The sequence below is a fragment of the Lepisma saccharinum genome, chromosome 2 (assembly GCF_977018435.1).
Source record: "Lepisma saccharinum chromosome 2, izLepSacc3.1, whole genome shotgun sequence".
NCBI lineage: Eukaryota > Metazoa > Arthropoda > Insecta > Zygentoma > Lepismatidae > Lepisma > Lepisma saccharinum.
Window position 1 is genome coordinate 170,660,615 of NC_139230.1, and position 218,363 is coordinate 170,878,977.

Sequence of the window (218,363 nt, forward strand, 5' to 3'; positions counted from 1 at the left end):
ATGCTACGTTGCTAAAGTTATTTTCCTTTCTATAGACACAAATGCAGCCACGCTGCTATAAGAGTACTGAAGTAAGATAAGTTTCACGAAACGAGATGGTAGAATGGTTAAAATGGTTGATTCTGTCACCAGGAGTTCGTTGGCTTGATTTCTACCAGAGTTTTAAGCGGAAACTTGAATTTTAATTAGGAAGCCTTCCATTTGATTTATTTTATACTTTCTTCTAGGGAGCTTATACATTAAACGAACATGCTACGTGTTACTTACTTGCTACACACAGAAATAAATAAATGCATTCACACTAAAGTAGCATCAGTCTTTGGAAAGTTAATTGTAACTGAGCTACAGTTAGGCTACTTCGCTCAAAAAGTAACTGATGTATTTACTTTTTTTTTTAAATGTAACTCACTTAGACCTTACGGTTAGAGCTACGTTAAAAAAATAGCTCGTAGAACGTGTTGCATGTATACAGGTATGAACTGAAAGCGGAATGTTCTTATATTTGCTGATACGACCATTTCAAATTAACACTATTTCTTTCATTAAATAAAACAAACCTCATATATTTAAATGTGAAAATATACGGAAAAAAAATCTGAATAAAAACCACATTTGTTCCTGACAAATTTATTGAGGGAAATTTCACACCGAAGCGACAAGGGACACACGTGGCGCATGTAATTTGCAGACTTGGCCAATCGAATGCAGATTTGTTCGGTGTGTCATGCAGCTACAGTGTGAAAAGCTGCTATGGATTGGTTCTTTCCAAAGTGACATGTGTCACGTGGTGCTTGCCACTTGGGTGTGAAATCTATCTGGAATTTTATTTATATTTTTAGGGAACCATACTTTTTCCATTGCTGCCGACTTCTTGTAACTGCGTTTCAAGTAGCATGCAACTTTCAAACACTGAATAGCGCACTGGAACATTTACGCACTTCTCTCTCATAAAGTAATCCACCATGACCACCTCTCTAGTTTTATCCATAAAAAATTCTCCTTCCTTGAGTTGGGGGAGTACTGACAGTAGCAGTGGATACTTGTAGTGTGCTTATTCTGCTTTGCTTGTGCTTTTTTTCATATACATCTTTATTCTAATCGCGAGGATGAGGATGAATCATAATTAGATACAATGGATGAAAGGCCGGCCTTCGTAGTAAAGTAGTCAACGTAACGCGCTACAAAATCTGAGGTCCCACGTTCGAACCCTAGTCAGGCATGAAAGGGCTCGCTCCGAAAGTGGCATGAGTTTAACGCGTGAACGAGTTATGGCAATTGGTCTTTCCTTAAGTCTTCGCGTGAAGATTGGGAAGCTCGTTATGGCGTTCCTAATGTCGATTTTCGTGCGATGCGTGAAGTTCGTTGTCGCACAAATTGAACGAAGTGGAAGGCAGGTTTGTTCCGTGAAAATCGTCCGCTACTTGAAGACAATGCGCGTGCATGGTTGCTTCAAGATGCACTATAGTCCGGATTGAACAGAAGGCGACATGATTGAGTATTGATTACTAAGGGCTCCGTCACGAAACGATAAATGTAACATTTTCAGCTCCTATGAGGCAAGTGGCAAACAGCCACAAGAGAAACTTTGTCCTCTATTCAATACCTTGCCGAAGATCAAGGATTATCATATACTCTGTTCCGGGAATCTGTGGAACAAGGCCGCGCATAATGATAGAGAAGAGGGAAAAGCGAGTCAGTACGCGCTGCTACTATAGCTCTTTTCCAGTCTTACGGCAGACGCTCTATATGCTGGCAAGGGAAGTGGGGAGCGGGGAAGCGAACAATCCAGCGCGATAAGAAACGCAACAGCCTGCAGAACGAGTGCACGTAGTAGTTCCTCCCCTCGATGTCGTAACTCTCGGCGCCACCTCTGTTGTCTGGTTGGACTGCCGCGTATTCCCCGCTCCCCACTTCCCTTGCCAGCATATAGAGCGCCCGCCGTAAGAGTAGAAAAGACCTATAACAGCTGCCACTTTTGGCTAATCGCAAAGACGAGGATGAGTGATGATTTGATGGAATTGATGAAGGGACACTCACAAAGAACACCCATGCAGGCTGGGATTCGAATCCTGTACCCCTTGCGTCATAGCCCGCTGTGCTAACCACTCCACAACGAAGGTCAGCAGAAATCGATATGAAGCAACATGCACAAGATGAATGTGCCTTAACTGTTATTAATTGAGATAAGCATGAATGTCTGCATTAAAGTTTAATTCAGCCATAAGGACTCGTCTCCCACTGGACGCCATGTGGAAATTTTCCATAAACAAAAAAACTTCGACTGGCGCTTCCGCCTAGTGCGTACCTATACCGCGTTTGTTAGAACCTGTCCCTTTTCCCGCGCTAGCGATCGCTCGACAGTTTCGGTGCCAATGAGAAACGAGGAAAAAATCGTCTGCTGGCCAGCGAGGAGCGAATGGAAGCCAGAAGAGAGGCGCTTACGTAGACGCTGTTGCGACGTTGCGTATTTTCATTGGCTGCCTGGCTTTGACTTTCCCCAGCACGGAGAAAAGTCAGCGACCAGCTAGCGCGGGAACCGGGACAGGTTGTAACAAACGCGGTATAAAGTTAATAAAAAACTGGCTTCTCCAGGTTCACGAGACCAGTTATTTTCGTTCGATCATGCGTTCATTATGACTTAACGAACAGGACCATTTTGTTTGTTCCACAATCCATTTCATCAGTTGGTATCATTCACATTCATCCTCATCGTCGAGATTAACCTGGGAGATGAAAGTTACATGAAAGTTTGCCAAAGTTTGTTTTAAGTCAACTTTATGCTTGGATAGGTTAATCGGGACTGTATCAATGGACGTCTGGAAGGGGGTGGGGTCGAACCGGCCATTGTCGTCCCACCTGAAAATTGGTATCGTTCTCAAGTTACAAAAGAAACAGTGAGCTTGCTATTTTTATTTTTAATAAGATAAATAAAGTTGTTACTTAGTATTCAAACAGAATAACCAGAGAAGAACGCGTTACATCAAAATATTTGAGTGTAAAATACAAGATCAGGTTATATTTTCATATAGTAACATTCAATCCAAAGAATAAATGGTTCCACAGCTTCCAAAATCCCAAATCAGTTTTTCATGTGGGAAGTGACACAACATGTACTTTCCCTGGCCTTTAAAACTTTAAAATATAATAACTATGCATTTCAGTATACTAAATCTAAATATAGAAAAATAAAAATATTTGTGATAGTCACTTGTCTGGTGGAGAGTCTCCGCAGGGATATAATAATAATAATAATTTGAAAAAAAATGTTTATTTTCATTGGTTTATAAGCAGTGGTGGCGCCAGGATTAATCATCTGGGGGTGCTGAGGGGGTGCGGGATAAAATTTAGGGGGTGCGATGTTGAAAAGAAAGAAAGCATGAAACATACATGCATGTTTTAGCAGAGGCGCAACCACGAATTTTTGCCTGGGGGGGCAAGTACCAGAATAAATGTGTCAATAATAATAATAATAATAATAAAATAGTATAGTAGTAGCAGTAGCAGCAGTAGTATTAATAGTAGTAGTAGTATCAAAGACGTTATTATCCTCGTAAATCACGCAAAAAGGGATGAAGTCGGTGCTAAGGCATTTGTGTTGGACAAACGATTTAAAATATTTTTTTTCAACACGTTCAATTTCACATTAGTTAATCATTTAAATTGAAAACAAGCACACAAACTGTATTTTTGAAAAACAGAAAATGCATGACGAATATAATTATTTTGTACATATGACATGCATAACTTTCATGTACAACATATGTTTTACACAAATGCTACATGGAGCGACGTAAAAAATAAGAAAATATATATGCAACATGTTAACACTAAATTATGTACGTATTCAAAGTTTCTTTAATACATTTATATAACATATTATTTAAATGCATTACATAATCAATTCATCCGCCTCATAACAAACCAACAGCAAAAATTATATAAATCTCTCAAATGTGCGCGCTCCTTTTCATCCAAACAATTGTTCATGCATTTAAGACCAAACTGCTAAGCAGTAACAGTCTTAAGTACATAGTTGGTCTTACTTCTCTCTCTGGTATTTTACAATGCATTACAGAAAGGAATGATATTGCTCGCTTCGCTCGCAAGAATATGTTTAGATCCAAAATATTGCAAACTGAAAACAATATTAATTTAATAGGAACCCACATTATCTCTCTAATAAAGTTTTAATTTAGATTGTTCGCCGCCTCCTAGCTACGGCTCTGAACCTTTACGAATTTACGAAAAAAATACGAAATGTATTTTTATTTGCATAAAATTTGAAATCGAGGATGGCAATTGCCTCTCTGTGGACCCGCCCCCTCCCCCGTCTGGTAGAAAAATAAAGACATACATGAAAACTAATTCATCTTGTCTATCAGTTCAATTCTATCAGTTTGCCCTGATACTCTTAGATTCTGCTGGCCTTACTTTTCTTTACTTCAATGTTTGCCCCCCATGGAATTGATTTCCAACCAAGGTTGGGGGGCTAATTCCCCCCTGTGGTTGCGCCACTTGCTATCTTCCGTCTGGCCCAGATGCTTCGGTGTCAGGACAAGACGCGAAGTGCAGGGCAACTTCATCTTTGATAAAATCCCCTTCTGCCGCACTCTCCCCTTCAATGAACTGTTTTCTTCGCAAACTTTGGACTCCTCGACAAAGTCTGGAACGGTACTTTACTAAACATGTTACGTGGAACATATAGAACGTACTAACAGGTAAACTACCCGTCACGTTACAACTCGCGTTAAATAATTTCCCAAGCACGACCTAATGATATCCTTAAAGCACTTAAACTTTTTGTTCTAGTGCGACTTGGATTGATTTGTTGTTTTAAGTCCACTTTATCCACAGTAAGGCTAATTGGGACTAGACCTACAGTTTAAAGTGGGATCCGAACCACTATGTGCCTCCACCGAGTATCGAACCCGGGACCCCTTTATTGCAAGGCAACGACGCTACCACTGCGCCATCGGGGAGGTCAGTGCGACTTGGAGAAAAGAGGAACAACAAGTAGGCGGACAGTAAAACCGTTTAACAACAATGCCAAAAAAAGAACTCACTGCCAGTGGCTGCGATTTGGTTCCAAAACCGGGGGGGAGGGGGGCAAGGTGTTTAACTGGCGGAGCAAGGTCAGTTTATTTCCTTTTTCAGATAAGGTTTAGCATAGTGCGGGGGAAAAAGTTGTGAAAAGTGGGGGGGGGGGGCAACTGCCGCCACTGCGAGCTGTAGGCAAATAACGAAAAACACAAACAGACCACTTAAAACAAAAGAAGAAACCATTCTTAACAACAATACAGACGAAAGAAAATATCTTTATAGAGACTGCCGATAGTACAGGAAAATATATGCGGCTTCTCTTTCAGTGCTTGGATGTTGTAGACAATAACAGCGGTCTCACTACAATACTTAACATACGGGCGCTCAATGTGACTACGACATATGACACTGCACGAATTAATGTTTTCAACATAGATTTTGAATGGAGGTGCGGAAGAAAAATAGGTGGTGCGCAAGCACCCTTCGCGCCCTCCTGGCGCCGCCTCTATTTATAAGTTACCTTTGCATAATAACAATCATAACGATGATTATTATTGGTATCACTTCTACCATTCAAGTTTTATTAATGACCTGACCTTTTCTACCAGTTAACAGTAGGATTCGAAAGACTACAATATCCTACCAATGGAGTTGAATCCGAACCCCTTGATTACAACGTGACGGCGTTACAACTACACCATCGGGAAGGCAAAAATACTACACAAAATAACCAATAAATAGAAATCGATGAAAAAGCACTCGCAATGAAACACACAAACATCATGCTAGCACTCGAACCTGGAATCTCACGAGTTCATGAGCGATCAAAGTATTATTGACTACCAAAGGAGCTACTTTAGGTCATTTCCATTTGTAACTATTCAGTTTCATGAATTCATCTTTGCCGACTAGCTGAATCTCTGTTTCTAGAATCTCCATTTTGAGCCTCTTTCTATGAATGTACTACGGTTACCGACAAATAGAAATTTTCCACATCCCAAAGCGGCTTGCTCCAGTAAACGACATGTTTATCTCAGTTCCCCCTACACAAAGGATCTCAGAGTTTCCTCAGAATAGAGTTCATTAACTAGCAGACTACGTGGATTATATCGATATGACACATCTAGTTTTCATGGACTCTAAGACACCGTCGGCACCATTCTTGTACTAATTCTATGGATCTTGCACGTCTTGAAGATCCGCTATTGAGATTATGGTGCTTGTTTACGTGAGCATATGTCATGTTTTCAGCTCGTGAATATCAAAATATAATCTGTAATCTTAATGTGATCGATCTTATGTTGGAGATATTTTAGAAGTTTGTGTAAGTTTATACGGTATCAATTGATAAACGAATATCTAGGAAATAAGAATTAGAGAAATAAATATATAGATATTTTCTATGAGCACTCATAAAGAATATCTCTCCAAAACCTTTATCTTAATTGTCACTTAGTACATTTTCTTCTCGGCAAAGAGTTGTAAAAGGTAATAAATTATGTTTTTCAAATATATGCTCAACAATAAATTCTATTCATGTCTGCCTCTCTTAGACAGCAAAATCTACTTTTATATTTTTTTAAATATCCCTTGCGTCAATCTACTGGCTCTGGATTGTAACTTATTAACCATTCCCGATGGTACTTTGGTTTGCAAATGTGATTTTTATTTTATTATTACTTTCAATAGTTATTTATTATTAAATAGCTTAATGATTATTATAATAATATATTCAATATGTGCATAAAATATTTTCATTTGAAATATTATTGGTGGCCAGATTCAAACATTACCAAATTACAAGAGTTATGAAATTATTTCATTACACATTAGTTTTACATAAGAGAAAGTTACAATGCCTGACTGTATGGAGTTCTTTTTTTACTTATACATATTTAATTAAATTGAACTTTAGATCTCATTATTGATCAGTCTATTTTACCTGACAAAATATAATTAAATACGCTACCGAAGGTTCTGGCTCGAGTCCAAGCATGTGTATTTGTTCTTTCATCAATTTCATCTAATCATGGTTCATCCTCTCTTTTTTTGCGACTAAGCTAAAGAGGTAGAAAAACCGACGTAAATAAAGCCAAAATACAAAAAAAAAAGAAAAAAAAATATCGAATGGATTGGGAATACATAAATACATGCGTAATATACAAAAAAATTCCTTCTCAGAATAATGCGAATTTTAAGTAAATGTTAATATTAAAACTGATATTACTAAGATCAATTAACTTCAGAAGTATAATTTAGGTCTTAGGGATCCAAACAAATTCTAAATATAGAAGAAACAATGCAGCATATACAAAGAAAACCATGGATCTTAGTGGCTGAGCTGTTAGCGTACGCCACGACGCCACTGATCTCAGTATCGAATGCTGGATAACAGATGAGTGTGTATTTGCCATGAAAAGCCTAAACACTAGAAATACCTATTTAAAGAAAGAAATTGGCAACACCCTGCTCCTTATGCCAGGGGTTCCATCTTCGATATCTGATGGTGCTCCGTAACTTCGGTGTTAACGCATCATGGTGAGGCCTATTCGAGAACTACTTGATAGAAAAAAAGTAGAGAGCTACAATTTAATAGTATAGAAAGAATGGGACTACGATTTTTATCACTTTGACACCTTGTCAAGTTCTGTAAAAATGATCAAAATAGACTTCATATTCCTGCTGTATTGATTGATTGATGAATTTTTGATTGGGTATATTCGTACTTTGATCTTCCGACACGTTGGGCTAATAGCAAAGATGAGGGATTATAGGATGAAATTCATGAAGGGGCACTCAAAAACAACACCCATGCCAGAATTCGAACCCAGTACCCCTGCAGTAATTGCGCACTGTGATAACCATTCCGCCACGGAGGTTGCATCTGGCTTTATCGTAGGATTGTATTTTATCTATCTTAATCTACCACTCTATTTTCTCACTGATAATCAGCAATCAGCGAAGGATTTTTCTAGCACAACTAAACTAAAAAAAAAAGAAAAGAAAAGAAAAACTAATCCGTGACCAAACATCTCTTTGAGGGCAGCGAGTTCCATCACTGCTGTCTTCTGGCTTTCGAGGGTTTTTTCTTTTCTTTTCTTGTTTTAAGTTCGCTTTATGGACAGAAAGGCTAATCGGGACTGGGATTACATTTTAAACTGAGATCCGAACCACCATGTGGCTAAACCGGGTATCGAACGCGGGACACCTTGATTATAAGGCTACGACGTTACCACTACGCCATCAGGAAGTGCTTCCGGTTTCTGAGACCCAGACTATTGCTTTCAAGTAATCCTCTAATTGTCCACCGAAATTTTGGAGCTCCCGTCAGGGATCGAACTCGAGACCGTTCGTTCCAAAGGCAATCCCTTGAGAGGGATAACCATTTTTAAAAAGAAAAACTCCCAAGTGGTGGTATCCCCAGTAATTCTCTTCTTTCTCATATCAGGTTTACTAGATTCTCTACTTTTCCATTCACGGCAAACACAAACACACATGTTGTGGTTTGATGTGCTAACCACTCCGACATGGAGGACGACTTTTACCTTGTGCGTATACTGAGTACTGAACACGGGACCCCTTGATTACAAAGCGACGACGTGACAACTACGCCATCGGGGAGATCCTCATTCACTATATGCCTATACATCGAAATGAAATTATATGGGTGAAATATAAATTTTTATCTTATTTTCATTTTTCTGGGCAATCCAGCAAACCGTTTCTGACCGGCAAGTTTCATTTTTTTAGTGCCTATAGCTCCTGAAATATAGAAATGACAAACTGAACAACGATCGTCATATCCTGAACCTGGGGAATTTTCCGGGAGGGGGAATTTGGCAGCATCTATCACATCCTGGAATATACCACTTCCTCGATTGTCGCCAGGTTTCCTGGTTGGTCTAATTTAGATCCCGTAATGCAGGGTATTTCTGTTCTACGATTTTTGAATGTTGCAACGAGAATGAAATTTTTCCTTGTGTTATTTTTAAACTAAGACCACACTGTCTCATTGAACGCTTGATGACCAGAAGAATCGTTACTGAATTAGGAGTCTTTCCTGTTGCTTTATTATTATTAAAGTTCACCGAAAATTAAATTGATTCAGAAGTAGCAAGTGAGTCCTACTGTGTCATTGGTCTTCCTTCCTCCTTCCTTCCATCGTTATGATTAGCCTGAGGTGTAGAAAAGCGATGTAAAATAAGAAATAATACAATAGTTCTTTTACATATTAGATGTATATCTGCATTGAAACACCCATGCCTAAGTCGCTCGAATACCTAATCTTCGGCGGTGAGGTACTGAGTCGACCACTCAACACACGTGTTCACCAAGATATCAGAACAAATTTGTAAAAATGATTCTGTGCTCTTCTTTAAACTAGCAGCGTGTTAACAGAATTCAAAAGTCACTTAAGTTGCCGAAAGAGTTGAGTGCTGGACTCGCGTTCTTGGCTGCGACGGTCCTAGGTTCGAGTCCTGGCATGTGCAGGGGCCTTCCTGTGAGTGCCCCTTTCGTACAATTTCATCTAATCATCATCCACCGTCGCGATATGCCTAAAGAGTCAGAAAAGCGACGTAAAATGAAGAAAACAAATACAAAAGAAGAGAATTGGGCCTCTCCAATGTCGTAGTGGTAAAGTCGTTGACTTATAATCAAGGTGCCCCGGGTTCGATACCCGGTGGAGGCATATAGTGGTTCGGTTCTCACTTTAAAGTGTAGGGCCAGTCCCGATTAGCCTCTCTGTGTGAAAAGTTGACTTAAAACAAAAAGTCAAACAAACAAACAATCCAACAAAAAAAGAATTGAAGGGATGGGTTGCAGAAAATGAAATCTCAGAGGTGAAAATTTTCTTAAAATATCCATTTCATTCGTCTCAATCTATAAAATTAAAACGGATATAACTTTGAATCCCTGGGATTATGGAAAAGTATCCTCCATAATCCTTACAACAGAAAATGTCGCATGTTAATACACTCTCATTTTTAAGCACTTATATAATTTATATCGTTATATATTTCTATCTCGGAATGTGTGCACAGTGTATTGTGCTTTAGCACTATTTGCCGTCTCTTATCACGTGCTTACGTAAGTGGTGCTTAAGTAAAAGAGTTAGAGAGTATACTAAGGGTCATAGGAAACTAAGATCGCCATAAGTGTAGAGGTATTTATGTTACAGAGTTCGTCAAAACCTGCCAGGACTATCTTGATGTCTCTTATGACCATGTGGGTCGCATAGCATGGAACAAATGGGACACTAGGTTCGAATCCTGGGTAAAGCATGAGAAGCAAAATATAATTATCAAACAAAACAACATAAAGATTTGCAGTTATTGATGGAAAAAAATACTTCAAATACCAAAACCATACCAAGGAAACCCAGCGCAAGGATGAGAATCTAATGCCTCTCTATACACACCCACATTCCCACGCCGCATACACTTCTATCCCACTATTTTATCAAATTTAAAAAGGGAAATAGTCTTGTCTACTTCTATTTACATTAAATTGATTTTGTATATCTCTACGTTACATGTGAAAAAAGTTGTTTCTTGAATGAGCTTTTATGACCGATAAGGAAGTTGTTCGTCATTTGGTAGAAAATATATCAAAACCATCAAAGCTGTATATGTACGCAAATAAAAAGAGGAGTTCAACTTTCAGTGGCCCACGGCACAAAAAATATATTATTAACATGAAAAATGTTACAATTATTCAATTCAGTAATTACTTTCTACAATTTGATTTATTGGTAGATGTAGTTTATTTTACGTCGATTTTCTGCCTTCATAGCAAGCATGGAAATAATTTACGCTAATTCTATTATCAATCAAAATATTATTTTAATTCAAATTTGTGTTAGTCAGACTTATTATCAAATTGAATATCTATAAAAATATTTATATTTTTTATGCATTACCTTTTTTTTTAAGAAAACACTTTTAATTATTGCTGAATTAAAGTTCATAGTTTACTTCATCTATAATGATTTGTAATGATTTTTTTTGTTTTTTGGCACTACAGGCCATCACAGACCCTCCAGGCTCACTATCTTCTGCCACCCGTCCATATCTTCTCCAGGTTTTAATTTGAAACTAGTTCCGGTCCCCTTCCATACTTGTAAATGTATTTTTTTTATTTTGCCTACTATGTTATTAACCACTCTATAAATATGACTCAACCATCTAAGTCGTGTTAATTTAATTTCCTTCATAATATCTTATCTTGATAAAGCTGATACAGCTGGTTACTGCATCTAATCCTCTACAATCCTTTATCATACACAGGTTCATATACATGGACGTATTTAAGGGGGGTTCAACGGTTCCAACCTCCCCCCCCCCCCTTTTGGTTCAGTAAAATTACCAGATTACCTGTTCTGTCCGCTATGCGGAGCTTGTTCGTAAAAATTTCTTCAGACTTATTTTGTTCTCATAAATTACAAGCGTATAGAACGTTATACGGATGGGAAATAAATTAATTTCAAACACCAGATGGGACTTCAAAGCAAATGTCTGCAATTTCCTGATAGTTTCGGAATTTCTCTGGAAAATACCCAGAAAACTCGTGATATTTCACAAATTCTATAATGCCACATGTAATTTCTACCCGAAGCTGTTCTTTGTGAACTTATAGCACGAATATTATAATTTCATTAGAAGTTCCCGATATGGTTTGTTACCATTCAAGATTTAAGTATTCCTCAGGTTCTAATTTTTTGATAATTTCAAATTTCCCAACTTTTTGATAATCCCGAAAGTCGATAAACCATTTTCCAAACTGTAGATCGGAATGGGAAACTTGTCCCTATTAGAAATTGTAACTGCATCTGGGTTTGCTTCAGCTATTAGTACTACTACTCTCTCTGGGTTGAGTGGGTGTGGATTAGGAAAAAAAATAGTTGGTGAACAATATGCTGGTTCTGATGTAATGGGTGGTAGAATTAAGGGGGTGAGATAGATAGGCAAGTTTTGTACATTGTTCAGCACATATTTAACCCTGGCTATTGCCCATCTCGAGTCTTCTGAAAGCAGCAACCCCCCGTGGTTAGCTAATCGTGGGTCCCGGGTTCGAAACTCGGAATGGGCATGGGGGTTTGTGGGTGTCCATTCATCAATTTCATCATGTCATCAATCATCCCGATCTTCGAAAATTAGCCAAAAGTGGCAGAAAAAGCTAAGTAAAATAATGCAAATAAATCAATCAATCTTCTCAAAGTAATTTGGTTGTAAAAAATGCAGTGCAAGATAGGTAGGGAAGTTCTGTAACGTTCTCAAGTTGTTTGACACAAGATAGACAGAAAAGTATCAATACCCAGTAGGGTGACTTGTGAAATCGTATACACTAATAGTAGAAACTTTACTTTGTCCATTTTTGGACCATTTTGTAGAAGAAATGAACCCAAATTTCTCTGAACACAGTCAACACATTGAAAAATCGCAACAACTTATTTCAATATGAAATGCCTATTCCTCATTCATTGGAACAGTGTGTCAAAATGTTGGATGGTCTGGTTGATATTTTTTACATTTTCAAATCTGAATGAAAAATGTGGCAAACAGTAATTGAAAAGACATGTCCAGGGTCTGCATTGTAGGCAGTAGAAAATTGTGACAAGCTCTTGTACTCAAATATGCACAAATTGTTGGTGATCTTGGCTACACTGCCAGTTTTATCTTCAACACCCGAAAGGATGTGTTTATCATTAAGAAGGTTGAAATAATGTCCTCGCAATTCAACGGGAGATCCTCGACTAATGGACCCTGCACTGTTAAGTGTACATACATACGAATATTAAAATAACACAGATGATGTTATTTTCAATTTTGTAGCAAGGAGGAAAATACTAATTCTAAGATTGTAATTCTTTTTTAAAGAGAAGCTGGGATTAGCTTTTTCAAAAGCATTTTCTGTTCATTTTATGTAGAAAAGTTAGAAGTTCGTAGATAGACTTAATTTAATAAATGTGTGGCAGAGTGGATTTTGATAGCCAGATCATACATAGGGACGCTACACGTCCCGGATTTTCTGGAACAATCCCGGAATGGTATAATTTGTCCCGGTGTACGGAATAGTTTCTTCGGAATGCACAAATGTCCTGGAATCGGGTGGGAAAGAAGAAATAATTAACACTATATACTTTCCTGAGCTTTTTATATATTTAAATGCGTGGACGTAATTTTAAAATGCTCATTTTACAAAACAATCTAACTCTACATTGAACCACTCCCTCTCCATAATATAAAAGTTAACGAGATACAGATGGTACTGCAAACATCTTTGATTTCACGATGGCGCCGCCGTCTGCTAGCAGTGCTGAATTATAGTTACGATTCTCTTCCATTGTATAGTAACCTGCTTACTATAAAGAGTCAGTGCTTGGGTGCTTATCTGTTCAGTCCACAGTTTTCAAATAAAGTTCCCACACAATGTGTGATGTAAATGACAATTATGTTGTATATACATATTACTTTATCGGGTCCAGCCCCCCCCCCCCCCCATCCGCTCCCTAACAAGCTACCGGTCAGTTGTGTTCCGGATTTTCACTTATGAAATATAGGAACCCTAATTGAACCAAAAGTTGAGCCCCCCTTACGTGAGCTATATATACGCCCATGTCCATATATCCTTCTCAAAATCTTTCTTTCAATAGCTTCCGCTCATTGCTTCCGCCAGGCCCCACATCCATTAAGAAAGGCCTTGTTAGTGTTCGGATTGCATTTGTTTTTCCAATCCAAAGTACCTACTATATGCTACATATATCCTATGTTTAATGTTTAATATCTGTCATTGTGCCAACCTTTTCTATCAATTAGTGGCTATCGTTGATAGTGTAGCGATAACGCCGTCGCTTTGTAATTAACGGGTTCCGGGTTCGATCCCCGGGAGAGGCACATTGAGCAGTGATTCGTATCCCACTTTAAACTACAAGACCAGTCTCAAGCCTATCTCAACAAATATGCATCGTGCCACGAAGGCACAGAGGAAACAGGACGGAAGTGGCCCCCACACAGCTCTATGCAGGGATACTGTCGGGAATACTGCACACCTGGAATCACCCACCCCGAAAATCGAACCAGAGTCTCTCGCGTGGCAGTCAGACGCCCTACGGACTGGAACACCGTTGATGGGTACTTTAGTTATTTCCATATTTATAGTCTTAGCTGAATTTACTGTAAGTGACATTCCTTGTGCTGAAGAGAGAAGTTCATTAGCTTGTTTTCTGGCTACCATAACAATGCCAGCCGCAAGTGCAAGTATTTGCACAGATGTATTCAGTCTCTATACCTGACTCTCTAACACCTTTCTCAAATGCATTGTTAAATGGCATACAAGATAGCGCATCTCCCTGCGGTAGATCTTGTTATGTTTCCAATTCTCAGAGTAACTGATTTATTTTCGTACAGCACCTTGCAGCGTACCTTTCCAAAGTTTCCTTTCCAGATTTATTCATTTTTGTGAGACCTTAAATTCCTCCATGGCTTCAATTTGTTTTCCATTTTTATATTTAATTATTTATTTTTGTTTTAAGTCCACTTTATGCATGAATAGGACAATCGGGACTGAGTCTACAGCTTAAAGTTGGATCCAAACCACTAAACACACGGCCATGAAAATAGGCGGCTGGGCAGAATTGCGCTGGTGCCAAATTTGGGAAAAGCAAAGCGAGAGCGGGACAAAAGTCGCTGGTTCCTGTGCAGTGCGTGGCAACGTCAACCTGCCTGCGTTGCCTTGTTCAAGCGTCAGACCGACCTCTCTCCTGTCTTCGACCTGTCATCCCTGACCTTTCGAGCAAATACTGTCAGTTCGTATCACATGGATTACAAATACCAACTCTACAACGAGAACTTTCATTCTCTGAAATCTCCTAACAGACGGGGTTGTGCTCCGACGTGGCAACATCGCGAACTTCTGCCACCCGCATAATTTCATGGCAGTGAGTTTAGGTGTCTCCACCGTGTATCGAAACGGAACCCATTCATTACAAGACAATTACGTTACCACAACGCCATCGGGGAGGCCATTCCATTTTTATAGATAATACATTATGTGAATTTGTATAAAGGTGATATAATTATATTCACGTTAATTTTTTTTTGTCTTTGCGTATACTTGTACGTATGTGATCAGATGTGGATTTCCACTCTCTGAATCCACACTGTTAACCACCTACTATTCTTTTAAGGGAAAGGGTATAGTCTTGGGAATATATATTACAGAAAATGTTGTTTAAAAAATCGTTAATGGGGAATCTAATCATTCTAGAAGCAGTAACTTCTTTCTCAAACATTTCGTCGTAATCATGTTTGGACGACCATTTAAAATTTTGCGAAAATTGTATGGTGTTATTTTCATTTTTGTCCAATGTAAAATTTTCAATTTTTGAATGATCAACACTTAAAATTTGAGCCGTCTCGGTGATGGAGTGTATTCAGTGCTCGACTAAAGATCTCGCTGCCGAAGTAAGGTTTCAACTTCAAGTTGTGGCTTAGGCATGCGTACTTCCTTCTAAGTATTCCTTCATCATTTTTTAATCATCATTCATCTTTATCTTCGCGATTAGCAAAAACTGACAGTAAAACGACAGAAATATAGAAGAATGCAAATTTTCAACGGTTTGATAAGACGTTTTTAAAATACTTTCTTCGTTTGTCTGACTTCCCACTTATTTGACTGTCAAATGAGATCAAATAGAGCCTTATAATTTATTCATTCCGAAGTCAAATTAATTTCCTGAAATCTCTTACAAAAAAATGCAAATTTGAAAATGTGTAAATTAAATTTTGAATAAACAGAAATAATGTTTTATTGAATAAGGATCTAAAGGTAAAAAAGGTAAAGGTAAAGTTAAAGTGTTCCCCAGTGCATAGCACCACGCCATGAAGGCGTATAGGGGGTGTGGTCGTGAGTGAGGATGATGTGATCAGCATCACGCCCCTGACCGCCTTTACGCCCCAGGGTTTCCCCCAGGTACCCATGTTATTCGACGCTGGGTGGGCGCCGGGGCCGCTTCCATCGTTAGAAAATTTCCCGGATTTGAACCAGCCGGGGATCGAACCCGGGACCTTTAGCATGGTAGTCAGACGCGTTACCGACTGAGCCACCGCGGTAGTACCTGAAATTTAATTAACAATTGAGGCACTCAGAATAATAACGACAGATCTCAACCAAAGTTCATTTTCAGAAAAATGACATTATCTGTTTAATTTAAAAACTCAGGAGATTTTTAACATTAGGACGTAATTTGTTTAGTTTTTTTTTAAATATGGTTTTTAAAGTTTATCTGCAAATTCTTGAACTATTGTGGTTAATATTTCCACAGATTTTGTGCTGTTTACTAGGAAAAAATATACACAAGTGAAAAAATGGGGTAAAACTTATTTATTGAGTTTACATTTATTTAGCATGTTGTATTAATCCAGCTACATTCCCAGATTTTCACATTCTTCTTCAACATTAACACCATCATGAAGAAGATTTTTTATAAAAATCATGATAGACGGGTAGTATATATTTCAATAGTTGCATCAATGTATTTAGCTTTCTTAATTTTTCTCTGTTCACTGCACTTCTGCTGAAACTTAAACAAAGAAACATCTAAAGTTTTACCTCGTTTCCTAAAATTAACTGTTTGATACACGTCAATGTCAGAATAAGATAAACTAAATTTTACAATGTCAGGATTATCATGTTCCACAATAATTGAAGTAACCTTACGTAAAAGCAGAGGAGTACCATCAATATCTTTTTTTCTGATGACAAACTTTGAACTTCAATAATACCATTTTAAATATCAACAAATTCCTCCCTGTTCATTTTAATAATAGTGAAAGGGTCTTTTACTCTTGCTGGTTCAATGACATCACACCATTGATTGGGGAAATATAAACACTGCATCTTCCTTTTCTTCTCAATAGCTTCATTCTTCACCGTAACATGATAGGCCTGCTTATAGGTAATCTTGCGTCTACTTTCGTCTCTGATTATTCTGTCCTTTTTGTATGCCTCTCGAGGTTCATTTTTCTCGATTAAATTAAACAAATAGGTGATCTGCTTATTATAATCACCAAGGCCATAAAACTTTAAAAACAATGTGTCCTTCACATCGCCAGACAAACGTTGAAACACGCCAAGTTAAATCAGGAAAGTTACATCACTTCTCTAATGGTTGACGTCCTTTTTCTGGAACCACAGTTAAAGTTTTTGTTAGATATGACTTGCCACTGTTTCTGCATAACTTCCGTTTCTTTATTACCCATTCAGTTGAGTTTTTCACTCGTTTTTTACCTTTTTTGGCGGAGATTCTGGCATAACTACACACTCAGCCACGGACGTTGCCATATTGTCTACAACGCCACCGAACTCCTAGCGGACATAAACAAAAACACACACAGTTGGGATATGTCATTTTTCCACTGATAATATTTTCATTTTCCTTACGGACGAATTTTAAAGGTGGAATATGAGGGTTTTGGCATATCCCAATTCTTTTGATACTTCAGCATATGAATGGTAGGTGGCAGCAGTATACCGTCATACTTATATCTCAAAATTCGAGGTCGGTTGGGATCTGCCGTTATTATTCTGAGCGCCTCAATTCGAGAGAAAAAATGGTCTGAATCAGATTTATACCATGTATTACAGTCGGTAACTTATTTATCTGACCCATCTTTTTTACAGAGTGACATTACATTGGAATTTTTATCTTTTCTCACGGTCTTGCACTCATTTCAAATCATATTTTACCGCATTTAAAAAGTTTTCCAAGATCAACTAAGCTACCATACAAGATACGGTAGTTTACTGTAGTTTGAATTGCTTTGGATAGAAAGATAATGAATATATAATAACCCTTTAGAGTGTTTACTATGAGATTCTTACAACAGCAGCCTCTCGAGTTTGCCAAGTTATTTGAGGGGTTACAGGGTAACAACATGATTCGAATGGTTCCAAACATTTGACGGGGTACAATGTACCCTTGTAATACCATTCTTTCGCCACTCTATATTATAAATTTAATTACCTAAATTCACTTTGTCACATTACATGTCAAGATTATCATCTATTATAACGTTCTTAGTGTAATATTCCGCCTAATCGTTAAAGTACTCCACCACCTCTATTCTTATCTATTTTATCATGACAATAAACTTTACGGCTATCATTAATTGATCGTATCCATTTGCAATATCACTTAGATAAAACTCCTGAATCTTGTATTGAGCCCTCTTACATTTTGATAATACATACTGTAGTTGTAAATCGTAAATTGTAATATCATTATTATTTGCTTTATGAAGAGAAATTACAGAAAAAAACATAAAACTTACCGTATTTTAATCATAATAAAAATAAGAATAAAAATAATTCCTTTGTTAAGAAGGCGAGGTTCAGCCGGGGACTGTTCTGGAACCAGATACATTTTTAAATGTCATAATTTTCCATAATATTACAGACACTGAATTATCTACTTATAAATATGCATAATGCTAATACACAGTGCCTATGTATAAAATATAATGATAAAACATGTACAAATTTAAGGGTCCTTCAATCTAAGTCACATGGGAATTCTGATGAGTAACAGTCATGATTTTAACAGTTTATGCAAATAATTTCCTACCATGCGTTAAATTAATTTAAATACTCTTAGAAAACTTTAATTGAAAAGAAAAAAGAAACTTCTTGAAATAATTACAATGAAATTGAAGAAACATTAACCATTAAACAATATTTTTAGTTCCTAAAAACTCGATATAAACATTGCCCAACCCTGGCATTTGATTATTAATTTATGCAAAATGTTTACTATTAAATGATCACGGGCCTTAGTTAGGAACTGGAGGTTTAACATAGGGATGGTACCGAGGTAACCCTGAAAAATCGAGACGAGATCGAGACTTAGTATCCGAGGCTGACGAACTCTAAAACATGATACAGAGTCAATTTGATTTATTTTACGTCGTTTTCGTGCCACTTTGGCTGATTGCGACAATGGGGATGGAAAGTGATAAGGTAAGATTAGATGAAGGGACAATTACAATCACATACGGACCACACAACACAAGCCGCGCAGAGGATTATCCTGAATGCTTGTCCAGGGGCGCGTCAAGTATCTGAGCGCTCAGCGAGCAACGCAATCGCTCAGCTACTTGACGGCCAAATAGGCGTTGCTCCGCGAGCGCTGCTCACTTGATCGCTGAGCGAACTTGAACCTTGCTCGCCTCAGGTTTGAGCACAGAATATAGCGTTTCTGTGTTTCGATCTCGTGAGGCAAAGGGAAGAAGAGGAAAACTGTACGAGTATGGCAGGGTGGCGAGACGCGAGTTGCGACCAATGAGGAAATATTTATTTATATTTATATATATTATATATTTATTTATTTATAACACCATTAAGCCTTGTTTCCATGATTATGAAAAATAAATATGCTGACCAAGGCAGTAATTTATTTTATTAAAAACATAAACTAAACGTAACGTTTCAACCTTCTAGCAAGGTCTTCTTCAGACTGTGTATCAAGTACAAAAGTAACAAGATACGAGTATGCCCTGTATTTGTATCTTGTTACTTTTGTACTTGATACACAGTCTGAAGAAGACCTTGCTAGAAGGTTGAAACGTTACGTTTAGTTTATGTTTTTAATAAAATAAATTACTGCCTTGGTCAGCATATTTATTTTTTCATTATTTATTTAATTAGAGAGGAAGTTTAAGTAACAGAAGGTGAAGTAATATTCCAGTTTTTGTAATTTAAAATTAAATTGTTGTTTATTCCAAATAATAAATATTAAATAATATATACACCGTAGTTTTGGAAAGTTGTGCAAGGGTGTGAAAATGAAAATTTCGATAGTTTTGTTCACATCAACTATTCTATTTCCATAATTAACAACTTTTCAAACACCGAAATCTTGTCCACTCGACGCAGCCACATTCATCACAGATTATTCAAAGGCACTGATATTTTGATCAATGAGCAAACAGCGTGAAGTAAATGATCTGTCTGCTCAACGAGCGAAAATCTTGCTCAGCGAGCGTCGCTCAGATACTTGACGGGCCCCAGGCGTCGGAGTCTCGTTGGCCAGCAAAGTGAAATTCAATGTGTTACGTGGAAGAAAAGTTGACATTTATCGACCTCCGTGGCGGAGTGGTTAACACAGCACGCTACGACGTCAGAGGTTGTTTGTTTAATTCTGTTGATGACAATGAAAAACAAAGCATATTTCCAAATTGTCCCTTGTACGCAGATTATCTCTGAGCAAAGACTTGTATTCCGAAAACGACCTGGCCTCCCCGATGACGCAGTGGTAGCGTCGTTGTCTTGTATTCAAGGGGTCTCGGGTTCGATACCCGGTGGAGGCACATAGTGGTTCGGATCCCACATTAAACTGTAGGCTCAGTCCCGATTAGCCTTACTGTGCACGAAGTGGACTTAAAACACAAACTCAAACCAAACCAAACTCTCAAAACGATCTATCCACATCACGCAGTCAGACGTGCATATTTGAAGTGCGGAATGTTATGCGCACTTACATCTACACGTTCATTCTCCAGAACCTGAGCAACTTTACACAGTTTTTTGTACCCCGTGTTTCTTTTTTTTTTCTTTTTTTCGAAAATACTTCGAAATTTGTCATTAAGTACCTGCTAGCGTGTCCGTCACGGAGAATTCAACTTCCTTTCAACTGCACTAACATCCTTCACTGAAGGGCACCCGCAGAGGGGGCCAGGGCGGTACTTACACTAACCCCCGGAAAAGGACCTCATATAATTCGAATGGTGAAAATGTGGCGTGAAAACATGGACGAGGGATACCACGAAAGACAGCAGATTAAGTGATCTCTGATTTATGATGCCTTGTGAGAATTTTCCCCACGTCCCCCTCCCCTTGAGCACTGCTGTTCCCTCCCCTGAGAAAATATCCTGCCGGGGGCCTTGCCTTCACTCTTTCGCAAAGCATGCATGGGAACCCCAAATCGTTTTGTAAATATTAATCTTGGAATTAATCTTGACTTGAAGTGTCGTAAAGTATTTCGTCTATTTTATGCATTAACTCGAAAAAATATGCATTTAAACAAAGAATTCGGATTCTATGGAATGTCTAAAATTTATGTTCTTTCCCTAGAAATATGTGTTTTATGTTTAATGTTAAAATTATGCATATTTATGTGAAATAATACTTCGCGCATTATAGCCGGCCCCCGTGGCGGAGCGGTTAGCACATCGTGTTACGACGTCATGGGTCGCGGGTTCGAATCCCCGCCTGGGCATTGATGTTTGTGAGTGTCCATTCATCAATTTCATCATGTCATCACTCATCCCCATCTTCGCAAATTAGACAAGAGAGGCACAAAAAAACGAAGTAAAATAAAGCAATTCAATCAAAACGTGGCAGCTATATGGTCGGCACTCCTACCGAGTATGGTCGACTTCTGAAGCAAGAAAAGAACATGTTCTTACCTAAAAATCAGCTTTCTAATGATCATTCATCGTCATCTTCGCGATTAGTCAAAAGTGGAAGAAAAGCAAAGTAAGATAAGCCAAATCAATCAATCAGAGAGGTTGATATTTGGATGCATTACTAAAACTGCACTCCTTGCACCCCTGGAAGGGTCGAAACAAGACACCAAACAGAAAATAAATGTGTTGAGAAAAGTTGTTTGCCTTGATGGCTATACACACCGTGAAAGTGAACCATACGGGTATTTATATCTTGAGACGAGAGAGAGAGACAAAGTCCCGTCTCGTCTAGTCTCTGTACCATATTAACCACTTGCATAACACTACAATCTCATCCTCAGCTAAAATTAGAAACACAATTATATATTCTTTCAGCTTTGTTGTGTCCATCTACTTCTCCTAGTGTAATCTTCATTGGCAACATGGGTCGCTGCAGTCTAGGCGCATGTTGTTGAACTTGGGGAGTAATGACACTTTTACTATGTGCCCTCATGTGCTTATGTGCACGTTTGTGTATGTGTACTCACGGAGTGTTCGTGTATCTGCACATGTGTGTATGCTCTCGAATACAGGCAGACGTCGCATCTATCAAAAACAAAGCCTCGCGTTTGAGTGTTAAACCACCTGTCGTTTCATAACATTTAATTTGGAATATGGATCGTTGGAAGTACACGCATCCTGGCACTTGTAACCTAGATTCCAGCACCAGAAACTTTGTCGAATAACTGTAACTGAGTTACTCTTTCCAGTAAATAGATCACCTTTAATAAGTATATTACATCATTGTGACTATTTTTTTACTATTCTCCCCTTCAAATCTATTTCATATGCCTGGTACAATGAAAATATTTTTTTAAAAAAAATTTGTATGACTTTCAATAAAGCAGATTAGTTAGAATGCAATGCGCGCACGCGCACACACACACACACACATTATTTTTTAAAGTTACAGTAAGTTAATTTAACAGTTACTTTCTGCTCGACATTTTCTAGTTTGTTACACTTATAATTCCTCAAAAAGTAACTGTTACTTGTAGGAAGTACAATTAACTAGTTACTTCCAAACACTAATATATATATATATATATATATATATATATATATATATATATATATATATATATATATATATATAATATTTGTATGTTTAAAATATATCAGTTTAGTGGAAAGTTCTTTTATCAATATGCCTCATTGTGACTCAATTCCATTTAAAGTATAATGTTATCTGGCTTTGGTATCGTAGCTGTAGAAATTTTTAATTCTTCTTGGCAAATCAGCAGTTTCCAGTGGAGTACTTGGTTAGCGCACAGATAAACGTATTATACGATTAAACGATATGATACGTTTATCTGCGTTTAGAGCACCGGATTTGTAGTAAAGTCACAGGTCTGTCGTGGGTTCGATTTCCACCACCGGAAAAGAAAATGTTCACCGGAAGACGAGAGAAGATGCGTTGTTCTCCCGAAACCCAATGCTGGAATAGGTAAAAGTAGGAGAAGCACTATACAATGAATAATGTCCAATTAACATTGCATGCTGATGAACAACCATTGTCACTAACCTTGAGAGAAGTAGAAGTTCTAGCAATGCAAGTTAATTTGTACCGATTTTTCAACAATATATCAACATACTCCGTTCATCGCCACGAGCGAAACCCTTCTCCTACAATATAATTTTACGATGTGGATGATTCGACGCGCAACCGCAAGCTCGCGTCAACATGCAAGGCTCCACAAGATAGAGCCTCCGACGTACAGAACGAGCTCGCGGCGGTTGCACAAGAAATCATCCACACATTCTTCTTCCATTGGCATTACAATCCTTTATGAGTCTTAGCTTTCTCAACAAAGTCTTCCATGTCTTCTTCTTGTGCACTAATTGAAGGGCTCGGTGCAATAAGGAGCTAACCCTTACTTCTGTCAAAATTGAGATACACCGTGCAGTACGTGCGGCATGAACGTCTGCTGCATTCACCAAGAGGTGGTGCTGGTGCTGTGTCACATTCGCGCGCAATCACATGGTACCCTTCTTCGAAAGGAACGTACGAACGGAAATTTCAGTGCAACAAGGTGTCAAGCCACAGGAAAATATCGGATAACGAGGAAGGTCTGCAGAGCACCTCCTCATATATTTGTGATTCTGATGAGGAAAATGGTCCTCTGTGAGGTGACAACAGCTTTGATGACCCAGACTATGTGTGTGGAGTGTCGTGCAGCGAAAGCACCGACTCTGAGGTAAGAAAGAAGTTATTATTTTTGGTATTTTTTGAAAATGTTGGTTAACACCTTATTGTCTCAGACTTGGGCACGGCGAAAACGGTTGGTAAGTGTGCATCGTGATGTGCATGTTAATGCGCAAATCAGCTCACTATGCATTCGTCAGGCCTCTTGCAAGTTGTTACAGTAAAATCATGAACTTATTCTGATGACAACTGCTGCTAACATAATGAATGTAGGTTTGCACCATATTGCTGAAATGATTAATCACGAAGAAATCGACATGACACACGTACATGGTTCCCTAATAATGACAAATTCTGACAACGTACCATCAAGGACATTGCGATAAATCGTATAGAATAGGAAAGGTGGCCTCCCTGATGACGCAGTGGTAGCGTCGTCGCCTTGTAATCAAAGGGTCCCGGGTGCAATTCCCGGTGGAGGCACATAGTGGTTCGGATTCCACTTTAAACTGTATGTCCAGTCCCGATTAGCCTTACTGTGCATAAAGTAGACTTAAAACAACAAATCAATCAGTCAATCAACAAGAAAGGTATTGTAGAAAGAATGTAAAGATAAATAATCAGAATTGTTTTGTCATTTGCAAAAATGATGTGTTTCGGAAATTTCTGTTTGTCGAGTGGATTGGACTGTTATTGCTTAGTCCTAGTTTACATTTTCAAATAAATTTGTTACTGTGATCCATTTCAGAATGACCTTCACATCACAAGGACGACAGAGCGATCTCCTGTGAAACATCCTTCAGCCAGAAAGAGACGATGCGACCAAGATAACTGGGAGAGAGTGAAACGTAAGAGAAGAAGAAATAAAGGGGAGCAGTACACATCCGGGCACACAAAGGATGTTGTTCCAGCCAGGAAGATAGGTGAGCCATGTACTTGTCCAAAGAAATGCAGGAACAAAATTAAGGGGGATGCAGAGTTCATTTTCCACACATTCTAGGACTTGGCTGATTATGCAACACAGAACACACACCTCATGCAGAATATTAGAATTCAGAATACAAAACGTTCCTACACAAAGGGACAATCTTCCAGGAGGTCATTCACATTTTCCTATAATATACAATATACAACAGATGAATGGGCGGATATGATCGATCAGCAGTGCAAACAGAAAGAAGAAATTTCATGTAACACGCATGCAGCAAACCGACTTCAAGGATCTCACACCACTTGTGACATCAATTACCAAGAAAACCACCACAGATGGTAAGGAGCCCCTCAAGTTTAAAGAGGCTGCGGTGTTCATGATTGAATCCGCTACTCGCCATATTCTGCATGAGAGTTATTCATACCAGAAAGAAGCGCCAGTATGGGCTAGGTGCACCCTAAATAAAAGAGGCCGTAGACTGCCAGATGTACCCCCCTAAGTGATTTGCCATGCAAGTACAAGGAACAGATTCCCATAGATGTCCGGAAATATTCAGACATAATGTCCCTGTTGGAATTCATCCCTCCAATATACCATAATTTTTATCTCAGCCTTGTTCCGACGGAAGTAGCTGCCGAGGATAGTGCAGAAATTCTGGATGGACTTGATGACTGATACATTAGGAGGGTCTGGATCAGTTGAATTTAGAATAGTTTGTGCTACCTGCATTCATATGCCACTATTTGGTGTCAGTGCTGAGAAAATTTCGTCTGACACTGAATATGAATTAAACTTGTATGTCATTTTCTTCTACCTACAAAATTAACTTTGATTTTTCATTCTTATGTATATTTTTTTTATTTTAATATAATGGTCATGCATTCCTGTTTGTTGTTATTCCACAGAACTGACACCGAAGATTGTGATGCAATAAGGATCTAACCAACAATGGGAAACAATGAACTGAAAAAAAAACTAATTTAATCATGTTTGCAATAATTGTACCACATTTGAATGTGTCCATGTAAACTCGAAACTTCAGACATACTTTTGAAATCAACTATACGACAATACGAACAAAACTCAGATTTATGGATTTTTTTAAACTTTCAAATGCTAATATCTCGAAAACAACTTTTTGAGGGTTAGCTCCTTCTTGCACCGAGCCCTTCAATTCTCTCCAATTTTTTACACCTAGCTTCAAGCCATTATATACCGGGTGGTCCATTTATAATGATAGTATGGAATATCGCATGCAGAATGCATCCAATCGAAAAATTGCAGAGAATAAAAGTTTGATACTATTGAGGGGGTAAGTCAATGCCGCAAAAATTTCGTCGCCACCACCCACCCCTTAGGGGGGGGGGTAAATTTGAAATTTCAAATGGAACACTCCCATTCGTTTTACATATTTGGATTCAGTGTTGAAAAAGAAGTATTTTTTGTTCGAAAAATTTTGTAAAAAAATTGCAAACTTCGAACATTTATAAACATTGGTAGTTTCAGATTCATTTCGTTCCCTTCATGTAATAACAGTTTTGGTTTCCGTTGAGAACATTGCGTAAATGAATTTCATTCAAAAAAATATGTGCAAAGAATTCCTCAAAAGAAAATTGTTTGCAATTTATGTTTTTGTTTGGTTTGGTTTGAGTTGGCGTTTTAAGTCCACTTTATGCACAGTAAGGCTAATCGGGACTGGACCTACAGTTTAAAGTGGGATCCGAACCACTTGTGCCTCCACCGGGTATCGAACCCGGGACCCCTTGATTACAAGGCAATGACGCTACCTTTATGTTTTTGTGTAACAATAAATAATATTAATTTGTTCCAACTCTTTGGTTTCAAGGAACAATTTCATATGAACAACACTACTCACTACTCCATTCAGGCTCGATCCATGTTAGACACAAAGTTTCCCGGTCGATGGATAGGACGTGGAGGGCCCGTTTCTTGGCCAGCTCGTTCACCCGATGTCACGTCGCCTGATTTCTGCCTTTGGGGACTACTTAAAGAAAAGTGCTACCACGAAGTTCCAACAACGCCAGAAAACATGCGGCAACGAATTATTGATTCTAGTGCCTCTATTACTCCTGACATTTTGGGACGAACAGTGTAGAACTTCAGACACCGTGTTTTGAAATGCATTGAAGAGAACGGTCATCATTTTGAACATTTGCTCCTTTAAACATTTATTTGTGTACCTCAAATGATAACTAATTTGTAGTAACATACTTAATTTTGTTGTTCATATGAAATTGTTCCTTGAAACCAAAGAGTTGGAACAAATTAGTATTATGTATTGTTACACAAAAACATAAATTGCAAACAATTTTCTTTTGTCGAATTCTTTGCACACATTTTTTGAATAAAATTCGTTTACGCAATGTTCTCAACGGAAACCAAAACTGTTATTACATGAAGAGAACAAAATGAAACTGAAACTACCAAATGTTTATAAATGTTCGAAGTTTGCAATTTTTTTACAAAATTTTTCGAACAGAAAATACTTCTTCAACACGGAATCCAAATATGTAAAACGAATGGGGGTGTTCCATTTGAAATTTCAAATTTACCCCCCACCACCCCTAAGGGGTGGGTGGCGGCTACGAAATTTTTGCGGCATTGACTTACCCCCTCAATAGTATCAAACTTTTATTCTCTGCAATTTTTCCATTGGATGCATTCTGCATGCGATATTCCATACTATCATTATAAATGGACCACCCGGTATATTGTCCATCCATCGTAATTTATGTCCTTCCTCTTGGTATTTTACCTAATGGGCTACAGCTCATTACTCTTTTGGGTAACCGTGTAGAGAACATTCTTTGTGCATGTCCTGGCTATTGAATTCTTTGGTCTTTAATTTATATCTCACAATATCGGCTCCGTTTATTTGATTTTCTAATTCTATGTTATTTTGTATTCTCCAGATTCCATTTGCTTCCTGTACTGGTCCATATACTTTGCTTAGAATTGGTAATTCAAATATTCTGAGTCTTTACTCATCTCTTCCACATAGGGCCTCCCCGATGGCGCAGTGGTAGCGTTGTTGCCTTGTAATCAAGTGGTCCTGGGTTCGATGCCCTGTGGAGGCACATAGTGGTTCGGATCCCACTTTAAACTGTAGGTCCAGTCCTGATTAGCCTTTCTGTGCATAAAGTGGACTTAAAACACCAAATAAAAATAAAATAAAAATCATATCTTTCACTGAGATTCCACGTTTCAGATCAATATGTGACTACTGGTCTTATGAGTTATTTATATATGTTCATTTTGATGTTTTTGTTAAATAATTTTGATCTTACAAGTATGGCATTTGCATAGTCTGTTCTGTTCTCTTGTCTTATATTCTCATCAATTTCATTCTGCATTAAATTATTTTCATTAAGTAAAGATCCTAAGTTGATAAAATTTTCATCTTTTCAAATGAATAGGTTCGAATTTCTAGCATATTCTCCATATATTCTTAGTTTATACTTCTAATTTCTCTTTCCCTAAATTAGGGACCCTAATAACTTAAATTTTTTTGAAAGGGCCTTTTTGATTCGTGCAATAACAGCAATATCATCTGCATCTGCCATAATCTGGGTTGACTTAAAAGTTAAGTCCCCTCTTAGGTCTCATTTCCTACTTATCGATTCAAGGAAAAAATTGAATAAGGTTTCTGATAGTGGGTCACCTTCGCCTATATCCGATGTAACTTCTAATGGATCTGTAACAAGATTTTCTGTTATTACTCTGTATTATTACTATGTATTTACACATACTCAAGGTTTCTAAAACCTTTAATAAAAACCGGAAACCACAAATGTCTTGGCCTATTGCGTAAGTGTACTTAAAAATGTGCGCATTCAATACCCCCTAATGTGCATGCTTGTCGTAACAAGAACTAGTACAGGAGAGAATTCACTCTAATAGACACATTCAAACAGTACGTGGTAACTGCCATTATATTATCGCAATGATATTTTTTGTTATCAGCATCATACTCCAGATGTTCTTTCGATAGGTGATTGATAGGTTCATCCAGTGTTGTAGTCTCAACATTTTCAGAGAGTATACGCTAAGTTTTGGAAAACGTTAAGTGGAGACCATGTTTTAATTCGGATTATGTTTCCATACAAATGGATGCAATTAATCAACTTTACAAAAATAATGTAATTCGTGTTATATAATTGACATAAAAGAGGTATATCTCAACTACTTGTCCAGTGACGGCAATTAGGGGTCCTGGGAGGGCAGTTGTCCCCACTTTTTACCCACCGCACTATGGCCTCTTAATGATAAACATTGTCTACCAAAAGAAAACGGAAGGCTGTCCTTGCCCCCTCTCTCCTCCCAGTTTTGGCAACCAGTCACCGCCACTGCTTGTCGGGTTAATCTATATGAGCCTTTATAGTCTGCCGCCAATTTTTGCAATAAAAAGAAACAAGAACATTGTTGAAACTTTCGCATACTCCATACTTTGAAATCTCAAGTCATGTTAAGTCAAATTTCCACATTGGTTTCGATAGCAAAAGGCAGATCTCATATTACTCAAGACCTGCGCGAAGAGACCAACCAAGCTACCAAAGGTTGTGTAAAAATTAACTCTACGCACTTTTCTATAAAATTATTATGGCAATCAAATGATGACAATAAAGTGCTGACATGCATCGTGCATTCAACATTGTTTCTGATCACATAAAAAACAGGAGTATTTGACCGTAATAAGTAGAAGGTATATGCTGATGAGTAAGGTTTACCTGAGGGTATGGAGTATTCTGCCGTATACCCTCGACTACAGCCCTGGGATCATCCTGATTTTTCGTATTCTAAGTTAATACAATCACGTACCCTGCAATTGATGCAGATTTAAGTTATTTATAACATATATCCACCATAATTTCCATATTAAAATCATGTTTAAAACATTGGGGTCATAGGGTTTTGTTTTCGAGATCTCATGGGGCACTGGGTTTCACATAGTCTGGAGAGGGATTCCAACATGGTACAGTCACGGACAATTGTGGGTTGTAATGATCCCGTTGAAAGCCAATGGGGTTGTTGCAACCCAGAAGTGTCCGTGACTCTACATCACACGACCATACCGAGCAAATCAAAGAGAGGATCTAAGTTTTCATCAGGATTGTGTTCTCTATCAATATCTGTTAAATATGTGCGTCGTATTGTTACCTGAAACGTAAACATAAAAATATAGTAGGCTACCTGTAACTCTCTAAAAAGGAAGAATAACATTGTAAAGTCGTACTGTACATAAAAGTGAATATTTATTTCTTCATGAATACATAAATATGACTACTGAAGATTAAATGTAACATAATATGAGATAATGTGTCATGATTGATATAAATAATACTGTAACAGGAACAAAAAAAAAAGCACAAGGATTTATAAGACGTTGATTTACAAACAAATAAATTATTTCGTGAAAATTATGGTTGAAACAATCGCTAGAATTCGTCCCTCGGTTCTTTGTATACCAGAATAAACATTTTCAAAAATCATATACGTATTTTATATAATTCATTTACGCATATACAATATACTATTGTAGTTAATTGGAGTTGCGTTGACAAAATGTTACATAGGACAACCTCAAGTTACGAATGTGATTTATATGTTTCATTGTTCAATTTAAGATCAAATTGGATTACATAACATTTAGATTTGTTCCAAACATCCTTTACGCTTTCAAGTATTACATAATTAATATTTATTTTTCGCCTTACCAATTTAAATCCCATAATATACGATCTAGACTTAAACTTGAATCCGAAACAAGTGAAGCACATTGAAAATACGATTATTATTTGCAACAATATTTCAGAAGCATGAAGGCAGTTTTCGCTACGCACGCACACATATATATTTGTACAAAGAAGTATTAATAAAGGAAAAAATACATAGATGCATAGTTTTGTTCGTAATTATAATACTACTAACGCTACAACTATCGGTACATTGTATTCAGCAAAAATATAGCTAAACGGTAGAAAACTCTGCATTCACTGGTAACTTAAAAAATACCTAAAATGTATTTATTAAAGCATGTACTTCGGTATGTTGTAAGTTAAACTATTGTATAGAATTATGTATACAAGTATAACTTTACTAATCAAGAATCGTAAAAATGTGTAAAGTTGGACAACCATATATGGCGTTTGTATCACTATTTACAAGTAAAAATGATATTTTCAGCATGATGGTTGGATATAGAAATATAAAACTAACATATTTCTATGTAGTCGGAGACATGTATAAGGCCTATTTATTTACACAATAATTACTATTTACGTAATTCTTTCAATAATTTAATGTTAATAAAAATTAAAATTAAATCTATTTATTTCTAACGCGAATTCCGTTTTACTGAATTGAAATTTTGAGAACGTAACCTAATTTTCAATTTACTTCTAGAAACAGGCTCACATTAAATCTAACAAAATGTACTTAATTATTGCAATTATAAACAACAAAGCAGAAAGTCTATGTCAGCAGTTAAGAATTACATCTGCGCGTTTTTATAACAATTTAAGAGAACAGCACTTGCGACGGGTTAATTGTTCTCGTGGATTTTCAGGAGCATATTATATTACTAAATACAAAAGAATACAATAAACACTCTTGTCATTATTCGAGGAGCAAGTACTTGATGTACTTGCTTCTACACTTAAATTCTTTTGATAAAGTTTTGCTTCACGATGGGAGTATCTCGGATCAGGGCACTTGCACTTCGTCGACGTCTTAAGACACACAACCTATCGTACCAACTCCGAGCAAATCTGAAAGTAAATGACATGAAAAACAAAATAATGGTGCTGAAATAACAAAAACCAAGCAATAGATTTTGGAAGTAATTCAAATACACGCAGTAAGTAATTAACCAGTTTTCATGCAGTTTTCCATATTTCAATGCTAAAGATGACAGATTAGAATGCTGGAAATATTATGTGATTAAATTACCATTCCAATTTCAGGGCACGGAATTTTTAAGCAACCCTCGTACAGTGGTAAAATAAAAAAAAAAAAAAAAAAAAAAAACAACACTTAATTGCGTTCCTCCTGATCAGTCGAAGAGGTAGAGCTTTTGCTTTTGGTTTGTAACATATTTCATGTGCTTATGGGGACAATGTTGCTGTACCTGTGCAGTCTTAACGAGCTTAGCAGTGCTGCGCCGTTTACACAGTGTAATATATCATTTATAAATCTTATTTAGCAAAAATCACCATCATAAGAAGAATCAAAGACCAATAGCAGAAAATAATATAGAATGGAAGAAAAGTTAAATTCTATTTTATTTTTTTTCTGAGTTTTGTAAAATTTGCTTAGAATAATAGTTTATAACGACGTTATTTTTCAATCAGAGTTGAATAATTTTCAATTACAAATGTATCTACTGATAACATATTGCACACTGTATTACTTATTTCAATTATTATTCTTAAACTTTCTTTTCTTCTTTTACTTGTAGGCTCATGTTCTGGTAACACACTGCTGGAATTTTCTATTTCCTAAAGTAGTATTAATGGTATGTTTTTATATTCTCAAATATGCCAAAATACAAACTACGAATTTAAATGTAACCTACATTATTTTTTGAGTTTTTTCTTTGCTTCTTTGCAAAATTTGTAGGATGTAAGTATCACGATACATGGCATTAGCAAAAATATCGAAGGACGTGCAGGGGAGTAGGGGGCGCCTACCCACAATCCTGCCTAGGGCGCCAAAATATCTAGCAACGGGCCTGTGTTGGCGTAACAACCCTTTGAGTTCCGTATCATGAACCCAAGCGTGACTTAACAAAGATTTGCAAGTGTCAAAAATGGCCTGGCATTTTGAATGGCACATACGTACAGTCAGCGGCAATAAAAATAAGACAGCTACATCCTGAAATACTCGCTTCCCTGTAAGGCGTTGTGTGTGTTGCCTACTTTACGGCGCTGGTAGAAGTTGCCATTGAAAATTTGCTATTTAAATCCACTATCGACGTAGAGTTAGGCAACACACATAACGCCTAGCAGTAAAGTGAGTATTTCAGGATCTAGGTGTCCCATTTTTATTGCCGGTGAGTGTACATGTTCTACTCCTTGATATGGCTGCATGATTATTTTTTTTTCCTGGGCATGGGTGTCGGGAGAGGTGTCGAACAGGTCCGTTGACCCCTCGCCTGGAAATTGGTATCCTTCATCTCAAGTTACAAAAGAGCAGAAAGTGTGTTATTTTCATTGTTAATAGAATAGAAAAGTCTCTATATTAACTACAGCCCTTAGGCTGCTCTACCAACTAATTCGAATAAGATTGATTGATTGAGTTGGTGTTTTAAGTCCACTTTATGCACAGTAAGGCTAATCGGGACTGGACCTACAGTTTAAAGTGGGATCCGAATCACTATGCGCCTCCACCGAGTATCGAACTCGGGACCCCTTGATTACAAGGCAATTCTAATAAGAGAAATAAAGTTCAGTTAGTTAACATTCGAACAGAAAACAAAAGTAAAAACTGCCTTAGATCGAAAAAACATTGGTGAAAAATACAGAGCCAGGTTATGTTTACATATTCTACCATTTAATTCATAAAATAAATGGTGTCCCACACTTTTCAAAATTCCAAAATTTAAAGTTTTATAAGAGCGCAACATAAATTTCATGACTAAAATCTAACGTTTTAAAACTTTCTCTTGAACGAGGTTGTAAAAGTTAATAATAAAACATAATGAATTTCAATACACTAACCGCATGAAATGTAAAAAGATAATGAAAAACAGTTGTGCTGGATCTAGTAGAAAAGTCCTCCTCCAAGGATATAATAATAATAATAATAATAATAATAATAATAATAATAATAATAATAATAATAATAATAATAATAATAATACAAAATTGGTGTATTTTTTAGATTATAATAGTTTTTATTGAAAATAATAATCATAATGAATATTATTATTGTTATTACTTATTATTTTTATTGGCCTGACCACCCATACAAAAGTTTCTGGCGATGATCATGGTTCTGGGCTGTCTTCACCATGAGGGTGATGTCCATGGACTAAAATCTCCACATGTAACTTGCATCGAATAAAGTGAGCTAGAACGCTTACATGTCGATGGAGGAGAGAGATAATTTTGGTTGCGCAATTCAATCACTTTCGCTCAGGTGAAAATTGTGTGATGAGTGAAAGTTGGGCAGATATGATGTCCTGCCTGGTCGCTATCGACGTAGTTCTAAATTGTTCCGTTCGTGGCGCTGGCTTACAGCTGGTACCTGACGCCAATGCAGCAGCAGCGCCCCGTTGTGGCAGAAGCAAGAAGTTTTAAGTTGTCGCATCGCGCACAGCTCCAAACTGTTCCGATCTTGGAATATCGTTTGAGATGCTACGTATATTTTGGAAAATTATTATTCACTTTGATTTATTATGGGGTTTGCAAGGGCTCCAAGAAAAGGGATTATTTAAAAATAAATTGCCCTCTTTTTCTTCTTCTACCTGCACATGTATCGAGATGGAATGTCAACATTTTAATTCCTATGAAAGCTCTAGCCATTCTATCCAGAAAACAAACATCAACTCTCTACGAAAAATAGTCCTCATTCTAGGATTAAAAAAAAAAAAAAACATTTCCCTGAGTTTGAAAAGGCCGCGGGATAATATTTATATCCATTAAGAAATAAAAATATTTTTTGAGAAACATACAATGCTCGTATTGTGTAGTATTTCAACCAATAAAAACTACACAAACATCACCTGCAGATCTGAAGAAATTACGTGTCATTTGCTGTTACGCGGTACTGGTACAGTCCCAGACAATAAAAAGTGGACACCTAAATCCTGAAATACTCGCTTGCCTGTAAGGCGTTATGTGTGTTGCCTAACTGTACGGTGGTGGTAGAAGTTGCTATTAAAATCCGCTTATCGCTCATTACGCCTTACAAGGAAGCAAGGATTTCAGGATATAGATGTCCCATTTATATTGATTGATTGACTTGCTTTATTTTACTTCGCTTTTTGTACCACTTTTGGCTAATTTGCGAAGATGGGGATAAACTAAACGTAACGTTTCAACCTTCTAGCAACGTCTTCTTCAGACTCTGTACCAAGTACAAATGTTACAAGGTACAAAACAGGACGATATATATATATACAAAAATACTCCCCTCCAGACCATTAGAAATTAGTTCTGGAACAATCTAGCAGGTGGCTCAATTCCTCACTCACATCACTTCTTTTGTGGCAGAATACCCCTGCTGCACACTTCTTCTGACGCCAAGCGGTTTCAATTTCTTGTCCTCTCTTCCTTTTTATCAATATATCTAGGTAGCTAATCTTGTCTTCTTCTATTTCGAGTTCCAATAATATCCCTTTTTCTTCATCTTGTATTTCTTTGGCAAATATGTCGAGCTGCCTCTTCGTTCCCTTCCATATGCCAAAACAATCGTCTACATATCTGCAAAACAGAATCATTTTGTCACCTCCTTTTTCTATCACTTTCTTTTCCCATTCATTCATAACCAATTCAGCCAATGCCGGGCTTAGGCTAGAACCTATATTCAGTCCTTCACTCATTAACATTATTTTATCCCCCATTATACTGTAACCGTTATTCCAAATGGTTTCCAGTGCCTTCACTATCCTTTCACTATCCCATTCTCCTATAATTTCTTTTCCCATTATCTTTTTAATAATGTACAAAACTTGTCCCCTCTTGATGCTCGTGAACATACTTTTCACGTCTAAGCTAAACATTGTCGTCTTCATCTCATTCAACTTAAGTCCTTTCTTTGAGGTCCCCCACTTGTTCACTGTTCCTCACTGTTCTGCTTTCTTGTTGTGTTACTAACACTTCAATAACTTTCTTTAATTTCTGTTCCAGGGGTTCCAAAATATTGTTTCTGCAGTCCATTACTGGTCTCAACTTTATCTCCTCTTTGTGTATCTTTGGAAAGCCTTTCAAACTTGGTAGTCTTCCTGTCTCCTTTATGCACTTCTTGAATCCTCTCCTCCTACAGTCTCGTATGACCCTTTCTATTATAGTTTGTTCTTCTTCTGTTCCACAAATCTCCTCATATCCGTTCTCTTTTAGGTCTTCATACTTCCTCCCGTACCATTCTCTTTCCATCACCACAATTGCTCCTCCTTTATCTGCCTGCTCTATCACCACATCACTTCTTGTCTTGATTTTCTTCATCCCTTCCCTTTCTTTTTGACTCAAATTATCTACTTTTCCTTGTTTTTCCATTTCTTTCTTCAGTATGGCTACTGTTCTTGTTCTAATCTTCTATCTTTTTTTAAAACTAGGAAGATGTTTCAAAGTTAAAGAAAGAAATGTAGATTATGAAGGACTCATATATGACATTGAAAAAGCAGTGCTCCATATAAAAGATGAACCAGAAAGGAAAACAAGGAAAAGTAGATAATTTGACTGCTAGATTGTTCCAGAACTACTTTCTAATAGTCTGAAGGGGAGTATTTTTGTGTATATTGTAGAGATATGGAGACCATTAAACCGAGAAAACCTCGTCATGTTAATATTCACACTTGTTTATTTCCTGAACTTGTCCGACCAGCGAGTGATCCCAAGAATGCGCTAACTTGTAACTTCCGTAAAACAAGGAACTGGAAAGGCAAACGCGTGGATCTAAACAGGATCTACCGCGTTTGAAAGGTTTAACAACCTTTCGACGCCTAGAATGATAAAAGCAAGCTCCTACCCGGAGCTAGCTCTCTTTTGGATTCAGACACTCATCGACGCTACATGGATAATTAGTCCGATTACTTAACAACACTTTACACTGCTGAACTACGAAGATGGAACACGGAGTTACCGCTGCCTAGCATGCTACAAGGCGCAAGGGATCGCTTGGCTTGATGAACTGAGGGTCGCTGGATAGAACCTTGGAACTGTCACGATTCGGTCCGCGAGAAGCATTAGGACAAGACATCACACACATCTACCAGGTATGAACAAGCGTGAATAACCTTTTACACCAACTTTCCATATCTCTACCCTCCTACGGAGCAGGTTCAGCCATCAGATATTATTAAGCTCTACCTAAATGTTTAAATGAAACTTCCCTGTACCTCTCTAACCCCAGGAAAACGGGGTTACAACATGGTGGAGTTGCTTCAGGCCCTTTTTGCAATTGCGTACCCTCCTGTACGAATTGCTTTACATTAAATTATTCTCTCCCCCCCTCCCTCCCACTATGGGAGCATTTTTAAAGTACATTTTTAGTAATTCCAATTCATACTCCCACAGTACGCTTAAGATGCGTCAGACCCAGTGACAATTTTGTGTATTACCCTATGGAAAACAACCCCTCTTTTTCTTTTATGCCGAGTCCCCCCCCCCTTTTTCAACAAAAATCTAGTTCTTCTACATAACATGTATTCAAGCATCATTCACACAGGAATGAGAACACTTGCTTATACTTGTTTGACCAGCGATATATTAATGACATAAATAGCTGTATAACCATACTTTCATTTGTTCTTTGGTCAGCACGACGATCCTTCGTTTATGAATACGTCACAGATAGCGTTGCACGAACACCTAGATTCCTCCCTCGACCAAATCATAGAGTTAGCAACTACAATCACGGCAAATCCAATAAATTCACGACCTTTAACCCCAATTCCCTCCCCTCCACTAACACGGTTAAGGTCTGCTAATAGAAATTACCCTCAATTTGTCCTTGGACTACAAACACCCAACAAAAACCAACCCCAACCCTTAGCAAGTACCCCAGCTCCCGTTTCAACTTCCTCTAACACTGTTAATAGTTCTGGTAACGTAGCTGTACACCATTTAGCGGAAATGACCCTAAGCACATTGACTCATTTTTCCTCAAGTTCCAAAATGTAGCACACGCCGCAGGATGGTCGGAAGCTAAGCGTAAAGAGATGTTACCTTTATTTTTGACGGACACCGCTTTAACTTATTTTCATGACATACAGAAAAGACCCAATTTTGTAGACTTGACTTACACCCATATCAAAGACGAGCTAAGTACGCTATTTAAGGGATCATACCTGTCAGCAGATCCTGTACAGATAATTCTCCAAAAGAAACAGATGATTAGTGAACCGACCCATACCTATGTTATTGCTAAAAAGGCATTAGTCCAGCAATACTTCCCGAACGCCACTGAAGAACAAACTCTCTCTTACATCATCACGGGACTGCGAGCCAAATACATTGGCTGTTTAACCAACAAGCATTTTGCTAGAACAGAAGAATTAATTGCCCACCTACAGAATTTCGAACGCCAGCAGTCATTAATTAATTCCCGTATGTTGGAAGAGAAATTGGAAATTGATCAGGCCATCGCTCAGGCGAGCTTGCCCCAGACATTCATCCCGACACCACTTCACAGCTGTTCGCATGCACAGGTCTATTCCCCCCTCCCCAGTAATTCTCACAACCCGACTCAGCAGTTTGTGTCATACAACCAGTGTCCATCTCCTTTTCTCCCACCATCGACACATCAAGTCCAAAGTCTACAGTCCAATACCGCATCCGTAAATAATTCCCACGCAATGTATCAAGGAATGTATCATGTACCGAGTTCTGATAGTGCCCGCTCCGCGGCGCCACCATCCGTAGCCGCTGTGGAACACGCTCAAAGTGCTACCTCTGGTGATGAAATAAACAAACTCTCGTCACAAATGTCGAGCATGTCTCTCTTTTCGAACGAACAGATGAACGCGAGTTCTCTTTTCAATCTTTGCTCAAATGTGTTAGAATTTGCGAAAACGGCTAATCAAAACGCACATAACAGAGATTTCAACAAGGGGAATACTAACTCTTCCTACAGAAATAATAATAATCATAGAGCTAATCACAGAGGTAACTTTCGATCGAACTCACGAGGCCAATTCAGAGCTAATAGTAACAAGAGGTTTCAACGTCGAGATCAGGCTAATCGCGACGATGCAAATACCTCAGCCTGTAAGTTTTGTGGTCGTTATAATCACGAAAGCGACAACTGCTTTTACAAGCCACAACGAGAGAGTAGTTTAAACTAAAATCGTCTTCGACTTGCAGGAACGAAATCGAAGATAATACCAGATTAGATAAAGTTCCTATAATTGAAAGAAATGGCCTATATTTTATTAATAGTAGCATACAAGGAAAACAGGTAGATTTACTTATTGACGTGGGTTCCCAAATCTCAATTTATCCTTCCCACCTTCTCCCTACTGAAAGAAAAACATACAAGGTACAATCCACAATCCAAGGTGTGTCCGGATCGAAACTAAGTGTGTCTGAAATTGTCGTTCTTCCTATCATAATTGGAAAGCGTAAATATTCGCACCCATTTAGAGTAGTAGATTCAACTAACGTCCCTCCCCTTTTAGGAAATGACTTTTTACGAACGCAGAGGTGCGAAATGTCATTAAAAGACAATACAATAACTCTTTATCATTTAGGACGTACTCCAAATTATAGTATTTTAAGATCAAAGTACAAGACTCACCAGCTGTCGCATGACATATTTACCCAAATTGAGAATGTAAATGTGTATGAGGGAAAAGCTACCCTTTCAAACACAGTTCAGTTAAGTCCACGAACAGAAACTTATATCAATTTGAACATCACCACTACGACACCTAACACCCCTAAGCCTGTACTTTTTACCCCATCTGCTTCCCTTATGACCCAGCATCCAGTAGTCCTTCCCAATGATACAGTAAACACTCAGTCACCTGTCATTCCCAAAGACAACCCTATAGAAAAGACTAATCATGACAAGAAAGATGATGATGATGATGATGATGATGACTTATTTTTTCATCAAGTATTTCATGCACAAGCAGCAGATTTTGATATTAGTTCAGAACAACGTAAAGACCCCTATTTCAGAGACGTTATTGATGTATTAGAAAACAAAGATAAAGCTAGTGACCCTAAACTAGAAAAGCTTTCGTATTCTTATGTACTCAAAAATGGAGTCTTATACAGGACTAATAAAATCAAAACTGGTAATAGGGATAGACTTGTATTCCTCATGCATTAAGAAATCAAGTTTTCGACCTTATTCATGCACACAAAATGAACGGAAGTCACCAAGGTGCTCAGAAGACATATAATTTAATGCTTATGCGTTACTTTTTCCCTAATATGAAGAAATTTGTGTACGATAAGGTTAGACATTGCATCCCTTGTCAGATTTCAAAGAAACCACAAGGTTCTAAACCGCATACGCTGCAAACATTTCAACCAGCCCAAATTCCGTTCCAACGAATTCATATTGACGTATGTGGTCCTTTAGTCTCTTCAAAAACGCACAAATACAAATATTTCCTATCGGTAGTTGATAGTTGTACAAGGTACGTAATTACAGCTCCTTTGGCTAATCACGATGCACAAAACATAGCAACAGCCCTAGTTGAGAAAGTCTTTTTAGTTCATGGCATCCCGGAAACGATCTATTTAGATCGTTCAACACCCAATTCAAGTTTACTCTTACGAGAGTTAGCTAATATTACAGGCGTACAACTAAAATATGTAGATACTTGTGCCCATTTCACGAATGGATTAGTTGAAAGTTCATTTAGTTACTTGAAGAAAGTTATGAGAGTTTTTGTGTTAGAAAAGAAGGATTCATGGTGTGACTATTTAGCTAGCGCAGCGTTCAGCCACAACGTTACAATCCATTCTGGATCCCTCCAGAGCCTGTATTTTACTTTGTTTGGCTACAACCCAAGGATCTTAGCTGACGCAGTCCTTCCTTCGAACCCCGACAATGTTTCCCAGACGAACGCACAGAGACTTGAACTACTGACATCCATACGAAAGACCGCTCACGACAACTTGAACAAGCGTTACGAACAGCAGAAAAAGTACGCTGACCGTACTTCTAGACAAATACAGTACTCACCAGGACAACATGTATGGATTCTAGATGCCACTCCAACTCCAGGCGTGTCAAAAGCCTTTGCGTCCTCTTATAAGTACAAAGGAACTATTCTTCGTAAAGTTAACGAGAATTCCTACGAAGTTACTTACATCGACGGCAGAAACAAGGAGAAATCTGACACTATTACTATTTCTAGACTCAAAGCCCGCTACGACTAGTGCCATAAAAACCCCACTAACATTCATTAACACGCCACTCCGTTGTCACTCGCTTTAGCCTCCTCGCTCCTCGTTGCGTACATTGCACATGCTAGCATGATCCAGCATTTTCTCACGCTCATCCACCTCCCCCCTCCTTCCACTTCTCGTGCACGCACTGCATTTCTGCGTTAGAACGAACTCATTTTATTTTTAATACAACATGGTTATTTTTATTTTTAACAAGATTAGGATTACAGAATGCTATCTCAATCGTCGGAACATTTATAATACATCTTTTGCCTAATAATTATTTTTTTTTTACAGATATTTTAATGTTATTTTATAATTTGCGTTTAAACGCATAGTAATAGTCAGAACATATCACTTAGCTGATTTGACTAATAAGTACTTAGTGTGTTTATGATTCTAACTAGCAAATATTTTTTTTCCCCATTTGCTGGTACATATACGCTCAAATGAAGAAAAAAGTACAAAGAAATAAGGAACGAATGAACTAAGATAGAACAAGATCAATGATTTAAAGAACAAATGAACTGCGTAGAACTTGCTTGAACTTTTGGCTTTTTGGCCATAGCAATTTTTTTTTATTTACGCTTAGGTGTAACGCGAACTGCTTCTTTGAAAGCTGCAATGCACTAAATATGTTAATAAAGCATATAATAAATTTAGGCAAATGTTCCCACTCTCTCACTTTAATTTTATAGTTCAAATATTGATAGCATACAACATGGTATAGCTCATATCCCATGAAATTAAAACCTACTCTATTTTTCAATGAACTATTACACAAATCTATTACTTACTCTTTCTCACTTCTTTTTCAATTTTTTTTTTACTAGCAGCGAATCGAAGGCGCTTAAACCTTTGTCCACAAGACACGTAAAATTCTTGCAATTGCTTTTATAAACGACATTTACACATATTTCAGAAGGAAATGTCTCGTAATCACTTAGTTCGTTCTATTATCGCTGAATTCCCCTTTCTTTTCTCATTTCAGACCCCTACAACAAGATGTCTCCGGCTCATTATGCTATTATCGCATCCATCATAATAGCTCTTCTTGGCATACTTATTTTATTGGCATTATTAATTATATCTTGCTGTCGTTCCCCCAAATCACCTGTCACCACACCACAACTACGATTAAAGAAACTTTCCATCAGTGCCCCGATTGCTTTACAATCACTTTCACATGCCCCGGAGACACCAGTTATTCCCACACCACCCCCTCTTCCCCCGGCCCCTTTCACTACTGGTACGAAACAGATAAATACTCCAACTCAATGTACCACCATTCTTTTGAAAGGACGCCGACTTCCGGCACCTCAAGTCAAGCCACCGCCGCCCCCGGCCCCTATCCCGGCTAAGCCGACTATTCCACCTATTCCCCCCCCATTCCCCCCCGGCGAACTTCTCTCATGTAAACCTGTTAGTTATAAACAGGCCCCCTTAAAAACTCTACATCATATAAGTAACAACGCCCCTTCGCCGTCATTCAAATTAGATATTACCTCCCCTCCCCCCCAAAATAATTCACCAGTTTTAACTGAAAGTCCCTTTTCAATTGATTTTATAACCCGTCATCATTTATTGTAAATCTGCTCCACTACCTTTTGCTATTTCCTAATTTTTCCCTTTTTTGCGCTTGTTTCATTTTCATCGCCACGGATTATACTGGACCCATGACGAGACCTGCTTGTGCCACCGAGCGAGAGACCTAGGCTCATCGCAGAGACCAACAACGATTTTGTGGAATTCCAGCACCAAAGGACCCGTTCCCGTCTGGACCGCATGGCTGATTTTTCCATCTTCCACGCCGCGACCCAGATGTGGAGCGCTTTACCCAGGACGTTTCTTGCCCCGAAGCGCCATCGAAAATTTGACTTCCAGACTGCCCTCCCATGACGATCTACATCGACAAGGCCCCGCCCACTGAGTGCATTGTGCTCTTGTTTCCTGACGTCATATGATGCATATGTTATTTTTCATCGGCTCAAAGTGTTCCGGTGCTCAGCTACTTCCACTACCGTAAGGCACACGCTATTAGTACACACGCATGTCCTTTACAGTGCCAAAGTTTGTGCCCATGAATGCTACCCATATTGGATTAGAGATACGTCTCTTTCTTTTGTGTTTTTTTTTTTTATCGTCAGCTGCACAGCACATCCAGCCTATGGCGGCATGCAGTTTACAATGTTGCCAAGGTAACATACCTCAAGGCTCCGCCCAGCATCATGCATGTTATGCCGAGTGTACTTTGAACTCAGCAAACAGTGAATACAACCGCGTGCGGTTCCCGGCGTTTCTTCACACTGTGCTGACATGTGGTTTTTTTTTTATTATTGTGCTGTCATCATTCAATCAAAACTAGTTCAGTGTTACACTTATGTAATTATTTTTATCGATGCCTCAAGACTTAGTTATTGTGCTCGTACTTTTTGAGTTTATAAGAGGCTATGACCTACAGTTTCATTTTTTTTTCTCTACGTGTTTTTATATTTTTCTCAACGGTGTTTGGTGCCACGTTATTTTTGATCATATGACTATTCTGGTGATTTCATTTCTTTTCTACGGTGATGTGATTCTTCTAGTGATTGGTTTACTGTATTGGTTTTCTACAAGTTTGATATGTTAATAAATCATAATTTTTAAATATAACCTACTCCGGACGAGGTAGTCGACCATCACAGAGTGGTTCGATTATTTCAACAAGGGGAATGTAGAGATATGGAGACCATTAAACCGAGAAAACCTCGTCATGTTAATATTCACACTTGTTTATTTCCTGAACTTGTCCGACCAGCGAGTGATCCCAAGAATGCGCTAACTTGTAACTTCCGTAAAACAAGGAACTGGAAAGGCAAACGCGTGGATCTAAACAGGATCTACCGCGTTTGAAAGGTTTAACAACCTTTCGACGCCTAGAATGATAAAAGCAAGCTCCTACCCGGAGCTAGCTCTCTTTTGGATTCAGACACTCATCGACGCTACATGGATAATTAGTCCGATTACTTAACAACACTTTACACTGCTGAACTACGAAGATGGAACACGGAGTTACCGCTGCCTAGCATGCTACAAGGCACAAGGGATCGCTTGGCTTGGTGAACTGAGGGTCGCTGGATAGAACCTTGGAACTGTCACGATTCGGTCCGCGAGAAGCATTAGGACAAGACATCACACACATCTACCAGGTATGAACAAGCGTGAATAACCTTTTACACCAACTTTCCATATCTCTACCCTCCTACGGAGCAGGTTCAGCCATCAGATATTATTAAGCTCTACCTAAATGTTTAAATGAAACTTCCCTGTACCTCTCTAACCCCAGGAAAACGGGGTTACAACAATATATATCGTCCTGTTTTGTACCTTGTTACATTTGTACTTGGTACAAAGTCTGAAGAAGACCTTGCTGGAAGGTTCAAACGTTACGTTTAGTTTATGTTTTATAATAAAATAAATTTCTGCCTTGGTCAGCATATTGAGTTTTTCATATCATGGAAACAAGGTTTAATGGTGTTATAACGTATAATCTACTTTTCAACGTAATCACCAAGAAAATTCAGACATTTATCGTACCGATGCACAAGCTTTCCAATACCCTCTGCAAAAAAAGGTGCCCTGTCTAGGTCTGCAGGGTGTCCTGAAGCTCCTCCTCATTGGTGTGTAAGCGTCGTCCTCCCAACCACTTCTTCATCGCCGGGAAAAGGTGAAAGTCACTCAGCGTCACTGGGGTGTAGTGATCAAACACTTCCCAGTGGAATCGTTGAAGAAGGTCTTGGGTTGACCCAGCAACATGCAGTCGGGCATTGTCATGAAGCAAGACAATGCCGCTCCGTTTGTTCTGGATGGCTCTGCGTAGTCTGCGCAATGTCTCCCAGTATGCAGCCGCACTGATTGTGGTCCTGGGCTCCATAAAGTCAACCAGTAACACACCTCGCACTTGGCGGGAGAGTCGATTGTCTCTACGAGCCCGTCGCTCAGCTTCAACTGAAGCGTTGGACTTGGCAGTGGTATGGTAGTGGCAGAGGGGATGCCAATCACGCTGCATGACGCCCCGCTTTCTAGCGCTTCACGGGCCACCTGGCGGCGTCATCGGAAGTTGAAAAAAAAATAGCCCTCGTACAAAGTCAGAAAGGTAAAACTAATCGAAAGATTCAAAAGAGGGAACATTTCTGGATGTTTACTGAGAATTGGAGTCAGTTCCAAATAATAACATGGGTGTAGGGAAGATTTTATTAAAAAGTTACGTTTAGGCCAAATTGGGTACACATGTAATATATTTTGTTCTTTCACATTAAAAAATGCAACAGAAATTATAAAGAAAGCACCACAATGTTGTTTTTATAGGTAGGTACGTAAGTATATTGATACACTTACATTTCAAAAACTCAATATGCTGACCAAGGCAGAATTTATTTTATTATAAAAAATAAAACTAAATGTTACGTTTCAACCTTCAAGCAAGATCTTCTTCAGACTCTGTACCAATATTATTATTATATATAATAATATTATTACATATAAAAGTAAATTACTAAATATAAAAATGTATTATTAGATATATATGATGGAATCCATTTCTTATATATACGAGGCGTATTCGTAAAGTAAGTACCGTTTGCAAATATTGCCGCTGTAGCGATGCAGTCGCGACCGTGTGAGTTCTCGCTGACGTCCATCATCCATTAGCTAGCCACAGGCACGCGTGGGAGCAGATCATGATTTTTCTTCGTAGATTTCTGAAGGTTTGAAATGTTCAAGAAAATCAATCGGCCCGCCGACGGTGAAATCCGGTCTGTGATTTGTTTTCTCAATGCAAGAATGGTTGAATTCTTGCCTAGAGGACAGATCACGAACAAAGATGCCACATTAATCCGGCTGCGTCGTGCAATTCAAAACAAAAGAAGCGGAATGCTCAGCGAAGGCATTGTGTTGCTTCACGACAATGCTCGTCCGCATACGGCTCAACAAACTCAAAATGTCATCACGTCATTCGGCTGGGAACAATTTTTTTCATCCGCCAACAGCCCTGACTTGGCACCAAGTGACTACCATCTTTTTCTTCATCTGAAGAAGAAGTTTCTTGCTGGTCAGCGTTTCGACGAGGATGACGACGTCGAATCAGCAGTGCATGGATGGCTTTCGTCACAGGCGGGAACATTCTATGATGATGGGATACAAAAACTAGTGCCACGCTACGACAAATGCTTGAAGAATGGTGGAAACTACGTAGAAAAGTAGTTTAGGGTCTGTAGAATGCAATGCAAATAAATAAAGGTACGAAAATATTTTACTTTATTTTTTACATCCTTTCGGTACTTACTTTCCGAATACGCCTCGTATATATACGTGTGTGTGTGTGTGTGTGTGTGTGTGTGTGTGTGTGTGTGTGTGTGTGTGTGTGTGTGTGTGTGTTTGTGTGTGTGTGTGTGTGTGTATGTGTGTGTGTGTGTGTGTTATACTTATAAAGTAGCAAATGAATTCCGTTACCAACTGGTTAAAAATATCAAAAAATTACAAAATAGTTGAAGTGGTTTTATTATGTATAGCTTTTTGTTTAGTTATTGCTTTCTATTAATATAAATTAACAATTTTTCATGTTTACATTTGCCTTGCAGTCTTATTTTACTTGCGCATATAATGTTATTTGGTGTAAATCTGTTAATGGTCTCTTGAAAGAGAGAGAGAGAGAGAGCATGCAACAGCCACAAACACACACGCACACACAGACATTATCTTTCGTTCTTTGTATGTGTTTTCGATATTATTCTTTAAATTATTTATTATCTTTGTTGTTATAGCAAAAACTCTCCCCCTTGGAAATTTTAGGTGGGAGGGATTTTGTAGGACAACGTTCTTGTTGGGGGGAAATCCCTTCCTGTCTCCCAGGATTTGGCACCCTGCTTTACATGCAATGGCACAATTTCATGTCAGACACAAAATATTCAACTTCTCACGTTTCATCATTTCATCAATATAAATCCGGAACTCCACGGATTTATATTGATTAAAATTTTTCATTGTACACCTCTTTATCGTTTCTCAGCATGGACGACAACAGATTTTGTCCTCCATAATTCTGATTTTATTGGGCGAGTAAAACTGAACCATCGCCTTGGAAAGCAAGTATTTACTACTAAGTATGCCGTAAGCCTTCAAAGTATTTTAAATTTTTTTCTTGATATGGAGATAACGTTTGTTTGAAAGAACACAGTTTTCGTTGTATTTCTTCACCCAAAATTCTGATTTGGAAATTCTGAATTCTAATTTTGGGTAAAGAAGTGGTTTAATTTTGTTTCACTGTATTAGTTGTCTGGTTCTATAAATAGGAGGTAAATGTGGCAAACTAACATACAAACGATTAAAATATTCCTTTGAATGGCCTCTGTTCATTTCAGGTATATATTACCCCATTGAGAGTTGGAGGAAGACCTTATGTAAATGTTATCGTTTGTCAATTTGCTGAGGAAGGTATCTCATACAAGAGCTCGGGATGTAGATTGAACCCAGCCTTATTATACAGGGTGATTCTCTAGACAAAGACTTCAAAACATGACCAAGATCTTTGTTATTTCTTCAAAGTTCCCCATGAAAATTTACATTCAGTTGTCTTGCAAATGTAAATTATTTCTAAAGCAGCTGTTGAAAACGATCCCCTCTAGCCTCGAAGCAAAACACCACGTTTCAAATTTTTGAACGCATTTGCCTTAATAATGCAACTCATTTCCTCTGCACTCTCTTTGATGCAGTCAATTGGGCCAAGCTTACTTCTGTACACTCGCCCCTTTTGCAAACCCCACAAAGATGAAATCAGATGACGTCAGGTCTAGCGATTCCTCCCACATCCCGACAAATCATCCCAGAATGCTGGTATAAAGGCGACGTTGGTTAGAACCATTAACAGACGTCGAATTAACATAACCCTATTTTCAATAAGATGAAGTAACATTCTACAAATTTAAGGTAAGCAGGGGGAAATTGAAAGTTTTTGTGATGACCAAGTAACGTTCAAATGTCTTTGGCCACCAAGATCAACAGACCTGCGGCCGCCTAATTTATTTCTGTGAGGGGTTTACAGAAGAAAGATTGTTGCCATTACCGAAATCTGTTAGCAAATGTGTTCGGAATATTTTGGGTTTCCAACAACACAACGGTCCTCTGCAGTGAGATGCAGCCCTATGCGTAATTTGGACCTAACTTTGGGAGGCAGAATCGAACTTAAAGCTTAACTTCGGGGGAGGGGGAGGCAGAATCAAAAAGTTTTCAAACCCATAAAAATATTATCCAAGACTATTTTGATAAATAACTTTTACATTTGGGAAATCATAATACTTACTCCTTAATTTGCTTCTCAGGATCCAGGAGGTGAACAAAAGTACCACTAACTTGTAAATTTTCATAAACCTGAAAATTGGGGGAGGGGAAGTGCCTCCCCCTTGCCCCTGCTAAATTACGCCTATGGATGCAGCCAGTGGAAATGTCCATTGTAAGAATAGAGTTCACAGGATGTTTGTGACCACATTTGTGACTGTGTATATTTCAATCATCTCCAATCGGAGGCAAAACAAACCAATTTTATCGAATCAATATAAATTACTTACGTTGCAAGATAAGATCCAAAATGCTCGCAAAATAGCGGAGACGTTATATAGGCTGTTTCTGAGTGCCAGTTCCAGTAAGGGTTCGGCCACGGCATCCAACTGTGCTCCAGTGTTCGAGCCTGGCGATAGCTGGCGTCCTCTGGGGCAGATTCTTCCTCGGTTTCCGGCACACACGAGCCTGCGCGACAAATCTACGAAAACAAACATTACTTTCGGTCACGCACACACAAGATATCAAAGACATATGTACTGTGAACTTGAATGAAAATCCAAATATACCATTATCGAGATGAAAAAATGATGAAAATCTCAGCGATAACAAATTCGTAAAAACCAAAACATTCCAAGACTTCGTCAATTTATTTCACATGAACTCTACTCGTAGTTTTAGACCTAAGTTAGACATATATTTCTTGGACACTCTGTATTTCCTTCTCTCACATGATTTCATAGATCTGTCTCATATCTTATTGGAAGTAGAGTGAAATATTTCCATGGTGTAGCACCACGATCTCGCTGCCGAAGAATTTTTGCCAGATTTGCTTTTAAAAAAAAGGTTCAATGCAGGAAATGTATACCGAAATGTAGAACTGAATACCACTTATTAACTGCAGTTCAAGTGAGAAGTATGCAACCTGAAAGCAAGCATATGCTTAAAAACCTTCCAGCAGCCCCCCTCCCCCAACTCCCTCGAAATGTAATCATAAACGCAACACTGATTTTTGGGTACTATTCACATCATATCCAAAGAAATATGCACCATTACATAAAGAACTAACAAATATCTACTCCGTGTAAATTAGAGGTTAATTAAAATGAAGTTATGTGAATTATACTATACCTTTGCTTCTCCACATGGAGTTCCTTCAAGTGTGGCTGTATTTGGTGTTTTCACAACTGAGCCACGCCTGCACCAAATGGTACTACAAACGTCCTGAAAAAAATCAGACTATTATTTTCAAATTTTCACTCAAAATGTCTAAAACGAAATATCTTTATTCGAAGACTCTACTATCATGCACCAATTTCTATGTAAACCTATAAATCAATACAGTTTTTGTTAGGGTGGCTTGAGTTGGTGTTTTAAGTCCACTTTATGCACAGTAAGGCTAATCGGGACTGGACCTACAGTTTAAAGTGGGATCCGCACCATTATGTGCCTCCACCCCTTGATTACAAGGCGACGACGCTACCACTGCGCCATCGGGGAGGCCTTTGTCAGGGTGGTATTTGAAGAGTAAATGAGATGGGAATTGTTCTCTTCTGGTTACTGCAACTCTCCTCTGGTTGCTAAATTTTGGCCCTTACGGCTGGAAGCTATAGTACACAGTCTCTCAAAAGTCTTAGGACAGCAACATTTGATTCTAAGCAACCCAACTTACACAAGGCGTTGGTGGGTTGCGTATAGAATTAGGCTCAATTTCAGGGTTGCCACATGCACAATGGATATGTGTGAAATACTCGAAAGGAATAAAGCTAAGTATTAAGTATTTAAAAATATTTTAAAAATCAATATTATGTCACAAACGACAAAATACTTTATGAAAGAAATAGAGTTCCCCTACATTGAGAATATCGATTTTCTACTATTTCATCGCAGGTATGTACACAAAGGAAAAGAATAGACGAGAGGAAAAGGAAAGGAGAAAAGAGAAGACAGGAGGAGAACATAGGAGGCGAAAGGAAAAGAGGAAAAGTAGAAGAGGGAAGAAAATAAAGAATAGGAGAGAAGAAATGATTAGAAGAAAGGTAAAAAGATGTGAGGGAGAGATGAGGAAAAGAGAGCAAAGAGGAGAAGAGGAGAGACAACGAGATTAGAGAAAAGGAAAGGAAGAGACAAGAAGAGGGTAGTGGAGAGTAGAATATGAGAGAGAGAAAGGGGAAAACGAAGAGGCGATGAGAAGAGTGCAGTGGAGTCGGAAATCGAAGACAGGAGTGGAGAAAAGTGATGGAGACAAGAGGCGATATGAGATAGAAGCAGAGAAGGAGGAGGGGGGAGAAGAGAAGAGGGAATAGGAGAGGAGAAGAAGAGAACAGAGTGAAGACGAGAGGAGAGATTGATTTGCTTTATTTTACTTCGCTTTTTGTGCCACTTTTGGCTAATTTTCGAAAATGGGGATGAAATCGATGAATGGACACTCACAAACATCCATGCGCAGGCGGGGATTCGAACCCTGGACCCCTGGCGTCGTAGCGCGATGTGCAAACCACTCCTCCACGGAGGTCGGCAGGAGAGGAGAGGTAGTTCCAAAAAATATCGTCGGAGCGTAAATAATTGATGCATTGATCAACATGAAACAATCAAAAACATTTAAAAAATTCAATCAAATACTTTCTCGGCGCGATATGCTTTTTGGCTGAGTTCAGAGCAAGATAAGATCTTCAGTGTGAGATTTTCGATTTTGCCTGCGATTACACGACTAAAAATGTGAATTATTTTTCATATTTATAAGAACTATCCAACTTTTCTCCACTTCTCAGTTTGTTGAAAAGGAGATTTTATTCTTTAATATTTCATCGTTGACAAACAGAATAATTCCATTTTACATTGCGTGGATATGTCTGAAAATTACGAAACTCACCGACGTGGTTTGAACCTAAGACCACTAGATTGACAATCCTGAACGGTAAGCACTACCCTGCAAGCTTTCGTTTCTTAAAGGAGGTAGAAGGAGCTGACCAACGTGCAATGTAGATGCAACTCGCCTCCTGCAAATGTTGTGTAAAGAATACTTGATTGTAACAAATAAAACGAAGGTAGTATGAAACGGCAGAGACAAAATTCAGAAATGAGCACTACATACGTAAATAACAGACATGGATAACACTTGAGAATATATAAGTTTTAGACCTCTTGTTGTTACCAACGTTGAATATCCGGGATAAGGTTGTTTATTTGTCGGAAATAGCTCGCTAATGCTTCAACAACTGAAGCTTTTGCTTTACAAGTCAATCAATCCACTGTTTAATTCATAATGTGAACGTGACTTTCCATCTAAAGCGAGATGATTAATTCTTGTAATAGCTATAAAGTAAGAAAGGACGTTAATGTGTGACGAAAACCATCTACCACGTGGTTCTAATATCCTTGATCTCTTTACAAAAAGAAAATTAGTGCATTGTAGACTCATATTACAATGGTACACACCAGGCCCGTAGCCAGGCAGAGGCCAGGGGGGCTGAGCCCCCCCTGGCATTGCCGCCAGCCCCCTTTACATTAGGTAAAACTATTTTGTATTCTAATTTGTTTCCAATGAAGTGTTAAAATGTAGACAGCAGATATTATTTGGCTCACAACTTGATGAAAGATAAAATTCACAGAACATGAACAGCAACTATTCGTTCAATCTTGTTTATGAGCCGAAGCCTAAGTAGCAAGTATAGAAGATTCTCTAGACCAGTGGTTCCCAAAGTGTCCGCCACACTACTCTGGGGATCTGTGGCTAGCTTGCAGGGGAGCAGCGAAATGTTCCAATATTTTCACAGAAATGATATGATTTTTCTAAATATGTGCTTATTTAGTACTTTTTTACAATAAGATGTTTCTGAATTTGAAGCAACCCAACCACACTAACTGAGCATTGCAAGTGTTAGATAGCCATACATTCTGACTTGGGCGCCGCGGAATAATCTTGAAACACTAAAGGCGCCGTGAAACGAAAATGTTTGGGAATCCCAGTTCTAGACATTAGAATCTTTTTCCAGAGGGGAGCTTCTTTATCTGTAACTTCCCAACCCCTGTCGCAGCCTCTCGTTTGACAGTATCTGTGACTTTGACGTCATCATCCACATTCCTTTCACATCTGCGTCAAATGTCAGTAGATCACAAGTTTTGGGAACCAAGGTGTCTTATTGCGTCTGCTGGAGGTGGAATGTACGGTAGGAACTATGATTGAAGTGAATATTCTTCATTTTTACTTGTACCCGGTGGAGGAACATAGTGGTTCGCATCCCACTTTAAACTGTAGGTCCCGTCCCAATTAGCCTTAATATGCATAAAATGGACTTAAAACACCAAATCGATCAATCAATCAATCATTTTCACTTGTATGATATAAATAATTATCATCAAAAATAGTATGGAGTCCGCATTAAGGGATGGTGTCACGACCAGTCAATTAACACTTCCAGAAGATATACAAATATTAGTTTCTTCAATATCTCTAAATTTTATATTTTACATTAACTTAATGACTCCGATACACACAATTTACCTTTTTTTAATACTGTTAAATTTTAGAAAAATGAACTTTGCTTATAAGCCCCCCCTGATAATCTGTGAGCCCCCCTGGAGACCATTTCTGGCTACGGGCCTGGTACACACGACAGCATTATTAAAAAAATGTCATTTTACTGTGAGTCTGACAATCTTCTTATGTGAAATTTCAACTTTTACAATATGCCATACACATTCACGTAATCAATGAGAAATATATTCATTTCAAAACCATGAAGTTTGTAAGGGTTCTTCCTGTAGCTTTCCATATAACTTATAATTTTATCTTATTCGAAGTCAGGTTTTCTCGATCCGGAAACCTCTACAACCTCCACTAAGGTTGACTTTCCTTCTGTAAAAAAAAATATTAATAATAAACTCCGTGATGTTATAACATCTTAGGCCCAGTTCAGAGATAACTCAGTGCCAGCTCAGGCATATTTCATGACCTAATAACATCTTCCTTGTCGACCCGTAAGACCCAAGGTCTACCGGAGTACTGTATCGATTGGTGAACCGGAATTGGTTCACTGGCTCCAATCGCAACATTTCGTTCTTTCTCTACGCTGGGGTCTAATTGCTCTTCGTACTCCATTGGTCCCAAACTTATCCTCAATCAAAGAGGAAGGTTTGGAATAAGGAGTATGGGGAAGACCACAGAAAAGATATGCAAAGTGCTTAGGAAAGCGGACATTAAGACTTACAGGAAGGGAGGGAGAAGCATCTTAGGAATAGCGAAGAATGCAAACAACAAAAAGGAAAACAGAGAAGAGGAAGAGGAAGGGATTATCTACGAAGTAAAATGTAAAGAATGTCAGAGTGTGTACATAGGAGAAACGAAAAAGAGACTAAAAGACAGGTTGAAACAACATAGGGATGATGTACGACTTAAGAGAGAGAGAGAAATGCGATATTTAAACACACGAGAGAAACAGGACATGGCATAGAGTGGGATGAGGCTAAGCAGATAGGAAGGGAGAAGAGAATGCTAGTGAGAAAATGGAAGGAAGCCAAGGAAATAGAGAAGAAAGGTGAAGAAGACACAATGAACTGGAATGGGGGACTGAAGCTAAACAAAGAATGGAAGAAGGTGTTAGAAAGAGTGGAAAGGACAAGAGAGAAAGAGGAGAGGAGAGGAGAAGGAAGAAAATGAAGGAAAAAGAGCGTGAGATATAAAGCCCAACCACATTCTATATGGAAGTATATATGTTTAGTATTTTAGGTGAAAGTTCAGTTCACAAGTGAAAGGCACCTGCTAGAAAGTTCCAAAACAACTTTCTAATAGTCTGGAGGAAGTAATGTTTTGTGTATATATAATGCCCTGTTTTTGTATCTTGTTACTTTTGTACTTGATACAGAGTCTGATGAAGACCTTGCTAGAAGGTTGAAACGTTACATTTAGTTTATGTTTTTAATAAAATAAATTACTGCCTTGGTCAGCATATTTATATTTCTCACAGCTAAGAAGATAACACTAATCATTAGGGCATCGGAATCATATTTCTTATATTACACCAGTTGGAAATAGACTACTTGACTTCCAAAGGACTACACATGATATGGGATGTCCGGATTGAGGCTGGAACATTTTGAAAGGCTATCAGTAAATGAAATAGAGGAATGCAATGCAGTGATTTATCTATAGTCCGTGTCCCTTGCGCTGAGGGTTCTTAATGGTTCATTTCCGCCGCGACATATGTCAAGACCTTCCTTGGTGGGTTTTCCCACAATCCTGAGTGTCACTACCGCCGCGCGCACGTATGTTTATGACGTTGCGCAGCTGCAGCTGTGTTTATCTTCGATTGAAAAGGAAGGTGATTGGTAAAGGAATGTAAGATGAAAGTATATATGAGGGATCTACATTGGAATATTTATGTAAAACTGAGACTTGAGAGAGACGACAAGATGGCTGAGAATATGGAAATGATAGAAACAACCCATGGGAAGCCGTCGCTTATTTACGAAGGCCAGCAGTATAGGAAGAAGAGGGAGAACAAGGATGGTTCGATAGTACATTTGTACATTTACGTAGTACTTCTAGAATGCTTGCAATATTTTAACAATATTGTATTTACAGTTTTCTTGACGATTAACGATAAATGATTAATAGTTAATAGGCTGATGCTGATTTATGTATTTTGTGTTCTGGAATAAAATTGATACAAGTAATCCTCCGTAACGTCTTTTGAAATAAGTAAAGAAAAGTCATATTTGACTCTCTGGATAGGTTTAACATTTCAGTGTAAACACAGCTGTGCAACGTCATAAACACACGTTTGATTTTATGTTTTAAGTCCACTTTATGCACCATGTGCCAATAAACACACGTGCGCGGCGGCAATGACACTCTGGATTGTGGAAAAACTAGGGGTGTGCGGGACAGAATTTTTTGGGTCGGGACGGCAAATATTTTAAATCCCGACATTCGGGACGGAAAAAAATACGCAATTTCCCGACGAAGTCGGAAACTTTTCGGTGCGGGAAATGTTCAAAATTTCCCGAAGCTCTCGAAATCTCGAATTCTACACGTCATTTTCACTTTCAGTGATTGTTTTCTCATTTCTGTTACAAAAACGAACAATTTTCGATAAACTCTAGATAACGTCGAGAATTAACGACTTTTAAAAATGACCATTCGGTATTTCCCGACTGCTCGGGATCCCGAAAAGTCGGGAATTCATTTCCGGAAGTCGGGATCGGGACGGGAAATTTTTTTCCCGATCCCGGTCCCGACTTTTCGGGATCCCGCACACCCCTAGGGAAAACCATCCAAGGAAGGTCTTGACATATGTCACAGCGGAAATGAACCGATAAGAAGCCTAGACGCAATCGACACTATTTATCTATACACCTCCAACAGCTCTGAAATTTTCCCCAGCACTCTTCTAATATTGAGTTTGAGTTTTTGTATTATGTCTGCTCTATGCACAGATTGGGTAATCGGAACTGGACCTACAGCTTAAAGTAGGGCCCTAACCACTAGGTGCCTCATCGGCTACCTTTATTACAGCGAAGACGTTACCATTACGTCATCGGAGATGTCCTACTACCCTAAAATTTTCCACAAAAGCCCAATTTATGGTCATTTTTTAACCAAATTTACATTTACACCTCCACTAAATCAACACTACACCCCTCAAATACAAAAATTCTGAATAAACCCCCTGGTTCAAGTTGAAGACAAACTCAGTAAGTTTTATCGACAAAAGAAAATAATTCAGTACATCTGTACGTATATAATGAATAAAGTCAGTACATTTTGCACGTGTGTTCCTTTGGTTCAACGGAGTGTGTCTAGGCGTTAATTAGTTTTAATTCCGTGTGTTCTCCAACATCTGGAGCGTGGCAGGAGCAACGGCGTCCTGTATGTGCACACGATGTTCTTGGGAGTCACGAACTTACTTGGGGGCCAGCATATGCCCTGAGCTAGAAGAAAAGGTATAAGAGATCCAGGGATCGAAGGAGGGAGCATGGAATCAGGATTGTTAAAGGTCCAGGAATTTAAAATAAATTCAATTCCGGTCCAACGCCAGGAGTCCCGGGCTCGAATTCCGGCTTGGGTATGGATGTTTGTAAATGTCCATTCATAAATTTCATCACATCAGCACTAATCCCCAATCTTCGCAATCAGCCACAAGTGGCACAACAGCGAAGTAAAATAAAGCAAATTAATCAATCAAATCAAATCAATTCATTCCGGTCCAGGAGAGAAAATAAGCAAGCGTAAATGGGTTCTCGACATCAAAAAACGTTTTTATCTGTAAATATTTCAATTCTGTCCAGGAACCTTCTTTTCGGGATCAATGTAAATACAGTACAGCCGAGGAACCTTTTTTCCGGATGAATTCAAATACGGTCCAGGGACCTTTTTTTTTCGGATCAGTTTAAATACGGTCTAAGTTCCGAATTGAAACGAAACAATACGTAACTTGGACTGAATTTAAATTGTGTAATAAAAAAGGTTCCGGTTCTCTTAAGGAACTCAATAGAGCCCATTAGATTGTAAGGGTTACAACCCTGGGGTTGTTAAAGGTCCAGGGATTGTATAAATAAATTCAATTTCAACCTAAATTAAACTTGATAAAAGATAAAGACGGTGATTTTTTGGCTGATCCAAGTGATATTTTAAATAGATGGAAGAACTACTTTAACCTTTAGGTGCCTAAGCGTCTCGATCGAGATACCCAAAAGTAACCCTCAATTGCCCAAGCATCTCGATCGAGACGCTGTGTCAAGGTCGTTTTGAGATTAGCCCCTTCCCCCCTGCCACATATACGCCGAATTTGCAAAAAATTCATATAGTCTGAATCTCGGGTTCATTCCGCGTACAACGGTATATCACTCATCTCTCTAGGGCAATTAGCTTCCGAACTACACTCATTTAATTGAAACTCTGCATTTTGCTCAAAATCGGCTTGGGCAACCGAGGCTTACTATTGAAAAAGGGCTTGGGCGTCAAAAGGTTAATGACCTCTTAAATGTTCATGTAGCAGATAAATCAGAAGTAAATGAAGTTCACACAGCAAAACCTTTAGTTCCAAAACCAAACTTGACTGAAGTTAAAGATGCTATTAAAAGGCTAAAGAATAACAAAGCACCTGGCATTGATTTAATACCAGCCGAGTTAATTAAATATGATGGAAATTCTTTAATATGTCAAATTCATAAATTAATTTGTTTAATATGGAATAAAGAAGAAATCCCTCAACAGTTGAAAGAATCCATAATTGTTCCTGTGTTTAAAAAAGGTGATAAAATGAACTGCAATAATTACCGTGGAATTTCTCTACTCTCAACAACATATAACGTAACAGATCAACTACAGATCAAATTTTTCACATCAGACAGACACTTGAGAAAAAGTGGGAATATAATCAAAGTGTCCATCAGCTATTCATTGATTTCAAAAAAGCATATGATTCGGTCAAAAGAGATAAATTATATAATATATTAGTCGAGTTTGGAATACCTAAGAAGCTTGTTAATATGATAAAAGTATGCACCAGTGAAACAGAAAGTAAAATTCGTGTGGGTATTAATGTGTCTGACAAATTTACAATTCATGATGGGTTAAAACAAGGAGATGCATTATCTCCATTGCTCTTTAATTTTGCCTTAGAATATGCTGTTAGGAAGGTAAAAGAAACTAAAGAAGGACTAAAATTAAATGGTGTGACTCAGTTGTTAGCATATGCAGATGATGTAGACTTATTAGGGGATGATATAAATACAATTAAGAATAATGCTAAAATATTTTTCAAAGCAGCTAAAGAGATAGGTTTGGAAGTTAGCAAAGAGAAAACTAAATATATGCTTACAGGCCGAAACCAAGTGTTAAGTAATAATCAAAATCTAATTATTGATAACAACTCGTTTGAACCAGTTTCCAAATTCAAGTACTTAGGAATAATACTAACAAATGAAAATGGTATTAAGGAGGAAATAAAAAGCAGGCTTAATTCAGGAAATGCATGTTACTTTTCTCTTCTTAAACTTTTGTCTTCTCGTTTAATATCTAAGAAACTGAAAGTTAAAATATACAAAACAGTAATTTTTTCTGTAGTATTATATGGATGCAAAACTGGGTCCCTTACATGGAAAGTGGAACATAAATTGAGAGTATTTGAAAATAAGATCCTTAGGAAAATATTTGGACCTAAAAGGGATGAGGAGACAGGTGAGTGGAGAAGGTTGCATAATTTGTATTCATGTCTAGATATTATTAGAATGATTAAATCAAGAAGACTTAGGTGGGCAGGCCATGTGGCACAAATGGGAGAGGAAAGAGGAGTTTACAGGATTCTTGTTGGGAAACCTGATGGTAAGAGACCTGTAGGAAGACCAAGACGAAGATGTAGGGATAACGTTGAGATGGACCTAAAGGAAATCGGTATGGATGGAATAAAGTATATAGATCTTGCTCTGGATAGGGACAGATGGAAGGCCTGTGTTGCTGCAGCCATGAATCTTCGGGTTTAAGAAGGCTAGAGAGCTAATTAGTTAGTTAGTAATTCAATTTCCGTCAGAGAGAGAGAGAAAATCAGCAAGTGTAAATGGGTTCTAGACCGTAAAAACTCTTTTCATGTTTAAAGTATTTAAATTCGGTCCAGGAACCTTTCTTTCCGTATGAATTCAAATACGGGTCAGGCACCTTCTATCCAGATGAATTTAACCCTACATTACTAACCATGAATAAAATTTACTCACTCCCCAAGTTTTTTGGTTGCTCCTCCCTTCCGTGGTGTCGGAGTGGCATCCGCTCCCAGATATACCTCGGGCCACTAGTTGACAACAAGATACCAAAGGGATCTATCTAGTTAGTATCTCTGTACTACTGCTCTGTTAATAGAAGCTAGTGAGTAATGTTTACTCATAGTTAGTATGTGTAGAAAATGTGGTGAGTAAAATTTACTCATGTTTAGCATTAAAGATGTGCATATTTGTGAGTAAAACTGACTCATGTTCAGTATGGTTGAACAATTTCTCTTAAAAATTTACTGATATTGTATTGGTTGAATGAATTGTTGTTTTAAGTCCATTTTATGCACAGTAAAGCTAATCGGGACTAGACCTATAGTTTAAAGTGGGGTCCGAACTACTATGTGCCTCCACCGGGTATCGAACCCAGGACATGAACTTCAACATCTGTTTTATTAAATACCGGAAAGATGGAAAGGGAAGGAAGCGGAAATGGGTAAAATGATGTCAGACAGTTAAAGGGAGAAGACAGTTCGAGATCAGGCTCACAATAGTTCCTGACAAAGAAGAACTGGGAAGTAAAAATGACCTTATTTCGAGAACCAAACCAGCTTAAATGCATAAGTATATATATAAAAAGAGAAAATGTATGTATACATTAAACTAGGACACACAAGAAACATTGATCCGGAGCCAGGTCAATGATTCAGATTAATTTTGAAATTCTACAGAGACGGCTGCAATCAATACTGAGAAAGGAGACAAAGTACTGCAGACTGTGCCATACTAAAAAATAATATTCGCAACTGCAACTGTGTTTTTTTGTTTGAGTTGGTGTTTTAAGTCCACTTTGTGCACAGTAAAGCTAACCGGGACTGGACCTACAGTTTAAAGTGGGATCCGAACCACTATATGCCTCCACCGGGTATCGAACCCGGGACTCCTTGCTTACAATGCGACGACTCTACCATGCGCCATCGCAGAGGCCAGCTACATACTGTGTCAAGTGGAACAAGCCTATTTTCAGTTATCATCGAAGCAAACTTGGTTCAACATGCACCTAAAGGTAAAACTATTGCATTCTTTCCATTCTTTTATATTCACTTAGATAACAACTTTTATATATTTTTTGATGATAATTATTATTGTCATAAATAAATATTAGTTAATTATATTACTATGTATTATGTAACTAAATTATGAGCAAACATACCAAAATATAAATCTTAGTTAATTCTTTGCTAAAAACATTAATAATAGATGAGTCCCCTTTACTCATGGTTAGTGTGCACTACAGGTAAAATAAGGTTTAGTGTTCTAGGGTTAAATACGGTCAAAGTTCCGTATTGAAATGAAACAATACGCAACTTGGACCGAATTTAAATTTGCGAGAAAAAATAAGGTTCCGGTTCTGTTGCGGAACCCAATAGAACCCATAAGAATTTGTAGGATCCTGGACCTTCAACAACCCTGCATGGAATAGTCCCGCCGAGTGTGATCCTACTACCACAAAACCCTGTGTCCAGGTAATCGTCCGTCACTTGACAGCTACGATGAGGTTGAGCGCCATCCCACTGGAAGATAACAGTTGGTAGCAAATGGGCTAACCACTACAATGAAGATTATTAAAGCATATACAGATTACGCATTTCCTGTGATCGTCGGCTTCTTGAAGAAAAACCGGTCAATGCTGTTAGTTCACATTGGGATTTGACACCCTTCCATGAGACTTCAATATATTTCTCGTGGACAGAAACGGTTTCTCTCGTGCCGCTGTGGCCTTATGTGATGGATGGTCTTTCTCAAACACATGACAAAGGTTACACTGCACCTTCACAATGGAATTCATCTTGGAACCACACCGCACTCCACGTGTCACGTGTCACGCATTCAGGAGAAAAATCTCACAATTCCTTTTACTCAGTCAATATATAGCATGCATCTTTTATCTTTGTGTAGTAAATTATGGCAACCAGGCCGTCAAACTATAACCAATTTTTTTTCAGAGGACTGAAAAAATCAGATTTGTTATCCTTAGTTTGAAGTGCAGATGTCCTATATAATAACAATATGAACATTATTACAATTAATAAACAATTAATTTATGCATTTCATATTGTTACTTAAGAGCAATGATCAAAACATCTTGAAGATTAAATCCAAGAATGATGGGAGGCTAATACAAGTTAATAAATGTGCTTCTTTTCATTTCCGATGTGCCACTGATGCCACGTTCATTATATTTAATTACAAAACTGGCTGTCTATAATATAATACTATTATTTTACTTATCAAGGTAGGAATTTTAAATCATATCCTATCATTCTCTATTATAATTTTATTTTCCTTACTTTTCATTGAATTTTGACACTAGTGAATTCGCATTGTTTCATGTAAAGTAACATTTTCACTTCATGATTTGATTGTAAACGAATAGTGAATATAAACTATTTTAAAAAATATTTGAACACTCTTTTGAGGTAATACTTTGTTTAGAATATTATTTTAGTAATTTTGGATATTTTAAAGTATGACAAAACAATCCATGAAGCCAGGAAAAAAATGATTAGCTGATAACTTAATTGGAAACAACATCGTCCTATAAACTTGTATTAACCGTACAAAAAAAAATATTTTTAACTACCCCCCCCCCCCCCCCAGGACCAGCTCTGATGGCAACCATTTGAAATGTGCCAGTCTGAATTCGGACACCCTTCACACGTGTTGTTGATAAAAGTATTTATAAACAGGACAAAGATAGAGGTGTGCGAGCAACACTCTTTGAGTCATTTGTTGTGCTAATTTTCCCAACGTACACCAATATTTTTAGAGAGAGATTTCAAACAATCTGTACGCATTTTCCTGTAAAATTTAACTGAACCAGTTAACCTACCACATTGGTGTTATCCGGGAGCAACCCGGTGTAGGATCTCCATCCCTTGCCATACATAAACAAGCACTGTGCGTTGGCGTCGAACCGAAGCCCTGGAAGCTGCTCCTCCTCTTCTTCTTCTTCCTCATCTTCATCATGTAACTCATGTTCTTCTTCTCCTTCCGTTCTTCTGTTGGGCGTCTGCCACAGACAGGAGGCCAAGCTAAAAGGAAACGGAACATAAATTCATTTTCCTGCAGCCTACGCCAAAATGTGCTGAGAATATTCTACCGTGTAAAGTGAGAAATCTTATGGTATTTCAGATGCCATGCCATATTTCATGGCATTTTTCAAGGATAGGATCCGTCCTATTTCCGTAGCATAACCAATCAGAAGCGACCTTTAGGTCACGAGCGCAGTTGTAATGGCGGCCGCGTGAGATGTAAACATCGTATCACTTCACATTTTTTAAACACGATAATTATTCAACCGAGAGGAATCACGCTTCGTATTAAATGGTTTTAGATAGAGAAGCATGGCAATGATTAAATATATACTTTACAACGTTTACTGTACACGTATGGAAGAATATTTTAGTTTTATCAATTGTAAACACCGTGCACTCGCCATATATGTTGTAACTCGATGTGCCTATCGTGATGTATGTATCATACAATGTAATCTCAACAGCTAACCGAAATGTTACATGTAATGCTTTCGTGTAAAGTACTATCTGCCATAAGATTTTTGGAAGCATTTACATAGCATTTATGCTACCAAAAATGTTAAAGGAAATGCTTTCGTCTAAAACCGGCTTAAGGTTGTTGGCTTGTAATCAGCACTTATTGGGTTAGCTTCCCAGTGGGAAGAATGTCGTGTCTTAAACCAATTATACTCCATATTCGAGTACGGACTGACACCCAAAATTTCACTGAGAATATATGGTTCAAGTCCTGATTCGAAACGAAAGATCGCTTTCCTTCTGACAGCCATATGCCAAGTCCATGTAGAGCCCAGTGTATCCTCCCCTCAAACATTTCCCATCAATAGCGTCCGTTTTAGGAACTGACAGTACTTGTCAAGTCCCCGTGGAATAAATGAGATGTTGCCAATTCAGTTTCTTTAGATTCCATAACGTGAGGTTTCTGTTATCTTTGCTAGATTTAGTTATTGTCTTGTGCTATTTTTTTATACAATGTGGAGACCTTTGGAGTGTAATGTCGTCGCAGTTGGATGTCTAAACACTACAGGTAAAAGTGACAGCAGCGCTTCTCAGAAAAAAACAGTTGCTGGCTCGAAACCAGATCCGATCGGACTCCTCTCGAGCTATGTCAAAGATATCGAACTGGCGTTCTAATCAGGACTTGAACTTTACCAGACTTCATACCAGCAAAGAATGAACTTGCTGCATAGGTGCAAAGAAGAGGGGTGGATATGAGGGTCCGAACTTCCTCCTTTACTTAATTTTCGTGATTTAATCAATTTAATTATTTCCATCCAATTCCTTACACATACTTGCATTCAAAATGCTTTTTCAGCAGCGTAGATGGCGCAGCAGCCCATGGCTGAACTTCGCCCGCAAAAGAAAGGGATTATTATAATTATTAATATTATTATGGTGTACGTAAAATCGATTTGCATTGCTGTTTCCGCTTATACGTCTGTTTCGATATTTTCATATCTCTGCCTCAACCACAATTTTGAAGACTGTGAAATGAGAATATCACGTGTTTGAGGGAATCGACTATAACTTTTTTTTCACAAAACTTTGTAATACAGTAAGTAATTAGAAGGTGTGGGAGGATTAAAACAGGAGCCACTAAATAATAAAGTAACCGCTATAACTGCAACAACTTTAGAGGGTTTAAGCCTAAATGAATGCAGCTACTATCGGATAACTGATATGGTAGTAGATTTGAATGATATCGATCAAACGTTTTAAATGTGGTGTTCGAAAAACAGATTTTTCACATGCTTCAAATTTTGCCATTTTCAAATTTCGGTCTTGTACATATTTTCGAAGATAAAAATAAAATGAAAATCCCAGACTTTTAAGGCCATTGCTTGATCTGTAAGTTTTTCACAAAACGTTTGTAATGTAGTACGTAACTTAGGAGAGGTGGGGGATAAAGTTGTAGTTAAGTCAACAATATTGTGACCATGATAACTGAACATTTTAGATTGTAAAATGAAATTCATCGTCAAGTGCTTCATATCGTATTGGATTTGAGTAAAATTGGTCAAGGGTTTCAAAATGACTGATTTTATACTTAAAATATCACCAATGTATGGAAAATATACGGTTGATAACGGGGTGGAGATATTTTTATTTCCAGGATACAAAGTTGAGTCCTCCAGTTCCGGTGTGCCTCATGAAGGTTGGCAAGTGTTGACGAATGCATTCCTTCACGTTCGTTATATCCTGCTTACACATTTCAGGGATATATATGTCAATTGTATTTCCCAGAAGCCATTAAGTTCAGACTTCTGTTATTGGTCTTTAGATTTTGCAATCACCTATCTGGGAAAATATCTGAACGTGCTTAACAATGGTGATATTTCCATTACAAAGCCAATGGTTGTGCATAGTATCACTGAATAAAATTTTCAGGAATCAAGGTCATTTTGTAGTTTTCAATAACCGTTGACATGTTATAAAATTCAAATCTACGATGCCGACAATCGTAATGGAGATATTAAAGGTCCACGAAGGTGGACCACCCATAACATACAATTATCAAAGCACATACGATAAATCAGTTTATGTGATTATGGTTGCTGTGTTTGAGTGAAAAAAGTCCAATTGTTTTAAAGTACATCAACCAACCAGTTGCTAGAGGTCGGTCATATTAAAGTTCAAAGCGTGGGAATGTCATGTGTATTGATTGATTGAGTTGCTGTTTTAAGTTCACTTTATGCAAAGTAAGGCTACTCGAGAGTAGACCTACAGTTTGAAGTAGAATCCGAACCACTATGTGCCTCCACCGGGTATCGAACACGGGATCTCTTTATTACAAGGTGACGACGCTACCACTACGCCATTGGGGAGGCCCATGTGTATTGATGTATCGCAATTATCACATCAGTTCATACTTTATTCTCATGATAAGAATTTGGTTGGTTGGTTGATTTGTTGTTTTAAGTCCACTTTTATGAACAGTAAGGCTAATCGGGACTGGACCTACAGTTTAAAGTGCTATCCGAACAACTATGTGCCTCCACCGGGTATCGAACCCGGGACTCCTTGATTACAAGGCGACCACGCTACCACTGCGCCATCGGGGAGGCTCACGATCAAGATTAACATCGAAAAGCAGAAAAGCGACGTATAATAACGTAAATATTTTGATTTCGATTATTTAGCTTCGCTTTCTGACACTTTTGGCCAATCGCGACGACGAGAGTGAGTGACGGTATGATTAAATTGATTGACCTATACCCAGGCCGGGATTCGAACCCGGGACCCCCGGCGCCGTAGCGCACTGTACTAAAAACACTTTTTTTTAATGGAAACCCCCTAAGCGGTAGATTTCTCCTCCACCCCGCCCGTCATTCTCTTTCTCTATTTTCACATGTATCAAATTTTACTTAGTTTTCAGTTTTACACATTGTCTCACTGAGGACAAACACAAATGTCTATGTCTAAACCGCGATTCGAACCCGGGACCCCTGGCTTCGTAGCGCGTTGTGATAACCACTCCGCAACCAAGGTCGGTAATAAATAAAAATACAAGTTAAATATAAGGCGTCCTAATGAAAGAACATATTTTGTTTTCTGACTATCAACAGGAAGAAGTTAAAAAAGGTGTTAATGTTGGTCACGATTATGTTACAATGTGATTTTTTTAAAAGGAATAATGAGGACGTCAACTGTTAGTCTGTTTGTGCCCGCCATTAAAATGTATCAAAGTTTATAAAAGGCAAAACAAAAAACAAGGCGTTACACTTAAAGATGATTGAAGTGAAAAACCAAGCAATGTAATTTATCTCTAATGGTTATCTTGTCCTTATCTTCATAGATATGCCAAAACCACATTAACCTGTAATTGTAACAAGTTCTATAATACGGTCCATGAAACGGTTAGTCACTTGCTTATCTCCTGCATAAATTAATGGCTCGTATTAATAAAAATGAGCACTTACTCATTTCTCAAGTTTTTGGAGCACGCACTCCATTTCGTATGAATAAAACAATTCAGAACCTGCTCACACAGACGGCAAAGCAGACACACGTATGTATGTACATATATATTTGCGTATATATATAGATATATATTCAAATCCGTAGCTAGAATTGATCTCCAGGGGGGGCACAGGTTATCAGAGGGGGCTTTGTAAACCAAGTCCAATTTTCAAAAGTTTAACAGTGTTAAATGAAGGAAAATTATGTGTGTGTGTGTGGGGGGGGGTCATTAAGTTTGATGATACAGCTATTTATATCACACAAGAATAAATGCACAATATTCAATCATAGTGCCTACAGTACATTCCACCCCCGCCCGAAGCAATGAAATTCCCCTTCGTTCCCAAAACATTGGGATCTGTTGACCTTTGACGAACATGCAGAGGGAATTTGCATGATGACATCAACAAAGTCACAGAGTTTTGTATTAACGGGAGGTCGCAACAGGGGCAGCGAAGGTGTTCATGTTATGTGAATTTATCCTTCACCAAAGATGTGAACAAAATAATATGTGCAGTCTACATTTTCACTCTTCACTGCAAACAATTATACAAAATAGTGTTACCTAATGTCAGGGGGCTGCCAACAGTGCCAGGGGGACTGACCCCACATCACCCCATTATCGGTTGAAGATCTCCACACCTCTAGATATACAATTACTCGGCTGGGAGAAGAGTTGGAGAAGTGTGCTTTCCCCGGTCCTGACGGTAACGTAACAAGGAGGTTGTGGGTTCGAGTCACGAGAAAGGTGTGATTTTCGAGTCCAAATCCTTAATTTCAACGATTTCAATAATTCAAGTTCCCCGCCAGGTGAAGGCAAGCGTAGTGGTGAGTGTCCTGCATTGACTTTCAACACTTGATAAGCGCTTTGGTGAGGGAAACCGCCGTAAGCGCATACTTAAAACAACGCAGAAAGTTGATATTTTGAAGAAATATATATATAGCTATATATATGGTGGAGACACATAGTGGTTCGGATTCCACTTTGAACTACTTTGAATTAGCCTTTCTGTGCATAAATGGACTTAAAAGGAAACTGAAAACTAACTGAAATTGAAGTAATGGTAAATATGGTAATTATATATTTCTGTGAAGAGTGATACAACAACGAAGATATTTAGAAACACTGAATAATGTTCCTCCTCTCTCTTTCAAAGGCGTACATGTGTGTCTATCTATTAACTTGAAAGTGAAGAGTGAAGATTTACGTCCGCCTCTTCCGCAAATTCAACTGTCAAGGCAGTTCATTGCGTCTCTCTGCATGAGTAGCACTCGCTGCATTCCGCATGTAAATTGTGCATTTCCTTTCTTCACTGGTAATTTCGTGTACGTAATTACGCGGCAGCAATTAAGGTTTCCTGTCCTTTATTGTTATTTTGTGTTATTTAACGTACAATGATGAGGAAAGTAAAAGGGGAAGGCCCGATATCCTGAAGGTTATGAACATGGAAGTCAACTCCAGTATCATTTATAGAAGCATCGTTCACCCAGGGTAAATCCACAAGCAAACTCAGTCAACTAAACTAGTCACGCGGTCGTGGATTGTTTTGATATGTGGTACACAAATGAAACTTGATTATTTATAACTATGTGTACTAATATCTGTGATCTCTATTTGTGTCAGGACCAATCAGAGGTCCTAAAGTAGGTAATTTTGAAGAAGTTTCGCCGTGTTTTTATTATTATTATTATTGCTATTGTTATTAATGCTTCATTTTAAATGGCGAAGTTAAGAACTTACAGAACACCCGTTGGGTTACTGGACGTGTTCCTCGCTTCGTTTTACAGCATATAATGTGGTTGGTATTTTGTCATTTTTTTTACAGAATTTGTGTATTCCTTGTAACAATGGCGTGTGCAGTTTCACAACAGGAAGTTACGTCACAGACGCGATCAAATGTTGTGTTGGGATGCCAGCACACAGGCGGCAAGACGGGCTTTTCTGAACGTTTATAGCCCCGAAACAACGCACCAAGGGCAAAAATGTAGCAGAAAGAAGTTTTTTTCTTTCGATGTTCTCTATACGTTTCTGTCCGTGGTCCATGGGCACCATTAAAATTACACCCTGTTTGTTATGTGGCCTCCCCAATGGAGGTAACGTCGTCACCTTGTAATCAAAGGGTTCCGAGTTCGATACCCACATAGTGGTTTGGATCCCACTTTAAACTGTAGGTCTAGTCCTGGTTAGCCTATCTCTGCATAAAGTGAACTTCAATAAAATTATTTTTGTTTGTTTGAGAAGTATTTGAGATGAAAGGTTATTGCCATCTCTTTCTAGAACCGAAAGTCCTTCCAAAATGACATATTACGCCATTATTCGAAGTCATCTTCCGAGGGATAATTGCTCGGACCTCCAGCACCTGAACAATCAGAGGATACATCCGTCAGGTGGCAACTAGATCGGTAACGAATCCCATCTGGGATGCAGGTCAGAAGAAAGTTGGACCATCACAATGGAAGACCATTTAAGGTTCACCGACTGAGTGACATCAACCACAGACCTCTGACAATACACACAGCTTCTCACGCGCGCGCACACAACAGGGAAGAGAAGAAAGATAAATTGTATGTCTAGAGACTACGGCCATCACTCTTGTTCTCATTATTTCATCTAACAAGCATTTTAGATTATTGGTCCATTCGAAGCAAGCTGAGAAAGTTTTGGGCGTATATTTTTCTAAGCTGACAAGTATTAGTTGTGTACCGTTCCGGAAAGCGAAAATTTCTTACAGGGAACTCTACTTTCACCAAGTGCTCGAATGTCCTTATGTAAGTAGTCTGTTTGAAGGCAAAGCAGACTAATGCATTCCTTGTGTACTTACATAATGTAACTTCTTGACAGACTTGAAGTGTCTGAAAATGTAGTAAAATTTTCAATATCGTTGAATGAAAACTGCAGTGAATCAAATTGTGATATTTTGAATTTTAGTACTGTCCCACAAAGAAGCATGGCAGTTCCTTAAAAATTTTGTATACTAAATGTGGTCCACTGACACCTCGTTAGAGAGGTTATTTTTTAGTTTAGAGCATAGTTTTTTAATTGATTCTCAGAAAATATTGTGGTTTTCAAATTGAGAAAATTGATCTGTTACGATATTAAATATTCGTCCTGTAAAGTACAATGTCGGTGGCTTTAGATTTGAATCCTGGATAAGACATTCTGCTTGTCTTATCATCTATTTCAGTAGTTCATCATCCTCTCACGATTAAAAACCTAGAGAGGTAGAAAAGGGAAGTAAAATGAGCATAAGCTAGGAGAAATGTTAAGAATAAACCTTTAAATTTAATGATTCCTTGTGTGCAGTAACAAGTGTAATTATCGAAGTGTTCTTGATTGAGATATTTATACATCAATGTTCGTAAAGTTACCGTTTAAAAGTAACTGAGTTAATGTTACATTTACTAATTTCAAAAAAGAACTCAGTAGATTTGGTAGACTTGAAAAGTAACTCTAAGTTATCTTCTTCTTCTTTTCCATCCTCTTCTGCCATTAAGCGTCGGGTTCCATCATCCACTTCCTATACACTTTTCGGTTGAAGGCTAGTTTTCGGATTTCCGGCATTGTTTTCAATTTCTTCTTTTCTATATTTTACTCACACTCTTCCCATTGAACTCTTGGTCGTCTTCCCCCTCTTGCTTTCTGGTCTGGCCTGTCTAGGTTTGCGATCATTATCCATTCTTGTAACATGTCCAAACCATTGTAGTGCCTTTCTCTCTATCGTTTCCAATAGTGGTTTTTGCTGTAACTGGTCTCTAATGGTGGTATTTCTAATCCTATCACTTCTAGTCTTTCCTACTGCTCTTCGTAGATATCTTATATCCGCTGCTTGAAATCTGTTATTCTGTTTTGGTAATAATGTCAAGCTCTCTGTTCCATACAGTAATGTTGGAATGTAGATCTTTTAGATCATCATCCTCGTTTGATCACTTATTTCCGTTTTACCAATTAATTTGTTGTTGAGTTGATAGTATACATGGTTTGCCTTTTGTACTCTATTATTCACTATTTCATCCATTCTTCCATCTGTTCCTAGGTACGTGTATCTGCTTACTTGTTCCAGCTGCTATTCTTTCCACTGTATATTTAGGGGTACACTTATATTTTTCTTTTGTCACCACCATCACTTCACTCTTATCACATTCATGCTCATTCCTTTGTCTTCAATGGAGTCCAATAGTGTGACGTCACAGCAAACGACGCGCTGGGACTGAGTCTTCACAACGAGAAAACATGTTTTCTTTCTATCCAGTTCAATGCTATTTTCCTTCGGAAGGGGTAGCTTTAATTATTGTGACAGCAGTAAAGAAACAAAATTGTGATGTGCATCGTACATCAATGTAAAGATGAGATTTCGGAGAATACGTCTATATATAACATATACCTTACAGATGAGAATATAAAGAGTAAGTGGAGTAGGAAATCGAGTAAAGCGAATGCTCCAAAAGAAATCTTAGCCAATGGGCGTCGTCGGTTCAATCGCCTGAGGCTGCTGGTTTCCCCGGTTCCCATCATCCATAGCGGCAGCGTGGCCGACTTCAGATCGGGTGAGCTTCGGGTCGGCTTCGGCTGTGCTTGGAAGGGGAATGTTTTGAAAATGCATGATTTTCTTACTTACGGTTACTTTACCTTATCCTCTGTAAGATATGTGGGATATATAGTCGTACTCTCCGAAATCTCATCTTTTCATTGATGTACGATACGCACCATAATTTTGTTTCATAACTGCTGTCACAATAATTAAAGCTACCCCTTCCGAAGGAAAATAACATTGGATTGGATAGGAAGAAAACACGTTTTCTCGTTGTGAAGACTCAGTTCCAGCTCGTCGTCTGCTTGTGACGTTACCTCTAATAGACTCCATTGTACTCGCCCATTCGATTGCCGCCTTCTGTAACTTCTCTCTATTCCTAGCCACCAAGGCAATGTCGTCATCATATACAAGTGACTGTACTTATACTGGTCTCATCTTTCTGTTTCCTACTTTGTATCTCCCAGTTCTTAGTTTGCATTGTTTGATGATCTGGTAGTAATGAAATTACGAAATGAAGTGGTAAACAGTCTAGAAGAAGAGCAAGCTGCATTTATAAAGAACCATCAGACACAGGCTCATATATTTACACTTCGGCAAGTCATTGAAAAGGCATTAAGTAAGGAAAGAGAAGCTCATATGGCCTTCCTGGATCTGAAGGCAGCTTTTGATAAGTTGCCAAGAGAACAACTATGGGATACACTGGTGAAAATTGGAACATCTCCTGTACTTGTACAATGTACAGTGTATACAACAGAGTGAAAGGAACAGTTATATTAGCAGGAAAATGCTCAAATTAATTTAGGATAGAAATAGGAGTAAAACAAGGAGACACCCCCTTCTGTTTATTACCCTTATTAACCAGATCAACCTAAGTTATGTATACTGCTGAAAATTTTCTTGCAGACAAATTGTACACAATGAATGATCATTAATTGCACTAAAATAAATATATGAAGACTTACAGATGTTTTATGTATGTTTCTGGTCCATGGTATAAGTCTTTATTAATAATATGATTACTACAACAAAAAATGCAACAGAGTCCGTTTTGCTTGAATGATTTTAATTTGAAAAACCATTCGTATGCCACGATATGCATGTAGTGGCATCAATTCCATTCACATGCGTTTCTTTTTTTTCCATTCCAAGCTCAGCAAGATCCACTCCCTCGACGATGACTTCTTTCTATCTCAACTACACATTCAAATGAATGCATAAATCTACCGAAAACGATTAAATCTTTGCACACAATTATAAATCACAAATTGCAATAAAGAGTGGATGTTCTAAATTTGGCATTCATCAAAGCCTAGCTCCTTTGTGTTAGGCAATTGAACAAAAATCCTTTCACCTTAGCATCCAGAAAGACAAGTGTTTGGAAACAGAGATGCCAAATTTAATTATATCCCCAGGTTACAAATTTTCAAGTAAACGATATAAGTGTCGTGAAGTAACTGTAAAGCTATTGCAAAAAAGTAACTCTGTTGTAGTTAGAGCTACTTCCTTTTAAAAGTAGGTTGCTACATTTAGAATTAATCAGAAAAGTGCCTGTTAAAATCATAATGATAAGCCGTCGAGACGATAATGTGAAACCATCCAAGAAATACACATATTTTCATACTTTTAGGAAACATGTCAATTGCTTACTGTTGACAAATATGTAGCTAAAACTTTCAAATGTCTTATTAGAAACAAGATATTCCAACGGGTGATTTTTCTTATTATTTCAAGATGTAAAGTTTAAACTACAACAGTTTAGTAATTAATAGTATTCGTAAAATAAATTAATTTACTTACTCGTTATGCAGATATTTCTGTAACGCATCTCGGCTACAGGGTGACCAAGTAACAACACCACCTGAGAGCACCGGTCCCATAATGTGGGAAGACTTTTCACAATGGTTCCCTTCTCCGTCGTGGTTCATGCCCATACTGGAAGAGTGCATATTTGTGAATTAATTTCAATATAAGATTGAGTTATGTGATTTTTAACTAGGTTTACTTGAAAAATACTGGCAATGTCATGCCTGCAAAATAACTGTTTGAATAGCTTGAAACCGCAACGTATCTCTCCGTTAAAGTATTGATTGATTGATTTAGTTTATCTTAACTGAATTGTTGTTTTAAGTTCACTTCATGCACAGAAAGGCTAATCGGGACTGGACCTACAGTATAAAGTGGGATCCGAACCACTACGTGCCTCCACCGGGACCCCTTGATTACAAGGCGATGACGCTACTACTGCGCCATCGGGGAGGTCCTTAGTTTATCTTAACTCGCTTTTCTTCAACTTTTAGCTAATCGGGACGATAGAGATGAGTGATGAAAAGATGAGATGAATGAAGAGAATCACAAACATGTAAGGGCGACATAACACGTTCCCCACAGAGGATTATACTGGCTGTGAGTCCATGCGCTAGATCCAAGGGTCCCGAGTTCGAATCTCGCTCGGGCTTGGTTGTTTGTGGATGTCCATTCATCAATTTCATCATTTCATCACTCATCCCCATCTTCGCAAATTAGCCAAGATTCACGAAACACGAAGTAAAAAAAACTAAATCAATCAATCAATCCAGGCGCTTGAGCATCGTTAGTCTGCAAAATACAGTCCAGAGAGTGTGGCATTTTGGTGGCACCAGAAATGGCCACCCTTTACACTCCTGTGATCAAGTTACACATATGATGCAAGAAAAGTAAACTGCTCCCCTGTGCTTTTGCACCACGGCATGATGACGTATAGGGGGTGTTGAGTAAGGGCCCCACGCTTTCTTGATCACGGCCGAAGGTGGGGTGATGTGACCAACATCACTTCAATAGACACTTTACAGAAATTAACATAAAACCATATGCATAGTGTTTAGTACCTCTAATTACCTTCCATTTACATAGTTATATAAAATGAAAATAATAAAAATTCACAGAAGTTATAAATATGCAAATACATAAATGTAAATCATTCATAAACTAAAAGTGAAAGCAGACCTATATTACCTAAAATCAACAATACACTAATTGCTTCAATTTATTAGGCTCCGTTCAAACTAAGACCGACCGTCCTTATCGTATTCAACAACTACTAGCGTATTGTGCTAACCACTCCGCCACGGAAGTCGACAACGACTGAGCTACCGCGACTCATACATACACATATGAGGTCTTAAACCAATTCTCTGCACGTTCCTCTAATATATACACAGCTGGAGACGTTCTTAGGTACTTTACTACAGTTATTTACAAATTTTTCATTGTTTATTAATCTCACTGCAAGACAAGCGGAAATTTTACAAGAAAAAGAATTCAATATTGATTTTCTCTACGCAAGAAAACAAAATATTTAATTTTCTGTACCAACTCAAAACATTTTTGATTAACCAAATCAATCATACCTATGATACAGTAGTTTCAAAGACTTCATATCTGTCCATAAGTGTGTGAATACACACACACACACACCCTCCCACATAAAGTATATATACATATACATATACATATATATATATATATACATACATATATACATACATATATATATATATACATACATATACAGGGTGTTTCTAAAGGTCGTTTACAACGCTTGGGAGGTGATTCCTCACACGAAAACAAGCAAAAAGTCTAAGTTCCATTTTTACGACTGAGGCTTCGTTTCCGAGATAGGAGCCTCGCAAAAGGTGACAAAGTGAACGTCACACCTGACTGGGACGAATACTATAACAGATAGAGAGGCGGTTCCAAGGGAATCATAAAGGAATCGTATGTGCTCAGTCCGGAAGTCACTATGAAAAGTTCACTGCACGCATGCGCAATGGAGTCCTCAAAGGAATTGGGGATTTCCAGCAAGAACAATACATGGAAAGGGTATGTAACGCAGCAAGAAAGACCGTGACAATGAGAAATGCGTTAAAGACAACACATCCCGACCTCAAACATCAAAACATGAGCACGGAACACAAAATCCGAAAAGTTGAGCACGGTTGCATACCCCAGTTACACGCGAGGAATGAACGAATCATGTCATGTGGCATACGAGAGACACACTACTCCACCAGGAGGAGGGAAAGAAAAACACAATATCAGATGATTGCGACAACGTGTATTTTTACACGCGACAACTACGTAATATCCCCCCACACACACACAACAAACAACAAATGCTACAATATCTTACGCACAGACAGTCCTGTCACTGTACACCAACTGAAGATGTCACTTTCACCACACAAACGGGGTGGGGAGCAATACCAAGAGTGTTCTCACTGAGATTTGCCGAGGATAATAATCACAGACGGTTTTCAAAATGTCTGCCGTTTACTTCTACGCAGAGATGACAGCGACGAATCAAGGATTGTCGAGTACGAGCAAAAAAGCCAGGTGTATCTGCTACCGTCGCGGCGGCGACGTTGATGCGAGCAACGAGGTCCTCAGCTGATGTGACAGGTGTGTCGTATACGAGGGTTTTCATTTCTCCCCAGAAGAAAAAATCGAGAGGGTTGAGATCTGGCGACCTCGGTGGCCAAGGCACAGGCTCATCCCTACCAATGAACGTATTGCGAAACACGTCATGCAGGAAATGTCGTACATTACAATCGAAATGAGCTGGTGCACCATCGTGTTGGTACCACATTTCTTGCCAAAGGTACGGTCTCCAACAGTTCAGGCAGAACCTCACTAAGAAATGCATGATACGTGCGACCATTCAGGCGAACAGGGAGAATGTATGGTCCAATTAAATGATCATGTACTATCCCGCACCACACATTCACTGAAAACCTGTGCTGGTGATGGGCCACAAAAAGTGCATGTGGGTTGTCAAAGTCCCATACATGACTGTTTCTACTATTGAAGACATCCATCCTGGTGAAAATGGCTTCATCTGTCCACAATACGTTTGCCCCGAAGTGAGAGTTTGTGTCCAGCTGATGCAACAACCATTGGCAAAACTCCATACGAGGGCGAAAGTCACGAGGTAACCGTTCTTGTACACTCGAAATCGAATGAAACGCCCCCCTTACGGTTATGCAACCCGGAATTTTATATCATCTAGTTTCGCCAGGAATAGCAGCTCGCGAGAAGCGTAGTGTTTCCAACTCTTGAATCTAGCCACAGATTCACGCGACCGGGTGGAGATCTTGCTTTCCTCTTGATTTGATTTTAACAGACAAGAAGTTTATTTTGAGAATGTCTCTGGTAATAATAACAAGTGTTATTAACATTTATGCTTGAGATTTTATTATTCTTTTACCACTTCCGAACGAATATGTGAAGATTTTTTTTTTCATTTTGCAATAACGCTTTCGGCATTTTTCCTTCAGAGTTATTCTTTTTGTTTTTAAATTTTTGGCGACATCTGATTTGGAAAAAGTTACACGAAGTTTGTTTTAAGTGTAAATGCATCTGGACATACAGTGTAGAGTGGGATTCGAACAACAAATATGAGCTTCCGTCGCGAATCGAACCAGCGCTCCTTTCATAATGTTTTCTTTCCACGTTTATTAAAATTTGCTTCCTTCAGCCTACTTCCGATTGTCGTATATTTCAATTCGTATTCCCGTTTTTTTTCATTTGCATTGTTCGAGCCCTGATAACTTTCTCTCTTAATCTGGTTATTCGAATACTTTTATACTTATTTTTTTTTCCTTTTCTCGATTTTCCCTTTGCACTCATTACAGATTTCGGTATCGCGCTTTTCCATATTTTCAGTAATTTAATTCTTTGACTATTTTTAATTTGCCCTTAGTCCGAATCAAGAAAATATGTTAGGAAATGTTTCCCCTGTAAATCTTATTGTATGGTGGTGTAAAATTGATGCCAGCTTTTTCTTGCGATAAGGGTTTTGAAAGTGCAAGGGTCTCATTTATTAACCATGATGGGAAAGAGGGGGGGGGCGGAGGGGTGCCAGAAACCTTCCAGTCGGAATATGCCTGAAACGAAAAGTATAGATAGACCACAACGAAAAAAATCCTTGGGACGAAAAGTACCCGCGCAGATCTCCCTTCTTCCCTTCCGTTCGGGCCATAAGGAAGCATGGTCCACTCTCCCCCGCCCCTCCTCGCGGGAGTACGGTGCACAGGAGTCGTGGGTCTGCGCGGGTTGTTTTGCTTGTGGTTCCACTCTTCCATCAGCAGGTAGGTGCTGAGAAGGCTATGCTATCTGCGAGTGAGGGGGGGGGGTGATGAGCAACACTGCCACAGCGAGTCGCTGTAAATGATTTCATTGTCTGTGCTGGGTGAAACCGGTTCTTGGTGCTCCTACACTTTTCCGATACATTTCTGCCAGCCTTTCTAGCGAAGCGAGGTCATATGTTTCAGATTCGAACTCTGGTCAGGCATGAATGTATCACTGAGTTTGTCCCGTCACTATTTTATAAATTGATAATTCATCCGTATTATCGCGATTAACTCAAGAGGCAGAAGAGTGATGTAAAATAACCGAAATAGAAATTGATGTGCTAGTGTAACGACGAAGTTAACTCTTTATAAATGATGAAATAGGTAGCCCTTGCGCTCAAATACACTTATACCTTGGCACAAAAAAAAAAATCTAACTTATCGCTGATCTCTTACTACATTTGGAATACAGCCAAGAGCGATGTAAAGCAATGCAATTACATTGTGAATGTTTCACATCCTACAGTCTTTCTTTTTCTCGTAGCGGGGGCGGGGGTTCATTCATTACAAATATCTAGAAATGGATTTAGCAGCAATCCGTGATATACTTAAATATCATAACATGCTGCGTAGCTAGGGTTCTTGGGTCCTAGCCTCTGATAATGAGTTTTTCTTTTTCGTTGTTTCTTCAATCTTCGTCAATTTCCCTGAAGCATCATTCATCCTCTGTCGCCATTGGCTATATGTAAAAGTTGACATAAAATTAGTAAATTTTGAAAGGAAAACACAAGGATCTGCTTTTCTCATAGCTCGCCAAACATGCACATTTCTGTATTTTATGCTTTCAGCGCTATCATTATTCTTGGCAGGCAATGGAATTGAAGCAACTCTCACAACTAACGTAAACTACATATCACTCAGGCATGACAATTCTCGCGGGCAAAGTGGATTTTTTTGGCACATGGTAGCGCAATAACTATCTTCTGGCCTAGATTTAAATCCGTACTTTTTATTCCAGTTGAGTGATTGACTCACAATTTTGCCATTGAAGGTTTGGGTTGTATTTAGGTTATACGTATTATGTTTTTGGTGCGCTAGGAAAAAGCAATCCCAAAGGTTCGCACTGAACAGAAAATTGTGTGCTTTTCCTCTCTCTCTCTCTCTCTTCCAACTCCGTCCCTCTCTCTCACCCCAAGTCCCCACTATTGAGGTAAACTGTTGTTAGAAACATATTTTCCGAAGAATATCCACATTGAAAATAATATTCCCCAATTGTTTTGAAAGGGCATTTCTATTGCTCCGAACGAATTATCTCCGTAAGAGGACTAGGGCCTCCCCTATGGCGCAATCGTAGAGTCGTCACCTTTAACCCGAGAAAGCCCAATGTCACCTGTAGGTGACAGCTTTTTAATATTTTTTTTTATTGTATGCTGTGGCCGGGCATATATTTATTCTATGTCAAACTGTTCATTCACTTTTTCTCAACTGAATTTTTGCAATTTTGAACTGAGGGACATCTTGTGGAACTTTCTGGAACTATTGAAGTAAAGATGGCTGCCTGTAGGAAGGGTGACACATCACCTGCTCCTGAAGAAGGACATTCAAAAACATCAAAATGGTAAGATGATTATAAGTTTATTACTTTTTCTTGCTCTTAACGGTTTAAGGTTTACGTCTGGTAAATATAAATTTTCTCCCTGAACAATAAGTTGGTGTAATTGTTGAATAAATTTGTAGTGTCACCTGTAGGTGACATTGGGCTTTGGAAGTCATAAATGTATAAAGGACTAGGACATAATTGCATTTTAGCATTAATTTTAATAATTATAATTGCAGTAATAATATAATTGCAATATAATATTGTAACAATGATGTAATAATAATAATAATGATAATAAAATATAATTTTAATAATTTTAGTCCTCCAGTGAGTAATGATTTATAATTATTGTAAAAACAAAAATAAAAACATTGAGACTTGAAAAATAAACACAAAGAAAATGCTTTCCTCATCAATAATAATGATAAATCTTGGGGGCAAAACAATGCTATAGTATCTTATTCTGATATACACCGTAATGCTGTGGTATGTGTATTACAGTCTAGTACTAATAAAAAAAATAATACAAATGTTGAACTTGGAATCTACTATGATTTCAGGTTGATTTTGGATGAAGCATTACAACTTATTGAAGAAAATGATGATGACATTGATGAGGTTCTTTTCCCACCTGATGATGATGGATTCACAGATGAAGACAGTGGGGGTGAGAATTGCACAGATGTCAATAGCCTTCCTCCAGCAATGCTCCTCGCCGAAGTGGAAGTTGTCACAAGAAGTTATAATGATTCACAAGAGACCCCAACAATTGAAGAGACAACAATTGATGCTAGTGGAATCGGGAGGGCATGTTCATGGGTGGCATCGATTGTTTCGACCAGAATATTCACTCCTTGTGGGTCAGTTTCAGGGGTAAAAAGTGGTGGTTCTCCTTGTTTGCCATTGGAATAGATGCAGCATGCCACAATGCATGGTTGATTTTCAAGAAAGTGAATGGCAAAAGTGTGACATATTGTGATTTCCGACGATAACTGGTGGAATCATACTGCAGTTTACATGGAAACCTTCCTTACAGAAGTTCCCAAATTGGTTCTGGGTCCTTGCCTGTACCAAATGAAGTCAGACAAGACATCAACATTGCAGAACATGTGCAGGTAGAGTGTTCTCAAAGAAGATGTGCACACTGCCACAAGAGGACACGGATAATGTGTATGAGGTGCGGTGTAGCATTACACATACACTGTTGGTACGAATTTCATGCATATACAAGAACAGGGAAAAGTGTAAAGTGTAATGTCAAGTTCTGACATTGTTAATATCAACTGTGTTACATAAAAATGAGGAGGGAGTAATAAAACAGAGATGTTCCATGGTATAAGTTTCACGTTATGTTCATTTTGGTACCTTGAATGCCCAATGTCACCTACAGGTGACACCCCTGTATTTTCGAGCAGGATAATAAAATCTTTATTTTTTCTTCATTATATTCCATTTTGATGCAAAACCAATAAATCCTGTTAATATTATCACAAAACTCACAGAAATAAAGTCATGGGCTTTCTCGGGTTAATCAAGGGGTCCCGGGTTCGATACCCGGTGGAGGAACATAGTGGTTCGGAACCCACTATAAACTGTAGGTCCAGTTCCAATTAGCCTTTCTGTGCACAAAGTGGACTTAAAAAAACAACAATTCAATTCAATTCAATTGAATTATCTTATCAATATTTTTAAATCTGCATGCACCTGCTTAATTTAATAGATTATACATTTATATTCATTGCGGGCAGAAATGTGCGAGAAAACAATGCATTTTTTTCAGGGAATGCATGAGTCAATAATAATGTATATTTTACGGTATATACTCTTTTATATTGCATTGATTCAATAGTATCCTTATTTCCTAAAGCAAGCGTGAGTTTCTTTGCACACACCACGCAGGCCCTGCTTGACGTAAATCTCAGATGCAGTAACTTCACGCTTGCCTTTTGCCACCACGCTTTGGCTTTAATTCGAGCCCCGGTGGGTGCTTCGTTCGAGATCCTGCAGCAGTTTTACTCGTATCTATGCCTTGAGCATGCCATTTGCAACGGAACCAATAAAATGAAACTTTCTGCACCGGAATGGGCGTGAAACTCTACATGCACCAATGATAAGGTGTTTTCAAGAGGCATGTGCCACGTGCAGCATGTCCCTTCGGTCCGAATGTTCCTTTACGATATCATTTCATCATGCCTTACTTTCGGAATTTACAAGAGAGAAGATAGTCCGCATGTTCTTGTGCGGCGGATCTGCTGCACTACAGATTGCTACGACCCTTGGTGTGGACGATTCATGCGTCAGGCGTTGGATTCGGTGTTACGAGGAAAAAGGGGACCAAGGAATGAAGTCAAGACCCAACAAAGGCCGGCCGAGGAAGGCAACCAGGGGAGAAGATGCAGGCATCATTGAGATGAGCGAGGGCAATCCCTTCATGGCTACAACGAAGATTCGCCAAGAGTTGAAACTGGAGTGCCATGCTGCAACAGTTCGGCACCGTCGAGCGGCAAAGAAAGAAGCAATGATGCATTTCCATCACGAAGCACGGATCAGTTTTCTTTACAATATTTACCAGCTCCTCAAGAATTTTGGCAGAACGTAATTTTGAGCGACGAGAAAGTATTTTCGTCTGACGAAAATGGTCAGGTTTATGTTTAGAGGCGCAACAACACTCGCTACGGCCCCGAGAACATTTCTACCCATGCTAGGAGTGTCAGGATATCCGTGGCGGTGTGGGGATGGATCAGTTCGTCTGGAGTAGGTGGATTGGTGGAAGTGTCCTCGAGAATGAATTCGCAGGAATACTTTTCAGTGCTGGAAAACCACATGCTTTCCAGCGTGCGAGAGAGACATCCTGAAGATGAGATTTCGCACGTGACTTTCGATCAAGACAACAGCTACGTCCATACGTCGAAAGCGACCACCACCTGGTTTAATCAGCACCCAGGAATTTCAAGAGTAGATTGGCCAGCGAAGTCTCCCAATCGAAAACATTTTCACGTGTTTGATGTTTGGGAGAGTTTAAGGAGAAGACCAAACATCTGCTCCTGAAATCCTTGCCTCGTCGACTAGATGAAATGCTTGAATCTAACGGCGGGTGGACACAGTATTGAAACTCCGCACGGTTTAACCGATGTTCTTTGCTACATCCCAGAACAAAACTAATGACACACATCTCCATATGTAACTTATGTTTCCAATTCTTTTTTATTGATACCTTGGTGCTCATGGTTACTTTTTCACACACCTGCACCATTATATTATATTCTATAATATTAATATTCACATTATTGACAGATATGATTCACATGAAATTCAAATGCGCAGCACACATGCACCCATTCCTAACACTTAACTATTAGTTACATTACACCTATCACGTTATCACAGTTCTAAATCAGTGGTGCCCAGGGGGAGGGGCATTATGGCGCAGACTGTGATGGAAATTTGACTGAGTAAACAGGGAACAAGTTTAATTACGTTATCAATTAGCCATTGCTGTTATACAAATAGTAATTTGTAGATTGTCAGGGGAATTGTTACGGGTAGTAAGTAATATTGGTGGGGGGGGGGGTGATATCCAACTCTTACATATTAGGCCTTAGATTGATAGGGAAATTATGGTGGGCGATTAATGAAGTTAGTGGGATTTTCAGGTAGCTGGATTGATAATTATTTTGGGGGCAGGGAATCCCAACTCTTGTGTATTACTATTACGTCTTAGATTGCTTTTTTGGAGGGAGCAATATCAACAGGAAGTCTAAAATTGGCATGGAAATTTTGTTGGGAAGATTGAGTATTAAATTTGAGGTGGAGGGGAGGGGAATGAAGTTTTGATAAAGTGTTATGTCTTAGATTGTGAAGGGACTCGAACCCGGAACATTCGGTGTCTGGATCGTTAGTCCATCACTAACCGCGCTTGGCCGCAGAGAAGGTTCTCTTTGGTGGCCAAGCGCGTTAAATGGTCCACTTCCGATACCACGAAATTTCCGGGTTCGAGCCACGGCATCAGTATTGGTATCAATTTAATCCAATCGCCACTCATCCTCATTAGCCGAAAGTGGCAGAAGAGCGACTTAAAATAACAAAAGGTACAAAAACAACTTTAACCCTCTAGTAATTTCTGATCAATAGATGCGTATTAGCTTTGATTGTTGACTCTTTAATGATAAGCTTACGATTATTATTGTTAATATGGATTACCATCCATCAACAGAAGGACGGACCAATCGATCATTTAATTTATGTAGTTTTTTTGGTATTTGTTGTCCCTTCGGATCAGCTTAGGTCTACCGCTTGGGCAAGAAGCGGAAACTTCACAAAGCCCTCTTCTCCGAAGCAGCCAGCCGGGAAACAGAATTTTGTCAAAATAACCCTTCTGCTCTGTGAATGAACACCGGTTCTAACAGCGTTTCTATACTTAATTGGACATTATCCATTGTTTTTCTTTTTGATTGACTATATATTCTATCTATATATTTCGAGACATATCAAGAAATCACCTCTTCTCTCATCTTCAGGCGATCAATTTTTGCTATGTCTGTAGTGTGATTGGAACTATGACAGTCCGTGATTTTTTCCAAATCCGGTCCGCTAAGCAACCAGTCTTAGATGCCCATTCGAAATCGACAGCTATAGAGCAAAATATGTTTGAAGTGAAGAGTCTTATTGAATGAAACATAGCTCGACTCACCCTCACATTTGAATTTTTTTAGATAACTTGCTTGCACTTCGTATAGAAAGCACCGAGACTGAAAATTCACACTATTTGGCATGGCAAATAGACCTTATTCCAGCTTCGCTGAAAGTTCGATGTAGTTGTCAGTCATTAAGTTCAACGCTCTCTGCGCGTGTGTTGTGATGGGTTACCGTGTTCCAATTTTGTTTTAATTCCATTTCATGCTCAAAAAGGCTACCCGAAGTGGGACCTACAGTTGAAAGTGGGATCCGAACCACTAGGCAGTTGTGTCTCCACCAGGAATCGAACCTGGGACTCCGTGATTATAGGGGGTTAACGCGTTCATGGATTTACAGTTTCGTGAATTCAAGGAAGCCAAGGTGAAAAAAATGTGAAGAAATATCTTCTACACAAAGCTAACTGTGTGTATGTATGTAAAACTTTCTAGCACATCCATTTTCCTACCTTCATTTTATCATCATTACGTTGAATTTTGCACCAGTGATTTTTCACTACGTTCTAGGTCACGTCACTTTGAGTCGTAAAGTATTGTCTGTAATTCAGTTTTAATATAGTTTGTAGCCTCTCACCCAAAAATTTTTAAGGTGGGAGAAGGGAGGGGGGATCAACTTCTGGAAAAAATAGTGCGAGTTCAATTGAGAATACGAAAATAGAGCGGAATGATTATATTGCTACAATATCTTCAGGAAAGTAAAGCGTAAAATTGAATTCTGCCTCTGAGTGAGTCCATGATATTGTTTATGTTTGAAGGTAATATATTAAACATGACTATCAGCATAACCGAACGCATATAATGAGATGATTTATTAGTGTTACCAGACTAAAGGTGTGGAGTGCGGCCTGTTGCCTCGTTCATTACGGAATTCCACATGTAAAAATTGATCAGCTCTTATTGCTAGTAACCATTATAGGCTTAGACCAAATTCTGGCGTTTATATTTCAATTCACTTCCTCAACAAATCCTTTCTCGATTGACTAGATTTTAAGCGGAGCGTCATTCAGTTGTTTGTGAGTGTTCTTTTTGCAGAAGCGACAGCAGCTCGCTCGCACCCACAGTGCCCCGCCCACTCGACGAGACGCGTGGTCTGTGCAGTGCAGAACAATGACAGTGTTGCCTCTCTATTCGATCTTTGTATTCTCTTTTGCCTGCCACTACACACACATTTCAGACAATTCTTCCCATACAACAAATGGAAAAGCAATCAGGCAACTGTTAAATGGCTCTTTTCTAGATTTTCTATTAACACTTTCCACGGTCAAGATATGTTAACTTGGTTCTGTTTCGTATTCCCACAATTTGGCTTCGTGCAGTAGGGCTTTATATTGCAAGCTAAAAAAAACAACGTAGGCAGGTATTTTAACATTTTAATTTTCATCCGTTTCATGATTGTGTGAAAGAATATGGTGGAAAAATACACTACTTGAGACAATATCACTAATAATAATTGGCCGCCGCTGTGCCCGAGCGTGGTAAGCCGTCGGCTTTTGATCTCGCTGCCGAAATTCCCGGGTTCGAGTCCCGGCCTGGGTATGATTGTTTATGAGTGTTCCTTCATGAATTTTATCATACACTAATCCTCATCGTTGCGACTAGCCAAAAGTAAAGTAAAAAAGAGAAAGATATTAGTAATAATAAAAATATGAATCTAGCTCCCCATGGTTCCTTTATGACTGTCCTTTTATCAATTTCATCGAGTCATCATTCATCCTCATTGTTGCGATTAGCCAATAAATGGTAGAGAAGCTGCGAAAAATAAGATGTAAAATAATAACAGAATTTTCTCCACAGAAGGAAAAATAAATGCACCAGAAAACATGCAATACAGGAAAAGAGTGTCCTGTAATGTGAGTCTGTAAACCAAATGTAAATCACGAATGAAGAAGTTACGTGAAGGTTTCGTCTTCTACGAAGCAATACAGGCTTGGATGGCGTAGTGGTAGCGTCGTCGCCTTGTAATCAAGGGGTCCCGGTGGAGGCACAAAGTGGTTCGGATCCCACTTTAAACTGTAGGTCCAGTCCCGATTAGTCATACTGTGCATTGTGGACTTAAAACACCAAATCAACAACCAACCAACCAATACGGGGTTGGAAACACTACGGTTATAGGTTTGGAAACACTGCTCCTCTCGGGAACTACTCTACCAGGCGAAACTAGACGATATAAAATTCCGGGTTGCATAACCGTAAGGGGGGACGTTTCTTTCGAATTCCTGTGTACTTTCTGCAGTTTAAAAGGGTGCATTCCTTCCTCTGACAACACTCGCCACAAATTCACATGAGACGTGTTTCGTGCCCGAGCGAGCACTCGCGTACTGGTGCCAGGATGTTCTGCGACCGCTGTTAACACATCTTCTGCAAACTGATGTGTGCGTACACTTCGGGGTCTTCCAACTTCTTGCCGCGGTGGTAACACTGACCCTGTTTCACGCAGTCGACTGTCCACTACCTGAAAGAAGGTGTGAGACGGTAAACGTCTATGTGGAAAGCGTTTTCCATAAGACGCCTTGCCTCACGGCTATTACCACGTGCCTCCCCATACATGAGATGCATGTCTGCTAGCTGCTGGGTCGTATACGCAGCCATCTGTGTAATAGGGAGCTGGAACTGCAAAGTATTGTTTTTGTTTAACACTGGCCCACTGCACAAATTGGCCGTATCACCGTACGAACACAACTGCTGATCATATCCCAGCACCTGCAACACGACTGGAACGACTGCCGGAGAGAACCAACCCTTCGAGCATTTGTTGTTTGTTGTGTGTGTGTGTGGGGGGGGATATTACGTAGTTGTCGCGTGTAAAAATACACGTTGTCGCAATCATCTGATATTGTGTTTTTCTTTCCCTCCTCCTGGTGGAGTAGTGTGTCTCTCGTATGTCACATGACATGATTCGTTCATTCCTCGCGTGTAACTGGGGTATGCAACCGTGCTCAACTTTTCGGATTTTGTGTTCCGTGCTCATGTTTTGATGTTTGAGGTCGGGATGTGTTGTCTTTAACGCATTTCTCATTGTCACGGTCTTTCTTGCTGCGTTACATACCCTTTCCATGTATTGTTCTTGCTGGAAATCCCCAATTCCTTTGAGGACTCCATTGCGCATGCGTGCAGTGAACTTTTCATAGTGACTTCCGGACTGAGCACATACGATTCCTTTATGATTCCCTTGGAACCGCCTCTCTATCTGTTATAGTATTCGTCCCAGTCAGGTGTGACGTTCACTTTGTCACCTTTTGCGAGGCTCCTATCTCGGAAACGAAGCCTCAGTCGTAAAAATGGAACTTAGACTTTTTGCTTGTTTTCGTGTGAGGAATCACCTCCCAAGCGTTGTAAACGACCTTTAGAAACACCCTGTATACATATATATATATATATATATATATATATGTTAATAGGAACGTGACGCACGGCAGTTTTTGTCACTAATTTTTCTGCGTTTATGTTTAAACAAGATTGGTCCTACAATTATCTTCTTTACCACTTTATTTCCTGTCAAACAGGAAGTTTTGCTACTATATGGGTGTCGGGAGTGGCGGGGAGGGAATAGTCCGTCGATTACCCTAGAAATTGGCATGGTTCATTTCAAGTTACTTTTTGTAAGCAGATAGATTGTTATCTTATTAATAATAACGTAAATAAAGTTCAGTTAGAATCAGAACTGAATTATAATCAAAAGTCACAGAACAGCGAAGTAAAAAATATCAAATTAATCAATGAATCGAACTGAATAACCACAGTAAAAACTGCGTTAGATCGAAAAATTAGTGTAAAATACAAGAACTACGTTATGTTTTCATATTCCATCAATTAATCCAAATAATAAATGATTCCACAGTTTTTTTTAAAAATACTAAAATTAGAGTTTTATGTAAGATGGTATAAAATAAACTTTATGACTAAAATTTCCCCTTAAATTTTAAATTTTCTTTTTAAACGAGGCGTACAAAATTTAATGAATTAATGTAAAAAATAATTTCAATCCAATTCAATTATTCCTTATGGAAGGGCGAGGTTCAAAGTATTCACACATCTGGTGGATCCGATAGGAGAGTCTCTCTAAGGATGTAATATTTATGAAATGATTCTCTTGGGCCATCGACCTGGTGAGTTGTGGAAAGAAATCCTTTCCAGGACACACCTGGTCGACAGCCCTAGATAATCTCTTCATCACTCGTCGCCTGGAACATTTCAAGACTCTACTTTGAAATAATAATAATAGTAAAAATAACAATAAATTTGGAAAAAATTGGTTCATTTTTATTACTTTACTGTACAATAGTTATTATTGTATAATAACAATCATAACCATAATAATAATAATTATTATTATTGTTGTTGTTTGTACTATTCAAGTTTTATAAATCGCCTGCCCCTCCCCCTTACAAAAATTTCTGGCAACGCCCATGTAATGTTACTACAATTTGCTTCAGAAACTTGACACATACTTTATATTCCCGACTTGTACAGTCATGTAACGATCCCATTGGAGCCGGCCCCCGTGGCGGAGTGGTTATCACATCGTGCTACGACGCCAGGGGTCCCTGGTTCGAATCCCGGCCTGGGCATGGATGTTTGTAAGTGTCCATTCATCAATTTCATCATATCATCATTCAATGACAGTATCAACAAACAGGTATTACGCTATGATGAGTACTTGAATGGGTATGGCGAATATGTGAGAAAGTAGAGTAAGGCATGTAGTTTCCGTACCTTAAATTTTTGGAACACATCACCTGCCGTTTGTGTTTTTCACCAAAACGTCCCTTTTTTTCTTGATTGACCCTCGTACATACTTAACAACAACAGCACTGTCCAGTGTCCGTTTAAAGGAATGGCAGAGATCAACCGAAGGGCAATGAACGCCAGTCGAAGAATACTCAAGGAACGCACGGCCTGGGGTGAGATGTAGGGGTGTGCGGGATCCAGAAAAGTCGGGACCGGGATCGGGAAAAAAATTTACCGTCTCGATCCCGACTTCGGGAAATGACTTCCCGACCTTTCGGGATCCCGAGCAGTCGTTTTAAAAAGACGTTAATTCTCGACGTTACCGGCATTGCAAATGTCTAGAACTTATCAGAAATTGTTAGTTTTGTACCAGAAATGCAAAAACAATAACTTACTGTGAAAATGACGTGTAGAATTCGAGATTTCAAGAGCTTTGGGAAATTTCGAACATTTCATGTCCCGAAAATTTCCCGACTTTGTCGGGAAATTGATAAATATTCCCGTCCAGATTCCATCCCGACTACAAAAGTTCTGTCCCGCACACCCTTATAGTGAGATGTGCAGACGATGAGAGATGAAAGGACATTCCTACTGCGAGAGACTCCTCTTCTTCACCTTGATACACACCAAACTCTCCCTGTAGCCAGCAGAAGGGGCAGATTCAAGGCAGGCAGGAACATCCCCAGAATGCCAGGAACTGGAATGCTTCTCAGTCCATCACCTCGTAATCAAGAGGTCCTGGGTCCTGTGAGTATTAGCGGTTTGGATCCCACTTTAAACTGACGGTCCAGTCCCGATTAACCTTTCTGTGCATAAAGAGGATTTAAAAACAATCTTTAACGAAGCTTCTCCTGAGTCGTTCTCTGACAGTTGCCTTAGTATAATTCCTGGAATTGGTAGATTGGAATAATACAAAAACGGTTGAGCAATTCCCAATTACCTACATGACCTAGAATACACACCGCTAAGTACATTACCAAATTTTCATATTTGAGTTCATGGACACCGATTAGCAAAACGAACAAGCAAACTTACTTGTGACCCATTTCGTGACTGACTATGAGTGCTGCTCCTCCCAAAGATCTCCCTTCACTTAGTGTGCAACTTGTAACTTCACGACACATCCCTCGAAGATAAGCCATTCCTGTGGAAAAATTGAATTTCTTAAATATGTATGTCAAGAAAAATATACCAAATCTTCCTGCTCATGATTGAAGTCAGACAATAATTTGATCAGGAAAAATGACCTTATCTCTTTGTCCCAACTAGTGAAAGAAGTGAAAAGAAGAGGCAAGATGAGGTTTTTGGAAATCGTAGAAATCTGAGATAGATTTCCTCATAATTACAGAACGGATACCATATTTAATGGTTTGGTATTCGTAGGAGATGTACTTACTACGTATAAATTTCAGCGAAAATGTAGGTGATGAACACCGTGGAAAGAGTTGTATAGTTACCTAGAGTACAGAAGCTGTCAAGAAAACAGAAGGTATGCCTGAAGTCTTAGAAATTAACTCACCATTCTGGGATTCGAGTACCGATCTCGACATGGGTGTTGATTGTGATTGTCCCTTCATGGATTTCATCTACACTCATCCTCATGATCGCGATTTGCGAAAAGTGGGAGACCGATAAGTTCCTGACTCTTAAGTGGAATTGAAATAGGTGGAGCTTTGGTAGATAGGTCTGTAACGGGAGATAAAGAGTGCACATTGAGCTCTAAGCTATGCGTTCAGAATTCTGTATGTAAGTGCTGCAGGTCAGGAACGGCAAGTTACTGGAGTGAGACGAAGCTTAGCTTGTTCTCGGTTCAAGGCGTGGCATTCTTTACATGCGACGGTGTAGGTCAGCAGTGTCCATGTCTGCAAAATGCTGGTGACATCTCTTATCGTAACTGTTGCCAGAAGCAGTGAACGAGAACGGTAGCACCAGTCCTCAACAGAAGGTTATCAAGAACTTTTAGAAGAAACTGTTTTACAACGCAGGATCAAGCTTGGCGTTAATTTCAAGTTGAGCCCTGTGCATATTTAGAGGCATAGAATAGTCATTTTAAATCTTGTAGGTAAGTTGTAAGGGAAACGTTGAAGAAATGGATATTCATGAAAAGGACAGAAAGATTCTGAAAATCATTGTTAGCTGTTGTTTGAATGAAATGTGATGATAGAGTATAGCGAACTTCCACGAGTTTGTGGCTAATTTCACGACTCTCCAATTGCAATAGCAACGGTTTTATGTTTATTCTGGATGATATAAACCTTCTGAAAAGCATTGGCTGAAATTGTTGGAACTACCCTCACGGGTAAAGTAGCAATCATGGTCGTCAACATAGAAGCAATAATACTTTGCATCAATGCTGTATGCAAAGTTCTACAGTCGCCATGATAATATCTTGAACGCCTAGAGAAACACTTGCTCGTTGTCAAGTACAGGGTCCGGCAAAGGAGTTAGACGGTTTTGAAATGTGAATAACACACCTAATTTGCAAAGGTACAGAAATTTATTACTACAGAAATGCAGGTTATTATATGCCATTTTTAGTTATTGTATGCTACTTGCCATGGCAATTCTTTATGACTTAAAAATGGAGTCCTTCAAGTGACTTCCATTTACGTGTACACACATTCGAAGCCTCTCCCAGAAGTTGCTGGCGGCACGTTGCAATATTTCACCATTAATGTTTGCAATTTCATCTCTAATTGCAAGCTTCAGGTCGTCTAATGTGCGAGGTTTATTCCATACACTTTGGATTTAAGGAATCATACAGAAAAAAATCACAGATTGCAAGGTCTGGTGACCGAGGAGGCCGGGGTATGTCACCAAACCGGGAAATGACATGTCCTGGAAAAAGTTGACTAACAACAGCCATAGAGGATCTAGATGTGTGAGCCGTTGCTCCATCTTGTTGGAACCATATGTCATGCTGATTTATCCTATGCCCACGCCGAGGCCGACGAAGTTCTGCACCCACCTGAGGATAGTGTTGCGGCTTGCTACACGCCCATGGCGTGCCACATGAAAATAACGTCGACAAAGATGCTGCGTTTTCAGTACAGATTCTCCAGTCTTGAAGAATCCCTCTTCAACAAACGCTCGATGTTGCACATTCGAGGGCTTCATGCTTACTGGGCTGACAAACAGCTAAGCAGCCACCAACTTCTCACCGGATCGCCGATTGTTGATTTGAATTTATTTCAATTGTTCAAACGGACAAAGTGCTGACTCAAGATCTTACGTAGGTCATTTAAAAGGAAAGGAAAAAGGCCTTCGAATGTGTATAAAAGTAAATTGAAGGCATCATTTTTTTACACGAAATGTCGTGGTAAATAAAAATGGCATACAATAACCTGTATTTCTGTAGTAATACATTTCTGTACATTTGAAAATAAGGTGTATTATTAACATTTCAAAACTGTCTAACTCCTCTACCGGACTAATATGACTTTTATATATCAGTTTGTAGAATCTTGCTGAAGAAGTTGTGTATCTAACTACGCCCGGCTGAAGGTGCATCAATCTCGATCTAGCAATAATAGAGCTTCGATAGACTAAAATCTGAACTAACCTTATGAGTTTTATTAGTTATGCTAATAAGGCAAATATATGCATCATGTTTGCTTCTCAAAACATATGGAACTGTAAAAAACTATCTTGTTAAATATCTGTCATACAAAGGTCAAACTCCATCCTTGCAGTGTAGAATGGAAAGTTAATCTCCTGCACCCTGACTAGTTAAAGACATTTGTGGTCTGACTATGTTCCACTTTAAAAACATCTTCTCTTTTGGTAATTTTTAAAAATGAATAAGTGCTCCTATTTTAGTCTTTACATAGTACTTACTATTGTGCAGAAATATATGAAGAAATTGTGTTGGCTTGAAGCAGCATTAAACTTTTCGGCCAAGGCATTTTCAATATTTTGCAAAACTTTTCAAAACGTTGCTATTCTGAAACGCCCTGTAAGTATCTTACACAGCAGAGCAGTGTAAGGTTAATCTTCGCCCAAACAATAAAGATACTATGAATGAGGTAATAGATGGGTGAGGAGTTAAGTACTTACCACTTGTCGTTCTGTCTCTGGTCTGTGCCATGAAAAGGTCCCATCCTGTAAGCATAATAGCGTGGTCCCAGTGTGCAGTGCTCTTCATGTCGTTTCTTCTCTTATTCTCCCACTGCCATTGGCAGAAACTGTCCAGGTAAGGACGGATGTTTCCTTTCATAGGTCGTGGGCCGTCTGTTGGTGAAGTTACGATTTCAAGCTTGACTAGTGCGAGGTGAATTTTTGCTCCCAAGGAAGGGTGATTGAGAATAGCTTGTACCTGCAAAAGGGAGACCTTTCTAAATTTATGCTCTTGCAAACGGACGGTATGATTTCCATTTGCTTTGAAATTGAGATTTTCCGCGTGGAAACATGCTGACAAATTCAAGTTTTGGTTTTATGTGAGTTCAAGCAATGAAACTACATTTCATTTAAGCAGTGCCGGATCTACAAATCTTGGCCCCCCCGCAAAATCTTATCTACCCTCTCTCTCTCTCTCACACACACACACACACGCATTATACATATATACACACTATATATATAATGTATGTGTGTGTGTGTGTGTAATTCTTGATCTCATGTTGACAAAGTCAACATGAGAGGCCTACAGGGTGATTTAAATGTCCCTTAACACCCCCTCTAAAAAGTAAAGGAGTTAGGCTGGATAAAATTGGTTTTACAAGCGGACGGCCGCCATATTGAATTCAACTCAAAATTTTTAAATGGGAAACGGGTGATGTGCATAGGTGCCGATATCTTCAGAGATTTGGGAGAGCCAAAAGTTAAGTATAGCATACATACTGATTTCTTTCTGTTTCCGGGGCAGCTTTGACAACAAAACATATATATCAAGGTACAACTAACTCTATTAGCTGGACAAAAAAATCACTGTACTACTGTGATTATATAATTATACAACATAATATGTACTTTACATGTAACATTTGACTGAGAATTTGATTATCATATTCGGTTTCCTAATACTTATTCCTACAATCCTTTATAGGAGTTTAGTATTTTCACACATTTCTACATAAAAGGGAAGGCCCAAGATAAAATTTTCATTCACGTGAGTAGTGTTGCTCACGGGACGGGACATGTCCCGTCTCGTCTCGTGTCTCGTCTCGAAAACGAGACGAGACACGAGACGGGACAAGCCTTTTGAAATTCGAGACGGGACGAGACGGAATGCCTTTCTCGTCTCGTTTTCGAGACGAGACACGAGACGGGACGGGACGGCTTTTGAAAAGTCTCGTCTCGTCTCGAATGTCCCGAAAAAATAAAAGCAAAATATTTAATCAGTTGCAAATACTTGTTTGCTTGGAATAAAGTATTTTAATTAGAAACGTTGATAAGCGTGTATTAAGTCAAAAGAAGACTATTCTAGAGAGAGGAATGAATGAATACTTAAACTTATTTTCAATACTCTTTCGAAACACAGAATTACTCCCCATTTTTGTTTTTCAATTTATTCCAGGTTAATAACTTTATGTATTACCAATAAAAAAGAATTAATGTATTTATTAAAACGAATCATGTGGAGATAAACTCGTGATCAAGAAGTAAATTAAGGCAGTAAACGTCCACTCTAAATAAAAGACAAACACAAAACACCATACATGAATATAATAATAATAATTATTATTATTATAAGTATTATTATATATGTATATATATATATGTGTGTGTAGTGTTTTCGGGCGTTTTAATGTGACTGCCCCCTTACAATATTTTGTTGCCCCCTTCCGCCTCCCCCCCCCCGTCACATTTCCCTGGCGCCGTCACTGGTTGGAAGTAAATTTATTAGGACGAGGAAAGTAAAATGTTGCACCAAAGGACGTGATAAGTGCTACTGTTTGTATAAATTATAGGAAATTTAAGCAAAAAATTATAATTGTTGAGACTTGAGAGTTGTTTCCTTCATTTGATCGTAGGAAGAGGTTTTCTGAGACAGAGTGGGATTATTTTACACATACATGAGAAAGGGTGGTTGTTTAAAGATAGAGACGCATTTTGCACATTTTTTAAAAGTTCAGATAAAACGAGAATTTAGCCTTACTGTTATGAAAAGAAATAACGCAGTACAGGGAAAGAATAACTCTTCACATTTCTCGCACCTGGTGGGATACAACACAAGAGTATTGCAGAAAGTCTATGAACGAGGATGAAAAGGGATATGTGAAATTTGACTTAGGTGCGGCTGAATTAGTGGATTCTAATATTCTTAAGGTTGATATTGTTTTTCTAAGTCCACTTGATTCACAAATAGGCTAAATCGCGAACCTACCTACAGTTTAAAGTGCGATCCGATCCACTTTGTGCCTCTATTGGGTATCGAACGCGGGGACCCTTGATTACAAGACCTCGACGTTATTACAATGCCATCGGGGAGGCATCCATTTACACAATTTTTTGATTCCAATAACACGTTATATGCATAATCTGATAATGATGCACTTTTGGTGCATCTAAACATATTTTTTTCAACTATAGCATGTTTAAAAGAATCATTGAAGTTGGCATTTTTATAACTTCAGGAGGCACGGCTCTGTAAATGTGCGATATAAAATATATGCAGGTTTGCCTTCCATACGTGGTGGTTTTGTCTCGTTTCTTCGCTTCGTACAACATACACTTTTGCAGGAACGGCTTCTTGCATCCTCCTGGCGCCTTGCTCTAGCTAAACAAAAATATATTTCTTTAGCATAATCGAGGGTTACTTTTTTATGCCGAACAAGGATTTTATTGCGATCATACGGCCTTGAATGACAGTATCAATGAAGATTTATGTACACTACTACTTATAATAATGAGCATAAAATATTAATCAGGAACTTTATTTTTCGTCAACTGGATGTAACATCCTTTTTTGTTATTCAGCAAATATTCAATTCATCACCTTTTTTTACATTAAACGTCTTGCCAGGACAGCTGTTTTTATGCAAAACTACAATCTTTGTAACATTTCATGTAATAATAATAATAGAATTGATTAATTTACATATTCAAATGAATAGACCTATGAATTATATTAATGTATTAATTTACACATTTGCTTAATTGTTGTCGTTAATGTTATTATCATCATTTTTTCTGAAACACTTGGCTCGGACACCCTCCCCCGACATATATTTCTAGATGCGTGTCTGCCGAAGGATAAATTAGATCAAGCGGTGGTGGTACCAGACTTAGAGGCTAAAGAGAAAACAAAGAAGTATGTGCGTCATAAGCTGAGCATAAGAAACAGCACAATATCACAAAGAAACACTTTTTGAAACTTATGTCATAGAAGATGTTTAACAATGTTAAGAACAATAAATGTAATATACTAAGTATTGAAATTTTAAATAGTATTTTGTGTTCGTACTACACATTTAAAAACTTTTTTGTTGCTCCCGAGCGCCAAGCTTAGAATTTAAAGAAGAAATGTACATTTTCGTAGTGCACGGAAGTTCGACATTCAGAAGGAAAGAAGGTCTAGTGGAAAACATTTCAAAACTTCCAAAAGGTATAGCAGTAATGAAAAGAGCACTCTTGTATGGAAGCCAGAAAAACCACAAGGTAGATTTTATAAGATACCTAGCAATCAGTAACCAACAAACTGCATTTTTAATATTAATGTCCTCATTATTAACGAACCTTATTTATTCTCACCACGCAATGGGTAAAATATTTGGAGCTTTATCCCACTTTCCGGAAAAATATTTCGTGTTTCTGCTTCTTTTGACTTTTGTTGGCATGATATCCCGGATCACTTTTACGAGACGGGACGAGACGAGACGAGACAGAACCCTTCGAGACAGGACACGAGACGGGACAAACGAATATTTTCGAGACGAGACACGAGACGAGACAGCATTTTCACGAGACGGGACGGGACAGACCAAAGTCTCGTCTCGTCTCGTCTCGTGGGCAACACTACACGTGAGGTCGATTATTGGCCACCACCCGCCTCAACTTTCTACTCTGATTCCACTACTTTCCACCATCGGCCAATAAAAACAAGACCGTGTTGTATATTTACGGTTTTAACTACGATAAATAATAGCCTTGTTTTTTTCAATGCCTTAATATCAAAGAACGCGTATATTCTAGGTTGATATAAAAATAACGGTAGTCTTTTAGTTTAAATTGCTACATGATTTTGCAATATGCATTTGTCATTGAGAAGTAACTTCAATTACACAAATCCAACTCTTTATGAAACAAATATCCACATATATGTAATCAGAAATAAGGATTTGGCCCTACTAAATCCGGACGCACCGGTCTGGCGCCGTCGAGGGCGGTGCCCCAGGTAATCGCTTGGGTCACCCGGCCCTTAAGCCGCTCTCACACACACACACATACACGTATTTATTGTTTTGGACGTTGGTTAAGCTTTGGTATAAGTATGTAACACTGCAACTTTCAGCCACATTAATGCAGTATGAAGATTCACACACATGTTTACAGGTAAAAAAAAAGTAATCCTGATTATATAAAACAGTGGGATATTGCCCATTTCAGAGCAGAATCCTGCATAATTTCCCACCTGTTGTGTGCGAAGTATCTGTGTGCAAAAGTTATGTATGGGTAACCAGGGCAAGAGTGAACATCGGGGCAAGAGTAAACGTGGCATTTCCGTAGATTTGGCAACACCGCGAAACAAATGAATAGCGTAAACCGGGAAGTCAACATGGCTACCGAGTGTTAACAGCAGCAGAACGTTCGGCCTGAACCGTGATGCCGAGGAAAGTGGCATAGTGTTGAAAACTCCCACCCGAGCAAAGTTTTTGCAGGTATGTGTTACATTTGATAGTGTAGTATATACGACAAGTGGAAGGTTGTAAATGTTAGTGCGAAAGGCATCATTCCTAAGTATTATTTGGACATGGTGTAGAAAGAAAACACGTGCCCAGCCAAGAGCTGGAATCCACGATTGTAAAGGACGGCAATTCCGGTGCAAGAGTGAATGGGGTAAGAAGGAACGTTCACTCTTGCCCCTCCTCGAGAGATGTAATCTTGACATGCTTACATAGTAAACACTTGAAACAGCGTATAGAAAAGCGATATTTTTATTGTTGTAGAACCATGGACGAACCCAAGAGGCAGGGCTAGGGGGGGTCGGGAAACTGCATTACCCTGCAAACATGGTAATAAAAGTATTGCAATTCCAATTTCCTATCGTGAATCGAAATTCTATAATGTCAATTACTTTTCAGCAGTTGAACCACTTTCACAATGTTCTGGTTACGCCGATGCATAAAACAATACTGATTCCCATTTATTTTACATTCTTTCAGGAATTCTCAAATATGGTGCGAAACTACAAGAGAAAGACAACCAGAGGTGCCTATGACAATATGGAGGCAGCGAGGCAGCGATTGCAGCAGTGAAATCGAAGGAGGTGACTTACGGGAAAGCAGCAGATAAGTATCATGTATCGATATAAACAATAGCGAAAAAGGATTCGACTGAATCAAGATAGTGTGCAAAGTTTAGGTCGGTTCAGACCTGTGTTTACACAAGACCAGTAGATAGAGATGGTTGAGCATGACATTGCAATGGCGAAACTCTTTTACGGGTTTTCCACACACACATTTCGCAAACTGGCTTATGATTATGCAGTTATGAAAAACATCACCAACCCCTTTAATGAAACAACAACACTGGCGGGGGAGGATTGGGAGATGTGTTTCAGACGCCGCCATCCTCAGCTAACATTACGTGCTGCAGAAGCAACCAGTCTAAATAAAATCCTAGGATTCACTAAGGAAAAGGTACAAACATTTTACAGCAATCTCAAGGTGATTCGTGACAAACACAATATTCCTCCTGAACGTTGTTTCAATGTTGACGAGACTGGAATTTCGACGGTTCATGTTCCCAGGAAGATATTTTGCAGGAAAGGGATAAGACAGGTTGGGAGAGCTACAAGTGGTGAGAGGGGAAGCAACGTAACTCTCGTCTGTGGTATGAATCCCGCCGGTTATTTAATTCCTCCTATGTTTTTGTTTCCGAGAAAGACATGGTCACCTAGATTACTGGATGGGGCACCTGTTGGATCCATTGGGTTGGCAGCTGGCTCTGGCTGGATGGATACAGACGCCTTTGTCTCTTATCTCCAGCATTTCATTAAATACTCGCATGCAAGCAAGGAACATAGGGTATTACTAATTATCGATGGACATGTTAGCCACAAATCCCTACCTGCTATTCTTCTTGCACGGTCACATGGAATTGAAATGGCTACGCTCCCACCACATTGCAGCCATAAATTACAGCCTTTGGACAGATCTTTCTTTTCTCCTTTTAAAGCGAAGTACAACAAATGTTTGGACTTATGGATGTCAAATCATCCAGGGTGAAAAGTTACTCACTTTGATCGTGCTAAGCTTGTAACAGAAGCTTGTAGCTCAACATCGACGGGTGCAATTGCCTCTGCCGGATTCAAATGTACTGGGATATATCCTTTCAACCCCGACATATTTCAGGATGTCGACTACGTGATCTCAAGACTTTCAGAGCACCAAGTGGCAGAGCAAATCCATCATAACGTTCCAGGCAGTTCTGTCACAGGAAATAGTTATCCAGAGGCAGCTTGATATGATACGGCCAAGTAACACAACAGGTAGTCCACCAGGAAGGCAATGAACCAGTTCCATCCACTTCAGCGCAAATTATTTTAGATATTTCTCCACTTCCTCTCTTACAGGCATCTAACACAGGGCGAGGGGAAAATCAACTGTTCTTACATCGTCACCACATAAAAATATGCTTATACAATAGAAAGAGCAAGGAAACGAAAGTGTGCCGGTCGCGCCAAGAGAAGGTCATCATTGGAGCCAGCAGTGCCAGGTAAACAATCCAAGAACATACCTTCGTTTCATGGATCTGATAATGAGACATCTTCTGTGCAAGCGGACGAAACAACACCTCATGCTTCCAACACCAGTCACAATGCACCTTGTCAGTTCTGTGGTGAATTGTTTGCTGAAACTCCCGAAGGTGAAATGTGGGTACGCTGTGCCGTTTGCCAGCAATAGTCTCACGAGCAGTGCTCAAACTTTGATCCTGCACAGCCTCTGCATGTGTGCGACTACTGCAAGTGATTTTGTTTGTGTTTCATTTGTGTTTCATAGCTACTTTCTGCATCACATTTTCTTTCACATATGTTCCAACTACAATATTTGAGCTCCTATGGTGTAATAGTTTTGTATTCCATTAAATGTATAATGTTTACTTGTGTGTTCCTTCTTGCCCCGTGCCCTGTTTATTCTTACCCCACCCACCGGGGCAAGAGTGAATTTTTGCAGAGGTTGGAAATATTCCCTGTGGCACATTTGTAGTTTGCCTAAGTTCATAAATGTGACATTCCTATGATACTAGAAACTTGTACTTTTCATGTGATACCATTGTCCTATCTTTACTCTACGTGTTTCACTTCAAATATGTCTTCCGAAAAAAAATGTTCACTCTTGCCCTGGTTACCCATAATATGTTGAAAGTTATACATTGGGTCCCCTTATAGGCGAGGGGGCAAACGAGAACTGGAGGGACCCGGGCCCTCTGCCCCCCTGGTTTCTGCGACCGTGGTGCTCATATATATGACACTGTATTCTCACACCCAATGATACATTTCTTACAATCATGCAGTCATTACTTTCTCCTGATTAAAGATAGGTTGAAGAAAACTTCATCACTGCATTTCTCGTGAAATTCTAGCCTGATTTGATCTTGTTGATCGTATCTTCCTCTACCATTACTATTTTACTTAATACACCATAATCAATATATTGGTTATAACGTTCAATAAGAAAATTCCTTATCTTTCATTCACCTTTACCTGCATATATTGCATTCGTTTCTGTATCCCTGAGTAACTAAGTTTATTTTTACATACGCATATACGAACCCTCTACTATGTCAATGGCTGAGGGCCCCCTATAAGCTTACTTGTATCCCCCCCCCCCGCACTGCGGGGTTTAGCGGCTTGTAGATCCGGCACTGCATTTAAGCCACATGTGCAGATCGATAATGTAAATTGGTAGGTAAATATATTAATTCTGATTACCTAAAAATGCAGTGGTACCGGTACTAAATTTTGTTCTCCACACATTTTTATGATGTGGCCGCGGTGGCTCAGTCGATAGCCGGACCCTGTGGCCAAGTGGTTATCTCATCGCGCTGCAACGCTAGGGGTCCTGGGTTCGAATCCCGCTCGGACTTGGATGTTTGTGTGTTCGTCCGAATAATGAGAAACGATGTGAATAAAGTGGAAATTGACATGTGTGAAAGTGCACGAATGTGTGAATGACGGGGGATACTGCCGAATAGGGGTATTCCTGCGTCTGACTACCATGCTAAAGGTCCCGGCTTCGATCCCCGACCGGTTCAAATCCGGGAACTTTTCTAACGTTGGAAGCTGCCCCTGCGCCCACCCAGCGTCAAATGACATGGGTACCTGGGGGAAACCCTGGAGGGTAAAGGCGGTCAGGGGCATGATGCTGATCACATCACCCCCACTCACGACCGGATCTACAAAGTGTGGGGCGTTACCCACACACCCCCTATACACCTTCATGGCGTGGTGCTAAGCACAGGAAAGCACTTTACCTTTACCTTTTTACATATTTTTATGAGAAAATATCGAGCCTCCTTTTGATAATGGAGGATAATGTAAATAACAATGCTTAATTAACGAAATTTTATTTTGCCGATTGTCTCATGTTTCTGTCGCCTCCTGTGGCGGAGTAGTTAGCACATCGTGCTACGACGCCAGGGGTCCCGGGTTCGAATCACGGCCTGGGCATGGATGTTTTTGAGTGTCCATTCATCAATTTCATCATATCATCACTCATCCCCATCTTCGCAATTAGCCAAAAGTGGCACAAAAAGCGAAGTAAAATAAAGCAAATCAATCAATCAATCAGTCTCATGTTTCTGCATATCTTCGCCATCAAAATCTATTCTTATAAATAATGAGTTAAAAACTATACAGCATCTACTCACCCCATTCATAATAGCGAGTACTACTTCAGATATCTTGACTGTGATGTTAGACTTAGGATATCTTTGTTCTACATATTTGTACATCTCATAATCTGTGAAGACAGCCAATTCCATTGTTGGCTCACTCACAGAACGACGAAGTCGACGATTGGCCTGACTGCTCGTGCTCAACAATACTCCTTGTTCCATCATGTCACTGGCTATCATAAAACAAAAACACGCAATAAATTAATATTCCAAGTTCACAAAATTGGCAAAACCTACAATATTCGCCTAGAATTGGATCCACAGAAGCTATAAGTTCCTATAAGAACTAAACTTTGGAGCCACTCATCATAAGTGATAGTTACTTGAGGAGTCCTTTTACTATTTAGCGGCGTCAATTTTCTTGCATGTATCTATCTAATAGCTCAAACTGTTTATTCCTTAGTATTTTTGATGTTTTGATATTTTGTAATTCCCGAACTTGAATTGAAACAAGACAATACATTCTTGAAATTAAATGGAAATTGCTTTTCATCAAATACCAAGTTGTAGAATGGAAAAAAAAATATTTCATATGTAGTGTTACCTGAAACAAAGCGAAGGCATTCCCTCACCAGCTAACAATTTTCTGGTAATCATGACAGATTGTAATAATTGCAAATTGTAATTTATGAACAAAAAATACCAACACATGTTTACATACTCGGGTGTTCTTTGTAACCGATCAGTGGTGGTTGATTCATGATAAATGGTTTATATTTTTATCCACTATACTCAGTTTTTTGTACATAAGGAACATAGGACAACATAACACAATATGATGAAGAGAGAACGACTCTGATATGTTGCTATATACAAAAAATCAAGCACAGTGGTTAAAGGTCCAAACCATTCATTCACTAGTATGTATTGATTCTTGGTTTTTTGGAAGTTCAAAAAAGAATTAGTGTACAAATGTTGTATCTTGTCTGCAGAAAAAAAATCAGTTTTATCAATAAATTTTTACCGAGTCTCATTTTCACAAATGGAAAATTCTACTCATTCTTATTCCGATTTATAAAAGTAATTAACTCATGAACAGCCATCACGAACAAATTGCAATAGTTGGTGAAAGCATGCGAGTGTGTGTACGGGGCGAGTACGGAGATGAGAGGTGGAGAATTTCTCTCACAAAACTGGTGGATATCCGCAGAACAAATTTAAACAATTGTAATGCAAGCATACAGGTGCCCATCTAATATATGTCCTTCGAATTACGGTAATATACAAGATTCATGGAATTTCGTATAATTTGTTTTGAGCAGACAATTTCTTACCATGAAAATTGATTATGATTTTAATGCCCATTTCAACAAGGCTTACGAAGTAAAGAATGCCCTAAATATTTAAAAATATGGGGACTGGGTGTTATATTATTTTGTTTAGATTAATGGAGAAGTAAAATTAGACGATAGGTTAAAATGAGGTCTAAAATGAGTTTGTTTTCTTCAATACCTATATTTTTCTTTGCATTTTATTCAAATGTTCGATGATTTGTAAAACGTATAACTGTATATAGTTAACATATTCTTTTTAATAAAAAGGAACTCTCTGAGATAGTCTACTAAAGGAAGTAGAAAAATTGCCAGAAAAGAAAAGGGATGTATCCTTTATGACTTCCAATATCTATTCACTCAAATTCCCAACTGCAGTAAGTTTTGGACGGAAATGCCCTTTAGTACTTCTATAAACTTCGCTACCAAGATTCATGTGACTACTTACCTAAATTGGGAACATCGTCTTTGTAGAGAATATGCGAGTAATTGTGCGCTACATGATTTGGTGTCCCGTGCTTCTTTGTGGTCCATTCATCAATCGGATGAAGATGAAGGAGTCCATCAGAAGTCACCAGAGTTCCCATCTGAAAAATAAAATTAAACGAAGTAAATATAATGATATCAGTGTGTGATGATTTCAATTTACATGTGAACTGATGCAAAATAACCATGCTAATCGAAACTGGAACTACAGTTAAGAGTGAGAGCCGAACCACTGCACTGTGCCCTCAACTGATTCAAGTGCTCCACTATGTAATCGGAGAGGCCAGGATACATACAGGGTGGCCCATAAGTCACGACTCGGTTTGAACAGCTAATAACTTTCTTGATTATTAATTTTGTCTTTTCCTTCTTTCTTTTTTTCAGAAATAGTAGCCCACAGTGAGGAGCCAAAACTGCACAGCGAATCAAAATATTGGAGTTTTATTTGGAAAACCAGAATTTAATTATTATTCAGACGCAACGTGCATATGTCGACAATTCGGGGTAAGAGAATCTCCTTCGGAATCAACAATTTGTCGCTTACTTTAACGTTTTAAGAGAGGGTGTATGCTAATAAACCTCATACCATCCACGAACTGAAGGAAAATATTAGAGCACTACAGCCTGCGACGCTAGCAGCTGCCATGGAACATACCGTAGAAAGAGCACGTCTTTACGAGACCAACAATGGGCGCCATTTAAAGGATGTGATTTTCCATACATAATATAAACAAATTTCCCAGTTTTCAACTTAATTGTAACTAAAAATGGACAAAAACATTTAATAAACCAAAAAAGTATTAGCTGTTCAAACCACGTCGTGACTTATTAGCCACCCTGTAGTTTCCAAGTTAATGTGCATTGGGCACCGAGGACATCCATCACGTATCTCAATTAACCTGTAATGGCTATTATGGAATTTGTGAGAGGAACAGTAGATTTCATATTCATTATTCGTCGTTCTCTAGCTACATTTAACGCATTCTGCTCCTCCAACTGTGAGTGAATAAACTCTCTTAAAGGTTGGACGTGTGAACTTCTATGAAACCCTTAAAGCACGTGCTTTAAATAAAATAACAGCTTAGCAGATTAAACCGGGACCAGACAACAGTGCCGCCGTTAGATTGAGACAGATAACGGCAAATGATATGGAGGCGTGACCAAATGCATGACAAAATTACATTTCTTCCGGAATGCTTACTTCCACGCAAAGCGTAAATTCATGCTTCAGGAAAGATGCAAAAGCAAATTTAAAACTAAATTCTGAACGTTCCATCTCAATCAAGGAAGCACAAAAACGTAAGTCCCTAATATTAACAAAGCTATACTGCCTCATCGTTGCTATTAGACAAAGGTGGCAGAAAAGCGACACTAAATGACAATAATCCAAGTTATAAGTTTCTCGTCAGTGTCAATTGGTACCAATTAGGCAAGGAAAAAATGGGTGAATTCGAGCGGCAAACTATTCCTTAAATAAAGAAAGAATAAAGAAATCTGCAAAACCACTGTGTTTTTAGTAAGTGATAACACAAGCAAAAATATTTCCGTAAGAAAAGTACGTATAGGTTTCAACTCTGACCCCCCCCCCCCTCAAAGTGCTTAAATTACACATACAGAGTTAGAGAATCTTACAAACAGCAGATCCTAGTTACCCTAACCTTGCTTATGTTTAATGTACTGTCTAGGTGCCCCTTTCACTAAAATACTACACAGAATTTCTAAGGCTACGCACAGTGCTTGAAGTGGAAAATGTTAACTGGAGGGATGTTTGGTCGAGCCTTGTGTTTTAGCTGGGGAGTGCTCTTTTGGTTTGACATGGTGACAATGAGACAGCTGGGGGGATGCTTTGCAAAAATGTTGATAGCTGGGGGATACCATCCACCCGCAGCCCCTTCGCAAGAATTTGAAGATGTGCACAACTGATATAAATAACGTGATGAAATTTAGATTCTAAAACATTTAGCAGCCGGATTGTTTACACCTTGTATAATAAAGGCTGAGCTGACCAGCGATGCCGTGACGGATGATTGCAATCGCGGCTCTCACAAGCACACCTCCATGGAGAGATCGAACAATGCCTGTGCGGTGGACCAAATCCCTGCGATGCGAAAGACAACGCATTTCCTGGCAGCTTCATGTGGCGAATAACCTCACATAAAAGCCCATCTCAATCATAGGCGACGGCAGGGTGGTTAGCACTCGCTTCCGTATACCCAAATCTCATCTCAATAGTAATAAAAATACTAAATGAATGTATCCGGAGGTGTTGCCCATGTCCAAAATGCAATCTCGGTTAATTTCTGTTTAACATGACGATCGTTTTTTTTTTTTAATTACATCTCAAAGACAATGGATTTTAAAGCAGTCACTTACACAAATTATTTAATTTATCTCTTTCTGATTCTATTACTGTCTCTTTAATTAGCTATATTTGAATTATTCGGTATTGCCATATTAATGACTAGATATAACCCCTAGACCGGCTAAGATCTCAACCCATCGTGATTTATGTACCCATTAGAACTCAAGCTGTCTCAGTGACCACGGAAATGTTAACACGATTCGGCTGATAAAATTAATTTAGGGAATCACACAAATACCCAATTTTCTAATTATTCAAGACACTGAAATATGTCACTTCACACCCGTATACTTGAAATTACCTGTACATATATTTTTAACTCTCTAACCTATTGAATCCACTAGTTACTAACTAAATATAAAAATGCGTATATTTAGAATTCTCTACATACAAAAGCAAAAAATGGACTCTCAATTCACAATACCGCACACGAAATTACTATTTAAATCTTTAAGTTTCTAAGGTTTGAATTTATTGAATTTAAGAACTGACAATGAATGAAAATCTTCGTAACTTTTAGTACATTGTAAAACAATATACTACATAGCTACAGGTATTATAATGGATGGATGGTGAATATTATTGATTTCTACCTGTCTTCATTCATTTGCGTCACTTTTCACTCTAACAAGGGAGGTTATCTAAGTGTCCCCCTCCGATTTCCATTAAACTTGGCAGGTGTATAGAGGTGCTCAAAGGAAGAAATACGTGTTTTTTTGTTTCGGCTAAAAAAACTGTTTTAGGGGGCAAAACCCCCCTCAAATGTCAAGATGAGAACAAATTGAAGTGGGGATATGGCCCCTGTGTCCCCCTCTGATTTCCATGAAACTTGGCAGGTGTATAGAGGGGCTCAACCTGGGAGGCGCGCCCCCCGGGGAGGCGTTGGAGAATTTCAGGGGAGGCGTGGTGAGCAATGAAAAATATATACATGAATTACCCCCCTCCCCAAAAAAAGAAAAACCTTGTGTAAGTCTCAGAAAAGAAACTTCTGCAAATAGTTCTCTGGCAATAGATAGCTGGCAATTTCAATTGACACGAAATCTGTTCAAAATAGAAGAATACTTGCTTCCTTATTCCCTTCAGGAGCAGGCAATCGACGTAAAATGTGGTTCTCAAGCAAAAGCAGAGTTCCCAAACATGACTGTTGAAGATTTTTGGTTAAGCTATTTTGCTGTGTATCCACAAGTTGCTACAGAAGCTGCAAGGTTGTTGGTGCAGTTTCCATCAACGTATCTATGCGAGTCTGGGTTTTCTACGCTGGATCACATCAAATCAAAATACAGAGCACGGCTGGATGTTGAAAGTGATCTGAGGTGTGCATTATCCCAGTTGGAACCAAACATTCAAAAACTTGTGAAGGAAAAACAGTGCCAGCCCTCACATTAATTGTTTTCTTAAGAACTAAAACCAAATGATGTAGCTTGAAATTTTAACTGCAGTGAGGGCAGAATCCTTTGTAATGTAGGCCTATTAAGCACTTTTTTTAATTAATGAAAATGTTCTATCAACAAAACAAGTATTATTATTTTTTTAATATCTCTAATAATAAAAGCATTATAAAATATTATTTGAGTTAGATTTATTAACCCTAACAGGAGGGTACTATTTATAGGGAGGATGGGGGATTTCCCCCCCTCTGGGTACTTGTGTCCCCCACCCTCTGCTTGATAAATTTTATCCATGGGGGATATGTAATATGGCATAAAGTCATTATCTCATGCTATCCCTAATACAGTCAGTAGAATATCCCCCCACTGGAAATATCTTAAAAGCCACACTGCCTAACAGCACAGTAGAACTTTTGTACATCAATAATTCATTAGGCCTAGAGGGAGGGGGCATGGACTAATTTGTGGACGCAAAGGGGGGCGCAGTCCCAAAAAGGTTGAGAACCCCTGAACTAGATGAAGAGACATGAGATACAATGAGCTGTACAGTCACGGACACTTCTGGGTTGTAACGACTCCATTTACTTACAATGCAATCGTTATAACCCAGTTGTGTCCGTGACTGTACGTATGGCATACCCTGCATAAAAACCCAGGACATTTGTCTTCGTCGCGAGTTACACTAACCACACTGCTAAGGAGACTCGCAGAGAGAGAGAAAGTGAGACCTTGGCGGTTTTTCCTTTAGTTGTGCCAAACTGTTCACACATATTGTAAGCCGTGAAGATTGGGTTGGAAAGCCCCATGGTTGTTAGTTAACGACTGATGATCAACACATATTGAATGAGAAGCAATCACGCCAATCAATCCCGAGTTCCTGGTCAGAGATTGAAATTCAAATGACTTTGCTTTGGTGCTTACATTATCTTTTGCAATTCATCTGTGACCTGGCGGGAAGGCTCACAATACCGACTGACTAACAGGCTACATGGTCGGAAGCCTCTGCTACCTTTGACCTCGATGCATAACAGGATGGCACAAACAGGAAAAGTGGTTCCCTGTCATGGAGGGAGGTGTTTATGCATGGACTGCATTCCTTAACAGTTACTCAACTCGGTTCGTTTAATTAATTACTTTATTGCATATGCATTAATTTGTATCGCTATATTGTTTTATTTTACGTGGCTTTTCTAGCCCTTTTGCTTGACCACGACGACGAGGATATGGTGAGATGAAATTAATGAATCGACAAAAACAAGTAGTATAAACGATACAAGGAAATGTTATAAAACAGGCAAATATATTAAAGTCCTAATAACTTCAAACACAATTTTTCTCTTAGAATTATTCAATTTTTCCCCAGTGATTCGCTGCAAATGTAGGTACTAATTTGGTTAGTTTGTTTAACGCATAATACCAAAAGTGAGTGTTCAAACCATAAGTGGCCATGCATCGTTCGTACCGCACACTGCACAACACCATACTTACAAGGTGAAATATAATTGGTTAATTCTTGTATTAATTCCTTCATTTATCATAAAATTTAAAATGCTGAACATTTCTATGGATGGTCTCACCAGCAGGATGTAGAGGAGTGGAAAATACATTGATGTGAATTAACATGATCTATCACAACATAATAACGGGTGTTTCACTCGGGGCGGAACCCTGTATTTCGGTCATAACTCGGACACTAATAAAGATATTGCAATGAAATTTGGAGTGGACTTACCTCCGTTCATGTGAAGTGGGGTGACAGCATAAGAAGTGCTGGGAATTTCGTTGCAATATCTTTATTAGTGTCCGAGTTATGAACGAAATACAGGGTTCCGCCCCGAGTGAAACACCCTGTACTTTTGCACATAAAATAAAATACCCTATTGGAAGAGTAAAACTTAAATGAGTATGAGTTGATGTTTTCCAGGGTAAAATTATTAATATGTTTCGTTCAGGTTGACAACCAGCTGACTCTGGTTTCCCTCACATCAGTTCATGAAGAGGAGAGAGGCGTTATCCCTTCGAAAGTGACACGCATAGTCCTTCAATTCGATAGGGCTAACATGAGTTACGTGTCGCTTGTACCTTGTACTTGAGTTCAGTGAAAGAGGGAGACTTTACACAAAATGTCTGAGTGCGATCAGAGTCACATATAAGGAGATCCACAAAACGTATTGAAATTGTTAGGCTATGTGCACAGGCATGCATTTCAGACACATGTGAATGTATGAAGAAGTGGGACCTCATTGAAGGTCGTTGACAACTGAATATCAGGGAGGAATATGTCATGGAAATGGCCGATAAGAGAAGCAAGACACGAAATACGTCAGAGAGTGGACTAACATCACTGAATTGCACATATAAGACATGAAAACCAAATTATCATGTTATATTTGTAACGGTCCTTTGGGGCGTGAGGGTCGTTACATTTATTTATTTATTTATTAAACACTACAGGCAAATGCCCAGTTACAGTGCTTTGAGGTTAACTGAGTTCAGTTTACATACATATTGACAAAACAAGTAATTAAAAATTGGTAAGAGAAAACAACAAAGACAAGTAGAAAATAACTACGTATAAGACGGAACAGAATAATCATTACATAACAACAATATATAATACAAGGGTGGTATATCATAAAGTATACAACATATTTGGTTACAATGCTATTATATACAGGGTTCACATAATAAGTTTGCTTTTAGGTCTAAATAGATCAATGTCAGGGGTATTATTGGAGACTATATTGTACAACGCGCACATCCTCCTCATGGGATCCATTTCAGCCATCCTGGTTCTACCGCGTGAAATTTTAAACAGGTCATTTCTGGGTCTTAATTTTGAGCATGGAACGTAAAAGTTTATTTTTGCGAGAAGTGCGGAGGAGTCTGTTTTTCCATTGACAAGTTTCGAAAGGAATGTTAACTGGTGCATCTGTCTTCTTTTTTCAAGGGACGGGACACTCAGCATGTTGCGTAAGATGTCACCCGAAGTGAATTTTGGATAAATGCCATCTAATTTATATACTAAATACCTTAAGAATTTATTTTGGAGTTTCTCTATTTTTTCGATTTCCTTTATAAATAACGGGTCCCAAACGACTGAGGCATATTCAAGTTTTGATCTGACAAACGTATAGTAAAGTAGCAAAAAGGTTTCTTTTTTCTTAAACTGGCTACACATTCTCATCACAAATCCTAGGTTCCTGTGCGCTTCACTGAGGATGCGCGCAGTGTGTGTCTGGAAATTTAAAACTTTGTCAAAAGTGACTCCAAGATCAGTTACAGTATTCTCTCTTAGGATTTCTATGTCGGAAATGTTATATGAATATTGGATGGGATGTTTGTTACGTGTGAATGACACTACTTTGCATTTCTTGAGATTGAGATTAACCTTGTTGTTCTTGCACCAATCAAGTACTTCGTTAAGTTCGTCTTGTAATTTCGTACAGTCGTGATCACTTTTAATTTGTTTGAAAATTTTGACATCGTCAGCAAAGATTAATTTTTCGGAGTTTTTTAGTGCATCTGGTAAATCGTTAATGAAAATCAAGTACAGCAGGGGGCCTAGGTTCGAACCTTGGGGGACACCGGAGCTGGCTACGTAATAGGAGGACCTTAGTCCTTGGTGCATGACATATTGTCGTCTATTCTGTAAATATGAAGCAAGTAGTTTTATAAGTTGCGGGGAGAGGCAGATGTAAGCTAGTTTCTGAATTAAAGTATCGTGGTGTACCGTGTCGAAGGCCTTTGAAAAGTCCGTGTATATTACATCGACCTGTCCTTTATCGTCAATAGTTGACGCAACGTAATTTGTTAATTCGACGAGATTAGTCACAGTTGAACGGTTTTGTACAAATCCATGCTGGTGTGGAGAAAGGATAGGTTTGACATGAGAGTAAATATGATTATAAATTATTTGCTCAAAGAGTTTAGCTGGAGCTGACAGTTTCGCGATTGGTCTGTAGTTACTTATGTCTGTCTTATCTGCTGCTTTGGGGATTGGACAAATCTCCGTCGTTTTCCAACTTGCGGGGAATTTTTCTGTTTTCAAGATTAAATTAAAGAGGGTGTGGAGAGGGAACTTGAGCGCCTCTGAGCAACCTTTAATAAGGTAGGGGGGGATTAGGTCCGGTCCAGCTGCTCTTTTTAGTTTGAGTTTCTTGATGGATTTTTCGATTTCTTTTAGGGAGATTTCTGGGATGCTTAAGAGACTAAGTTGGGATTTCGGGAGCGCGTTGGTACGTGTGGTTTCGTAAGAGGACGGTTCCGCGGGAAAGACAGATTCGAAATATGTAGCATAAACATTCTGGATGTTATTGTTATCGATAGGTTCACCATTGAGTTTGGTTGGTTGGGCTGGTGGATTCTTCCTTTGATTCTTAACTAAGGACCAAAATAGATTTGGGTCGCGAGTCAGATTAGCTTCGCAGCTGTTAAGGTAGTTTTGGTAAGCTTTGTTTATTTCCGCTTTTAATTTCGTTCTTAGGGCTTTAAAGTTAGCTTCATGATACCCTACATTCCCTTGTTTTTGTTTCCATTTTTTATGATGGTGCGACTTGATCTTTATACCTTTTATAATATCTAGCGTGAACCAACATGGGTACTGATTAGAATAAGTTGAGCGGGAGAATGGGACGCATTCATCAAATATACACTTAATTATTTCATAAAATTTGTCCACTGCAAGATCGATATCTTTGTATTTATGTAATTGTTCCCAGTTAGCCGATTTAAATTTGTGAAACATACTGACGAAATCAGCTTTCTTAAAATTGTATCGCTTAATACTCGACTTTGAAGATTTACGCTTAGGTTTGGGACGTGGTACATTTATTCCTAGGGGAGGGTGGTGAGTATCTTCCGGCACCAGTGCATCCTGCCGGAGTATCGTTACATTATCTATATTTGTTAGGACTAAATCTAGGGTTTTACCGTTGGCATTTTGTATAGTATTTAAGTTTTTGAGATCATTAAAATCAATAAAATACTTCAATTCACGACAGTGGGAACCTAACGTGAGGAGGTCGTTAGTAGGATGAGTTATGTCAGGGATGTTAAAGTCACCAGCGATGAGCAATGGGGCCCCTAGAGGACAATGTGCGGTTATGTGGGAGAACAAAGTTTCATATACCGGTAGGGGTGATGACGGCTGGATGTATATTACAGAAATATAGATGGCATGTGCATGTTCCGGTTTTAATTTTATAATTACACAGTCTATGGTTTGTTCAGTTAACGGTAAATCCACCAGTTCAGGGCAATGTTCTTTCTTTACACCAATAAGAACACCACCTCCTAGGGTTTTCCCGTTTTCTCGTGGGTTGCGGTCCGATCTAAAAACACTGTATTGTTCTGAAAATATTTCCGAGTTGGATATTGAAGTGTTGAGCCAAGTTTCAGCGCACAAGACCACGTCGTAGTTATTCGCCAAAATGCTGAGAAGAAACTGATTCGTTTTCGTGCGTATACCTCTTAGGTTTTGATAAATAATGCTCATGGGGACTCGAATTGTTTGATTCTCGTGAACGGTTTTGACTGAATGTACATTCTCTGGCGAGTTATCAGAAACGGAGTGTGCACTAGTTGCGTTTGTACTCGTTCCGCTAGGTTCGAGATTGTCAGCTGTTTTCACTAATACACCAGTGGGTCCTGAGGGGATGTCCTTCTTACCTGTCAGGTTGCAATGGGCGTGGCTACGTCGACATCTTCAGAGAGGCCGGAGGCCATTTCCGCGGGACCATTTGCTTCGCCGATCGTACTGCATTCCTGAACTTCCAGGGTGGATAGGGGCTGGGGGATGTTGAACTGCACTTTCACTTCGAGACGGGTTGGCGCCAACAGTTTGGGGCTCAGATAAGGTGGCTGGGTCAGGTTGGAGATCACTCAAGGAATACTTGACATTGTCAACAACGAGGTGGCGGTAACTAATGTAGGCTCTATGACCAGCATTCCGGGCACTGTGCATATGTTCCAGGAGTCCCTGGCGCTCCTTCCGAGTGGAATAGCAAAAGTCATGTTCAACATATATTTTTGTACCTTTTAGTTTGTTGCGGTACCTGAGAATTTCTTCCTTTTTTTTGTACCGTAAAAAGCGGCAAACGATTGGGCGTGGGCCTCGCGTGCTGTTCGTGTTTATCCCATGAGCTCGCTGAATGTCATCCTCTTGCAGAATTATGCTCAGCTTGTCTTGTATAATTCGACGTACTTTGGACTCGGAATCTGCCCAGTCTTCTCCCGGGGAATCCTCATCGACACCGTAAAACACTAGGTTATCCCGACGACTTCTATCTTCCTGATCATCCAGCCTTTGTTGAAGCCATCTATTGTTCTCCGACAGTTCTTCTACGCGTTTTGTAAGCGAACCGACGTCACTTTGGAGGACATCCACTCTACCGACCAGAGTTCTAAGTGCGTCGTTGAATTGTCGAACTTCGGTAACAAGTGATTCGTGAGACGCTTTGAGATCACGGAACATTTCTTTGATTTCTTTCATTTCGTCACTTGGGCCAGGGTTTGGTTCCACGCCTCCAATCACTAATAACACTAGCACAACTAGTCCGTAAGCAAAGAAACACTGTTTGAATCCAAAACTGCACCCCACGGTCGCTTGACATTTCGAAGGCACTTTTCCCATGTACATTCCTATACAGCAGCGCCAGGTCTAGGTCGACACCCCCATCTCTTCGCTAGGCACGCGGTTCAACGGAGAAGATTTAAACACGTCCGTCCACTTTCACTTTCCGCGGTGTATGTAGTACATGGGGTATGTAGCTGCGATCCTTAAGGACTTTAAAATATAAAACATTCTATCATATATCTTATGGTTTATTCAACAGAGTTCTTACATTGGTAGAGTATTACTATGTTTCTATCCTAAACTAGCTAAGTCCTAATATCTCTGCTGGAGACTATCCAAGATTTAGGCTAAGTCAAAATAAAGTGAAGTCCATTTACCTTACTCAGAGGTATTTTCTGGTGCAGTCTGGCGTCGAGCAGCAACTTCCCTGGACTGGGCTCCTGTTCCTTATTTGGGGAGGGGGGGGGGGGTGCGGTTTATAGCAAAGTGTCTTCCTGTACGTTGGCTTACCAGTGACCCTTTCAAAGTCATTTCGATCTCAGTGGCTCTTTGTACATAACTACATTTCCTCAAGAGCTCATGATGGGTAATCACCAGATTCCCATATTTAGTCCTAGAGCAATTATCCATATTTGGAAATCATGAGATCACGGTTTTCCTTGTTTCAGAGAACCTTGAAGTTGTTTACTAATAGTTCACCCTTTTATGGGTTAGCCACTCCCCTTTATTCCAACCATGGCCTTTGGCCAATGAATTGGACTTATCCTCTTCCCATGCTGTTGATTCGCCAGTAGTAGCAATGTGAGATAACGTCAATCGCTATTTTATATTCGCAATTCATTTGTATGTACTTATAACTAATTTGCACGTACTTATAACTAATTCGCATGTACTTAGAATTCATTTGCACGTACTTATAGTACTTTACATTTATGTATTTGCATGTTTATAACTTTTTATGAATATATATTTATTTATTTTATGAAAAATATGTATATAAAAGGTAATTAGAGGTACTAAACGCTATGCATATGGTTTTATAGTCATTACTGCAAAGTATGCAATGTATAAAATGTTAATATTAATGTTTATAGTATTGAAAATAAGTTTTTATGGTTTATGAACCGCTATGAAAGGTGGTAATGGGTGTAGGTACAGGTCCAATTACGAAAGAAGACGGTCCCGGTACTCGAACCCACGATATGTAATGTTATTAATTAGTACTATGTAATACTGTTATACGGCATGTAATATATTGAGCGGAGACGAACTATGTATAACGTGTGAGCTGAGTCTGATGCCAGACAGACAAGGGTGAACTCCGCGCAGGTAGACGAGAAAGGAATTTGGGGAGTGTGCGTTCAAGGTCAAATGACGTCAGAACGCCAGGACAAAGAAGGAACCCAGATTCACCAATCAGAGAACGCGTCGGTAGGTTTTCAGAACCGGTTTTTCCAAGGTTAACCAGTACGCAAGAACAGGAGAAAGGTATGCAATGCCGTAGGGCAGGGGAGGGATTCAACCAGACAACAAAGGATGTCTGAGAATGCGCAGCAAGGGTCAAATCTCTGAAGCTATGCGTCGCTTGTAGAACCGGTTTCCGCCGCCAATTAATATTCCGCTCAGGTTTGCCTTCAAGGCACAGGACGCTTTAGCGCAGGTTTTTTTTATCTGTACTATGAAGAAGGGAGAGCTATTAGGGACGGGGCCTACAGTTTTCACCATTTGCTTTTATCACGGGGTAACGAACCTAGGACCCTTTGATTATTGATTTAGGTAGTAAATGTATGTTACTGTGTGCTATTTAACTTAATTTTGAGTTTATTTTTTACCAAACTTTGACTTTATGTCAAACATTTTCACAGCTTATCCTTATTTTTACAAAAATAACACTATTTGTACTATTCAGGCAACATTTTTTATTAAATTTCGGACTCGCAAAGACATTTTTTCAACTTTTAATTTATTATTTTACAATTTTATGTTAATTTTTTACCAAAATAACACTATTTATACTATTCAGGCATAATTTTTTATTAAATTTTGGACTCGCAAAGACATTTTTTCAACTTTTAACTTATTATTTTACAACTTTATGTTAATTTTTTACCAAAATAACACTATTTGTACAATTCAGGCAACATTTTTTCATTAATTTTGGATTCACAGACATTTTTTTCAACTTTTAACTTATTATTTTACAACTTTATGTTAATTTTTTACCAAAATAACACTATTTATACTATTCAGGCAACATTTTTTCATTAATTTTGGATTCACAAAGACATTTTTTTCAACTTTTAACTTATTATTTTACAACTTTATGTTAATTTTTTAACAAAATAACACTATTTATACTATTCAGGCAACATTTTTTCATTAAATTTTGGATTCACAGACATTTTTTTCAACTTTTAACTTATTATTTTACAATTTTTATGTTAATTTTTTACCAAAATAACACTATTTATACTATTCAGGCAACATTTTTTATTAAATTTTGGACTCTCAAAGATATTTTTACAACTTTTTAACTTATTATTTTACAATTTTATACCTATTTTTAACCTAAATAACACTATTTATACTATTAAGGAAAGATTTTTAGTTATATTTTCGACACACAAAGTGTGTGTTCTCAACTTTTATCTGTTTATTTCCCAAGTTTAGGCTTATTTTTACCAAAATAACACAATTCAATCTGTTCAGGAAAGACTTTTAGTTACATTTTCGACACACTAAGTGTGTGTTTTCAACTTCTATCTGTTTATTAGGCTTATTATTACTCAAATAACACAATTTCAGCTGTTCAGGCAACATTTTTTATTAAATTTTGGACTCACAAAGACATTTTTTTCAACTTTTAACCTATTATTTTACAACTTTGTTAATTTTTTACCAAAATAACACAATTTCATCTGTTCAGGAAATACTTTTTATTACATTTTGGACATACACACACACACACATACACACACACACACACACACACAGAAAGAAAGAAAGAGAGAGAGAGAGAGAGAGAGATAGAGAGATATTTTCCAAGTTTACAGGATTATTCTCTAGTTTACTCAAATAACACAATTTAGATGTGTTTTGAATTAAATTTTGTACACATGAAGTGTGTTTCGTCAAGTTTTACCCTTTTATTTTACAAGTTTAGGCTTAATATTACTCAAATAACACAATTTAATCCAGTCAGGAAGGATTTGTTATTATATTTTGGATGCACAAAGAGATGTTTTCAACTTTTTTACTGATTTTTTGCAGGGTATGTATTAATTTTTATTTATTTTGTTTTGTATCATATATACATTTACAAATTTTTAACTTAGATTTTAGTATTTATTTAAATCTTTTCAAAAACACTAAAGGAAAAGTACTTTTAGCTAAAATGTAACCCACAGAATATATTATTATTATTATTATTATTATTAGGGTTTACTGATTTCCACTATGCTATTTTTGGTTCTGTATTTCTATATGTATTTATTTAGGTCAGGTTACGCCTGCTACGTAGGAAAGTTTGTTTATTTTAGAGTTTGCTGAGTATTTTGTTACTCTTATACTAGGTAAAGTTTTCTAAATATATCAGGTAGGGCTCCATCCATATACTTTTGTTTTTGCTGTTTGGAGATGATGCGATCAGCATCACTCTTCATCTGCTTTTTATTTTATGTACCCAATATTATTTTGAGGCTTAGTGAATTCTAGAGCCTATTTATGCAGGAGAGAGGGCTTGAAAATTTTGATTTCAGATAACCCACAACTATTTGTCAGAGTATTTTAAAGGATATTTTATATTTATTATGTGCTACTAGAATATCAAAGCTTGCTTAATTTTTATGTCTGTAACGCTGTTATTGTATTTCTAGCTAAGGTTTACTGGATAAAGTACACGAAATGTTTATCATTTCGACTATTTACTTTTATACGAGGTCAAATTTTTAGTGTAACGAAAATTATTGTGTGTCTATAAAGACTGAAATCCCTTTACCGATGGGTCCATAACTGGACGCTTACCAACATTGTTTCTTTTTTAAAAAAATATATATAACCATTTATCAATATATTCTCAATTCACAGGACAAGACGAAGTTCACAGACGACTGACTATATGGACCATAGGTCCACTTGCTAAACTTTTTTTCTATGCTAGAAGAATAATTTAGCCTTATAGCCTTTTTCAAGGTATTTTTGAAGTATTACTGGTTTTTTGGGTGCATCAACATTTGGGTTATTTCTATTTTCTTTATTATACGAGGCCACAATCACTATCTGAACACTGAAATTCTCTGATTGAAACTAAAACCTTAGGCTGTAACTAGGGATTTAGTATGTATATCGACAATTTATAGGACAACACGAACCTTACAAAGGATTGTAGGTGATGTAGGCCCACACGCCAGAGCTTTGTTAACCTGCAAGAAGCATTTACAGCTAATGCTACGAGGAAATGAGGTTGATTTTTTACTGTTTCACAAGAATGCTATCTTTTATACACCCAATATTTGCTTTTCAAGTAACTACATGTACCAGAAGCACTTACAGGCCAACTCTAACTAGACTTCGACTTATTCTATATCAGGTGCTAAATTTATAAAGAACTATGATTGTGTATATTTCTGAGGAAGTACGCAAAAGCAGATTACCCGATTAAAGTATCTGAAAAACATATTTTTCTATGCAAGTATATTTTTATTGACTGGATTATTTAACAGATCAAACAGGAAGACTGCAAAATTCATTAAATGTAGTTCTATAGTATAGGTGGTTTCAGAGATATAAAGAGAACAAATATAAGATTTCGCTTTTTTTGCTTCTGAGGCTAATCGCGACGCTAAGGGTAAATGGCCAGGAAATGTAACGGAGGAGAAACAATCCCAAAAGTTATGGGCTGCATATAAGTTAATACCACAGAGATATTACAGTAGGTGTAGGTTCTTCCACCAGAACATTTCTATCATAATAATACTGGTTATGCTGTACTGTTAGCTAAAGATGCTGATATTTGAGAAACTTAAAAGCTTATTTGCAAAATTTTAGATAAATAATAATCTGTTAGACTGTAAACATATTTTATATCCATTCTGCAAAAGATCCGATGACAAAATTTAAAAATTGTTATCGCCCAGACAGGGACTCGAACCCTGGACAGATAGGTTAAAAGCCTAACGCTATACCAACTAAGCTATCTGGGCACAAGGTATTCTTTTTTTGAAAAGTTTGTTATGTTAAGAAATATATTGAAACACTTGAGAACACTTTTGGTCTGGTTCGACAGAGAAGGAGACAACATTTCCAAATTTTTACAGACTGGGTGTATTTTTCCACTATAGAGGCCTTCACTATATGTAATTCGAAACGCTAAAGTTCAGCTAGCTTCCAAAATTGAGGTAAAGATTGTGTTTGGCGAGATTAACAAGTTACAATTATATCCAGTTACGGACAAATAAAGCTAAAACTCTTAGATTTACTGTACTAGCCAAGTTTTAGTAACATTTTCTTCACTTTAGTACAAATACCAAAGAAATAGGTATATTTTATTTATAATTTGACAAAATGTACTAGTATTTAATTCACAAAGTTAGGTAAAAAACAGTATTTTTTAAAAATATTGTTACTGCCTTCAAATTTTATGTTATTTAGCCACTAACAACTGGTTTACACTGTTTGGCATCTTTTAAATAGGAAAAGAAGGAATTATTTGTTTAGTATTTTTATATTTATTTAAGAAAACAATCCTACAGTTTAACTTAATTTTAACAAATTGTTACTAATTTATATATCAAAGTTATGTTATTTAGAGTGTATGAAGGCGTATAAAGTTAATATTTGTATTTATCAGTGCAACTAACAATTATATTTTACACACAAAAGATGATGTTTACAGTTAAATTACTTGAATCAGAGAATAATATTTTACAGTAATTGAGTCATTCAGCACTAGTCAGTACTTTTATGCATCAGAAAGTTTTCTTAATTTTCTATTACGCATGCTATTTTGGGCTATTTTTAAAATGTATTTCTAAGGCAAACTGGTTTAATTTTCTGCTTATAATGCAAAGTTGACATAGTTTTCGCACAATGCATTGTACATTTGTTATATTCTCTACTTACAATTCAAATATTATGCTTATTTAATGTATAACTAACTAACTCTCTAGCCTTCTTAAACCCGAATGTTCATGGCTGCAGCAACACATGCCTTTCATCTGTCCCTGTCCTGAGCAACATCTATATACTCCTTTCCTTCCCTACCAATTTCCTTTAGGTCCATCTCTACATTATCCCTCCATCTTTGTTTTGGTCTTCCTATTGGTTTTTTACCATCAGGTTTCCCAACAAGAATCCTGTATACTCTTCTTTCCTCTCTCATTTGTACCACAGGATCTACACACCTAAGTCTTTTTGATTTAATCATTCTAATAATATCTGGACATGAATACAAATTATGTACTTCTAAATTACGTAACCTTCTCCACTCATCTGTCTCCTCATCTGTTTTAGGCCCAAATATTTTCCTAAGGATTTTATTTTCAAATACTTTCAATTTATGTTTCTCTTTCAATGTAAGGGACCAGGTTTATTTACTGTATTTAACTTTTATTTTTTGTAATTAACAAAAATTAAAAGCTTATACTGTAGTTATTATATCTTTTTCTATCAGCTTATTTTGAAATTAATATTATTAGGTATAGTCTTTGATTTATAACTATATTGCTTTTTTATCAATTTATCTAAGAGTACACGCAGACAAACACATGTGTACACACTTTTATGTAAATAGATATGCCTTTTTTCAATATTTTAGTATGAAGATTGCACTTTAGCTATTTAAGCAAGGGTAGGAAAGGTAGGATTTCTGAGAATTTGTTGTAGGATTTTGTTGTCAAATTCAAGCAGCAAGAGGAATACAGAAACCAACATGGCATCCAGAAAGAGAAATCAGTAGTCATACCCATAGCACAGTTTAAGAAACTACATAGCTGAAACCTTAGAGAAACATAAAACTGCAAACACAATATATCTAGATTCTTCCAAGGCATAGGATAGAGTAAAAAACATGGCTTGCTTATGGACAAACTCAACAACATAGGAATAAAATAGACAAGCAATCCTTTCTTCAGTAGAAAATTCCAGTTACTCAAGTAAGCTACATCATACGTAGTACATAAGAAGAGCAAATGAACATCATCAGCAGTAAACCATCATGCAACTTCTACCTGCTGAAACAACTAAGTGAGTATAATTTATCAGAAAAAATGCCTACGTTTCAGCCTAATTTACCTCTACATTAATAATACTACCAGAATACTAAGGCTTCAAAAGTGAACACTAAAAATAATGTTCAGACTAAAGTATAGGGCATCTTGCAAAGCATTATTACTCCCTACATCTACAAGTCAATAACAATTAATCTAAATACTACGAACTTGGACAAAATATAGTCAAATACACAACACAAGAAGGAAAATAATTACAAGTAAAACAGCAGACACTCAATATCTCAAAACAATCCGGTAAAAATATTCTACAACAAACTGCCTCATAACATAAAACTGCTAAGTCCCCAAAACATATACAAATACAATCAATAAAAACTACTTGAAATGGGAAAACTGTCTACAGTCTCACAAAGTTCATGTAAAATAACAGCAAAACTTAGAAGCATGCACAGTCAATAGTGCTCAATTTGCATACAGTTCACATGCAAACTATCATGGAAAGGTTCGAAACAGTCTCCCAGCTCAGTTCTCATCTATACTTGGACAACAAAATCCTACAACAAATTCTCAGAAATCCTACCTTTCCTACCCTTGCTTAAATAGCTAAAGTGCAATCTTCATACTAAAATATTGAAAAAAGGCATATCTATTTACATAAAAGTGTGTACACATGTGTTTGTCTGCGTGTACTCTTAGATAAATTGATAAAAAAGCAATATAGTTATAAATCAAAGACTATACCTAATAATATTAATTTCAAAATAAGCTGATAGAAAAAGATATAATAACTACAGTATAAGCTTTTAATTTTTGTTAATTACAAAAAATAAAAGTTAAATACAGTAAATAAACCTGGTCCCTTACATTGAAAGAGAAACATAAATTGAAAGTATTTGAAAATAAAATCCTTAGGAAAATATTTGGGCCTAAAACAGATGAGGAGACAGATGAGTGGAGAAGGTTACGTAATTTAGAAGTACATAATTTGTATTCATGTCCAGATATTATTAGAATGATTAAATCAAAAAGACTTAGGTGTGTAGATCCTGTGGTACAAATGAGAGAGGAAAGAAGAGTATACAGGATTCTTGTTGGGAAACCTGATGGTAAAAAACCAATAGGAAGACCAAAACAAAGATGGAGGGATAATGTAGAGATGGACCTAAAGGAAATTGGTAGGGAAGGAAAGGAGTATATAGATGTTGCTCAGGACAGGGACAGATGAAAGGCATGTGTTGCTGCAGCCATGAACATTCGGGTTTAAGAAGGCTAGAGAGTTAGTTAGTTATACATTAAATAAGCATAATATTTGAATTGTAAGTAGAGAATATAACAAATGTACAATGCATTGTGCGAAAACTATGTCAACTTTGCATTATAAGCAGAAAATTAAACCAGTTTGCCTTAGAAATACATTTTAAAAATAGCCCAAAATAGCATGCGTAATAGAAAATTAAGAAAACTTTCTGATGCATAAAAGTACTGACTAGTGCTGAATGACTCAATTACTGTAAAATATTATTCTCTGATTCAAGTAATTTAACTGTAAACATCATCTTTTGTGTGTAAAATATAATTGTTAGTTGCACTGATAAATACAAATATTAACTTTATACGCCTTCATACACTCTAAATAACATAACTTTGATATATAAATTAGTAACAATTTGTTAAAATTAAGTTAAACTGTAGGATTGTTTTCTTAAATAAATATAAAAATACTAAACAAATAATTCCTTCTTTTCCTATTTAAAAGATGCCAAACAGTGTAAACCAGTTGTTAGTGGCTAAATAACATAAAATTTGAAGGCAGTAACAATATTTTTAAAAAATACTGTTTTTTACCTAACTTTGTGAATTAAATACTAGTACATTTTGTCAAATTATAAATAAAATATACCTATTTCTTTGGTATTTGTACTAAAGTGAAGAAAATGTTACTAAAACTTGGCTAGTACAGTAAATCTAAGAGTTTTAGCTTTATTTGTCCGTAACTGGATATAATTGTAACTTGTTAATCTCGCCAAACACAATCTTTACCTCAATTTTGGAAGCTAGCTGAACTTTAGCGTTTCGAATTACATATAGTGAAGGCCTCTATAGTGGAAAAATACACCCAGTCTGTAAAAATTTGGAAATGTTGTCTCCTTCTCTGTCGAACCAGACCAAAAGTGTTCTCAAGTGTTTCAATATATTTCTTAACATAACAAACTTTTCAAAAAAAGAATACCTTGTGCCCAGATAGCTTAGTTGGTATAGCGTTAGGCTTTTAACCTATCTGTCCAGGGTTCGAGTCCCTGTCTGGGCGATAACAATTTTTAAATTTTGTCATCGGATCTTTTGCAGAATGGATATAAAATATGTTTACAGTCTAACAGATTATTATTTATCTAAAATTTTGCAAATAAGCTTTTAAGTTTCTCAAATATCAGCATCTTTAGCTAACAGTACAGCATAACCAGTATTATTATGATAGAAATGTTCTGGTGGAAGAACCTACACCTACTGTAATATCTCTGTGGTATTAACTTATATGCAGCCCATAACTTTTGGGATTGTTTCTCCTCCGTTACATTTCCTGGCCATTTACCCTTAGCGTCGCGATTAGCCTCAGAAGCAAAAAAAGCGAAATCTTATATTTGTTCTCTTTATATCTCTGAAACCACCTATACTATAGAACTACATTTAATGAATTTTGCAGTCTTCCTGTTTGATCTGTTAAATAATCCAGTCAATAAAAATATACTTGCATAGAAAAATATGTTTTTCAGATACTTTAATCGGGTAATCTGCTTTTGCGTACTTCCTCAGAAATATACACAATCATAGTTCTTTATAAATTTAGCACCTGATATAGAATAAGTCGAAGTCTAGTTAGAGTTGGCCTGTAAGTGCTTCTGGTACATGTAGTTACTTGAAAAGCAAATATTGGGTGTATAAAAGATAGCATTCTTGTGAAACAGTAAAAAATCAACCTCATTTCCTCGTAGCATTAGCTGTAAATGCTTCTTGCAGGTTAACAAAGCTCTGGCGTGTGGGCCTACATCACCTACAATCCTTTGTAAGGTTCGTGTTGTCCTATAAATTGTCGATATACATACTAAATCCCTAGTTACAGCCTAAGGTTTTAGTTTCAATCAGAGAATTTCAGTGTTCAGATAGTGATTGTGGCCTCGTATAATAAAGAAAATAGAAATAACCCAAATGTTGATGCACCCAAAAAACCAGTAATACTTCAAAAATACCTTGAAAAAGGCTATAAGGCTAAATTATTCTTCTAGCATAGAAAAAAAGTTTAGCAAGTGGACCTATGGTCCATATAGTCAGTCGTCTGTGAACTTCGTCTTGTCCTGTGAATTGAGAATATATTGATAAATGGTTATATATATTTTTTTAAAAAAGAAACAATGTTGGTAAGCGTCCAGTTATGGACCCATCGGTAAAGGGATTTCAGTCTTTATAGACACACAATAATTTTCGTTACACTAAAAATTTGACCTCGTATAAAAGTAAATAGTCGAAATGATAAACATTTCGTGTACTTTATCCAGTAAACCTTAGCTAGAAATACAATAACAGCGTTACAGACATAAAAATTAAGCAAGCTTTGATATTCTAGTAGCACATAATAAATATAAAATATCCTTTAAAATACTCTGACAAATAGTTGTGGGTTATCTGAAATCAAAATTTTCAAGCCCTCTCTCCTGCATAAATAGGCTCTAGAATTCACTAAGCCTCAAAATAATATTGGGTACATAAAATAAAAAGCAGATGAAGAGTGATGCTGATCGCATCATCTCCAAACAGCAAAAACAAAAGTATATGGATGGAGCCCTACCTGATATATTTAGAAAACTTTACCTAGTATAAGAGTAACAAAATACTCAGCAAACTCTAAAATAAACAAACTTTCCTACGTAGCAGGCGTAACCTGACCTAAATAAATACATATAGAAATACAGAACCAAAAATAGCATAGTGGAAATCAGTAAACCCTAATAATAATAATAATAATAATAATATATTCTGTGGGTTACATTTTAGCTAAAAGTACTTTTCCTTTAGTGTTTTTGAAAAGATTTAAATAAATACTAAAATCTAAGTTAAAAATTTGTAAATGTATATATGATACAAAACAAAATAAATAAAAATTAATACATACCCTGCAAAAAATCAGTAAAAAAGTTGAAAACATCTCTTTGTGCATCCAAAATATAATAACAAATCCTTCCTGACTGGATTAAATTGTGTTATTTGAGTAATATTAAGCCTAAACTTGTAAAATAAAAGGGTAAAACTTGACGAAACACACTTCATGTGTACAAAATTTAATTCAAAACACATCTAAATTGTGTTATTTGAGTAAACTAGAGAATAATCCTGTAAACTTGGAAAATATCTCTCTATCTCTCTCTCTCTCTCTCTCTCTCTTTCTTTCTTTCTGTGTGTGTGTGTGTGTGTGTGTATGTGTGTGTGTGTGTATGTCCAAAATGTAATAAAAAGTATTTCCTGAACAGATGAAATTGTGTTATTTTGGTAAAAAATTAACAAAGTTGTAAAATAATAGGTTAAAAGTTGAAAAAAATGTCTTTGTGAGTCCAAAATTTAATAAAAAATGTTGCCTGAACAGCTGAAATTGTGTTATTTGAGTAATAATAAGCCTAATAAACAGATAGAAGTTGAAAACACACACTTAGTGTGTCGAAAATGTAACTAAAAGTCTTTCCTGAACAGATTGAATTGTGTTATTTTGGTAAAAATAAGCCTAAACTTGGGAAATAAACAGATAAAAGTTGAGAACACACACTTTGTGTGTCGAAAATATAACTAAAAATCTTTCCTTAATAGTATAAATAGTGTTATTTAGGTTAAAAATAGGTATAAAATTGTAAAATAATAAGTTAAAAAGTTGTAAAAATATCTTTGAGAGTCCAAAATTTAATAAAAAATGTTGCCTGAATAGTATAAATAGTGTTATTTTGGTAAAAAATTAACATAAAAATTGTAAAATAATAAGTTAAAAGTTGAAAAAAATGTCTGTGAATCCAAAATTTAATGAAAAAATGTTGCCTGAATAGTATAAATAGTGTTATTTTGTTAAAAAATTAACATAAAGTTGTAAAATAATAAGTTAAAAGTTGAAAAAAATGTCTTTGTGAATCCAAAATTAATGAAAAAATGTTGCCTGAATAGTATAAATAGTGTTATTTTGGTAAAAAATTAACATAAAGTTGTAAAATAATAAGTTAAAAGTTGAAAAAAATGTCTTTGTGAATCCAAAATTAATGAAAAAATGTTGCCTGAATTGTACAAATAGTGTTATTTTGGTAAAAAATTAACATAAAGTTGTAAAATAATAAGTTAAAAGTTGAAAAAATGTCTTTGCGAGTCCAAAATTTAATAAAAAATTATGCCTGAATAGTATAAATAGTGTTATTTTGGTAAAAAATTAACATAAAATTGTAAAATAATAAATTAAAAGTTGAAAAAATGTCTTTGCGAGTCCGAAATTTAATAAAAAATGTTGCCTGAATAGTACAAATAGTGTTATTTTTGTAAAAATAAGGATAAGCTGTGAAAATGTTTGACATAAAGTCAAAGTTTGGTAAAAAATAAACTCAAAATTAAGTTAAATAGCACACAGTAACATACATTTACTACCTAAATCAATAATCAAAGGGTCCTAGGTTCGTTACCCCGTGATAAAAGCAAATGGTGAAAACTGTAGGCCCCGTCCCTAATAGCTCTCCCTTCTTCATAGTACAGATAAAAAAAACCTGCGCTAAAGCGTCCTGTGCCTTGAAGGCAAACCTGAGCGGAATATTAATTGGCGGCGGAAACCGGTTCTACAAGCGACGCATAGCTTCAGAGATTTGACCCTTGCTGCGCATTCTCAGACATCCTTTGTTGTCTGGTTGAATCCCTCCCCTGCCCTACGGCATTGCATACCTTTCTCCTGTTCTTGCGTACTGGTTAACCTTGGAAAAACCGGTTCTGAAAACCTACCGACGCGTTCTCTGATTGGTGAATCTGGGTTCCTTCTTTGTCCTGGCGTTCTGACGTCATTTGACCTTGAACGCACACTCCCCAAATTCCTTTCTCGTCTACCTGCGCGGAGTTCACCCTTGTCTGTCTGGCATCAGACTCAGCTCACACGTTATACATAGTTCGTCTCCGCTCAATATATTACATGCCGTATAACAGTATTACATAGTACTAATTAATAACATTACATATCGTGGGTTCGAGTACCGGGACCGTCTTCTTTCGTAATTGGACCTGTACCTACACCCATTACCACCTTTCATAGCGGTTCATAAACCATAAAAACTTATTTTCAATACTATAAACATTAATATTAACATTTTATACATTGCATACTTTGCAGTAATGACTATAAAACCATATGCATAGCGTTTAGTACCTCTAATTACCTTTTATATACATATTTTTCATAAAATAAATAAATATATATTCATAAAAAGTTATAAACATGCAAATACATAAATGTAAAGTACTATAAGTACGTGCAAATGAATTCTAAGTACATGCGAATTAGTTATAAGTACGTGCAAATTAGTTATAAGTACATACAAATGAATTGCGAATATTAAATAGCGATTGACGTTATCTCACATTGCTACTACTTTCGCCAAGAGACAGAGACTGTATGCTTTGGTGCTGGCACGCTGATTTGCGCATAATAAACTAGACTACCACTATTGTTAAGACTAGCACCAAGTCAAATACCATGAGTTCAGATATTTTATGAAATATAAAATGTATTTTATATCAATCTGGTTTGTTGTAAGGAGTGGTTGAAAATCCATCCATTACAATTTTCGTAGCACCAAGATACGTAGCCTCAAAATTTGCAGTAATTTTGCAGTAGTGGGATTGGCTATAGGATAAGGACCACTTACAAGTGAAGAAAAAGAAGAGCTCAAATGATTGAACAGCCTGATTTGCATACACTTAAAATTATGTCAAGAGGGGCATATGCCCCAATTCTTCAAGTGTGATATGTTTTTAAATTTCATGAATTCTGAATTCTAGTGTAGAAAAAGAAGAAGCCTCTCAGACAGATTTGCCTATACTTAAGACTATGCCAAGTTCTCATATCATCTTATTGTTTATAGTGTGTTTTTCTGTCAAAATCCCAGGAATCTTGAATTGATATAAAGCTCATAGCTATTGGGTTCTGAGACCCAGTAGAGTGTGGTGCATAGCTCCATGGTTTTTATTGCCTTGTAAGCAAGAGGCTCGGGTTTGAGTCCTGATAAAATATGAAGCCTCCCCTGATGGCAAAGTGTTAATATTGTTGCTTTGTAAGCAAGAGGCTCGGGTTTAAGTCCTGATAAAATGTATAAGATTGAAATACATGTGGCAAAATAATATCTCCACACGTGAGATTTTGAGAATAATTACTGCTAGTTGATATACAACTGATTGCTCCCAGATCTGAACCCTGGTAAAAAGTGTTGTTCAACAGCATAAAAAAAGCAAAATTATTTTATATTGGGAATCACCAGAGAATAGTTATTGCTGTTATAATTGCTTTTGGCATAGTTCTGTTTTTTTGGACCAGGAAATTTTATATAAATAAACAACAAAAATGCCAAAACAAAAATATTGCAATCAGTGTAATAAACATATATCTAGTTCTAATTGGGCTAGACATTGCCGTATTTGTGACCGTAAGAAATGCAGAAAAGCTACTAAATTGTGTCCAAGATGCCATAATTCTTATGTACAGTCATCAACATTGCCCTCACAACCATCTACATCTGGTCTGAAAAGGAAGCATGAAGCACCTGTTAATGCTGGACCTGCAAAACAGCCACGCTATGCACCACCCATCCATAGCAGTTTTAATGGCCAATTAAGAGATTATCGGTTTGTATCAGAGCCAAGATGTGGTATTAAGAATTTTTTGAACAGTGTAAATCCTGATGTGCAGGCAATTCTAAATGCACAAAATGGCTCTTATAAGCTGTCCCTCAAATTGTATACTCAATATAAGAAACCAAATGGCACAAAATTTACACAGCCCCACATAACAGAAACTGTACCGGTATATTCAAATGCAAATTCAGACAAAATAATAAGCAGTTTGATAGATCAATTGAATATTAAACACTCTGAATTTGCAGCAAAAGAGTCTGGATGGAGCCTATGCGGATCTCCACACAAGTTATATGTTAATATTTCTGAATTCAGCCTCTTACAAGGATCTACATATCTGCCATTACCTGCCAATATTAAAAACAAAAGAGCCGTGGTTAATATTGAAAATAATGATGAGAAATGCTTTTTGTGGTGTATTTTAGCTGCTTTGTATCCAGTTTCAAAGCATTCTGAGCGAATAAATTATTACAAACAACATGAACATATTTTTGATGAAGCAATGGAGGGTTTAGAATATCCAATGTCTGTTCAGAATATTGATAAATTTGAAAAAAAGGCCAGGCATATCAATGGCAAACAATTATCTATTAATGTATTTATTTGTTCCACTGGCCGTGGCAATTGTTTGATAGAACCTCTCAGAATCAGTACATTTGATGATGAATCTGCTATTCCGATTGATTTGCTCTTAATTGAAGGGGATGGCACATATCATTACACTCTGATACATAATCTTGAAGCTTTAGTGAGAAAGCAAATAGACAAATCCAATACAATATTCAAGTTGTGCAGAAGATGTTTAAGTGTATTTGATGGTAGAAAAATGGTGAATGGGGTTCGGGAAGTGAATGCAGAAATTGCAAAAAATAAGTTAATTGAGCATCTGAAATACTGTGGCAACTATAAACCTGTTCATATGGTGATGCCCAATCCAAGAGAAAATGCAGAATTCAAAAAGTTTGAAGCCTTGTTGGAACACCCAGCATATATAGTCTGTGATTTTGAATCAAATCTCAAACCTCTTGCATTCTGTAGCCCAGACCCTGAAGAATCTTCAATTACACCATACCAGCTACATGAACCTTCCAGCTTTTGTTATGTGATTGTACAGGATGGTGTAGTTAGTAAAAAAGATTCATACATGGGAGCAGATGCCATCAAAAAATTTGCACATAGAATAGAAAATGAGTGCTATGACATAGCATCTAACATCTTATTAAAATCAAAACCTATGTTGCCTTTAACAGAGAAACAGATTGAAGATTTCAACAATGCAGAAAAATGCCCGGTATGTGATTCTGAATTTTCAGATACAAAAATCAAGGTGAAACACCATTCTCATATAGATGGTAAATTCAAAATGGCCCTGTGTAATAGCTGTAATATTAAGATCCAGAGACCAAAATTTGTCCCAATATTTTGCCATGGAGCATCCAATTATGATTTTCATCATCTGATCAGATATGAGGGGTTTGACAAGCAGAATTTAAATATTTTAGCTGAAAATGATGAGAAATATATTGCTATTAGCAAAATAATTAAAGTTAATGGTGTTCCTATTCACATAAGATTTCATGATTCATACAGAATTTTATCGGCTAGCCTGGCTACACTGGCCACTCAATTATCTGATGATCAATTCAAAATCACATGTGCTTTGTTTCCAAATCAGGACCTGAAATTAATTAGGCGGAAGGGGGTATATCCATATGATTATGTTACAGATTTTTCTAAATTTGATGAGTGTGCTCTGCCACCACAACAAGAGTTTTACAGCAAAATCAGAGGATCTGGAATCAGTGATGATGATTATCACCATGCCCAGTTGATGTGGAACAATTTAAAATGCCAGACATTTGGTGATTATCACATGGCATATTTAAAACTTGATGTGACCCTCTTAGCTGATATATTGCAGGCATTCAGAAAATCTTCCATGAAAAATTATGAACTGGATCCAATATATTTTTACAGTGCTCCGGGGCTAGCATGGTCTGCAATGTTTTTAAACACTAAAATGCAATTGGATCTGATCCAAGATCAAGACATGTATCTGTTTATGGAGCAATGTATAAGAGGAGGCATGGTGCAATGCTCTCAGAGATATGCCAGAGCAAATAACAAATATATTCCTGATTATAATCCAGCACGGCAATCAAAATATATACTGTATGTAGATGCAAACAGCCTGTATGGTTATGCCATGATGGATAAACTGCCATATGCAGGGCTTGAATGGGTTGAAGATTTCAATATTGAAGATCTTAAGGATTTTGATGACAGTAACTATGGCCTCTTCTTAGAGGTTGATCTGACAATTCCAGATAATTTACACAACAAATTTTCTGATCTGCCCCCAATTCCCGAGGTTCAGTGCTCACCTGGCTCTAAACAGAAGAAGCTCATGATGACACTGGAGCCAAAACAGGGTTATGTCATATATTACAAAAACCTCCAGTTCCTGATAAAACATGGTGTTCAAGTGACCAAAATTGGCAAAGTTTTGAGGTTCAGGCACTCAAAATGGTTGAAACCATATATTAATACAAACACAGAGCTTCGAACATCTGCAAAAAGCCAATTTGATAAGGCATTGTTTAAATTGATGGTCAATTCTGTGTATGGCAAAACTATTGAAAATGTCAGAAAACATACCGATGTTAAAATAATTACTGACCCCAGCCTGAGCAAAAAATTGGTTGCAAAGCCTAATTTCAATTATAGAAGAATTTATGATGAAAATATAGCACTTTTCAACATGAAAAAAACAAAGATTAAGTTTGATAAACCTATTTATGTAGGGGCTGTGATATTGGAATTGGCCAAATTACACATGTTAAAATTGTATTATGATGTGCTGAAACCTTTTTATGGTGATAGTGTAAAATTGATGTACATGGACACAGATAGTTTTGTTCTTGATATTGAAACAGAAGATGTTTATAAAGATATGTCACAGCCTGAATTGCTTGAATATTTTGATACCAGTGAACATTCAAAAATTCAACCCCACAACAAAAAGGTGCCTGGCAAGTTAAAAGATGAGACACTTGGTGATGTTATTGTGGAATTTGCTGGGTTAAGGGCCAAGATGTACAGTTTTGAAACATGTAGTGGTGTTGTTGCCAAAAAGGCCAAGGGCATTGGCAGAGTAACTGTTGAAAAAGAGCTCCAATTTGAAGATTATAAAAATTGTCTCAAATCATGTAGCACAATCAAAACATCAGAATCCAGAATCCAGAGTGTGGATCACTTGTTGACTAGCAATATTGTAAGAAAAGTGGCTCTGGACCCACATGATGATAAGAGATACATTTTATCATGTGGCATACATACTCTACCATGGGGTCATTGTGATTTGAAAAATGGCAATCAATGCCCAAGCACAGAGCATGATTTGAAATAAATAAACATGCCTATGAACTTATTTGGGTTCAAAAAACAAGGTATTATGGACCTGCCAACACCACAAGCCTCTTCTGATATAATATCTAAACTAAGTGGCTTGTTAATTATTCATCTGAACAGCATACTTACAGATATTGATGATGAAACAGGTAAAAAATTGTACATATTTAACAATAATTTAAATCATTACCAATTACCTGTAGGTGGGCAATTGCAATTTATTACAACTCCTGAGGGTGATGTCAAAATTTCAGTAGGGAGAAATATTTACAGAATAAAGCACTCAAACATGATTTCTGGCACTGTTTATACTGTTTCTGCTGGTGACTGCTTATATATTGAGGTCCCTGGATCCTATGACAAGCTTATACCCTTTTTTATAGAATTAAGAATCAGATATTCAATAATAAATAACCACTAAAACAAAAATGCCTAATGATATATTTGGCCATACAAGACATGAAGATCATAGTGATGAGATTTTGATGCTTGATGTCAGAGTCAAGAAATTAAGAAGTGATTTACAAGCTTTACAAACCACACTCAATGCCAGTCTTCAATTAGAAATTACAAATTTACAATCACAATGGACCCTCTTCTTAAAATTGATTCTGAACACAAATTGCTGCTTCAGAAATATACTGATTTGGCCACATTGGATAATTTTCAAAGTTTAGAAGAAGCTGTAGCAGCTCTTCAAGCCAGATTTAAGACCCAGGCTAACAACTCTGAGCAATTGAAACAACAATTGGAAGAGCAAATAAATAATGTCCAGGCACAGCTCCAAACAATTGTCAAAAGCATAAAATCACAAGAAGATTTTGATCTAGTGATTTCCACTCTAAAAGAACAGATTCAGTCATTACAGATACCTAATCTGGACCCTCTGAACAATGCCATAGCCGAGGTTAAAGAAAAAATTGAGACACTTGAAAATTTTATGAACAACTTGCCATCTTCTGATGCTTTGAGTGCAATAACTCGCAGTGTAGCCAATATTAAGCTGCAACTTGAAACATATGAAGATTTTGGAAAAATTCAAAGTTCCATAACCCATCTTGAAGGTACAATAGCAGCAGTGCAAAGTGATTTGGCAAATGTACTAGAATCCCGTTTGCCCGGTATTGTAGATACCCTTGTCAGTGTCCAGCAACAAATCACAAAGCTTGAAAACCTCAACACTGAATCTGAGCTATCCCATTTTCATCATTTGATTGATGATATCCAAACAAAGCTTGAAATTTTACAACAATCAACACCCTCTCAGGCAGATATAGCCCTGCTCCAAAATGCTATGCAAAATGTGGCTGATGCTTCTGAATTAAACAATGTGAAATTGGCACTTGAATTTTTGCAAACTACAGTATCAAATCTGCCTACATCACAGGAACTTAAAAATATTAAGAGAGCAGTGAATCGCATATTGAAATCAGAAGATATCAAGAATATCCAGGCAGAGATCAAACATCTCACTCAGACAGTGGCCACTCTACCAACCAATCAACATATTAATGAATTGCATGCCCTGTTTGAGGATATCAGAAGACAGGTCCATGATCTTACTGCTCAAAATTCAAAATTGGCAGTTGTTGAAAATTTACAACAAATTGTAGCTAATATCAAGCAACAGCTAGGGACCATGGAATCCAATCAAGCAAATGCTTTGTCTGTTTTTGCCACGCAGCTACAAGAGATTGTGCAACAATACAAAAAACTTGTAGTGGACATAAAAATCAAGCCAGGCCATGATGATGTTGTTAGAACTATCAATGAGCATCTTGAATCTGTAACAAGCAGATTGCTTACAGCAGAAAAAGAAATAACAGGCATAATCGAGAATCCAAAACATACAGTAATTCTTGAATTGTACAGCATCCCCAACAAAGAATATGATTCACCATTTACACCAGGCGGCAAAATATATGTGCTGTCCCCTGCACAATTTTATTACCAGTTTTTTGTTGGGGGCACATTGAGACCTATCAAGATCAAATATTGGCTTCAACCACAGGCACACCACTACCCCACCTTATCAATAACAAATGCTGATAACAAAGTGAAAATCACCAGTGTAGAATTGGAGGATTTTACAGATCCCAATACATTGGAAACAGCATATGTTGAAGATGATGGCTCTCTGGAATTTAAAATACAAATAGGGGACAAATTATATTTACAAAATCCTGTAGTATCAGCTGCTGAACACCCCATAGTTGCAATATTCTTGTTTTCATATTATGTCTAGACAAATTATTGTTGATGAATTACACAGACAAGCCAGACATAATTTTAAGAGACTCCCAGTAGTCACAAAAGGCATAGATGATTTATGGCAGAGCGACTTGATTGAGATGGCAAGTGGACAGCTGAAAAACTTAGACAAAATCAACAAGGGCTACAAGTATCTACTCACTGTAATAGACACATTTTCAAAATTTGCCTGGGCTGTGCCACTCAAATCCAAGACTGGGGCATGTGTTACAGAAGCCATCAGAACAATCATCAATCAGAGTTGAAGATCCCCGCGCTATTTGCAAACAGATAATGGCAAAGAATTTTATAATTCAGTGTTTCAACAATTTATTAAAAGCCAGGCAATACAACATTATTCGAGTTACAGTGATCTCAAGGCCTCAATTGTAGAGAGATTCAACAGAACCTTAAAAAATCTTATGTATAAACAATTTACCCTCCAAGGTAATTATAAATGGATTAATATTCTTCCAGAACTTCTACATAAATATAACAACTCTGTCCATTCCACAATCAACATGAAACCCTCTGAAGTAACTTCATCTGATGAGCAAAAATTGATCAGCACTGTTTATTATCCTAGATACCAGCCAACAACAAGAAAAGCCAAATACAGGGTGGGTGATCAAGTAAGAATCAGCAAATATAAGCACTTATTCAAAAGAGGCTTTACAAGAAACTGGAGCACTGAATTATTTACAGTGGTTCAAGTTAAACCTGGGACCCTTAACACATATATAATAAAGGATCACCGAGGAGAAATTCTCAAAGGCAGGTTCTATGAAGAAGAGCTCAGCAAAACTAAACAGCCTGACACATATCTCATAGAAAAAATCATTCGCAGAAAAGGCAACAAGTTACTTGTCAAATGGCTAGGACTTCCAGAACACAGTTGGATCGATGCAAACAAAATAATAATATGAGCACCTGGGATGTTATAAAGAGGCTGCCAGAACCTGAACAGCAGAATAAGAGAAATGGAAAATTGCTGCCTGATAATATTAGGTGTCTTATTGTTGGGCCATCTGCTTGTGGTAAAACTACACTAATGGTTGATAATTTTTTATTGGCACCCAACTGGTTAGACTGGAAAAACAGGCACTTGTATATCTTCTCTAAGAGCTTGGAACAATTAAAATATCAGCAGCTGATGAAGCTATATGATGGATTGGATATAGCCACTTTTGAACCAGATGTTAAGCCACTTCATGAATGTCTCGATAATTCTGTTGTTGTGTTTGATGACATTATACTGGATAATCAAAACAAGGTTAGGAATTTCTTTACACAGGGCCGGCACAAAAACATAGATTGTTTCTACCTGGCACAGACTTTTTCAAAAATACCGAAGCAACTGATCCGAGACAACAGCAATTTTATATGTGTGTTTCATCAGGATCATACCAACCTCAAACACATACATGATGAATATGTAGGTGGGGACTTGAGCTACAATGATTTTTCTAAGTTTTGCAGTAAATGCTGGAACCAGGACAGTTATGGGTTTGTCACAATTGATATGACAAGAACACCCAATAGTGGCAAATATAGAAATAAAATCAACAATTTTCTAGACATTGAAACATATATAAATAAACATGAAAAGGCCAATTATTGATGATCTTAAATTAAGAGATTATCTTGTAAAAAGATTTAAGGGATGGAAATCAGAGAACCGAGGAATTTATGAAAAACACAAACAAACAGAACAGCCTGTAATTGATGCTATTAGTGAATTAGGTAAAAATATCAAAACTGTTACAGAGCAAAATCAAAATTTGATCACAGAGCTTGTACCTGTAGCTGCAAGAAACATATTAGATTATCCATTCACCCCACTTTCCAGTATTCATACACCTAGTCCTGTTGCTCCTAGAAGAATTGAAGCTACTCAGGATCCTATTGAATTGGGTCTTCTTGCTCAAAAATATTTAAGCACATCTAAAGACAACAAAGATGAGGTTTTTGGCTTATATGCTGACACAGAGCGTGATGGTAGCATCATACATAGAATTGGCAATTTCAGAGTAACATTTATGGGAGATGATCTGATTGTATATTCAGAATCTCGTCTTGGAGAAAAAGGTGCTTTTGTTAAGTACCCCGGCACACCTGGATTGTGGGAACTGATGACTAGGAAAAGGCCTGGCAGCTATACAGATCAAGATTATGAATATTACAAAGAAATATTAATAAAATCAGATGCTCTATACCAGAACAATGATCCCACACAAAAAAGAGTCAAGTCTAGCAGTGGAGCAAAATACAACAATTTAATCAAACCCATATGGTCACAAATCAAGACTGGCAGTGGAATCAAACAATACAACACCCTGCCCAAAGAATTTATGTGGGTTGATGATGTCAGGAAACTTGTAGATAGGTTATTGGTGATAGCTGGGGAGGAAAATGCTGGCAACCACAATTTTTACAATGAAAAAGTTGGAATTATGGACATGATAAGCACAAAATTGTCTAATTTTATAGTGAATGACACTAAGGGGATTGGATATCTCATAAAAATTATTAATACTCTACCCCCCAAATTTTGGAATATTTCTGAGGGTCGGGGCCTTGTTAATGACATTATAAACAAGCTGTCATTTGAACTACACATTCCAGGCTATCAGTATTGTGGTCCAGGCACAAAATTGGACCATAGATTAAACAGAGGTGATCCTGGTGTTAATCCCCTAGATGCTGCTTGTAGAGACCATTACATAGCATACAACACACATTCTGATCTTGACAAGAGACATGTTGCAGACAAGAAATTAGAAGAGGCTGCATTTGGTAGATTTGTAAGCAAAGATGCTTCTTTAAGTGAAAAAATAGCAGCATTGGGGACCACCATAGCTATGAGCACCAAACAAAAACTGGGGTGGGGGTTGTGAATATGTATATAATAAACCTACAATGAAGGCCAAGGGTGTTATGTATCAAATACCTTATGCTGGTCTCAAATCTCTTAAAACTATTGATAGTCTTTTAACCAAAAAGCAGCGCAAGAAAAAAAATTCCTGTCTTGCAAAGGGGCATGGTATGAAATTGTTGCTTAGTACCCCCCAATTAAAAAAATTACAGCAATCAAGAAAAAAATCACATGTGGGGGGATTCATATTTACCATCCCTGCCATCTTAGCTGCTCTCGGGGCTGTGGGGAGCTTGGCCGGGGGATCAGCCGCCATAGCAAAAACAGTAATAGATGCCAAAAAGAATAAGGCAGAATTAGATGAATTGAAGCGCCATAACCTGGCCATTGAGAAACAAGGCAAAGGTGTTAAGAGAGCCATGAATAAGTTTAAAAAAAACAAGAGCCGCTTACAAACCAAGATATTGAAGCTTTAATCAAGCCACTGGGCATCAAACATTTTAGAGGTGTGTACATGTCTGATTCTTTACCAGAACAACCACTCAACAAAGAGTGTGGTATTGTTAATTTGGATAAGTACAAAAAACAAGGCACTCACTGGATTTGTTATCTTAAATATTTAAAAAATGAGGCATTTGTGTTTGATTCATTTGGAGGTGTTCCACCTGAAAATTTAATAAAATATCTAAATTCAGCTAATCTTTATTACAATAATGCCCGTGTTCAAAATTTCAAAGATGTTAATTGTGGACATTTGTGCTTATCTGTTCTTAGAAATATGTCTCAAATAAATAAACCATCAATTGAAGATTTTCAAAAAGCCTTGTGGTATTTAAAACATCATGGGGGTATTCCATCTCACCAGCCAAAATTCAATATTGAAACTCAAATTGCATGATGACATAGTGTATCCCAAAACAATAGCTCTCAGAGCATTTTATGGCATGTACTTGATCCCTAATATTACACACCACAACAACACAATTGCAGTAGGGGATCAAAAAATTGTCATCACTCCAGGGCAATATAATCTATCCATTCTAAATGCTCAATTACCCAGAGGTGTAGTGTTAAGTCAAAATTCTGTCACTCACAGAGTAGAGATTGCATCTGCCACAGAAACAGTGGATCTGGGTACTATAGGAGAGCTGTTAGGCTTTGAGAACAACACAAAACTTGAAGCAGGCATCAAACACACTGCTATGAATATACCCAAATTCTTAGCCATAGAGACTCTGAATATTCACTGTAATGTGGCTGAGGGTATGATCACCAAATCAAATGGCATAGGCACTCACAAACAAACCGGCATCATTGCAACATTCAAACCTAATTCTGAATTCATGGAGCCAATCATCTACAATCCATCCCCAACATTATATTTTCCTGTGTGCCATAATAGAATAGATTATATTGAATTGATGGTCACTAATGAAAAAGAAGAATTAGTTGATTTTGCTGGAGCCACAACAACTGCTATCATAGAGATTAATATTTAAATAAAAATACATACAAGAAGAAAATGGAAAATATTGAGAGTTATGAGCTACAATCATTCCCTCCAAACAGGAGGACATTTGCAAATTTAAATCAACCCAACACAGAGATTGAGGTTGATCTTGATGTAGGGGATGGCTTTATACACCCCCACAGATAAGATCTATACATCAAATTTGATGTTGTAAAGCTCGATGGTACAGATTATCCGGCAAATTCAAATATAAGATTGGTTGATAATTTTGTGCCACATCTATTCTCTGAAATTGAGATCAGAAAGCATGGTGTTGTTATAAACAGAGTGGATTATCCCGGCATTACCTCCACAGCTTTGGCCACATTAAAATTATCCAAAACCGAGGCTTCTTACTACAAAATAGGTGGATTTGAGGCTGGTGATAAAATATTATCTAAAAACCACACAGTGCTGTTCCCCATGCGCCTATTGCCAGGATTCTTCTCCGATTACAATGATATTATGTGGAAGGGTAGTTTAAGAATCACATTTAGAAGAGCTGCCAATGATAACAATGCTTTGATGAGGTACAGTGCATTAAACCCTACAGGGGAAGCTCTGCCTAATACCCTACCAGATGCAGGCAAATGCATTATTCAGACTATGGAGTTAAGAATCCCTGTTGTTGAATATGAGGCCAGTTATGCTCTTAAATACAAAGCTGATATAATAAAAAATCCACAAATTTCTCTACAATTTTATACATATCAATGTGTACAGAAGCCCGCATCTGGTACCTATTATGAGTTTGATGCTACAAATTCATTCTCCAGCATACAATATGACATGCCTGATTTTGTGGTGGTATTGTTTCAGACTGGAAGACACAATAATCAGGAAAAAAATTCAAGTAAATTTGATAACTGCAACATCAAGAACATATATCTTAAAAATGGCAGAAATGAGGTATTTCCTAGAGAAAATTATAATTTAGACATGTCCAAGGATGATTTCCTCAAATTATATGAGGCATTTTCGGCATTCAAACGGGTTACCACTGGCAATACTGACATGTATTACACACCAGATGAATTCAAAGCACAGAGACCCATGTTTGTCATTAACACTTCAAAAAGGAAACAAGTTGTGGTGAATGACAGGACAAACATTAAAATTATCTGTGAATTCCATGAGGCATTACCTGATGACACCATATGTAGTGTTATTCTCATACGTGAAAAATCATATGTTTATGATGTAAGAAATGAGAGAGTCACGGAGCAATTCTAGAGGGCCGATTCAAACATAGAAGCCCTTTGATTATAAAACAATAATACCAACATTTTGCCGTCAGGAAGGCCTAGGGGCCTCTTAATTTTAAAACATATAAGCCATGGAACTATGTGCACAGTACTTCTGCATATTGCAGGAAAGCTCATATCAAACAGCACTTCTGCTCGTGGCAGGAAAGCTTTTATTATTACTTACCCAAATTTAACAGCACTTCTGCTCGCAGCAGGAAAGCTCAAATAACACAGCACATCTGCTATTTGCAGGAAAGCTAAAAAACACAGCACATCTGCTCGTGGCAGGGAAGCTCTTACAGTATTTCTGCCTATTGCAGGGAAGCTCTTACAGCACATCTCCATTGCAGGAATATAGAAATATGCAATGATTATTTTGTAAGTTACAGACTCGGGCTTATATTAACAGAACAAGACAAAACTAGAATTGTGCTCAGGTTGGCATGACAATATCCAAGAAGCCAATATTATCATTACTAGGAATTTCCTCTTTGAGTTAATAATATGAGAGATGGCAAGTAATTTTCTCTGAAAGGGGCACAGTGTAGATAAGAATTTCTCTTTGAGCCCCATGACAGATGACATGTAATTTTCTTCTGAAAAGGCACAGTGCAGGTTATGCCAACAGATATAATCTCCCAGGCATACAGAAAAAGGCCATTATTCTTTTTACTAATTTCTCTTTGATGATGGATAATATGTTATTTCTCTCTGAAAAAACACAGTGTAGATTATATCTGCTGGCATACAAGAAATATAATTTCCCGGGCAAGCATGATTTATTGCTGGCCAAAACATGGGACTGATCAAAAGATTATAAAGAACATAGAAGCAATTAATTATGTTTGCTCGCTCCTCTCCCATTGTATTGATCAGGGAGTTTTGCCTGCATAAAAATATAACAGCAGTGAGTGGCTGAGCTGGTGCTTTTATACCCAAACAACAGCAATTAACTAGGCTCGGGTGATTCCCAATATAAAATAATTTTGCTCTTTTTATGCTGTTGTATAACACTTTTTACCAGGTTTCAGATCTGGGAGCTATCAACTAGCAATAATTATTCTCAAAATCTCACGTGTGGAGATATTATTTTGCCACATGTATTTCAATCTTATACATTTTATCAGGACTTAAACCCGAGCCTCTTGCTTACAAAGCAACAATATTAACACTTTGCCATCAGGGGAGGCTTCATATTTTATCAGGACTCAAACCCGAGCCTCTTGCTTATAAGGCAATAAAAACCATGGAGCTATGCACCACACTCTACTGGGTCTCAGAACCCAATAGCTATGAGCTTTATATCAATTCAAGATTCCTGGGATTTTGACAGAAAAACACACTATAAACAATAAGATGATATGAGAACTTGGCATAGTCTTAAGTATAGGCAAATCTGTCTGAGAGGCTTCTTCTTTTTCTACACTAGAATTCAGAATTCATTAAATTTAAAAACATATCACACTTGAAGAATTGGGGCATATGCCCCTCTTGACATAATTTTAAGTGTATGCAAATCAGGCTGTTCAATCATTTGAGCTCTTCTTTTTCTTCACTTGTAAGTGGTCCTTATCCTATAGCCAATCCCACTACTTTTTGCAGTAAAGTCTGCACAGAAATCATTCTATTTCCAAGCGAATAGTGCCACGAACTTTAGTCTTAAATTTGAGGAACGGAAGTTCCACAAAATTTTTGCCTGGCTTAGAATTTATGATCTGTGATAAACATACTACGCGCAGATATTACAAGAATCTCGTAGCAGGTTAATGGAATGTGCCTTAGGATTATTCAAATCAACGAGAGCTTCTCTTTCTGATACAAATCTATGCAGTATGCATTCCTTTCAACCGACCTTCTTGATGGACTTCCAAATAAGTGCTGCATTACAAAATCTGTTTCAATTCGTCGTATCTTCCTCTTTTTGCCTAACATAAATTCTTATATATACAACTATCATTCCAAAATAAGTGATGATTTAAAGTTGACTTTACACACTACTTTATTTCATGTATTGCACAGTATCGGTTCCGACATTCATCGTCCTCACACTGTTGAAGCCCATTTTCGTATAATTCTTCACGTCATCAGATTATAAGTGCCAACTGTGTCATCATCCCACTTGACGGTATTATAAGTATTTATTTCAGAGAATATTGCCGTTACTTGAAATGTACAAGTATTAGGCGCATACTTATTGAATGTTCCGATTTTAATATCCTCCGACAAACTTTTTATCTTCCCGACTCCTTGTCATCCATGTTGAGAGATGAACGTTCTTTAGCTTTTTGAGAAGCAAGGGACTTTTACACTGTCTCTGAGCACAATTGTAATATTTCCTTACCTTTTAATGTATTGTGTATGTCCTGGGAACTTCCGGTGGCGGTAATAAGTGAGTCGGACGTGTTGCGTTGAGCTCTCTATTTTTCGCTAATTACGGTAAGAAGAACCAAGTTCTAGTGTTATCCGGGTATTTCCAGGGGTTTCGGAAGTTGTCAGACGCACGATGTAAGTAACTCGGTTCCGTGGTTGTGAATAATTGTACAAAAATCGCTAAAAACTGTGCTTAGCGAAGTACACAGACGGTGCTTTGTTTTGATTCAAAAGAACTGTTCTTTTGAATCAGTGGACTCAAATAGCAATATATACACACACCGTTAGCCACATTTGTGGTTCGTCAGCCTTCCATTGGTGATCGAAGTGCCTAAAACCTAACTAAAATCTCACATCCGACTGCACTTTGGGGAACTGGGAACTAGTATATTCGTGTAATTCTGTAATTCGGCAAAAATCATCGGTTCGCGAGTGCGGGGAAATCGTGCTGTACAAAAGACAACGTACTGCACAGTTGCTTCATTCCTTCCGGACACAACAGGAAGGATACAATCGTGGTGTACACTTTGACAGGTGTTGTGTGTACAGATAATATGTTCGAAAACGCAATTGGGGGGTGTTTTTCACCAACTTAGGCGTCTTCGTAATTTGCTTCCCGTTTCCTCACGCTCCGACAATGAAAAAACAGGACTTTGAAACACCTAAATCCCCTCCGCTCAGGACTGCTCGATACAGACGACGTGGTTTTCAGCATTCATCATCTGATACGGATCTAACTGAACTACATGGACCACACACATTACAAGGATCGACTGTTCCAGACTTTCGCTCCAGAGAATCACTTCATAATTCCACGAATTCGCTCCCAGATGCTATTATGGACCCTAAACTACAGAAGACTGAATCTACATCTAGTGTTTCCAACAAGAGGCCCCGTGATAGTGGCGATTCATCTGGTGAGGATTCCCGATTAGATGCTGAGGGCTTTCAGCTCAGCAAGAAGACGGCAAGGAGATTAGCGATATATCAGCCAATATCCATCCCACTGAATAATCAATTTAGTGTTCTTCAGGAACATGAAACTGAGGATGCTCCTGGTGATAAAAGGGGTGATACAACCACACGAAATTCTATTCAAGACACCCGTCGGATGAAACCACCACCTATATATGTGTTTAACCTTAACAATTTCTATGCCCTCTCCCAACACTTCAAAGCACTTAAAATTAATCCTACAATATACCATACCTCTAGTGGATCAAAAATTCACTTAGGCACTATGGAAGAGTATAATATTGCTATTGATCATCTGAAAAGTCATAATCTTGAATATGCAACCGGGACACAAACAGGGGTTCGGGTACTTCAAGTTGTACTGCGAAAACTTCCAAAGGATACAAATATCACGGATATAGGCAGGTTTTATCAAGAACTAGGTTATGATGTGCTGAAGGTATCTCAGTTGAAACAGAAGGATCAAAATACCCATAAACTCATGCCATTAGCTCTTTTTTTGCTGACCATTAAAAAGACTGAATTTGCTAAAGGAATCTATAAAGAATCATATTTTGAACAACACCGTGTTGTGATAGAGGAGTACCACTCACGGCAATTTATACAGTGTTTCAAATGTCAGAGACTTGGACATGCCCAACAGAACTGCAATGCCATAGCTCGCTGTGTCAAATATGCTCAATTACATGATACACGGAAATGCCCTAAAAAGACCGTACATCACCTGCTAAATGTGTAAACTGTGAAGGTGACCATCCTGCTAACTTTCGCAGTTGTCCAATTTTTCAAAGTGTACAACGAGCGCAAGAACTCCGAAAAAATGGTGTACAGTCTTCTTCCGACACTCCTAAGCAATCACCTCCTTCCTTAGAAGACCAGGCAGCTTTCCCTGCACTACCAACCACTAGGAGTTATGTTACTGCTGCAAATACAAAAACTAATACAAGAGGCCAGGAATTTAAGGACATTTGGACTAGCATAAAATAAATTTTCGATTTCAGGGGTTTTCTTCAAAAAATTAAATCTGGTCTACAGCGTATTAGTCATGCCAAGACAATCCTAGATAAGTTCAGTGTTGCCATGGATGTTTTGGATAACCTTTTCGGAAATGGCCCATAAAGTTACTCCGATAAGTAGAACATTGACGTGTGTTCAGTGGAATGCTGATGGAGTTCGTACTCAATTCCTGACTTTCAAACAATTTTACGTGAATATAATGTTGATATAGTCCTGGTGAATGAAATGCACTTGAAACCCCGTAATAAATGGAAAATTGCAAATTATACCATCTATAGAAACGATCGGTTCCCGGGACGGAAAGGAGGTACGGCTGTAGTTGTGAAATCTTCGCTATTTGCACGTCAACTTCCAAATAAATCCAGCTCTAGAAGCTTTAGAAATCACAATAATTGAACTATTAACTACCATTGACCCACTAATTTTGATAGCAGGATATAACGTTCCAGAACAGCTTATTCCTATACAAGAACTAGAGACTGTTTTTCGCTTGAGCCGCAAAGTGATTTTAGCTGGTGATCTAAATTGTAACGTGGAGGTGCCTCTCTTCTCCAAAGTGTCCAACAATTGAACTTACCCATTCTTGCCCCAAGACAACCCACTCATTATCCACGAGGACGTGGACTTCCAGATGTGTTGGATATCTTGATATATCAAGGTGTAAATATTATGACTGGTCCCTATATTATTCATGATCTAGACTCGGACCATCAACCAATACTCTTTGAAATTATTCATCATAATTTATTGAAGCCTCCTCCTCCAAAATATCGCGTTACAACAGACTGGGATGCTTACACTCGACAATTAGTGCCTATCATTGACTTGCATTTAGCTTTAAAAACCCCAGCCGAAATTGATTCGGCTTTACAAAACCTTACAGCAGGCATACAAACTTCTTATCTTCACTCCACTATCAGAACCCCTCAGTTATACAATAACCATGGTTGTCTATCCCGTGAGAGTATGATCCTCCTGAACTGTAAAAAATATTTCCGACGGAAATGGCAACAAACTTATAACCATCGCTACAAACAGTTGTATAATCAATTTCACGATCGATTTCGCCGATATCTCATTCGACAGCGACAGGCAGATTGGGACACCGAATTCTCCGGGTATGAATGCAGGATAGTAAATTCTGGCAATTATTGAGAAATTATTTGCGAAAGAATCCACAATCTGCTGTCTACCCTCTCCAGGGTCCAAATGGCATGGTGTACACACCAGAAGAGAAGGCTGAAGTGTTCTCCACACATCTAGAGGACCAATTCCACACACCAGATCAACCGCATAATGGCAATTATATCCAGAAGATTCAACATCGACTGGAACAATTACGTCATGAACCATTCACAGCTTATCCACTTCTCACAACCCCTCAGGAGGTCAAAGGTGTTTAAATCTTCTTCGACCTGGTAAGGCACCTGGCTTTGATACTATTACTACATTACAACGCCCCAGAAAATTGTTAGTTTTTCTAGCAAAAGTCTTCAATGCTATATTCCTTACCGGCTATTATCCATCAAGTTGGAAACTAGCAAAAATAATCCTCTTGCCAAAACCAGGAAAGAACATTCTTCTACCACAGAATTATAGACCTATAAGTCTTCTGAGCCATGTTAGCAAAATCTTTGAACACATACTACTCAGACGATTATAAGCTGTGGTGGATGAAAAAGGCTTGCTACCGTATCATCAATTCGGATTTCGTCAAAAGCACAGTACTACTACGCAACTGGTCCGAGTAGTGGAGTATGTTACAGGAAACTTTAATCTCAGTCGACATACTCGAGGAGTATTTCTCGACTCCGACAAAGTCTTTGATCGAATTTGGCATTCTGGATTAATTGTGAAACTATCGGAATTAGGAGTTCCTATTTATTTGGTGCAATTATTCGATCAGTATTTACAAAAGAGACAATTTCAGGTGCAATTTTTAAGTGCTCGATCTACCGTTAAGATCATACATGCTGGTGTCTCTCAGGCAGCTTTTTTATCTCCACTTCTGTTTGCTTTATATACCAGTGATATCCCTGCTACTCATAGATGCATGTTAGCTACCTATGCAGATGATGTTGCCATCTTTACAAATAGCCCTTTACAAGAACTATGCTACAGCAGGATGAGACAACAACTATTAGAGTTGGAAGCTTGGTCTACTCGCTGGTGCATGAAGTATAATTCACTGAAGAGTGCTGCGGTTTTATTTACACGTCGACATAGACAACTACCAAAGATTCTACGACTCCAGAGATCTTCTACAGAGGTTGATTCATTTATATTGAGCCGAATGCGAATGTGCCACCTACCTAGGAAATGCAGTGTTTCTACCACCGGTTGTGTTCGATCTGCAGGCCACCACTATTGACTATTGCCCGGCATCGGAGTTTCCATTGCAGGAGACTGTGTTGCAGCTGGACCATGGGTATTGCATCCCACTCCTCGTTACAGGCTTTCCACAGGCCGCAGATGGTGCGGACTCGACGATGGGACAGGCGCCACTTGAGGAGTCCGAAAGCACTATAGTCCATTGGACTGGAATCTGGACTCTTGACAGGGATGTCAGAGATGGGAATTGCAGAAATTCCAGTTTCCTGTTTCACTTCCACCGATCACCCGCTAGATGACGTTCATTCAGCCAGCCTCCTGCAATTCCTTTTTCGCTCAGCCACATGACACGGTTTCAGGGCGTGCACACTGCTCTTGTGAATGACCCTGTGAATGGCGCGGTTGATTGTCGCCTGCGATGTGCGGCATTTGCTGGCCATTGCACGCTGTGTGGGGGGATTTTTGGAGGTCGCCATACGCCGAACAACATGCAATAGCGGCAGGGTCCTCTTCACGGGAGGCCGGTTTCTAGCTGCTCGCGTAGGTGTGGTGGGCCCAGGACTCTGTATCGCATATTTCCATATAATACGAATCACAGTGGCACGACCTACACGAAAATTATGCACTTTACACATTTCTATGATGCGCGACGCCGTGAACTTACCGTCTGAAAGGGCAACAATGTACCCCTCCCAGAATCTGTTCAGTTTCAGCGGCATCAGACTACGCTCGACCACACTGCTCTACTGAGGGACTAACGAGATACTGTTGCTTGCCTCGGGGCAATCTCACGGCGATGCGTTGCGCATGCACGGTACAGTGGCACATTGAATTCGGCTCAATATAAATGAATCAGCCTCTGTATACCGGACAAAACTTTTACCATATATCTATTAGTGGTTTTAGACCGAAGACTAAATTTCCATAAACACATCTCAACTGTGACAGCAAAAACACAAACTCGAGTTGGACAATTGTACCCAGTTTTCCGAAATCCTACCTTGGGATTCGCTTGCATGTGTATAAGATGATGGTACGTCCCACACTCCTGTATGCAGCACCAGCTTGAGGTCATCTCCGACCTTCAGTCATAAGGAAATTGCAGATTATACAGAATAATGTTGCTCGACTTATTACTGGTCATAGCCGAGATACTCGTATCTCACAAATCCATGAGGACCTTGAACTAGATTATGTTCAATCTGCTATATATGCCATGTGTTACAACTTCTGGAGCCAGATCCAACAGCATCCAAATCCAGCGGTTCGGGGCATTGGAACTCGACCACAGGTCCGGATGTCCCACTCCATGCCCCGAAATTTTGAACAAATCTAAATTCAAAAAATGCTATTTTATTATTATGTTATGTGTTACATATACTCCCTGTTTATGAGTACTTCAAAGTACTGTTTTCAATGGAGCAGATTAGTGTTCCTTGATAGTGCAGCTATAAAAGGACAGATTGTGATTTTGTTGTTTCTTTGTTACTTATGTATTGTTATCATTATTATTATTCTATGTGGTTATTTTATGTTTTGTGTCTTTAAACTCATGTGCAAAATGTAGTTTGTGAAAAATAATAGTGATTATTTCCTTCCTCTGTCAATGCAAATTATAACAAGGAACTCAACAATTTCAAATTAGTGAAATAATACAGATGAACTATTGTCCAAATCCCGGCCGACAGTCGACCCGGGTTATAGCAAGAGAAATGTTGTACTTTGTAAGAACATGATAGTAAGTCAAGGGCACAATGGTCCCGATACTTACAAAAAATCTGTCAATAAAGCATTGGCATTGGCATTGGCATTGGCATTGTATGTCCTGTGCATGTGCAGGCTCCTTTACAACCTTGCAATATCTATCAAGGAACTTTTTTCATCCCTTTTTAACTTTCGGGTAAGGATTTTATGTAAGATGTATGCATAATTTGAAGGGTGCAAAATAGTCATACGCGCCGAAGCACCTGAAATTTTTAATTAATCTATTCATTATTTTTTGTTTCAAGTGCAACAATGAGAAGTGCAACAATCACTTACCAAATCACTGAGTTTGCAGCCAGAGAGGATGATGACCACACCGGGATGGCTCTTGGACTCTCCGACGTAGTGACAGAAATCCTCCTGCTTCCAGCTCGTTGTCTGGAGGCCATCTTTGGAGCGTTCGTAAACTTGGAAATTTTCGGCGAGTAAATTGGGCGCAGGTTTTACCTGCAACAGGTACTTGTCGTCCTCGGAATCCAGCTCCAGAGAGAAGCGGTCGCCAACCTCCCTCTCAGCCCGTTTGCCCACCTCACGCAGCCGGGCAAATCTAACACCTGGAGAAGGAAGGAGGAAGGAAGTAAGCACAATGGAACCACAAACATAACTGCTAAAAAGAACACATTTTATGGTGTTCGGAAATTTAAAAGTAACTAGTTATAGTTTCAGTTACAGTTTCTCATTTACTCTATTACAGTTACCAGTACTTGAAAAGTAACTGTAAATTTTCGCTCCGATGAGACAACTCATTGGTGTATACCCCGAGCAAATGAACATATTAATTAACCATGTGTACATGCACGTATATTCATTTTAAAAAATATAGAATGACCTGATGACCACACAAAGATCTCAATTTTGCGTTTCAAAAGAAAGTCTGATGAAATGAAGTAAATACCAACAAAGAATAAGTAAGATGCATGCTCTTATATTATGATGCATCTTTCAAAAAGTACTAGAGCACCGATGGGGCAGAATAAGAAAAACTTCGATACGGTTCCATTTACACATGTCATCTAATTTACAGTTAGAACACATTTATTTGATCTTGATTTGATTTTGCCATTTAGTGTCGCTTGAAATTGATGAAGGGTCACTAAAAAATAACTCTCATGCACACTGATCAAAGAAGTGTAAACTTGATTTGATTTGCTTTATTTTACTTCGCTTTTTGTACCACTTTTGGCTAATTTGCGAAGATGGGGATGAGTGATGATATGATGAAATTGATGAATGAACACTCACAAATATCCATGCCCAGGCCAGGATTCGAACCCGGGACCCCTGGCGTCGTTGCGCGATGTGCTAACCACTCCTCCACAGGGGCTGGCAGAAGTGTAAACTAAATTACCCATTGTTGAAAAATACGTAGATATAAGAAAGTTTATCTTCTCGTGAGTTAAAAATATTCCTGTTTCTAAAGATCAGAAGTGTATAATCGACAAATATCAACCTGATAGATAAATTCAGTTATGCTCCAATCTAGAAATTATAGTCTTATTTTGTGATCGTTAATTCCGAAAACTGGATTCTTCACAATGTCACTCTCACACAAACAGTTTACTGTTGATTCTACTCGTGATAAAAATTTAAAATGGCCGAAAACAATGACGTGCTAGCTACAAAACCAAAGCGAGGAAAAAAGAACGTGAGCAATTTCGGACAGCAAAACTACAAAGAAAATAATTATTTAACTTTCATTCAAAAAGTATTCTCTTGAACTGTCACACGATATTTCATGTTACTGTGATAGTTTAGCTAGTAAGCTGTACATTTAACTGGTTCAGTTTAAAGTATAACAGATGATTCTCAAGGACGTATTTAGAGTGGGGTCCAGAGGGTCCGTAGCCTCCTCCCCCGAAAGACTTAAAGAAATCAAAAATAAAATAAGAAAAGTACTTGTTTACTGTTGTATAATACCATATAATGTTGATTTATTTCCGCAGAACTTACATAAACGTAAGGATTACAATGTGGTTATATATCTTTGCGTTCACAGTGCTTGCAAAAATTTATGCGTAGCGCTACTAATAATACTACGCATATAAATAATGATCAAGGACTTTACTTTTCAAATATAGAACTAATTCATTAAAAAACCATTTTTAAGTGTTCTTGACATTAAGTTTTTGGTAGGACTGCGGCTTTATACAAATTTTAGTGACAGTAAATAGACATAAGCTGGATAAGTAGTACATGCTGTTATATCTCTATTTTTATATGCTTTAAATTATCATGTAATGATAATCATCTTAATAAGTTATTAATTTTGAATTTCATTATTATTATTATTACTACTGTCCAGGTCCACACGTGCATCAATTCTCTAATCTAGGGAATGATGGAATCAATTGAATTTAAACGATGGAAATCAAAATGCTCGACATAATCTTGAAAATCGTTATCTGTGGTAAATATATTTTCTCGGTATGTCGAGCTTTCGAGAGCTATCGTAACTCTCATCTCTAGAAGTCTGAGCTATATCCCTTAAAAATCTCTTCATTATTCGTTGCAGGGATAGAGTTAAGATGTATATTCGATAATTACGATAATTATACTTTTATTGTTATAATTATAATAATATACAATATGTTTGTAAAAATTTATATGCACATTTTTCGCATACTTGAATGAGACTGAAACTTATGCGTCATGGGTCCGAGGCAAGCAATAAACATTGGGATGAAACCGAGAGAGTCAGATCAAGACAAGACGAGATCGAGGCGACAGCTACAATTTGATTATTTTGACTTAGGTACCTAAATACTCTTCTTACATCAAGAGGAAATTTTGTCGAAGCCATGTTACAGGTTATCACAAGGATTGAATAGTTATTAAGGCAAATTATAGATGGCGCTAAGCGCATAAAGAGAAACAAAGCTAAATTAGTGGACATTTTAGTAAAAATAAACTGTGTCGACATTACATTTTCTTAACATATAAACATTGTGGAAAATTCTAAACTCAGATCCATCCGTAAGAGTGAAAGTGGAAAGAATGGAAGGAATTGCAAACATATGCTACGAGAGGTTCAAACAGAAATATCATGAAATTCCAGAATGGAAAGAGCATTTTGTGTGTGTAGTGTAACGAGATTAGACAGTGCGAATTGAAGAAGCTGTGTTGATGTTACAGTATCGTAAGAAATAAACATTGTGGAAAATGCAAAACTCAGAACCATCTATAAGAGTGAAAGTAGTAAAACAAATACAAAAATCTTATCATGTGTATATTCGTTGATGATGGAATTATAAGGATTGAAAAAATAAATAAATAAGTAAAAAATGAAATAAAATTATATACTTTACTTTTTGCCAAAATACATTATTTGAGCTCGGAAATATTCTATACATTGTTTCATTGAAAATACATCTTGCAGGACGTTCAAAAGTTATATTTATACCGATAACGTAAATTTGTAAAAGCATAAGAAAGTGTACATTGTTTGTTATGTAAATAATTACGTATAGGCCTACGGCATTCTTGATTATAAAAGCATGGAGGGGAACTGAAAACTATTGTTTACAGATACTGAACATAGAGTCCTTAATGTAAATAATAACAATAATTGTAATTGCAATTTTGAGGATTAGAGAAACCATAGGAATTATATCTTCTGAATAATAAACTGTAAAAGTTACTTTCAAGTTAAAATAATCCATTTCTCAGATAATTTGTTGAAACTGGCCGGTGATAAAATTCGTCACTTTTTGTGTAAAAATTCCTGTCACCTACTTGAAGATTAATTTTGGTTTGAAACGTTTCTGAGAGACCATCATTTGATTTTAGACGTCAATAGGAGGCGACATCGCAATTCACTCCTCTGCTAATTGAAGATTTATTGTATTTTCTAGGCGTCAACAGCTAGTGGTCGCACATAGGCTGACATGCTTTAAAAGGAAGCAAAGTACATACTAAATTTATGATCCTGCACAATTCTTGCCTACTAAGTTATTTGGCACCTGTAGAATATCTCTAGCTTCTAGCGGACGGTGCCTCGCGCGCGTTTGTAGTTTCAACGAACGAGACTTTTCAAGCGCGCACTTTTCAAACTCACCCCGATGTACCAAACAAAATCGTAGCTCGAGAACTAGTTGTCGTAGAGAGATAAAATATTTTTTTTCGGAATGACAGGTCTTTTAACGGAGGTGAAATATATGCATTTGTACCTCCCAATATTGAGATTAAAAAGATGATGAAAAAGAAGAGAATCATAATTTTACCCAATATATTGGTATTCACCACGCTCCTGTGGACACCACAATAGACCAAAGTGAATGAAAATAGGTAAGGTAAGTAGGAATGGTACATACATTCCTACAGCCATGCAAATTTTCGTTGAAAGTATGCTGATACTTCTTGAGGGGGGGGGGGAGAAATAATAACAATGTATAAGAGCGGCAGTGCTGCCAGCTTGCGGAAAAATTTCCTGAATTTCGTTACTAGCGTTGGCCCTATGGACGATGGATGGACCAAATTTGCAGATCAGCACGACAAGAGACCACTAGTTGAGGACATGAAATGCACGTCTCCCAATTTTGAAAAAAAGAAAACGGAGATTATGCAACATTTTCGAAAGTCGTAATTTTTCGGGAAATTTAAAAAATTGGTCATTTCCCGCTGAACCCCTATTTGTCACACATTGTGAACGTATTCTTTTGTTTTCATTATTTACATGTAAAAGTAAAATATATCAGTAAAATACGGTGGTTGAAGAGTAAATAGTCCATTTATAAAATCTATCGCATAATTGTGCGGGGGAAAGAGATACATTTTCGTATTGAGTTTGTTAATAATAGTAACAATGCATACAGTGTTTTGAGATTCGAGTATGCCATACCTTTCTGTGTATACAAATGAACAAATAAGACAGAACTGAAATATAATGTGTAGTTTTGAAGAAATGGCGTGTCCGGAAGCCCAATACACACGGTGGGAAGACATGTTTCCCAGTCGTCCACTAAAGGCTAGAACACCACTATGTGTCCTACCGGCCTCACACGAACATAATATATTTTCATGGTTACATATCCATGATGACCGAACTTGGTCATCGCCTGAGTCTTTGCGATCTTTATGTAAGTTCCATAACAAAATGATATCCATCTACACGGTTTACAGGTTAACTACTATGCGTGGAGAATGCTGAATACTTCTGTTGCTTCTCATAACTGATTCCTTAATTGGAAGCGGTTAACGCGTTAATGTTCGTATCATTTTTATATTTTCAGTGTTTTATGGATCTTCCTGTTATCTGTTATTCTGAAAGTTTTATTTCTTTAATGATAAGCATGGAAGAATGATTACGAGATATTTATTGCACCCCATTGTTCATTGATGGAACCCCAATTCTGTGTGGGATGGCGTTTATGGTTGGAATTTGTATGAATTTTCACAGACTGCTAGGTAATTATTTGTGCTAGCTTTGATTCCTAATAAAAGCCTCTCTTAATATATTTGATGTCGATGTTGATGTACTGTTTGTAAAGTCATGGATACCTCTGGGTTGTAATGATCCCATTGTAAATCAATAGGATTGTTGCAAGCCAGAGGTGTTTGTGACTGTACGCTCACCCAAGGACAATGCTAAACACAAAGGTGGAAACTTGTACATAAATAGCAATGTGTAAATACGGTGAGGTGTTGGGTTTGACATTTGAAGTTTTCACAAGTTGCTTGGCTAATTACGTGCTTGAAACAAGTTAGAAAAGCACTTGCAGTACCAGCAGTGTTGTATCGATATGTCTCGTGGGTACTCGCAGGTGATCTTTATCGAATGAGTAGTAATTACTTTATATTATGTTTCTTTCATATTACGTCGCTTCTCTTCTTTTTCAGGCTAATCGCTACGTTCGGGATGAACGATGATAAGATGAAGCTGATGGAAATTCACAAAGGAATACCTGTGCCATGACTGGTGCTCGAACCCTGAACCTTCTATGGCCGTTTGTGGAATCAGGAAGGTACATCGAAACTTTAAATGCACCTTTAAAGTGCCATGAGACAGAGCTTTATACTACAAATGAATTCTCCAAATTAATTCGCCAATCTATGTCAATTGTCTCCAAATTCGTATTCTTGCATATCCCTTATTGTGGTTGGGTTTAACTTGGTTTAAACTAACATTAAATAATATTTTCAATATGAAAAGCACACTAACGTATTTGTTACTTAATAAAGAAAGAAATGTACGAGTAATCCATCTGTCCTAAACTACTTCGGGTGAGATGGATTCATTGATTGATTGATTGATTTGCTTGATTTTACTTCGCTTCTTGTGCCACTTTTGGCTAATTTGCAAAGATGGGGATGAGTGATGACATGATGAAATTTATTAATGGACACTCACAAACATCCATGCCCAGGCCTGGATTCGAACCTGGGACCCGTGGCGTCGTAGCGCGATGTGCTAACCACTACGCCACGGTGGGCGGCACGGGTGAGATGAACATACACAGTGAAGATGGACCTGAGTTAGAGACGTGTTCATAGAGATGCTGTCTGACTTTCTTAGTGAAAAGTCAGAATTCCGAGGCGTCAGGCAATCAAAACCTGTTTTTCTTTTATTATTTAGAAACTATCTTTAATTATTAAGCTAACTGAAAAGTAATGGATCGAACACAATTCCAATTCCACAATGCAGTAATGCCATACGATTGAAAATTCCTTTTTCTGGAACCGAATGAATACATTTAAAAAGTCACAATACGCACTTAGTTTTATAAATATAAAAGGGGGGATTCCATCTCAAAGTGACCCTGGATCTCAATTTTTTAAAATTATGCTGTAACTTTAATGTATCTTGTGAATCAACAGTCTAAAATTGTCATTTGGATAGAAATCCAAGTATTATGCATAATGAAGTTAGAAGGTAGAAGGTATTTTACATATTGTTATTTTATTTAACTTCTTAATTTACTTTTGTTTTGTATTATGTCCCACCCTTAACACCAAAAAAACAATTAATTTCTCCTTTCCCCCTTCAACTTCACTAGAATATAAAAAACTCAATTACCTTCTCTCTTTGTCTTAAATAATTTATTTTTCCTAATTTGAAAATTCAAAGAATATAAAATAAATTTCTTATCAAGTAAAGAGACAGTATTTCGTCTGTCCCGCCCTGACACAAAATTGTTCACTTATAACTGTACATCTTGGAAAGTATTTTAAGGGTAGTTATGTTTTAATCAACAGTGTTTAGTTTCATAATTCATTGCACAGAAACTGTAAGAAAAATGTTGCTTAACTACTATCAGTAGAATAGTTACTTTAATGTCAAAAATGTAGTCTGGGTGTCCCACCTGTGACAGTGGAATGCCCCAAAAATATTAATGATTTGTCGAAATATATAACTTCCTAAGTACTGGGTGAGTCTTTTAAAAGAGGCCCCGTGGAAAATGCGCTCCTTGCATGTAGGCAACCTTGATACACCGAAGAGAAGAGCGGGTTAGAGAACAGTCCAGGATATCGGTGCCAAGCATATTCGACAACATGACATGACATGACATATCCTGGACTGTTCTCTGCCCCGCTCTTCTCTTCGGTGTACCAGGGTTGCCTACAAGCAAGGAGCACATTTTCCACGGGGCCTCTTTTAAAAGACTCACCCAGTATATGTAAAACTGATTCATCTCTCCCGAAGGGACCTGGTTCAACTCGCCGCTACCGAATTGCGCACACTATACATCCAGGATTGCGCACAAATCTCACTGACCTGTTTTGCCCACAGATTTTGATCGAACGTTGCCACTTTGATAGCTTTAAAGTCTGTGCGCAAAACTGTTTTTTGTCTAGACAAGAAGAGAGAGAGAAATTAGAAATAAAATAGTAAATCATACCAATTTACTCAAACTCAAAAGTTAGGTTAGGTTAGGTAAATGACTGCAAAAACACGTGTAAGTCCACACACACACACACACACACACACAAACAAACACAACAGAAGTTAGAACGGTTTGAGAACATTTTACATCTGAAAACATCGCCTCATTTTTTGTGTGCAATCCTGTACATTGTGATAGCTTGTCAACGGCTTATCAGATACCACTGATAAAACCGGAAAAGTGTGCTGTAGCCGGTTCAACTCTCCCAAATGCCAGGAAGAGGTGGACCAGGTTGCCATGATGCCTCCTTTGGGAGCTGAGCAACTACGATAATAGAAGGATGGATAGACATGATATACACTTTTTGTGGGACACTGGCTCTCAAATGTTATTAGATAACGTGTGTATTAAGTTACCATGCAAATAATGACCAACTGATTTGTAATAGAAAGTTATATTAGCTGCAAGTAGGCTACTAAAATTAAATAATAAAAATATACTTGTTTAGCAAACTCGAAGGTTATTCATTTCCGCAAAACTTGCACGAAGGCAAGGAATAGATTGGAATCATACGGCTTTGAATTAAGAGCACCTAAGATGATTTATGCATACTGCCACTTGTGACAATGTGCATAAAATATTAATTTTATGCATATTGTCACTATTGGAACTTTACTTTTCGTCAACTGGATATAACAGCCTTGATTTTGTTTCTTATTTCAATTTTCTGACATTCATTTCCTTGCAAGACAGTTGTTCTCACACAAATTTTATCGATCTTAACTGCGTGCAAGCTAGATAATGAATAATCTCTATTTTTATGTCATATTTTTACCTGTTTCATCTATAGTTATTATTAATATACATTCTTATTCATATTTAGGGTTTCTTGTTGGGTTTTTTGGCATATTCAGATCATTATCATGTTCCAGAACTTTCTAGTGCCATGAACTGCACAGTGTTTTCAGTGTGTGTTTCGTCTTCTTCATAGCAATCCAGTACTGCAGAACTTTCCAGTGAGTTCCACTACCCCGTCTTACCGAAGTGTCCAGTGTTTCAAGCGATTGTTCCTGTAGATCCAGAGCCTCCCAGAGCTACAGAATTCTCAAAAATATTCAGAATGTTCCAGTTTCCAACCATCCAGGACGATGCAGTGCTTCCAGAGTGTTCCATTGGGTTCCGGTATTCCTGAACAGCCCAGTATGTCTCAATATCCAGTTATAAAACTAACTGTCTTGAATGTTACAGCGTGCGTTCCAATGATCCAGAACTATCCAGTGTTTCCCAAGATTGTTCAGTTCAAAAGACTACCAGCTCAGTTAAAAAAAAACTATCCAGTGTTCTCAAACCTTACAGTACATTTCTTGGGTCGCGAGGACGATCCCTAGTGTGCCACTCTTTCATGGTGGAACTTTTCATTTAAAAAAATTCATAAAACACATAGTTTTCGAATTTAAGTACATGCATATAATTCCTTCAAAAAATATTCCATTTGTAACACTGTTAAGCCTTGTTTCAATGTTAATAAAACATTCAAATGCTGATCAAGGAAAAATTTATTACATAAGGAATATAACTGAATGGCTTATTGCAGAAAGGGACCTGAGTCACTTTTGCACAATTCTGAGAAAAAAACAAGAAAAATCGTATAATATTGATAGTGTAAGAAAGAAATGTGCCGTTGTTGGCTCACATTTTCAGCATAATGAATAGTTAATTTTGCAACCCTCAATGCGCCCCCCTGCAGTATGCTGCTAGCGACAGTGGAGATGAAAAGGTTGTAACTCCGATACCTCAAAAATGTGACTCAGGTCCCTTTCTGCAATAAGCCATTCAACTATAAACGTTAGTGTATATTTTTATACAATAAATTTTGCCTTGGTCAACATTTGAATGTATTATCCCATTTGTGATTTTTTGAGTTCTTGTTTTAAGTCAAATATATGCACATATAAGCTAATCTTATTTTTAACCATTACATCTTATTTTTTTTAATTTTGATTGTTAAATGTCGTGGTCTCTTAAAACTAATCGTAACGTTGAGATTGTGACGATGATGAATTGATAAACACTCATACTTTATCAGGAACTCGAAATTCAATTCAATTCAATTGAATAGTTTTTTTATTGCTGGAAGAGGTTCAGCTATTGGTGATCTACCATCTAACCCCAAAAAGTGCAAAATGAATACTAATAATAATATATCACAAATAAATTAAAAGGCGCGACAATATAAAAGGATTAAACGACAAAACAATAGAGTTTTTTTATATTTTACGTCCACTTTTATACACAGATAGTCTAATTTGGACTCGCCCTACATTTTGGAGTGGGATTTGAAGCTGCCACTGGGTATCGAAGCTGAGACCATTTGATTAGAAGGTGGCGACGTCACACTTAGGTAGTTTGGGTGTTATTATTTATAATGTAGAGTTTACACAAAACATGTAAACAAAACAAAACAGTTTCATCCTCAGTGCCAACGTGTTCGTAATTTCTGTACCTGAACTTTCTTGTTTTAAATCCACTTTATGTTCAGATAAGCTAATCGGGACTGGACCGATATTTTAAAGTGGGACCATGAACTATTGTGCATTGTGCCTCCACTAGGAATTGAATCCAGGACCCCTTTATACAAGGCGACAGCGTTATTACTAGGCTATCGGGGAAGTCCTTTTGAATTTTTATTGCAAACTTTTTTGTAATTCTCTGCCCGTAAACAACATCATAATAATCAAATAGAGCTAAGATAACAGACTGAACTAAGTTCAATTTTAATATTAGCGAGAAGAGGTCCTTTAATTATGAATTTTCCTTGCCACATTGTTGTATCACATGCTCAGATGCTCAGACCAATCAAGTTGCTGGTTCATAGGCAAGTCTAGATTTTTTATTGTTTGATATTCTGTGTATGAAAACTATTTTACATTCACTTCGCAGCAGCTAACAAGTCACTGCGGGATAACAAGATGACGCTTATGTGAGATGTTATTTGTAGAACAGTGCAATTATATCCTTGTCGATCCAGATTGTTTCATCTGCTTTGTTGAAATTCTGTGTTTCAATTTGTCAGTCATGTAGTGTAATGCTATGATGGACACAATGTCTTTACACGGCTTTTCGGTTGACCGAACGACGACTTGTGACTTCCGACATGAAAACATGTCATGTAGAAATTGCAGCAAAGTTTCCAAAAGTTCAAGGTTAAGCAAGATCCATATTGGCAATAGTGATGTGACATGATCAAAATTTATTAAACTGTAATTTTTTGTGTTTTTGCTAACCAAACAAGAAACAACGGAGATTTAATGATACAGTAATTTCGGCAAGGTGAAAATAAAGAACAAGTACCTAGTTTTGTCACAAATACTTCAAAAAGTTCAGATATAAAACGTACAATAGATATATTGTGTAAATACTACCTAGGTATACTTTAATTGCATGTATTGCGACCACATAGCACAGACCACTTTTCAAGGTGGTTTGCTTAGACCTTCCGATACATGTGTTCAATCGTCAATTACATTAACAGAGGTTTCAACAAGAAATTCACCACTGACTTTATTTTTAAAAAATATTTCATAATGGCGATGGATATCTTTCTTGCAGGTCATTCTTTGAAGCAAGTCCAAGAGGTTTGAGATTTGAACTTGCAGGCTATCAGTCAGCACATTCCTCTGGAGTCATCTCTGTGTTCACTTTCCATGATGAAATGGTTTCAAATTTTGCTGGAAGCCCCAGTTCTGATTTCTGAACAGGATGATCACAGTTTCCAAGGGGTCCAATTGTGCATTCTAATATATATGTTTTCACCTTCCTTTTTAACAAGTACGTAGTTCAGTGGCACCACCATAGTTCACAAACACACACCCATTGGAACAAATGCATTCCTCGGGACTAGATTTAGTAGACAAATAGGTAAATCGACATCGGAAATCGAATCCGGGAGTTCTTGGTTCCAAGGCAATAACGTATACTGATGGACACAAAGCGAGAGATTTCAAGATCAAATATTCTCATTTTTGTGACAGTTTCGCCTGAAGAAATGAATCCCCAAGCCTACCTCTTTCTGTAATTGTTGTTAATATAAATAATGCAAAACTACTGTTTCACAAAAATCTACTAATGCTATAATCAAAGGATCCTGGGCTGGTTTCCTGGTGGAGGTACATTGTCCAGTTGTTCGGATTCCACTTTGAACGTCCAGTCCCGATTAGTTTAGTTCGGCTTGTCCAGTAATCGAACATTCTGTAAATTTTCAGCTTCTAAAGTGTCTCGGAAACTTTCTATGTTGATTTTCCAACCATATGTAGGTGGGTAACTGAAACAGAGTATTCGCAATAGTCCTATTCTATCGTGAGAGTCTCAGAATTGGCCTTTGTCTTCTGTCGATGAACACACAATACGCTTCCTCTGTTTGCTTAATGGGTAGGTGGTTTTTCACTTCACACATTTTATGGATATTTTACGTGTCTTTCTTACCTCCTAGATTAATCGAAACAATGGGAGTGAATGATGACACACTAGCGCACTCAGGATTTTTTCGGAGTCGGCTGGAATTGTAAAGGTGAAGGTGGAGGTGGGGTGGAGGTGAGTTCTAGGGTGGGCAGGATACATAATAAAATATTTCATAATTACAATTTGAAACCTTCGTTTTAAAAGTCGTTCAAAGACAATAATTGTAATAGAGGATTATTTTAAAGGGGGGGGTGCATTTACCACTTTGGTTTCTCCTGAGTTCTTTACTGCTTTCATTAGAAAATTTTCATTTTCTTAAAATTTCGGTAGGGGCTGTATCCTTGTGTACGCCAGTGATGACAGATTATATAAATGCTTAGAGGCATTACCCATGATGCAAACGTAGGACCCTTCAGTATTAGCGTAATGCGCCAACCATTTTGCCTCTTTGACAGTATTTACAATACGACTAGATACTTATCCTGGATTCTAATCTAACTAACCTCTTGTACCGAAAAAATTCGAACCTCACGATTTGAATCTACACGAATTTTTACTTGCAACACTGAAGATGCGGTTAATAATACTTCCATTTTTAAGCAATTATAAAGTTACACGAAGCATAAAAAGTATTTTTAACGATAATTAGTAATTATCTCCGAAACGCTGTTGCTCACGTGGCTGAGAGTGACATAATTCCTCACGGTTCGTGGATCGTAGTAAGAAATTATGTAGGTGTACTGAGTGACTTGTTTCGTGGATTCGTTTATTAGCTCCTAAATTCGGACATAAGCAGCTCACAGTCAAAAAATGTGTCAACCAATCTTAACTTTGAAGTCAGACATAAGGCCCTTAGGATCGTTTGTTCCTCAATCCGTAGCTTTTAATATACGTGAAGAAAACCAAGAGAATTAGTTCAGTCGGTCAAGGTTCCATACAATGTAATGTGTGTACACGAAAGATAGGAAAGTGTGTAATAAATCACCCAAATGTCCATATCAAAATATCCTAGTATTAATGCTTGAAAATTGTAAATTAAGTCAATCCAGCATCCTTACGCAAAATAATTTGTTTAAATGCAGTGACAACCTTTGTGTCCCACAGTTTCAGCTACTTAAACTGCATGTCCGCCCCCGAGGAATCTAGCTGTGCATAAGGTAGACTACAGGGACAAAGTTTTGGAAATTTTATAATACTATTAATGTAATTATTTATGTTTTATATGATATGTGTATCTCGTTAATTGCTGTATCGAAGTTTCATATGTGTTTTACAACAGTAAAACATAATGTTTAGCTGAATAAATATTTTAAAAACATAAACTAATCGAGACGTAATGCAGATGCATTAAACACTAACTAAAACTAAATTATTCAGCTAGTACACGCTGGAAACTTTAATTATTGTAGGGAGACTGGACTGGCAGTTTGTAACCTACATACATAGCCTACACGACAGTAAGTACGTGGTGTATCAAACGAAAAGTAATTTAATCAACTATAGCAATTATTATATGCTACAACAATACATATTCTAAGAAAATGCCTCTAGTTGATACCTACTCGCAGTTGTAAATATTTCCAATTACTAAGTACTAGTTATTAGCAGAAATTACCAAAAATATGAAAGCCATAACAATGTCAATAATTCACTAAGACATGAAACAATAAGTCACTTATACTCTTATCTTTATTCAGACTTAAAATCTATCTAAAGCCAGAGCTGATGAATTTGACAGTCTAAACAAGTTTTCCCTCCCTCGATAAAAAGTTAGGTTTAGATTTTAATTAAGAAATTTGCATTAATAATTGTCTTCCGTTCTTTGCACTCGTGAAATTTGACAAATTGTAGAAAATTTAAAAATAAGTTGGTAAATGTGCGTAGATATAACTAACTTGATACCCGATTTTCCGTTCAAAAATATAATGCAGCAAAGGAATTTTTCGCAACGCCAGAATTTTGATTGCATGGTAATGGATGCCAAAGAGATTCGAAGTGAAGTGATCTCACAGGTCCTCCCCCAACATCCATGCATCCGTTCGCCCTTTCAGGGTAACAACTGAGCCACAAAAGGACCAGCCATGCGTGACCAGCAGGCCATACAATACCATACAAGACAATGGAAACATATGCTGAAGCCTAAAGCTGCAGCGGTACAAAACAGTCACATCGTGATGGCATTGGTGGACGTGGGCATCGAACTGTCCACATTTAGTAGAAGGTCACATTTTTAATTTCCATTGTCATATGACCATTTAAATTGAACCATTTGAAACAAGAATACAATCAACACAGAAAGTCATTTAGAACTTCTGTAGTGGCAAATGTGTCGGTGTAATACAATGTAATTCCGATTTGGTTGGTTGGTTTGGTGTTTTAAGTCCACTTTATGCACAGTAAGGCTAATCGGGACTGGACATACAGTTTGAAGTGGGATCCGAACCACTATGTGCCTCCACCGGGTATCGAATCCGGGACCCCTTGATTACAAGGCGATGACGCTAAACGTAACGCCGAGAAGTACCGAATTGTCATTATATTACGCATACAAGCTTCATATCTTCAAGTGTTTACAAATTGCAACTAAGTAGGTTTTTTTAAAGAAAAGAAAAGCACTGGACGTCAATTTACACGGAATAGTTTGGGTAGACATATTATATGAAACTAGTTCTTGAGAATACACCTGCAATTAATGCATTGATACATTAAATTAGGGATTTTGAAAGTAGTGGAGCACTAATTTTCCAATATTTCCAGTTTCCATGCAACTGCTCCATGATTAGAATTCAGAAATTCTTTGCTTAAAGGTGAAGTTCAGTCTATGACTGGTCAGCACCCCAACCTTTCGAAAAAAGAATAAATCCAATTAATATATATCCTGATACATAATATACAATTATTAAAATCTCCTTTCTTAAATTTAAAATTCAATATATTTAATTCATTCTGTCACTGCACTTAAACTCACAAAGCTTGTACAAGCAAACAAAACATACAATACTACTATGATAGACAGTTTCGTGCCCAGGATTTTCGAAAGGCAGGGATTATGTATACTTTTCCTTGATATAAAATTATGATCTTTATTTTCTCACAAAATTTTTAATACTGTAGATTGATTACCACCCGAACAAGATATCTTGTTGCGTTGTTACGATATTTTCACCACATCACTGTACCTAATTAGGATGTTATATTTACGTCAGAAGCATATATTGTGAATCAAGAAAACATTCATGAGTCATGATTCGAATCACGGTATCTGTATTTCCCTACTATAGATTCGCTTCGCCCGATGACAATCTCAGTAGATGCAATTTTTATGTGAATAGAAAGGGAACTACAGGGTGAGTCAAAAGTCCCTTACCACCGCTTATAAAATGAAAGGGAGTGTAGATTGCAGCAATTGGTCATGGTAGGAATATGTTAGGCCTAGGGGGAAACTTTTTGGTGCATGTCATGATAACGTCCGCCATCTTGGTGACCGCCATCTTGGATCCAACTTCATTTCTTTAAATGCAAAGGGGGGCATGTGGGGTATCGCTTTGGGTTAGAATTTCACCAGGAATTCAGTGGTGAAGTCAAATTTATGAAAACTTTAATGATAAGGAAGTTATGGTTGATAATTACTTATCATTTGCAGGTGCTGAACCATGCCATTGACCAAGGCCGAACGAATCCAGATCATCAAGCTGTGTGTGGGCAGAAGTGCCCGTGCTTTAGCTCGTGATTTCAACGAACGGAACTCTCAAGGCAACCCAGTGTCGCACGTTACAGTGTCCCAATTGCTGACCAGGTTCGAAGAGAGCGGTACAGTCCAGGGCAAGCCACGATCTGGTAGGCCCAAAACTGTCACTGACGAAGGAACAGCTACGGCAGTGCTAGCATCGTTTGGCACGTCAAATGTCTGTGCAATGTGGTGTCAGCCAGAGTTCAATTTGCAGGGTGTTAAAGATGGTTAAGTGGAATCCGTACAAGCTGCAGTTGCAGCACCATCTCTCTGAGGATCTGAGGACGACCCGGAGAAGAGAATGCAGTTTTGTGAATGGGCTGTGGAGCAAATTCGCCAGGACCAACACTTTGCACTGCATATTCTGCATTCTGATGAAGCAAATTTTATGTGAATGGGGAAGTGAATAAACAGAACATGCGGTATTGGTCCTCCGAGAACACGTTGTGGAGAGATCCGAGGAATATGGTTGGTACTGGGAAGGTTATGATGTGGACCGGGATCTGGGGGACATGTATCATTGGCCCATTCTTTATTAATGACAATTTAAATGCAGAGGGCTACTTGCAGTTGCTGCAAGAAGACATTTTACCGTCAGTTTTGACGGAGGATGGCAGCTTCCCCTCATATTTTCAGCAGGATGGGGCACCACCTCATTATGGGCGACAGTTCCCTGGTCGATGGATTGGTCGACGTGGGCCAGTGGGTGGAATGGCCTTCCCGATCACCAGATTTAACCCCACTCGATTTTTACCTGTGGGGTTATGTGAAGTCAATCGTGTATGTCGAAAAGATTCAGGATGACGCCTGTGCACAAATCACACCTGAGATATTGCTCCGTGTCCACAGAGCATGGGAGAACTATCTCAACATGTGTATAGCACAAGAAGGCCAGCATATTGAACAAATTGTGTAACTTTCATTATGTAACTTTCATATGCCCATAACTTCCTCATCATTAAAGTTTTCATAAATTTGACTTCAACACTGAATTCCTGGTGAAATTCTAACCCAAAAAGATACCCCACATGCCCCCCTTCCCATTTAAAGAAATGAAGTTGTATCCAAGATGGCGGTCACCAAGATGGCGGACGTTGTCATCACATACACCAAAAAGTTTCCCCCTAGGCCTAACATATTACTACCATAACCAATTACTGCAATCTACATTCCCTTTCATTCCCTTTCAGGGAATTTTAACTCACCCTGTAGATAGTAAATAAGTTAGGAACATCTGGAATCATGGGATCGAAAAAACCAAAATTCAACCTTCCCTAATTATGTTACCTTCCATTTTGTTCTGAACGTATGTAACTATTACAATAATCAAAATTTGTGTCCATTTATGGACGATTATTCCGTGACAATTATTACATCCAAAATGCTTGTAATGATTTCCAGGGGGTTCTTTCTTTATAATATTGCTTGAACGTTCTTTTTTTTTTTCAATTTCCTTACAAAAATATGTCTTCGACTTGCAATTGGCTCATCTTTTCATACAAGATCATTTTATTCTTCACGTATACCTTTCACAAGGATTATGGAAACATTGAGAAGTAAATTTAATATTTACAATATTTTTAACAGCTTTTAAATTTCATACCCTCCATGTTTCTTTTTACTGCAAATGTTAGCAATTTGGTATATATATATATATATATATATATTTATCTAGAAGCGTCAAGTGAAACTGAGACTATGCGTTAGCATTATTGTTTAAATACAGAGAGCTTTGCGTCTGCACCAGTAGATGGTGTTGTATGTCAGGATGCAAGCTGTTATCATCAGAAAGTATAAATGTTCAGTGTGCACATGCTGAATCAAGTTGACTACGTAAGTCGTGAGATGAATTCGTTCAAACTGTCCTGCAAGCAGTTATTCAAGTTTTGATGGTAGAATGTGTTATTGGAGCTAAAATTTATCACCGCACGAAGGATGTGTATGGGAATAAGTGTCTGTCACAGTGTACAGTGTTCAAATGCTGTAGTGACAAGAGTGTACCAAGATTTGTTGAGGCGCTTCCGCTGGGAGTACCTTGACCACTCTCCCATATAGACCCGACCTGTCGCCCTGCAACTACCACATATTCGGGCCACTGAAAAAAGTTCTAAAGTTTGCTAACGATGCTGAGGTCCATAAGATTCCGGGAGTCAGCCCAGGAAGTTTTTCGCTCGAGGTATTCACAAGCTAATGGCGTGCTGGGATACTTGATTTAACCGACAAGGCGACCATGTGTAGCGGATATGTATGTAGTTCATGTATCGCTATTTCTTCCTGTATGTTCACATAATCCAACCAATAAACCACACCAGAAAAAAATCTCACTTTCATTTAGGCGACCCTTACATTTCTTAGTTATCTCACCATCAACAACGAAGATGCATTACTTGACGAAACTATACACTTTTGAAATTATCACAAGTACGTTTGAAGTACATGTAAGTCTTGAAGCTTCCCTGGTGACGAAAAAATTATCTCGGGCTATCGACCAGGTGAGTTGAAAGGGATTACAAGCTTTAGAGAGCTAAATGTCACTTTCATCTTCAGGGTAGAAGTGGAGTGACGTTAGCTCTAGAAAGCTTGCAATCCTTTTCACAATTCTCCTGGTCGAGAGAATCTTTTCAACAAGTACGTTTGTTTGTTTGATATAGTAAATTTATCCGAGCTTGAATACTTAGTGGAAATTATTAGAAACTATAATTTTCACCATTTTGCGCCGAGATTTCAATAGTAGAGTAGGAGGGAAAAGTTGGAGTTATTGTTTTAAGTCCGCTGTATTCGCAGACAAACCTGACATTAAAAATTGGTTCATGGTTATTACACGACAAACAATTTGCATAGTCTTTCAAATGTGGCTGCTCACCTTATTAAATTGATGAGTATCTTCAAGTTTGTGTACTTGATCTTTTACTGTGGGCTTCAGTTTAGACGTGTGAATAATAAAAGGGTTTCTCCACATGCAGTCGGGATAAGATTAAGAAGTGAATAGCAGTTATCCATTACTGTTGCCAACTTTTCACTATCTGTTTCTTAGATCTAATTTTGGAGAAGAAGGCAAAGAGGAGACAAAATCACCCTAGTCTATCGAAGTACACTTGTTTCTTTCGGTGCTGTCAGAATCTGATTATTTCTTCAAAACTTTTTCCCTGTGGCGTAGTGACTATGATGTTCATGCCTGTATGTAAGAATGGGTGTGGGTGGAATTCGTTCGAAACCGTTCTATACAACAACATTCTGTAGGTGTCGCTATTACACACTGACTACGAAAAAAGCGTAATGATCATTTCTTGTTAATGCAGTTATAAACTTACCCATTGGGCAGAAAATGAAAGAAAGAATGAATATGCGGTAACCTTGCTCAGCATTGGGGTCGTACGACTAAAATAGGTTTTATCATCTCCTTTTTTCGGTTAGGTGCTGGTAAAGTTCTCGTCATTGTGAATGAAGACCGAGAAGATATATCTGGCACCAGATTAAATGGCTTAGATAAACATTAGCCGCAATTCTTAGCCACTGATGTGTAACACAATTAAGTCACGCAATTCGCTATACGAAAAGTGCATTGACCACGCGAACTGAATACGATATCAGAAGGAAGCTCTTACCGACTTAGTTTTGATCATTGATGCAAAAGCAATCACATTTATTGTGATCCTACATAAAATTATCTTCACATTACTCGCCTAAAATTATCAGTTTCATCAATGGTATAAAATATTTTAGCATTAAGCTTATGAAGTAATAATGCATATGTCTTTTATAAGACAACGCTAATCGGAGTGATAATGATGAGATTGATGAAGGGACCCTAAGAAAGAAACACCTGTGCCCACACCAGGACTTGAACCTGGGACCGTCGGTAGCAAGATCCTGAGTTAAGAAGCTTAGCGCGCTCGGTCACCGAGGTGGCATCGCCTTTATATTGTATATTTTAATTAGGGCTGAGCCGATACCACTTTGAACCGATACCGATGCCGATACTCTTACCGATACTCTTACCGATTCCCACCGATACCGATAGTTGAAATTTGCAATAAATAAAATTTGTTCAAAATATTATCAGTGTTGGTATGTAAATATTCTTCTCCAATTATATACATCAATTTACTAAGAAATTTGCTATGGAATATTCGAGAATTCCATCAGCATTTTAAAATAGATGTTATGGTATGAAAAACTAGAGTTCTTCGTTCAAAATTGCTGGAAAATAAAAATAAAGTTTGAATTTTGCATAATTTCCAGGGTAATTCCACTCCGCGAAAGTGTCGCGCGTCATTTTTACGGACCCCGTAAAAGACTAATATGCCGGAAAAGTATCGGCTGGTACCGGTAGATTAATTCCAACCAATACCTTCCGATACCGATACATATGATTTTATAAAATATATATATAAATAAAATTATAATCCTCATACAAATGTTTTGCATCATAAAAAATTGAAGTACTAGCAGTGGCAGCGATTGGGTGCCAAAATTAGGGTGTGGCAAGGAAATACTCTTGATTAGCCCAGTAAACGAAGGATTTTTGTCGGAAATAATTAGGGGAATGCTGAATTTTGGTGTATTGTTAGACCATCAAAAGGCCCCCCTGAATAATCAATATGCAGTGTTTTAGGATAAAGTCCATATCTCTGAAACTAGTGGGCATATTGGGACATTCTATTTTTTTAATTTCAGTGCCAACATTACTCTCTCTAAATTTGGTTTTCTTCATGTTTTAAATATTCCCAATGGTTTTTGAGTAATTTTAAGACAAAATGCAAAAAATGTAAATTTTTATACTTACTTTTTTTCTTTTTGGCACTGTATTTTCGTTACGAATGATACAATTAGAAAATTATCCAAACAAAATTTGTGGAGTATAACATTATCTTTAATTTGATACCAATAATGACAAGCTTGCTACTAAAATGTGTCCTGTAGCGAGTAAAGTTTGCGCGCGCGCTCTTTCACCCGCTATGTGCGCCGATGCAAAACACAACCGTTCTACAATATGGTCATCCCTTCTACCCTTTTATCACTAATCCACTAATTTGAGCTTTGAGTGCCAAATAGACTAAACAAAACAAATTCTCTACGCAAGTTGGACTCGAGAGGGTTCGACCAATGAGTGCGTGAGTGCATGAATGGGAAACGAAACTCCAGCTACCAGCTGTTTGCATCAAGCGTGCACTGCAATGTTCCGTCGACTCGCTTTCTCCTCTTCGCTACCGTTGTGCGCGACACTGCTCCACAGATTCCCGGTACAGAGTGTAAGTAGGCTACGAAAAAGTACTTGAAATAATCATGTGTTGAGTTCAACAATATGAGAATGACAGACAAGAATGACATTTTTCTGAGGTAACTAATGCAAATATTTGCACGCAGGTCGTTTTAATATTTTCAAGATAAGACAATTAAAATTGTATATTCTATCCATCTACAGCACATGGGCTTCTTACAAAATATTAAAAATATTGTTTAAATGTAGCACATATAAACAAAAACCATCAAACTGTGCGTATTTTTGCGGAACGCATCAAGAGTAGGTGAACGCACATAGCGAGTGAAAGAGCGCGCGCTTGTTTACAAAAACAAGGGTACATTAGGATATGCTACACATTTATTATTTCAGTTTAGAATCCTTTTTCTACGAAATGCCATTGAAGTTAATTGTGGTAAAAAAGGGAAGCAGCAAGCGGTAAAGAAACCGCTGCACGGGCGGTACTCTAAATTGCAAGAGCGCTCAGCTTGCAAATAAAACCGCTTTTAACAAACACAGTATTTAAAAGGAGGTTTCCCTTTTGATCAAAATCTCGGTAAATTAAGAAGGGAGGAAAGTTGGGCGTAGAAGGTGTGGCGTTAAGTCTTCCAACACTAATATTTCGAGTATTTGTTGCATGCCAACAAATCTGTTCTTTTCATTTTCGTTTTATAACTGTTGCTTGCCTTCAAGAAACATTGTTGCTTTGTGTCCAAAATTACGAATTGAATCTTACTTTCACGATTCGTATTACTATTTGTTTTTTTTTAATTTTACGTCTTCTTTCTGCCACTCATTATCATCGCGGCGATGATAATGAGTGACGATTTGATGAAACTGATGAAGGGACACTCACAAGCATATCCAGGTCGGGACTCGAACCCCGGAACATTGGTGGCGATCGGAAGTATAACACGTTAACGTGCTGAGTCACCAAATCAACGGCGATTCAATCAAGTATCAGTCAAACACTTAAACCGTTAACAACATTCAAAAAAATATAAACTATTTTGCATAGTGTCTTTCTCTTACAAAAACTGAATATCCTATTCAAGGGTGTGTTTTATCATGTATATCATATCTAGTAAATGTCTTTCGTTAACTGCTAAAAGTTTGTTCATTTCACAAAGAAATCTTATTTTATTCATTAATGAAAATTATCATGAAAAAAGGCGCAAAAATATATTTTTTATCAATATTAGCTGCTTGCTCCAAATTTATGTAAGCAGCTATGTAGGCTGATCCATAATATAAAATTCAGCCTTGTATTATTACGCCTCAATAACAAAATATAAGTTTAACATTATAAATATCATAACTTTAATAATGAAAATTATAATAACTGCGCCAATATGGACTAGTGGATCTAACTAATTCATGCGAGAGAAAAATATAACAATATAATATTTAGTTTTGAACAACTAGCTTTTTCTATTTTAGTGATAAACAGTAAAAGTTAGTAATGGAAATGTAATACTTCTAAATGCAACTGTTGTGTTAAAAATTAGTTAGCATAAGGCTAAAATGTAAAGAATGCTGAAGTACTGAGTGAAGGAAAATAAAGAGCTATGTAGAATATCCAAAACAAAGTTAACATTATTATAAACCAGATCATATGTGTGTGTGGGTTTCAAGTGTCTTATTCAAACATTTATATACTGCAGTACCATATGTTCAATTCAGGTTTCACATAATACACAGCAACTGCATGCATAGAAACGAAACCGTCAATACATAACATTGGACAAATTACTGCCACTGAATTTATATTAAATAAGGTGTAACCAAGATTGTAAACTGAAAGTAAATAAAATTATTTATCATTTGTAGCAGAATAAAAGTTTTGAAATTCAACATATTTGTATACTCCACTTTTGCATCTGGAAATAGGTTCTTTGCTGCATGTAATTATTTAAAATCTCTTCTATCTCCAAAATAATTCAGACATTTTAGTTCTGTCACTGTAGAAAATATATATTGGTAAAAAAAAAGGTAAAGTGTTCCCCTGTGCATAGCACCACGCCATGAAGGCGTATAGGGGGTGTGGGGGTAACGCCCCACACTTTCTTGATCCGGTCGTGAGTGGGGGTGATGTGATCAGCATCACGCCCCTGACCGCCTTTACCCCCCAGGGTTTCCCCCAGGTACCCATGTTATTCGACGCTGGGTGGGCGCCGGGGCCGCTTCCACCGTTAGAAAAGTTCCCGGATTTGAACCGGCCGGGGATCGAACCCGGGACCTTGAGCATGGTAGTCAGACGCGTTACCGACTGAGCCACCGCGGCCACCTGGTGTGAAAATTTAGTATTTTTTCTTCCATCACTAATGTGTACAAAGTATTACTATGTAAATAAAAATATTATACGTCTCAAATTTTGATATATTTTGCTTTTAGCATTTCGATAGAAATAGGAATTTAAATGTCGATTAAATATATCAATATTTGATGTAGTCCATATTTTTATGTCTGTAATAAATTGTCTTACTGGATATTTTAATGCATCTTGTATCTTACCTCTTTGTTATAAATACATTGCTTTAAAAACTCGACATATTAATAATTTACAATTTCGATCTTAAAAACTCACCCGAGAGGGACCTTCCCTTGTCATCCTGGTTCTGTGGTTTTGGGAGAACGAATGCCTGTGAAAGAATAAACCCAGGTTAATTGACAATTAAGTATATGTAGGTCATTAAAGTTAACAACATGTAGAGATATAGACATATTCGACACTACTGAAAATAATATTGCAAAGAGGAGCTATTTTATGGAAATAACCAAAATATCTCAACAATAAAAAAAACACCCGGTGAATCCCACTTTAAACTGTTGGTCCAGTCCCGATTAGCCTATCTGTGCATAAAGTGGACGTATCGGGATTAAATTTCTTTTCATTGTATTTTAGTTATGCTTCGTCACCCATTCTAGCACTTTCGATATAACACAACACAAAAGAAAATTGATGAATTCACGATCAGAGAATTGAAGCAATCAATATGTACTCTTTGTTTTGTGCGAATATGCAAACCAATAGACATGTTGTGCTGATATATGCGTTATTTTTCTTTCATGTTGCAGAAGTGACTCAATATGTAAGCCATCTCAAAATGTGAACAAAAATAGCAATTTTTAATACATCGGAATCTGCAACAAGTAAATCCTCCAGTGGTAGAGATTGGAATCGAAAATTTCTCAGTTCTTATTCTTTGATCTATTTCATAATCTGAGGATAGGTGGTAAAAGGTGACTTTTTCTGAAGGCATCTAAATCTTAACTTTTTATCACGTAGAACACCGTGAACTGCGTTTTGCTGGATAACGAGGCTCTGGCGTCTGGCCAGTGTAATCCTCTGTGGGGCTCGTGGTGTGTCGTCCATGTACGTGACTGTCCCGACATCCATCTCGTCTCATCATCATTCATCTCGATCGTGGCGATTAGTCAAAAGTGTCAGAAAATAAACTTGATCATTCTTGATTTGATTTGTTTTACTTCGCTTTTCTGCCACTTTTGGCTAAACGCGAAGATAAGGATGAGTGATATGATGATATTGATGAAGGGACACTCACAAAGAACACACCCGCCCAGGCGTAGTAGCGCGCTGTGCCAACCACTCCGCCACGGAGATCCGCGTAAAATTAACTAAATTAATTAATCAATTTCATTTTTTCAACTATATTAGAGAGAAAAATACAACAATATCAGAAAAATACAATCAGAGCTTGAAGACATTTCACAAGCAGAGCAATTTAAAGAAGAAACTAGTTTCTAGCGTATGTTGCTAAGCCATTGCCACTAGGCTGTTGCTATGTGAATTAGTCTGGCGTCCGTTATAGTCTACTTCCTGCGTTATTGTCAACGGAACGTGTTAGAAACTGGGACCAGTCACTGTGTAATCACCAAAGCTGACCCAAATCTTTCAATCTTGTCCTAACGCTACAATCTTTATTGCATCCGACTCTTCCTGTTGCCAAGGTTGATCAATTCCAGTAATCGTCAACTGTTCCAAAAATCGAAGTACATGTCCTTGCGCACGGTACATTACACCATCAAAGCATTGTAGAAGCTCACTTCCTCCACAGGATTTCGTTGAGGGTTTAGTATGAGCACTGTGCACATACAACTATTCACAGACCATCACTTCACTTGCGCAAATTCCATGTGTTTCGGAAAGGTTTTCCAGGTACAAAACACTTCAATAATTGTGTGCGCTGAAACAAGTGTGTTTCTGAATAAAAACAATATCTTTGTTATGCAAATACAAATAAAAATCATGCAAATCGAATGGTTAAAATGGTCTTCAGTTGTAGGGTGACCAAACACAGGGAACAAATCAAATTATGAGAAAGAATGCGCTGTTCCTTCAGCTTCCATGGGGCAAAATGTCAATATTATTCATTGAATATTACAACTTTGCAGTATAATACGATGCTATTTGTTTAATGCATAAAGAGGGGTATGCCAGTAGAGATATGGCTAGGAAATACTTTCCCTAGTAGGTGAGGGCCTCTCCGATGGCGTAGTGGCAGCGTCCTCGCCTTATAATCAAGGGGTCCCGGATTCGATTCCCGGTGAAGGAACATACTGGTTCGGATCTCACTTTAAACTGTAGGTCCAGTACCGATTAGCCTTACTGTGCATAAAGTGGACTTAAAACACCAAATCAATCAAACCCTAGTAGGTGAATTCAGTTCAATTGAATTGATTTTATTGTTGAGCGAGGTTCAACTATAGTCTATCATCAAATTCCCTAAGAAGTACGAAAATAAAAGCTACAAACGAATTCAAATGGCAACAACAATAGAAGAAATAAATTAAAAAGTAATTGAATTTATTGATGTAAATGTTAAACGAAATAAATTTCCTTTCCTTCAGAAGTCAATCCGTGACTCGTAGAATATATTACGAATGAGTTTTAAGTTGTTTTTTTACTTTGTTCTGACGTCTTAATTTTCTTTTTAAAAAATTGAGTTAAATCCATGAACGTAATAATCCATTATGCTATAATGGAGTGTACTTTCAATATCTCCGATAGTATTTATGACCTGTTTCAATGGTTTCGCGATAAACGAGACAACCAGAAATGATCTATATATTTTTCATATACTGCAGATATATATTCATAATCACTAATTAATTACACGGAATGGAAAGAAGAACTTATAATATTATTATTGTAAATAGTGAACACAAAAACGCACACATAACCTTTCATAATAGTATTATTCACGTGTTATGTAAAAAATTATGTTACGTTCATTAAATTTGAATGAATGAAGGTTCTAATGAACCATTTATTAATTAAATGACATTGCTATTATCTTGGTGTAGAGAGTTTACCAATTCACTCACGAAATAACAATTTGTGCTCGGAACTGAGACGAAAAGAATTTCATAACTGCGTTTTATGAAGCATGGATGGGAGTGTCAAATTTTGTGGTGATGAGTTAAGAATTTCAGTATTTTGACGCTTTTATTTATATTGCACCTAAAACCTGTTATTTTTACCAAATGATTATAATATAAATAACAAAGAAGGGAGATTTTTTTATACATGCTTCTAAATATTTCAAAGTCATTCGGAGTGCTCTAGGACGATACTAATTGACTGGCCAGCTATTCGATGACCGTAACGTTGTAATGTGTGTAACGACGTACGAAGTGTACGTACCTCTGGTCCACCATATGGACATCATGCTAAATTATTATTACGAGAACCACGCGGTGTTTCATATTTACTCGTCTTCCTTATTCGCTCATTAATTTTGTGATTGTTCGAGTGCAATGTGCAAATTACCCAATAAATTGTTCTTCTAAAATGTGAAGTGTTTTTTCCCAAATACTTACTTCATCAATGACAATCCAGACTGATTTTTTTTCTCAACTTGAAGAGATATCTGTACATATTGCGAACATAAAACGTACGAAATATAATGAAAATAGAAGTTGTAAGAATATCAAATTAATTACTTATTAATTGTTAATTATCAATCTTAAATGAACATAGAACCATTATGAGAAAGCTTGAGGACGAGATTTGCGAAATTTTACATGTGTATATATATGTGTATATTTCACATAACTCCTGCTGACTAATTTTGTAAACACCTACAGTGCTTTGGACGTGTTTGACCCCAAAAACAATGCATATTGATTAAATGTTTATTTATATTTTGATTTTTTTGCGACTTTGTACCTATATACAGTAGGTTAATTACCACGGTAAAGACGAATTGGTGAAGCAGATAAGAGAACAAACTAAACAAACTAAAAAAATATCCCGGGATTTAACCCTGGAACTCGCGAAGCATATATAGACATTATAGTGTTGCCCACGGGACGAGACGGGACAGGCTTTTAAAAATTCGAGACGAGACGAGATTGACCATGTGCCATAAGACAAACGAATATTTTCGAGACGAGACAGCATTTCCACGAGACTCCACGAGACGAGACAGGCCAAAATCTCGTCTCGTGGGCAACACTAAGACATTATAAATGGCTACTTTGAACAAGGATAACGTATAAAGAGTTATACATAAAATGTAACGATTTGTGTAGAAATATTATAACAATTGATTGATTGATTTAGTTTATTTTACTTCGCGTTTTGTGCCTCTTGGCTAATTTGCGAAGATGGGGATGAGTGATGAATTGATGAAATTGATGAATGGACATTCACAAACAACCAAGCCCGACCGGGATTCGAACCCGGGACCCTTGGCGTCGCAGCGCGATGTGCTAACCACTCGGCCACAGGGTGGTAATATACGGTAATATGGTAACTATACATATCAGACGATAGACAAATTATCCTGATACACAGGGTGAATCACCTAAAATTACCACCGAAATATTTCGTAAACAACAATAAATATTGAAAAACTGCTTTCGCAGATATGAGAGGGGCTCATGAAATTAGTGGACACAATATGTTCAACTACGTAAGGAAGTGTGATTTTCAACACAAATTTAGTTTTCCCAAGTGGAAGCATATAATGGTTCGGATCCCACTTTAAACTGTAGGTCCAGTCCCGATTAGCCTTACTGTGCATAAAGTGGACTTAAAACACCAAACCAACCAACCAACAAACTTAGTTTTTTTCTAAAAAATGGAAACCCAATTTTATTTTTAGCTCATTTGAAAGAACGGAAAAATTCATTAAGAATGGCGTTTGTTACATTGTAGTACGTCAAGTAGTTCTCAAGTAATTGTAACGTGAAGTTGAGTGCAGAAGGTGCATCCCCACTATGCCTGTCGGTAGAGCCGAGAGGAAATGCCGTCGTGCATACAGCCCGCACGCTTGTGCTGCATTTTTCCTACACTTGCCATAGATAAGTATCATCTCGGCCTTTTCAGAGTTTGAAAGTACTATTTTCTCAGCAACAGTTCTCCCGTACGTCCACTATCACAAACATCTGGTTAATCAGTGTACTTTGTTACGCCCTTGATTTATTTGATAAATTTGATAAATCAATTTGAAAGAAAGAAAGAAAAAATGTATAAGGTGCAAAGTTTAAAAGTTTAAAACTTAAAGATTTGTCATGACCAAACGAGAAGAGTTGATTTTTTCTATGTACTAAAAATTATGACGTAAATAAATGAACGTCAATTAAAAATTAGAAAGATGTTAATGTACTAACATTTATGTATGTAACTGATGGCGGAATGTTTAAATTTTATACTTTTTAATGTACAAATATTTGTTAACTCAGAAAGATGTATCAGAACTTTTGATATAATTTGTCAAACTTACTTATGTACAAACTACACATTTTATTGTAACGCAGTTTTTGTAATGTAACAACGCATAGTATGCAGAAGATTAACGTGTTTGTTACGATGCATGAATGGCGTCAAAAGGGGGCATATATTACGACACACGAATCAACTTGTGAGAATGTTAGTTTCAAGCGTCAACTTCACGTTACAATTACCTGAGAACTACTTGACGTATTACAATGTAATAAACGCCGTTCTTAATGAACTTTCCGTACTTTCAAATTAGTTGAAAATTAAATTGAGTTTACATTAAAAAAAAGAGAGAGAGAGAGAGAGAGAGAGACAAGTTTTTGTTGAAAATCGTACTTCCTTACGTAGTTGAACGTATTGTGTCCATTAATTTCATGAGCCCCTCTCATACCTTTACATATGCGAATGCAGTTTTCCATATTAATTGTTGTTCACGAAATATTTCCGGTGGTAATTTTAGGTGACTCACCCTGTATATATAAAAACTTCTATTTATATATTTTGATTATTAGTGATATTGTCTTCTATACCGAACGATCGTTTGATGGTACTCTTCCAAAAGACCCAAAGACCCAAAGGCATGGGTAACTTATTCAATTCTGATCAAGAATTACATTTTAAAAAATGGGATATGCAATGGTGGGTATGAGTGACTGTTTTCCTTTTGAGTTCAGAATTTTATGCAGCAAGGGAATAATAAATATATTTTTTCTATTTTCATCGTCTGCATTCAGAACTGTAACTTATCTAGGAGGAGGAGGTGGGGGCGTATGGAAGTTCGTTCCGGGCACCGAGGGAGCAAAAATAAAAACAGTTAGAAAGAAATAAACTTCACTGAGCCCTATTAAGCTAATACTATTGTCAGTTTGCAAAGAAATAGATATAAAAATTTACTTGCACGCTTCTCTCGCAATGAAACTATTTCAATCAGGGTCACAACAAGTATATATTTATTGTTTAAAAACATATGTTACTAATTAGTTGTTCATAATAATGTGATGCATAAGGTTTGTTAGAGATGATTTGAAGTATGTGCCAGGGCATTTTAAAATGGAAAACGGTCAAAATCGTGAAAAATGTTTGTGGCATGTTGATGAAGTGGTTATGAAGGTAAGTATATCCTGTAGTTGCATCAAGAGACATAAAATAACTAACAGACATGATTTTTTCCATAAAATCACCAATGGTAAAGTTTAAACCGAATTCCTGATCAATCAATTTAATGTACGAGTACAACACGACCAACCCGAATAGCTCCTTCGCAATAACACTACAAGTCTCTCCCTTCTAAAACGGACTCTTTTTTTTTCTATGTAATAACCTGTCTCCAAATATTGACATGTTCTTGCCAGAACACAGTTTCCGACAATCGTTAAGAATGCATGTGTAATTTTTTTCTATGGCAAAACGTCGTTTTGTCGTTTTTGTTTTCTGTACAAAATGGTATTTCAGTACTGTATCTGAAACTTCAAGTAAATAAATAAATAATACTTCGTCACGGTGTTCTATTATACAAAGCATATGTGATTCATTTTTAAAATGCTCTTTTATTAGAAATGCTATTGAATTAACCTTGTTTCGTATGTTGTACGATTTGTAGTCAATATATTGCATAGAAACGCATCGTAAATTATCAAATAGAACAGAAAAATAAATAATGTCAAATGTGCATCTTGAACTTTTTGTCGAAGAACAATTTTGTCTTGTGAGCTTAGCTACAGTAAAGGAACAAAATATTCTCGTTAGAGAGGAATCCCAACATTTGAAGAGACAAATGATATATTTTCTCTTACGCACGCCTTACGGGGCTGAATAGTTGTTAGCGTGCGAATATTAACAAGAACTGCATGCAGGTTGCAAGGGGCGCCAAAATCTATTTTCGCCCCGGGCGCAGGAATCTGTAGCTACGATTCTGTTTGCAATCTGAGATGCACGATATCACGGCCAACCATTCAAATTGTATTTACAGTGTGAATGATTTGCAAATATCTCAAGGGCAGCCGTCCCACATCACTGATTCAACGTCCATGAAATGGTAGTGATTTCTTGTAAATGCATGATTCCGTTATGGAATTTCCGGAGTTAAGAAGTGTTACACGTTTTCATTTGTAACTGTTTTTGTAATGAGCATTAGCCTTGTAACAGATACCGTTGATAATGGTTGAATGTCTTTTCTCTGTAACAATATTGATGCGACTGTGGGGGATCGCATTACGTACACGATAGACGATCTCACCACGGAAGGTTCCGGGTTCGAATTCCGACTTGGACATGAGTGATTTAAATTTTTTTGTTACTTAGCGTCGCAGTTCTTCCACTTTGGCTAATCGCGACCATGAGAATGAATTATGATATGATGGAATTGATGAAGGGGCACTTACAAAGAACACTCACGCCCAGTCCGGGATTTGAACTCGGGACCCCTTCGTCGCAGCGACCACTCTGCCACGGAGGTCGGCTGAATATGAGTGATTCTTTATCATTTTTTTCTAATGAGCTGAAATGGAAATTCAATAACGATATTCTGGTAGCAGACTATCCAAACGGTGGTCTCTCCGATGGCGTAGCTGTAACGCTGTCGCCTGTAATCATGGGGTTCCGGGTTCGATCCCCGATGAAAGCATATTGAAAGAGTCGAAGCCCCTGGTGTAACGGTCGTCAGCGCGCGCTACAACGCCAGGGGTCCCAGGTTTGAATCCCCGAGTAAGACGTGGATGTTTGCGTTCGTTCTAAAAGTGAGAAAAGAGAACGGAATAAAACCGATGAAATAAAGATTTGAAAGAGGATGATAGGGAAAACTACAGCTTACGGGATCCCCTTATTAAATATAAAAAATAATGGCTAGCACTCTCGCCTGTGGTTCAAGCGGACCCGGGTTTGATTCAAGGTCGGAGCCCTGAAAACAGCATTGAGAGGACAATTGAAGTCTCAAAAGCCAGAAAACAGCGTCACCCAATGAAAAGCCACTTGGCAGGCCCTGGCCCTTAGACGGCTCTTGCGTCATGGAGTTTAGTTTTAGTTTAGAGAAGTATATGAGTATTAAAGTATATACTTAGGGAAATAGTAATTGATCAAATTTATTTCTTGAAAGCGTGAAAACTTCAGTAACGGAAATAATAAGTTGATCATTACTTAGATTGATGTTTCCTTAATGCAATGAGATAAAGTTATAGAGTACCTAAAGCTGTTTCCCGCCTGAAGCAAATTGAATGCGAAAGTTACAACAGTGAATGAGCCGGCTATTGGCAGGAACCATGTAAGTTGTAAGGTGCCTCTCACTGGTAGAAATAGTAAGGCAAATAAATACTTTACGTTCAAATTTTGCTATATTTATCTAATTATTTTACGTCACGTTTGTGCCACTTTTGGATAATGACGACGATGAGCATGAATGAATGATTAGATGAAATTGATGAACGGACAGTCGTAAAAAAAAAAAACACCCATATTCAGGACTACACTCGAACTTGGAACCATCGCATCCTGAGTTCAGGGGCCCTAGATTCTAAGCTTGGAAAAGGCAATAGAAATTCCATCATCTATTTCATTCATCCTCAGACAGGTCTGATCTCTAATATACTCATTGCTAACGTTAATATATAATTATCAAATCAACCTTAATAGGCAACTATACATCATTATAAATATAATATATAATACTACAGTTGTTATAATAAAAAATAATATAAATCAATATATAAATATATCATCATATTTAACATTATACATTATATGTCATAGTTTAATTTCATTCACACCCCCAATGATATCACTTCTTACATTTTAATCATATGTATATTAAAGAAAACTCATGGGTGATAAATACAACCTGCTGTGGGTGCCAAAGCAGGTGTAATCATTAATGATGCATTATAACATTATTTTCTCTCTCGTTATGATTTATGTAATTCTGTATTTTGTAAACAAGAGACAAATAAAGAAAATAATAATATTAAAAAAACGGGGGAACCGGTAAATTCGGAGCAAATGACGTCCTGCTTTAATGAAATGCGCCAGGACTTCAAGCGCGTACCTTCGAATGTATGCGGGTGGAAGCGGGCTGTTACGGGGGTTCACCCTTGTTTATTCATCCTCATCGCCACGATCTGATTACAGAGATAGAAAAGCGACGCAAATAACCAAAATCTTTGATTGGTTTTGGATATTTTATATAGCTTTGCAGCCACTTTTTGCTAATCGCGACGATGAGATTGAGTGATAATGTAATTATATTGATGAAGGGGGACTCATAAACAACACCCATGTCCATGCCGGGATTCGAACCCGGCTGTGGGGTTTCGAAAGATTATTGTAAAAGATTCATTTCACGGTATTTTATTAGATTCAGCAGCTCAAACAGTGTCTGCACATGTAATGCACAGTCCGCAGGCAGCACCAGGAGGCGGGGAATGAGAAACAAATCGAAAGAGCTGCAGTCTGCATTCATTGAGCGCTACCACGTGCGAAGTTGCAGTGTGAATTTGATCATCGTAGTGCACCATACAAGAGAAAGATGCTTGTGTCCTATGGCTGACGGAACACAAGTCTATGATTCTGGTGCAACGGCAAATTAGATGTCAGTATCAAAAGGATCCACCACACGATAAGAAATCTCCGTCGATGTTTCTCGCAGTTTCGAGCGGCGTGTAGTATGGAGAAAACATTATCAAATAGACCGAGGATATCAACCGGAATAGGGAAAAGAATCCTGCAACTCTGCGTTCCAGTCGCGTACTCTCCATGTTACTGCGTTTACCGCCGGTAAACCAACGTTTCTCATCATTTTTTTTTATAAGTTTAGCTTTAATACATTGAAAATTGCTTATTATATATTATACAAGCTTTTTAGACAGAATTTAAGTAAATTAGTTAAATAACTTAAAATTGATCGTTCACTATCGCATCCTTCAGGTTTCCTCCAATATTGAATGCGGAGAGGACGAGGGAACCGAAGAAAAAGTGTGCGGGTAGCTATTGAAGTACATGGCCTGCCTGGTCAGTTCACCTCTACAAACAGCATTGACGGAAGAAAACTGCTCATTATTTCTACAACCTTAGTGACAATGAAGTTCGACCAGTCACAAATATAGGAGTGCGTTGTGAAAGAAGGAGAACACATGCATATGCTGAACATATTTTATTCAGCAGGCTACATGGAACAAAGGAAAACATAAATTTCCGCTGCAACGCAGCAATGTATGGTGTCCACACAAAATAAAACATTTTCGTCCATCTACACGTGACATTGAAGTTCGACCACTGTTAGAGGGGATCCTGTTTACCATGGTGTGACGCCGCCCCGTCGGCGAATAACTGTGGCAATGCGTCGGGGCATGCTGCGGACGAGTCGTTCAAGGTATTCCACATCGATGCGGTGCCATTCCTCCTGCAGGCAGGCGATAAGAGCACCCACTGTCGTGGGTCCCCTCTGTGCACACGTCGCTTAAGAACACGCCACACATTCTCAATGGGCGAGAGGTCGGGACTCGATGGTGGCCATGGCAGAGTTCGCACGTGATGGCGAGTCAACCATTCTCTTGTCAGCCGCGCTGTATGAGGCCTGGCATTGTCGTGTTGAAAGATGAGACGCCGCCTGTGGAACAGGTGCCTTCGCACTGTGGGAAGATGCCGCTCCAGTATGCGTGTATAGGCGTGTGCATTCACAATGCCCTCACAGACGTGTAGTGGGCCAACCCCAGATGCCGTCATGCATCCCCATACCATCACTGACGCAGGTTTCTGTACCCGACGTGCATAACATTTTGCTTCATTCTGTTCCTCCTTCCGACAAATGACTGTTTTCCGTATTTTCCCGTACACAATATTGAAAATGGATTCGTCCGTCCACAAAACCCTGTTCTACTGCCGAAATGTCCATCCCCGGTACATTCGTGCCCACCGTAGTCGATTGCCTTTGTTCAACATGGAAAGGAAGGGTTTACGTTTCGCCTTGTACACTCGGTAACCGCATCGCTGTAGGTAACGGCGAATGGTTCTGGTTGACACTTCAATGTGAAAGCGTTCTCGAGTCCACAGTCGTAATTCGGCCACAGAAACATGATTGTTGGTCTGGATATAGCGCCTAAATATCCGTAGGTCACGCACGCTCAGCAGGCGTTTTCGACCGGGGGCCTTACCTGGCTCTGTAGTACCCGTATTTTGGTGGTGTTTGATGGTGCAGTGGACGGTTGACTTGGGTAAGTTCAGTTGGCGCCCTATTTCCCGTTCACTGAGTCCATCCCGTTGCAACTCCACCACTCTTCTCCTCACGGTGTTGTCAATAGGTTTGCCCCTGGCCATGGTGATGATACACTGCGGTTCCTCGGTGCACAGCACGCGCTTATATACGGCGGACTCCCTTATCGTGTCCGTGACGTCATGCTTCCGTCGAATGCGCCACTATCTGGAATTTTTCCGTATGGGTCTGGTGCCTGGTCGAAGTTCAATGTCACGCGTATAGTTCCCCGTTTTCGCTCTTTACGTGACCTTGGGTGCAACATGCTGGGATCACGATTCTTACCTGCTCACACGCCTCCTCTTACACACATGCGTCACTTCTGCGGGTCACCCATTCCACCGCCTATGCCTCTGTGCATTTAATCACGTATTCCTTTCTGGTCGAACTTCATTGTCACCAAGGTTGTATTTCTGTGCCGCGCTTGGCAGAGGCAGTGTTGAAAAATATGGAAATTACTGGAAAATTTGAAGTTGCCGGAATACGCCACTGCTGCGGTTGGAGTCCACAGAAATTCCTCCCACGCCGAAGTCAGTTTGGGCCTTTCTCAATCAACTGTGTGGCGTGATTCAGTTCATGCAAAATATATATTTTAGGTACTAAATCATCTGCTTGCTTATCTTCGAAACTATTTAAGTTGCTTAACTAATGAAACAAGTTTCAGATATGCTGTGTAACGTATCACTCAAAATAACCTCGCCAATCCCCACCATTATTTCTTGGAGACTCTGTATGTTTCGATGTGGTAGGATGTTATTAACATGTTAAGTTTACAAATCACATTGCACACACCATAACGTACTCTTCAAAGAAGTTGTAAATGAGTAATCTTATTTGCGTGAATTTGTTGGTGATACATACGAGTAACACTGTTTTTAGTGATGGAAGTGAATTCTATTACACACATTAAAGTAAATGCATCAAATCTATTTGATGCACCAGAAACGCATTGATTGATGTATTAACGTGCGTTTTTTTACCCTTGCCTAGAATCCGATTAACAGTTTGATGTATTTTTGTGTATCGTTTGTACAGGTAACACCAAAGTGCATCATATCATGAAAATTAGTATTTTTCTATGTCGATCTGCACTTTAATAAATCAATTTATGCACCTTCCTGCATCTATCTCGATGATGCACTTAAACGTTTGGTATGAACTACAGACTCTACACATTTTTTTGTTTCAACTGATGCATTTACTTTTCTGTGATTAGAGTAAGGAATAGACGAGAGCACCGTGAGAAGTGATAAGGGATATCGCGGATGGAAATGGCTGTAAGGTGGACTATTGTAGCTTCCTTTAGAAGTCAGTGCTATATTTTTCCATCTTCTCCGCTTCAAAAAACTTAGAATATTTGTGATTGGATTGCACGAGGTGAATTCAAAAGAGAATCAACCATGGGCGTCGAAAAGAGAGGGGGGGGGATCCGAACCGGTCCGCCGACCGTCCAATAGGCATCATTCAAAACATTACAAAGATCAGAGAGCTTCTTATTTTTATTATAAATAACAGAAATAAAGTTCAGTTAGTCGGTATTTGAACAGAATAAGCAAGGTAAAAAATGCGTTAAATTGAATGTAAAATGCAGGAATGCAGGTTATGTTTTCATATTCTACAGTTTAATCCAAGGCTCCACAGTTTTCAAAATTCCAAAATTAAAGTTTTATGTGAGAGGTCACACAATCAAAACTTTACACTAAAATTTCCTTCTAACTTTTAAAGCTTTTTCTTGAACAAAGTGTGTACAAGTTAATAACAATAATGAATAATATAATAACTGTAAAATAGAATAGAATAAGTATACAGTAACTGTATGAAATGTAAATGAAAAACTGTTATGCTAGATATTTACTCATCTGCTGGATCGAGTTGAAGAGTCTCCCCAAGCACATAATAATAATAATAATAATAATAAATTCGGAATAAAATTGGTTATTTATATTTGTTTATAATAGTTGTTATTGTATAATTACAATCATAACCATTATATTTTTATTTCAACTTTTCAAGTTTTATCAATAACCTGACTCCCCACCGAAAAAAAATATTCTGGCGACCTCCATGTGAAGAACCAAGCGAGCGCGAAGTTCCTGTTAATATTTCTTCAAAGCATTTGTCTCATCATTTTTTTCAGCTGTTAAGTTTGCCTGCCTGATAATCAGACCGGGTAGGAAAACGTAAAATATATTTAGGCGATGAGAAATGCGATACACAAAAACAAAAATTTCACGGTAGTGGCTTACTGAAGCAAATTAGGCTCCGGCTGGAGTGATTAAGAATCTCTTGTTGTCATTCTTGTTTGAATGTTAGTCACATGCAAGATGACCATGAGGCATAAAGATATATGCTATGCTTTGCTTCTTTGAATATATAGGTTTTTGTACTTTGTTTCTACTCGTTTATACGTTAAAACTTCTAAAATTTTAAACTGGAATTTTGTAACTTAAGTTTCTAAAATTAACTGTTTTTCTCCGATGGCATAGTGGTATCGTAGTCAAGGGATCCATGGAGACACAGTGATTTGGATTTCACTTTACTGCAAGTTCAGTCCCGATTAGCCGATCTGTGCATAAAGTAGACTTAAAGCAAAATTTAAAAGATAATTGTTTTTTTCTCTTCTCTTCTAAAACGACCATTCAGTCTACTGAAATTTAAAAAATATATATATATATTTGAAAGCTACAGAGTAGGATCAATACTTTCTAATCACGTGCAAATAATATTACGTTTGAATATATATTTAGTTACACATAATTCAATGTCAAATCTTAATTTGTTTGAACATCACAGCTTCTTTTTCCTTTTTGGGTATTTATTCTTCAATTATTTAGATACATATATGTATACATTAACGTTAATGTATATGTATATGAAACATATATATATAAGACCATTACAGACCTTACTATAAGCCAGGCGTGCAAGCATAATATCAAATAACACTTCTTAAAACTAAGCTTACACGAAAGTAGGACAATATTAGAGAAATCTGCGTGAAAGATGTGAAGCGACTTACTTGTCCAAATAAATAAACTATAATACCTAGAATAGGTAAAATAGGAAGATAGACCTAATTATAACATAACAAGTGGGTATCACTAACTTATGCATGTTTCCCTAAATTTCCCTAAAATCTCATTTTCCTTATTATTGGTAGGGACTTCTCTCCGGCTCCAGCTTTCGAATAGAAGTACGCGGACGTAAAACAGAAAACGAACTGAACTGTCAATCTCATTTAAGGGCTATCGTAAAGTTTTAATTATCATCCTCATGAATAAAACAATACACAATTTAGAGTGTGGTACATTATAAATTAGCACTGAATTATTTAAATACGCTGGTAATAACTTTCGATGTTTATACGGGGAAAAGGCTCCTTCAAGCAAAGTAGATTTGACTTCTCGAGAGTGATTTTGTGATGAAGGTGATGATAGTTACTGAATTTCATTCGCATACATATATTTTCTCCACATACATTGGTGTTTTAAGTCCACTTTATGCACAGTAAGGCTAATCGAGACTGGGCCTACAGTTTAAAGTGGTATCCGAACCACTATGTGCCTCTACCGGATATCGTACACGGGACCCCTTGATTACAAGGCAATGATGCTACCACTGCGCCATCGGGGAGGCCCTCTCCACATACATGTCGGCTAATTTCTTAAATAATAAATAATTTACCAGCCTAAAAGAACACGAAGAGAGAATCAAATTTATTGGGCAAATGGCCTCCTGGAACAACTCAAATGAGTCCATATTTTCTACATTCGTCATATTTCATTTTTGAAGAAAAACTTTTTTTCATTTTTAAAAACTATGTTTCTAGTATCCAAAAAGGTATTTTCCCATCGTATCCTATGCACCATATTTCCATATTTTTTGGTTAAGTTTCATAAAATGTATCAAACAAATCGTTTTGTAAGCATTTTGTGTCTCGTGTAATAATTTTATTCATCTGCAGACATAATTTAATAATTTCAATAGTGTGCACATACAGCTTGCATACCCTGCGAACAAATATTGTGGCCACTAAATATATAAAATTTTACTTTGTAATCACGGTATACTAAGTATGTAAGCACATAATGTCTGTAGTTTTACGCTGAAATTCTAAAGGAAAGATAAATTTGAAATAATTATTTATATTCTTCGTATGAGCTGGCAACACTGCTTTAAGAGATGCCTCTTAAAATCAACTACCGGCAAGATTATAACCCATCTTCCTGTCTTCCCGGAAATAAACGTTACATGAATGGAAAAAAAAAAGTTCCGAGAAGATTTAGTAACCATTTAACGGTTTGTTTTTCATTCATAAAGCAAAAAAGAAAACTGTGCAAGTGTGGGTTCACTGAATTGTAACATTCTGCTACGCCTTATAACCCGCGACCTAGATATGTTCGGACCTTGAATATGAGTGACCTCGTTCTGTGTTTCCAAAGGCAGTCTTAAGCAGCTAAATGTTGTATTTGGCCTTTTATCACTCTGCTCCATCAGCATTGAACCTGTCCTGCTCAGCACAATTTTCTGGGAGACAGGAATAAATATTTACAGGGTGCCCGGAAATCATTTCATTGGAACAAAAATGCATAGATTTCTAGAAAAATTAAACTACGCTTTATGTTATCTGCAAAATGTGCAAGAAGAATCAATTCAATTGTTCTAAGCATCTTTACGTTCACTATGCTCATATTCTTCTCATATGCCAATTTCACACAGAGAAAAATGTTTGTTTGGATTAACCAAAAAATGGTAGTGGTGAACAATTCGTTTGTTTAAATAGACATCAACGAAACAATTGATCCAGTACTAAAAGATTTGGTCAAGTTCTATTTGTTTGTCGTAAACAATTTGTTGGTTACCAAAACCAAATATTATTTTGGTAAATCTAAAAAAATGTAGCCCATTTGTTTAGGAAAACCAACTAATTTAGTGAAAATTAAAAAAATTGCCTTTTTACCTTTTACTTAAGGTCACCAAACGATTTGTTAAACAATTTATTCAAAATTATTTAACCCTCCGTAACCCGCGAGGCGGCACTGAGTGTCGCCTTTTTTCAAAATTTCAATTATTTTCCTTACCTCTCAACAATGGTCGTGAAAGCACAAGGTAACTTGTCTACACTATTCCCCCGAAAACATAGAGTTGTTGGCGCCTTTTTTCTGTCGTTCTTACCGTTGCTTACACGCCTCTGAAGTGTCCGGTCCCCCTTTGGCGGCACTCAGTACCGCTTTCATATTTTAAATCACAGAATGCCAGCCATGTATTTGGGGAAAATAAGAAGAATAAAACCACGGTACGTGGTTCGAAATGAAAATTATTTGTATGCAGAAATCATTGCAGTTACCAATACGAAATGTCGGTGTTGTCAAAATAACGATATTGAAAGTGACAACATTCGGTTCCTTATATTTGAATCAGTGTGCCTATTCTTACGTATACCTCGTAAGATTACGAGAAACAAATTGAGATTTGAACATTTTAAAAATATTTTGTAAGTTTCTTCGAGGTATGTTTTCTACATTTCATTGCTTTTTCTGCGAATCAGTAAGATTTTGATACAAAGTTTTGGAACAAATAGTTCCTTTCTACGCCCATATAAGTTGTACGATTTCAATTCGACTTGAACATTTTTGGAAAATACTTTGATAATTTTGTGAATGGTGAGTTAATTTTTAAGTGCCTTCATTATATAGCAAAGTTTTAATTACTTTTAGAAAAATATTTTGGTGCATTTGCTTCAAGCTTGTAATTCTGTGAGACACTTTCATTTTTTTTACTTTTCTTCTAATAGCTAATAAAAATGTACAAAATGGACATGATTGTGTTCATATATATTTCGTCTGATTCACAGTATGTGCTAGTGTAATTCAACCTCGATTTGGAACTATAATTCACGTAAATAACGTTAGTTTTGGTGAGGCGGCACTGAATGCCGCGCACGGAACATTTCTGCTGCAATGAGGACGCGGGTGACGGAGGGTTAATCTGGATAATTTTAGCTAGGCTGGATAGTTTGTACAAACTAACAGATGAAAATACTGAGAATGATCAGAATAGAAAGTTCACACCACAAGTGCGGTCATAAATATACTTAAGCCGATGTACAAAGGCTGTCGCAGAGAAGGTGAGACTAATTCATGTATAGGAAAACAGCAACCTCCATTGGCTAGCAAATGTACTAGGGTGAAAATTTGGTTCATTAGCTGCCGATTGAAACCAAAATGAGCGCAATAGGTCAAAAAGTCGTGACTGCGTAGTAGTTAAAAGACAAGCATGTACATGGACCCCTCCAAGAATCATGAAAATGAAACAAAAGAATTACAAACCACAAAATCTTTATTCAGAATCAGCCATATCGAGTAGACGTACATCTTTTTCAAAATAGGCACCATTGACAGCTAAGCAAGCGTCCATACGCTCCTGCCACTTTGTGAATGTCTTTGAAAACTCACAAAACAACTGATAAGTCATAAGAATGTTCTTTTATTCCAGCCCAGAAAAATACGATGACGAGAATGAAGCTTGAATTCTGAATGAAGGCCTCATACAAGTTACTTGTATTTCTCACATTACTGCAATATTTAAGAAAATATAAATTCAATTTCATTGCAACGCTAAATTGGTTTGCGGGTGAAAATAGTTAGTTCACAATTCTGACAAGTAACTTTCGTACAATAAATTCAATTTGTGTGCTTCTAGTTATGGAAACATGTACTCTATTGATTAAGGCATTGAAGTTTCAAATAAGGCCTTGCCTGCTCTGATTGAAAACATGTTCAAATTAATAACACTCACCGGAAACATTTGACACTACATTTACTATTATGGTCTTAGATAGGAATTTCGATTTTCACCTTAACAGGAGATTCCCGTCCATACGTAATAGACAACCTCTGCTACCTCGCATTTTTTTTTTTTTTTTGGTAGAGTAAACATGAAAATATGACACGAAACAGTTTTTCTTTTGTTATGGGTGAAATAATGAATTAAAAAGTGAAAATATTGGTTTCCTTTATACTTGTATGTTTGTGGTCATAATATCCGGCTGAAGAATTAATTAAAGTGCTCGAATTTTTATATTAAAGAATTAGTACATAATGCAACATTTTAGGGGGGCTTGACCGACTGTACACCTCGAGAATTATATCGAATTATTTTTAATTGATAGATTTCGTTGTTTTAGGTAATATAAAATGAGATTCAGGGTGCGAAAACCACAAACCACAAATAACCGAGATATTTGGTCCCAAAGGACGGCCCGCCTAAGTAAAGAACCTGCTATCTCTGAGTTCTTTCGCCGTTTTCATTTCTCATAAACACTGGTTATGGGGACACTGAAATAGCGAAAAAAACACGTGAAAATGATGTCACCAAAAATGCTAACCTAACAAAAAACATTGAAAATTGCTGTCAGTGTAAAACTTAACACTCTTAACCTAAGAACGTAAAATTAAAAACACCAATAACTATAATTTCACTTCTGTTTTGGTTTCATAAGTTTTCAGTCCGTCCTGCTTGATTTAGTTTATTTTATAATACAATTTCTTTAGGACTGAGTCGATACCATTTTGAACCAATACCGATACCAATGCCGATACCCATACTGATACTTGAGAATTGTAAGTGGTTCAAAATATTGATCAGTATTAGTGGCTAAATATGCTTCTCCAATTATATGCATCAATTTGCCAAGAAATTCGCATTAAAATATTCAAGAATTACATCAGAATATTAAAAAATATGTTATATAATCACAAAATCCAGTTTTTCATGTAAAATTGGTGCAAAATAAAAGGAAAGTTTGAATTTTGCATAATTCCCATGCTAATTAAACTCCGCGAAAGTGTCGCGCGCCATATTTTGCGAACTCCATGAAAAACCAAAATGTAGGGAAAGTATCGGCTGGTATCGGTAAATTAATTCCAACCGAAACTTTCCGATACCGATACCACTGGTATTAGCGGATACCGATACATCTGCATCGATATCAGTCCTAATTTTAATGTAAAATAATTTATATTTATTTTAAATGTATTGCCTTTTGTCATTAATATTCTGTGTTTATAAAGCAGCAGACAACGTCCCGACTGGTGTTATTTTTGTATTGTCGTTTTGAGTGTTATATTAACTTTCGCGAAGTCTTCGGACTGTGCTGCTTCAGGCTAAGGAAACAGAAGTACTTTACTTCACCATAACACATCCCCGAGGTATGTACTGAAAACGTACATACAAAAGAACATAATTTTCAAGAATCATGCAAAATTTTTCACTTTTTAGTAGAGCTACATAGGGTCAAGAATACCCATTTTAGTACTATATATTTTTGAAATGCGAAAAATAAACGACCCAATCTAATGCACAGTGGATAGCAGCATAGTAACTGTTTGTGCAGGAGAATTTTCTAGAATTAGCTAATTCCTCCCTTTGAACGAAAATTACATTCACGAAACTCTGCGACTGTATTGAGGAGGTATCTAACCTAACTAAGAGGTACAAAGAAGTAGAGAAGCAGAACAAAATAAATGATGAGAAAGATTTCGACAAAACATTTCAATTTCGGATTTTCGACCCTGGAATAGCACGTGCAGTTCTAAGAGCTCCAAAATGAGTATTTTCCGAGATTTGTATCTTATTTAGAAGCATTGATAATCGATGAAAAGTGTAACGGCTTTATTTTTTAAACACCTGAAATTTGCAAAATACCTTAGCTCGGAAACGGGTGTGTTTCTCCAGTGCTACACGCTCAGATGACCTGAGAGAACGAATACTGCTATTTTTTTTTCAAAATAGTAGGAGCTGGTGTCAAATTTTCATTTTTCCATAATGTCTTGGCATGTATGACCGTAATGTAGCTTTATACTATTATTACGTTTCTCGAGAGCGCCTCCTCTCTCTTCTTGAGTAGGGCTGAGCCGATACCACTTTGATACCGATATTCTCGCCGATACCGATGTTTGAAAATTTAAGTAATTAAAAGTTGTTCAAAATATTGATTAATATTAGTGTGTAAGTACTCTAATTATATGCATCACTTTACCAAGATTTTTGCTATAAAATATTAAATATTAAATTATATGCTATTTCAAAATTCACGTTTTTTTCACACAAACTGGCGCAAAATATAAACAAACTTTTAATTTAGCATGACTTCCAGTTAATTAAACTCCGCGGACCTCGTGAAAAACCAAAATGCCGGGAAAGTATCGGCCGTTAACGATAAATAAATTCCAACCGATATTTCCCGACACCAATACCACTGGTATCGGTCGATACCGATATATCGGCATCGGTATCGGCTCAGCCCTATTCTTGAGCTGAACAAATTTCCTTTTGTCGGTGGTGGGGGATCGAATTTTTCGACGGACCTGTTATTTTATGACATATATAGTGCGCTAATCAACCACAATAGGTTTTTATTAAAAAATATATGATTTTCATTTTATTGCTTTCTATTGTTCATTTGTACCTGGATCCCTGGTGTCAGAACAGGCTGTGCTAACCACTCCGTCACGGTGGCCGAAACACATCATTTTTCCACCATAATAAAATTCTCGGATGCACGAAATGGACATGTTTAAAAAAATTGTAGAAACTTGAAATTCTCCTCCGATCAACACATTACCATTTCAGACACAATTTCTAGATCTAAGTGGATATGCCTGCAACACCGCTCTGTGGACCTCCTGCAGTTAAAATTGGGATCCGAGCCAATGTGTAATGCGGCTCCACCGGGGATCGAACTTGGGACCTCTTGATTAAAAGGCAACGATATTGCGCACAACACCATCAAGGAGGCTCTCGCTTACGAGAGATAACAAAGTTTATAGACACAAATCAGGACTGGACCTACAGTACAGTTCCAAGTAGGATCCGAACTGCTGAAATATGACCCCGACAGGATTCGAATCCAGGGTCTCTTGTTTATTAGAGGACACAGACTCGTATGAATTGAGTGGTAACGTCGTCACCTTGTATCAAGGGGCAAATAGTGGCTCGGGTCCCATTTTAAACTGTAGGTTTAGTTCCGATTAGCCTTATTGTGCATTAGTGGACTTAAAAAACACGAACTCAATCAATCAATGATAAGAATTGAAATATGACACCAGCAATTGGATCTCAGTTGAGTTGTAGGTTGATATGTAAAAATGCTTGGAGGTAGAGAATATCCATGGTGTTCCCTTTGATAATTCACTGTATGCGTGTGGTGTAGGAGGATGAGCCTCATCTGACACCGTCTCTACACGTGTCGTACAAGTAGCACGCCGTTTGCAAAACGAAAGCATCATATAGTTCCGCGGGAAGTAAACAACGAAAGACATCTCCTTCTTGGAGAGCATCCTCATCCTAAAAGCGGAATTGTTTGCAGCTCGATCAGCAAGAACAATGGTATAACTCGTTGCGCAAGGAAAATACCAAAAAAGATCCTGGATTGAGTTGCAGAAGAGCAAGAAATTGCAGGAGAAATTCTCACGCTCCAGAACAAGACGGCATGTCCCCTTCTTCCAACAAAATCGACATTCGTAACAAAGAATTCAAACAATTATTATTCCGAGGCTTTATTGTGACCTCTTTTTCTTTCTCTTTTTTCTTCAGAAAAAAATGAAGATAATTTAGGCCGCTGACGATGCTATCAACGTGACGAAGACATCCGCGGAAGTTGGGTGAATTGCTGGAGTCTTCTTCTTTCTTCTTCTTCTTCTTCTTCTTTTTTGCTTTTCTTTTTTGTTTCTTTGTCACGCTTCAGGTAGCAACTGAAAAAAACTGCACAGACACGAAACTGCTGCAAAAGCAGACGCTTGCTTTATTTAAGACACACACACTTTATATGTGTGTGTGTGTATATATATATACATGTACACATAAAATCCAAGATTTGTGATTTTTTTAAAAAAAATCTACGAATGCTGCTTTGATTCTATGGTGAGGGAGTGAATAAACAGGGAAATGCCACAGATTAATTAATCTGGTATATTTTACTTCGCTTATTGCCGCTTTTGGCTAAGATAAGGATGAATGATGCTATGATGACATTGATGAAGTGATACTCACAAAGAACACCCATGCCCAGGCCGGGATTCAAACCCGGAACCCATGGAGTCGTAGTGTGCTGTGATAACCAATCCGTCGGACCAAGGATTACTGTCTATTAAACCCAAGTATTCCCGCCAACAAAGATAAATGCCTTCCTGGAATGATTGGGCCCCCCAACATCCTCCGATAATAACGATACAAGAATATCGTAACACAATCTTTTCCCATTAGTGTAATAAACTTGTTCGTGATACAGGTCTCGTTTTGCCTTTGCAGTGGGTGACAACGCTTCTGACTATTGTGAATCTAGTAGTATATGTCAGAAATTAACCAAGAGAGACTTAGCAATGTTTCAAAAAAGGTAGTAATGTATAATTCTCATGTCTCATCTCGTCATTCTTACATTAAATCCTTAACCACGATTACTGAATTTGAATTGTTGTTTTAAGTCCATTTTATGCACAAAAAAGCTAATCGGGACTGGACCTACAGTTTAAAGTGAGATCCGAACCACTGTGCCACGTGCCTCCACCGGGTGTCGAACCTGGTACCCCTTAATTACAAGAGCGAGGACGTTACCACTACGCCATCAGAGAGGCCTACCCACGATTACTGTGCCGATGCATTGTTCCTGAAAGTTTACATGGAATGCAAATTTTAATTTATATGAAATCTTGGGTTCTAAGTAAAACAGTTAAATCTTCAGTAGAAGGAGAAAATTACTACTACGTTTCTTCTTTAACATATTATGAAGTAGAGAATCAAAATGAAAACATCTTTATTTGATTTTTAAGACATTTCGAACAAATGCTAGGCCATTAATATTTCCTTGCACTATATTTACCACTTTTAGCCTTGTTTTTACAAAAATCTTGGAATAATGACAGATTAAAATTGTATCATTTGAATTGATGTATCATACGAGTCAGTCGTTAATGATTTTGTAATCATCTGGTAAGCAAGTAAAGTCCCCCACCATGGGCGTGGGGTCTAAAGCTTCAGGCTTTGGGCTCGGGGTACGGTACGCACGCTGGTTTGAGTCTCCTGGGAAGAATCGTACCAAACTTTTCTCCTGAGATTTCGGCCTGTGTATGGGACCGGTGGCCACCCACCATCGTGAGGAAAATGGGGAGCTACGAATGAGTAGTGTAACCCGATCAGGGAAACAACAACGACTGGGGGTTCGTCGTGCTGACCATACGTCACCCCGCAACTCGTTGGATGATCTCTCACCTCAGCAGGTGGGGGGTGAGGTCGGCAGTCGGTAGGTAGACCCTGGCCCTCAAGGGCTGTTGCGCCACGGGTTAATAAGTAAGAAATACTTGGATATTCAAGAATGTCACATAGAGGAGATATATTCTAATTTTAAAATATCACATTTTATGAATGCTGCATTGGTGAAATAGGGTAAAATGGGTGTAATAAATCCAAAAAAGATTATTTCCAGTCATTAGTACATAGACCTGAAATTTAAAACAATAGGTGGACAGGCCATGTAGCACAAATGGAAGAAAAGATTTTAGAGGATTCTTGTTGGGAGACCTGATGGTAAGAGACCTGTAGGAAGACCAAGACGAAGATTGAGGGATAACGTTGAGATGGACCTAAAGGAAATCGGTAAGGATGGAAAAGATTGGATTGATCTTGCCCAGGATAGGGACAGATGGAAGGCTTGTGTTGCTGCAGCCATAAGCCTTCGGCTTTAATAAGGCTAGAGAGTTAGTTAGTTTGTGCAGCGTTTCTCGGTTCATATTGTTGGCCAGTCTTATTGCTCAGAAATCACGCAACCATTGAAAAATCTGCTTCTCCAAAAAGAATCACTTAAAATGTGCAACTCAATACAAGAATGCAATAATTCTGCATAATGTATATTATTGCTGTCTTTACTTTTCTAAATCGAAACACACATGATACAATTGATTCATTTGGTGTTTAAGTCCACTTTATGTACAGTAAGGTTATCGGGACTGGACCTACAGTTTAAAGTTGGATCCGAACCACTATGTGCCTCCACTGGGTATCGTAACCGGGACCCCTTCATTACAACGCGACGACGTTACCACTACGCTATCGAGGAGGTCCGCATACATTATAAGAGAATAACAATTAAACATGCAACATGTAATTAGTTATCAATGCCACTAATGTGTTTACGATTTATTTATTTATTTCGAATGACTAGAATTTTTGACATCCTGTAAATCATAGCATAATCATGTCTGGATTATATCCTATAAAGTCTTTTCGGAAGAAAATAAGAAATTATAGTGTGTATTATGGCAATTTTAATTGAATAAGAATGGCTTTCGGGGACAAGCATAATGTCAAGACGCTCAAGTTCGACACATGCCCCTTACATACTCTACTGAGCATCACATAATAGCTTACTCTACTAACATGATCCCTATCTCAGGGGACTTTCAAATCGTCATGGAAGACAAATGGATATCTTTTCAGGAAAATATGAAACTCCAGCTAAAAGGACATAATCTGAGATAAAGGGAATTGCGAATGGCATTTAAGGATTTAGTTAGAGGAACATCTAGAGTGGGGAGCCAACTTCTATCCTAGCCACACCTTTGCAACCAGTAACAACTCACAGACATCCTATGTCACACAATAAAAACAATTTTTCTTAGAAACTTAGTCAGAAATTCAACACACACGAATTGACATGTGAAAATTGTCAATGAAATCCTACTTCATCACTCATCAGTTACCAAACTAGGTTTCTACAAATGAAAAATCGCTCACTCCCTCTTAATATTAATCAATTAATTAAAAACAAACTGTAAGTTGCCTGACAGCATGTTTGTTTTGGGTAATATTTTAGTAATTTTATACCTTTTATCGCGATTAGAACATAGGGCCGGGCATTGGTTTCGCAAAGAATAACGTCATATGTTTACCACACATAGACCATGTTCGATCTCCAGATGATGTCAAAATTGTTTCTCTTGATCAAGTAGCTCTGAGGCCCACCCAGCATTATATTAGATTAGTTCTGTTGGAACATTTTCAATACCTTACAGACATTAATTATCAAAATATAGAATGTGCTAAACTTTATCTCTGCACTAAATATGTGGGTCTTCATATCAATGTACTAAGCACAGAGGACAACTTTACCTTCTACCTTCAACATCAAACTGGCCCTAAACATTATTAGTACCTTGCATCTTTAGTTGGAAAGATAATTTTCCCTTCCCCTAATTAGAAGGACGCCAGAAGTCCCGGGTTCGAATCCCAGCCTGGGAACGGGTGTTCTTTGTGAGTGTCCTTTCATCAATTTCATCATATCATCACTCATCCTGATCTTTGCGATTAGCCAAAAGTGGCAGAAAAGCAAAGTAAAATTAACCAAATCAATCAATCAATCAAACCTAATTAGAGGGATTTTTTTGAGAAAACATTAAACATTTCTTGAATGGAAATTATTTAAAAAACATGGAGTTTCTATGATGCAAGGACAATTCCATTTGTTTGAGCAAACATATTTGCGCATACAAAAATTCCACAAACCTCCTTGTGCCTCATACAAATCTCATGTTTCCGCAAAATATTTTCAAGCAACGTTTCAGAATTTGCATGAGCTGAAACAAATATGTTTCCGGAAATACATAACATGGATGGGCACACTTTTTTGCTCGAACTAATCTCCAATAAAATCTGGCAGTGGAACTGTACATGTAGTGCATAGTATTAGCACCCTATCTGCTGAAAAACATAGCTGCAAGGTGTAAATTGTTGAATTACATATTCACATCTTGTGTTCACCGATGTTAATTAAATAAAACTGATGTCAACGAACGCGTTCGATAACATTTTCATTCAGATAACGGAGTCGTTCAAAAACTCGTACTGGAGCGTAATAGCAACTGTTGGTCAGGAGTATTAACACGATTCTTGCTGAAGCAGACCTAGAAAATTATGTATGCGTGAAATCTTAAGTGGCATGTTAACGCCTCCATGTGTATCATGTATTTATACTGGATGCCATCTAAATTAGTTTTTTTTTACAACGATTCGTTATTTTTAGAAAATTATATTTTAGATTCCTAATAATATATTTTTGTAATATTTTATAATATTTAATGTCATCAATTATCACACTTACCATTTATGATTTGTCTAACATATTTTATTTATCTGAATCAATATTTCTAACAATATTCTCAACGAATCGTATCCCATATACATCACAGCCTAAAATTTCGTTCCAAAGTAAGTAAATCTAACTCTTGCAGCAGGGCGTAATTAGGTACATTTACTAATATTTTCAAATTACAGTACTAATGTGGATTTCGTCCAACTTCACCAGTAATTTTGTGATATTTACACGTGAACATCAATGTTTACATCTGAATTTGATTGATTGATTTGCTTTATTTTACTTCGCCTTTTGTATCTGTCTCTATCCTTTCAGCTTGCTTACGCTTAACCTATCACATTATCTTTATTTGGGATCCTCTGAAAACATTGTGGCTAACGCTTTTGCCTTGTAATCAAAAGGCTCAGAATTAGTTTCCCGATTGAGTCCAATTGCACAGTGATTCGGATTCCACATTAAATTCTATGTTCAATGCCGATTAGACTATCTAAGCATAAAGTGGGCATAAATTATTTCAATTTTTTTACAATACATTTGTTATGCTTCTATCAGCTTCAAGTTCTTTCTCTTTTACATGTGTGTCCACATTTTAACAAGAAACAATTTAAACAAAAGAAATCGGAAGCTCTATGCCTATATCACTCATACACTTTCCAAAATTCATAAAAAATATACACATTCTGCTTATGCAAGACAAAAATTTTAAATGCGAGGTACCTTGCCCTTGAAAAATCTGGACTCCCGAGTTCGGATCCCGGTAACACGTGGATCTTACTTGCTGTTTCTGATTTTGTGTGATCGTTGCATCATGGCTATAAATGAAACAAGTATGAGATGCTTCAATACTAAGGTCATGTCGAACGTAAAGTGCGGTAATTGCAAAGTCAACCTCGTAAGGCCCATTAATTAGTTTTATTCGTAATGAATTACTTTCACTGCATTAACCTCTGTATGTTCCAGACCCCAAATTGTTCGGAAAATGAAAAGAGAGGGGTGTAAGCGGTGGTGAGCCTTACTGAAGACATCCAAACGTCAACATCCCTGGACTGCACTTTGAAGACTAGCGAGGCTCTGCCGTCTGGATCACAGCCAGTATATTTCTCGGTGGTGCTCGTGGTGTGTCGTCCATATGTGTTTGTCCCTTCATTCGTCTCCTCTTATCACAATTCATTCTCATCTTCGCGATAAGTCAAAAGTGTCAGAAAAGCGAATTAAAAATAAAATCAATCAATCAATTAAGAAGAGACGAGAGAATCGAAATCAGAATAAAATAGAATTGAGGGTCACAAAGTAATTTTTTATATTGTGCAAAAGGTCGTTTACTATATTTCCTGAAAACTTTAAAAACTGTTCCTAATGCATCATCATATTAAAATAATTGTATTATAATTGATTTATTATGTACAGTAGGTTTACACTTAGATTAAAATAGATTTTTTATTATATATATATAACAGAGTGCAGTTTTGGACTTTTAATGATAATCTTACTCGGGTTAAATCACTTAGAGTGAATTTGGCGTAGTATAATTATGAACGATTGTTCACGGACCTGCTTTAAATTACGTGTCCCTCTCAAGATTCTCCAGAGACCCTGTCTAAAACGGAGTCCAGTGAGAGAGAAACAGCTGTATCTAATAACTTTCCAACAGTAGCTATGGAATCTGACTCGTATTAATACTAATAATCACAGGGGAACAATTATTTTCTCATTTTCTGTCCATTTGATTTTTCAACTGTTTCTATGTAATTTTTCAAACTGATTTCAAATATAAAACCAGTTTTCCCGTACATGCTATAGTTATCGCGCAATTTGAAACTTTTACTTTTGCCAAAAAGGACACTCATTGGTATTTACATTGGGGATAGGTAGACAACGATGCTTAGATTTACCCTAACCATGCATTAAATCACCTTGGATTGATTCATTGAGTGTGTTTCAAGTCTACTTTGTGTGTAGAAAGGCTAATCGGGTCTTGACCCGCAGTTTGAAGTGGGATCCGACCAGTATGTGCCTCCACCTGGTATCGAACCAAGGACCCCTTGATGACAAGGTGACCACATTCCCACTACGTCATCGGTGAGTCCCTAAAACACTTTTTTTTTCATATCGGATTTAAGAAAGCAGCTGAGTTCTTAGCATCCAGGCTGCAAGTAAATATATATATACTGCACTGATAAGAAAAAGTGTCATATTTCCGAAAGTGAGAGCAGATTATTGTGGACTTCTTTTCAGAAGACAAACACTCTGTTTCTGCCATGCTATCCCAGGTCTTCTCATGCAATTATGTCTTACCTCATATAGTCCAAAGAATGGCGATTATTTCTCGATAGCTCTAAGCACAGTATCATGTGTGTTCCCTTGCACAACGGAAATGTTTATGGATCAATTCCAGTTGGTCACTCAGTGCATTTGCGAGAACATAATGACATAAAAGAGCATGTCAAAGGTGACGGAACAAGAATATGATGGCAGACTACAGCTGCCAGAGAGATTACGCTGAGCAAGTTCACCAAGCAAGAGCTACAGGCACAAATTCTTGCCTGAATAGAACCTATTTGAACTTTGCATACTATCCATATCAAATTTCTTATATTGCATTCCGTCTACATGTAGACATATGTGTTATTTTCCTTTTAAGAAGCCTTAAATTCATATTTTACTATATTGAATACATGTTAAATACTCCAAAATGCATACTGTAATGCACTTACACGTGTTTATGAATAAATTACGTATATCTTTGCCAAGATGGTATCCAAGATGGCATCCAAATTTAAAATGTCGAATTGAATTTTGAAAAATTGATATCAAGGTGAAAAATTAAAATGTTGAATTGCAAAACAACTAGAGCTTACAGAGAAAAAACTAACCTCAAATTTTAAATCAGCGCACCCAAATTAGTTTAAAATAAGTGTTGGTATCAATGCAACAAAAAAAATTGTTCCCCAGTGAGATCAAATAAGAATTTGACAAGCAAAACTGAACGTCGTGCATGGTCACACCTACGTCAATCACTTATAAATTCATTCCGATACGCACGAAGAATGAAAGTTCTAATAGATAAGATATTAATGTGTTTTTATCCTTATAATTATAATCTGTTTCATCACTTTATCATTAATCCCCATCGTCGTGATTAATCTAGAAAGATAGACAAGCGACGTGCAGTAGCCCACATTGAAAGAGAATATCTAACACACGAGCGAATTAACAGAGTTTTGAAGCATTTTTTCTTTTGCGGTAATTTGGATAATTCACGGAACAGCGCATTTGTCTCCTTTATAATTGGGGTCCCGGGTTCGAATCCCGCTCGGCATGGTTGTTTGTGAATGTCCATTGATTGATCAATTTCATCATTTCATCACTCATCCCCATCTTCGCAAATTAGCCAAGAGGCACAAAACGCGAAGTAAAATAAAATCAATCAATCAATCAAAATCTTTATAATTGAAATTAATTTATAACAAAGACAGTCGTTTGAAAATATATACATAAAATTTGCACAGAATGGCAACTGTATTGTTACAAATGAAGAACATTCGCCTGGATTGAAATGTCAGTTTCCGACAAAGTGGAGGGTGAGGAATTGATATTTGTTCTTTCAATGGCATCATCATCATCTTACATTCACACAGTTGTTTCATATAGCTGTGGTCCAAATTTTGATTTCATTCGTAACACACGCAGGATGATATGACCAGCATATTTGTGAATAATATAATTTCCCAAGTAAATCCCACCGCATGTTACATCCATTTCCGTCTGGGCAACTGAATGTCTAATATGCCAATTTTCAGCAATGTTTCGTGTATAAATGACAGAGTGTAATTAATTATTCATTTGGGCTAAAATATTTCCACACTTTGTAAACGTAATAGAGGGAAAGGGAAACTATGACGAAGCTCTTGCATCTTTTCAAAAGTTTAGAAAATGAAAATTTAAAGTTTTATCGGCAACATCTAGAGTATGCTAATTGATTTGTACACCATATTTTCAGAAATTTAGATGAAACTATCTACACTATTAATGTCAAATAAGCATGAGTCACATAAACACGGTAGGCATCCTCTGAAGTACTTTAAAGATACCGATTAATAAATGAACTTATCGTACACCATCGGGCAAACTGAACCAACGAGACACTAAAAGACCTTTAAAAATCCCAAGCAACATCAACAACCACGATATATTCCACAAAGTGTGGCCTATATCGAATCGATCACGAATTGAAGGCATCTCCGAACGAATTGGTAATCGCGATCACAAAATGTTCCAATGGTTGCACTCACCTCTGCTTGAACGACCAAAAACAGCAGCACCACAGGTAGGGTCTCTCTCATTCTGTGCGATCACCCGCACCAACCTTTACTTCCAACGAATCGACTTCCGCAGTTTGGTGGAAGGTGATTTCCATGTCCCTGTTGGTCTGGGCTTCACTGTCACACTACAAGAGCTGAACCGGCTGCATCCCAGCCACGACTCCTCACTGCTGAAGCTCCGGCCCTCAACTCGCATTCATTATACCGTTACCCACACATTTCACCCTTGGCTTCTGGACTAGAAAGCCTACATTTCTTTCTTCTTTTGTGTCCCCCACGCGGAAAAACAATATAACGAGACGAGAGTTACAGTTACTGAACGTAAATAGCATTCAACATTGCCTCGTGCTCACGTTCACAAATCCACATGTCCATGAACTTCGCAAAACTCAATTATGTCACTTAACAGCATGTTAAAACTAAAACCGTTGACAAACTCCCAACTATGTGACTTCTGTCTTCCTCCAAGGAAGTCTTTCTTCGTGTTGGGAACGAAACTGACTCGGTACAAAAGAATCTTCTTTGAGCAGACGGATGTTGTATGCGGACCGCGTGAGGTGGGGTGGTAGGTAGGATGCTGGCCTCGATACTGGGAGATCGAGGATTCGAATCTTGTGGCAGACAATTCTATCACCAAAATCCTTGCATTCTGAAAGGCTGGCGAGGCTCTGGTGTCTGGACCCACAGTCAATGTAATCCTCTGTGGGATTTGTGTCCTGGACATGTTTCCCTTCACCAATATCATCTAATTACTATACATTCTCGTCGTCGCGATTAGACAAAACTAGCACAAAACCGACAAAGAAAACAGAAATGTCTTCTTCAAGTTGTTTTAATACCTGCCTTCCCCATCCAGTTAAGCAGAAGTCTTCAACCACAGTTTTATACACCCCTGAGCTGAGCATCCGTGAACTATAATCGAATAAGATATTTATTTCATTAACGTCTCGTGAACATTTTAATACCATCTATCCTCCAAAATACAAAATTCAGTATTTTTCTTATACTCTAATTTATTAAATTAAGTTTTAGTTTGATACATCTTTCATACTATGAATTTAGATTTAGAATAGACTGGCTGTATTTTTGTAAAAAATATATCCTATAATAAAGATAATATTTTTTGCCGATTTCCGTGACGGAATGGTTAGCACAGCGCGCTACGACGCTAGAGGTTCGAATCCCGGTCTGGGTATAGGTGTTCGTGAATGTCCCTACATTAATTTAATCATATCATCACTCACCTTCATCGTCACGATTAGCCAAAAGTGTAAGAAAAGCGACACTAAATAACAAAAATCAAAACAAATCAAAGATCATAATTTTTCCATAATTATCTGCTAATTGTGATATTATATAAATTGTTATCTTTCTTATTGCGTGGGATACATACATTTCAAAATTTCTGTATTTATTGTATTATAAACACTTTAACAAATCAAGAGATTTATCACAAAGATGAGAATGTATGAAAAACGAACGCCTGTGTGATTCATAACCGGGATTAAAAACAATTCAAAACAATGAGCATATAGCTGAGCATCCTGAGATAGTAGAAACGTTTATTCTGGTTATTCATCCATAAGTCAAATCAAATGATAAAGTGCAGTGAACGGGACAGTATTCACCACTATCGACTAATTTAATTACAACCTCCGGAAACCTAATAAAGAAAAATGACGTAAAATCACCAAACTTGAGACTTTAAGGGGACAGTGAGAGAAGGGGACAATGAGGGTTCTTGTGAGTTTTGTAATCAACAAATGTCATTCACTTTTGTTAGATGGCTATTATCGGTTTGTTTCATGCATGAACGATAATCAGACCATGGTTTTTCTAAAGGTCTAAGGTTGTCAAATCAATGCACCATCTGCCACCACACCCTCTGATTTTGACTCAATTTGCAACATTTGTTCCCTGAGTCCCATGAGCACGTCTATAATTCTCTTCTGACAAAAATGCACCTGTTTCCGAGCTACGGCATTTTGAATGGGATGCAGACTTTCGGAAAACACTTATTTTGTAAATATTGAATCCAGACACATGGTGCTGAGGTTCAGGGACCTAAAATTTGAAGAAGAAAAAATCAATACTTTGAGCATTTTTTAAAAAATGTTCTCACCATCGATTTTATTCAATTTATTTTAATTTTCTTAGCTATGTAACGTACCTCCTCAAAACACTTAGCAAAGTTCGGTGAATGTAATTTTCTCTTTACGGAAGAAATTAATTCTAGAAAATATTCCACATACAGGACTGTACCGCTGTACACTTTGCGTTAGAGTGGGGTGATTGCTTTTTCGATTTTTTTAAAAAAAAATACCCAGATAGCACAGAAAACTTGCTTCAAGCCTGTGAGGCAATCTTGCCCTGCCAAGTGAAGAAGCTTGCACCAAACTCCCCGTGGCAAGCTGCGAGCTTGCTACAAGCTTGCACCCAGCTATCTAGTTACCATAAATCGAAGTTGTAGCAAAATTTCCAAGGCAAGCCTGCATCAAACTTGTCGTAACTAGCTGTAAGCTCAGCAGTAGCCTTTCTGCAAAAACATTCTGCTACTGTTAGCTAATCGCGAGGATGAGGATGAGTAATGATTAAATGAAAGGACACTCACAAAGAACACCCATGCCCCAAGCCGGGACCTGTAGCGTCGAAGCGCTACCGAGGTCGGCCGCGATTTTCTTCTAATTATACCGGGTGTTTCAGAAATAATTGAGATGTTACAAAAATTTATTGCAAGTAAAGTATTGAACTTACGTTAATGAAACAAATCCAGAACAATTGAGGAACGCAAACAGTTTTTTTACACCTACAAATGTTCAATGTGTGCACCACGGGTGACACAGTACACATCAACACGATAGTCTATAGTTCTTGCCACACTCACAAAAACATGGGCCTGTCGATAGTGTCTAGCGCTGCGATGATACGCTTCCTTAGGGCTGCTATATCACGCAGCATCGGTGAGACGAATATCCTGTCTTTGATGAAACCCCACAAAAGGAAGTCACACATTGTAACGTCCGGTGATCTTGGGGACAAAAACATTGCACAAGACACTATGAGTGATGTGGGTGATTTGAGTGTCACCTAGAGGCAGGAATATGAACTGTCAGCTTAACAAAACATACACGCACAAACTGTTTGCGTTCCTCGAAAGTTCTGGACTGATTTCTTTAACGTAAGTTCAGTAGTTTACTTGTAATAAAGTTTTGTAACCCCTCAATTATTTACGAAACACCCGGTATACAGGGCTGACTCCTTCGTATACTTCATAATCAATACGCTGTTTATTGCCGTTGCGAAAGTTTGATTTCACACCAACGCGACACGCGACAAGTGCCGCTTGAGGATTTCACCAATCGAACGCAGGCTTGTGCGGCCTGTCATGTCTCTACGGTGTGAAAGGTTCATCTTGATTGGCTCGTTCTCAACCGACATGTGTCTCGTGTCTCTTCGATCTAAAATCTCCCTTAGAGAAGTAGTAAAGCGAGATAAAATATCAAAATACAATACAATATATTCAACATCCTTTTTAAGTAATCTGAGTCAAAGAAGTGACATAGACCTCATACACCCCCTCCCTATTGGGTACACCGTGACACTAATTTTCACCAAAGTCTTTTAGTCACGCTCCGTCATCAACAGACGTTTGTCTACCATGTATCAAAATGCACAACCAACATATTTCGATTCCCGGTGACACTTTTTGATGGTCAACCAAACCCATTAGCATGTGTGTTTTGCCAACAATCCGGCGGGCTCTGCACTTCTTGTCAACATGAAGGACATCTGTCCTGGTCACGACAGTTATGTTAAGCATTCAGTTACAAATTATACGCAAACATGCAACGGGAAAACACCTCCGATATTTGCATCTTTATATGCCGTTTGTTATGTAAGTGAAGACCATTCATGAATGAAAGTATGTTCACCCGTGACGCATCTTATTTCACTCTCTTTGCATAACTTTAAGATTCTTTGCTTGTGACAGACAAATGAATATGACCGAGTACGTAGTATATATTACCGCTAGGTTAACCTCGATGATGGACAAAAATACATGATTCTAATGGAAAAGATAGAGAAGTCCAGTCCTTAATTCGAATATATATATATATTGCCTGTAGCCGACCTCCGTGGCGGGGTGGTTACCACAGCGCTCTAAGGCGTCTGGAGTCCAGGGTTCGAATCCCGGCCTGTGCATGGGTGTTCTTTGTGAGTGTCCATTCATCAATTTCTTCATATCATCACTCATCCTCATGTTCGCAATTAGCCAAAAGTAGCAGAAAAGCGAATTAAAATAAACCAAATCAATCAATCAATATTCGCCTGTAGTGTTATATGAGTATAACCTGTTAGCACAGCGCGCTACGACGTCAGAGGTCTCCGGTTCGAATCCCGGGCTGAGCATGGGTGTTCTATGTGAGTGCCCCTTCATCAGTTTCATAATATCATCACTCATCGTCATCGTCGCGATTAGCCAAAACTAGCAGAAAAACGAAGCTAAATAACAAAAATTAACAAATAAATATTAATGAATATGAAACATTTACCATTACAAAAAGAGGAACCTCAAATTAAGACTTTAAAAATATAAAATCCTTAGTCGGTAACGCGTCTGACTACCATACTAAAGGTCCCGGGTTCGATCCCCGGCCGGTTCAAATCCGGGAACTTTTTTAACGTTGGAAGCGGCCCCGGGCCCACCCAGCGTCGAATAACATGGGTACCTGGGGGAAACCCTGGGAGCTAAAGGCGGTGGGGCGTGATGCTGATCACATCACCCCCACTCACGACCGGATTAAGAAAGTGTGGGGCGTTACCCCCACACCCCCTCCCTATACGCCTTCATGGCGTGGTGCTAAGCACAGGGGAGCACTTTACCTTTTTACCTTATGAGAATATTTGGATCTAAAAGAGATTAAGAAACAGGCGAGAGAGAAAGATTATTAAATCAACAAGACTGTAATGGGCACAGGAAGATATTCCCAACATGATCTTTGTTGAAGAAGCTGGCGGTGAAATACTTGTAGGAAGGCGAACACAATGTTTAGATTGACCTGAAGGACATTGACAAGGAGGGATAGACCTTGCCTAGAGTAGGAACAAATGGGAAGCTTGTGAGTTTGTTAGTTATCTTGTTTGTTTTTCTTCTCTTGGAATAATTTATACAATCATTTCGTATTATGTTAACCATTAGTCCACGAATTAAGAAATAAATTAAAAATTATTCTTTATAATTTCAGACATTTTGAAGTTCAAATTAATGTATTTTGTTGTTTGAGAGGTCGCTAAAAATTTTGAGTTTTGTTGCAACTTTTTTGATGGGTAAGATAGTTTGGAAAAAAAAGAACCCTAGTTTCCTTCCAACACATGCAGAATTGAATAGAAACTCATAGAAAGGAACCACATACTTACGTATTTGTCAATTGCACTTACAACAACTATCACAAACTAATTAAACACAAATTACGATTTTGCAGGAAACATTTCCGAATTTCAAGACACAATAAATTTATTTTGAATTCAGATTTGTTACAAAAAAATTAGGATATTGCATCCTTGGCAGGTTCATTCCATTATTCACCATCCACATTCTTATCATCGAAGTTGCCGGCCCCGTGACGGAGTGGTTAGCACATCGCGCTGCAACGCCAGGGGTTTCGGGTTCGGATCCTGGCCTGGGCATGGATGTTTGTGAGTGTCCATTCATCAATTCCATCATATCATCACTCGTCCCCATCTTCGCAAATTAGCCAAAAGTGGCACAAAAAGGGAAGTAAAATAATGCAAATCAATCAATCAATTATCGTCGAAGTTAACCGATCAGTAAATATGTATGATGTAATACAAACTCGGGATGGCCAAGATTATATATAGAATTCTCATAAGGCATTTAAAAGTCAACCTCACTTCCATGTAGTACACTCGGGTAACAGAAATCTTGCAGGCCAACAAGGCTCTGATTCCTGGACCCACAGTCAGTATAATTCTCTGCGGTGCCTGTGTTTAGTCCATTTGTGTGCTGAGTGCGATGGATTTGATTTTTGATTTGCTTTATTTTACTTACTTCGCTTCTTGTGCCACTTTTGGCTAATTTGCGAAGATGGAATGATGATATGATGAAATTGATGAATGGACACTCACAAACATCCACGCCCAGGCCGGGATTCGAACCCGGGACCCCTAGCGTCGTAGCGCGATGTGCTAACCACTCCGCCACGGGGGCTGGCAAGTGCGATGGAGATTGTAGTCCTCAGCCAGATGTCTTGATTTTAGTTATGGCGAAGGGTGCACATAACTCAAGTGTTGACGCCCCTACAATTACTTCATCCGTATTATCTCAATATCCGAATATTTTGATGATCTGTTTTTACGAGTATTCGGATTATCCTGATATATCCCTGCATATATGGACCATCCAAATATTCAGATTATCCAGATATCGAAATATTCGGATTATCTATCGTCCAGATGATCCTGATTTCGGCACGCTGATTTTTTTTTGGCAATCCCTAAAATCTAATATTGATTCTCAATTTTCTAAAACAGTCGATCAAAGTAGAAAAAGAGCATATTTGGTAATGTTTCACAGAGAACAAAAATCGTTATCAAAATAAAAATGTCCACAATCGATCAAACGAAGAGCGTGCTTCAAGCACGGCAATTTACAGTATTCCGCAATTGTTGCTATGGGAAACGTTCCTCGCTTTAGCGATACCGACGTACAACCAACTACGAAGCGTTGCAAAACCGTTAGAAATACTGAAAAACTTAAATTGGCCAACGGTAGTCACGCAGACTGATGGCAATTGCTGCACCAACCCGATAGAGTAGGTTGCATTTGCTTGACCTTCCCCGGGCTGTCAAACCAATCAGGCTAGGTCAGTGAAGCGAATAACATGTTGATTGCCATGCATCTTTCATCTTGTTCAGTGTCGCAATTAGGAGCGCTTCTTAGTTACGGACTGTTATGAACATCCTCTGTTTATTTAAACATATTTTATTACATAAGATGGAATTGGAATCCCACACAAATGTCCAGTCCTCTCGTCCATTTTAAAATTCCAGATAATCTTATAATAACAAAACATTCAGAGGCAGTCATTAAAAATAGGGGGAAAGCTCTAACACTGTGTGTATACGTATAATATCAATCACTTTAAAATCTCTTTTCAAAGTGTAGGCATATAGTGGTTTGGATCTCATTTTAAACTGTAGGTCCAGTCCTGACTAGGCGAAGGATCATTTGAAGTATTTTTGAAGTATTATTCGATTATTTTCATTTATTGTTTTAAGTGAAATGTTAAATTTTAGAATAACACAAAATTATTTTTTTCAATTTAAAAAAAACTTATTCACTACAAAAAGGACAAATGAACCATAGAATATAATATATAACATATGTTATACACCTGGACATCATAATTAAATTTTCCTTACTCAGAGCGCTCTGGAGCCCGTTCGAAGCAACTAATTGAAGTGAAACTTGCTTTAGTTGCTGTGAAACCTTGCAAAAGCGAATGCTGAAGAAAAATTGTTCAATTTCTCACCACCAGGTGAAAATGTGGCACTTAGAATCTGAGTATACAAAGTTCTTCTAAAGGGAACTTAGGGACTGCAAACAGGGGTTGGCTTACACCAAATGCTACATTTTTCTATATCACCAGTCTAGCCACCATAAGTGGATTGAACTGTAGAGGAAAGGTTCCACGTCGTCGTGAAGGTGGGAAATAGCTGTTTTTTCTGTTTTTCTTATAAAACCTTTAAGAGCAGGCCTCATCTCCAGGAAGATATCAACTCGGGGCAAGCTCCGGCACCTATCGACCTGTTGGGTGAGATGAATCAAGGCAAGGACTTATAAAACCTTTTCCTGCTCCCCCCAAAATAGGCAATAGTTAGGCTGGAGAGTTCCATGATATGAACTAACCGATCTCTAACTACGAACTAAACAATCACTGATTCCTTCCAGAACCTGCTGTTTTTCTGTTAAGCCCAACTGGCCTTTTTACAGTCGGGGTGGAAGTCTGTGGACGTTCACCCCGTAGCACTGGATATTTCCACAGCAACGATCTTTTTTGAAGGACAGCTCCCCAACTGGGAAGCTAAGAGCAGGAAAATTTAATATCCAGCAAAAGCTTAATCAATGTGAGAAATGCACCCCTAGACACGAGATATTTTGCAATCGACTTTCGATCTCGCCACCAAATTTACAGAGTTTAAGTCCCAATCTGGGCATGGGTGTTCACTGTGACTGTCCTTTGATCAATTTCATCTTCATCACTCAACATCATCGTCGCGATTAGTCAAAAGTGACACAAATGCTATGCTCATTAACAAAAATAAGATAAGATAATCTAAAAAAGTTTTTGTTTCCTGCTATTAATGTTCTTATTTACGATATTGCATTCTAATCAAGGGTTTGATTTCCAGTGGAGGTGGATTTAAGTGGTTCCGAATCAGCTTCAACTGTAGGGCTAGTACCGATTGACCTATCCTTGTATATATTCGATTAACTGCAATCTTTTACAAGTGTTGATTGATTGATTGCTTTAAGCCCACTTTATGCACATATAGGCTAATCGGGATTGGACCTACAGTTAAAAGAGGAATTCGAACCACTGTGCCTCCACCGGGTGTCGAACCCGGGACACCTTGATTGTAAGGCGGCGATGTTAACGTTACGCCATAGGGGAGGCTCTGTTACAAGTGTGTTGTGTCTTATTTGCCAGTGTATTTCCTAAAGCAAAATCAACCTTGAATTGGATTTTTGTTATTTAGAGTCGCTTTCCTATGACCTTTGGCAAATCGCGACGATGGGGATGAGTGACGATATGATGAAATTTATGAAGGGACACTCACAAAGATCATGCATACCCAAGCCGGTATCCGAACCCTGGGCCCCTGGCGTCGTAGCACGCTGACTAACCCCTCCACCACGGTGGTCAGCTAAATCAACCTTAAATGGCAAATCATTATTTCCTTGTAAATTCCTGCTTCCGTTCGCCGAAGCAGGACTGAAAATAATCGTTCATGTCAGTATGTACAACCCGTAAAGGAACAATGGGTCCTGAAATAAATGCTCTCGATATAGTTTCCCGAGGGTGGCGGGGCGGAAATGTGCAAAAAAACGAGTTTAATTTCACGTCCCTTCCGATTAGTAAAGGCGCAATTACGATTTTTACAAGCTCTGAAGCAAGGGAGAATTTATGTTCGGAAGCGGTATAGGGGGCCATATCGTCAAAACTTGGCAGCAATCGCATTGGCAGCGCAAAGAATGTCGTTAGGAAGTGTAAAGAGCGTTATCGCTCGACTCGTAAAGAACGAAATTGGCGTGCAGGTGCATAGTGACACATTGGTAAGGAATTAGAAACAATTACTAATTTTTCTAACCGTGGATTGGCTTTGGTTTCAGTTGTGCAAGCGATACTGCTTTGGAAGCAGGCTTCGTAAGTACCGTCTCGAATGCTAGGTAAGTCATTCCAAAGCCGGGGTACTCTAACTAACTAACTCTCTAGCCTTCTAAAACCCGAATGTTCATGGCTGCAACAACACATGCCTTCCATCTGTTCCTATCTTGAGCAAGATCTATATACTCTTTTCCATCCCTACCGATTTCCTTTAGGTCCATCTCAACGTTGTCCCTCAATCTTCGTCTTGGCCTTCCTACAGGTCTCTTACCATCAGGTTTCCCAACAAGAATCCTGTAAACTTCTCTTTCCTCTCCCATTCGTGCCACATGGCCTGCCCACGTAAGTCTTCTTGATTTAATTATTCTAATAATGTCTGGACATGAATACAAATGATGTAGTTCTAAAGCCAGTGTACAAAGTACTAATATTCAATAACTAACAGCTTTATTTTAAAATGTTAGTTAACCCATTAAAGACTGCTAGTAGCTAAACTAACTAAAATCAAGTTTAACAATATTATTGTGGAACTTCGAGGTTGTCTAGAGGTTCTCAACTTATGATTTTACCACTGAAGGTTCAAGTCCCGGCTTAAGCTTTAGTGTCATTTTTGTTTAACCCTTCATCAGTGTCATCTACTTGTGATTGCTATAAATGTGTAGAAAAGTGACGCAAGATAAGCAAGATTAGAAATAGTCTAAAAATGTACACAGAAAAAAGTGGCCAAATATTTGTTTAGTAATACTTACCAATTCGGCCCATTTCCTTAGAATGTTCAAATAATTTAGCCAAAGTTACCAATTTAAGAAATGGTTCTGTGGTAAGAACATTTTTCTAGTTAATTCAAGGAAATCAACATTTTCTGTGTATAGCTATGCGTTTATACTCAATACTAAGCACTCTAATTTATTGTTTCCTGTTTTAGAGAAACGAACATTATACCGGATAATCCCTAACATGCATGTTTGCGTACTTATGATTATGTTATGTGTGTGTGTAGGTGTGTGTACACGTGTTGAAGGCCTTCAACTTCTGGAGGTTTATTTATTTTGGAAGTAACGTGTTACTAAAACATTACCTCATGAACCGAGCCTTACAATCACACACTGACCTCGCCCAACACAAAACAAATGCACATGTGCTGTGTGTGGCGCATGCATATGTTGGTGGTAGTCACAAGCTATTGGTTTCTGAATAAAAAAAATGATTCGTACTAAATTTAGCAAATAAAATAACTTCGGTAAGTTTGCTATACCAAAGCAAGTAACTGAAAATGTAACAAGCTTCAAAGTAATAGGTATCTCATTATTCCCCAACTTCTATAGAGCCCTGTTTCTCTAGAATATGTCATTTGTCCTGAAGTATTTAATGTCAAGACTCTCTCTCTCTCTCTCTCTCTCTCTCTCTCTCTCTCTCTCTCTCTCTCTCTCTCTCTCTCTCTCTCTTTTTCTCTATCTATCTATCTATCTATCTTTGTTTATCTTTTGTTTATGCACCCTCCTCTCGAATTTGGAAGCACAATGTGATGGCGAGTATGGATAAAGAGGTAGAAGAGAGACTACATCTCTTTGAAAAGTATATGCAAAAGAAATTCAATTACAAAAACATGCAAATATCTGTTAAAGGAAGATTATATGTGGTTAGATTTTAGTAGCATGAAACTTTAATTTTGCAGAAAGAAACAAGAGGACTCAAGTTGCATCCTCAGTGTTCCGCCCTGTCATTGAAAGGTAGCTCCGGCGCCATAATTGCAGGAATCTACTAGGAGAAGGACTAAAGGTAAGCAATTCAACTCATTTCGCCAATTCAATTCCTTTACTAATTTCAATTACTCAGATGTCAAGCGAAGAAATTACATTTTGATAGAAAATGGACAAGATGTAAATTGACTCTTCTCATTTTAATTTTCCAACCATTTCGTGAAGCTTTTAACGTTCTCTAGTGTGAAACTACAGGTTAGAGCACCAAAATGGCAAACAAAGATCACGTGTAGAATTCTAAAATTATATTCTTGATCCATGATTAAATTCTTAGTATCTATCTAGTAGCTACTAGTATGTGTCGATATTTGGCAAAATGCTCTATGTGATCAAAAGTATCCGGACACACCGCGAAACGTATGTTTATCATAGAGGGCGACACAGTACTGCCATCTACCGCATAGAACACATAGTCAGCGAACTCAGTAGCCTGCAGACAGTGTGAGACAGCAGTATGGGATGGTCTGAGAAACTCACAGACTTTCAAAGTGGTAAGTTGGTTGGGTGCCACTTGTGTAGGAAGTCTGTGTGTGAGATTTCCACCCTCCTAAACATCCCTCTGTCCACTGTTTCCGATATTATAGTGAAGGGATGTGTACAACTCAAAAGCGTGCAGGTCAAGCTCCCATGTTGACCTCCAGAGACCATCGAGTGTTGAAGAGGGTCGTACAGCATTATCGTCAATCATCCATCGCCACCATCTCACAGGAATTCCGAACTGCATCAGGATCTACTCCAAGCACCATTACTGTTTGGCGCAAGGTGCGGCAACTTGGTTTCCATGGCCGAGCAGCTGCCCATAAGTCAAACATCACACAGACAAATGCCAAACTCCGCCTCTTGTGGTGCAAGGAGCATGGAAACTGGACCATAGAACAGTGGAAAACCGTTGTGTGGAGTGATGATTCACAGTACGCAATGTGGCGATCCGATGGTAGGGTGTGGATGTGGCGAATGACATCTACCAGCCTGTATACTGCCGACAGTGAAATTCGGAGGTGGCGGGGTTACAGTGTGGTCATGTTTCTCCTAGAGGGGCTTGGCCCCCTTGTTGCTTTACATGGCAATGTCGCGGCACAATCTTACGTTGACATTTTAACAGCTTTCATGCTGCCTACCGTTGAAGACCAGTTCGGGGATGACCATTGTGTCTTTCAACATGACCGAGCACCCGTCCATACTGCAGGGCTTGTGGGGGAGTGGTTTGACGACAACAACGTCCCACGAATGGACTGCCCTGCGCAGTGTCCTGATTTGAATCCCATAGAACATCTCTGGGATGTTTTGGAATACCGACTTCGTGCTAGATCACACCGATCCACATCAATACCTCTTGTCATTTTGGCGCTCTGCGAGGAATGGGCTGCCATTGCTCAGGAAACCTTCCGGCACCTGATTGAAAGTATGCCTGTGAGAGTGAATGCTGTCATCAAGGCTAAGGGTGGGCCAACACTGTATTGACTGCCAGTGTTCCCGATGGAGGGTTGCCCAAACTTGTACTTTATTTTCAGGTGGGTGTCCGGATACTTCTGATTATACAGTATAGAGTATATTTCGATATCTCCTGTAATGCGATCATAATTAAACCTTTCTTCATTGCATAATTTGAAATATAAAACGTGCAGCTTACAATAAGAAAATTATACATATATTTGTAACGTTGAATGCGTATACACGTACGTTTAGTTAACCTACTGACATTGATGTACAGTGTGGTATTTTAAAAATTTTCAGTGACGTGAAATTTCCAGTAAATATTCTTGTTGCATCACCCCCTCCCTTCCGCCCAAGACTAGAAAGTTAACAGCCAGACGGGGAGTGCCGAAATCAGAGAGATATTTTCCCCTCATCTCTCCCTTTAAAATACAGTCCCTACCAAAGGTTTAAGACCACCTTGTCATGTGTTTTTAGACAAACAGAAAAAGTACATATGCGAGTGCCTTTCATGAAATAAACACTTTAATACAAAATTAGAATTATTATGTAATGTTATTGAAAGGTATATCAAGATCAAGAAAGTGTAAGGGCATATTAATGCACATGCAACTAAAGGCACAATTTGTAAAATCATTAAATCTGAACTTTGGAAATATACTTGGAAACAAACATCTCTCCTGAAATTAGATGAATGAAGTGTGAAATTTTAATAGTCAATAGGTATACCTTTGCACACGTTTTCTCATGCTGCGGACCAATTTCTGGCATTCTTGGGGCGTAATCTCATTCCATACTTCGGAGATCTGTTCACGAAGTTCCTGGACATTCCTTGGCTGGCGTCTGGCTACACAAAGACCAATGGTATTCCATAGGTTTTCTGTAGGATTCAGGTCCGGACTTCGTGCTGACCAAGGCAACAATGGGATTTTCCTCGCTTGAATCCAAGCCATTGTTGCTGCTGACGTGTGGCAAGTCGCGTTGTCCTGCTGGAAGACGAAGTACCCGTTGTGGAGCTTCTGGGCGGACGGGAGCATGTTATCTTTCATTGTTTTGATGTATTCTCGTGAATCCATGGAGCCAGGAATGAATCTCAAAATCCCGGTCCCTGCAGCATCCGCAGATCATGACTGATTGATCCCCACCCTGAACAGCTTGCACGAGACATTCGGGGAGAAGTTTCTCGGTTGCTGTCCTCCGAACTCTCACTTTTCGGGAGATGTACAGTACGAATCTCGATTCATCACTGAAAAGGACCTTACCCCAATGTTCCATGGACCAGTTTCTTTATTTTTGCACCACTTCACACGATTTCTCTTATGTACGTACATTGTTGAGCAATGGCTTTTTGAGAGGAGCGTAAGACGAAAGTCCACATTCCCCCAGACGACGCGAAATGGTCATCTTTGAGACCCTTTTATTAGTGGAATCTTCAAATCCCCTCATTATCGCTGGAATAGGGGCTTTACGGTTATTCTTTGCCACTCTCGCGATAATCAGGTCCTCGCATACAGACGTTACCCTGGGGCGGCGGCAGCGTGGTTTATCTATCAACCACTGTACCTTGCTGCTTGAATTTGCTTATTGTGTTCGCCACGCAGGTTTTACTCACATTCAATGCGACTGCAATTTCTCTATGAGGCCTATTGCATCTGTACATACCAATTATTTGCCATTTCACTGCCACGGGCTCAGATTATTTCCCCATTATCATGTAGCTTGCGATTAAAACAGCCTGTTTATTATCAAGCGTAACGAAAACAGGTTTGGACTTGCACAATGTTGCTACACGAGATATGTCTTTCTGCGCCATCTATTGACACACATTTCAACTAATGACTGATAAAATTTATTCACTCCAGCGCAGTCGCTGAGGAAGATATTGTTATCTGAAGACCTCTCAGTTTTCCCTGTATTTTTTTTATTTGCGAATTGTAGAATATAAACATAAAACACGAGAAAAAAAAATTCTAGATTTTTTTTTGCTCCAAAACCTTCGTTCATGTTCCACAATACTGGAAAAAATTCAGTACTGTCATAACCACGTCGGTTACGTGTATACACATTCATCTGTACTTCAAAATGCTGGATTTTTCAGTTAAGAAATTTGATTTTCCACTTTTGTATCTCAAGAACTACAAGACGTATACCAATATTTTTTTCGGCAATATATGCCTCACACACTATATTACTTCCATAAAATTTCACTCCATATTTGTACCTAAAACTTTCGGTCAGGATTAATTTATATGAAAGAAGTTGGTGATCTTAAACTTTTGGTACGGACTGTACCACCCTGGCGGATATTCTGTTTGAGACCCGCTGAAATGTCATCGAAACCAAAAATATTATTATAACCACTTATTTTCTTTAAATGCAAAGCTATCACCACTATGGAGGCACGTGCAAATTTGCCCAGCTTAACCCACCCACAAATGGAATCGTGTATACCACTGTCTCATAAGCGCAGACCCGGGGGTGGCTTTTGGGGCTGAAACCCTACCAGAGCTCAAAAGAGGAGAGGATAACTATCCATTAAACAATTTTCAAAAATAGTATTCTTTATACGTATGTATATTGCCTAATTGTTTTAAAACAAATACATTAGTTCCTAGCGTACTTACACATTAAGTTGACAACTCAGGTCTACTTTTCCCTTTCCTTCAGATTGTATTTAAAATCAAACGATGTTTTAATTTAAGACAAAGGTAAATGCAGATTAGAAGTTGGATTTCAAAGCACACTAGTACCGTAGCTAGACATTTTGGCGCCCTAGGCAGGATTGTGGTTTGCCTCCCCAGTGACATTTTATGCACATATTTTCCTCTTATGCCATGATTTGTGTTATATACATCCTACAATTTTTTAAAAGAGGAAACTGAAAATTCATCAAAAAATAAAATAGGTTATAATTACAAATTCGTAGTTTGCATTTCTGATTTTAAAAAAGTTTAGCATATTTAAGAATATTTCAGTTATATCTTAGTATATGAAGAGGGGCCTCCCCCCTGGCGCAGTGGTAGCGTCATTGCCTTGTAATCAAGGGGTCCCGGGTTCGATACCCGGTGGAGGCACAAGTGGTTCGGATCCCACTTTAAACTGTAGGCCCAGTCCCGATTAGCCTTACTGTGCATAAAGCGGACTTAAAACCTCAAATCAAAATCAAAAATCTTAGTATATGAAGACAATGTTTAAAACTTACAATTACGAATACTTTGGAAACAAAAAAAATCATCAGTGTGTTACCAGAATATACCTCTTCCAAGTGTAAATTTCTTCATCGCATATTCTGACTTCGTTATTTTTTAAAAATATATAAATCTTTGAATGGCACCCTCTGTGCATGGTGCCCTAGGGTTCAGCCACCCTAACCCACCTCTCGCTACGGGCCTGAAGTACCCCCCTCCAAAAAAGAGGTTATCTTGCTGCAATATTTTACCCCATGAAACCCGCTCCAAGAAAAATATTCTGGCAACGTCAGTGTTTTTGAAGAAGCAATTCAAGCTTTGAGTAGAGTAGCGTAACACAACTTGAATGTCTGATTCATTTTAAGATTCGCCCTCAATTGGGGTGTCACATTACATGCCACATG

General features: G+C 37.8%; 1 protein-coding gene across 1 annotated transcript; it reads right to left on the reverse strand.

Annotated features, from left to right (window-relative positions):
* Window positions 1–29,924: 29,924 nt before the first annotated feature.
* Window positions 29,925–202,342, reverse strand: LOC145980605 (A disintegrin and metalloproteinase with thrombospondin motifs 16-like). The gene is made up of 12 exons (XM_083113644.1): window positions 202,138–202,342; window positions 171,303–171,357; window positions 147,742–148,019; window positions 102,214–102,352; window positions 100,468–100,667; window positions 91,492–91,750; window positions 88,471–88,579; window positions 72,107–72,241; window positions 61,616–61,817; window positions 49,150–49,242; window positions 48,309–48,499; window positions 29,925–31,407 (listed from the first exon to the last, which is right to left on the reverse strand). Exons 1-12 carry the CDS (start codon window positions 202,186–202,188, stop codon window positions 31,296–31,298), a joined length of 1,824 nt encoding a protein of 607 aa, XP_082969770.1. The 5' UTR covers window positions 202,189–202,342; the 3' UTR covers window positions 29,925–31,295.
* Window positions 202,343–218,363: the final 16,021 nt, after the last annotated feature.

What these genes read in the sequence shown, in the direction of transcription:
- LOC145980605 (XM_083113644.1), bottom strand. Translation starts at nt 202,188, where the DNA reads ATGAGAGAGACCCTACCTGTGGTGCTGCTGTTTTTGGTCGTTCAAGCA. An exon ending in TACTCGCTATTATGAATGGG is followed by an intron (nt 91,751 to 100,467) that starts GTGAGTAGATGC and finishes TCCCTTTTGCAG; the next exon opens with GTACAAGCTATTCTCAATCA. An exon ending in CAGAGACAGAACGACAAGTG is followed by an intron (nt 88,580 to 91,491) that starts GTAAGTACTTAA and finishes ATTTTTCCACAG; the next exon opens with GAATGGCTTATCTTCGAGGG.